This window comes from Mercenaria mercenaria, chromosome 3 (genome assembly GCF_021730395.1).
Source record: "Mercenaria mercenaria strain notata chromosome 3, MADL_Memer_1, whole genome shotgun sequence".
Classification (NCBI taxonomy): Eukaryota; Metazoa; Mollusca; class Bivalvia; order Venerida; family Veneridae; genus Mercenaria; species Mercenaria mercenaria.
In genome coordinates this window covers 80,138,373-80,406,690 of record NC_069363.1, presented here as the reverse complement: position 1 = coordinate 80,406,690, position 268,318 = coordinate 80,138,373, and the positions used below count along the sequence as shown (strand labels likewise).

General features: G+C 35.3%; 7 protein-coding genes across 18 annotated transcripts; 5 read left to right on the top strand and 2 right to left on the bottom strand.

Annotated features, from left to right (window-relative positions):
- Positions 1–12,528: 12,528 nt before the first annotated feature.
- On the top strand, positions 12,529–17,580 carry LOC123524277 (homeobox protein TGIF2-like). Its single transcript, XM_045302348.2, has 2 exons — positions 12,529–12,689; positions 13,225–17,580. Exons 1-2 carry the CDS (start codon positions 12,674–12,676, stop codon positions 14,019–14,021), a joined length of 813 nt encoding a protein of 270 aa, XP_045158283.1. The 5' UTR covers positions 12,529–12,673; the 3' UTR covers positions 14,022–17,580.
- Positions 17,581–22,282: 4,702 nt separating this feature from the next.
- On the bottom strand, positions 22,283–33,465 carry LOC123524278 (ATP-dependent Clp protease proteolytic subunit-like). The gene is made up of 6 exons (XM_045302349.2): positions 33,361–33,465; positions 31,207–31,371; positions 28,821–28,917; positions 27,447–27,634; positions 24,769–24,874; positions 22,283–22,477 (listed from the first exon to the last, which is right to left on the bottom strand). Exons 1-6 carry the CDS (start codon positions 33,391–33,393, stop codon positions 22,368–22,370), a joined length of 699 nt encoding a protein of 232 aa, XP_045158284.2. The 5' UTR covers positions 33,394–33,465; the 3' UTR covers positions 22,283–22,367.
- On the top strand, positions 33,435–55,975 carry LOC123524279 (amyloid protein-binding protein 2-like). Of its 4 annotated transcripts, XM_053539028.1 has the most exons (13): positions 33,435–33,589; positions 34,391–34,599; positions 34,783–35,001; positions 36,003–36,205; positions 37,677–38,369; positions 39,510–39,634; positions 41,147–41,252; positions 42,296–42,500; positions 43,133–43,313; positions 44,146–44,175; positions 49,102–49,274; positions 50,443–50,463; positions 53,737–55,975. In XM_053539028.1, exons 1-13 carry the CDS (start codon positions 33,546–33,548, stop codon positions 54,036–54,038), a joined length of 2,511 nt encoding a protein of 836 aa, XP_053395003.1. In that variant the 5' UTR covers positions 33,435–33,545; the 3' UTR covers positions 54,039–55,975. The 4 variants fall into 4 exon arrangements, with proteins under 4 accessions (XP_053395003.1, XP_053395004.1, XP_053395005.1 ...); XM_053539029.1 differs by lacking the exon at positions 50,443–50,463 and having other exon boundaries at positions 53,737–55,974; XM_053539030.1 differs by lacking the exon at positions 44,146–44,175 and having other exon boundaries at positions 53,737–55,973.
- Positions 55,976–94,952: 38,977 nt separating this feature from the next.
- Positions 94,953–108,144, top strand: LOC123524281 (beta-1,3-galactosyltransferase 1-like). Of its 4 annotated transcripts, none has more exons than XM_045302354.2 (3): positions 94,953–95,025; positions 99,232–100,568; positions 107,089–108,144. In XM_045302354.2, the coding sequence occupies exons 1-2, from the start codon at positions 95,021–95,023 to the stop codon at positions 100,553–100,555; spliced, it is 1,329 nt and encodes a 442-aa protein (XP_045158289.2). In that variant the 5' UTR covers positions 94,953–95,020; the 3' UTR covers positions 100,556–100,568; positions 107,089–108,144. The 4 variants fall into 4 exon arrangements, with proteins under 4 accessions (XP_045158289.2, XP_045158288.2, XP_053395002.1 ...); XM_045302353.2 differs by having other exon boundaries at positions 94,954–95,025; positions 99,232–100,564; XM_053539027.1 differs by lacking the exon at positions 94,953–95,025 and adding an exon at positions 98,764–98,891 and having other exon boundaries at positions 99,232–100,564.
- Positions 108,145–131,741: 23,597 nt separating this feature from the next.
- On the bottom strand, positions 131,742–192,301 carry LOC123524282 (dual specificity testis-specific protein kinase 2-like). The gene is made up of 10 exons (XM_045302357.2): positions 191,762–192,301; positions 178,110–178,231; positions 173,570–173,618; positions 157,534–157,686; positions 142,735–142,820; positions 139,400–139,481; positions 138,221–138,304; positions 136,409–136,495; positions 134,719–134,836; positions 131,742–133,397 (listed from the first exon to the last, which is right to left on the bottom strand). Exons 1-10 carry the CDS (start codon positions 192,044–192,046, stop codon positions 132,367–132,369), a joined length of 2,097 nt encoding a protein of 698 aa, XP_045158292.2. The 5' UTR covers positions 192,047–192,301; the 3' UTR covers positions 131,742–132,366.
- A 42-nt stretch (positions 192,302–192,343) lies between these two features.
- Positions 192,344–261,524, top strand: LOC123524283 (FGGY carbohydrate kinase domain-containing protein-like). 6 transcript variants are annotated; one of them, XM_053539021.1, is made up of 17 exons: positions 192,344–192,539; positions 199,673–199,851; positions 201,367–201,484; positions 202,376–202,527; positions 203,041–203,129; positions 205,700–205,815; positions 211,332–211,460; positions 220,034–220,131; positions 222,398–222,505; positions 227,663–227,724; positions 236,180–236,336; positions 243,907–243,981; positions 247,323–247,443; positions 250,134–250,228; positions 257,334–257,395; positions 257,774–257,890; positions 261,112–261,524. In XM_053539021.1, the coding sequence occupies exons 1-16, from the start codon at positions 192,497–192,499 to the stop codon at positions 257,850–257,852; spliced, it is 1,683 nt and encodes a 560-aa protein (XP_053394996.1). In that variant the 5' UTR covers positions 192,344–192,496; the 3' UTR covers positions 257,853–257,890; positions 261,112–261,524. The 6 variants fall into 6 exon arrangements, with proteins under 6 accessions (XP_053394996.1, XP_053394997.1, XP_053394995.1 ...); XM_053539022.1 differs by lacking the exon at positions 211,332–211,460 and adding an exon at positions 211,691–211,819 and having other exon boundaries at positions 257,774–261,524; XM_053539020.1 differs by having other exon boundaries at positions 257,774–261,524.
- Positions 239,927–242,027, top strand: LOC128555732 (uncharacterized). Its single transcript, XM_053539026.1, has 2 exons — positions 239,927–240,080; positions 240,265–242,027. The coding sequence occupies exon 2, from the start codon at positions 240,279–240,281 to the stop codon at positions 241,716–241,718; it is 1,440 nt and encodes a 479-aa protein (XP_053395001.1). The 5' UTR covers positions 239,927–240,080; positions 240,265–240,278; the 3' UTR covers positions 241,719–242,027.
- Positions 261,525–268,318: the final 6,794 nt, after the last annotated feature.

Sequence of the window (268,318 nt, the reverse complement as noted above, 5' to 3'; positions counted from 1 at the left end):
TTTCTATCTTTTCATACTGTTTAAGCCCCTTTGAGGTAAACTGCCTTACAAAAGAAACAGCAAAAGAACGTGCGCACATGCATATGAAAACAAATAAAGAAAACAGGTTGATTGCGTAATAAATTCTGAATTTTACTATGATGATTTTCTCAGAATGATATATTGCAATAACAATTAAAAATTGTTCACTTGTTACACTTGTATCCAAGTTTTCTCAAATAGTCTGCAACTTCTCTATTGAAATTCAAGGACTCATTCATGTGGCGACTGTATGTAAATAAGCGGTTTCTTTGTGATTTAGGCAACAACAATGCTTTTCCAGTATAAATGTTTTCCTCTTTAATACCGAGCAATATTTCTGCTCTAGAAACCTTTCTAGTAGTATCTACACACATAACATCTTTTGGGCGTGGACTGTCCTGAAAAAGTTTTCCGAATACGCGCACTGCGTTTGTTGCTGGTTTTCGGGTTTCCTCAGGATGACACCAACTGAGGTCCAGCTTTGGGATAGGAACCCAACCTTCCACACGTATATACTCCCTGTCAACGAGAAATAAAAACTGTTCATACATATAGCCTAGGCCTGGGTTCGGTACAAGATCATCGGTAGCATATTTATACAATGCCATAAAGCTGCTGAGGTCCAAATTCAAGTCCTGTGGCTCGTGTGCAAAGTATGCTCCAAATTCACTTCTTGGTACTGATATGTAAATAATATCACTCAGATATCCGGTAGTGTTGCTTGATTCGACAGTCTGTTGTTCTGTAACGCAACAACCAAATATTTTCTTTAGAAATGAAGTCATTTTGAATTGTTGTTCCTTTGTACGCAACTAGTGTCTTCAGTTTATAAAAGCGGTCTCTGTGTAGCGTGGTAACGACGTCAGTAACGTAACGGCGTCAATTACGTATAAACTATGACGGCGCTTCATTAGGTTAGAGACCACCAGTTGTTTTCCCATAGACTTACATTATAACATTATGACGTGAACGGCTTTCCATAAATCGAAGCATGTGTTTTTCAAGAACTATGTTAGTTCAACCAGAATATCGGACGAAAAGCGTATGAATAGTGATACGTTATTTAAGTAATTTTCGTGCGAATGAGACGACCCTGTTTACATCGTTTAAATTCGTTTGATAAAACGTTTTTCAGTACACATAAAATGTAGCAAATTTTGTCAATATGTGTAATAAAATACTGTAAATGCAGTAAAAATATCAATTTTAAAAAAAAAGATCACTTCTTGCGTTTGTTTACATGACTGACTAGTGAGAACGCACAGACGTTACCTTATTCCCATTACACTTATCTCATTCCCAGTAAGTTCCCTGTACTTTTTCGAATTAGTGGTCTCTGACCATTACTGAATTGATATGATATTTCTGTAGCATCCTTTCATGTATGTATGTATTCAGGTTTAACGTTTTGTAAACAATCTTACGGGCATGTGATAACGACGAATCTTGATATTATGAACATAAATGTATTTAAACAGTCCACGGGTTTCATTAAGAGCCGGGAAAGGAGATTTCCCCATGCCGTAGTGGTCTGAAGCTCCTGCAACTTCAAAATGGAAAAACGTCACCCAGAGTGTACCCTAAAATGACTGACGTGTTTAAATCATATCACTGAACTGATTTTTTTGATGTTGTTTTGTTGTTGTTCTTCTTCTTCGGCTTGTTTTCATTAAATAGTTGAAATATATCAGAGAAATATATCTCTTGTTTTCATAATGAAAAAAAATATAGTTGACAAATTTCAATCAGTGAAAAATATCTTTTACATTGTTCACTGGTTCAGTATAAAATATGGTACAGTACCACTGAAAAAAACACGGGGAATAAAAAGGTTGAAAAATACATCTAAGGTCAATACCCTTGAGTCTTACACCACTCGTGAAAATATTGCATCTGGTGTTCACTCTATGAAGGATATCTCGATATTAAAACTGACATTAAAAGTCAATTTTATTGCCAACGGAAAACACAAATATAACAAATGTTATAATAAAACATTACCCGAAATACCATGACCATCGAATTCCATTACAAGCTTCATGGTCAACCGTTTTCCCCAATACCGGTATTTTGGTCTCGGCATAAATTATGACCTTAACTGGGACCATTGCAACAAATGTAAACAACACATTGGGTTTCATCAGGCACAACATCAAAATACATGTAATTACATGAAAAGGTTAAATCGCTGGTCCCAAAATTCAAATTAGGCCACAACTAAAATACGCCATGTCTGTATGGTCAAACTAAAATACGCCATATCTGTATGACCCGTGACACACACAGGTCAACACACAATCTGGAAATGGCCCGGAGACATACAGTCAGGTGGATCAAAATTTGACAATTTCCGTTGCACTACAAAACACTCTTGACTGGCGTCTCATTTTACCATCATTTTGTTGCTGTCGCTCTCCCTGGCCATTTTGAAGTTCGGACATTTGCGTACCTTTATAATAGTCTCCAGCAAGTTCATGTCAGTTCGGATTATTTCAAGTTCTCTTTTTTCCCCCACACAACATTGTTGTAGAAAAGGTTAGGCCCAATGCAACACTGTTTCACTTCGAGTCCTTTTTATTCAAAAGACAGTAGCACTTAACATAATTGCAATTGTTTTATCCCGTACTCATTTTCAACATGAACAACTTGGTCACTTTTCTGGTTAATTTACTGATACGTTTATCTTCGTGTCTCGTCGCACGCGCATATTATATGTATAATATACTGACCAGGGATGCGGGGGCGTACAGTATGCTGTAAGGATCAACTGAGCGAAATGTTGCGTTGTAATAAAAATGGCCGTAAATTGAACTGCTAATGGAGTGGGTTTCTTTAAAAACATCAAAACAGGCTCTAGTTGGTGGAGGATTTGGACGAGAGGGCTCAGAAGCTTACCTACGGGATGGAAGGCCCCGGGAGCGAATCATGGCATCTACCATTGTGGTTTGTTCTTTGGTAAGGAACACTTTCTCACGATTACCCGAGTTGTCCCAGATGTAAATTGGTTCCAACAAATAACTTGGAGTTAAGATCTTTCTTAAAAATAGGATTACTCAGAAGCTTTACGAAGCGTCGGTAAATCCCGGTATACATTCTTGTCTTTTCCTTCACCTATACCGTTAAAGGAAAAAGCTATACCTATCTATCTTTTTTCTATCTTTTCATACTGTTTAAGCCCCTTTGGGGTAAACTACCATACAAAAGAAACAGCAAAAGAACATGCACACATGCATATGAAAACAAATAAAGAAAACAGGTTGATTACGTAATAAATTCTGAATTTTGCTATGATGATTTTCTCAGAATGATATAAAGTGTTCACTTGTTACACTTGTATCCAAGTTTTCTCAAATAGTCTGCAACTTCTCCATTGAAATTCAAGGACTCATTCATGTGGCGACTGTATGTAAATAAGCGGTTTCTTTGTGATTTAGACAGTAGCAATGCTTTTCCAGTATAAATGTTTTCCTCTTTAATACCGAGCAATATTTCTGCTCTAGAAACCTTTCTAGTAGTATCTACACACATAACATCTTTTGGGCGTGGCCTGTCCTGAAAAGGTTTCCCGAATACGCGCACTGCGTTTGTTGCTGGTTTTCGGGTTTCCTCAGGGTGACACCAACTGAGGTCCAGCTTTGGGATAGGAACCCACCCTTCCACACGTATATACTCCCTGTCAACGAGAAATAAAAACTTTTCATACATATAGCCTAGGCCTGGGTTCGGTACAAGATCATCGGTAGCATATTTATACAATGCCATAAAGCTGCTGGGGTCCAAATTCAAGTCCTGTGGCTCGTGTGCAAAGTATGCTCCAAATTCACTTCTTGGTACTGATATGTAAATAATATCACTCAGATATCCGGTAGTGTTGCTTGATTCGACAGTCTGTTGTTCTGTAACGCAACAACCAAATATTTTCTTTAGAAATGAAGTCATTTTGAATTGTTGTTCCTTTGTGCGCAACTAGTGTCTCCAGTTTATAAAAGCGGTCTCTGTGTAGCGTGGTAACGACGTCAGTAACGTAACGGCGTCAATTACGTATAAACTATGACGACGCTTCATTAGGTTAGAGACCACCAGTTGTTTTCCCATAGACTTACATTATAACATTATGACGTGAACGGCCTTCCATAAATCGAAGCATGTGTTTTTCAAGAACTATGTTAGTTCAACCAGAATATCGGACGAAAAGCGTATGAATAGTGATACGTTATTTAAGTAATTTTCGTGCGAATGAGATGACCCTGTTTACATCGTTGGCATGGCGGAAGAAATTCGTTTGATAAAACATTTTTCAGTACACATAAAATGTAGCAAATTTTGTCAATATGTGTAATAAAATACTGTAAATGCAGTAAAAAATTATCAATTTTGAAAAAAAAAGATCACTTCTTGCGTTTGTTTACATGACTGACTAGTGAGAACGCACAGACGTTACCTTATTCCCATTACACTTATCTCATTCCCAGTAAGTTCCCTGTACTTTGCCATGCCATAGTGGTCTGAAGTTCCTGCAACTTCAAAATGGAAAAACGTCACCCAGGGTGTACCCTAAAATGACTAACGTGTTTAAATCATATCACTGAACTGATTTTGTTGTTGTTGTTATTGTTCTTCTTCTTCGGCTTGTTTTCATTTAATAGTTGAAATATATCAGAGAAATGTATCTCTTGTTTTCATAATGAAAAAAATGTAGTTGACAAATTTCAATCAGTGAAAAATATCTTTTACATTGTTCACTGGTTCAGTATAAAATATGGTACAGTACCACTGAAAAAACACGGGGGATAAAAAGGTTGAAAAATACATCTAAGATCAATACCCTTGAGTCTTACACCACTCGTGAAAATATTGCATCTGGTGTTCACTCTATGAAGGATATCTCGATTACTGACATTAAAAGTCAATTTTATTGCCAACGGAAAACACAAATATAACAAATGTTATAATAAAACATTACCCGAAATACCATGACCATCGAATTCCGTTACAAGCTTCATGGTCAACCGTTTTCCCCAATACCGGTATTTTGGTCTCGGCATAAATTATGACCTTCAGGATGTACGAGCGAATTTTTTCTAACGTTAAGAATTTTTTAATACCCTGTGAGCTTGAAGAACATAAGTTTCTAAGACAAACAAGAGCAGAAAAAACATAGGTCACCGAACTCGTTTAAATTGTATAGGATATTTTCTTCACACACTGTTTACGCATTTCTGAAATTTTGTAAAATTGAAAAAATGTTGGTACTTTATAAAACATATAATATCCTATTTAATCTTAATGGGATTTCAGGTCTTTCAGGTTAATATGAATATATGGTGATGTCAGATATATATATAATCATAAATGTCACTAACAAATCTCTTAAACTTTTACATGTTGACATAATTACCCCACCCACTTTATTTTTCAATGGAAGAAACGTATTTAGATCTAAAAAAAATTTTGACGTTAAGATTTTCAAAATATTTTGCAGCATTAATGACACACAAAAATGCTTCAAAACGGAAAGAAAAAAAGTTGGGGTCACCGTGCATCTAAGAGATTTAATAAGAAAAAACTGTTAAAAAGTGGTGAATTTTGATATTTTTTGTTCTTTTTGTTTTAATTTATATTTTCTAGATAATATAAAGTGCTATTTTGAAAACTTTTATTTATTTATAGCTTAACATTATATGTATCAGTCAGAAAAATATCAAAACCAAACCTGATCTACTTTAATAGATATTTGAAATTACCTACCCCTACCCCATTGTAAATCTTACGTCAATTTTAGGCAAATGCCAGCCAAAAAATGAAGGTGATTTTTTTTTTTTTTTCGCAAAAAGCATAATATATTTGGTTAAATGGTACATTATTAGCCATATTTTAATTATTTAGCATTAATTTTTGGCAAAACTTTTGTTATAAAGCAATATTCGAAGAAACATTTTTCAAAATCGCGGATATCCTGAAAAAAACGCTCGTACATCCTTAACTGGGACCATTGCAACAAATGTAAACAACACATTGGGTTTCATCAGGCACAACATCAAAATACATGTAATTACATGAAAAAGGTAAATCGGTGGTCCCAAAATTCAAATTAGGCCACAACTAAAATACGCCATGTCTGTATGGTCAAACTAAAATACGCCATATTTGTATGACCCGTGACACACACAGGTCAACACACAATCTGGAAATGGCCCAGAGACATACAGTCAGGTGGATCAAAATTTGACAATTTCCGTTGCACTACAAAACACTCTTGACTGGCGTCTCATTTTACCATCATTTTGTAGCTGTAGCCATCCCTGGCCATTTTGAAGTTCGGACATTTGCGTACCTTTATAATAGTCTCCGCCAAGTTCATGTCAGTTCGGATTATTTCAAGTTCTCTTTTTTTCCCCACACAACATTGTTGTGGAAAAGGTTAGGCCCAATGCAACACTGTTTCACTTCGAGTCCTTTTTATTCAAAAGGCAGTAGGACTTAACATAATTGCAATTGTTTTATCCCGTGCTCATTTTCAACATGAACAACTTGGTCACTTTTCTGGTTAATTTACTGATACGTTTATCTTCGTGTCTCGTCGCACGCGCATATTATATGTATAATATACTGACCAGGGATGCGGGGGCGTACAGTATGCTGTAAGGATCAACTGAGCGAAATGTTGCGTTGTAATAAAAATGGCCGTAAATTGAACTGCTAATGGAGTGGATTTCTTTAAAAACATCAAAACAGGCTCTAGATGGTGGAGGATTTGGACGAGAGGGCTCAGAAGCTTACCTACAGGATGGAAGGCCCCGGGAGCGAATCATGGCATCTACCATTGCGTTTTGTTCTTTGGTAACTTGGAACACTTTCTCACGATTACCCGAGTTGTCCCAGATGTAAATTGGTTCCAACAAATAATTTGGAGTTAAGATCTTTCTTAAAAATAGGATTACTCAAAAGCTTTACGAAGCGTCGGTAAATCCCGGTATACATTCTTGTCTTTTCCTTCACCTATACCGTTAAAGGAAAAAGCTATACCTATCTATCTTTTTTCTATCTTTTCATACTGTTTAAGCCCCTTTGGGGTAAACTACCATACAAAAGAAACAGCAAAAGAACGTGCGCACATGCATATGAAAACAAATAAAGAAAACAGGTTAATAAATTCTGAATTTTACTATGATGATTTTCTCGGAATGATATATTGCAATAACAATTAAAAATTGTCACTTGTTACACTTGTATCCAAGTTTTCTCAAATAGTCTGCAACTTCTCCATTGAAATTCAAGGACTCATTCATGTGGCGACTGTATGTAAATAAGCGGTTTCTTTGTGATTTAGGCAGTAGCAATGCTTTTCCAGTATAAATGTTTTCCTCTTTAATACCGAACAATATTTCTGCTCTAGAAACCTTTCTAGTAGTACCTACACACATAATATCTTTTGGGCGTGGCCAGTCCTGAACAGGTTTTCCGAATACCCGCACTGCGTTTGTTGCTGGTTTTCGGGTTTCCTCAGGGTGACACCAACTGAGGTCCAGCTTTGGGATAGGAACCCAACCTTCCACACGTATATACTCCCTGTCAACGAGAAATAAAAACTGTTCATACATATAGCCTAGGCCTGGGTTCGGTACAAGATCATCGGTAGCATATTTATACAATGCAATAAAGCTGCTGAGGTCCAAATTCAAGTCCTGTGGCTCGTGTGCAAAGTATGCTCCAGATTCACTTCTTGGTACTGATATGTAAATAATATCACTCAGATATCCGGTAGTGTTGCTTGATTCGACAGTCTGTTGTTCTGTAACGCAACAACCAAATATTTTCTTTAGAAATGAAGTCATTTTGAATTGTTGTTCCTTTGTGCGCAACTAGTGTCTTCAGTTTATAAAAGCGGTCTCTGTGTAGCGTGGTAACGACGTCAGTAACGTAACGGCGTCAATTACGTATAAACTATGACGGCGCTTCATTAGGTTAGAGACCACCAGTTGTTTTCCCATAGACTTGCATTATAACATTATGACGTGAACGGCTTTCCATAAATTGAAGCATGTGTTTTTCAAGAACTATCTTAGTTCAACCAGAATATCGGACGAAAAGCGTATGAATAGTGATACGTTATTTAAGTAATTTTCGTGCGAATGAGATGACCCTGTTTACATCGTTGGCATGGCAGAAGAAATTCGTTTGATAAAACGTTTTTCAGTACACATAAAATGTAGCAAATTTTGTCAATATGTGTAATAAAATACTGTAAATGCAGTAAAAATATCAATTTTGAAAAAAAAAAGATCACTTCTTGCGTTTGTTTACATGACTGACTAGTGAGAACGCACAAACGTTACCTTATTCCCATTACATTTATCTCATTCCCAGTAAGTTCCCTGTACTTTTTCGAATTGGTGATCTCTGACCATTAATGAATTGATATGATATTTCTGTAGCATCCTTTCATGTACGTATGTATTCGGGTTTAACGTTTTGTAAACAATCTTACGGGCATGTGATAACGACGAATCTTGATATTATGAACATAAATGTATTTAAACAGTCCACGGGTTTCATTAAGAGCCGGGAACGGAGATTTCCCCATGCCGTAGTGGTCTGAAGCTCCTGCAACTTCAAAATGGAAAAACGTCACCCAGGGTGTACCCTAAAATGACTGACGTGTTTAAATCATATCACTGAACTGATTTTGTTGTTGTTGTTATTGTTCTTCTTCTTCGGCTTGTTTTCATTAAATAGTTGAAATATATCAGAGAAATGTATCTCTTGTTTTCATAATGAAAAAAAATATAGTTGACAAATTTCAATCAGTGAAAAATATCTTTTACATTGTTCACTGGTTCAGTATAAAATATGGTACAGTACCACTGAAATAACACGGGGAATAAAAAGGTTGAAAAATACATCTAAGATCAATACCCTTGAGTCTTTCATCACTCGTGAAAATATTGCATCTGGTGTTCACTCTGTGAAGGATATCTCGATAACTGACATTAAAAGTCAATTTTATTGCCAACGGAAAACACAAATATAACAAATGTTATAATAAAACATTACCCGAAATACCATGACCATCGAATTCCATTACAAGCTTCATGGTCAACCGTTTTCCCCAATACCGGTATTTTGGTCTCGGCATAAATTATGACCTTAACTGGGACCATTGCAACAAATGTAAACAACACATTGGGTTTCATCAGGCACAACATCAAAATACGTGTAATTACATGAAAAAGGTAAATCGCTGGTCCCAAAATTCAAATTAGGCCCCATGTCTGTATGGTCAAACTAAAATACGCCATATCTGTATGACCCGTGACACACACACAGGTCAACACACAATCTGGAAATGGCCCAGTGACATACAATCAGGTGGATCAAAAATTGACAATTTCCGTTGCACTACAAAACACTCTTGACTGGCGTCTCATTTTACCATCATTTTGTAGCTGTCGTCCTCCCTGGCCATTTTGAAGTTCGGACATTTGCGTACCTTTATAATAGTCTCCAGCAAGTTCATGTCAGTTCGGATTATTTCAAATTCTCTTTTTTCCCCCCACACAACAGCGTTGTGGAAAAGGTTACGCCCAATACAACACTGTTTTCACTTCGAGTCCTTTTTATTCAAAAGACAGTGGCACTTAACATAATTGCAATTGTTTTATCCCGTACTCATTTTCAACATTAACAACTTGGTCACTTTACTGATACGTTTATCTTCGTGTTTCGTCGCACGCGCATATTATATGTATAATATACTGACCAGGGATGCGGGGACGTGCAGTATGCTGTAAGGATCAACTGAGCGAAATGTTGCGTTGTAATAAAAATAGCCGTAAATTGAACTGCTATAAATGGAGTGGCTTTTTGCTTTGCATTTCAGAAAATAAATGTGCCAAGCCTATTTTATTTTTTGTTACGGCGCAACAATTCGCTCAGTTAATCTTTACAGCATACCTCCGTACGTTCTCCGTTTAACCTTTTGTCGCAGTCATTATTGTGAGAGAATGTGTGCCTTCCTAATAGGCCAATCTGACGAAACGAAGGGGAGAAACTAGCAAAATGTAAATTTACAGTATTTAACAAAGTTGTCTCCCGCAAAACAGTGCTGTCAAGCGCGGTGGTGGCAGATGGCCGGTAAACAGCTGTACTTAGTGCATGGTATGTAACAGGTGTTTTTTTTATTATTATTATTTATCAGTAATGTAGCTAGTGGGGAGCATAAAAGCCCGGCGACCCCACCGATTTATAAATATTGACCAGTATATTAATATATTTACCATATATAAGACCGATATCAACTCCAAAGTTTAATTAGAGCCTGAGGTTGTCCATTCCTTGGACCACCGTTATCGACATGAACCGATGTTATCACGGTGTGCCGAAATTTATCAAAAATTAAGCCTTGGTTCAGAGACTTACTAAAGGCTTGCCGGTCAATAGTTGGACCTTGAATATGGGTTACTGGTGGCAACTATAAATAAACGTAAAAACAGCCTTACTTGGCTCCGCATTCTGCTTTTTAGAATACTTATACATAGAGACATACTACAAAAACAATGTATCAATTAAAGTGAAAGTTAGAGATACTATAAACTTTTCTTCCATGTTACATTATAGTTGATGTGTTGTCACCCTGTAGTCTAGCAATAAAATCCGATTTAGCGATTTATGATACCGTTTTACCACAAGTGGCCCAGGTATGACATACTTGCAATACAAGGATGTGTGGTTTATCAGTAAAGGGGTCAGCAGTTATTCCGCGCTTTAAATTAATATTGACAAATATCCATGTTTGTTCAGTTACAATTGACACATTTAATTCCATGTCAGGGTCATGCAAAGGTGCCCTCTGTTTGATAATAACAAGACTAGAAACAACAATATTAATAGGCCATGCAGAATATAAAAAAAGGTTAATTGGCGTTGTTTAAAGGGCCGTTTTAGCTTTTATTAGGATAACATCGCCACTGGGAACACTTTGTTTTGTTTTTAATAAATGCCCTGTCTGTTAACATTTTGTTTGCCATTCTGGCCTGACGGATGCATTCAGTTTCAGATATAATTATTCCTATCTCATTTTATACTTTTACATTTATTCCTAAGAATTCTTTACTTTGATGACAATCTTTACTCTTTTAATAAAACCAAAGAAGTACATTTTATTTTTATAGCTCTTTGATAAAACTAGCAAGAAAATACATTAGCCTAAAATGCTTGCCGGGTTCATATTTCCACTTCTTTTATCTGCATCAGTGTCATTTTCGTAATTGAAGTGTGTTGTCAATAAGAAGGTAAGACAATTTATATAAGGGAGTTAGGGGAACATATTCTTAGTCTGCATACTGAATTGAGGAGCATTGTCATGTTATATCAAATAAATGTCTTCTTTCTCCTTAATTATAAGATACTCAATCCTTTATGTTTTAATATTAAATTCGCAATATAATCATGTGAATCATGTGAATACAAATATGAAAGTGAAATGTCCTGCATATCTTTTTGACTCGACTGTTCTCTCACTCACTTTTTAAAAGATTTTGTACAAAAATGATTTAGGGAATAATTTCCTTGTGATGTCTAGGAAGATTCTAGTATTATCAGTTCAAAAAAAAAAAGGTATTTAAGTGCAATAATTATATATTGATAGCTGATGAATAACATGGTAGTGACACATACGAGATGTCGGTTTAATGCATCAGAGAAACTTTCAATAAAAGATGCGTTTCCGTTTCGAAATCACATTTTCGTGTGACCGACATCCCTATGCATATGTATGTGTGACATGCTGTTGCTTATTGACGGCGTGGAGTTGATATAGATACAAATAAAACGGAAAACATTAAGTTAACGTCGGATAAGTAGTTAGCTAGGGGTATAATTGGTTCGGATCTAGACAGACTTGAAAAGCACCAATTTTTCAATAAAGCTGGATATAACAAAATACCTACAGTTCATAAGTTATTTTCCGGCAAACTTTTATCAAACGGAAAATAATTTAACACTCATGGATAAAGTGGCTAAAAGAACATTGGCAAAAGCATAAATTAAATATGGCATGGTTATTAAAGGTATACTACGTGCAAATTTCCTATTTGATGTTACAAACATAAAATGGATTATCATGTGTAGTCCTACTAAAACTTTTCACTGGAAGAGTTTTATTAATCAGCTGTTAGCTTCTACTTACTAAAGCTCTAGATTTTTATAATGATTACTTTAGAAGTACAACTGAACTAAATATCTAAAGATAAAATATTTAAAGTTTAAATATGCATTGGAAATCTTTAAGTTCACAAGTTTTTTACAACACGGCCTAAAAGTTATAATATTTAACGCCTCTAACGCTCCCTCAACAAAGTACGCCCCTGAAATTTCCACTAAACAAAGGTGACATTTGGTAGGAAAACGTGTGCCTTGACCTCCAGTGAACCTTGACGTAGCGGGAACTGTCAAACTTCGACCAATCATTTCGTAAGATTTAACCATGTGATTGAGATCACGTGGTATTGCGCGCCTGTCAAACAAACGAGGCTTCAATTTCTTTAGCGGCCTCGTGGTGTTGTGAAAGTTAAATTTGGAGAAAAAGAGCGATTTTTGCTACAAATCCAACAGTTTAAGCTGTGGAATTTAGTCAGATATAAATCTGGATATAATGCGCCCAAAGAGAGGTAAGAATTATTTGTTATCTTTGTGAAATTTTAAAATTAAAGTTGACACTTGTTGAATCAACCGGGTAGAGCACGTGGTCGAACGGACCAAAAGTTGTTAACTTTCTTTATCATTTGTACGAATTTTACTGAAGTGCCATACTGATATTATGATACATGTGAACGAATCTGACAGGTTGGACATGATTCTGAAAGAAGACAAGAAATAATATGTCTGGAAATTGGTTTAAAACTTTTGACAGATTTCCGCGCCTCCATGTTTTTCTTTGTTGATACTGAAATTTCGTCTAAATGATGTCATTCGTCTAGTAAGCGTTTTGGTGAAGGAAAATTGCACAACGTTTGGCAATGTTATTAATTAAAACAAAAACAGTTTATAATAAGTATTTGATTGATATTTTAACCGAGTTCTGGTAACGAATGTATAAATCAGATGACCTAGTTTTTGTGTTGTCAATGCGCTTTGTCAAAGTGACGGTATTTCCCGCGCAACAACGATGAGCTATATTTAGAAACAATTTTGTGTATATTTCAGCTAGAGACATGGAAAGTCCTTGGAATGCATATGACAGCGAGGGAAAAAGAATTGTAAATGCGGAGGATGTGCCAAGCTCTAAAAGGAGGAGGGGAAATCTTGCTAAAGACAGTGTTAGAATCCTAAAGCAATGGTTGTATGACCACAGGTACAATGCATACCCAACTGATCAAGAGAAAGTTTACCTGTCAAATGCTGCAAATTTGACAGTTTTGCAGGTCTGTAATTGGTTCATCAACGCTCGACGACGCATCCTTCCAGAAATGATCAAAGAGGATGGGCACGATCCAGAACAATATATGATAACACGTAAACACAAGCAGTCATTGCTGGATAGATTTGATGAGAGAATGATTAAACAGTCGGATAGCTCTTATTCAGACTCTAATGTGATACCATATAAAATTGGCCGTCTTGAAAGTGTCATTTCATCCCAGTCACAAAGAATGCCAGAAATTGATGGCTATATGTCTGATTACGAGGCATCTTCTTCTAGTGACAATTTTTCTGAATCAGAAGGAAGTGGCGATAGTTTACATGGCGTTCATTTCAGTCATCATCATCATGGTCAGATGCTTGCACCAAACAGCCTGATCATCTACAATCACGACAATGGATCTCAGTCTGATGGGCAGAGTGAGTGTTCCAGTGGGAATACACCACCTCCGTCACCTCCAACACAAAGTCCGAATGTGATCGTAAAACCTGTTGAGGAAGACAGATTCCGTCCATTCTTTATGTTAGTAGATGTTGCCATGAACGAACTTGAGAAACAAAAAGAAAGTGAATCAAATTGATCAATTGATTGTTACAAAATGAAGAAGAAAATCAGGATTACTATGCAATTCATTCCATATGTGGTTTTGACATTGAGGTTGCATTTAAAACTTGGAATTGGCATAAAAAATCATTGTGTTAATGGATAAAAATTATTCAGTGATGCTGAAGTGCCGTTGAATGTGTTCAAATTTGTTTGTTTTTTCAGTCTATGCATTTAGTTGATTTTACTGTCTTGTTATGTTTATTTTTCTACTAAATATACCCCTTATCAGTGCTTAACTTCATTATCTTTGAAGCATCCATATCTCACAAATTATCTTTGTCATATTGTGTTTCCCATAGACTTGTTTTTACAAGGAAATTGATCATTAGATAATTTTAAGATTTTTATCTTCAACTTTGAGACTTATTGTGATCGAGGTCGACTTGTATGTTTGTGTTATTCGCACCAAAAGTTTAATATTGAATGTTTTGTTTTATGAATTTATTTGGAATAGGTTATAGACTTCTACATGGGTCTCTTTATTATTAAAGTTTATACTGTTGATAAAAGTTTGAATTTAAATCTGTTTTGTTTTTTGGGTTTTTTTTTTTCACACTATACCTACTGAAATTGAATTTAAGTTCTTATGCTGAGATAACTGTTGCGTCATATTGGTTTCTATATATAAAAAACACATTTTTCTTCAACAAGGAAGCATTATCAATCAAATGTATTAAAATTGGATGTATAGATCTCTATGTAGAATGACACACTATTAATCACTAACTAATACATTTATTTGTTTATGGCTGACACCTTTGCATCTTTGTGACAATAATATATCCCCTAGAGCAGTTTGGATTATTTTATTGATAAAAGGGATTTTCTGGCATGGCTTCATGAAGGGTTTTGATGTTTATCCAAACTCTTTTTTTTTTTGTTATTAAAGAGACTTGCAATGAAAACAAGACTTTGAAAAATCAATAGCCATTAAATAAACAGGAAGTTAAATGTTAAAACATGATCAAACTGTTAAATTGATCCTTTTGAGGTGTTATTTTTCATGCAGTTGAATAAGGTATTAATATGCAGCAGAGCTCCAGATAAGCTTTTGGTGCAATTGGGTATTTACCCATCACTTTTTGTCTGAATTGGGTACTGGAAATTTGAATTGGGTAAAAATAATATCATTACCCAGCCTTTTCAGAAGTAATTGGGTATTTGCTAAAACCAATTGGGTATTTTACCAATCTCGCACTAACAATTGAGTATTTTTTTTGCTTACAGTATACATGGTATATATCATTAAACAGGACTGACTAAGTATTTTAATGGCACCCTTCAATGTTTAATACAAAAATGTATTTAAAATTGTAATGAATGTTTCATACTGTTGTTTTCTTTTTCACTTTTAATGCAGTCTGAGATCAGTTCATCCACAATATCCCGAACGATGTGGTCACCGCAATTTGCATTTTCCCAAAAGATGTCATCCAGTATTGGTGACACTACATCGTCACAAACAGATAACTGTCATTGTTGAACAGCAAAATATCCTACTAATTTGTTTGTTTGTGCTGCAACAATGTTTTTTCCTGCAACCTCATTTATCGGCGTAAAATTGTTTACAAAGCGTCCAAATAACACCGATCAGCCGACTGAATGGTCCTGTTATTTTTCCGATAACTTGCAACCTGTTCTGCAGTAACGTATAACCAGTCAGTCAAATCTAGCGTTAAAGTCTCGTACCCGTTCTAGTTATAAGGAAAATGCGATACGCAAGCTATTTTTTACGAATTGGGTATTAGGAATTTTAATTGCGTTTCAGTACGCACACTGTATGAATTCAATTGGGTTTTCTGCAATTTTAATTGCGTAAATACGCAAATACGCAGCTTATCTGGAGCTCTGATGCAAACTGAATTGTTATTTGTGGTTCTGTGGTATTTTGTGTTTGATATGATGAAAGGGAGTTAAGAGTCTGGGATAATAAAACTGTTGTTGGCTGTTTTTTTCTTCCAATGTGGGAGACCTGAATTTAATGTAGTGGAATATTTAGACATGATTATATATAATTCTTACTGTCAGGTGATTTTTGTATTCAATAAAAAGTTGTGTCGCTATTAAATTTCTTGATTATATGGGGAATATCTCTTTAAAATTTTTATTTGGGGAGAATGAAGAATCAAGTTTGATATTTTTAATTTGAAATATTTACAATGGGTTTGTAGGCAGTTTATTAACTTTCTTAGTGCATAATTGAGCTACATAGGCAATTATTTTTCAAAGGGATAATTGGGAATATTTTGATGTTTCTATTGATTCAACAAATTTATTACTGTACAGTTAAACTTGTAACAATATAAATGAACTATTAAATTTTATGAATGGCCTAGATAAAACATGAAATTGTGACAGATGTCTTATATTAAATTTCTTTTGAAAACGTCTCATTTTACCCATAGTAGTAAAATTCAGACATACCTTTGTCTTGCTACGTTTGCAATTTATAGCCTATTGAAACTATTCCCATTCTAGTGAAGAAAATTTTAGTGATACTCTAGTTTTCTGTGGAACAAATGCTAGTATCTCTAAAAGCGGCAAATTTTAACCGATACTGTGGAAATTTAAAAAAGGTGGAGATATCAGTAATTGCAAATTGAGGTGTTGACAATAAGTTTAAGTAATTGCTGTATAGATAGCACTTTGGAGCATCAGTAAAATCAAAGAAGTTATTTCTCTTGAAAGTTCAAAAGGAAATAAAAATAACAATCCTTTATTGTTTACTACTACTATGCATGTTTTTTTTGCTCACACATCTCTTTATATTTCTAGTGTGAAAATAATGCTATCTGATCTTCAAATGGGAGTAATTACCTTCTACCATGACTTGAAATTTATACAGGTTGATGCATCAATATATTCATAATTTTAACATGTCCTAAACATTGCGGAATGATACTAATTTCACTTGGGAAATGATTACATTTTACTCAGTCTTTATCATAGACCCCCCTGTGTAAAATCTCAAACTTGAAACTAAAGTAAATTATTAAATCCATAATTTTTTCAATGAAACTTAAAAGTTATATAGTTTGTAGCATCGTCTGGGGCATGTGCAGTCAAAAATCTAATTTGATTTCAGAAATAGTGTGATATTCATTTCTAAAGTCACTATTATGTTCATTATAAAAATACTTCGTTTTACCCAAAATGCAGCTCTCTGATTGGTCAGTTAAAACTCCTGATGTCATGATAAAGTTATGAATTATTGATATTAGCTGAGAAAAGCAAACTAATCAACACCCATATCCTATAGCAATACCTACTTTAGTAAAATTGAATACTTTCTGTCTGGAACCTTTGCACTAGCCAAGTGTGAAATTAGCAGGCATTTCTGTTCATAGGTTGGTCACCAACTAGTACCATTTTTGTGCCTTATAATGTGTTACTGTTGAAACAAAATCATGTGTAGATTTTATACTTTGTTACCAAGTTTTCTTGTATATACATTGATCATTTTTGTTAGTATTAAATTTGTATGTCTGAATTTGTGAACATTTTAATAAAAATGTAGACTTACTGGTACAGTGCATTGTGTTCAAATGTCTCATTTTGCTGAATCTCTAAACAACGTTATTTATAACAAAATGGCTGAAATTAACCCTTAGCCTGCTGGCAGTCTGCTCGTGCAGGCTGATGATGGTCTGCGCTGTTGGTTATTCAGTTAGTAAATTTTCAGTGAACTCCCCTATGAATAAGAAGTGGTATTGTCCAAATTGACTGATGGACCAGTCCAGTTAAAAAAAATAACAGGGTAAAGGTTAAATTGATCTTTACAAATGTACAGTGTCCTGCATGCATTACTCTTCCCCATACAACTTATATGGAAGATTATGTCAGACAGTGTGTCTCTGAAGTTTGCCCATAGTACTCCTTTAGAATTGCCATTCATTTTGCATACTTTAGCTCGCAAGAGCACAAGGTGCTTGAATATTTATTTATCATATTATGATCACTTATTATCTATTGTACCGATGGACAATACAAAGAATAGGAAGAGCTATTCTACTCAGCCAGGCGGCTTTGGCATCACACCTCTGTTTAAGGTTTCTCGTTCAAGTTTATATCTATGTAACCTTTGCATCTGTACACAAGATACCTCTTGGTTGAATTTAATTGAAGTGATGGCCCTACTTGAGTTGCAAAATTTTATTGTTGAAAGTTTTACTTGCAGCTATCCAGCTGAATCTGGGTAGCAACAATATATGTTGGACTGAAAATTTACACAGTGGTCATCAGGCCTACCGAAATGATAGTCTTGGTCACCCAGTCAAATCAAAGGAAAAACTCCACATTTATGACCCTATCTTCATGAAACTGGTCAGAATGTTTATCTTGATGATTCCTAGGCCAAGTTCAAAACTGGGTCACCCACTCAAAGGAAAAGCTTGTTAACACTGTAGAAGCCACATTTATGATGCTATTTTCATGAAACTTGGTCAGAATGTTTATCTTGATGATTCTAAGGCCAAGTTTAACAGGTGAGCGATATAGGGTCATCAGGACCATCTTGTTTTAATTACCCTTTTTATATGCCAGTCTGTGAAAGAGCGAGGCATATTATGTGAACACCCATGGTGGGCGGTCGGCATCCAAAGCATATCGGCTCTCTTAGTCGCAGTTTAAATCAGATCTTCACCAAACTTGCTGACAATGTTTGTGGGCATAATGTCTCGGCAAAGTTCGATAACCACTCAAATCGCCCCAGGCACTCTTATTATGGCCCTTGAATTACTCGAAAAACTGAATTTAGCCTTGTCCGCTCTCTCAGGTCGAAAAGTTTTCATCCGATCTTCATTAAACTTGCCGACAATGTTTGTGGGCATAATGTCTCGGCCAAGTTTGATAACCACCCGAAGTGCCAAGGGCACTCCTGGATTATGACCCTTGAATTACTAGAAAAACTGCTAATTTGGCCTTGTCCGCTCTCTAAGCCGAACAGTTTTCATTCGATCTTCACCAAACTTGCTGACGTTTGTGGGCATAATATCTGGGCCAATTTCGATAACCACCCAAATCGGCCCAGACACTCTAGGATTATGGCCCTTGAAGTAGGCCAAGTTCGATGACAGGTGTATTTGTGACAGTCTGGCACTTCAAAATATTACATCAGAACATTTAACCCCTTTTAGTTTCCATCCAGCTGAAACTAGATGCTTTTGTAGAAAAGGCTTAAAGTGCATGTCTCCCCCAATGCAGAGTTGTATTGGCAAGAAATCAATAGGGGACATGAGTGAAAGTCAAAAAGGCACTGATGGTTGGCTGCAATAGGGATCATCTACTCGGCATGTCCAATCAGCCCACTAAGTTTAAACATTCTAGGCCAAGTGGTTCTCAAGTTATGAACTGGAAACTGTTTTCCATGTTCAGGCCCTGTGACCTTGACCTTTGATTGAGTGACCCCAAAATCAGTCAGGGTCATCTACTCTGCATGTCCAATCATCCTATTGAGTTTCAACATTCTGGGTCAAGTGGTTCTCAAGTTATTTATTTGAAAATGTTTTCTATGTTCAGGCCCCTGTGACCTTGACCTTAGCTCAAGTGACCCAAAAAAGGACAAGGGTCATCTACACTTCAAGTCCTATCAATCTATGAAGTTTGAAGGTTCTAGGTCAAATGGATTTCCATGTCTCCCCCAATGGACAGTTGTATTGGCAAGAAATCAATAGGGGACATGAGCGAAAGACAAAAAGGCACTGATGGTTGGCTGCAATAGGGATCATCTACTTTGCATGTCCAATCATCCCACTAAGTTTAAACATTCTAGGCCAAGTGGTTCTCAAGTTATGAACTGGAAACAGTTTTCCATGTTCAGGCCCTGTGACCTTGACCTTTGATTGAATGACCCCAAAATCAATAGGTGTCATCTACTCTGCATGATCAATCATCCTCTGAAGTTTCAACATTCTGGATCAAGTGGTTCTCAAGTTATTGTTCAGAAATGGATTTCCATGTTCAGGCCCTGTGACCTTGACCTTTAATAGAGTGACCCCAACATCAATAGGGTTATTTACTCTGCATGTCCAATCGTCCTATGAAGTTTCCACAAAAACAATAGGGGTCGTCTACTCCATAAGCCCCCTATAAAGTTGGAAGGTTCTAGGTCAAATGGTTCTCCAGTTATTGATCGGAAATGAAGTGTGATGGAAGGACGTATGGACAGGGCAAAAACAAAACATGTATCTTCCCCAGTTTGGGCGTTGGGGGAGAGACATAATGGAACTTGGTATACAGGATCAACATGAAGTGAACATGTGCATACTGTCGGGGACTTTCTTATCTGATTGTTTTTTTATACACTTTTTTTTCAAACAACATCTCTGAAACAGTGTCATGGAAGATGGGTGGTCTTCTTCCAAAAATTATTCAATCGGTTCTGCTTGCTTGCACATAGTTACTGCCAGAGCTAAAAAAAAATCTTCAAACTGCATCTCCTCTTAAACTGCTAGTCCAGTTTTAAAATAATTTCAAACAAACAGTCCTGGTATTATCCTCTATCAAGAACGTTCACTGGAAACTTTGAAACTCTGCTTGCATGAAAATACTGGCCCGATATTTAAATCATTTCAAATAAATGATCCTTGTGTGACCTTATACCAAGTGTTCAAATTATTCCGATTTATCAAAAAATAAGGCAGCTGGAGAGCATGGTCACTTTTTCCCTACATGTATATTATATAATGTAATTTTAAAAAACGTCTGGTCAGTAACAGCAGGCCCAATTTTAAAATAATTTTACACAAATGTTCCTTTGGTGACCCTTTATGAAGACCGTTTATTCGTAAAAAACATGGCTACCAGCAGGGCATGGTCACTTCCGTGTATGTATAAAGTGGAAACTTGACTAGAACGTGTCTGTAGGACATCTGGTTTATTTGTCACAAATAAGGGGCAATAATTCAAATGTTTGCAGTCTTAAGGGGGTACAGCCTCAACAAACATTTTATATAAAGGATTCATTATTCTAGGTCATATATTTTTGAGCTATGAGCCTCACAAACAAAAAAACTATTTTGGCTATTTCAAGGGCCATAACCCTGTAATAAGCGCTAAGATTCTCAAGAAGAATGCCAAGTGTGCAAGGTCACATCATGATCAAGACTCGAGCAAGGTTTCATGAATTTACATCAAATACTTTTTGAGCTAGGCATGTCATTAGGTGAAAATGTGCATTTTTGACTATTTCAGGGGCCATAACTTTAAAAATAAGGGGTTGAGCCAGCCAAAAAATAAGCGGTGCATAAGTTTATATCATGATAAAGGCTCGTGCAAGTTTTCATCAATTCATATCAAATACTTCCTGAGCTAGGTGCATCACAAGGTGAAAATGAGCTTTTTTGACTATTTAAGGGACCGTAACTCGGGGACGGAGCCAGACGAAAAATAGGAGGTATGCAAGTTCGTACCATGATAAAGACTCATGCAAGGTTTAATCAATTTATATGACATACTTTTTGAGCTAGGCGCATCACAAGGTGAAAATGTGCAATTTTACTACTATTACAGGAGCCATAACTCTGGAAATAGGGGGAGGAGTCAGACGAAAAATAGGAGGTGCTCAAGTTCATATCATGATAAAGACTCTTGTAAGTTTTCACTTATTAATTTAAAATAGTTTATGAGCTAGGCACGTCACAAGGTGAAAATGTGCATTTTTTACTATTTCAGGGGCCATAACTAGAAATAATAGAAATAAGGGGTGGAGCCAGTTGAAAATTAGGAGGTGCGCAAGTTCATATCATGATTAAGACTCCTGCAAGGTTTCATCAATCTGTATCAAATACTTTCTGAGCTAGGTGCATCACAAGGTGAAAATGTGCGTTTTTTACTATATCAGGGGCCATAACTCTGGAAATAAGGGGCGGAGCCAGACAAAAAATAGGAGGTGCGCAAGTTCATAGCATGACGAAGACTCGTGCAAGGTTTCATCAAATCATATGACATACTTTTTGAGCTAGGCACGTCACAAACTTCAGACGGACGAATTAGGATAGGCAGATGGGCAGACGCACACGCCACCATGTATTACTTCCCATTTTTCCAAAATGGGCATATAAAAATGATGATTTTACTTTCCCAGCTGGAGCTTATAATTATCATCAACAATTATATATACATGTATCTAAAATTTGCCTGGACATCTTCATCGATAATTCTGGTTTGATTTTAACTTCAACCAAACATACCAAGTACCAAACTTAGTTCAGTCAAAATACGTAACAAAGTCTTAACTCGTGTTGACACATTTAATTCCACATACAAGCTAACTAAAGACAATTTTTAAAATAGAAATCAATCTCTAACAAGTGTTCTGATGCTATTTCTTATTTTCATCTATTACTGGCGGCTTGTCTAAGACATGATCTATGATTCCAAAATTTTTTGCTTCCTCTGGTGTCATAAACCTGTCTCTTTCCATGGTGGTTTCTGAAAAAAATTAAGCAAACAATTTTTCTCTCTCAAAATTCCATAAAATATGGCTTTTGTGAAAATGACCAGTGGTACAAACTTAATGGTGTATGATTTTTGCAAGATATCGTAATAAATAAATACAAAAATATTGTGCAGAAGTAAGAAAACCATTGCAATACTTTTGAAATAATGGAGGAAATCAACATTCTTCCTTCTATGAACCCTTATCCTGAATGAACTAGTCCATCTTTCAATTTGGACAGTACCATTAACGGTTAAAAGGGGTGCTTACCAGTACTAAAAAGATACTGAGTGGCGAACAGTGCAGATCTTGATCAGACTGCACGGATGTCAGGCTGATCATGATCTACACTGGTTGCAATGGCAGTTGGTGGAAATGAACATGCTGATAAATTTCACACAAACTCTGGGCAAGTAGCTTTAAATAAATACCATCAGGTCATAAAATGAGCATATTATTTTCCTGCTCAACTATTTCAATGTTTGCCGAGGTCAAAGACATACCTATCCTCATTTTACAAATCAAATTTCAAAAAGAATATTTCATGCAAATATTTTGGACATTTTTTTCTGCCATATCATTTTATAACTTTTTTCAAATGTATTTTTTTAAATTTTAATCTACTTTTAAGAGCGGGCATCTGAAAGCCTTATTATATTTAATGCAAAATATTGAATAGAGTAACAAGAACAGTAGAGTATTACAGACTATGACAAATTTGCTGCTTAGATTCATGGACTTTTCAGCTCTGCAATTCAATATTTACATTGGTAGGTTATTCAGAGAAAAACTGCTCATATGTCTTCTGGAATAGATGCAATTTCATGACATTGTGAATGGAAATGGCATAGAGGATTTGTGATTTTTGCAAATTCTTCCTACTTCATAGATGCGAGTATGCATATAAGTTATTCCATATACTACCAATCTATTGTGGTTAATTTGAGGGGATATTTTCAAACTTTTACTGTATAAGTTTTTATTACCACTCTTGCGAGTTCATTAGACTGGCACACAGTGGAATATGGCAATGGCCCTAGCACCTGGGGCCCGAGCACCTGGAGCACACTTGAGCAATTCATATGGTCCCAAGCTATTTTCTTCCCATTCTTAAAATGCTGAAATTATTCTTTGATATATATTCGAAAATCTAGTACAGAATTTTATGAAACTTGCATAAACATAGCACAAACAAGTACTACAAAGTTATGTAAAGTTTTAGTGGGTTATATGTATTACAAAGGAGGGAAAATTTTAAAGTTAAGTTCGGACATAGAACTTTGATAAATATGGGTCCTGCTTTCATTTTAGGAGTCCAGCATCTTACTAACAGACAACTGTGTCAGCTCTAATGTATCATTTCAACTGTATTGCCTTCTATTTAAAGAGAAATCAAGGAAAAATCTAGACAAAATGGATCAAACAATAGATGTTTATGTTGTACTCTATGTTTTTGCCAGGCTTATCTAATAGATCAGCCTACATAAAAACTGCAACTGAATAAATAACATCAGTGTTCTTTTGAAGTGACAATTTGTTAATATTTCTTACTGGATAAGAGCTGTTTGTGACACAAGAATGCTCCCCCCCCACCCCCCCACTCCCACATGACGGGTTGCTCCATTTTCAGTCCCGTGATCACTAAAACGCTGACTTTAACCTACTAATCTCCAAAACATTTTATGATAGTGGTAATCTACTTCATAACCCAATCATGATATCAAGTTTGAAAGTTCTTGGTCAAGTTGTTCTCAAGATATTTAACAGAAACCATTTTCAAGGTTCAGGACCCCGTGACCCTGACCTTTTGACTTACTGACCCTGAAAAACAATATGGGTCATCTACTTCATAAGCTCAATCATGCTGTCAAATCTGAAGGTTCTTGGTCAAGTGGTACTCAAGTAATTGAACAGAAACTGTTTTCAAGGTTCAGGCCCCTGCGACCTTGACCTTAGACTTACTGATCCAAAAAACGAAAGGGGTCATCTACTTTATAAGCCAAATCATACCATCAAGTTTGAAGGTTCTGCGTCAGGTGGTTCTTTTAAAGTTAATGAGTGGAAACAGTTTTTAATGTCCAGGCCCTTGTGACCTTTGACCTACTGACCCTCAGAACAACAGGGTTCATCAACATCATAACCCACTCATGCTTACAAATTTGAATGTTCTTGGTCAAGTTGCTCTCAAGTTATTAGGCGGAAACTGTCAATTCTATCAACAGATGGACTGACTGACATGTGCAAAGCAACCTTCCAGTCACCTTTCTGTCTGTATGATATTTACCTATAAGTTCCACAGGTTTGTTTGTGTGTTTAGCATAGATGTTGTTCAATCTCTGTTTCTGTCGGAGAATTTCCTCAGCTTGTATCTGTATATCTGTGGCCTGACCCTGGTTTTAAGAAATAAAATATACCGGTAATTACATTCCATTAGGTATTTTAGTACTATGGTGATACACAGAATTTAACTGAAATTTCTTATTTTAGAATGCCAATTAACAAAAAGTCTCTATTTCAGTAAGCTGATGACATTTTGCAATTAAATAACAGATATCCTATGTATTTTTCACTAATATAGTTTGTTCTTTGATACCAATTTTAAACGCAGAAAGGCCTCATCAAATTAATTTAACTTGACTAGATATATAAACTGAGTTTGTTGAACCACATTCAGTCATGTATAGCAGTAATTTGCTTACCAGCTACCAGCTTTAAAAGGAAGTACTCTTCAGGCTGTGCTTAGATATACCTACTTTTTTAAACCTAACACATATCTGACTCTCTGTTAACTGTTTCGCGGTAACTTGGCAGAGCCTCATTATGGCCTGAACAGTTAAGTTCAAGCCAGATATTTCCATCACCTTCAACCAGTGAAAGATTATTATAATATTTTTAAATATGGGTCTAATATATCTTTTAAGAAAATATTTAATCAGCCAGTATATATACAGTATACACAGTAGGTATTCATTTACTTTTAAAAAGTGTCTGACAATATTTTCTGGTTTGGGGTTTCAAGAAAGTTTCCCCCAATTGAAAAACGGTCTGAAATGGAACAACCTGTGGCTTACAAAGCTTTGTTGATGATAAATTGTTTACTGTTATCATCTTACTAAAACAGCTAACGAAATGTCATAAGGTTGTCAGTACTACACAGTTTTGCACCAGTGCAGACAATTTAAAATTAGACTGACTTTAAACAAAACATTAACATTTGCATATATAACCAAAGAAATGTAAACTAAACATGTATAGTGAGAGTAATGTAAACTAAAGTCTCTAAATCTCTAAAGAACTCATCTTTAAATTAAATTTCCTTCTGTTATTCCTTGCTTGATATTAATATTGGTGTCAGAGAAGTCAATAGAATGACTATAAATTAAATTTCGTCACCTCAACGCAACAAAGTCGAAGTCGTATCTTATTATAAATTTATAATAAGATAAGACTTTGTTGCGTTGAGGTGACGTATTGGCCATACCAAAGGATAATGCAGTCTTGTTAACACCAAAAAAAACAAAACAGTTGTTACCAGTACACTGAAGTATGCTCCACAGGGACAGTTGCAATATTTGCATGTTGGACACAAATGAATATGAAACGGGATTTAATTTGGAAACTAGAACAGTTAAATTATGATTTTAAATGTACCTAATTATCTATTATCATATGAATTCTTATTCAACTTCCTGCTTCAAATCTATTATATGAAAAAATTATGCAAAGAAAAAGCACTGAAATGGGGAGATAAAATAAAACATATTAAATAGAGAGTTATGTTTCTTGAATATTAAGTTTTATAAAATTCTATTCAGTAGCCACAACATGTATAATTATGTTGCAGTGAATTATGTTTGACATGAATTATTTTTCAAGGCCTTTCAACTTTGTCTTAATATCAGGATGCCATTTTTTGGCAAATGGACGCAAGGGATGCATGTATTAGATGGAGAGCATTTATACAGGGATATATGGTAGTACATGTACATCCCAACAATATGTGTAAATTCAGTATATGATAATTTTCTTATTAAATTTTGTCTGTGCTAGGCCCTTAACAAAACTTTTACAGGAGTTATCCATTTAGTAAAATATAGCATTTTGTAAAATTTTAACTCCTGTACCAAGCATAGTTCACATATATTCAGACAATATGTGCACATTCATCTTGTATTCCTGTAAGTTTGGGCCAAACCCTTAGAAAAGTGTTAAGAGCAGTTACCAGGATAAGCCATCAAGAAGTACTTCGGGTAACTTCGCATTTTGTAAAACTTGAAGGGCCACAACTCCTAAAGCTGGCATGGCACAGAAATGAGTTGATTACTTTACAACTGTTATTAATTAAATTACAATGACATGACAATTAGTCTGATTAAATTAAACTAATGATTACAATATTTTGGAAAGTTTGCCCAAGATCACTTCATAATAATATATTTCTACAAGTTTGGGCCAAATCCCTTGAAAACTGTAGAAGGAGTTACCTGGACAAAGATTCCACAATGGATGGATGGATGGATGGAAGGAAGGACAAGATGGCAACTATATGTCCCCCACTCAAAAGGTTAAGAAGAGCTTTATGAAAGAAAAAAATAAAATTTTCTTTTTATAAAATGTATATAGTGTCTGTAGTTATTTGTAATTTAACTCATAGAACACATTGAGGACTCCATAATTGAGTGATTAAGGTTGCTGGCTTAGAGTCAGTACCCCTTCACCATAGTGAGCTCAAGCTTCACCAGAGCTCTTTGAATCCTTTCTTCTACAGCCTGCTGTCTTACGGAAGATTGGTATTTCCATCTATGTGCCTTCCTATACCTTAAACAATATGAAATCAGCACCCTGGGTCATCCCACACTTTCAAAATTAGAAACACATCAGATGACACACTGTGCGAGTATCACTTCAAATCGAAACAAAAACAAATCTGACACAGAAAACAAATACATGTTACAAAATTACCTGAGCACTACCTAACACTTGATGTACCATGATTCTTGAATTAGGTAATGAGTAACGCATTCCCGATGTACCTGCGGCCAGTAACAAGGAGCCCATACTGGCAGCCTGGCCAACACACCATGTAGCAACAGGTGGTTGAATGTATTGCATTGTATCATATATGGCAAGACCTGATGTTACAACCCCACCTAAAATATACAAAGGTTATACAATCAGTGTACTTCACGGTACAGCCTGCAGCTAATATTTATTAAATATTGTAATATACTTACAAATTCTGAAAGTCAGTAAACACAGTCAAACCTGTGATAAAGACCACCTCCAAATAACGGTCACTACTATAAAACCTGCTTATAAATGCCACTATTTTCTCATCTCGTTTAAACATTTACCTTTGTTGAAAGACCACCTCTCATTAAAGACTACTTTCCATTTCCCAAGGGTGGTCCTGGCAGACAGGATTGACTGTAAAGCGAAAATATATCTGTCTCAAAAAAATTCTTAGTTTTCAGTATAATAGTTATCTTTGATTTCCACAAGGTACTCAGTGTGGGGGTATGGTGAAAGAGATCATATTTTGTTACTGATTGCCAACTGCAGAAAGCACTGCAACTAGAAAAACATTAAAAACTTTTTGTTTGCTTCATACATAACATCGCTGTTCCTTATTAAAAACAATGCATGTCAATTTTAGCACCAAAACTTTCACTTGTGTGCTTAGATAGCAGTGCTTTTTTTCATTGCCTGTGATAATACCAGAGCTGTTTACCAATCCAAAAGTTGCTAAATACTCATATAAAATATGCAGATTTTTTCTTATTTTCCGTTTCTGATATGAACTTTTTTTCATATTTGAAATTGATGTACAAAGTTTTAAAGAACTAACTCCATTATTTTCTATCACCACCTGCGTAGACGCTGAATTAGATAACAACTGCAAAGTTGCTAAATAATCATGAGAAAATATTTGGAAGTTTATTTTTTTACTTGTTTTCCCGTTTTATGTTTGATCTTCATCAATTGTAACATTTGGTTAACCTTTAGCCTTCTAGCGGCAAGTGATTCTGCCTTTGCGAACAGTTCAGACCATAATCAGCCTCCTCGTCCATGCAAGCTGATCATGGTCTGCACTGTTTGCTATTCAGTCAATAAATTTTCAATGAATACCCCTTTGATAAATAAGTACCTCCCAAACTGAATGATGGACCAATCCATTTTTATAATTTAGCAAGGTAAAAGCTAAATAAATTGTTAGTTTGCTATTGTAGTGCTGACAAAACCAAAGTAGGTTAGAAATTCTGTTAAGGGTAAAAAGGTAATGACCTACCTTGTATTACGGAAATGTGCAAAGAAATCGGAAAATTGTATACTCACCTGGACTGTTTATATACAAATTTATAGGTTTAGTTGCACTCTCAGATTGTAGGAACAACATCTGTGCAATGATAAGACTTGATATATCATCCGAAATCTGTAATGAAAAACAAGCGCTCGTAGAACACGAAATGCCCCCCTTGATGCATTCAGCAATTGCACAAGGAACAGAAACTATTTGGTCACTGTACACAAAAGTTCTACTGTTCTGGGTCAATATGACCTTGACCTTTGACCTATTTACCTCAAAATCAATAGGGGTCATCTGCTGGTCATGATTAACCTCCCGATCAACTTCCACAATCCAAGGCCCAAGCTTTCTCAAGTTATCGTCTAAAAACGGTTTAACTGTTCTGGGTCACTGTGACCTTGACCTCTGGTCTCAAAATCAGTAGGGGTAATATGCTGGTCATGATCAACCCCCCTATTAACTTTCATGATCCTAGGCCCAAGCTTTCTTGAGTTATGGTCTGGAAACCGTTTAACTGTTCCGGGTCACTGTGACCTTGACCTTTGACCTCAAAATCAATAGGGGTAATCTGCTGATCATGATCAACTTCCAAATCAAGTTTTGTGATCCTAGGCCCAAGCGTTCTTGAGTTATCATCCGAATTTCGTTTAACTGTTCCGGATCACTGTGACCTTGACCTTTGACCTACTGACCTCAAAATCAATAGAGATCATCTGCTGCTCATGACTAACCTCTGCAAAAAAAAATCAAGGTCCAAATATTTTCAGTACTTCTCCATATCCTTTGAATAGCCAAATTACTTGAAGTCAGGAGTTTTCATGCAGAACTACTTCTGTCTTTTTTCTTTTTTTTTTATTAGGTTTTATGTCATGCCAACACAATTATAGGTCATATGGTGACTTTCAAACTTTTACTGGTGGAGGAAGACCCCATGAGCTGTTATGAGCTTTAGTTCATAATGGCTTGGTGCCTGGGTTAATCATTTAAGATTAAAGCTTCCACCTGAAAAATGCTTAACAACAGAGGCTGTTTGGACTTCAGTCTTAATTCACCTTAGCAAGGCTCGGTATTTTTTCCATCTATAGCAGGGGCTGTTTACAATCTTGTATTTCAAGTCATGCAGATATAGCCTAGAAATAACTTTATAACTTTATATCAGAATTTTTGTTCCACTATGCTCAAATACCATGCTTATTTCCCCCCACCCCCAAAATAACTGCTAAGGGCATTTTCCCTCTCAAGTCTTTAAGTCCTACAGTTTCGCCTTTGTTAACAACACTTTCAAAGAGCAAACACCTCCATACAAAGATAGATATTTTCTTTCTCAAAGACAAATTTAGTATATAAATAAATTCCAAATTCCCCCCCCCCCCCCCCCCAGCAACAACCCGTGAACAAAAAACACAAGTCAAGTCCTGGTGTTTGCTCTATAAAAGTTGCAATGTGTATGATGAAAGTGTGTCACATGGGTCAAGAGCCTACTGAAAAACAAACTGTGGTGATTATGTAGCATATAAAACATAACATAATTTAAATAATGAAAAGAATCACTGCTTGACAAATTAACTAGTCCACATGTAAATACGAGTAGAAATCAGCTGCGGGCAAGTGGAAGTTGTTTTAGTACTTTTCCTGCAGGAGAAGTGGTCGGTATTAATTTTCTCACATTAAGTGTACACGCGAATTGTATGTACACTATTAACCCTATGTTAAACCTAACCCTAACCCTAAAGCATATTGTACACTCAATATGTGCGCATCCATTAGGGGCGATTTAATGTTGCGCAGGGGAAGTGCAATGTCTGACAAAAATAGGATAAGTCCAATGAAAATGAAGCCATGAAGGAGTAAGATATCAAAACAATAACGACAGAAGTTGATTTAGAGTTTGCAACTCTAAAACCCATTACTGTAACAGTACCATACTTCAGTTGCATAATTAGCTAGATTCTCAATAGTCCATGAAAAGATTCCAGTACGTAACATTTTGACCAGACTTTAAAATAGATGCTATGGATAAAAATTGTCTTTCCTAAGGGGCTTGCAGGACAAGTTCAAAGTTAGCTGGATGAATGAAATTTCTAGGCAGCTCATCTTGCTGGATGTCTTCCTTTCAAACAATTTGTCGAGTCCTGACAATGCAGAAACATTTCTCATAAGGTACAACTGTTTTTTAAAATCTGATGCATGCATTTTATTAACAGTCTATTCATGACTCACACACATATGCACAGAGATGGGATCACTGATTTGCATACAAATGCCACGTCACAGGGGAGCAGATAAAAGTTGTTTCTTTATCCATTCACATAACATTATACATAACACTGCTGTATCTGAACATTTCAAAAGTACAAAAAATATTATTTAAACAAGTAATTCTTGAAATTATGTAAAGGTGGAAAATATTCTTACTTGACCCATAATCATGACAATTCTTTCTTTAAGAAGTCTTGAGTAAATATCATATGACCTCTCGCCTCTTCCGGTCTGCTCCACAACAATAGGGACATAGTAGGGTCTGTGAGCACATCTGGATTTATGGACATACCGTGTTAACACTTGTCGACATACTGTTACCTGAAAAAAAATTGTACAGCAAAATTTTATACATTAGAGGTCTCGAAATAAGTAATCTTTTAAATATAAGCATTTATGACATCCAGAACATAAATGAGAACAATCCATACTCCTGAAGATAAGGCTAGTGCACAATGCTAATTGCCAAATGTTTATAGTATAATTTGCAAGTAGCATTTGGCAATTAGCATAGCTCACCGGCCTTCCAAAATAAGTGTTACTGCATAATAAAACCCCGGATTCATTCTGAATTTGAACAATTGATAAGCGTAAACATTTGTCAGACAGTATTGTTAATGCCAAAAATGTAGGCCTACTACATTTTAACACATCACTTGATAGTTACATATATCAACGAAGCTGATACTAAATTTGATACTGCTGAATATTTATTAATCAGCCAGACCTATTTGACAATTTAATGTAAAACTTTACTAAAAACTGGAAGAGTAACCTTAAATGGATGATTTCATAGTTTGATGTAAAAGAAAAACTTTTCAAACTCAAGAAAATTTGAGGTTCCAATACTACTGGTACTGATGATAAACCCGAACAGAAAATGAGGCTTTTAACCTGTAACTTTTTTATTTCTGCAAAATGTAATCAATGGTTGGTATCAAAATAAAGCTTAACATTTGTTGAAAAATTTACATAATTCAAATTTATATTTAGTAAGCAAACTCACACGAAGTGAGGTCCTGAAAGGGGTTTGTAAAATGGTGACTGTATGAACGTTGACTGATGATAAATTCGACCACTTTGTCATTTACAAAATTTTCTTCGTATTATTAAATTGAATCTTTCCCCAAAAAGATGCAACAGTCATTCCTGATCAAGCAATAAAAAGTGACCCAATGTCAGGCCTTCATGTTTCAACTGTGAGCATGTGCAAAAAACATCCTCTTCCCCAGTAATTTTGGATAAATATTTTTTAAACAAATAAATGTAAGTCATTTATATGTCTACAGAATATTTACCAATTTTGTTTTTGTTTGCACCAGTTGGTGTTGTAATTAGAAACTATTTGAAGGTGTGTTCAATTTTATAAAAAAACGCTTGCAGTCGAATATTTCCAAGGTGGTCGACTTTATCATCTGTCCGGGTACTGGTACTGATGGTAAGTACTGGTACTGATGGTAAACCCGAACAGAAAATGAGGTTTTTTTACCTTAACTTTTTTATTTTTGCAAATTGATATCAATGGTTGGTATCAAAATAATGCTTAACATTTGCTGAAAACTTTACATAAATCAAATTTTATATTTAGTAAGCAATCTCACACGAAGTGAGGCCCTGAAAGGGGTTTGTAAAATGGAGACTGTATGAATGTTGACTGATGATAAATTCGACCACTTTGTCCTTACAAAAGTTTCTTCATATTATTGTACTGAAACTTTCCCCAAAAAGCTGCAAGAGTCATTCCTGATCAAGTAATGAAAAGTGACCCAATGTCAGGCCTTCATGTTTCGACAGTGACCATGCGTCAAAAACACCCTCTTCCCCAGTAATTTTGGATAAATATTTTATATACAAATAAATTCAAGTCATTTATTTATACAGAATATTTACCAATTTTGTTTTTGTTTACACCAGTTGGTGTGGTATGTGGAAACTATTAGATGGTGTGTTCAATTTTATAAATGACCGCTTGCAATCGGATATTTCCAAGGAGGTCGACTTTATCATCTGTCGGGGTTTATCATCAGTGCCAGATGGAAGGTCGGTGTGCCATGCTAATATGGAAGAGAAAGTTTAAAGTGTCAGTGCCTAACAGAAAAATAATAAGGAAGAAGAAGTTAAGGATTTGGAAACAAGTGGTGTTTGAAAAAGTTAAGATAACGGTGATTTAATTATGCAATTACTCATATACACGGTCGCGAAATCTAGTGACAAACTGGAATCAAAGCCTACTATGCTTCCACTCACACATTTCATCAATATGCATGAATAACAACAACTTTATTGCAAAATGTAACATGAAACTATCACCTGACATAGTGATTTTACGGCGTTTGAGAACATTTTTTTCCAAATTTTATTTTTCAACCAGAGCACCGGTTTTAGTGCTTCCTGTTTATCCGAGGCGTTCCGAATAAGATGTAAATGTCTGGCTAGCGACGTTTTAATTTCCCTTTTTTTTCCGTTTCAATGCCTTATTACCGTTATAAGCAACAATGACAGCAGCAGTACACAGAAAAGGAACTTTCATTTTATCAGAGTAAGCAACAAAACTTCGCAATCACGTTCTTAAAATCAAATAAATACGGGATAAATACTGACAAAAGCACCTGTTGCTAGGGAAGCTTTCCCATTTTTCTGTAATACCCGAGGTCTTTGTATAATATTAGAGTAAATTTCCTCGTCTTAAATCATGATGATATATGATGTATTACACATAACAAACTCTTTACTTAAGTCTGACACCATGCAGTGTATTCTCCTCCATTGATTCACGAAGTATTAGAAAAAAATCACAATTGTTAAAGCGGGAAAAAATTCTCAAATTTTTGAGAAAAACACTAATTTTCACAATTTTTCTGGTACTGGACCATTTCACAGTTTGCAACAAAAAAAATCACTGAATCAAAATATTTAGTGATTAAATATCTTTGTGTAAAAAAGATAGGTACGTTAAACTTACATTCATATATTTATTCCGAAACAAATGAGAACATCATAACAAACAACAAAAGAGATTTTTACCCACTATGTACCTAAACGCACTCTAAATTAATGTTTCGTACCCAAACGCACAATGAATTAACGTTTAAGGGTCAATAATATAGGATGACAAATGTAACAATTCTTGATAAATCAGATGCTTTTGCTCGCAAAAGTCAATAACAAACTTCTTTAAAGTTTTTCAATGCCTTTTTTACGTTTTTCTACTATTTTTAGAGATTTTCACACCAGTTGTGAATAAGTCCGGTCAGGTTCCAATTCGAAAATTGAGAAAGACTGTTTGCAATTGTGAATGGGTCCGATATTCGGTACCATAAACATATTTTGACAATTTCAGTCCAGAGCCAATAAGGGAGTCTGGTTTGGACAAGCAAAATGTTATGCGACTGCGAATTAACAGAATTGCTCTTGTCCAAGAACTACGTGTGGAACACATTCTTGGCCACCTAGTAGAGTGTGGAGTTCTGTCTGAGGACGACTTGAGGAGGATTAATGCTGGTTCAACAGCGGCTGATAAAGCTCGAGTACTTGTTGATCTTCTTCCAGGTTTGTGCATTAATTTTGTTAATTGTTTAGTATGGGTTTAATGCAAGTTTTCTGAGGTGTAGAATTTATTTCCTATGTAACTACACTCATTGATTATTATTTTATAGTTTAAGAAGTGTTCCTACAATTAGTATAGTACCTCGCAGATATCTGTTCTTTTTACAACTGTGATGTTACTTTCAGCAAAAGGACAGCACATTGATTGGTACAGAGCATTTAGAGAGGCATTGCAAAATCCTGATGCTGGACAGGAAGTTAGAAAGCGATACAAATTGTTGGTTGAATTTCTCGACAACACTGTTATCCACAGACCAAATTCACAACACACAAAGTTTTCTGAAGTAGAATCTCCAAGACATAAATTACCTCGATATAAACCGCTTCCCTCCATCAAATCTCCAGGTATGTATGCTATTGTGTAATCCCTGTCTTCATATAAACCTAATTCATCAGAAAAACAAGAAGAAAGTTGAAAATGTTAAATAACCTGTTGGTTCTGTGACAATGACACAGGGTGACAGTAATGTATTACTTTAGCTTGGTGCTTATGGCAGCATATTATTCATTATCATGCAGTAAAATCAATTTAGTTTCTATATTTCTGAAAAATGTTAAAGCAGTTTTGGAAACTAAGGCAAAAACTAGATTATTTAAAAGAGCTCACACATAATGCAGATCTCCCTGTGGCAAGTCAGCACCATGTCAGGCTCCACACTGTGTAACCTGCACTGTCAAAACCAACAGGGTAACAAACTAAAGTCACAAATATTAACCCATTAAATATCTGCAGAAAAACAATAATCGGTCTTATTTTGTGACATCCACTTAAATTCCGCTTATCTCATTGGCTGATAACTGATCATGTGAAGGTTCAGAGAAAGTGGTATTCACCTCAAAAAGTGATATCCTTGTAATCAACTTGAACAAGCAACTATTCCTGAAAAGAAACTCACACGCTATACTTATCCAAGATCTGTCAAACACCAGTCAGTCATATCTTGTTTCCATCAGCCAGTAATTCAGTCAGCAGCCTTGTCACATTTCGATAAAATTGTGTATTGACTGTAAACATTTTTTCTTACGAACAATCTGACTGAGATACTAACTTTTTCAGTGTAAACCTGAAATAAAGCACTCACTGTATGATAACATCAGTGAATATCCAAATTAATAGTCTTGAACAAGCTGGTATTCACCTCATCATTATGCAATAACTGTTTAATAGTCCCCTCTACAAAATGAAGTGTGTTATATCTACCTCAATTTGTTTATATTTGCTAGAGTTAATAAGTTATCGCCACTGTTTACGCCATTGTGTCTACTAAATGAAAAATCAGTGCACCAGAGATGGGAATTTTTGTAAGTTTTACTAGATAAAAGAAATTGTATGTTATCTAAATCAGATGGTGAAGCACAGAATGTTCTAAATATAGAAGAGGAGAGGAAGCAGGAGGAGGAGAAGGTGCTGAGAGAGATCGAGGAGACAGAGGAGAAATATCCGACATGGAGTGGCAGGTTTGAGAAGACAAATGATGCAGTTACACTCGTTAAAGGTTATTTTCAGCAGTGGATACCGACCCCAGACAACTTCAGATCTCTTCTAACGGTAAATTAGAAACAGCAAGATGCTCTCAAATAATAAATCACTTAAAACCTTTAGCCTGCTAAATTTTTAAAATGGACTGGTCCATCATACAATTTGGGCAATACCATTTATTATTTGAAGGGGTGTTCACTGAAAATTTACTGACTGAACAGCGAACAGTGCAGACCATGATCAGGTCTGCACTGATGTGCAGGCTGATCTTGGTCTGCACTGGTCGCAAAGGTAAACACTTCTAGTTTTTCTGGAGTTCGGTTTTCTCAGAGGGTGACCAGTAGTTTTAGTATTTTGCATTAAAACAAGAAAATATTATGACAAAATATACAAATGACCAGTAACTGACCACCATTTGACCAGAATTGACCACCATTTGACAAGTATCGACCACTTTTGGATTATTGACTGTGACCGTTTTAAACCGTAACAGCAGCTGGTTTAAGTGGTAGGGATTTTGAAGGCCCAGCATTGGTTGCTGTTGTGGCTCTCTAGCAATAAGATTTCATTTGAAGTCTGCTGAAATTATATTTAGTACGTTGTGTATAATAGGCAAGACCTATTTTTTCCTCAGTCCTTGGTTAATTGGTTTATTGATTCATAATAGATTTAAAGGCACATCCAATACTTTCAATTGCTCACCTTTGCATGCATAGTTTCTTTCCTGCCCAACTTTAACCTGCAGTGGTGTAGAAGATCTCAAGCCAGCCGTTGAAAGAAGAAATGGCTGATGGAAAACCCACAGTAGCAAAATTAAAAAGATTTATTGACATTGTGTTTAATTTTTCTATAACGGGGGCTATTTGTTTCTTCCTTTTTAGAGTTGTGAGTGTAAATCTACCAAAAATATGACTTAAATCAATACAATCTGTTGCAGTGACTTCTTCAGTATATAGGAAGAATCTGGTTCCTATTTGGATATAATTTGTTTTGAATATTTAAATATATACAATTTGAAAATTAATGATTTTTTTTTTAAAAGGGAGATAATAAGGTTTTTACATACCATGTATATCCCAACAATTAAAGCCTCAAGGTGTGGTATTTTTGTTCTGTTTGATAGAACTTGCTTTCAGCTAGTTACACACAAATAAGGAAAATATCTGTCTCTAAGAATTTTCTTTAAATAATAAAACCTTTCTTTTTTGTCAGTTCTATACAATAAACCAGGGTATTTATCTGTGCCGAAACATTTCTTACTTATGTGAGGATGTATTTTCTGTGGGAAAATTGATTCAGATATTGTATTAATACTTAGGACTACAGAATAAACGCAGACTTTTACTGTGCTTATTGTATTCTTCATGCCTTGGTAAAAACTTAAAAGTATTGTTTTTTTGCTTCTATTTTCCAAGTAGGTTGTCTCCCTTGAACGTTGTTGGTATCTCAAGTAAATGAGACTTTTTTAAATTAATTGAGAAATGTTACCTGGATTCACAAATGTTTAATGCTTATAAGATATATGTCACTTTCTTAATAGATTCCAGAGGAACACTTTCACAAGTTGGAAAAATCAGCAGATCCGGCAGATAAAGAACAACTGGAACAAGAATCCCGTGCGCTCGAAAAAATAAAGAAGCTTGAGCTTGTTACTGTCCTGTCAAGACGTAAAATGCTTCCGGTCGGCTTTGAACTTTGCATGTGTGACACTGTCCAAGACATCCTGCAGGAACCGCAATTTTATCATTTGTATTTCAAATATCTAAAATCACTGGAAAGTGTTGACGTAAATTTATTACAAGATATCGTCAGCTCATTCTATTCGGTTCTTAAAAGCAATAACAAAGTGGCTAGAAATGCAGACAGTGTAAAACAGTTCACTACATTAGCGTTTTCACTCATTGATTTCATGACAGAATATGGGTACTACACAGATGCGGAAAAGGTGATGTCGATATTAATGTCCTTTTTACGCGAGTCACACCATTTGGACATCTGGATGACGAAATATCATGGATACATAAAACTGATGCACTTGCGAAATCGTAACTACAATTTTATGGGAGCCAGTCAGGCGTATCAGGCAGCAGTTGAGATGACTTGGCAGATAAAGATGATGTCGTTCGGACAAGATATTCTCAACGAAGCCGAGATTTATACAGAGTTGAGCCACATGCTGCTAGAACTTGGTTCTGTCAATCCAGCCTTTGCATGGTCACAAAATGCTCTCAAGGTATGTTATCACAAAAGCTTATGCACATATGATATTTGACAGGTGATTTGGGAGACAGGCAGAAATAATAAAGAGGTTGCAATTTCACTACATTTTTGTACTTGTGCATGTACACATAAATATGAATAAATCCCTATGATAAAATTATTAGAGTGTCTGCAAAAAATACTTCAGATTTAGGTATCACACATACATTTTCACCATGTATAGTTTAATTGTGTGACAATTGCTGTGTTCAGACACCTTATCTGCTGACTGAATAAACTTTAAGAACAAAATACGTGATATTGCAACCTATCTAAGAATGGGTATGTGAGAAACACGTTCTTTTGAATTTATCAGACAACCTTTAGCATACTGTCATTATTTCTAAATAATTTCTACACCTACTAGGTGTGCATGGATTAAACTTCAAAACTTTGCTATTACAGTCGAATTTCGTTCGCTCTAACTCCAGGGGACAGGCAAAATTTGTTTTAGTTACTGTGAAATCATTAATATTCGTGAGGGGCTAATTTTCATGGATTTTGTTGTTGCGTCAATCCATGTCATGATGAAATTTAATCTCAGTGAACAAGTAAAATTCCCATTCATTTTACGTTCAAAAGTTGAAATCCACAAATTCATATCCCCATGAAATAGCCATTTTGACCAAAACCACGAAATTTCATGCCTACAAAATTAAATGATATTACAGTATCGGTTGTTCTGGCCATCGAAAAATAAACATTATATAGACATTTAGCCTGGACCTGACGATGAGTTCGAGCGAAGAGGAGTGTTCGAATTATGTGAGTTAAAGTGTATGAGATTTAACTGTATTTGCAAAAAATTACAAATTTACTCCCGTCGTTTATATGACTGAAAAATTGTTGAAAAAGACGTTAAACCCGAACACACACAAACACACACAAATTTACTCAGTTCTTTGTCAGTGAATAGTCCTGTAAAAACAGATTCATTAGTAGTTTTATGGAATATTTTGGTTTTAATATGTGATACATAATGTTGTACTTTCAAGAGCTTTATGATACAAATGATACAGAAGATAGTTATTGTCTATATTATATCCTGTAATAATTTAAAATAAGATTTGAAATGAAAAAAAAAAAAACATTTTTATGTTTAATACATTTTCAGGAAGTCAAACCAAGTGACAAAATTGTGTTGATAAATACATTGTGCAATGCTGTGATGGCGTACTGTGCAAAATGGCAGATAAAACGTGCTGAAAAACTTGCAATATATACAGTCCAGTTGGCAAAGTAAGAATTTGTAAACTTTGTTATTTTGAAAATAGAGAACCAAACTTGCCTAAGTTGCTGTTTGTATTATAGGGGTAAACAGCCATTTGCTTTAAGCAGACAAGTAACTTCCGAAATTGATTTTATTTTTCGAATTTCATCTTATCTTAACCCGTATCATGCTGGACACGATTGATTCTGCCTTTGCGACCAGTTCAGATCATGATCAGCCTGCACATCCTGTACTGACTAAATGGCAAACAGTGCAGGTCATGATCAGACTGCCCTGTTCGCCATTCAGTTGGTATCTTTTTGGTATGCACTCCTTTTAACAGTTAATGGTGCTGTCCAAATTGAAAGATGAACAAGTTCATTGTAGAAATTTAGCAGGGTAAGGGTTAAACAGCCACCAGATTGTGCCGCTCCCTTGACTGACTGCTAAATATTGTTTTTGCCTGAAAGAATTCACACTATCTCTTTATTAAATCAAAAAAAGCCTCATTTCTACAGAGTGTTAATTTATCTAGAGAATTTAGGGGAGAAGAAACAGTACCATCGGAAAAATCCTCGGTAGGTGTTTACTTCAGTTATCAAAATAAAAATGGCCTCATGTCAATTTTTCAGAATCTGCACTGGACAAGTAAAGAGTGTAAATATTGTTTGCATGCAAAATTACCCAAAGTTCAATTGTATGTAAAGAATTACAATTGACCAGAAATTCTTGGAATACTAGATGTTCTGAAATCACAAAGAGGATTCATGCACTTGCTTTTTAGCTCAACTTTTTAATTTTTTTCCAAAAGTAGAGCTTTTGTTGTCACCCTTTCATCAAGTTTTAGTTGGCTTTGACCTCCACTTCACGAAAGTTTTGCATGTAAGCAGGTTTCTTTTAACCACTACACCAAATGCTATCAAACTTTACATATTTATCTGAGGCGATCTCACAGAGCAAGATACATAACTCCAGATTTGATTTTATCAAAATTATTCCCCATTTTAATAAAAAAAAAAAAATTGGTAAGAGTTTTGCATGTAAGCAGGTTCCTCAAAACCTTACAGACTAAATGCTTTCATACTTCACACATGTCTTTGTTATCATGAAATAAAACCCATGGCAAGTTATGTAACTCTGGCTTGTATTTTGTTAAGCCCTGCAGGGTCACAGGCAGCATCATAACATCACAAATTTTATATTTATGTTAGAAACAGTTACTTAGTAACTGAGTTTTATAAATTTCTATTGCATTTTCATATGAAATTTTGAAAATGCATGTATTTTATGTACTTATGAGAAATAAATCATTACCTTTAATGAAGTGTATTTTTTGTGGAAATTTCCAATTACTGATATTTCATATTCCTCTGCTTTTAAGTGAAAATCCCTACCTTTGAAGAATATGATTCGTATTTTTTCACTATGAAATTATTATATAGATTTCTCTTCAAATTTCAAATTCAGCTCAAAATTTCTATAAATAAGATACAGCAAATGTTGCTTGTACTTACGACATTTTGCATCAATCTGTATTTCAGACATCACTTTGGTCAGCGTAACCCGCTATACCTGAAAGCACTGCTTCATTTGTGTCATTTCGCCACCGAGTTCAGACAAGATGAATCATGCTTGCAGCTAGCGATGGTATGTTAGAGTTAGTACTTCAGCAAAAATGAACTTGTTAGCTCAGTCATCTTTTCTTTGCCATCTTCATCACATCATTGTTAGAATCCTCAGTTACTAGCTTAATACATACATTTATATAGAGGTTATATGTTTAATTATTTGAATAATTTGTGAATTTGGTGATGTGTTTGCCATGAAATATGATCTAGACAGACAAAGAAAATTCCTATATATTTCATGTGTAAGCTTTGAAATTCACAAAGTTAAGCTCCCTACAACGTAGCCATTTTGGCTATACAACAAAATTTTCTGTACTCTAAGTTACTGTAAAATCATTAAATTTCGTGGGCATGAAATTTCGTGGTTTTGGTAAAAACGGCGATTTCATGGGGATATGAATTCGTGGATTTCAACTTTTGAACATAAAATGGATAGGAATTTTACTTGTTTGTTGGGATCAAATTTCGTGGATTGAGTCAACCACGAAATCCACAAAAATTAGTCCCCCACGAATATTAATGATTTCACAGTATATAATTTCTGATGTTATGAATTTATACAACTTCAAATTAAAAAAAAGATATTTCAGATGTTATGGACAGCTGTTACCGAAAAAAAAGTGAATTCTGGTAATAGTGATAAAAGGCAAGTGCTGAAATTCTTACTGCCTTCAAAAATTAATCGTTTTTTTTAGTGAGGGTAATTTTATGTTGATAAATAGAGGTTCAATCTGGAAAAATCTTTTGAGCCATGCCATGAGAAAACCAACATAGTGGCTTTGCGACCAGCATGGATCCAGACCAGCCTGCGCTTCCGCAATCTTTGAAAATAAAATGAATGTGACTTTTTTGTTTGTTTGATGGGATTTAGTTTAATGGGTGGGACACTTTGGGGAGTCAACCTCTAATCCATGAAAATTAGTTCCCAAATATTACTGGTAATGACTTCATGGTATTCCATGCTTCTTTTGACATTCCAAGTACATTCATAAAAGCAATGCTTGTCTTACTCTGTTCTACTTATTGGCAAATGCTTGGACCATAATCTTTTTTATTTTCCAGTTTTCTCTGTCAACTGCCAAGAAGATTTACTGCTGTGACACCATAGAACTGGCATTTGCACACCGTGCCGTCAGCAAGGCCCTGATGGTGTTACAGAAGTTCGATACAGAGAAATATTTCTACCATTCGTTCGAGGCGCTGAGAATAGCAAAAAAAATTCTGACAGAGGATCATCCAATGTTGTATCTCTTCCTGCATACTTCAGGTTAGTTTGTCTTAGTTTGTCTTACTTGTCTTAGTTTGTTTGTTTTGCTGGGTTTGAAGACACGTTGACACGGTTTACGTCACATTGCGGCTTTCTAGCTTTAGTAATGGAAGAAGACTGCAGGTTCTTCTCAAAGCATAATTTCGGAACATGTATGCACAAGTAACTATGCGCATGCAAGCCGGATGGCTTTCTTGTAAGAGCATTTATAATTCAAGCAGTACAAACTCACAAAGCTAAGGGGCATGTGTTTGAAGCCAGCTGTCTTAACACTTATATTATTCCAGTTATGATGAAGAAAGAATACCAAAAAAAAGTTAGGAGTGCAATATTATCCCGCGGAAGAACGAGTGCATATTTCTCGATGCAATTCTAATAATCTTTTTACTACATACACATACTACACTTGTAATTATTATATAAATGATATAAATTTATTGTTTGGCCTGAGTAAAACTGAAAATATCGTCGTTAAAGAACTTTTAAACGTGATATGACATGCACCTGATATGAAATTTGAATGTCAATATGGAAAAATATTGGCGTTTCAGGTTCCACTTTAACTTAACGGACTGTATAATTGAGTATGTAATAAAGTCTTATTATTTATATATCCTTGTTTATTTTTACAGCTTCGGCCTTGCAATGGAAGGCATTCCATGCCAATAAAGAGACACAGGATGCTACATTGCGAATGGCAGAGGCCGAGGCAAGAAAAGCATTGGAACTTGTCATTCAACATTATGGGGAGGTCAGCTTGAGGACAGCTCAGGTCTATGCTCTGCTCGGACAAGTCTATTCTAAGATGGACAGGTATTTACATAATATATATATATGTATTATTATACAATATTTATTTCATGCTTTTCACATTAAAGTGGTATATTTAGTGAAAATCATCAAAATGCCAAAAAATGAAAAGAAAATTTGTTTGTTTTACATGTAAGATTGAAATATATCTTTCGCTTATAAAAAAAACAGATGGGTTCACTCACTGAAAGATATTTCTATCTTTGCACTGAAACAGACATATAACCTCAGTCTATGAAAAATGTTACTTTTACTCAGTAAGTAGTTGTACTTTAATTTGAATTCATTTCAGACCATAAAGTTTGTACATTTTGAAATATTTTGTTCGTCGTTGAAGTTAACAAAATGTGAAGTTAAGGTGGTTCTGCATGTTTGTTACACCGGAAATCATTTTTCAGTCATTTATCTGCAAAACTTTGAATAAAACCCGGAGTCTGGCATACAGAAACATAAAACTTGCCAAGAACAAATGACAACTTGTGTGTCTTCCGTTAAAACTAGCAATGTTATTTTCTTTCTGAAAATTTAACAACTTTAGAACTAAATGTTTGCACATAAATAATTCCAAATAAAAAATGTCATAAAATTTGTACATTTTTATCACGGGCAGATATATCAAAAATAAGCACCTGTTTTATTTGACCATTGTTAAGAAGTTTGTGCTTTGAAAAATGTTGATTAATTCCAATTCTAATTAGTCGAAAGTAAAAATTAACCAAATGTGCAGAACTACCTTAAGTAAGAACAGATGTGTATGTTGCTTACATTTGTTTGTCCTTGCATATCATAGCTTTACTAGTTGATCACTAATGTAAATTGTTTTCACTTCCATTAGGGAAACTTTACCAGACAGTGAGAAACATCCGTAAGTGAAGTATCCATAGTTACCCTCATATTGTATTGTACATTTTCTTATACCTTGCTTTACCCAATCCCATATATAACCAGTCTAGCTTTTCAGGATTTTTTTAAGCTATTCTTTTAAATAGCTGTTTTTGGCCAAAACCATAAAATTTCATGTGCACAAAATAACAAAATTTCAAAGTTTTCACTGTGTTTGTGGAAACTGAACAGGCATTTTTCATGATGAAATATGAACACTGGAAGTCATTTTTACATGCCCTTTTCTGAAAGAGCGGAACCTATTATGTGAACACCTGTGACGGCAAGCGGTGGGCATCCAAAACATGTCTGCTCTCTAAGTTGAACAGTTTTCATCCATTCTTCACCAAACTTGTTGACAATATGGGCATAATATCTCGGCCATGTTTGATAATCAGCCAAATCGCCCAAGGCACTTTTGGATTATAGCCCTTGAATTACTCGAAAAACTGTCAATTTAGCCTTGTCCGCTCTCTAAGACGAACAGTTTTCATCCAATCTTCACCAAACTTGCTGACAATGTTTGTGGGCATAATATCTCGGCCAAGTTCGATAACCACAGCCAAATCGCTCTGGGCACTCTTGGATTATGGACCTTGAATTACTCAAAAAACTACGAATTTAGCCTTGTCCACTCTTTAAGTCAAACAGTTTTCATCCGATCTTCACCAAACTTGCTGACAATGTTTATGGGCATTATATCTCGGCCAGTTTAAAAAACCGGCCAAAATGCCCCAGGCACTATTGGATTATGGCCTGTAAATTAGGCCAAGTTCGATGACGGGCATATTTTGTGACAGTCTGGCACTCTTGTTTTATTTTGCAAAGTTCTTAAAAATGTCATTAAATATAATGTATGACACAAGCCAAAGTCAACCACCATTTAGGAATGCCAAAAACATGAAAACCTCTATAAGAGCAAAACAAGTTTACAGGATATTAAACTGCATCTTTAATTGTCTGAATATATGTCCTCAAAAATACCACAAATTGCTATTTTGGCAAAAATTAACAGAAAATAGCCAAAAGTAGTATAAGTTTAAAGGCTGAAAATACCAGTTCTGTTCCACTTTTAAGTAAGGTAAAAATAATGAAAATTTAAACAGAAGGAGTTGAAAAAAAATATTTTTAATGTTGAATTTTGTGTAAAATTTGACTACAATAGCTGTTCAAGGTGTACTTCCAACTCGTATTTTGGGGCTCATGGCAAAGTTTTGTCATTACAGACTGTAATGTCCAACAAACATGTTTAGCTGGACTTTTAGTTTTTTCAGGAAATAGGGGCTGATTTCAGTAAAAGTCACAGATAAAAATTCACACATATTCCTTTGACTTTATGTTGTTCATAAAAATTACAAAAATTGCTAAATTTCATGTCCAGATTCTAGGAAAGAATATGAGACGCGCCATGAGAAAACAACATTGTGCATATGCGACCAGCATGGATCCAGACCAGCCTGCGCATCCGTGCAGTCTGATCAGGATCCATGCTGTTCGCTAACGGTTTCTCTAATTGCAATAGGCTTTGAAAGCGAACAGCATGGATCCTGACCAGACTGTGTGGATGTGCAGGCAGGTCTGGATCCATGCTGGTCGCAAATGCACTATGTTGGTTTTCTCATGGCGCGGCTCATGTACTGAAAGCTTTTTTCAGTATAAACCTTAACAGATGAACTATGTCCTGAGGAAGCTCATTTTGCTCAACTAAGAAACCATTCAATTTTGTGGTGACCGTTATGAAATTTCATGTTTTGGGGACAAAACAGCTATTTCCTGCTGATGTAAGTTTGTGAATTTCAACTTTTGAAGATAAAATTACTGGAAATTCTATTTTGTTTGTAACAATGGGTCTAATTTTCACTGGTTGATGCATTATCAGTATAAACAAAAATTAATCCCCCTTGAATATACCTTAAAATGCAAGGTATCTGCATAATGCAATATATTTGCAAGTTGAGTATGGTAAATTTATTTTATTCTTTATAATGTTCTACAGAAAACACGTACATTTGTTTAACCTGTCCCCTGTGTAGAAATGTATTTTATTATTTCTAGTTGTATGTGAACCATACATTGGTGTGTTACATTGTAGTGTATTAGATATTGCTAGATTAACCATTTGTTAGCTCATCTGATTTTTTGAAAAAAAATGATGAGTTATTGTCATCACTTGAGCGGTTGTCGGCGTCGGCGTCGGCGTCGGCGTTGCCTGGTTAAGTTTTATGTTTAGGTCAGCTTTTCTCCTAAACTATCAAAGCTATTGCTTTGAAACTTGGAATACTTGTTCACCATCATAAGCTGACCCTGTATAGCAAGAAACATAACTCCATCTTGCTTTTTGCAAGATTTATGGCCCCTTTTGTACTTAGAAAATATCAGATTTCTTGGTTAAGTTTTATGTTTAGGTCAACTTTTCTCCTAAACTATCAAAGCTATTGCTTTGAAACTTGGAATACTTGTTCACCATCATAAGCAGACCCTGTACATCAAGAACCATAACTCCATCTTGCTTTTTGCAAGAATTATTGCCCTTTTGGACTTAGAAAATCAGTTTTCTTGGTTAAGTTTTATGTTTAGGTCAGCTTTTATCCTAAACTATCAAAGCTGTTGCTTTAAAACTTGCAACACTTGTTCACCATCATCAGCTGACCCTGTACAGCAAGAAACATAACTCCATCCTGCTTTTTGCAAGATTTATGGCCCCTTTTTGACTTAGAAAATATCAGATTTCTTGGTTAAGTTTATGTTTAGGTCAACTTTTTCTCTTAAACTATCAAAGCTATTGCTTGAAACTTGCAACACTTGTTCACCATCATAAGCTGACCCTGTATAGCAAGCAACATAACTCCATCCTGCTTTTTGCAATAATTATTGCCCCTTTTGGACTTAGAAAATCATTTTCTTGGTTGAGTATTATGTTTAAGTATACTTTTCTCATAAACTATCAAAGCTATTGCTTTAAAACTTGCAACAGTTTTTCACCATCATAAGTGGACACTGTACATCAAGAAACATAATTCTATCCTGCTTTTTGCAAGAATGATGGCCCTTTTTAGACTTAGAAAATCGTGGGTAGGACAATATTTCTATTACACAAAAAAATCGATGTGTCGTACATGAGTGATTAGATTGCGTAGATTACCTTGTTATATTTTAAAATAGAAGTTTAGACATTTCATAGAAGACTTTTCAGTCAGTTTTTAAGCTTGTCTGTTTGAAATTTTTGAAACAGTAGAGCTATTGGTGTGACCCTTTCTTTGGCATTTGCATCCACATCACAAAGGTTTTGCATGTAAGCAGGTATCTCTAAAACTGCTAAGCCTATTACTTTCAAACTTTCAAACACATATATTTGGCATCATAAGGTAACCTTACAGGACAGGATTCATAACCCTAGCTTTTATTCTGTCAAAATTACGCCCCTTTTTAACTTGAGGTTTTTCAGGTTAAAGTTTTGCATGTGAGTAGATTTCTCAAAAACTGCCTTAGGACAAATGCTGTCAAACTTAAGGCATGTCTTCGGCATCATGAGATGACCTCACAGGGCAAGTAGCATAACTCTAGCTTTTATTTTATCAAAATCATGCCCCTTTTTCACATAGAAATTTTATGAAGTATCTTTTCAGGAATTACTTGACCAAATGGCAAGTTTCATAATTGGCTTACATCTTAGTAAAATTATTCCCCTTTTAAACTTATAAAATTTTGCTACAGCTTTTGTATGTAAGCTACTATTTTGTGGAACGTCTTCAAGTAATTGAGCATACTGTCATTAGACAGCTTTCTAATTGTTATCTAATGTGACTATATTGTATAACTTTGTATTTATTTTAGAATACAGAGTGCAAGTAAAAAGAAACAATCACAAGTTTATGAAATATCTGGCTCTCGGATAACTGATTTTGCAGTATCTTGGCAGAGCCCCCTTGCAGACTAAACAGTTACCTTCGAGCAAGATATTCCCACCTTTGCCTCCAACCAGTAATAGAATCTTAAAGACATAGTCCTGATAGAAGACAATGTGAAGATATTTAGATCATTGATTAACTGTATATTTTTGACTTAAGATTTATTATCAAACACAGAAAATTGTCACATAGAATGTATTTTTTCTGTGATTTCAAGTTCTTAGTGTTTATTGAGATAAAATGTTAGTCAAAACTAGTGTAAACTAGAACCTCAGTTAACGACACTTTCAGAGAGGAAACGCCTCTCTAGGATGATATCTGTTTACTTTCTCATTGGATAAAGTTCTTCTTAAATCCTTAAGTGCAACAACTTTTGTACAACAAGCGCATGTAGTGTTTCTAGCGAATGTGTCCTCTATGCAGATTCCACTGTACTGCAAAGTTAACATATCGTTTACCAAGGCTCGGCTCCATCCACTCATGTCAAACTTGCAAAAAAGTTTTACAAACAGTTGTATCTTTCAAGTTAAAATGTTTGTATAGTGTAATGTTCAGAGCCTAATAAAATTCCATCTGAGCTTTTATGGAAATAACATAGTAAGAAAAGAGAAGAATTTTGCAAAATGTGATACATGTACTGACCATTCCAAGGTGGTGCCTCTTCGTTCTATGTTATGTATATTGTATTGTATGTTGATGGTGCTTCTTCCCATCACCACCCTTTTTATGCCCCTTCCCCCACTTTTTATGCCTCCCCTTTTTACTTACCCTTCCTGCTTCATCCCCCTTATTACCACATTACCATTTTTGATATATTTCATATGATTAAAATGTACTTATTGACAGTATTATTTCAAGCAGCCTGTCTACTGTATCTTTCCACTACAGTTACTATTTATGGTTGGCCTACATTGCGATATGTGGCTCTGGCAGTGTTTGCTGTTTACAGTGTTTCAGAAGAGCCTATTCTTACCTTTCAGTTCTTGTTATATTTGTTTCAGATTGCAGTTAGCAGAAGACATGATGCAGACAAGTGTTGCACTGATGAAGCTGTGTCAGTCGAGCAACAGCTACTTCCGGCTCCTGGCTGCGGCTACCCTCGGAACTTTCTACAAAATCACTGAGAAACCCAAAGAGTGCATTATGATATTGAAAAATGTGGTCGATAATGTTGGTAGGTATATTCAATGTTTAGAAATAGTTTTAAGCTTGACTATTCTAAGAATAGTGATAGCTATTCTATGCAGCTGGTCGTTGGTGTTGCCATACTTGACAGCGCCACACCTTGGTTAAAGTTTGACATGCAAGCCTATATCTCAGTGACCATTGCCTTCCTAGTCACCAGACCTACTGAAATAACCATGTTAGATAAATCTTAGTCGGGTGTAATATAAATTATTGCCCTTTTTCAACTTAGAAATTTTGGTTAAAGTTTTGCATACAACTATCGAGCTGTATCTTGGTAACAGCTGCATGTATTGGAGGTGAAACTTCACACAGTACTGCCCACTCATCAAACCTAATGAAATTACTAAACTAGAGGAGATAACTCTGAATTTTATACAAATTGTGGTAATTTTCAACTTAAAAAAACTGGTTAAAGTTTTGCATGCAACTGACTATCAAGCTGTATGACAGGAACAAATACATGTATTGAATTGAAACTTCACACAACACTTCCTAGAAGTCAAACATTCTGAAATAATTAAGTAAGGTAACTCTTTGTGGAATTGAATACAAATTAGATCCCATTCAACATGAAAAAAAATCAGTTAAAGTTAACTGTGCTACTCTCAAGCTACATTTCAGGATCAGCTAAATTTCCTAGTCATCTAACCTACTGAAATAGCCAAGTTAGATAACTCTTAAATGAATTTACTACAAATTATCACCCCTTTTTGATGGTTAAAGATATGTATGCAGCTACATGTATATATATTAAACTGGGTCTCAGTAACAACTGTGTATTGGGTTGAAACTTCACATGTTTACAGTCATCACACCTATGAAAATATATAAGTTAGATAACTCTTGATTGAATGTAATATAATTTATGGCCCTTTCTTCAGTTAGAAAATTCAGTTGAAGTTTTGTCATTCTGCTCGTTGCCGTCTTTTGTTGTGCAAAACTGAGAGCTTTATAACAGTTTTATATCAGTTTTGGAATATCTACTTCAAATCTTAGCATGTATTTGTAGTAAATGTTGTGTAACATGTTATTATTTCGTTTCTAATAAATAGCTTTTATATATTATCAAGTAAAATTATTATAGTTTACTTACTAGATTTTATTTTCTATAGCAAAATAAAAGTAAAAAAATGTTCTATACTCATTTCCTGTAGCAAGCACGGAACATATAAGAGGTATAATATAAGTAGGGCTAGATCAGTAGAATACTGTTTTTACGCAACTTCACAGCTTTTTTATTTGTGTGTATTTACGTGTGTATAGGATTGTATTGGACAAAATTTCAAGTGGTCGGTGATTCTACTAATGTTTTCGTCTGTGCCTGAAATTATGTATACATGTGGTGCACATGTGTCTCTCTCAGTGTCAGTTAGAACATTGACATATATATAACCATAGGTGCCCTTCCATATAGCTCAATAGGGAGAGCGCTGATTTACGGATATGTTGTGAGTCTGATCACCGGATGGGACGTTCTCCTTGACAATTTGATAAAGACATTGTTTCTGAAATTATTTGTCCTCCACCTCTGATTCATGTGGGGAAGTTGGCAGTTTCTTGTGGAGAACAGTTTTGTACAGGTACAGAATCCAGGAACACTGGTTAGGTTAACAGCCCACCGTTACACAACCGAGTAAGTGTTGAAAAATGTTCTTAAACCCAAAACAAACAAAAGTATAACCATAGACTTAAAACCCAATAAATTATTTTAAGAAAACAACAAAGGTTTTATTTGCCATTCTTCATATGCATGCATAGTGTTACACCTGGTAGCAGTTTTGGAAATGGAGTTTTTCTTCTTGTTTTCAATATACACAAGTACATCTCTGCACAAATGCTTTTGATATATTTTTCAGCACCATTATACCCCCAGTTACATAGAAGATATTGTGGGGGGGGGGGGGGGGGTTCAGTGTAATGTAATATGGTGTTCATGAGTGAAAGATATTTTGATCTTACATGTTAAACAAATAAATTTATTTCATGTTTTGATTAGATTTGCCCGTTTTATAGTTCCTTACCAGTGAAAAAAATACCAGATATCTTTCTCTCTAATATTTTGATCATTTACTGAAAAACATGTAATAAATTGGAGTCATGCATATGTCCGTTAGTCAGTCTATCCATAATTTTGTTCCAGCGACATCAAACATTTTGATGAATTTTCAGATAACTATATTTAGATTTTCATCATGATAATATGATGAAAATCAGATTTGACTCAGGCAACTTCATCCTGAGTACCATGGTCACACTTGGAGGTCAAATGTCAAGTAGCTTAACTTTCTGTTTCTGTAAATTGCTTGAAGGATTTTCTTAAAACAAGTAAAATTGTTTACCTTATCAAAGTGGTGTGCAGGGCACATGACTCAGGTCACTAGATCAAAGGTCATGGTCACACTTAGGGGTCAAAGGTCAGATTACTTTAATTCAGACTGTTTAATTGATATTCAAGTATTTACACCATAATATGACCAGATTATTGCACAATGTAGGTCACTAGGTCTGAGTTCAAGGTCACATTTGGAAGTGAAAGGTTAGGTTGCTTTATTGCATATTCACTCCATATCTTACATACCACAAGGATTTTCATAAAACTAACTTCAGTTGTTGACCTTATCAAGACAATGCGCAATGTGCACAACCCGAAATCCAAGGTCAAGGTTGCTGTTTGGGGTCAAAGGTCATGATCACAATATTTTACCTTATCTGTATCATAGCTGCATCTTGGGGTATTAATCACCTTGAGTGATAGCTCTGGCTTGGTCATTTTATTTTTTGTTTTTCGCTAAGTGATCTTTCACAGAGGTTGAGATTGATTGCCAAACGCTCACATGTGTGCAATAATGACAAAAAACATTCGCACATTTTGCTGAAAATGGTCTGATTTACACATATAAAACTTCAGATTTAAATCTTGCAAGTAGATTGTTTGGACACCTCAAAAGCGTATTGAAATAATAGATGAAGCTTTTCTTATATTTTCAAAATACAACTTATCATTAGATATTCAGAAGCAGATATTATGTTAGATAACAACAATCTTTACTAACTGGACTGCTGATAAGCCTCTTTTAGCCTGCTGGCAGCAAGTGATTCTGCCTTTGTGAGCAGTGCAGACCAGGATCAGCCTGAACATCTGTGCAGGCTGATCATGGTCTACACTGTTTGCTATTCAGTCAGTACATTTTCAGTGAACACCCATTCAAATAATAAATGGTACTGACCAAATTGATGGACCAGTCCATTTTAGAAATTTAGCAGGGTAAAGGCTAAAAATCAGTAATCTTTTAATGGGTGGCGGGATCATAAACCACAGTTTAATTTGTGGCACACGAAGACTACCTTGCTTTTACCATGAAGAGACAATTACAGTTGTTTTGATGTTCAGAAATATTTTTTAACTGAAATGAAAAAAAATCAGCAAGTATCAAGGCATAATATTTGTACAATATTAAATTTTTTCAGCTTGCATTTTTGTGTGAATTATTATTTCTAAGTCTACACTTATCATCTACAAAGTATATTGATTCATTGCTTTTTTATTTTTATTACCAGTATCAAATTATCAAACCGGCTTGCTTAAACCATGTAAATTGTCTACATTTGAATATTTCTTCTTCTTGATACTTGTTTAAAACACATCTTCTTACTCTTATTTTATCTTATCCTAAAAAAACTAAACTTGAATATTTTTTCTATTCATGTCATTGCTTGTTTAGAACCCATAAACATTTTATGTAAAATAATTAAATGAATATTTGTTATCATACATTATATTTTTGCACACAAAAAAATGATATATGTCCATGAAATGAAATGTGTTCTGTTCAACGTCCACATAAGTTATCTGCTCTCAAATTACATGAGCAACTTGTCTTTAATTTAAGCCATACTCATATATAATCAATAAAATATAGGATACATTGAATATCTTTAAATTACTGAGTAAACTTTTCATGAATTCGTGTAAGTAACTTCATCTGCATGAAAATAAAAGACAGTGTTTTGGAAATTGCCTGAAAACTCTTTGAGTTGGTCTGAGTCTACATTCTAATAGTTTTTAATTAAAAGACAAAAAGGGTAAATGAAATAAAAAAAAAAAAAAAAAAAAAATTGTATTTACACATTCGAGTTACTTTTTTTCCACTGTCACCTAGGCAAATACGATTTTTTACTGTTTTCCACGTTTTTAGCAATATATAACAAAAAATATGACTCAAAATTTTATCAAAAAATAGAAGTTCCCTATTGACTTCAATAGTAAAAAAGCACAGGGGCCATTATCAAATGCTTTGTGATAACTGGAAAAACTGACAGTTGGATATGTATGTTAGAGTATGTTTCAATATAATTGACAAATATTTGCAACACATGTATTTAGTTGGAAGGTAAAATTGATATCACCTCAAGCATTTGAAATATTCTGTTTGATTGTAAAATTTCAGAATCCTCAGGTGTGTACATGAAGTGGATCCACACATGTTTTGAAAATCTCATCCACACATTGCAGTCCCTCAACATGAACAAGCAGGTGGATAGTGCACAAATACAACTCTCGCATTGGCTAAGGGAGAACCCCAAATTGGACAGTACCGTTACCATAGCGACGCTTCATGAAGAACCACAGGGCTTTGAACAGTTCATGACAGATTTCAACATTTGGGATAAGAAAATGAAAAAAGCGCTAAATTTTGCAAAAGAATTGAAGGAGACTGAAGACATAGTTGAAAAAGCTTTTAAGTTATAAAAGTGTTTGACAAATCTTTTACTGTATCACCTTTGTTTACAATACCTTTGGAAAGCAAATACATCATTATAAAGACCAAAGAGCTATAAAAATAAATAGATCGGCAACTTGAAAGGCATATAGAGCAAATCTCGCCAACATCCCGTGACAACTGAATGAGATCTCGTTGTAAGCGTCTGTTGATCACGATTGATCAAGTCGGCAAACGCTTTTAAATAAGGTTACTTTCGGATCGATTGTTTATAATGATAATTGTGCTTTTTAAATGTTATTAGTATTTTCTACACGGGGAAGGAATGAATTTATGGTTGGAAGTCTAAGAAATCAACAGTTTTCGTTTGAAAAAAGGACTCGATTCGGTTTATTACGGGCCGGGCGTACCGCCAATTTTATACTTCAGTAAGTGTCTGTTGATTTGATCACGACTGATCAAGTCGGCAAACGCTTTGAAATAAGATAACGCTCTAACACGAGATGACACGGGATTATCCCCAGTTGCCATTCTGTGTATATTTAGTTCTTTGTAAAGACCAACCAGACCAGTGCCTCAGCAAAATAACCTTTTCATAAATATAAATAAACAAACATCAGTCTAAACTCCAGTGATATCTCTTCAATCAGTGGTTACTTTGTATTAAAAGGCATGAACGGCCATGAATACTCGGAACTGTAGGTTCACTGTTTTTGGCATAGAATTGTATCATTCTTACTGTCTTTTTCATTTCTTTTTCCTTTCCTTCTACCCTGTTAACATTTTGTATGCAATTTTCATATCTTTTGACGTAGTAATTATTATGTTATATATCTGAATATGCCAAACTATGTCATCAAGTTGTTTTTACATTGTACTTTAATAGTTGAAGGATATGTATTAAGGGTAGCTGTATAATAAATGACTGTCAAAAGTGGAGAGAAAAAATCATCATTACATGGATATTACAATAAATATATATAGTACTGTGTTCTTCATACCAAGAGGGACGGTAAAAAAGTTTCAAGAAACGTTCTCTGTATGCTATAATATTAAGACAAATTTAATTATTTTTTTACATATTATGTCATAAAGTTATATGTATATACAGTGTACTGTTATTGATTACTTTTATGACCTCCCTCCACTCGCTGAATTTGTTTGTTTATTTTTAAATTTTAGAATTTTATTCAATGTCTTAAAGGTTATTATACATTCTTATTGAGGTCTGCAGTTTGCATAATCAGATTCTGTCCTATTTTGATAAAAATGAAAAACTCTTAAAGTTCCGTAAGGCTTTTAATTTTATGTTAAAAACACATAAAGATGCTAACCATTTAGATGTTATGCATAATTATATTGTACATGAAATTATACACTTACAAACATAAAGGGAGGTAATCATAAACAATGGATTCAATAATATTTTCTACTATCATAGTAAATGTTCAAACCTTTAGTGAATGTTTGAGAAAATAATTACCGAAAATAGGATTTAACAAGCAACAGACATATTTATGTTAAAAACAAAAAAATATGGCAGCAACATTATAAACAATGCATTATGAGCCTTTGACAATTTCTGGAACTTTTTGACCAGCCCTCATATATATCTGCACTGTATGTACATACACTAATTATGCAACCGCACATATAAGCAATACTTGTATAACATAATTAAATTCATCAAAACTAGGGTTTATTTAACATTTCTTCCTTGAACAATAGATATTTTGATACTGGGAAAACACATGCTCTTCATGAAATTCTGAAATACAGTTTTATTTAACACAATCATGTGACCAGCATTTTATCCTGTTTGCTGATTTTTATACTTTCCTTCAGCGATGTTTTTATTTCTTTTTTCCTTACTGTAAGTGTAAGGCAGTGTTTTAGATCATTTGAGCCGTGCCATGAGAAAACCAACATAGTGGCTTTGCAACCAGTGTGGATCCAGACCAGCCTGCACATCCGCACAGTCTGGTAAGGATCCATGCTGTTTGCTTACGGTTTCTCTAATTGCAAGAGGTTTTGAAAGCGAACAGCATGGATCCAGACCAGACTGCACGGATGTGCAGGCTGGTCTGGATCCATGCTGGTCGCACAGCCACTGTTGGTTTTCTCATGGCGCGGATCATTCGGTGACTTGTGATTCAAAGGAAACACTGCCTTGAACAAAATTATACATATATTGTTAATTAAAATTCTTGAATGTGTTTGAATAAATCATATTTATTATAGCATTTTTTTTTAGCTCATCTGATTTTTTGAAAAAAAATGATGAGTTATTGTCATCACTTGAGCGGTTGTCGGCGTCGGCGTCGGTGTCGGCGTCGGCGTCGGCGTCTGCGTCGGCGTTGCCTGGTTAAGTTTTATGTTTAGGTCAGTTTTTCTCCTAAACTATCAAAGCTATTGCTTTGAAACTTGGAATACTTGTTCTCCATCATAAGCTACCCTGTTATAGCAAGAACATAACTCCATCTTGCTTTTTGCAAGATTTATGGCCCCTTTTGTACTTAGAAAATATCAGATTTCTTGGTTAAGTTTTATGTTTAGGTCAGCTTTTCTCCTAAACTATCAAAGCTATTGCTTTGAAACTTGGAATACTTGTTCACCATCATAAGCTGACCCTGTATAGCAAGAAACATAACTCCATCTTGCTTTTTGCAAGATTTATGGCCCCTTTTGTACTTAGAAAATATCAGATTTCTTGGTTAAGTTTTATGTTTAGGTCAGCTTTTCTCCTAAACTATCAAAGCTATTGCTTTGAAACTTGGAATACTTGTTCACCATCATAAGCTGACCCTGTATAGCAAGAAACATAACTCCATCTTGCTTTTTGCAAGATTTATGGCCCCTTTTGTACTTAGAAAATATCAGATTTCTTGGTTAAGTTTTATGTTTAGGTCAACTTTTCTCCTAAACTATCAAAGCTATTGCTTTGAAACTTGGAATACTTGTTCACCATCATAAGCAGACCCTGTACATCAAGAAACATAACTCCATCTTGCTTATTGCAAGAATTATTGCCCCTTTTGGACTTAGAAAATCAGTTTTCTTGGTTCAGTTTTATGTTTAGGTCAGCTTTTATCCTAAACTATCAAAGCTATTGCTTTGAAACTTGCAACACTTGTTCACCATCATAGGCTGACCCTATACAGCAAGAAACATAACTCCATTTCTGCTTTTTGCAAGATTTATGGCCCCTTTTGGACTTAAAAATATCAGATTTCTTGGTTAAGTTTTATGTTTAGGTAAACTTTTTCTCTTAAACTATCAAAGCTATTGCTTTGAAACTTGCAACACTTGTTCACCATCATAAGCTGACCCTGTACAGCAAGCAACATAACTCCATCCTGCTTTTTGCAATAATTATTGCCCCTTTTGGACTTAGAAAAATCATTTTCTTGGTTGAATATTATGTTTAAGTCAACTTTTCTCATAAACTATCAGCTATTGCTTTAAAACTTGCAACAGTTTTTCACCATCATAAGTGGACACTGTACATCAAGAAACATAACTCTATCCTGCTTTTTGCAAGAATGATGGCCCTTTTTAGACTTAGAAAATCATGGGTAGGACAATATTTCTATTATACAAAAAAAAATCAGATGAGCGTCAGCACCCGCAAGGCGGTGCTCTTGTTTTTGCTTGTGTCTACTTGTTTATATATTTATTTTTCATTTAATACACATTTTCATTGAAAACTTGAGGAAAATACGATATTATTATTGTAAATTTATAATTGTTAAGGAATTCTGGGTAGTTAGTATCTGTGATAAACTTGTTTTAATTTGTTACAGTGTATTTTTTTTACAGATTTTTATACGCCCGTTTGAAAAACGGGACGTATTATGGGAACGCCCCTGGCGGGCGGATGGGCGGTTGGGCGGGCGGGCGGGCGGGCGGGCGGGCGGGCGGGCGGCGTCCACAGACCTTGTCCGGAGCATATCTTCTTCATGCATGGAGGGATTTTGATGAAACTTGGCACAGTTGTTCACCATCATGAGACGGAGTGTCATGCGCAAGAACCAGGTCCCTAGGTCTAAGGTCAAGGTCACACTTAGAGGTCAAAGGTCAAATTCAAGAATGACTTTGTCCGGAGCATATCTTCTTCATGTATGGAGGGATTTTGATGAAAGTTGGCACAATTGTTCATCATCATGAGACAGAGTGTCATGCGCAAAAACCAGGTCCCTAGGTCTAAGGTCAAGGTCACACTTAGAGGTCAAAGGATACAAGAATGAAAAATTCAAGAATGACTTTGTCCGGAGCATATCTTCTTCATGCATGGAATGATTTTGATGTAGCTTGGCACAGTTGTTCACCATAATGAGAGGGAGTGTCATGCGCAAGAACCAGGTTCCTAGGTCTAAGGTCAAGGTCACACTTAGAGGTCAAAGGATACAAGAATGAAAACTTTGTCCGGAGCATATCTTCTTCATGCATGAAAGGACTTTGATGTAGCTTGGCAAAATTGTTCACCATCATGAGTCAGAGTGTCATGCGCAAGAACCAGGTCCCTAGGGGTAAGGTCAAGGTCACACTTAGAGGTCAAAGGATACAAGAATGAAAACTTTGTCCGGAGCATTTCTTCTTCATGCATTGAGGGATTTGATACAACTTGGCACAAATGTTCACAAGCATGAGACGGAGTGTCATGCGCAAGAACCAGGTCCCTCAGTCTAAGGTCAAGGTCACACTTAAAGGTCAAAGGTCAGATACAAGAATGACTTTGTCTGGAGCATTTCTTCTTCATGCATGGAGGGATTTTGATGTAACTTGGCACAATTGTACACCATCATGAGACGGAGTGTCATGCACTGGTCCCTTCTTTTGAATTACTTCCCTTTGCTGTTACTATAAATAGCTTATATTGTAACTTTTTCATTACAAGTCGTAGGGAAAAATCGAGACCACTTTTCTGTAGTACAACATGCATGTTACATCCAATTCTGAGGTGTATTTTGAGCTATCTCTACCTGGTAAGGATTTTTGTGTGGACTTGTAATTTTTTTTTTTCGATTTTTTTTTTTTTTTTTTTTTTTTTTTTTTTTCTCTTTAAAGATTAACTTCCCTTAGTTGTTACTATAAATAACTTACATTGTAACTTTTTTATAATTGACCGTAGGGAAAAACCAAGACCACTTTTCTGTGGTACAACATTGATATTACTTTCAAATTTTGGGTGTATTTTAAGGTATCTCTACCTGGTAAGGATTTTTTTTGTGGACTTAGAAAAATAAAAGAATTACAATAATTTCTAAAAAAAACAACATTGTAAACAACTAGAAAATTAAAATTCCATTTGCAAATACAGGTGCTAGTGTAAACAAATTTGCTGTGACGGGCGTATATTGTGACATTCTGCACCCTTGTTTTTTACATTTATAAAAAGTTTGTTTTTTTGCCTGTATGTCAGAGCTTTATAACTTTACTATTAGCAGTTTTCCCATGAGCGAAATAGACTTACAAATCAAAATCAATCACTCAGTTATTTAGTAATGCTAATGCTTCACTATTTTAACCCTTAGTCTGCTAAATTTTTTAAATGGACTGGTCCATCATTCAATTTAGGCAATACCATTTATTATACGAAGGAGTGTTCACTGAAAATTTACTGACAGAACAGGGAACAGTGCAGACCATGATCAGCCTGAACGGATGTGCAGGCTGATCTTGGTCTGCACTGGTCGCAAAGGCAGAATCACTTGCTGCTAGCAGGCTAAAGGTTAACTAAGAGTTGTGTATTTTGAAACAAGGTTTTTCGTTATTTTTTTTTATTATTTCCTTAGTGGTGTTATAAATGAAACAGGAGTTACCTTTATTGTACAATGTATTTCTCCACTTTCAGCTTTTGAGATAAAGGAAAAATATCAAGCAGTTATGTTTACCTTGCTGCACATTTTGAAAAGTGTTTCTTTTTACTTCATTTTAAATTATTTATTGAATGTTTCTTATGTACCTCTACAAAGAATAAAGTAACTAAAAACATATATTCCAGTTTTATTTCAGTTGTTACTGCTGGCTTGAATTTAAAATTATTTTACACAAATGTTCCGTGGGGTTCTCCTTGCGAAGATTGTTCAGACTATTCACATTCAATAAAACAATTTTGCAAGAGGGCTTCGTCATTTTTCCATATATGAGCTGCAACATGATAAAACCAACACAGTACATTTGCGACCAGCATGGATCCAGACCAGCCTGAGCATCCGCACAGTCTGGTCAGGATCCATGCTGTCCACTAAAGGTTTCTCTAATTGCAATAGGCTTTGAAAGCGAACCAGATCCATGCTGTTTGCAAATGCACTATGTTGGTTTTCTCATGGCGTGGCTCAATTATATGTATGTAGCTGAAACTTCCAGAAACTGTTGGCTCGGTTTGAATTTTACACAATTTTTTCTTGGGTGACCAGTTATGAACATCGTTTAAATTATTCTGATTCATTTAAAAAACAGAGGGCTTGGTCACTTTCCCCTTTATGTATATAGTGGAAACTTTAGACATTTTCTTGGCAGCAACTGCTGGCCTGAATTTAAAATAGTTTTACACAAATGTTCTTTTGGTGACCCCTTGTGAAGATTGGTCCAATTATTTGGATTCATAAAAAAAGGGCTGCCAGAGGGTGTGGTCATTTTTCCACAGCTGGAACTTTCAAAATCTTGTCAGAAACTTCAGGCCTGATTTTAAAATAATTTTATACAATCACTTCTTTGGTGACTCATTATGAATATTGTTTTGCTAAAAAACATCACAGCCGGAGGGCGTGGCCACTTTCCCTGTATGTTTAAAGTGGTGGAAACATGTCAGAAATTATTGACCAGATTTAAACGTCAGAAATTATTGACCAGATTTTAAAATACTTTTACACAAATATTCCTTGAGTAACCTTTTCCAAATATTGATCAAGATTTCTTGTTGGTCAAAAAACATGTCAGTCAGAGTTGAAAATAGGAAAATCTTGAAACAACATGTCCTAAATTGCTGGTCTGACTTTAAAATGATTTCATATAGATGTCGCTTGGGCGACAGTCTGTCTAGATTTTAAATTATTCCAGTTCATAGAAAAACATGGCTGCCAGGAGACATTATCACTTTTCACTATAATTATTATGTATACAGGAGAAACTAAAAAATTTCTTGTCAGATACTGCTGACTTGAATAATTTTACCTATTAATTCCTTGGGTGACTGTTCATGAAGTTTGATCAAATTATCAATAGTTCCTTGGGTGACTGTTCATGAAATTTGATCAAATTATTAACAGTTCCTTGGGTGACTGTTCATGAAGTTTGATCAAATTATAAATAGTTCCTTGGGTGACTGTTCATGAAATTTGATCAAAATTATCACTACAGTCAAAAATCATACCCACCAGAGCTAAATAAAAAAAGTCATCGAACAACATCTCAAACTATAGTCGTCTGGTTTTGAAATAATTTCAAAGAAATGTTCCTTGGGTGAGCACCTACTAAAAGTGTTCATATTATTCTGGTTTGTCAAAAAACATGGCACCAGAGCTTAAAATAGAAAAGTCTTCAAATGCCATCTCCTGAACCACTACTCAAATTTTGAAATAACTTTTAGGTGACCATCTTTTTCGTCAAAATATTACATGGCTGCCAAGTCCGGGTTTTCCCCTTATGGGTCTATGGAAAACTTGGAAAAACTTCTACTGAATCAGTATCGGCTACTTTTTAAACTCTGGCTGAAGTGTTTCTTTCAATATCTGTCTGCACTGTGAAACTCTATTGAGCAATTCAGGGCCATCACGGCCCTCTTGCACATACTTAAAACACACTTCCAGGGTTATGCCCGAAGTTTTCAGAAATTTGGAAAATGATTTTATTAGTTAGTAGTTGTAAATAAAACAAGAGCTGTTGGAGGACAGCAACGCTCGACTTTTCAACAGCCTTGTCAATTGAATGAATACAAAAATCGAAAAAGGGGCATAATTTTGTAAAAATGCGAAACAGGGTTATGGAACCTGCACAGTGCTTATCAGCTCATGACAGTGGGCAAGTGTGTGTTAAGTTTCAATCCATTCCCATTAGTGGGTACTGAGCTACCAGCTTACATATAAAAATTTAACCAAAAACTGCTAAGTTGAAAAGGGGGCATAACTTTGTAACAAGAGCACCGCCTTGCGGGTGCTGACGCTCATCTGATTTTTTGTATAATAGAAATATTGTCCTACCCATGATTTTCTAAGTCTAAAAAGGGCCATCATTCTTGCAAAAAGCAGGATAGAGTTATGTTTCTTGATGTACAGCGTCCGCTTATGATGGTGAAAAACTTTTGCAAGTTTTAAAGCGGTAACTTTGATAGTTTATGAGAAAAGCTGACTTAAACATAATACTCAACTAAGAAAACTGATTTTCTAAGTCCAAAAGGGGCAATAATTATTGCAAACAAGCAGGAGGGAGTTATGTTTCTTGCTGTACAGGGTCAGCTTATGATGATGAACAAGAGTTGCAAGTTTCAAAGCAATAGCTTTGATAGTTTAGGAGAAAAGTTGACCTAAACATAAAACTTAACCAAGAAATCTGATATTTTCTATGTCCAAAAGGGGCCATAAATCTTGCAAAATGCAGGATGGAGTTATGTTTCTTGATGTACAGGGTCAGCTTATGATGGTGAAAAAGTGTTGCAAGTTTCAAAGCAATAGCTTTGATAGTTTAGGAGAAAAGCTGACCTAAACATAAAACTTAACCAGGCAACGCCGACGCCGACACCGACCAAGTGATGACAATAACTCATCATTTTTTTTTCTCAAAAAATCAGATGAGCTAAAAATGCAAAGTAGAGTTATTGAACCTTTGCAATGCATGTCAGATCATGACAGTGAACAAGTGTGTGAAGTTTCAATCCAAACTTAGTATGGAGACTAGTTTCAAATATCTAGCAACAAATGAGAACAGCCAGTATTTTATATTTGTAGAAAAAAGATGTGTAGAGTGTATGGGTTGTTCACTATTTTAGGGTATTCAATTAATTAGAGTGCTTTCACTTTGACGAATTTCACTTTGATGGTTTTCCATGTTTTCGTCCTTGCAACATTACTTTGCAAACATTTCATTTATCAATAACTTTATGCAGAAAGCCACTTTCACAGAAATGCAATTTCAAGAGATTTTGAAGAAAAAAAAACTTATTTATTTTAAAAAATGTCAACAAGTCAAAAATTGGAGTTTGATATCCTTTCTAAGCATTAACATCTATCCAAGAACGTCGATATTAAAGAATCCTTAAAAGTTTCCTTTTCCAGGTACTTGGCAAAAAGGGCCTACAATGATATGTTTCTTATTTTTGCTATGTATATGTATACATTTACACACACCCCTTTTTCCATGTGGAATGCTGTGTGAGTGGCTGCGTTTTCTTGTTGGACTTTTGTCCTTGTTTTTATAGTCCGAGTTTCAACTCGAAACATTTCGAAATATTGCACAAATACATTATTTGACAATGTATACAGTATTCAAAATGCTAAACAATGCAAAGGTATTTGCAAATATAATTCATTGTATGTCCAGCTTGGTCCTCTTTCAGTTGCTACGCAGTTTGACAATCCATAAGGGTCTCCGTCCCCTGCATCCTACGAGCAAACTATGCGTTTTACTGTAGTAACACAGCGATAAAGGGCACGTTATTCCGTGTGAGGCGTTCATCACTTCTCCAATAAATTTCCCGTCGGCACTAAATTTTACAACATTTACGGACTCGATCCCAGATACATACAAATTTCCACAGTCGTCGGTGCATATACCACGTGCCCCTTTTAGTGCCGGGTCTTGAATAACTCGTATCATTTTCCCTTTTATGTCGGTGACGACAATCCCAACGCCTTCGTCAGTAATAAAAAGTTGTTTGTTGTCTTGACTCACAGCAATATTTTTTGGAAAGCACCAAAAAGATTCTGTTAGAACGGGTTCCGAATACATGTATACTGGATAGGTTACTTCCGTCCTATCGAGCGTTTTCACTGAACTGGCATACACACTCATTGTCGCTTTCTTGCCGTCCCTGTTTTTGTTTCCTCCGTTCAGAACTAGTATACTGTCGCCGGAAGCGCTGCTCATAACTGCAATACCTCTTGAAAAGGTTGGTACCTTAACATTTATATCTGCATTTCTGGCAGCGTTGCTGAAAGTAAATGAAGATCCGTCGAAGTCCAAAATGGCAAGTTCGTCTTCATCACGTACTGTCACGACAATTATTCCGCTAGAGGGCACTTCGCATACTCCATAAGGTTTATTTTTCAATTTTACCGCGCAAGTAACTCGCATTTTGCGCATGTCTATGGTTTTCACCATTTTATTGTGCCAGTCAGTAAAAAGTACGTACTGTTCGTTACCGCGCGTCACGACACATATGCCTTGTACGTCACGTGGTACAGACGAATCCGACGCGAAACTGGCATCAACCTCCTTTACACTGTCTTCAGGAACTTGCACTTTCGATGTGTCAACAACTTTATGTCCCGCTGTCGACGAGAACCTTGCATGATAGTTAAAACATGTCTCACACAAATACTCGTGACACTGCATACAGAATTTCACAGATTCCACGTGCTTATTGCCCTTTAAGCACGAGGAACAAGGAAAGTCGACCGTTATTTCAGAGCCAGTAATATTTGTCACGACCATGGTCGCCATTTTTAGTGTCGTTTAAACTTCCCAAAACTGTTTTAATGTGAAGTTACTCATCCATGTTAAAAATTCGTTTAAACTTCCGAAAACTGTTTTAATGTGAAGTTACTCATTCATGTTAAAAATTTATCCTATACGTCATTAATCTAACACAGCGCCGTAGCCGCACACTGACACACACAGGAGAGAAGGATAACGACAACAGGCGGCGCATGGTTGCAAAATGCGCATGCGTCAATTAGTTACTTTTTATAGATGTCGGAAATTCTAACATTTAGATATCATTTAAGGTAGCAGGGTACACTTGCCCCCCCCCCCCCCCCCCCCCCCCCCCCCTCCTCTCAATATTTGTTATAAACAGAACTTCGTGATTTTGGATGCCTGTAAATCAAGGTGAGAGATAATGATTATCAATTCTTTTGAAAATTTATACAGACGATACATGTAAAATTCTGATGTCAGTTGGAAAACTAACTGCTGGTAGCCTTGTATGATCAATGAGACACCTTTTCGCGGAAAAATTCAAATCACGGAAGGGTTCTGTGCTTGTTGATTGATACTCAGGAACATTTTCGTTATTTTGTGAAAATACGAGCTGGATAGGCCCCCATTCCGTTTATGTCCTGACGTTCAGTAAGGACTATTAAATTGAGAAATGCAATAAAATTGGACATTGTTCTTGCAGCGGGATCATTGTAGGCTGTTCAAAAGGTGCAAATTTGATGATTTGTGCATGCTATTTTTCATGGATGGTGTAAACCTTTCGTTTTGATAACTTTCTTTATTCTTGTATGAGAATCCTGATCTTGCCATTGATTAAAAGCACAAAATATGCACGCAATTTATAAAATGGCCACCCTAATTTTGCTCATAGGGGAAGCGCAATATTGCGATTCGCTACATGTAAGACCGTCCGTGTCCAAAATTTTCGCATCTAAGTGTACCCTGCTACCTTAAGTTTCATACTGTGACGTATCCTACCGTACAGAATGGGTCAATTCGTTTCACTCCACCCGGGGCACGCCGGTCACGTGGGCGGCTAGAAAAAAAATCTCGCCACTTTATTAAGGAGGTAGGATACCTTGTTACAAGGGTAAATTCAAATTAGTTGAACCGCAGCATGTTTTTGTATTTCGTGTAATATGAAGTTTTAACTGCTACAATCTCAATTTCGTTTGTCTCTGTCCCTTCAAGTTCAATTTTTATCCAGGTTTGAAGAACATGACCCTCCAAAGGTATTTCATATTGAAAGAAGAAGGAAAAAACGGATATTTAACACTTTTCAGTGTATTTTAGTTTTATTGATATCCGTAGAAGTCTGCATAATTGATAATTTTACTGGTATGCACGTTATCTTTCTAATATAAGCCTAAAATGTATATGTTGCGGGGCTCGTGTTTCCATGGTAACGCATTTTCTCTCATTTTTAAACAACTATGTATAAAAATAGGGGTTTTCGACGGCTTCAGTGCCATTCTGTTAATGACCAACATTAAATATTTGGGTAATATTATTAGCAAAATACCAAGCACTTTACATGGTACACTATTTTTCTTAAATTTTAAAGTAACCATGGCAACAGAGATGTTTAAATTAGCTTATATCTTGCTGTTTGTCGTAATTTCTTTAAAAAAAATATTTATTAAGATTATCTTTCTAGTTGATGTAGCTTTAAAACATATTATTTCTAACGTAGGTTACATTTCGTGTTATTTGCATTTATTCAAACAAATTTCACAGTTTAGAATACGTACAGCAGTACCCCTCGTCTGCCATTTTTCATGGAAAAATCGTTCAGCGTGCTGCTATTATTCTCATGGATATTGTTGAAATGAAAATAAAAAAGCCGAAGCTGTGTTTCTTAAATAGACCAGTGTCAACGCTTTTGAATTTTACATTTAGATACATAGGTCACGGGCTTCGTTTCCATGGTAACATCAATTCAATTCAAGAAACCACAATTTTCTACTGAAATTTGAACAATTTTAGATCTTAGTTTTAGTATGTAAGTAACAAATTATCAATGGAACCTGAAAAATAGGTATTACAAATCAAACTGCTAGACTTTTTATTTGAAAATGGCCGTAACAAGTAACCTTTCACCCAACTATATTCCAAATAACATGGGTTGCCATCATCCATTTTCTTACATTCCGCATAACATTTCAATATAACTACATAAAAGAAGCAAAATATTGATTATTATTCAGAGCAAAAGACTCATAAAAAATATTTCAGCAAATAATGGTTATTGGAAAATAGTTAAAATAAAGAAAATGTACAGAATTACGTACTTTCAAGATAAAAACTATTAATTTTGCGCGGTAACTGACACGTAACGTCATGACGTCAATGACGTCATTTTAAGGCAGCATTGTTTTGAAGCGTTTCTGCGGCAATTTATTCATTATTTCTGCATTATTAAACCATAAAGCATCAGATCGAAGACAAATTCATGATTTTTTTTCAGAAGAATGAATATACAAACACATTTAGTTTGTCGTAAACGTCGTCGTAAATCGTCACATTAGCTTCCGGTTGGACATGCGCACATACAAATATGAAGGTAACCTACCTCCTTAATAAACGAACGGCTAGCCGGTTGCACGCGGCGAAACGGCGTACGCCGCAAAAGTGAAACGAACTGGCCCATGACTTAGCAAGGTTATCAACGTTATGTAACAAACAACAAAATGATTATTTGCCTGATATGTCTCATTTATTTCCGTTTACGTGGTCTTGAAAAATATCAAGGGGACATGTCTGCGTGTCAGCTTATGGTATGAAATAACGATGTAGTAGTTTCATTTAACTGGAACTGGTTAATGCAATTTGAATTCGTATATCTTTCTTATATACCTAGGATACACATACCCCATGAAACTGTGCAATGTTTAATGCAATTTTGTTCAAAATGATTATCTTGAAATAGAAAGTTTTAAGCTATGGTTCAAAATATTTAATTCAAGTAAAGCAAGTAGACAGACATACAAATAAACAAAAATCGCCAGCGGAACATTTGAAATAATGTTTCAATATGAAACATATGCAACAAAACTCCCTGTAACTTAGTGTTTCCTTTTGTAGACATCCTTGCTTTCAAGTTAAAATTGTTAGTTAGACATGCACTTCAGAGGAAGCAAAACAGCATGTATTTCCTGAACCTAATTGTGATGTTTATTTGATTAAAATTCTTATCTTACTTATCCTTTTTATAGTTATACTGTAGCATTTCTCTTCACAGTCACTGCCCTTGTGATAACTAACGACACAAATGAATGCCGTTCTCTAAAATTCAAACTATGTTTGAAGTGGATAAAATGTGTAAGGGACAGGGTAGCTCTGTCGAACGAGTTCGTCCTGTAAGCGAAAGGCCCCGGGTTCCACACTGGCCATAGCTTTATCAGATCAAGTGGTTCCAACGTTGTTTGAGCGGTGAATTTTACGCAGAACAGATGGTGAAATATGGCCGATTGTATAAATTTCCGGTCTTATAAGTATGATTTAAAGGAACATTGATTGTACTAGGTCATAATCATATTGGCCTTTTTCTGTCAGTGTCCTGACTGAAGCCGGCGGGAGTGGCCCTAAAAGGGACCGTTTGTGCGAAAGAAGCTATCTTCTTGGTGACGGCCTGCAGACAGACGGCATGCAGAGGCACACGAGCTTCCCAATCCCTACGCTCAACGTGGGGCGCGGGAGGGGAGGGGCACATCATCTCCACGACGAGGGACCAGCGACGACACCACCAGCCAGCGACTTGCGGCTCCAACCGCCATTGTTAGGGCGACTTGCGATACCGGCCTCCAGTATTGTCATGCAACCACGTCTCGGAGATCTGTCGTTTATGGTCTTATTGGCCGTGACAGTGACCCACTTTTGGCTTCAAAATTATTTGGACTTTTTGGCTTATACTCTACGGAAATTGCGTAGAGGTAAATTTTCTTCATCATTTTGGTTTCAAAAATTATCTTTTAATAAATAACGGCATGCCTGGTGACATGCCGGGGGTCTATACTCCTACATAGCGTAATGCTATACTGTACCTGAAAGGACGGATGGACCCTTATTAAACACAAACACTGACTGACTGACTATATACATTGTAATATAATCTTTCAAAACCACAAAAATGTAAAAAAAAAAAAAAAAAAAAAAGACAGACAGAAAACTCTATTTCATTTTATTCAAATAAAAAAGCTCCAGCGAAATCATGTAGCAGCCAGAAAGCAGTTATCCAGACAAGTGTTTTTCTTTATAATTTTACAAAAGGGAACACTTTCCTTAGACCCAATCAAGAGACTACGTGTAGTGCCAATGTAGCATAAAGATATTTGTATGGTGGCTGATTTCTGCCATTTCGTGTTGTCGTGTCGGCAGAGCGAAAACACGACAACACGAAAACACGACACATGAGCCCAGTTAAATAGCATATTTTAAAGGCTTACAGAAAGAAATTAATTTGGTAGACAAAATACAGATCTTTCACCTATTTGTTATTGTGTGGGAAAGGGTAGGCTGTACTGAAACAATAAAAATGAAACACCAAGAATTGAAAAAGAAAGGAATATGAATAGAAATCACAATGAATAACTGAGGATAGGTGTAGAAGTCTATCGGGGATGGGAGATTGGGGGAGGGTGAGGGGTTTTGGGTCTAGGTGTTTGGAAGAATAAAAAAAAAACATTTATTCAAATGTCTCATGTTTTTGGCTAAAATACGGTTATTTATTGGGTCTCGTTTCGACGGGGTTGAAAGATACATGCATGAGAACTTCCTGTATGTTTAGACAAAGTGTTGAACTAAATCATTCAAGATATTTCAATAAAACTTATATTTTATCGAAGAACAGTAGATACAATTATCAAAATTAATGAAAAACTTTTTCGTACAGAAGTCTACGAGAACACGGTATTTATACTGGGTTACAAAAAATATTTTCAAACGTTGGTATTGCATAATAGCAGATAATTATATCACAGTACACTAATTTGTACAGTGAAGGCAAAAGTTACAACACATATAGGTAAAAGAATCATATATACTCTATGTTTTCTTTTTTGCGAAACTTTAAATATTTTGAGAAAACCCCTACTGTAAGTACGCAGTCCGCTGATCAAAATAAGTTGAAAATTTCTAATAGACCTTTATCACGGACACGGACATGGGAATGTAATTGTAAAGGTACTCTGTACTCCGTTCAAATCTAGGGTTTTTTTCTCAAACATGTTTTAGGAACTTGTTTTATTAAGAATATGTATGATAACAAATAAAAGCGCATAGTGAGATAAAGGTTTAGCCCAGTTAAATAGCATATTTTAAAGGCTTACAGAAAGAAATCAATTTGGTAGACAAAATTTAATACAGATCTTTCTCCTATTTGTTATTGTGTGGGAAAGGGTAGGCTGTACTGAAACAATAAAAATGAAACACCAAGAATTGAAAAAGAAAGGAATATGAATAGAAATCACAATGAATAACTGAGGATAGGTGTAGAAGTCTATCGGGGATGGGAGACTGGGGGAGGGTGAGGGGTTTCGGGTCTAGGTGTTTGGAAGAATAAAAAGAAACATTTATTCAAATGTCTCATGTTTTGGAGGAAAAATAAATACTAAGAAACAAAATGAGCTGTAACACGGTCTGTAAACACTGGCTCCACCTGCTTTCGGTGGCAAATGAGGTGAGTGGAAGAAAGAACTAATGATACTTCCGAGGTGGAGCTAAGTTGTAAAAAGGTCTGCTTTTTGTAACAATATCATATGGAACAGAATTTCTGTTAAACGGGCAATTGGTTCCAATCATAAATGATTTTAGTTTATAACTTACATATATAGCGCGATTTGCAGAGATTACTGTCTAACTTAAACGAAAGTTGAAATAGTACCGAAATACTTTAGGAAGGAGGAAAGATACTTCATTATTATGTAGTTTACTGATTGTATTGTTTTGACTTGCCTATATACATTTTTGAGATGCCAATGCCACTTGTTTAGGCGTTAAGAGCTGAAGCATATGAAATATTTACCCCCCTTATAAAATCAATCCTTAAGTAATGCTTTCTGATTAAGAAGGTATCGAGAAGTATGATATAAAAATATCTAACCAACATTATTGCAAAATATGAGATTTCATAATCTTAGGGGCAGTTTGATTGTGAAGTTTAAAAGGTGGCCGACGTTTACTGCCACATCGGCACCGGCGCCGGTGTGATAACAATATAACCCTCCTTATTCGCTTAAATTGGTTGAGCCAAATAACTGTAAATAAAAATGAGATATTACGGTAAAACTTTGTTGATAGGAAGTAATAAAAATAAAAGGCTTGGCTATATTGGCAGCTGCTGCTAATTTAAACTTATTTGATACTTAAAATAGAGACAAAGGATTGGTGTTAAACTTTGGATATTACATGCTTATAAAAACTCCAGCTTAAGATTCATTTCAGGTTGCTTAGGTCAAGGTTTCTGTTTCTAAAAGATAATCACTGTTCTCCGAATTACTATACTAATTTGATTGGCCTAGTATGACCAAACTTGGTTATTATGTAGAGGCATAGCTGTGGGCTATTTGAATTTGAGATCAAATTTATTGTACCTAAACAAACAAAAAAGAACAGCTACCGGTAAATGAATTTAGTTCTGATTGAGACATATTGTCACCAAACTTGGTGTATTGCTAATGTATATCAGGACTCACCTTAAGAATGTATTTTTGGCCGCTAAGATGAAAAAGATCAACCGTTCAAAATTTGTTTTACTGACTGGGTTGATTGTTGTCACACTGACAAATTAAATGCCGTAAATTTACAAAATAAGATCTGAAAGAATATTTTATCAAATGGCAGACAACAAGTAAAATTAAAGGAAGAGACGTTTTATTAAATTGAATCTGGTAATTTTCGTAAGATGTAGGTATATGAGTTCGTCTGTGTTCTCCTTACACAGACAAGATTTATTCACAGCAGAGTATAACACTGTGAAGAATTATAAAAATATGCTGTGTCTTGATAATTAGGCAAAAGCATTTGACTTTGGTGTCTTAGAAAAAAAAAACGCATCTCTCCGGTTATGTTTTCCGATTTCTATACATAGTACGTCTACATTGTCCGTATCCGTGATAAAGGTCTATTACAGGTAATAGACCTTTATCACGGACACGGACATGGAAATGGAAATGTAAACGTACTCTGTACTTCGGTCAAAAGGGTTTTTTCTCAAGCATGTCTTCGCGCTCTCGGTGTCACGATTCGCACGAGCGCGGGTATTTTCAATTCATGAACACCTCCTACTCGGTTAGTAACCTATACGTATCTCTGATATTGTTCAAATTGGGAACCGTATGATCACTGATCAGTATAACCAAGGTTCAAATTTGTTTCCACCATGGTTTCAATTATTTAATCGGAGACAAAGAATATTTATCGTATTGTAATTGTGGGTACATCACATTTTTTCCGCCGACAAAAACGTTTTGTAGAATTACGATAAACAGAAAGAATAAATAAAACAAGAAATGTCTTTAAAAAGACAAACGGCGTAGAGGTAATAATGTTTGGCGCATAAAAAATTCAAAATTAAACAGAATGTACAGACAGAAAATATTTGGATATGCATACACGAACACATTATTCATTTGCAAATATTCCAACTAAGCAGCAAATTTAAATGATCAATAGGTATCCTTTCAGTGATAGAAGGTCAAAATGATTTGACGTCCTGGGCTGATTCTGAAATAATTTCGTGTTGGGTCAGAATCCCCCATAAGTAACCCACTAGCACTATATGTCGACTAGCGTACAATTAGTTGGACTGGAAAAGGCTATAGCAGTTGATACGAAAGTAAAAATTACTAGTGACCCCCATAACTCTAATTACTTGATTAAGTTCTCAGCAAACAAATCAAACATTTGCAGATTGGGATACCTTCAATAAATGTTGAAATATTTTTTATTTGGGTAAAGTAATAGGTAAATACATTTTTTTTGTACTTACATAATATATGATGGAATAGGGTTTTTTAAATTTAATTTGCACATTGTTGTTGTTTGCATAGTCATTATTTTCATGAAATTTAAACATTTTCAGCTGACCTACTGGCCTCCATTGGTGTTGTTATTGTTTTTGTCTGCACTTGCCAGAGCGAGGCTCCAGTGGGGAAAGACCCCTGGTGTCAAATTATGTAGGGAATAACTCAGTTTCGTGAAATAATAACAAAGAATTGTTAATTTTTCTGCTTTATTTTCGCGAAGAACATGAATTTGCCGTGTGTGCGAAACCGCGTACAGTCCGACACCGGGTACACTGACTCTACAGTTACAAGTCACAAACAGGTAAATAGTTTTCCCTATATATTCTATATAAAACTGACATTTCTTAAAGAGCTACCAAACATAGCTAGACCCATTTCAGAGAACAAATCCTTACCTCATTTTAAAGAGTTATAATAAAACTGATATAAAATGAAGAGGAAAGTAGGGGTCATGTATCTTCTAAGAGAGATTTCTCTTGTCACATTTGCTTACTGTAAAATCACATCAAAATCACACTGCTGTGACCTGGAAGTACTACTCATACTAAAATTGAGCTTCAATTCACCAGATACAACCTGCTCTGTCATTTATCCTACCAAAATGTCAAAAATACATCCACAATGAAATTAAAACAGAAACTAGCTTTAATTTAGACCTCTGTTGCCATGTCAAGTGAAAAATGAGTGTTCAAAAACCTGTCCGCCATTACGCGACTAGACCAGATGGCTGCCAGGCTGGTTCCTTTACTTTAGTTAGGCCTATAAGAAAAACTGGTTTTCTGTAATAGTCTCAATTTTATTTGTATAGTACCATAACATATCTGCATGAAAAATACCAAGTTTCAGCTTGATTAAATCAGTTTTCAAGGTTTTATGGCATTTTCAGTAACGCGTGTCTCTGCGCCATTTTTCCTTCGAAATTGATGTCGCGACATAATTCTTAACCAGTTCTTCTAGCATGAGCTGGTTTTTGCCTTATTTTATAAATTTACACTATGATTTGCAAGCAAATTACACACTAACACTTGAAATATACCAGATGTCCCCTCTGAAAGCTATAAATGGGCAAAATTTAGTGTGTAAATGTGCATTTTTTAAACTGAAAATACACCCAAAACAATGAAAATGTGATATTTTAAAAGTTTTTATCAATTTTTGTAGCAAAATTTCAATGAAATGCTCATTTTTAACCAAACTCTGACCAAACTAGTCCATTTATATCACTATCTGGACAAATCTCAATTCTGCCCACATTTTTTATAGGTCACAAACAGGTAAATAGTTTTCCCTATATATTCTATATAAAACTAACCCATTTCAGAGAAAAAATCCTTACCTCATTTTAAAGAGTTACAATAAAACTGATATAAAATGAAGAGGAAAGTAGGGGTCATGTATCTTCTAAGAGAGATTTCTCTTGTCACATTTGCTTACTGTAAAATCACATCAAAATCACACTGCTGTGACCTGGAAGTACTACTCATACTAATATCATTTGTCGCAGTTTTACACTGACATCGATCAAGTTACAGTTAGAGTAAGTTTTATAAATTTCCAAGATCTCGGATTGCAACATTTACGAATAGACATCAACAGTTTATGAAAAAAAAATATAATAGTTGGCGACGAGTCTAACCGAAACAATAACACTCCTGGAAAAAAACGCATTTCGCCATAGGACAAAAGGGACAGGACAAAATCCCTCCCATCAAAGTTTAAAAGCACATAATAACCCCAACCCTTTCGCATCGCGAAAGAAAAGATTAAAGGGAAGAAAAATGTTCCCGTGCTAAATACGGCTTCAACATCCAACATATCCCGGTAAAACGATCATCTGGATTCTTTTTCAGATATCAATATTTAACAACTTTTCAGTTGCGTGTGAACCACTTAAATACAGAGAGTCGGACAAAATTGCGTTCTTCACGTATAAACGACGGGCAATACACCATATAAAATGCACGAGAATCGGAAAGAGAGACACGTCTTGACACTTTGCCACTCCTCATAAGTCATCAGGGCTCACAGTTTCCAACACAAGAACCCTATTTTTATTATCATTCCGTCATAGATTTATACTGTTTCAAAGAAGATTTAAGTTAAAAAAAAAAAAAAAAAAAAAAAAAAAAAAAAGATGTAAACATGAATATGAATTTCTAAACAGATTTCAGGTTTTACAGAAAAAAGCATACAATTGTTTTGGGCCGAAATCGAAGACCCACGTACGAACGGGGAAAATTCATACTGTGTCTTAGCGTATTTGTTATTTATCTGTTTGTGACTTTTTAGATTTGCTATATACATCTTACAGTGTTAGACATTAGTTTCTGTGAAAAATATATTACTTGTGGGTTGTAGAGGGGGTTGGATGTGATATATAGATGGGTTATGGATTGACTTGTCGAACACCTATGCTTAAACAATTTACCTTTATATATATCCGGTGTACGATTTTCCACTGTGATAAAACGTGTATCATGTAGGTGTGTATTCATGCTTATAACTGACTGGTTTTGATATGCTTCGCTTGAAAGTATGCCAATGTTTACACGGATCTGTCAAATTGTGCAGGTATTTTCTATACAATACACATAAGAATAGAGATAAATAGACAGATATTTTGTTTGTTTAAATTGATGGAACAATTATATATCTGTCTATTTCTACAAACCATATCGTGACATTTCTGGATTTGACGGGAATAAACTGCACGGATTTATCAATGAACATTGTGTTTATGTGGACATATTAATACATGTTCTACTTGCGAGTTTTTAAGGACATATTCAAAAGTGTTTTCTCTATCTGCTCTATAATAGATTTAAAACAGACGTAAAAAAACTTTCGTATAAAATCGTTATGGATATAGATGCGCAGATACAACAAGTTGAGCAACCTCGAACCCCAGGTGTCATGAACTGGGTTGAAAGTATCAATTATTTCGTGGGAAAGGGGAAGGTCAGTAGGGCTGCCATTTTTGATAACGGCGGTAAACCCCTAGCCGGAAGTCCAGACATACAAATTCCGGATCAGGATGTGCGCGCAATTTCCGCCTGCGTCAGCATCCCGGTTGACGTATACCACAGAACGCAATTCGGATTGTTCATTGGTCAAGTGCGGTACATTTGTTTCAAAGTGGACAATGAAACTGTCGTTGGGATCAACAAAGATGAACTTTTCGTAGGCCATCACTGCGATAATGTGTTGATTTTAGCCTTTGTCCCGGTCACTATACCAGAATCCAGCACCAGTTGCCTTGGCGAAGTGTGGACATTTGCCCAGGAGCTTAAATCCCACATGGAAGTTTCGCAGTTTGTGCAATAATCAGTTGTTTAACACTGATCTTGAGCATTTAGTTTTTGAGCCTCGTGCAGAAACACGCCAGTTTCTTTCTATAGCACGTGCATGCCATGTCTACTTTGCGCTAGGAAACCGTGCAAGATGGGATATACCACAGCGTGGGTCAAATGCATTTTATAAGACTTATACCAAGCAAAATATTATATGAAGTTATACATTTATTTGTTTGTATATTGAACATTTACATGTATTAATTTATATATTATTTACAAGTATTATATAGAAAATATACGCCTGTGGATTTAATGTAAGATATTGTGGGCGACAGCTGTGTATAATATTTCGTGATAATGGATACCTGTGATTCACATGTTTGCATTTAAATCAGGTTCTGAGTGATAAAATATTGCACCTAAAAAATAAACTCACGGCAAACGTGCAGACTTCATTTAAAAGCAGCTCACTGCAGTCTGGATTAAGTATTTGAATATATTTATAATTTGCAGGTTATTTGGTGTGTAATACCTTAAAAATAACAAAACATGAGTTGAAAGAAGTGCAAGGTTGTAAAAAGATACTGCATAATGTTGATTTTGTTTATTTTTTTAAAAATGACAAAGATGAAATTTCTTTTGTATCTCCCAAAGATCTCGATACTTTTCAAAACTCGCATGTCATTAATACACTTTAAGTTTCAGTGTCTTCGAAAAAAATGCAACTTTTTAGTCGTTTTAATAAATGCTTTGCACAATTTCAGTGTTAAAAGGTCAAGTAATTTAATGCTTTGTGTTGCATTAATGCAAACCGCCTTTAAAATCTAAAATCTCATTGTTACTAGTATATCAGTAATGTTATTTACCCATATTTATACAAGTTGTTGCATTTATGTATGTGCGACCCGATCTTTTTCTAAGGCACATTATTATTTCCATTGTATAGATCTGTAAACTTTACTTTATTAAAATGTTACTATTTCAACCCGTTGCTCGTTCTTAGCTCGACTATACGAAGTATATGGAGAGCTATCCTACTCACCCCGGCGTCGGCGTCTTTCCGCGTCCCCACCTTAATTCTTTAATAAAGTTTTTTACACTTTCTCTTTTTTCTCCTTATCTCTGTAATTACTTGATGGATTTGCTTTAAACTTAAAATAGTTATTCCTCATCATCACCCGCATCATATGGCACAAGGGTCATAACTCTCAAACCAATATTTAATGAATTATCCCTTTTTTTACTTAGAATTTCAGGTTAAAGTTTTGATCCACTTTCATTCTATCTCAATTATTCCTAAATGGATTTGATTCAAACTGAAAGTAGTTGTTCCACATCATCTCCCACATCATATGACACAAGGCCCATAACTCTGGTACCAATATTTAATTAATTATCCCCCCTTTTACTTAGAATTTCAGGTTAAAGTTTTGATGCACTTTCACTGTATCTCAGTTATTACTAAATGGATTTGATTCAAACTTAACATAGTTGTTCAGCATCATCACTCACATCATATGAGACAAGGGCCATAACTCTTGCACCAATATTTCATGATTTATCACCCCTTTTTACTTAGAATTTCAGGTTAAAGTTTTGATACACTTTCACTCTATCACAGTTATAACTAAATGTATTTGATTCAAACTTAAAATAGTTGTTCTGCCTTATCACCCACATCATATGACACAAGGTGCATAACTCTGGCACCAATTTTTCATGAATTATGCCCCCTTTTACATAGAATTTAAGGTTAATTTTAATGCTTTTTCACTATATCTGTTATTGCGAAATGCATTTGATTTAAACTTGAAGTAGTTGTTCAAGGAATAAGGTCAGTAATTCGGTCGAAAATGTGCTTCCGAAGTCCATAATAAATAGATCCTAATTTTCCCATTTTCTGCACAAATTCGTGTAGAACGAGTGCTTTAATCACACTTTTTCGCTACTAGAATACATTCTGCATGATGTTCATACAACCCACATGGCAAGTTTTGCAGATCGAAACCGGAAGTAAGTGTTTATTGCGCGAGGAGAGCAAATATGCGCCATTTTTAGGGTAGCAGACCACAACTGACTGGCATTTCACTAGGAACTATCCAACCCCCTATTTTCTTTTCATTTTTTCGTTAATTTGTGATAGAACTTTCATGAAAAATTGGTGTAGGAAAAAGTGATGTTCTCTAAAGATACGTAAAGACGACCTGAAGTTGTCGTTTTTTATATGAAACAAAGAAGGATTTGAATTACTGACCTTTAACCTATCACATCATTACCCGCATCATATGATACAAGGTACATAACTCTTGCACCAATATTTTATGAATTATGCCCCCTTTTTGCTTAGAATTATACTTATATAGTGTTTTGATACACTTTATCTTTACCTCTCTTATTACTTAATATTTTTGACACAGACTCAAGCTATTGTGCAATATCTTCGTCCACCATTGGAGTCATTAAACACTACAGTGACAGCTCCAGTTTCCTCAGATGTGCCCAGTTTCACTATCCAGCATCGAAATAGTCAAGCGCGCTGTCTCCTTTGATAACTCTTGTTATTTGATTCTCAAATAAACCTAACAGAATATTGCTATTATAGACTTGCTTTTTGCAGATTTGTGCATATTTGTTCCAGTCAGATGTACATATACTGTTGTATTTTAGTCAGTTCTACCACTTACATTAATCACTCCCGACACCTCATTCCTAGCGAAATTCACCGCCACGAGGATATGAGAGAAAGCAGTTTCTCTTTAAATGCTGTGGGTTAAGCAATGAAGCTTTTGGTACCATTTTTTCAAGTCATTGGTATGACGCGACCGGGGATCGAACCCACGACTTCCCTCACTCAAAACGGACGCTCTATCAAAACAACAACAACAAAAACCAGCTGTCACAAATAAGTCACTGTTGAATACCCAAACCAAACTGGTACTACTGATTACTGACGCCCACCTAAAAGAGTGGCCCTGGCCTCAGATGAGTTTGAATCTCCGACACCATGGCTAATCTTTGCTACCGTTACCCCTTAGTGGAGGCTACGTGAGGGCCTATGAGCGTTTTATTATATAGTCGTCACTGGTTGTTAGGGCTCTAGATTCTTTGTATCTTCTTCTTGTATACTGCGTGGACTGGTCAGCCCGCTGTCCGTTTAATATAACTGGGTTGGGTATCATGTCACCTGTGTTTGGCGTGATATTTCAGTGGGGCAGCACTATTAAGCTGGACATTGCGCTCACTGCTACAAGTAAACTTCGTCGATATACTGCGAACTGTGGTTATGTTACACAGGAAGCTGCCTGCAATGAAATCATTCAGGATGAGTAAATACAAACAATTCAATTTTCAGCGACGATATTATGGACATTGCAGAACTTTAACAAAAATAGTCTCGCGGTCAGTCAGGAATTGGTAACTTGAGTTATTTCTTTTTAATGTTTTTAAAGACCCGAGTGGCGGGATGGGGGACAAATCTAGTCCCCAATTTGTTTGTAGCAAATGGCCGAAGCTGAGCATTGCCATAAATTATATTGAAGCAAAATTAATTGAGCATGGTTTATTGCTAATTCAGTCATATTATATCGTTCTCAAAGCATTTTATGCATAGTTAATATATCGATATACCGATGCTGAGTATGCAGTTTTGTACACCCGGCCACCTAGCTGTAGTTGTATTGTGTTTATTTAGGATATACACTCAATACTGATATTTTAAACATCTTTCAATACAACCTAGGCCAATTTGTGTGAAAAAGTAAAATAGTAGTATACTTAACCTTCAGCCTGCTGGCGGCAAGTGATTCTGCCTTTGCGACCAGTGCAGACCAAGATCAGCCTGCACATCCGTGTAGGCTGACCATGGTCTGCACTGTTCTCTATTCAGTCAGTAAATTTTCAGTGAATTCCCCTTTGAATAATAAGTGGTACTGCCCAAACTGAGTGATGGACCAGTTTATTTTGGAAATTTAGCTGGGTATAAGGTTAAAAAAGTCTGTTATATAAAATCACCTTCATAAGCAACAGTCGCATAATCATTAATGTATAACGCACATAAGGTCACTGACGAGATCAGGAAGGTATTGTAACTGTAAATTTTATACCTTACCCGCACCCCCCCCCCCCCCCCCCCCCCCACACACACGTATACTATGAGAACCATGCCGAATCCCTCTCTCTCGATCTCTCCCCTCAAACAAAATTCCTGGATTTGCCCCAACTTTGAACGTGTCCCGTCATACATCCTTTGCCAGCTATAAGTTTTCATCCTGGTCAGTTAGAACAGTTTTGGGGACTTTTAAAAATAAGAGCGTTCGGTACTCACCCCAAAAACATAATCTGGATAATCTATACATTCCTTGCTTTGAGATATTGGACCCGGCAATTTATGTATGATCTTGGATAAAAAAGGGATTGATAGTGCAAGATGTATATTTTGAGATGAGTAACTCGAAATTTTGACTCAATATCATGTTTTTCCCCGTTTTTGAAGTTTAAAAAAAAAAAGTCCGTCTGTCTGTCAACTGTCCTAAATGTGTATCTCAAAATTTTTAGTTAACAAATAACATACACCTGGTAACTAATGCTGTTCCCTGTAAATCCGCCCTTTTTTTATCCTAGATCATACTTAAACTTGTCCAGTATCTCAACTGACTTGAAATTTCGAGACGCGTAACTCAAAATTTTGAATCAATATCTTGCCTTTTTATCCGCAAAATTTGAACGCATGTCTGTCTTTCAATTTCCAAAACAAAATGATAATGAACTACTTCTGTTGACCCTTTAGAAATATGAAGTAAGTACATGTACATCGACATGCATCATTCCTATATTGTGCCCAGCATGTAGGGACGTGGGCATATATTACCTTGCATCGATATATATTATGACCTACCATAGCCTCCAGAGCTACACCAGATTTCAAACTGTACCCAGGATATAGTCCCACATTTATATACGTGTATTATTTTTCTGGTGGTCGAGGGTTTGAACTAAGTCGCAAATCTTCCAGATATGGTAAAAATAGTGTAACATTCCAAGTTTAAATACTACCCGGTTACCTTTTATGTTCTCTCCTCGAAATCTTGAGCTACCCTGGTATCCGATCTTTTTAGGACTCACAAGTTCATAACTACACGTTTATGTAGGATATGGGTATATGTCCTTGCTATATAGGCTCAACCTGGATAGAAATTTATCTAGACTTAAACCAGATTAAAATGGGGATATTTAAGGAGGAACTCGGTCAGGTCATCCTCTGGGGCTGCACGAGGACTACACAGGGTACCTAATAATGGCCTTGTCTTTGCCATACTTTTATCATGTCCTTGTGCTGTCGTGATAGTGAGGGCACCAACACGACAATATAAAACATAACGATTTATCATCCTTTCGTTTCGTGTTGTCGTTCTGACAGAAACGAGTCCGAAATTGAGTGGTTCATACATGCGCTCGTGTCCGTTTATATATATGTCTGCCCTGATGATTATAATATGAAACCGGTAGATAAGACAAAAATATATATATGATCCTCAGGATACCCATTGGATGTACTGAGAAGGAAGATGGGCAGTTCCTAGCCCTTTTGAATGTTGTTCGATGTGATTTTTTTTTAAATTGTCAGTGAGTGAACACACTTCGGAAAGATTTAATATTGTTGAGTAATGGGAATGATCCTTTACTCTGCTAATTTTTCTACAAATCAGAAACACCCATTTTATCCAATATGTGCCGTGCCGTTGGAATGCTTGAATGACTGTGTATATACAGTCATGACCGTCATTTTCGAATGGTCAGATATATGTTTTATCAAATGTTTGCTTCATGGGATTCAGCCAGTCTCGTACCAAGCCTTTAAACACTCCGGGAGAACTACGTTCCAACGTAAGTCATGTCTCAACGATATCATGTGACAATATTTCAACGACGGTTCGTTACGGCATCGCTCAGTATGACACAGCTGATATAATTTTCATATATAATAATTACTTTGATTACATTTACTTGTGTCTTTGCATGAACATGTATTCAGATTCTAAAAGTAACCGCATAAATTGATTAAAACATTTAGATTTTAAAAACATTCGTTTATTATTGAGTAATTAGAAGTATTTTGCTCTTTTCCAGAATAAAAAATATTAACGTTACACGTTTTCAAAAACAATAGTTATAGACAGTCAATGATCAATTAAATGCAATGCCAGTTTTAATCTTAGAAATACATTTCTGCAACTGCTTAAATATCATAAACACGCAATATTTATCTAATATCATGTTCCTCACTCTAACCGATGATGTTACGAACTGTAAACGAAGACAAAGACAAGCGTTACTGACACTCATCGAAGTCTTGCGGCTAAACACATTACTTATATATACATAAAACATCCAATGGGTTTCCTCTATCTGTATTTCTGTCTACCTACCGGTTTCATATAAAAATCATCAGGGCAGACATATTAAAATATATATATACCAGCAAGTCTAAATGTGATTTAAAAATTCAGATTTTATTCAAAGTGTGTAGTAATTTGTTTTGATTTCGTTTTTCCATTAAACGGTATCACCAAGATATCTTAGTCAAAATGAAAGCAACATGTACGCGGCGGCACAGAGTTGACCTATACTATTGCGTGAGCACATCTTAATTATAATAAAGTCAGTAAAAAGATCCTTTTGGAGCACATGACGCAACAAAGCAACAGAAAGTGAGCAAGTAATTGTAGGTTATTAGATTTATATCGATAAATATGCACGCGTTCTGCAGCAGAAATATTGTGTTACTTTAGGAAGTACGAATGCATATTTCTCGATACAAATCTAATAATCTTTTTATAACATACACATACTACATGTGTAATCATTATATCAATGGTATAAATTTGTTCTTTAGCCTGAGTAGAACTGAAAATGTCGTTGTTAAAGAACTTATCAACGTGACGACATCCATGAAATTGACGTCAGAATTGACGCCACGCACCCGATATGAAACTGGAACGTTAATATGGAAAAATATTTCTTGCACACACCGGACTGGCGTTTCCGTTTTTATACCATGCCGGCAAAACCCATCTGCTCCCCCAGATGACTCTCGTGCTATTAATGACAACTAGCACTTTATGCATTGATTATATATGGTATTGTTTATGTGAGCTAAGAAAATATCGGGTACCTTGATAGTTTCTCTCCGTTCCTTATACATATATTCTCGGTCCAAAATACGTTATTTTAGGGTAAGAATATAACGTTACGCTACAAACGATAAAACTAAAGTAGAACTTTGTGCTTCACTGAAACGTAATGACGTCACTTCTGCTTAGGTACGTTAATTTCCCGCGCTGTGTGTACATACTCTACTATAAGAAAGAGTGCTGCAAATTAAGTCTTTCTATTTGCTTTATTTATTCTATTATTTGTAAAATACGGTATGCAATAAAAATAATCTGTCAGCTAGAATAAAACGTTTATATGTATACGATATGCAAGAAAAATTCCGTCATGTGTTTACGAATCGGATAGAAATATCCGTCCGGGGGGCACCTGCGCATTGGGGTTAACGATTTATGACGTCTCAGGTTCCTAATACATTCTCACGTAATAATGAGTGATACGCCTGCATATGATAACGAAAACAAGTGTACGCAATAGCTAACCGTTCTGTGCAAATGTCTCGAAGTAATGCTTCACAATCCGGATTATCTATACAGTACTGATTTTCGGCGTTATTACGTGTTTCCACATGCACACGTACAATTTAATAAGTGTGAATGTATAAGCTATTTTGAACCCATTTAGTAACATTAATGAAGGGTTTTACGTCACTCCGAGACAGTTAAAGATAACAGGGCGAATTTTAAGATTTCCGTGGTGGTGGAAGGCCCTAGGTGCCCCTCTAAACATTATTTCATATACGGACGGGCACCTTGGTAGAGCAAACGACCTACTGCAAGCCGACTGGATGGCTTTCTTATATGAGAATCCCACACCTAAAGCTAAATTTCAAGCATATGGTTGAGAGGGCAAGTGATTCGAAGTCAGCGACCATTGGCCTCGGAGGCCTTTCACATAATAACTTTAAAATACTATGGGCGCATAGAATATACAATGCCATTTCAAATGATTTTTTTGTAAAATTCATACAAAATCCTATTAGAGATCTTGCGGATCATACATTAACTCTATAAGAAGATCTTTTTAAAGGATATCTATTGCAACAAAACAAAATCTCTTCACAAGAAGTAAGGGAAAATGTAAAACTATACGGGGTTTTAGTAAAATCATACGATCTAATTAATCGTGATTTGTTTTTAAAAAAGCGAGGGGATTAAACGGACGTAGTAAAATAGCGAAATGATCGCGAATAAATACTTGAGTCACTGCGCACATAGATTGGAAGGAAGAAATAAATAATAATTTAATGAAATTGTTGAAAAGCAAGTTTTATTATTTTTTTAGAGAAAGGGACGCAGTAAATTGCAAATTTATCTGAGATTAAGATAAATGCTTATCTCTGCATGACTTTCAATTTAAAGAAAGGGAAAGGGCGATTCAGTAAAACACGAAAGTAAAAGAGATTCGAGTTACTGAACGATTTCCATGAATTGAGTTTGAAAAAGAAAAGTAAAAAAGATAATGCAATAAACTGCATAAGTATGGCGGATCTTAGTAAATGCACAAGTTTCGTGTATTTAAAAAGGAAATTTGGAGATGAAAACAACGCGAAATAATGAAATTTTCAGTAAATGCGCGAGTTTAAAAAAGGTAGAGGGAGGAAGAAATGCAGTAAAGTATAAAATTATAAAATTGTTGTATTCATCCAAGTATTAAAACCTTAGATACTTTTTTGTTTCAGGTTCTCTACTCACTTTTAACGTAAAATGTAAACATTGAAATACGTAACATGTATACACTTTTTGAAACTGAATGTATGAGTAATGTTTCAGCTGAACAACACTATTGTGTAGGAGTCACCGATAATGCTTACAACAGTCCATGGTATTTAAAATAAATGAAAGTATTTCTATAGGGAACACCTGAAGATACTTGTTTCTATTGTAGAGTATTAACTTTGCGATTGTAGAGCATTAACTTTACGTTTTAATTCATGCTGAAATTGTATAATTATATGATTGTATGCATCCATTTCAAAGACTTTTATTCCAGCCTGCGTAAGACTATAATGTAAAATGACAGCTTAGCTTGTGAACGACAAATACATTTGTCATACTGATTAAATTGTTGTACCTTTCTCAGACGACATCATCCAGTCATTTATGAAAGTGTCAAAGGAATGGTCTCGACGTGAAGAGAAAATGTACATACGAATTTTCTACAATTTCAAATGGTAATTATGATGTTGAGACTTTGCAACACTGTATGTGAGACGTTGTCGCATATTTTCTGTTATCGTTGCGGCCTTGCAACATTAATGTAGCTTACATAAGTTTATTTGTTACTAGTTCGTTTTATCTTCCAAATTGCTGCAAATAGCTAATACAGCTTTCATACATTTCAACTCACTTTTTCAGTTATGAAAACGTAGAATCAATGCTTTATTACACATAATAAATTAATCAACAAGGCCGTACGGAGCGACACCGTAACAATCGTCGTTGAGATGTTGTCACATGTTATCGTTAAGACTTGACTTACGTTGGAACGTAGTTCTCCCGGTGTGTTAAACGATCGTTATACCTGTCTCCTTTTATTGTGAATGTTTTTAATTTTATTTCATTTTTAGTGGGTGGGGGTAAACTTCACACTGACACAGTTATAGGTCATATGGCGACATTTGTACAACTCGGGACGTAATTATCACTTGACGGACCGTCAGGGGAGGTAGCTAGAGTCACGCATTTGGACTAGGAAAAACCCAGGGTGCCCATACAGGCATTATTTCAGGTACGGGTGAGCATCTGGGTAGGTCCGTCGACTTCAATAAGGCAGATGGATGGCTTCCTCACATGAAATAATTCTATACCCAAGCAAGATTTCGAATTCACAACGACCGTCACAAGTGATTTGAAGTCAGCGACTTTAAGCACTCGGCCACGAATGCACTTTGGTTTTATTAAGTACTGGTCAGTTCCTGCTGACCGAAAAAAGCAGACTGCATAAGCAATGATCGGCGAATGTCAACTACAATATCTGCAAAATGTACGTTCATGTCAGTAACTTTAGTGACGACTTTTAAAGTACAATATTTTCTAACAGGATCCGTAAAAGGTAAAAATTCCACATTTACTATCAATGCAATAGGCCTACTTCACATTGACAGCAATCTGATTAAAATCATCTCCTTTTGGGAAGATCGAGTACTTTAGTCAGATTGCACTGATAGTAATTGGGAAAACGCCAATCTTAGTTAAAACTTGTCATAATTTTAACAAAGCGGCAAGAGAATGTAATAGTTCTTATGATAATAAACAGATGTACAAAGTTTCAAAGCTAATGCTCTTATAGTGGACCTAGACAAAATATTAACCAAGAAACCTAAGTAAATAAAGGGTCATATTACCGACAAAATGTAAGCAGGAACTGTGGTTCTAGGTCAACTCACTCATTTGCAATTTTCTTGTACACGTACCATGTTGTGGTACAAGAAAATTGGACCTAAATAAAAATTTTTAACCAATTTAAGAAATTGAAGTATAAAATGGCCATAAGTCCGACAAAATGCACGGGAGTTATGGCTATTGACCTACTTACTCACATAATGAGCTCTAATAGTTTTTTTTTCTTTGGAGAAAAGTTGATCAAAACAAAAATCTTGACAAACGCTGATGCTGACGCCGGCACCGACGGCCAAGACGACAATACCTCGATTTTTTTTTAATAAGACGAGCTAAAATAAACTAACCCTGTCCCCAAATGGGTTTTCCTCTCTATATATTTTTGTCTACCGACTGGTTTCATCTACAATCATCAGGGCAGCTATTTGTATATCGCAGCTTCAAAAACTACTTCCAATTGTGAAAAAAATGAATCCGTTCAATAAGAAAATGAGAAGGAAAACTGAATGTTGTAAATAAGTTTAGCAGACATAAATACAATACAATACAATACAATACAATACAATACAATAAGTTTTATTTCAAGTCGGCAAGACACAAACATATGAAACATAAGCTCTGATGAGCTTTTTAACCGACCATTAACAAATATATATATGAGGTCAAAAGAGTATAAGTAGCTGTAAAAGAAAATGTTATATATCTAAAAAGCACACAAATTAAGCACATCTGACAGCTGTGGAAAAGCTGCTGATCCTGACCATAGGCCTAAAAACTTCTATAAGAACTTCATGTAAATAAAAAACTGAATTAGCAAAACCAGCACAAAAGTGCGACAGAAAAGAAAAATGGTTTTAAAAAATCAATTATCCCCTCAAATCAGATTTGAAAGGAACTGATCAGCAACTTTCTCACAGAGAGCAAACACATTGAATATAATATTAAGGAACATGGTTAAACAATCAGTGAAATCATATAAAACAATGCGGCACATATAAAAACAGAAAGGATATTATGAGGACATGCAATAAGTTACCATGCATAAAATAAGTGTAGTTGCTGACTGCAAAGTTGCACTAACTATCACAAAAGCAAGCACAATGCAAAAATAATAAGCACAAAATAACTGACTGGTATTCCACATTGTATGTGACCAAATTAAACCAGATGTTATTTGCCTTACAGAAACATGGCTTAAGCCAGACATCAGTTCTTCCGAAATATTTCCTGATAATCTTAATTATAAGGTATATAGGGATGACAGGAGTGAAGGTCAAGGTGGAGGAGTGATGATAGCTATATCTAACTCACTGATCAGCCAAGAACAACCAGACCTCAAGACTTCATGCAACATAACCTGGGCCAAAATTACCATCACTGGCCTTAAAGATATCTTTGTCGGAGCCTACTATAAACCCCAAGAATTAGATGCCGACTCCCTATCCCAACTCTGGTTATCCCTTAGTAAAATACCCAAGGGCAGCATAGTATGGCTACTTGGAGACTTCAATCTCCCCGACATTGACTGGTCAAAAGAGTCCCCTAAACAAACTTGTAAAAACAGATCCTTTTATGAAGAATTTATTGAAAGATAATCCCATTATAATCTTGAACAAATAGTTAAGATCCCAACTAGGTTATCCAACACCCTTGATCTCTTCTTTACAAACCATCCATCCCATGTTCACTTGGTTAAATCCCTACCGAGTCTAGCCACCTCGGATCATGATATTATATTTCATGAATTGAATCTTAATAGGGGCCGCCCAACCCAACCTAGACGCCCTATAAAACTCTACACGAAGGCTAATTGGGAAGGGCTAAAATCTGACATGAAGGCTTTTGGTGCTAGCTTTTTCACCGAAAACCATTCAGACCCTGAAGTAGCGTGGAATTCATTCAAGGACTGCCTTAATGAATCCCAGTCAAAACACATTCCATCTAAAATGTCTAAACCCCGTGCCGACTTGCCATGGTTAACCCCGAGAATTATCAGGCTTATACATAAGCGTGATAAACTGTACCAGAAACTACACAAATCTCCCTCCTCAGCCCGCCAACAAAGATTCAAATCCCTTAAGTCTTCTATCCAGAAGCAAATAAGAGCCCAATACTGGTCATATATGGAAAGTGTCATATTTGACCATGACTCACAACCTGGTAAAAACAAAAAGTTTTACAGCTTCATCAAGCACAACAAAAAAGAAAATGTCGGCATTGCCCCCCTTAAATCAGATGGTCTTACCTACACAGACCCCATCCAAAAGGCTACTATCTTAAACAAACAATTTGAATCTGTCTTTTCCCCTCCCCAGCCCCTTAGTCTGAAGCATATATGTTCCAACGTCCTCTCATCCCCAGTCTCCATGATGAATAAGATCCAGGTCACCACTGAAGGTGTGGAAAAACTGCTCTATGGCCTATCCCCACATAAAGCCTCAGGACCTGATGAATTATCCCACGCATCCTAAAAGAACTCCACCATGAAATTGCTCCTGTACTTGCCCATATATACAGGTTATCTCTCGAATCTGGCCTAGTACCCAGTGATTGGAAAAAAGCCACCGTAGCCCCCGTATTTAAAAAAGGTCCCAAGTCTAACCTAGTAACTATCGCCCAATTTCCCTAACTTGCATTGCTTCCAAACTCCTTGAACACATTGTTGTTTCCAATCTTATGACCTATTTTGACAAGCATAAGCTACTTAGCCAGTTCCAGCACGGCTTTAGATCAGGTCACAGTTGTGAGACTCAGCTCATTAATTTCACTCAGGAACTTTACAATAACGCTGAACAGGGTCAACAAACAGATGTTATTGTCATGGACTTCTCCAAGGCGTTTGACAAGGTCGATCACATTAGACTAATTTATAAACTACAAAGCCTTGGTGTCAACCCACAAATTACCAAATGGGTCAAATCTTTCCTGTCCAACCGCTCCCAGAAAGTCGCTGTTGATGGTCATTTTTCCAGTGAACTTCCTGTACTGTCTGGAGTTCCCCAGGGGTCTGTTCTTGGGCCATGTCTCTTCCTGGTATATATCAATGACTTACCAGATTCCGTCAAATGTAACGCAAGAATGTTTGCAGATGACACCATAATATACCTTACCATCAACTCCATTTCAGATAGTATATCTCTGCAACAAGACCTGATTAGCTTAGAAACCTGGGAGAAGACATGGTCCATGGAGTTCAACCCGGACAAGTGTGAAGTCCTTAGAATTTTTAGAAAGAAAAATCCTGTAGTCTACCCCTACAAACTTCACAACATAGAGTTAAAAACTTGTGAGGCAGCTAAATACTTAGGCATAACCATTTCCAAAGATCTAAACTGGTCCAAACACATTGACAGTATCACTTCCAAAGCAACTTCCACTCTTCGCTTCATACAACGAAATGTCAAAACTGATAATAAAAAGGTCAAAATTGCTGCCTATAACACCTATGTCCGCCCTCAACTTGAGTACTGTTCAAGCGTCTGGCATCCTTGGCAAAAAACCCTCACTAGCAAAGTCGAAAATGTCCAAAGGTCAGCTGCTAGGTACGTCATGTATGACTACAGTTACACCAGTAGTGTTACACAAATGCTGAAAACCTTAGAATGGAATACACTCCAATATAGAAGGTTACACAATTCATTAGTAATGTTTTATAAAATAAGGACCCAGACAGTTGCAGTCGACCAATCTCATCTTATTCCAACTAGAAACCTAAATTACTTAATCCCCATGTCTCACACTCAGTACTTTTCTAACTCCTACTTCCCTAGGACCATCCGACTCTGGAACTCCCTACCAACTCATGTTAAATCTAGCCCCAGTCTCAGTATCTTTAGAGAGAGGCTGGCGGTGGTCAGTATGTAATTCTGTTGCCTCTGTCCCATTTTAACTGTAGCATACTGTCTTTTTTAGCTTTTATTCTTTTAACATTGTAACATATCAGTTCTTTAACAACTGTTTCTCTGACAGCGCCGCCCAGTGATAGTCGGAAATCGACGGTTGGGTGAAAGATGTAGATGTAGATGTAGATGTAGATGTGTTGAGGTCATATCGACGGGCCTCATTGCTTCTCTTGTCCGATTGGTTACAGGTTGGAGGTGTGTTTGTTGTCGAAATGCGGAATGTTTCGGAGTTTATCCAAATGCAAGGGAAGGGAAGTTGTCGCCCCTGCAATCGATTTGGACGTGGATTGATTTGGAAAGCGTCAAAGATTTTGACTTGTTACGGTATTTTCTTATGTCATTTCAGTATTTTTACAACTTAAGTAAGAAAAATGTACTATATATATTGTAAAGACTTATTTTATTTCGTATTCTTACTGTACATATCAAATGAAAAGGTTATAACCTCTAGGTATCAGCCGACACAGCGGCACATGAAAAATGGCGGATGTTTACTGTGATTGACACTTCAGTTCAATAAGATTAGCTTTATTATACATTGTGTGTTAGGACTATACTAAGGTATACTACCAGATTCTCTTAGACGTTCATTTTTCAATGTATATCGCTGCTGACTTTTAGTTTTAAGAGTTTCGTACTCAGTAATTTTCGACCCATAATGAAAGAGTCTTCAGTGATGCACTGTGTCTGCCAATCGCTGAGCAGCAGATAAATGGACACAGTGTTCATTTAGATGTGCAAGACTGTTCGGGACACCGCAAACGGACACGGTCAATTGCTTTTTGTTGCGGGGGTCGCGCAAAAAATTGGCTTTTCACTTTGAACGTACTGTATGCTTTTCTTTGGTATTTTAGACTTTGAGCATGCTCATAAATTGTTAAATTCATTTTACTTCTTGAATAAATAACAGTGACAAACAGAAAATTTAATATGTCTCCAACTCGAGTTACAGCTAGTTTAGCCTAGTTATAAAAAAATATTTATAAAAAAAACACGTAATAACGACAACTTTATGACAACTAATCATACTATTTCCCCAACAATAACCATATACATCAGTCATACGGTAGATCATAGTACATGTATATTGATTACCATACCTCTAGACTTCGGGTCTAGAGGTCCTTTTTCCAGACCCATAGCCACTTCCAAGATGAAAAGGGATATTTACGAGTAATTTTTACTGTCAGATTTAAATAGGCATAGATTATAATCCAACAAATTTGTCTGAAATCAATGCATGGTAATGCTAACATGGTTTGTTAACCCTTACCCTGCTAAAGCTCTATAATGAACTTGTCCATCTTTCAGTTTGAACAGTACCATTAAATGTTGAAAGGGGTGCATACCAAAAAGTTACTGACTGAATGGCTAACAGTGCAGAATTGCAGGCTGATCATGATCTGCACTGGTCACAAAAGCAGACTCAATCGTGTTTAGCATGATAGGGGTTAATATCAAGGTAGGGAAGAGCTAAAGATGTATAGGATATACCAAATGTGATCTTGTTTATCAATGAAGACACATGACTTGCAGTTTACTTAACAAACACACATGTGTTTGAATCAATATGTTAATCACAGTGAAACTTTATTTTCCAAGAAAATGTCTAGATAATAGTAGATTTGATTTTTATTATTTATTTTGGAGGTCTGTGATACATTATACTTTCCAGCAAGGTGAAGGCTCTCTTAGCTTCTTATATTGCAGGGGATACAAAAAAAAAATTGGCCTTCAAAAACATTTGTGAAATTTTAATAGGATTTTGATACATTCCAAAGCTTTTGTGTTAAATCTGTAGCTTCCCCCTCCCCCTCACCCCTTTATAAGTGTGCTACCTCGTCTGCCCAATAGAAGGAAATGATACCAGACCAGTATTTCAAAGGTCAAGCATGCTGAAGAAACAGAGTTAATAGCCTCTCTTATCTTTTAGGGTAGTAACTTTGTCATACTAGTACATTGAACTGTTGTGAATTAATTTCTGCATCTGCTTTACAACTTGAATGGCTCCTGTTGGGTTTAAGTATGAAATTTAAAAAATGGCAAAGAATAATTGCCATAAGAATGAAACATGCTGGATAATCTGCCATATTTAAAGATGTCTTTTAATTGTTCCATTTGAAGCCTGTTGTAGCTTGTGACTCTAAAGAACTATTTCAAACTGTCCTAGATTGTGACTGCTTCCCATTATCTGTAGCAAGGGCTCAGTTGGAATGATAAAAAATGTAAGAAAAATAGACAAGCCACTGTGAAAATGTTGGCTGACAATCAAACACACATGCAGCACTCATGGATTGCTTTAATTTCTCCTTGGCACAAATATATCAAGCATTTCAACATTTTGATACTGTAAAATAATTAAATTTCGTGGGCATGAAATTTCGTGGATTTGGTCAAACCGGCAATTTCGTGGGGATATGAATTCTTGGATTTCAACTTCTGAATATAAAATAAAAGGGAATTTTACTAGTTCGTTGGGATTTAATTTCGTGGATTGAGTCAACCACGAAACCCACGAAAATTAGTCCCCCACGAATATTATTGATTTCACAGTATCATATTATAGTATGGGTATTTTGACTATACATAAAGTATAAAGCTAGTCTGGCTGCAGTTACAAGGCACGGTGCATCTACATTTGTATAATTTACTAATGCCCAGCTTTTTTTTCTTGTTTTGGGGGAATGGGAGCAGTGCCCATTAGGGAGGGAAACTCGTGTTATAATGACTGAAATATGGGTAAAATCACACCAAAAGAAAAGTAATGTTTTTCATTAATATTTAATAACACACTCCAGAAGAAAATGATAAAAAAAAGCACTATCACATGTTTTACATAGTGTACAAGGATTATGGTTATAATCAGGTAGAAAGTACTTTTTATTTCCTCCAAAGTTTGAAGTGTTTAACAAATAACGCAGTATATACATAATTATATTAATAAAGCATGAAAGAAGCAAGGCAAACAATTACGTACAGCAAATAAAAAAAGTTACGAACATATTATTTGTTATGTGACAGTTGCTATATATATTATTTTATATTTAACATCTGAATGTTTTGTTGTACGTTCTTATTATACTTTAATTTTTATTGTACATTACAACATACTCCAAATACTAAGTAGAGCATAAATTTGAGGGCTGCTGTGTGGAAACCAACATTAGGCCTTTCAACCAGCAAGGGTCCAGATTAGCACATCCATACTGTTTATCAGCTTCTAGAACCTGTGTGCATCTGATTTAAAGTGAAAAGTATGGATCCAGACTGGCCCCAAAGCCCAAACGTTGGTTTTTACAAAGTGGCGCTCATTTATACTTGTTGCCAGCCTCTTTGGGTTAGAGGAATAGCAACTGTAACTTACAGTGTAAGTAGATATGGCCCAAAAACAGCACCTCTGTGCAGAGATGCTGTTTTTGGGCCATATGTGACTGTAAGGCATCCCAGTAAGCAAAATGTGTAACAATATATAAAACATTAACTGTTTATGAGCAGAAAAAGGTTTAATAAATAGAATGTATACATTGTACATAATTGTATTATTTGAATGCATTGCATATATATTTCAGTGACCTAAAATAGTCTTTTGTTTGGGAGACAGCCAGAAAAATTTGCCAAGGATAAAGCATTAACCTTACTTGGTTTAAGATTTGTAACGACAAATTTAAGGACCTTGTTTTTCTTTGAAAATGTTGTTTTTACCCTTAGCCTGCTGGCGGCAAGTGATTTGCCTTTGCGGCCAGTGCAGATCATGATCAACATGCACATCCATGCAGTCTAATCATGATCTGCACCGTTTGCTATTCAGTCAGTATCTTTTTGGTAAGCACCCCTTTCAACAGTTAATGGTACTGTCCAAATTGAAAGTTGGACAAGTTCATTATAGAAATATAGCAGGGTAATGGTATAATGATATATAATCAAAATTCTTGTAGTTGTAAAGACATAAAATCTTTGGTGAGTACATTTGTACTAATGACTTATTCCTAACCTTCCTTGCAACACTAAAAAGAACTTACTCAAACTTGTTTGAATGTTCCTAGTAAACATCTCAGAAAATGAAAATATTTTTGAATACATGTACATGTAGTTGAAATGTTTGAAACCTGCATAGATTGATTTGCTGATAACATTTCTACCAGTGACAGCCATACAATACTGTTTGAAAAGAAAAGTCATTTATTTTGTAAAAGATTAGATACAGAATTAAAATACAAGCTTATAAACCTGTAATACCAAATAAAATACTTAATTTGAAATAAAAACGTTATTTAAGACATAAAAGTGTTTGAACAAAAACAGACATGTATTATATAATATACAGTTTGGGTATTTTATGACAGACAGTAAAAATACAGAGTTGCTTAGATCTGGTCAGTTGGTAACTCAAAAATGTTGGTAATATAATTATCACTAGGCTATTCTGGTAATACCTTCACCGCAGATCCACCCCAGAGAGCACTTTTTGTCCTCACTTGTACCTGGAGCGTATGTTACCTGTTTACCTGTGTGATATAGAGCAGAACAACATGCCCTGGTATAGTCTTTGTTAATGTTACCTGTTTAATCTTTGATAAGCTTCAGTTTAAGTAAATAGTGTACATTTATATGGGGATATTGTTGATATGAGGTATTTTTCTTAGAACTATTTTTTTTTTTTTTTACAAGTTTTTTTGGATGAAGTCAATGAAATTTAAGTTTAAGGTGTCTGTTAAATTGTGTTACAGTACTAAACATATAATACTAAAAAGAGAAATCAAGGAACTAACTGTATAGACATATGGGCTGTTTTGTGAGTTTTCCATTTAACTTTTCTCAGTTTAATTTCTGCTGTATATTTATGTCGCTTATGCTTTTCTTCTAAAAGAGCAAATTATGGAATAATCCTGGAAATACAGATTTGCAGAATCGTTAGTAAATATTAATACAGAGGATTGATTTGGCTGTTGTTTGTTTGATATACATTAACAGTACACATTTATAGGTAATAGTTATTAAGTCAATGATCTTTAAGTACTGTAAAATCAGTATTAAAAGTGGCAGTGTAAATTAAAAAAAAACATGAAACTTCCATTTAATTCAAACGTTATATTATAAATTAATTTTGATTTGAAGTTTCCAAAACAACACAACCAGTTTGACCGAAACTGAGTTTTTACACAAACCAGATAGATTACCTTTACAGAATCTATTCACAGATGTTAAATTGCCAGTAACAAGATTTTGGCTAAGTCAGCAATTACTGAATGCAGAATAATTTAGGCTTAGTACAGGTACAATATATGATCAATGCAGATCTAGCTTCAAGGCCTCGCTGATAAGGCCTAAAAAAAAAATTCTTTGTTTCCGGTAACATGCTCAAAAAAATTAGGATAGGTAGGTCGGAAAAATGTTTATTTTTTTTTTATTATGGGAGACTTTTCGGAAATTATTTTTTTTGTCAAAAAATGATTACAAATAAGGGGGTTATGCCATTAGAGCATCAGTAAGTTGATTTTTAACATCACTGGCCATGTTTAAAGCATAAAAAGTGCAGTTTTGCATCTTTTTAGCTCGACTATTCGAAGAATAAGTAGAGCTATCCTACTCACTACCGGCGTCGGTGTCGGCGTCGGCGGTCACACCTTGGTTAAGTTTTTCGTACCAGTCCACATTTTGCAAGTCTTTGAGATAAAGCTTTGAAAACTTTCAACACTTGTTTACCATCATCATGGCCAGTTATAGGCAAGAGCACATAACTCCATCAAGGATTTTGGCTAAATTTTAGGGCCCCCTTTTTGACTTAGAAAATCATGGTTAAGTTTTTCGTACCAGTTCATTTTTTGACAAAGTCTTTTTAAGATAAAGTTTTGAAACTTTCAAACTTGTTTACCATCACCATGGCCAGTTATAGGCCAAGAGTACATAACTCCATCAAGGATTTTGGCTGAATTATGGCCCCTTTTGACTTGAAATCTTGGTTAAGTTTTTCGTACCATTTTATATTTTGACAAAGTCTTTTTAGATAAAGCTTTGAAACTTTTAACACTTGTTTACCATCATCATGGCCAGTTATAGGAAAGGGTTTACTAACTCGGTCAGGGATTTTGGCCGAATTATGGCCCCTTTCGACTTAGAAATCTTGGTTAATATTTCGGTACCAATTCATATTTTGGACAAAGTCTTTGAGATAAAGCTTTGAAACTTTCAACACCTGTTTACCATCCCCATGCCCAGTTATAGGCAAGAGTACAAAAACTCCATCAAGGATTTTGGCTGAATTATGGCCTCTCTTTGACTTAGAATCTTGGTTAAGTTTTTCTTTACCAGTTCATATTTTTTGAAAAGTGTTTGAATATGGCTTTGAAACTTTTATCACTTGTTTAGTATAATAGTCTCTATCTGTGGGGAAAGAAAAAATTTACTCTGTCATCTATTTTGGCTGAATTAGGGCCCCTTTTTTGGACTTTGAAATTGGTTCTGTTTTCTTTCAAGTCCATGTTTTGTCAAAACTATTTGACATATGGCTTTTAAACTTTGAACACTTGTTTATTCATTATGATTTCCATCTGTAGGCAAGAGTACATAACTATTTGACTGAATTTAATATGGCCCTTTTTTGACTTTGAAATTCCCTCATATCTTGCCATTTTGTGCAAGGACTTATCGAAATAAAAGTAATATGGAACTTGTTTGTCTAATCTATTATTTCTTTTGTCTGAATATCCGTGGAAATATTTTGACCCCATTCTTCGATCAATTCTTCGAATAGTCGAGCGCGCTGTCATCAGACAGCTCTTGTTGTTAAAAAGTTGAAAAAAATATTCTCCAAGGCCATAAAGACATTTAGGGTCGGGCCAAAAATTTAGGGTAGGTCGGGATACCGGAAACAAACAATTTTTTTTTTTACGCCTAAGAAAGAAAGCTATTTTTTGCCTTTGGGTATTCAGTCTTTTAAGTATAATAAAACAGTAGCTTTAAGCATTTTTTTTTTTTTCGACATTCATTGTCAGATCAAAAAGCAAGTCTTGGAAAAATGATTTTAATGCATAATTTTCCTGTATTACATGAGAAAAGATTGTGCAAAGGTAGTGAAAGGAGAACAAATCAATGTAAGGAGAAAATATAACATGCCGCTATAATACCAAGCAAAATAACCACTGTGGGGAATCACATGATCAAAATAATCTTTAAACCAAAGTTATATTTTGAAGATCATGAATAAATTTCCTACCATGATAAGATATGAAATTTTAACATAGCCTAACATATGACTAAGGCCTAAAAAAAAATTCTTTGTTTCCGGTAACATGCTAAAAAAAATTAGGGTAGGTAGGTCGAAAAATTTTCTTTTTTGGAACATTTTTTTATTAAGAGACTTTTCTCAAATTATTTTTTGGTCAAAAAATGAATACAAATAAGGGGGTTATGCCTTTAGAGCATCAGTACCGGTAAGTTGATTTCTAACATCACTGACCATGTTTAAAGCATAAAAAGTGAAGTTTTGCAATTTTTTGTTAAAAAGTTGAAAAAAATATTCTCCAAGGCCATAAAAACATTTAGGGTTGGGCCAAAAATTTAGGGTAGGTCGGGATACCGGAAACAAACAATTTTTTTTTTACGCCTAATGAAAATTGTTAAATTATTGTGTAGTTGACAATAGTTATAGATATCCTGTAATTACAAACACTAAAGAAAATAAGAAGTTTCAGTTTCTTGCAGTGTTCCAGATATCAGAAGGTGATCATGATTGAAATCTATGTAGTTTTGGGATACATCTATGTTGACATATGATAAGCTATATTTTAGATTTACCGCAAAAATTGCTTCAATATTTTCACATACTATTCATAAATTTATTTTGGTGTAGAGATTATTTTGATTATATGACTCCCTACAGTAATAACAGCTTTCAGGAGTTATCCCAGACATTAATCTTGTGATAATGAAAATGTTTTAGAAGGAAAAGTTGTTGTTTTTTTTTTCATTTTTCAGTTAGGCTTTTAACTTTATGTTAAAAACAATTACATGTAAGCAGCTGCTGTCCAAATAGAGAATATACATAATTAAATGTTTAGAAAAACACTGCTCAGTATTACAGTCGTATACAGTCAGCGTCATAAAGGGAGGTAATCCAAACAGTGTTTACAAATATGTTAGAAAACAATTATCAAAAGTAGGATTTAATATGAAAATAATAATTTTGTGTTCATAACAAAAAAAAATGTGATGCCACATTTTATACAAAGGCATCATGACCCTGTTTAAAAGTAACAATGATTTATTCTGTTTGGCCTAATAAGCGGAATAACAGGGAAGTTGTAGGAGGATGTTAGCTGTGCTTTCTGCAATTTATTTCTATTTATGATTGTCGCAATTCAATGTAAAGATGAATTCATCTGATAAAAAGTATATTTTTGACTTGAAAAGGAATTAAATTGCAGTAAAAAGAGTCTTATATTCATGTCACAAATCTGTTTGGAATTACTCCAAGATTTAAATAAAAGCAGTGTCAAGGTATGAATGTCATACCGTTCCACTTTGTTGGGCCTTTTCATACACGGTATTAAATAGGACACACAAATATTGGCCATTTACGACAGTACAAGGGATTTCATCACGATAGCTTGTTTCAAGATTGATTTGGAAATTAGAATTAGACTGTGTCATTAACGAGGACGCTGTAGTATAAACTTGTTTTGTGTACGTAATTTATTAAAACTCTGTGCTTGATATTTGTATTAGAAGGATTATTACGTAAAGCTAGTGGTATGCTAGTAAAAAAGTAATATTAATCCCATTTAAATTGTCTTAGATAATAGTTCACAAGAGTTGATGTGTATTATTTATTTTTCAGACTGAATGAACAACAGAATCAAAGATGTGATGCTCTGTGTCCTTCATTAGTTGACATTGATCAAAATGTTCGACGTAATTACAAGACAACCATGTCCGCAGAAAAGAAAAAAGTGTCCGAAAGCGATGTATTCCCGAGGCCAGGGAAAGGATCAGGTTTTTTGCAGACTGTTTCTGGAACGTTAGTTTCTGTCGAGTTGCTCACTGATATGAGATCATCTAGGGCTCGAAGATCAACGAGACGTGTCATCCTTAAAGCCAGCATTACTTCAGTTATTCTGCTGTCGATAGCATTCATTATTACGTACAGCGTCATTTTGACGTACATCAGTAGTAAAGTGCCTCTGATGAGACATCATGATGACTCGTCATCGGGCGATAAATCAAAATCCGGTAAACGATCTAAACTTTTAGCTCGGCCTGTTGGAAGATTAGATCGTGATCGTTTGTTAAAATTGACAAAAGATGTAGTTGTGAAGTGGAATATAGGAGATTACGAAGACATTTATACGGAAAAACCCAAATGCCACAAAGAAAGCAAGATCATCATTCTTATTACCTCAGCCCCTCAGAATTATGAGCGTCGGAAATCTATACGAGAAACTTGGTGCCGGCCATCAAATTTTAATCTTGCCTCAATTCCATGGCAGTGTGTGTTTTTAATAGGGCAAAGCTCTGTGCATTTATCAAACATTATTTTAGATAATGAAATAAATGACTATCATGATATTCTTTTAGGCAGCTATGTAGACTCTTATAGGAATCTCACAATTAAAACTATGCATGGATTAGAGTGGGTCCGACGGACTTGTCCGAGTGATTTTGTGTTAAAAACAGACGATGATGTTTATGTCAATACTAAATTATTGCACAAATTAACTAGTAATACTCCGAAAAATAATACTTACATTGGATTAGTTACACAGTCTGAAGACAGACTAAAAGTTATACGTGACCCGATCAGTAAGTGGTTTGTGTCAATGGAACAATATCCGATGTCTCATTATCCTCCTTACGCAGTTGGAATGGGATATCTTCTATCTATAGATCTTGTTGAAAAGTTCATAAATACAAGTAAACACATTCTGCCATTTGCAAATGAGGATGCGTATGTAGGCGTATTAGCAGATTACGCTAACGTTGAGCCATTCAGAAGTGGACGTTTTACGTTAAGCGGCTGGGGTTTACGAATGTGTAATTATATATACCTTGTTGTTGTACATCACGTTAGTGCAGAAGATCAGTATAAAATGTTCGATACAAATCAAGAAGCATTCCAGATGTGCAAAGACGATGCTAATTTGGAAACGTTCACCTGGGTATAACAGTAACTTGTAGGTATATTAATTACATGTACTTAAGTTTGTGTATTTCAATACCATATTTTTATGTTGAAGGTGAAAAATGAACTGATCTGTTATTTATACAATGTAGTTATATCAAATAAAAACATTATCTGTAAAAAAAAAAAAAAATATATATATATATATATATATATATATATATATATATATATATATATATATATAATGGTCAGATATGATTGTAGAATTTTTCATGAAAGGAAGCTGTCCAACTTGCTTGCAGTCTGCGAAGGTAACGGCTCTATGGTGTAGAATACATGTCATTTCTCGTGTGGGAAATTGTTCAAGCTTGCCTACAGAAGGTTGATGGTTCTACTTACTTGTGTGTAGGTACTAAATTGGTGAATGCGAAAAAAGTCTTAAGTGAATATAGATGAAGAAGCATTTAAGACTTCTTTTGCATTCACCCCTCAAAATGTCTTATCCTGAGCTTATCCTGAGCTAGTACATAGGTGCGTGCCGTGTGTCTGTCGATATTCGTAAGTCTGAATGGTGCAGTATGAATTAAAACACAGTCGTTTTTTCGCCAGATCCAAATTCTGTATAGTCTGTAACACAACTTGAAAATGATTAACAAGTTATAGACCTGTCACCATGTAAGAGTTAGACTTCAATTTGCAATGAGTGTATCCTCTCGAAAATGTCAAAATACCTCTTGATTTGAAGCTGTTACAACAAATGTATTAGTGTCAATTGCAAAACAGCTCTTAACAGAATTTATTAAATAATTATTTTAAGACCTTGATAACCATTTTTATTTTATAACTCAGAATTTTCATTATCAAATACAGCATGTATGTTGCACTAACAAATCCAAAAGCGTGTATTCATCTCTCAGTGGGATATGCTGTATCATAGTTATTCATACAGAAAAAAATATTCTACCAGAAATGACATCTTGATGCCAAATAAAAAAATTTAAAAACCGTTTTTAAACATATTCAGTCTTACTTATTTAAAATTATAGTCAGTATCTGTTGATATAACATTCAAAAAAGATATAATTTATGTAATAAAAGAGTCACAGTACTTTGTTCTGAAGTAATGTATTTGGCTCTGATGGATTTTTGCCAGGCTGGATCACACACTGACCAAGCACCATGTGGGATTCAAGTTTAGCTGCTTAGCTCAGTAGGGAGAGTGCAGATCTATGGATCACGGAGTTGGGAGTCAGATCCCCGGGCAAGGGGTGACATATTGATTGGAGACATTATGTCTGAAATCATTCATCCTCCACCTGTGATTCATGTGGGGAAGTTGGCAGTAAATTGCAGAGAACAGGTTTGCGCAGGTACAGAATAAATAACACTGGTTACCAAAAAATTTTTTAATGTAGGTTAACTGTCAGTCATTATATAACTGAAATAATACAAATGCAAAGAGGGGCACCTTATATAAACGCCTGCCTCCACCATTGAGGGCTGTAATGTTGCAATATCATAATTCATATATCAATATCCTATATATTTGTTTTGTGAAATAGCTAAGATATTGCTAATTTTTAATGTGAAATATTTGTGGCTAAAAATTGATAATCTTTAGCTCAACTTTTTGAAGAAAAAGTAGAGCTCTTGCACCGGCACCGCCGTCGCCGTAGGTTAAAGTTATTGATAAAGTCAAATATCTCTGTTACTATCAAAGCCATTGACTTGAAACTAAAAATAGTTATTTACTATCAAAGTCGACACCAGGAGAAACAATCTCCATAACTCTAGTTTGAATTTTGACAGAGTTATGCCCCTTTTTAACTTGGATTTTTTTTGTTAAAGTTTTTGATAAAGTCAAATATTTCTGTTACTATCAAAGCTATTGAATTGAAACTTAAAATACTTATTTACTATCAAAGTCTACACCAAGAGAAACAATCCCCATAACTCTGATTTGAATTTTGACAGAGTTATGCCTTTTTTAGCTCACCTGTCACAAAGTGACAAGGTGAGCTTTTGTGATCGCGCGGCGTCCGTCGTCCGTCCGTGCGTGCGTGCGTCCGTCCGTCCGTAAACTTTTGCTTGTGACCACTCTAGAGGTCACATTTTTCATGGGATCTTTATGAAAGTTGGTCAGAATGTTCACCCTTTATGATATCTAGGTCAAGTTTCGGGAAAACTGGGTCACGTGCCATCAAAAACTAGGTCAGTAGGTTCTAAAAAATAGAAAAACCTTGTGACCTCTCTAGAGGCCATAATTTCACAAGATCTTCATGAAAATTGGGTCAGGAATGTTCACCTGGGAAAAGATATCTAGGGTCAAGTTCGTAACTGGGTCAACGTGGGGTCAAAAACTAGGTCAGTAGGTCTAAAAATAGAAAAAACTTGTGGACCTTCTAGAGGCCTATTTCTCAATGGATTTCATGAAAATTGGTCAGAAAGTTCACCTTGGGTATTCTTTGGTCAAGTTCGAAAACAGGGTCACGTTTGCCGTCCAAAAACTAGGTCATTAGGTCTAAAAATAGAAAAACCTGTGGACCTCTCTAGAGGCCATATTTTCAAGGATCTTCATGAAAATTGGTCAGAATGTTCAGCTTGATGATATTCTAGGTCAAGTTCGAAACTGTGTCACGTGCGGTCAAAAAACTAGGTCAGTAGGTTCTAAAAATAGAAAAAAATTTGTGGACCTCTCTAGAGGCATATTTCTAATGGATTCTTCATGAAAATTGGTCAGGAATGTTCAGCTTGATGATATTAGGTCAAGTTCGAAAACTGGGTATGTGCGGTCAAAAACTAGGTCAGTAGTGTAAAAATAGAAAAAAAACCTTGTGACCTCTCTAGAGGCCATATTTTTCAATGGATCTTCAGGAAAATTGGTCAGAATGGTTTTTCCCTTTATGATATCTTGATCAAGTTCGAAACTGGGTACATTGGGTTAAGAAATTGGTCAGTAGATCTTTAAAAATAGAAAAACCTTGTGACCTCTTAGAGGCCATATTTTTCATGAGATCTTCATGAATATTGGTCAGATGTTCACCTTGATGATATCTAGGTCAGGTTCGAAAATGGGTCACGTGGGGTCAAAAAACTAGGTCAGTAGGTCTGAAAATAGAAAAACCCTTTTGGACCCCTCTAGAGGCCATATTTCTCAATGGATCTTCATGAAAAATGGTGAGAATGTTCACTTGTTTATATCTAGGTCAGGTTCGTAACTGGGTCATGTGTGGTCAAAAACTAGGTCAGTAGGTCTAAAAATAGAAAACCTTGTGACCTCTCTAGAGGCCATATTTTCACGAGATCTTCATGAAAATTGGTGAGAATGTTCACCTTGATGATATCTGGGGCAAATTTAAAAGTGGGTCACGTGCCTCCAAAACCCAAAGGGCATTAGGTCAAATAATAGAAAAACCTTGTACCTCTCTAGAGGCCATATTTTTCAATGGATCTTCATGAAAAAATTGGTCAGAATTTTTTATCTTGATGATTTCTAGGTCACTTGCGCTCAAAAACTAGGTCACTATGTCAAATAATAGAAATAACCACGTCATACTCAGTTCAGCACTGGGTCATGTGGGGATAGGTGAGCGATTCAGGACCATCATGGTCCTCTTGTTTAACTTAGAATTTTTAGCTCACCTGTCACAAAGTGAGAAGGTGAGCTTTTGTGATCGCGTGGCGTCCGTCAGTCCGTGCGATCGTCCGTCCATAAACTTTTGCTTGTGACCACTGTAGAGGTCACATTTTTTGTGGGATCTTTATGAAAGTTGGTCAGAATGTTCATCTTGATGATATCTAGGTCAGTTTCGAAACTGGGTCATGCGCCGTCAAAAACTAGGTCAGTAGGTCTAAAAATAGAAAAACCTTGTGACCTCTCTAGAGGCCATATATTTCAGGAGATCTTGATGAAAATTGGTCAACGTTCACCTTGATGAATTTCTAGGTCAAAATCGAAAAATGGTCAGTGCCATCAAAAACTAGTCGTTGGTTAAATAATAAAAACCTGTGACCTCTCTGAAGGCCATATTTTTCATGGGATCTATATGAAAGTTGGTCTGAATGTTCATCTTGATGAAAATCTAGGTCAAGTTCGAAACTGGGTACGTGGCAGTCATTAAAACTTGGTCAGTAGGTCTAAAAATAGAAAAAATACCCTTTGGACCTCTCTAGAGGCCATTTATTCAGGAGATCTTGATGAAAATTGGTCAGAATGTTCACCTTGATGATATCTAGGTCAAGTTTGAAAGTGGGTCACGTGCCATCAAAAACTAGGTCAGAAGGTCAAATAATAGAAAAACCTTGTGACCTCTCTAGAGGCCATTTTTTTCATGGGATCTGTATGAAAGTTGGTCTGAGTGTTCATCTTGATGATATCTAGGCCCAAATTTTGAAAGGGGTCACGTGCTTCAAAAACTAGGTCAGTAGGTCAAATAAAAAAAAAAACCTTGGGACCCCTCTAAAGGCCCTATTTTTTATGGGATCTGTATGAAAGTTGGTCTGAATGTTCATCTTGATGATATCTAGGTCAAGTTTGAAACTGGGTCAACTGCGGTCAAAAACTAGGTCAGTAGTTCAAAACAGGGTCACGTACCTTCGAAAACTAGGTCAATAGGTCAAATAATAGAAAAACCTTGTGACCTCTCAAGAGACCATATTTTTCAATGGATCTTCATGAAAATTGGTCAGAATTTTTATCTTGATAATATCTAGGTCAAGTTCAAAACTGGGTCACATGAGCGCAAAAACTAGGTCACTATGTCAAATAATAGAAAAAACGACGTCATACTCAAAACTGGATCATGTGGGAAGAGGTGAGCGATTCAGGACCATCATGGTCCTCTTGTTTTGTTAAAGTTTTATGAAGTTTTTACTGGCAAAGCTCTAATTCAAAGTCAAGCACTGACAAAAGTTGAGCGTGCTGTCTTACGGACAGCTCTTGTTGACATAATATTATTTTTCATTTTTTTTTGTATATTGATGACATTGTCGTCATGAACATTAGTATCTAGTTCAGTAATGATTATTGGTTTATTCAGAAAATGTATGGCCAATTTGAAAGTAAAGTAGGGCTATTATATCAATGGTAGCATAAATTCCTGTTCAAATAGCTATATAACTGGAATGACGAATTCTTTTGTAAGTGTGGGCAGAATGGTTTATGCCTGTGTTACACACTGTCACCTTGGACGTTAAATTAACCGATAAAAGATCAAATGACAATATGGGTAAATATTTATACTCTTTGTACACAAACGCTCCCGGTTCTGGCGTGAGGTCATGTATTTAGGACAGTGTTATAATAATTGTAGTAAAGGACGAGTTTTCTTTTCTTTGAATTAGATTTTGGTAATACCCTCCTTCTTCTGATAAATCCTAAACTACCGATTCAGAAGAAAAAAATTATTTAAAGCTTGTGTCATTGTAGAAATAAAATTCAAATTATAGATTTCTGTGCTTTATAATCAGATTAAATGACGTAACTATGATCATATGACATTATTTTGGACAAATCTCAGTATTATCTATATACTTTTTGTTAACAATCACGCCGATCTAGTACAAGATCAAGATTTGTCACCACTTTGATAGTTAAGGACACCAAATTTTCTTTTCTTCAGATATTTAAAGATTTGGTTTTAAACAGATATTCGATGTTTGTCTATGGTCAATATATGACACCTATTATTTTGGGGGGTTTGCAAGTCAGATTCAAGGCAACATTGACCTTGAAACTGAAATTATTTTTACATTTATTAAGTAAAGAGCACATTTGCTTACTCAATACTGTTTTGTTTAATTCATAGAATTATTTCAGGTGATCAACAGGCAAATGTTTTGTGGGTCAGTAAGTCAAAGGTCAAGGTCACAGTGACCTTGGAACTAGAAAAAATTTCCAGTCAAATCTGGAGCACTTTATCTTACAGTCCTCAAATTTTGTAGGATGAATGCCTGCGGTTAGGAGGTACATGTTACCCATATTGTTTTTGGGTCAGTACCACAAAGGTCAAGGTCACAGTGACCTTGAGATTGAAAATGGTGTCTGATCAATTACTGGAAAATGCTTAATGACACAAGTTTGTTACTTTTAAGATCTTTAAGTCATAGGTCAAGGTCAGGGTATATAAAATTCCATGCCATGTTGCCTCCAACATCCCATCATGGTGGGGTATATATGTTTTACTAACAGCTCTTGTTCTAAAGGAATCTGCCTATAGAAGCCTGTCAATGGATCAAGTAAAATTGGCCCCTAATCTCTGGGTGTTTAATACTAAGTAGTATAAAAGACATTATCATATAGAAAGTTCAGAAATGGGGAGCGAGCCGGTTATCAACAATTTGACAGAATTTTTTCCGCTGTTGTTTCTTCATATGTACAAATATTTACATGTAATTATGAACTCCCTTAGCCTTACTCATTTATCAGGATGACTTGCGTGTATTTTATGATCTGTTCTTTTATAGGTGTCGGGACAGCGACAGTCAAAAGTTACCACGCTGTCCTGAAACGTCATATTATTTGGACTAGAATTTCCTATGAAATCTACAGTTGGTTGAAATATCTTTTTTCAGGATGGTTTCAAGCTGTTTTTGTGATATTTGCCAGCCCTTGTTTTCCAAAGAATCAGCTTCCCTATAGTGTCAAGCATTCCAGTGCCCCAGTTCTGAGGACAAGGGAGGCTACTCTTACAGATTTCTACCTTTTGTGAAGCTGACAATAGAAGAAACCAGTCAAGCTTCATGCTAGTCAGCAGACATGTTCAAAAGATGTCAAAAATTCAGGACAGATCATGGGGGAAAAAAACTGTAATCCCAATAATGTGCTAGTACTTGAACTTGAAAAAAATCAGTTTGACTTAAGCATGCATCATTGCAATAATGTGAATAGGAAAAAAAAACATTGCAGGATTTTTGGAAACAAAGTTTTGATGCAATAGAAATTTAGATTTACACAGATTTTGCCAAAGATTTGATTTGCTCTACAAGATGAAAGAATTTGATAATCAAAAGTAGAAAATTATTTTTCTCATTTGAAGTGTCAAACTTGTCAAGTTTATTAATTTATTCCATTGCTCATTATCTATTAAAATTTTATCATCAATACTGCCAGTTTATACAGCCTTCAAAAATACCTTTAAAATATGTGGACTTTATACAGTTAATAATCTGAAAAAAATCATTTGTCATTCACTGATTTCCCTGTTTGTTTTTATAAAGTGGAATTATTTGCCAGGAAAAAATAAACCATTAAATCTTAGGAAGGTTTATACTGCTGTGCATCATGATTAACCTAAAACTAAAAACTGCTTTTATGTTTTGGAAGTTCAGTTGTTTGTCAGATCTCAGCTTTTTGGTCATTTTATGTTACTGTAAATTATAACATGTAGATACATGTATGTATCATAAACATTTTACAAACGAAGACACTGCATTAGAAGAAGTAGATTTTTGTTTATAAGGAAGTTAGTGTACCTTTTTTTTCTTTGTTTATCTAATTTTTGTTAGCCATTTTGTGTTCATTTAAATATAAATGTAGCTAGATGTTGATGCATGTGTTAAGACAATTTTTGTACGAACCTGCTGGTTACTGGTTCAGATTTGTGTAAAATAAGAATTTATTATAAATTATTTAGTTGTAACAAATTTGTTCATTTCAGTCTGAGATCAAGGCTTATATATATATATATATATATATATATATATATATATATATATATATATATATATATACACACGGCTTTATGCTTTGCGTTTTAAAGGTATAAGGCTGGATCCATCATTAAATTACACAGATTTGGGGAATTAAGTTCATCTGGTTATGTCCAGGAAGTAGGAATTTTCTTCTACTCTTAATGCAGAAAGAGATATAAAGAAATGATATTTTTATTTTTCCTCGAGACATCTCTTAACCCTTATCATGCTTGACATGATTGATTCTGCCTTTGCAACCAGTGTAGATCATGATCATCCTGCACATCCATGCAGTCTCATCATTATCTGCACTGTTCGCCATTCAGTCAGTATCATCTTTGGTAATTACCCCTTTTAACAGTTTATGGTGCTGTTCAAATTGAAAGATGGACAAGTTCATTATAGAAATTTAGCAGGGCAAGGGTTTATCTTCTGTACTAATGTTGATGAGAAGAAAAAGCTTGATTGTGTGAAACTGAAAGTGGTAGAATGTATAGGAACATTATTTTTTGTCCTTTCCTTGTTCCATTTTGAATCTCAGTTTAAATATCTTGGGTCCAGTGTTATAAAACTGAGTTTTGAGACCAGTCTAAAAATTACGGGTTCTGATTGGTTGGTTCTTGGTTCAGTTTTGAAACCAACCAATGGCAAGGTAGCTTTCTGAGACTGGTCTTCAAATTCAGTTTGATAACATTATATGCTGCTGTTATCAAATTGAAAATGACCTTTTGTGTAGGGGTCATAATCTCATACATGTATATCATTATACATATGATACAGTTTGGAATTCCGGTCATGAGACCATTTTCAATTTGACAAATATTTATTGATGATTGATATCCCAGAAATTGATTTTTTATACCACGTTCTTATTTATGTCATGTTTTCGTTGTAGATAGTTATAAAAGTTGTAGCTGTAAATATATAGATGATTTTTTTTTACATACATTATACTCGAGAAAAGTGCTAAAATTTTGTCTCTGAAAGATAGGTGTGTGTGATATTATTCTTGGAAGTTCTGGTGTGCTGGTAATAAATTTTGGCTTCCAGTTATGAATTTATACAATTTCAGTTTTTTTTGTCAAAACTATTTTTGCCTGTAGAGGGAGATTAAAGTTATTTTTCATGAAATAAACTCTTGATATAGTTTTGCCAGTTAACACGATTAATTAGCATTCTAACATGGTTTGATTTGATTGCCAGTTAAACAAAGAAAAAGTTTAAGTTCTGTATATTCTGCAGTAAACAGTCGTTGACGCGCAGACCGGCAAGAGAGCATTATTACGTCAAAGTGCCGCATGACGTCCAGTTCATTACTTCTTTGATAAATGAATCCCAACATAATTTATATCAAAATATTTCAGTGAACATATAAGAATGATAGCAATCAAGGTCTTCTTGTGGTTTGTCAGTTCTTTGTTCAGATGCTGAAATACAGTTACTTAACCACTGGTGTGTTAATTCCTGCACATCTGATTTCTGAACCGTGATAAATTAAGCGACAAACCACTTGAAGGCCTGGATTTTATGTTTAATTGAAACATATTTTTTGGGACAACTTGTTTTATTAGACATGATCTTACAGTATAAAGGAAGACAGCAGATTAAATCCTTCCACATTGGCCTAATTAAAAGAGGGAAACTTGATACTAGCTTGAAAAGTTTTTTATAGGTATTAACTGAATGTCATTCTTCATTGGACAATTGACAATTCAGGATATTATGATCTTAGCTTTGGCTTTAATAACTAAACATGAAAATCTAAAATTTTGAAATTTTATGTTACTAATCAGCTATAATTTTCAAAATATGAACTTCTGTTAATACATAATAATTGTTACATTACACTTTGTTATGTAACTGAATACATGCAGCTATACTACCAAATGTGTGAGAGCAGTCGGTTTTGTCCAAAAAAATTTCGATATGAAAATCTGTTTTCCTTATCATGCTGGACATGATTGATTCTGCCTTTGCAAACAATGTACATCATATTCAGCCTGCACATCCATGCAGTCTGATCAAGATCTGCACTGTTTTCCATTCATTATTTTTTTAGTAAAATCCCCTTTTAACAATTAATGGTACTGTCGAATTTGAAAGATGGACAAGTTCATTTTAGAAATTTAGCAGGGTAACGTTTAATTTTCTGCACAGAAGAAAACTTCCTCTTTCTGTTTTCAGTTAAATTCAAACTTCAGTAATGTTGCAAGGTATAATATCAAGACATAAGTGGGAAGTTATTTTGTTTTGAAGGTTCAGTAAATACACCTGTCATAAAGTATCAAATTGTGTCCTGTTTGGGTATTATACATATCTAAAGTAAAGAAACAGTTTTTGCTTTATTGCCGAGTGTCAAGAGATGTAAATGAGGAATAAAATATTCATGTACAGAATGACTGAGGTAGAGAAATAGGACAATTTTGAAGGTGTTGGGTTATGCAAGTGTTAACTGAATAGCGAACAGTGCAGACCATGATCTGCACGCATGTGCAGGCTGATCTTGATCTGCACTGGTCGCTAAGGCAGAATCAATTGCTGCCAGCAGGCTAAAGGTTAACTAGAACACATGAATTGAGCGTGCATGTAGTTTATTTGCAAAATATAAAACAGTTAAATTTAGACACTGTTACGCTATATATGAGTTAATACTTTGGATTTTCTTAATTCATACAACCTCAGATTTACATGCTACAACCAAAACGGACAAATGTACAAACTCAGATTTTTTTGTTCTTTGCATCTACCGTAGGTCTTATTTAAAAGTCCTTTAAAAGCAATAACTTTCCATTGGCATATACTTATAGTGAAATGATTTTCATAAAGTAAGGTCCATCTTTATGTATTGTTTTATTTAGTACTAATTTTTATGCCCCTGAAGGGAGGCATATAGTTTTTGAACCGTCTGTCTGTCTGTCGGTCTGTCCGCAATTTTCGTGTCCGGTCCATTTCTTTGTCATCGATGGATGGATTTTCAAATAACTTGGCATGAATGTGTACCACAGTAAGACGACGTGCAGTGTGCAAGACCCAGGTCCGTAGCTCAAAGGTCAAGGTCACACTTAGACGTTAAAGGATAGTGCATTGATGGGCGTGTCTGGTCCATATCTTTGTCATCGATGTATGGATTTTCAAATAACTTGGCATGAATGTGTACCACAGTAAGACGACGTGCAGTGCGCAAGATCCAGGTCCGTAGCTCAAAGGTCAAGGTCACACTTAGACGTTAAAGGATAGTGCATTGATGGGCGTGTCCGGTCCATATCTTTGTCATCGATGGATGGATTTTCAAATAACTTGGCATGAATGTGTACCACAGTAAGACGACGTGCAGTGCGCAAGACCCAGGTCCGTAGCTCAAAGGTCAAGGTCACACTTAGACGTTAAAGGATAGTGCATTGATGGGGGTGTCCGGTCCATATCTTTGTCATCGATGGATGGATTTTCAAATAACTTGGCATGAATGTGTACCACAGTAAGACGACGTGCAGTGCGCAAGACCCAGGTCCGTAGCTCAAAGGTCAAGGTCACACTTAGACGTTAAAGATCATTTTTCATGATAGTGCATTGATGGGCATGTCCGGTCCTTATCTTTGTCATTCATGCATGGATTTTAAAATAACTATGCATGAATGTGTGACACAGTAAGACGATGTGTCGCGCGCAAGACCCAGCTCCGTAGGTCAAAGGTCCTAAACTCTAACATTGGCCATAACTATTCATTCAAAGTGCCATCGGGGGCATGTGTCATCCTATGGAGACAGCTCTTGTTTATTTTCATGATTGATTGTTTTCGATTTGAATTTAATAGACATTACTGCCCAAGGATTGCAAGTTACTGAAAAGAAACGATTACCACATTTTTTTTTTTTCATTTTTACATCAAAAACAAAAGGGAAACAGTAGTTTACCGTAAAACTTACGAGTAAGTTAAGAGAGTACTCTAAAAAAAAATACACTGCTTTAGTATCCATGTATATATAAAATAAACTTTTAGGCTGATCTTATGTTCCTTTAATACATTTATTTTTCTTCAGTTTTTATGACATATCACAGAGAAAGTTTATCATAGAGAAAAAGATGTTGTTTTAGTATTATTAATATTGTCATTTTATGTCGAACAGTGTGAGTTCATATTCTTGCATTTTGTTCCAGAACTGCAAGGGTAAAACAGTATACAAAAATTGCAGTACTCTGTTCGTTTTCTAGCAAAACCTTTCTGTATTTAAACAAAGAAAATAATGAACGATGAATATTTACTAGTATATAATGTGAGTTTTTAGCTCGACTATTCATAGAATAGTAGAGCTATTGGACTTGCCCATGCGTCGGCGTCTGCGTCGGCATCCGCGTCGGCGTCCGCGTCCCGATTTGGTTAAGTTTTTGTATGTAAGCTGGTATCTCAGCAACCACTTGTGGGAATGGATTGAAACTTCACACACTTATTCACTGTGATAAACTAACTTACATTGCACAGGTTCCATAACTCTGTTTTGCTTTTTTACAAAATTATGCCCCTTTTTTGACTTAGAAATTTTTGGTTAAGGTTTTGTATGTAAGCTGGTATCTCAGTAACCACTTGTGGGAATGGATTGAAACTTCACACACTTATTTACTGTGATAAACTGACTTACATTGCACAAGTTCCATAACTCTATTTTGCTTTTTTACAAAATTATGCCCCGTTTTCGACTTAGAATTTTTTGGTTAAGGTTTTGTATGTAAGCTGGTATCTCAGTACTCACTAATGGGAATGGATTGAAACTTCACACACTTGTTCACTGTCATGATTAGACATGCACAAAGCAGGTCCCATAACTTTATTTTGCTTTTTTACAAAATTATGCCCCTTTTTCAACATAGAAATTTTTGGTTAAGTTTTTGTATGTAAGCTGGTATCTCAGTACCCACTAATGGGAAAGGATTGAAACTTCACACACTAGTTCACTGTCATGATATGACATGCAGTGCAAAGGGTCAATAACTCAACTTTGCATTTTACAAAATTATGCCCCTTTTTCAACTTAGGAGTTTTTGGGTTAAATTCTTATATGTAAGCTGGTATCTCAGTACCCACTAATGGGAATGGATTGAAACTTCATACACTTGTCCACTGTCATGAGCTGATAAGCACTATGCAGGTTCCATAACCCTATTTTACTCTTTTACTAAATTATGCCCCTTTTTCGACTTTCTTATTCATTCAAGCGACAAGGCTGTTAAATAGTCGAGCGTTGCTGTCCTCCGACAGCTCTTGTTTTTTTTTGTTCTTGAAAAATTTTCTTAGATAGATCCAAATAAAAGTATTCTGTAAATTGACAGAAAACGTTTAATTTGTGCAGTATTATGGTAATAAAAAAGCTTTTGATAAGAAGGAATTCTTGACAACGAAATTTTGTAAATGTACTATGTGAAAGCTAATTCCTCTGAAAAAAAATGGTACCTTTTGAATAGGTGTCACTCATATGACTTGTATCCTGTAAAATTATTTTATTTCGTAGACATAAAATTTAGTGGTTTTGCTCAAAAATGGCCATTGCATAAAGGTACAATTTTTTTTATATTTCAACTTCTAAAGATAAAATGTGTTGGGATGGTTTTTAATTTCGTGAATTATTGCAACCACGAAATCTCCCAAAATTTGACATATATTTCATTTCACAGTCTGTTGAATCTTCTAGTTTTTGACAAACTTCATACTAATTCAGTAGTGACCATTTTGAGAGGAGTTTTATATAAAGTAATAAAAATTACAGTTAGAAACTGCAGGAAAAAAAAAAAAGCCTTTGCTCATTTGATCTTCTTACCTGTGGCAGTTTGATCTTAGATATTACAGTATTCGGCCTCTTAGCCCGGTGATTTTGCCTCTGCGACCAGTACAGACCAAGATCAGCCTGCACATCCATGCAGGCTAATCATGATCTGCACTGATTGCTGTTCAGTCGAACACCCCTTCAGTTAATAAATTGTACTACCGAAATTGAATGATGGACCAGTACATTTTAGAAATTTAGCCTGGTAAAGGTTAAAAAGAACACTGTACTGTTTTACAAAGAACTTTCATGTTTTACATATATTGCATTAAAATTTTTGGCCTTGTTCAGTTGTCACTGCTGTTACTGTATAACAATTCATTTTAGCACAAAAACTTGATGGTTTTTCAAACTGGATAAATTGGCACAGTTTTAGTTTGGTGCAATTTAGAAATTTACTCTTCATTGAAATAACTGAATTAAACAGTTCACAACGTTGTGAAACATTTTGGCACAACAGACCTCGACTGTCAATAAGGGCATAATAAAACTTTAAAAATTAAGAGTGATACAGTACAAGTCTAGACTAAGCTAGTATATTTTGTATCACATTTATATCCTAAGACCTGTTCATGTGTTATTCATTGGTAAACATGTTATTATTTTAAATGGTTGTGAAAAATAGTTTGCATTCATTTAATATCTCAAAAAGTGCTGCACTGTACATTGTGATTTTGATACATATGTGTGTTTTTTTAATCCATTCCCTCTTGTTACTGATAATCTTGGAAAGAAAAAAATTGCCAAATTGTCATAAAAGCAATAAAGATTTTGAAATACACGAAGGTTTTTGTTCTTTATTTTTGAGTCAAGTGACATATTTTTAGCTCACCTGAGCATGAAGTGAATGTACCTTGGGTGGTGCTCTTTCAAAGATGTTGAAATGGTTCTGCTTGGTTACACATAGGGGCCACCACAGCTAAAAATAGAAAAATCTAACGACATCTCTTAAATCCCTGGTCCGATTTCAAAAGAATTTCACACAAACCATCTGTAAAGATTGTTCATATTATGATGATTCATCGAAAAACATGGCTGCCAGGGGGCGTGGTCACTTTTTTCTATATGTATATAGTGGAAACTTTAACTTGTATGAAACTTCAGGCCTGATTTTGAAATAATTTTACACAAATGGCCCTTGTTTAAATTATTTTATTTATCAAAAAACATGGCTGCCAGGGGGCGTGGTCACTTTTTTCTATATGTATATAGTGGAAACTTTAAAAATCTATGAAACTGCTGGCCTAAACGAATTTTGAAAAAAATTCACACAAGTGGGTCTTTTGTCAACCTCTGCCAAGATTGTTCAAATTATTTTGATACAGAGGGCGTGGTCTGTTTTCCCTATATTTATGATAGTGGAAACTTTAACTTGTATGAAACTTCAGGCCTGATTTTGAAATAATTTTACGCAAATGGCCCTTGTTTAAATTATTTTATTTATCAAAAAACATGGCTGCAGGGGGCGTGGTCATTTTTCCCTATAATTATGTTTATAGTGGAAACTTTAAAAATCTTCTTTTATGAAACTGCTGGCCTGATTTTGAAATATTTTTCACAAATGGTCCTTGTGTGATCGTCTACCAAGATTGTTCAAATTATTCCAATTCCTCAAAAAACATGGCCGCAGGGGGAGTGGTCATTTTTCCCTATTTGTATATAGTGGAAACTTTAAAAATCTTGTATGAAACTGCTGGCCTGATTTTGAAATATTTTTACACAAATGGTCCTTGTGTGATCCTCTACCAAGATTGTTCAAATTATTCCAATTCCTCAAAAAACATGACTGTAATAATCTTCTTGTATGAAACTGCTGGCCCAATTTTGAAATAATTTCACACAAATGGTCCTTGTTTAAGTTATTTGAGACGTCAAAAAACATGGCTGCCAGGGGGTGTGGCCATTTTTTTCCTAGTATGTATATATTGGAAACTTATAAAATATTATTGTCAGAAACAGCAGGTCCAATTTTAAAATAATTTTACACAAATGTTTCTTGGGTGACCCTTTATGAAGATTGTACAAATTATTCTGTTTCATAAAAAAGCATTGCCACTGGAGGTGTTGTCACTTTACCCCATATTAATGTATTGGAAACTTTGAAAAATCTTCATGTTGATGATATTGTCGTATCACATCATTCCCCTAATGTCTTACTTCACCTCTACCCCCACTCGCACCTCAACACACTGTCACACACACACACACACAGTATCTGCCTGTATTTATTTAGTAGAAACGTTTAACCGTTCAAACAAGCAACTAAACTCAGATGAGCGATATAGGGCCATTATGGCCCTCTTGTTCTACACTTCTTATATAAACCTTATACCGGTAATAGCCATGAATTTATAGTGGTATTGAGGCACAGAAATAGTTTAGTCATGTTTTATCATGATTAAAATTTGACGTACTATAGTTGACCACTTATGGCATAAATTAGCCTTAGGAGCTAACTTAATAATGGGTTTGTATGATAACTAAAGAATTCCACTTGTTTTGAACACAATATCCCATCAAAATTCCTTTAAATATTGGGTTATTCAATTTTGTCTAGCATAAAAGTAGACAATTTGCAATTTGGCTTTTGTGGAAAGTAAATTCAAGGCCTGTCAAACTGTTCAGTATTTTCCACATGGTCAAAGTCATGACAAGATAAGATGTGGTTTTTTAAGGCATTTCATACCAAATATGACAGTCCTTGGTTTGAGTAACCTTTTACAAACTAGTTAAATTATTTCCAGTTGTCAAAGTGCATGGTCATGAGAGTTTAAAATAGAGAAAATCTGTTCACACCTAATGAGAAATGATTTCACAGAAATGTTTGTGGGATAACTCTACCAAGATTGCTGCAACACTACAGATTTTTTAACGAAACATGGCCATTAGGGGGTAGGGGGTCTGACCAATAGGGGGTGTGCTCACTTCTCCCTATATGTACAGGTATATGATAGTGCAAACTTTAAAAATCTTCAAGTAAAAAAATTGCAGCAACAGTTTTATAAAACAAGAGCTCCATCAAATGGGGCAATATACGCCCGAAGGGTTATATCAGAGGAGGATGGGAGCAAAATTTAAAGAACTGTTGAAGCCCAAAGGATGGTGAATAACACAGGGAAGAAATTCAAAAAAAAAATTCAAAGTCAACAAAAAAAATCTTTGCCAGATACAGATATGTTAAAATACACCTAAAAATTGGAGGTACCATCCATGCTGTACCACAGAAAAGTGGTCTCGGTTGTTCCTTACAGCCAGTAATAAAAAAAGATTACAAAATAAACTATTTACAGTAACATAAAAGGGAAGTAATTAAAAAAAAATTATTGTAAGTGAACAAAAAAGGGATCTGCCAAATAAAAAGAGCACCGCAATGCAGAGCAATATACACATGAAACAATCATATGACCTTTGACCCCCTAAGTGTGACCTTGTCAGACCTTAAAGTGAGCCATCCGAAACATGCGCTCTGCATGTCTTCTTGATGTGGTGAACATTTATGTGCCAAGTTTCTTTGAAATCCTTCAAGCAGTTCAAGAGTTACAAATCGGACACAAAACAAACTGATATGACCTTTGAACCCTAGGTGTGACCTTGACCTTGAAGCGAACCACCCAAAACGTGCGCTCTGCACATCGTCTCGATGTGGTGAACATTTATGTCAAGGGGTTCAAGAGTAACAGAGCGGACACGAAATTGCTAACGGACAGACAGACGGACACTGGGGGTATAACATAATACGTCCCTTGGGCATATAAAAAATGACAGAAATGTGTCTTTGTTGGCCCTCGAGGGTAACTGTCTAAGGCAGCAACAAGGCTGTGCTGAGTTACCCCATGAACAGCTACCCGAGAGCTAGATATTCCCATCTGCACCTACAGCCAGGATAGAATCTTTTTCTTGCATACCATATTCAAGAAATAATAGTAAAAATACAAGAGCTGTCTGATGACAGCGCGCTCGACTATTTGAAAAATTGATTGAAGAATGGGGTCAAAATATTTCCACGGATATTCAGACAAAAGAAATAAATAGATTAGACAAACAATGTTCCTGTACTACTTTGATTTCAATAAGTCTTGCACTAAATGGCAATATATGAGCCAATTTCAAAGTCCAAAAAGGGCCATAATTCAGTCAAAATAGTTATGTACTCTTGCCTACAGATGGAAATCATAATGATAAACAAGTGTTCAAATTTTAAAAGCCATATGTCAAATAGTTTTGACAAAACATGGACTTGTATGAAAACAGAACCAATTTCAAAGTCCAAAAAGGGCCATAATTCAGCCAAAATAGATGACAGAGTTATGTTCTCTTTCCTGCAGATAGAAACTATTATACTAAACAAGTGATAAAAGTTTCAAAGCCATATGTCAAACACTTTACAAAAAATATGAACTGGTACGAAAAACTTAACCAAGATTTCTAAGTCAAAAGGGGCCATAATTCAGCCAAAATCCTTGATGGAGTTATGTACTCTTGCCTATAACTGGACATGGTGATGGTAAACAGGTGTTGAAAGTTTCAAAGCTTTATCTCAAAAGACTTTGTCAAAATATGAACTGGTACCAAATATTAACCCAGATTTCTAAGTCAAAAAGGGCCATAATTCAGCCAAAATCCTTGATGGAGTTATGTGCTCTTGCCTATAACTGGACATGGTGATGGTAAACAAGTGTTGAAAGTTTCAAAGCTTTATCTCAAAAGACTTTGTCAAAATGTGGACTGGTACGAAAAACTTAACCCAAGGTGTGACGCTGACGCTGTGGTGAGTAGGATAACTCTACTTATTCTTCGAATAGTCGAGCTAAAAATCAAAGGAATAACTTACTTTTAAGAACATTTTTCTTACAGTAGCATATTTAAACAAAGCTGGGGAAATCAATGTCCGTAAACAGAAAAGATGCCACAATGTTTCAAAGACACATTACAATGTTAAGTACTGGTTTTGTTTTATCATTTGCACTGTAACGTTACATATATTCACTAAACTTACATTTTTAAATTGAGAAATATACTACAAGGAACAAAGAGGACTTTCAAGGTATTGGATTTTTAGTCTGAAATAAACTATAAATTACTACATAAATCTGCTCCATGTATGTAGTTTGTGATACATCATTTACAGCACAAGTCGTCTTACACACCAGGGTGTTGAAGACATGAAAAGGGTGACTCATGAACCCTGAAATAAATAGCAAAACGTTTATCCTACATTTGCCCAATGGCATGTGACTGCCAGTCTGGGCAAGGAAGTTTGTCCTGACTAGTACTTATGTACTGCTGATTAGATTTCTACCAAACTTGATAGGAAATAAGGCACACATTACTGGTTTTTTCCAGTTGATTGACTCTTGCAAAGAATATTATGCTTCAAAACTAGGAAGAGTTTTTAATGCATTCTTAACTGCATTGAAACAATGTCCTCCTAAGTTTGTATATTCATGAAATGATTAAGAAATAGTCAAGACTTCCATGTGAAATACATAATTAAAACAAGATCTGTTTGCAAAACATTATACCCATAATGGCCAGTCAGTGAGGCAACTCTTTTGCAAGGTCAGCACGACCTTGGCCTTTGACATACTGATCCCAAATACAGTAGGGGTCATCTTCCAAAGGCAACCGTTCTATTAAGTTTGATCAGAACAGCTTGAAGCATTCATTAGGTGCTAATTGGAAACTAGTGTCTACTGACCAAGACAAAACATTAGCAAATTAATATACCCACTCTTCTTTGGTGGAGGGCATAATAAATACACAGCATGTTTTTGGTATTGATTACAAACTTTACTTAAACATCTGTTCCATTCAGGATGGCCCAGACAAATATGGTAACAGCTTGGCAGGACAAATCGAATATACTTTTTGAGTCTATAATGCTTTATGTCAGATTTTAGATGTATAAATACAATTTAGGCATGTGGCCACTTGCTACCTGATTACTGAGGAAGAAAACCGCCATGGACACTCTATAAGCATTATTGTGGGTAACTGGGTAAAATGGCCAAGTTCTTCCGCAAGTCACTTGGATGACTTCCATGCAAGAAAGAATTCTACTGCATAAGCTTATTGGTTTCAAACTGGTAACGATGATGGAAAGTTATTTGGAGTCAGTGACCTGAACCACTGGTCCAACAGAAGTTATTTTATATATGAGCCACACCATGAGAAAACCAACAGTGCATTTGCGACCAGCATGGATCCAGACTAGTCTGCACTCTCGCGCAGTCTGGTCAGGACCCATGCTGTTCGCTAACGGTTTCTCTAATTGCAATAGGCTTTGAAAGCGAACAGCATGGATCCTGACCAGACTGCACTATGTTGGTTTTCTCATGGTGCGGCTCAATTATAAAATGGCAAGAAAGCAACAAGACAGTTTTGATTATTAACTTTATTGCAGAACTTCAATCCTGGAGCAATGTAACGAGATCTTATTAAATAAAAACAATCAGCTTTCCATGTAAAATATCTTTTAAAAGATCATGGTTAATATAATTCTGTCTCGAAAACACAAGCAGAAAAATATAAGGAAAAAGACAAACATAAAGAAAAGTAACTGTGTCAATTCAATAAGTATCCAAGAAGAGTTATGTCCCTTTATAATCACATGGTAGATGCCTTAAATCAGCCAAACATCCAGGTAATATAATCCCTACACTGATGAAAACGTTTGTAGTATTAGAATTTTTTCCATTTTCCTAAAATTTACCCTGTGTATGAAAAATTTATAAAAAATATCATTTTCAGAAAAAACTGCCGAAAACCCTTAAAAAGATATTTTACATGGAACTGCTCCCTTTGTTTATTAATTAACAACTATTTTTTTACTTATTTACAACAAAAATAAACTCAGTACAAAAGCTACATAACAAGTGAGTGAAATTCTCTGCAAAAGTTTAAAGCCGACATCTGGGCACTTTTTTTTTTATAACAAACGAGACAATGTAAGGAAATTTTGAACAAATATTTACACACATATACAGCATATCACAGAATCAAGAACAATTACATTGTTTAATATAACACTACACATAAATAAGTTCAGGTCAGCCTTTTTATCATAATTCTAAAATTACTCACACTTAAAAAAATCAATTTGCATCATTTTAACTTATTTAAGCCAATACAGCCATTAGTGTAAAACACCTTTTTCTTCCTAAATACCAAATAAAGGTGCAAAAGTCGTAACATGTTTTGGATGAATAACAAAAGACATAACACGATACAAAGGGAAGTCAATGACATTTTAAGATGACAAACAGAAAATGGGTACCCTTCAAACAAGATACAATATCCCAGCTTCAAGGTCTCCTTTGCAATACTACAATGTAATAATGCCATTTTACAGGAACAATCTTTCTTTCTTTTTAGGTTGATGGTTGCTTTTTAAATTATCTACAATTTGCCCACACCTTTCAGATGTTTTAAGTCCATTTAGACAGCTTTATCTTACCTTTTCAGTTAACTATTAAAACATAACAGTGAAAATATATATCTGGTAATTTCACTGTGCAAATATCGAGTATATTTTTCACTGGTATATGTACAGGTAAAATTGAAGGATTTTACTTAAAACCATTGAAAAAGCATTAAATATAAAGAGCATTTGTTTGTTTTATGTGTAAGATAGAAATATCATTCACCGACCAGATTCTACAATTTCACTAGCGGTTACGCTACACATGACAATAACTGCATCTGGTGTTCACCCATGAAAGGTACTTTGACTTTACACTGAAACAAACAAATATACTCTAAATACATCTATTATTAAGCTTTACACAATGATTATTACAACTCTTTCCACTGGCTCATTTCAAAAGTGCTGACTGTTACAGCTCTTTTTATTGGCTTATTTCAAAATCATCAACTGTTACAGCCCTTTCCATTGGCTTATTTCAAAATTATCAACCATAATAGCCTTTTCCATTGGCTTGTAAGTATGATGGGACATCACATTAACACACAACTAAATTCTGTCCAAGGGTGGGTGATAGGAATGAAATGAAATAGATTTTGTTCAATTTATAAGGAAATCAAATATAGAAAAGAAATTAAAATGTGATAAACAACAAGAGCTGTCGGAGGACAGCAACGCTCGACTATTTAACAGCCTTGTCGCTTGAATGAATAAGAAAGTCGAACAAGGGTGCAGAATGTCACAATATACGCCCGTCACAGCAAATTTGTTTACACTAGCACCTGTATTTGCAAATGGTATTTTAATTTTCTAGTTGTTTACAATGTTGTTTTTTTTTAGAAATTATTGTAATTCTTTTATTTTTCTAAGTCCACAAAAAAAATCCTTACCAGGTAGAGATACCTTAAAATACACCCAAAATTTGAAAGTAACATCAATGTTGTACCACAGAAAAGTGGTCTTGGTTTTTTCCTACGGTCAATTATAAAAAAGTTACAATGTAAGTTATTTATAGTAACAACTAAGGGAAGTTAATCTTTAAAGAGAAAAAAAAAAAAAAAAAAAAAAAATCGAAAAAAAAAAAATTACAAGTCCACACAAAAATCCTTACCAGGCAGAGATAGCTCAAAATACACCTCAGAATTGGATGTAACATGCATGTTGTACTACAGAAAAGTGGTCTCGATTTTTCCCTACGACTTGTAATGAAAAAGTTACAATATAAGCTATTTATAGTAACAGCAAAGGGAAGTAATTCAAAAGAAGGGACCAGTGCATGACACTCCGTCTCATGATGGTGTACAATTGTGCCAAGTTACATCAAAATCCCTCCATGCATGAAGAAGAAATGCTCCGGACAAAGTCATTCTTGTATCTGACCTTTGACCTTTAAGTGTGACCTTGACCTTAGACCGAGGGACCTGGTTCTTGCGCATGACACTCCGTCTCATGCTTGTGAACATTTGTGCCAAGTTGTATCAAAATCCCTCAATGCATGAAGAAGAAATGCTCCGGACAAAGTTTTCATTCTTGTATCCTTTGACCTCTAAGTGTGACCTTGACCTTATCCCTAGGGACCTGGTTCTTGCGCATGACACTCCGTCTCATGATGGTGAACAATTTTGCCAAGCTACATCAAAGTCCTTTCATGCATGAAGAAGATATGCTCCGGACAAAGTTTTCATTCTTGTATCCTTTGACCTCTAAGTGTGACCTTGACCTTAGACCTAGGAACCTGGTTCTTGCGCACGACACTCCCTCTCATTATGGTGAACAACTGTGCCAAGCTACATCAAAATCATTCCATGCATGAAGAAGATATGCTCCGGACAAAGTCATTCTTGAATTTTTCATTCTTGTATCCTTTGACCTCTAAGTGTGACCTTGACCTTAGACCTAGGGACCTGGTTTTTGCGCATGACACTCCGTCTCATGATGATGAACAATTGTGCCAACTTTCATCAAAATCCCTCCATACATGAACAAGATATGCTCCGGACAAAGTCATTCTTGAATTTGACCTTTGACCTCTAAGGGTGACCTTGACCTTAGACCTAGGGACCTGGTTCTTGCGCATGACACTCCGTCTCATGATGGTGAACAACTGTGCCAAGTTTCATCAAAATCCCTCCATGCATGTAGAAGATATGCTCTGGACAAGGTCTGTGGACGCCGCCCGCCCGCCCGCCCACCCGCCCAACCGCCCATCCGCCCGCCAGGGGCGTTCCCATAATACGTCCCGTTTTTCAAACGGGCGTATAAAAAGGGGCATAATTTAGTAAAAAAGTAAAATAGGGTTATGAAACCTGCATAGTGCTTATCAGCTCATGACAGTGGACAAGTGTATGAAGTTTCAATCCGTTCCCATTAGTGGGTACTGAGATACCAGCTTACATATAAGAATTTAACCCAAAAACTCCTAAGTTCAAAAAGGGGCATAATTTTGTAAAATGCAAAGTTGAGTTATTGACCCTTTGCACTGCATGTCATATCATGACAGTGAACTAGTGTGTGAAGTTTCAATCCTTTCCCATTAGTGGATACTGAGATACCAGCTTACATACAAAAACTTAACCAAAAATTTCTATGCTGAAAAAGGGGCATAATTTTGTAAAAAAGCAAAAAAAAGTTATGGGACCTGCTTTGTGCATGTCAGATCATGACAGTGAACAAGTGTGTGAAGTTTCAATCCATTCCCATTAGTGAGTACTGAGATACCAGCTTACATACAAAACCTTAACCAAAAAATTCTAAGTCGAAAAAAGGGCATAATTTTGTAAAAAAGCAAATAAGAGTTATGGAACCTGTGCAATGTAAGTCAGTTTATCAAAGTAAATAAGTGTGTGAAGTTTCAATCCATTCCTACAAGTGGTTACTGAGATACCAGCTTACATACAAAACCTTAACCAAAAATTTTTAAGTCAAAAAAGGGGCATAATTTTGTAAAAAAGCAAAACAGAGTTATGGAACCTGTGCAATGTAAGTCAGTTTATCACAGTGAATAAGTGTGTGAAGTTTCAATCCATTCCCACAAGTGGTTGCTGAGATACCAGCTTACATACAAAAACTTAACCAAATCGGGACGCGGACGCCGACACGGACGCCGACGCATGGGCGAGTCCAATAGCTCTACTATTCTATGAATAGTCGAGCTAAAAAGGAAAGAAAATCCATAATGTTTTGCCACAATTCTAAGGAACAGAAACAAGGAGAAACAAGGTTAAAAGGAACAAGCCAGGATTTGAGTGAGGTAGATACACATAGAACACTTACAGTTGGCAAACTTCCAAATTACATATAAAACTTACACAAGTTACAATACATAGAATCAGCTGCATAATTTAATATTACAAATGCGCATATACACATACTGTGTAAAAATGGCATAGAAAACCAAAATTAACAAAGTTTATGACAGTTCTTAACAGTAAAATTGGAAAAAATACATACAGAAACATGCGTAACAATGAAATGAGCCGCACCATGAGAAAACCAACATAGTGCGTTTGCGACCAGCATGGATCCAGACCAGCCTGCGCATCTGCGCAGTCTGGTCAGAATCCATGCTGTTGGCTAACGGTTTCTCTAACTGTAATAGGCTTTGAAAGCGAACTGCATGGATCCTGACCAGACTGCGCGGATGCCCAGGCTGGTCTGGATCTATGCTGGTCGCAAACGCACTATGTTGGTTTTCTCATGGCGTGGCTCAAATGTTAATAAATGAGACATGATACTGATATGCTTAAAACATTTAACACTGAAGCTGAAAATCAGCACTTTCGTCACATATTTCCAGACTCTTAAACAAGACTGAAATCTGACTTGGAAAATTCAAAATATTTCCCCTTCACTACTTAGGTAATCCCTTTCAATTTAAACTTTTGTATAAATTACTAAAAAATCAAGAAAATGAAATGTTTGAAATAACATGACATTGTTTATATTTCATAAATTGTGTGGTACCAGTTTTAATCAAACTAGTACACCATTTTGTTCATGATATGCACATCTATTTCCATATACACACTATCTGTCCTATAGAACATCCTTGTACAAGATCCATTCTCGTTTATGGAAAAATAAAAATAATAAATCCAGATATATTATAATACAGCTAGTCTCATTCTCTTATTCTTTCTTGTTTTAGTAATACTTCTGTTAGTAAATTACATAAAGTAATTACACAAAGTAATTACATAAAGTATAGTAAAGTAAAGTATATATAAAGGGCACCCGTCATAAATGAAAGAAGTGGCCACAAGTCCAAAAGAAAATACCATTTTCTATAGCAGGTAGTAACTCAATATTAGGTATCAAAAATGATAAACCAGTGTTGTCCAAGTATAAATTTTTTGATCTTATTTTTGGCCATTCCTGATACATCTGTGTTCCATCATGATGAATCAATGATCAGATAGTTTTTGTACTTATAAATTAACATGGAAATTGTACTTATTAATTAACATGCATATTTTACTTATTAATTACCATGGAAATTTTTACTAATTCCCAAGTTCCCAAAACCACTGCATACATAATTATGATATAGAAACTGACCAGACAGTTTAATATTCAACAAAACTTAACATTAAAAAGTTTGACCCCAATACAACAATACTGGAAATTTCAGGGCTTCCCCTGGGCCTCCAAAAGTTGTCATGATAGAAATTGCCCAATATTTTAATAAAATTCTTGTAGTCACTTTCAAAAATCCGTAGCAAGTTCTCTGAGTTTGTAGCATTTGGCTACATTAGTGAATGGCAGAGGTCAGGCCCTGAATTTCCAATTTACCCATAGACAGCAGTACTTTTTGCATAACTTTTCTAGTTATTGCTTAAATGTGCAATATTACCGGTACAATCCCTCCCATCACTTTCACAAAACGTTTCATTGACCGTGTAAAATCTTCACCCAGTATATAATAATCAGTTTTAATTTATCAAAAAATGTTGTATAATTTCATTTTTTTTTTATGTTTTTCTAATCTTAGAAAAGATAACCTATCCATATTCATGTTTCATAGTAAAACACTTCCTTGAATATATCAGCTGTAGCGATTTTTTTATTTTAAATTTCTCGTGTTGAAGCAGTCTCTATCAATTTTCAGAACAAGGAGCTGCGTTCAATAAACGCTTGATGCCCCCGGTGGCATCCTTGTCGATACAAAGCAACCTAAGTCCAAAACGAGGTCAAGATCAAGGTCAAACTGAGGTCAGGTGATGTCTGAAGATGAGGAATGGTCACAGGTTACATCTGCATTAGTATCAAGTCTTTCTAGTGAGGGGTATTGATGCTAGACGAAACGGTCCCATTTGGTTAACCTCATACGGACGGATGAACGGACAGGACAATCGCTGTATGCCTCCCGCATCAGTAGATGCCGGGGGCATAAAAAATTCTCACATTAAACAATACTGAAAAACTATCTTTAAGAAAAACCCAAGCCAAACACTGCTTTTATGTTAGGCTTTTATCTCTTCTTCTGCTATTAAATGTGTTAAAGGGGCACACCTCCAATCTGATGTCAAAATTTTCGAAAGTTAGAAAGTGATTTTATTTGCTAGTATCTGTTGATAAAAAAGTATTCAAATATTTGTATTTACTCAAAAAAATCTGCTTGTGCCATAAAAATGTAGAAAAGCTCTGTTATACAAACATACAGATTTATTTCAATTCTTGAGCCAGAGCATAATTTGTCAAATAAAGTAGCAATACATTCAATTGTCATATTAAATCCAGTATCTAAAATTCATTGATGACAAAAACATTTCTTTATTCAATTCTGTGCCTGACTGAATATTAAATACTGTAAAATCATTTAATTTCATTGGCATGAAATTTTGTGGTTTTGGTCAAAATGGCAATTTCGTGGGGATAGGAATTTGTGGATTTCAACTTTTGAACATAAAATGAATGGGAATTTCACGTGTTCGTTGGGATTAAATTTCTTGGATTGACTCAACCACGAAATCCACGAAAATTAGTCACCATGAATATTAATGATTTCACAGTATACAATGAAAGAAATCTAAATAAATTTTCAGGCATCCCCCTTGCAATGGAGCTGATGAGAAGAGAAATTTCAGTCAGTCATTCAGTGTTTAAGTTTAATTATGGTCCATCCGCCCTTTCAGACACAATGAAGCATATAAATGCCCTGCAGAGTATAGACCGCAAACATGTCCCTTTTCATGTTCTTGAAAGGTGTTTTTGTTGCCAAATGGGGATAAAGATTACCTCTGTGCAATTCCCAGAGACTATTGTCCAAACAGAATGAATTTTGTTGCCAATTAATGACTATAAGTACAGCGGCCAATGAGACCTGGACACGCTCGAGTCCAAATTTTGAGTCTTGGTGGAAAGGCAAGCACATCGGACCAGACCGGACACACATTCCTAGCGTTGACAACAGAAGAGGAATTTCCAGAAATTGATTTACTTAATATAGAGTTTACAAATTATCTCCATTGAAAACTCGTTTAGAACTCATTTTCACAACAGAATTCTAAGGAGGACCTAACCAGGGATATGGATCTGGTGCCGTGCATTCTAAGGCGCCTCTAACAAGGTATTTGGTTCTGGTGTTGTGCCAGATAAATTATTAAACCTTAAACGAACAGACCAATATTCTATATACATTATTATAAAAGTTCTGATGTTTATCATGAGGCAGGCCCCTTTAAATTTTTAATTACAACATTGACCCACATCATAAGTGATCATATAAAAAGTTATACCAAATTTTACAAAACAATAAAAATATATGAGACAATAAATCAAATGACAATGAAATTCTTTTAACATCAGATCTGGATCAAAAAAAAAATGAAAGTACAGTCATACAATGATCACTCCTGGTCATAAGGGGGCGAGCAAAATACTTCAGTTATAGAGGGTTATGAGCGATCTAAAAATAGAAAATATAAAGGAAATGGCCGTGGACTACATGATTTGTTCAAGGGAGCCTAGATGCTTCAGCGAGCGATATATCACTGTATGATTTATGATAAAACATGATTCATGTGTAAAAGATGGAAGAAAAAATAAATTTATGAAGCAGAAAAAATCCTCGACCTGGAATGAAGAATCAAACAAACAAGTTAAATATAATGAAACTTATATGCTGGGTAAGTTTGGAATGAAATGAAAAATATGGCTATAAATTTAAACAAGAGCACCGCCTTGCGGGTGCTGACGCTCATCTGATTTTTTTGTGTAATAGAAATATTGTCCTACCCATGATTTTCTAAGTCTAAAAAGGGCCATCATTCTTGCAAAAAGCAGGATAGAGTTATGTTTCTTGATGTACAGTGTCCACTTATGATGGTGAAAAACTGTTGCAAGTTTTGAAGCAATAGCTTTGATAGTTTATGAGAAAAGTTGACTTAAACATAATACTCAACCAAGAAAATGATTTTCTAAGTCCAAAAGGGGCAATAATTATTGCAAAAAGCAGGATGGAGTTATGTTGCTTGCTGTACATGATGGTGAACAAGTGTTGCAAGTTTCAAAGCAATAGCTTTGATAGTCTAAGAGAAAAAGTTGACCTAAACATAAAACTTAACCAAGAAATCTGATATTTTCTAAGTCCAAAAGGGGCCATAAATCTTGCAAACAGCAGGACAGAGTTATGTTTCTTGCTGTACAGGGTCAACTTATGATGGTGAACAACTGTTGCAAGTTTTAAAGCAATAGCTTTGATAGTTTTGGATAAAAGCTGACCTAAACATAAAACTTAACCAAGAAAACTGATTTTCTAAGTCCAAAAGGGGCAATAAATCTTGCAAAAAGGAAGATGGAGTTATGTTTCTTGATGTACAGCGTCTGCTTATGATGGTGAACAAGTATTCCAAGTTTCAAAGCAATAGCTTTGATAGTTTAGGAGAAAAGTTGACCTAAACATAAAACTTAACCAAGAAATCTGATATTTTCTAAGTACAAAAGGGGCCATAAATCTTGCAAAAAGCAAGATGGAGTTATGTTTCTTGCTATACAGGGTCAGCTTATGATGGTGAACAAGTATTCCAAGTTTCAAAGCAATAGCTTTGATAGTTTAGGAGAAAAGCTGACCTAAACATAAAACTTAACCAGGCAACGCCGACGCAGACGCCGACGCCGACACCGACGCCGACGCCGACAACCGCTCAAGTGATGACAATAACTCATCATTTTTTTTCAAAAAATCAGATGAGCTAAAAACATTTATTTTCCCCCTTCCTTATTGAGCAGAAAACAACAGATAAATAATTTATGATGAAAATGTTGGTTCAATATATGTGAGCATATCAAAAACAACATTTAGAATTTTTTCCAAATTTTTCAAACTAATGGAAAACAATTCTTTACTTGTATAAGAGTATGTTCTTGAAATTTTTTTACCAATATCCTCCCTAAAATTTTTTTCTTCTCTCGAAAACCCCCCAAAGATTTTGCATATAAGGCCTTCAACTGATTAGATTTAAGAATAATTTATTCACACAAAAGAAATATCAGGTTCACAAATTGCTTAGTTTGTAAAAAATGACCATTCTGACAAACACTTTTGTCGTTGTCATTATTATGAGTTTATGAAACAGTCAGCATTGACATAAAAAGCTATATGGCACTTACAGAGACTACAGTCCTTTTTTCTTAACGCAAATGTTATCCACTATATGTTTAACCCTTAGCCTGCTAAATTTCTAAAATGGACTGGTCTATCATTCAATTTGGACAGTACCATTTATTATTCGAAGGGGTGTTCAAAGAAAATTTACTGACTGAATACTGAACAGATGTGCGGATGTGCAGGCTGATCTTGGTCTGCACTGGTCGCAAAGGCAGAATCACTTGCCGCCAGCAGGCTAAAAGGTAAGCATCTCAGTAGTAGGTGGGGTATTTGAATTTCTTCATTTACATAGAATTTGATGCTAAAAGCATTTGATACTGAAATATATCAAAAGAACTGAAACTGGTATGCAGACTTATGTAAGAATTAGATTTTTTTTCAGTTACTATTTCAAAACTGTCTCAGACATGTAATTTGAAAGAGTTGGATATTTTCCAAAAATTAAAGCAAATTAATTTTTCAACAAATTTTGATTTAACCAACTGACTGTGGAGTAGCTGCTTTAAACAATCACTTACCTCCCCTTAAAACAACAATATTAATGATCTTTTTCAAATGTGAAATGTCAGTATTAAAATCAAATAAAGAATGAATGAAGGAAAAATATAAATAGCAATAAAATATAAAGAAAAAAAATGATATGGTTCACATTTCAACTAGTTTCTTTTAGCTCAAATATTTACAAAATAATTCTTTGGAATTCATATATCAAAAATACTCATTTCAATAATATCATTCAATATATACTTCTGAATAAATTATCAATGTCGTACAAACGCACAAAAAAAGAAGACACAAGTTAATATCAACTTTAAAATGGAAAGATACATTATTAGAGAGACCAAGAAATCAAACTTCATGTGTATTCTGGGCCATGCAGTACTTCATTACATATTTCAAAATTGCCTGATGATATAAGAAATACAAGTCCATAAACTGATAGCATTTTTTTTTTTGCTCAATAGGTTACACATTTTCTAACAGTATTTCATTTACACAGTGGAAGACCCTTAACCTAACCAGTGTCTCTGGATTCTGTATCAATACTAACAAGTAACTGACAACTTTGCCACATGTATCAGAATTGGAGGACTAATGTCAAATTGTCAGGTAGAATATACGACACGCCCAGGATGAAACTCATGACCTAATCAACTCAAGCAACTGAGCTAACTAGGTTGGCTTAAAAAATGATTTAGGAATAAATATAAACCAACACTGAAGTTTTAAATTTTGCACAATTCTTAGCATAACTGGATTTTTCTACTTTAACACTACGTTCATGTATACATAAACATGTGAAGCACACCGAAATCTCAAACTCTCTAATATCTTAGACTTAACCCTTACCATGCTAAATTTCTGTAATGGACTGGTCCATCTTCCAATTTGGGCAGTACCATTTATCATTTGAAGGGATGTTTACTGAAAATTTATTGACTGAATAGCGAACAGTGCAGATCATGATCAGACTGCACGGACGTGCAGGCTGATCATGATCTACACTGGTCGCAAAGGCAGAACCAATCGTGTCTAGCATGGTAAGACTTAATACAAGAACTGTCACAGAAGAGACAAGGAATCATTTCAATGTCAGCTATAATCATACAATCTTATCATACACTAAATATATGGCTAAGTTATCTTTACAAAAACAATAAAACATTAACAATTGCACCATTTTCATAAATTCCCTGTGCTGAACAACTGAACATACTGGTCATCAGTTCTTGGCACAATATATGTAAACAATTCCTCTATACAGTCAATGTGCAAACACAATCATCGTGTAAACCAGGAACAATACGTTATCACATCATTAAGAACTCTTGACTCAAATTTTTTTACAAAATAGACATTTTCAATTCAGTACCAAAAGTTGCACAAAATACAACACAGGTGAACCATAACTAATAATTTCACTGATGTGAAAATATCTTGTAAACTCATATGTTTCTTTAACAGCCAACGGAATTCTTTTTTTTTTGCTGCTACTACTTTTGTAGATTGGTAACATTTAAAAAACTTAAATGGTTTTCTGATTGAAATTTTGATTACTGTAAACTGAGTTCCCTTTTAGTAAAATTTTAATTTTTACAGACTGGGCTTATTTAACAACAAAAAAAATAGACTGTTTTCAAGACTAAGTTTCTCTTCATTTGAGACCAGTTTTCTATTTTACCCCTAACAAATGACCTGATTTGCTAAAACAGACCAGTTTCATGTCACTTTAACTGCAGACTTCTTTTCTGCTACAGTTTTGTTTCATTTATTGCAGACTGAATTTCTGCGTTCATATTTTACAGACTGGTTCGTTACACAGACGTTTCCATTATTTCACTACCACAAGCTGTTTCTTCTATAATGGCAGTCTTTTGAAGAGTTTCTCGTCTCATACTCCAGGGATCGACAATTTCGTTGTCTGGGCTACTTGGATCATCAAAAGTCACTTCAAACGACACTTTGGCATCTGGCGTGCTATGTAAATGGTTGTTGTTCATAAAAGTTTGCTCTGTTTTGGCACATTCGGGTGCATATGATAAACTTGGATACACTGAGTTAGATTTAGAGTAAGTTATTTCGTTATCACCAGTCTCGTCTATTGATTCTTGCCGAGAACTAAGATAACTACTTGATAACGATGAGTTAGTGTCATTTCGGCGGCCGCCAGAATTGTCTAGATTAGAATGTCGTCTGATCCTGTTGATTGGGTATGTGTTCATGTAATTATAAGTACTATCACTTTCTACTGATCCTTCTCGTGAGCGACTATTATACGGACTTCCTGTATCGAACATTTCAAACTGAAGTCTTTGTGCAACAGCTTCCGGAAAGAACACACTTTTTGACCTCGTACTATATGCTGAGAAAGAGTATCTGTTTTGATTAAGTGATTTTTTACAATTTGAGCCGTGAATTGATTCCTGGTGAAGTCTTTCTGCTGCCTTACGTAACAAAACTGGCGACGATGGCAGCGACTGACTCTTTTGCCGCCACTGAATCGAAGATTTTTTCGATGTAGAAGACGCCGACGTCACATTTGGCGTGCATGGCGGGGTTGTGGGTGATGACGGTGATGGTAACTCAAACATCATGGAGTCAACATCACCAAATGATTTACCAAGAATTTTACGCCCTTCCCTAAATCCTGCCATATCGGCAAACGGATTAGATATTGAAGGTTCATAAAAAGGATCATCTCGGCTCATAGCTTCACCAATAAGAACAGGTGTCACTTTAGTGTCCTTGCACTCATCACTTCTATCATATTCACTCTCGTCAAAATCATCATCATTAACCTGAAGTATGTTATCCTCTGACCTTGACCTTTTGTAGGTGGAAATGTCTAAAAGAAGTTAAAGAATATATGAGAGGACAAAACAGAACTTAAAGGTGGTCAATCACATTTAATCAACATTTAATGACATTTTTTACTTTTTGTATATTCTGGTAGAGAATTATTTAAGGAACAAAAAGACCGATTACATACAGTGAGATTCCTATTTGAAATGTATATTTTATTATTTTTATAAAATTTTGTGATTACTCCCCTTAAATATGAAAGTATATAAAAAGCTGGGTATTTCTTTTTATTTCGATACAATGTCTAGTTTTACATTTGCATTTGATAGACATATCAACTATTGAACAATATGAACCAAAATGCAAGTTTTAAAGCTGTGTGTAGCTTTTGAATTCATTTATTTCCAATCTATCTTGGTTGCGCAACCAAGATAGGCAAAGGGAGGTAATAATAATTTTTCAAACTTGCTTTTCTAATGAATTCCATCTAAATACATAATTTTTAATGCAAATATTTTACAAATATATTACAATATGTCTAATATTTATACATTTCCTTAGGCAAAGTATGTTTATCAAATTTATACTTATGATAAAATAACTCTATCTTGGATGGGCAACCAGGATAGGAAAATGAAATTTTAAAAATACCTGCAGTGAAAATCTAATTTGTATTAAGTGTTAAGTGAACATAAATGAGTGTAAATGATCAGATGCTAAAGTTTCGAACAAATCCGTTACATGGCCAAAATCTGATTATCCACCTTTAAACAAATTTGATGCAGTCTTTCTAAAGTGGTACAATGGCACTGAATACTTTTTCTTTATAGGTAAGTAGAAAATCAACTGATCTTATCAAAAACTCAGGTTCTTAATACCGGTAGATTTCATTCTTTAAAGGTCCATTACTAAGGGAAAGTGAGTTGGCAATTTTTTTCATAGCCAGTGCATAGACTTCTGCAAGACACTAAATAATGAAGATTGGCAGGTCAAAATTTACAGAAGGTCTTTGGAACTCAAAGAAATGTATGTGTATTATGTTGAAATTTCAATGAATCAACAGAATGACCCCCCAGGTCTTTTTAACTTTCTTCATACTTCATAGAAAAATAATTGTACATATACTGCGATTTATTTCGAATTTCTACATACCAACTTTCATTTTCCAATAAAATGAAATAGTTTCTGTGCTTTTTAAAAGAAATTAAAATGTTCACTTTCCTTAGTATTGGACCTTTAAAAGAATAATTGTTGCAATTAAAATGTACGTGTTAATGAGTATAAGATTACTGGTATGTCTACATTTACTTTGGTTAAACACAAACTCTGAGAATTGAATTTCAACATAAATGATAAAATCATACCAAGAGAATTCCTTCGTTCCATACTCAGGTGACTGACGTTATCATTTTTGAGATTCTCGTAGATTTGTTGTGTGGAAATTTCGGCCTCTGTAAACCGTGGTCTCTTGCTAGGATCAACCTGTACGATAAAGCAGAAACTGTCAAATATCTGTGTAATAAATTCTGTTTACAACTAAATCACTGCTTGTCATTAATTGGGAATGCCTCCAGATTTATATGAGCTGTGCCATGAGAAAACCAACATAGTGCATTTGCGACCAGCATGGATCCAGACCAGCCTGCGCATCCGCGCAGTCTGGTCAGGATCCATTTAGTTCGCTAATAGTTTCTCTAATTGCAATAGGCTTTGAAAGCAAACAGCAGGCTGGTCTGGATCCATGCTGGTCGCAAACGCACTATGTTGGTTTTCCCATGGTGTGGCTCATATCACTTCTTTCTTCAAAACTTATTCTTTGCAATTTTTGTTTAAAAATACTTATATTATTGTCAGTAAATAAGTAAAACAGCTATCTTTGTAAAATAGGAGGCACTCCGCTGTACTTTGCATCAATAAAGCTACCAAAGGAATAGACTACAATTTTTTTTTTTTTTAATTGTATTTTGTTGAACCAAGTCAATTTTACTGTGAAAGAACCCTCGGAAAAAAAAAAAAGCATTCTATAATTCAGATGTGAATTTCAACACTAGATGGCATGCCGTATTTGAAATATTCAAGAAATGTATCAAAGCAGCTACATTTAGTAGACAGAGGCACTGCCTTGGTTTACCCCATAAATAAGTATGAATGAGTACAATTTTTTGTGAATTAAATAAACAGTTTCATGTCCTTTGAAAAATTTGCTTAAGTTTGATTTTAAGTTTGAAGAAATGTTTAGATTTTTATCCTATGCCTACATAACATCAATACAGTCAAACCTGTCTATAAAGACCACCCTTGGGAGAGCAAAATTGTGGTCTTTATTCACAGGTTAAAACACACTGTAAATGTTCAAATGGGAAACCAAACGTGGTCATTAGAGCCAGGTGGTCTCTGTTCAGAGGTGGTCTTTAACACAGGTTTGACTGTACCTTGACATAAAAATAATTTCCAGTTCTTCAGTCAAACCAACATTTAAATGTTGCACTTGGAAGGCCGAATACAAATTTGGATTGATTTTACATATAGTGAAATTATCTATATTCATGATTAATTTTCGCTGATTTTGTGCTTGTGTTATTTTGCAAAATTAAACCCCAAACTGCAAGTAAAATTCCTATTCAGTTATCTTGGTCAACGTTAATCTACAAATTTATATGTCAACAAATTATCCGATGCTCATCAAACTTATAATTTTGATGACCACAAAATTAAATGATTTCAAAAAATTACAACACAATTCAAAATGTTACATCTATTAAATCAATGGTATTTAGAGCCAGCTGATTCTGACTATGGGTGGTCTTTAAGACTTTATTACTTTTAACCTTTATCCTGCTAACTTTCTAAAATGAACTGGTCCATCATTCATTTTGGGCAGCACCACTTATTATTCGAATGGGTTTTTACTGAAAATTTACTGACTGAATGGCGAACAGTGCAGATCATGATCAGCCTGCACATCTGTGCAGGCTGATCTTGGTTTGCACTGGTTGCAACGGCAGAATCACTTGCCGCCAGTTAAATCAGACAACACTAAAATTTTATATTTACCTGACCACATCTGAAGGCCAAACGAAGAAAATCTAGAGGGCAGTAGTTAACCAGTTCACTGAATGCCTTATAGTCGATACCAAAGTTCTGAAATAAAATATGAAAATTTGATCAGCCTTTAAGCAATAAAAACAAGACATGTCAATATGAATTGTGTGTACTGGTGCTATATTTCCGACACGTTAAAGAACCAAAATGCCGTGCCATGGGAAAACCAACATAGTGGGTTTGCGAACAGCATGGATCCAGACCAGCCTGCGCATCCGTGCAGTCTGGTCAGGATCCATGCTGTTCGCTAACAGTTTCTCCAATTCCAATAGACTTTAAAAGCGAACAGCATGGAGCCTGACCAGACTGCGCGGATGCGCAGGCTTGTCTGGATCCATGCTGGTCGCAAACCCACTATGTTGGTTTTCTCATGGCACGGCTCAAATTATCTTTTCGCAAAGAGCTGGGCTAAGATAGCCAGACAGGCCTGTATCTAAAGGATTTCTCTCTCTGTCTTGGGGCTTTCTCTCACTCTGTCCCTCTGGTCAGATCGTTCTGTGTCTGTACTAGTAGAGGATGAATTTGGTGCCGAGCGTGGCTGAATTTTGTGCTATGTAAAATGCCTTGAACGTGTTAATCATGAATAGGGTGCTATATAATTTGGTATAATATAATATAGTATCAGACGTGATTCATTTCAGCAGTCACTGTATATCTAAGTTAACATTAAAACTAAACCAAACTGCTTCCGGACCAAAGAAAAAGTTTGGTTTTGAGGGTTTTTTTGTATACAGGGGTTTTTTTTTGGTGGAGTGTTTACTATGTTACATAATTAGTTATACAGTTACCTGTATTATACATTAACCTGATGTATTTGAAATCCTGACCATGTTTAGTAACTATGAAACAATTCAAGATTTTATGGACAAATGCTACCAAACAATAAATTTTGGCAATCATAATAACGAGGCACGAGCCAAAATTCTGATAGCCTTTAAAATTATTCGGTTTCAGGGGCAATTTTGTGTTGATGAATAGAGATTAGATCAGGAAAAGTTGTTTGGTGTCAAGAATAGATTGGTTCCTGTTTACAGGGATATTTTTGTAATGAAATAAAAAAGTCAAGTTTTGGGACCTCAAAATTGGTTCAGATTAGGACGGTTTCACTGTACTATGAAATTATTCTTATTCCTGAGAGACTGTTATTTATAAATTGAGCCCCACCATGAGAAAACCAACATAGTGGGTTTGCGACCAGCATGGATCCAGACCAGCCTGTGCATCTGCGCAGTCTGGTCAGGATCCATGCTGTTCGCTAACGGTTTCTCTAATTGTAATAGACTTTGAAAGAGAACAGCATGGATCCTTACCAGACTGTGCAGATGCGCAGGCTGGTCTGGATCCATGCTGGTCGCAAAGCCACTATGTTGGTTTTCCCATGGCACGGCTCAATTAAGAATTGTGTTATTGCATTCCATACATAATTAAAAGGATTCCTATTATTCTATCTTTGAAACTTAAAAACCCCCATGGACTAGCCATTTGGGTTGAAATAACAAAATTAAATGAGTTTGTGTCCATCTGAGGTGACAATTTTGAATTTAGTTCCCAGTAATTTGCACGGCACACACTGCAGTAACTTGTTTATACAGACAACATCAAGAAAATCTGAGAAATATTATTACGCCTTGAGTTTAATACTTGTCAAGTTATGAAAAATTAGGTTTAGAGACAACATCAATCTAGTGCAGGCCTCAAGTAAGGAATAAGGGAGGTAATATAACATATTTGATGTAAAATAGAAAGTAGAGTTGTTTCCCTTACATTAGTTCTTGGCAATACATCTGGATCTGAGGTGACTCTTGCTGTAATCTCGCAACAAATGATTCCATAGGAAAACACATCAGCCTGTAAAAAAAAAAAGATGGCATTACTTAATAACACAGTTGATACATAGTTTGTTTAAACAGAATTGTAAAACTTATCTGGCCCCATTTGAGTCAGATATTGTATATATTGTAATCTCGGCCAACTTTAATGTGTATACTTCTTGTGTTTCAAGTTCTTTTACCATTTGCCATCTTTAAGAATGTGTCATCTTTGATAACAAAAGAGAGAATATGAAGTCAACTTTAACTTCATCCTCTATGTATCCAATATGAAGTAAAAATTGATCTGTAGTTAGTATTTCAGCAAAGTTTAAGTTTAAATGTAATATCTTTGGAATTAGTGATCAACCTTGTGGAACAACATATTTTTTTTAAATGTAACAGCATTCATAACATTTTGTGACAGATTCATTTAAAGGCCCATTAGACACAACTTGATTCATGTAAAGTACATGTATGTTTTACAGATTTCTATGGTGGAAAAATCAAGTTAAGAGACTACTGTCTGGGCCTCATATTCTGTAAGTTCTATTTTATCACAGTGGACATTAATAGATCAAACCAATAAGTACCATATATTTATCAGTTTTTGTTTGCACAATAAGTTTAATATCTAGTTTAAACTATTTTGTGTGAAAATTAATTTCAACACTTTATCACAGTCTTATCATATACAGTTTTGAAATTTAAGCAAAAATTTACTTGCATTTCATAACCTAAATTCAATGACGCAATGGCTCAGTGCACTTGTCCTACAAAAATGAAACTGACAACTTCCTCTCATGAAACAACAACTTCCTCTCCTCTCATGAAACAGAAGTATAATAGTTTTTTAAGAGATAACATTTCCGTGATATTTTCACTGAGAGAATTTTCTGCTGCCAGGAGACTTTCTGCCTTCCTGGAACTGTTTGTATTTAGCAAGTTGGCTTGACAAGTATCATTCTGTGGTATTTCTGTCCCAATTGTAACTTTAGAAGCTGTACAGTAATTGTAAAAAATCATTTTCTCTTCCATTGATCCATGTAATTAACCAAAGCTTTACTTCAAGTAAATGGGCTGGCTTAGAGTTAATCTAATTAAGTCCTTTGATTAGCTTTTTTCTTCAGCTTACCATTTCGTTGTAGATTTGTCCAGTGATTACCTCGGGAGCCATCCAGAAAGGGGAACCGGCTGGAGATAACTGCTTCTTGCTCCTGCAACATGAAGAAATCATGAACATGGCATGTTTGACCAGTTTTGAAACAGTCCATTCACCAATTTTTCATACTCTTAGGATTTACAAGTTGACTTGAGTCATCATCATTTTAACAGCGATTAACCTTTAGCCTGCTAGTGGCAAGTGATTCTGCCTTTGCGACCAGTGCAGACCAAATTCAGCCTGCATGTCTGTGTAGGCTGATCATGGTCTGCACTGTTTGCTATTCAGTCAGTAAATTTTCAATGAACACCCCTTTGAATGATAAATGGCATTGCCCAAAATGAATGATAGGCCAGTTCATTTTAGAAATTTAGCATGGTAAAGCTTAAGGTAGTGGACCTGTAATGACATTCAGTAATTTCCATTCATTTACATATTCTCCACACGGGATTTCAGCATTCCCCAGTTGTCATGAAATATAATTTTCTTTTGTGGCCGAGGACACAGAATTCGCATACAAAAGATACGTTATGGCTGAAATTGCTGACTGTCATTATGGGTCCACTACCTTAACCCTTACCCTGCCGAATTTCTATAATGAACTGGTCCATTTTTCAATTTGGACAGTACCATTAGCTGTTAAAAGGGGTGTTTACCAAACAGATACTGACTGAATGACAAACAGTGCAGATCATGATCAGACTGCATGGATGTGCAGGCTGATCATGATCTACTCTGGTCCCAAAGGCAGAATCAATCGTGTCCAGCATGGTAAGGGTTAATTACATAGTTAGATTAGCACTATGTTCAATGTTGCACAGGATCTTACGCTGTAACAGCCATAAAGGGAGGTAATAAAAAGAATACAATTAATTATACTTTCTTGAATATTAATCAAACACTTAAACCAAAGTCAAATATATTAGATAAAACAACTGAATATAGGAAACAACAAGAAATTTCTTTATGTTCACAACAAAGAATGTTGTTGCCGCATCATGACCCTTCATCACAACATCGCAAGACCTTTTATGGAATTAAAAAAAAACTCCTTACAAAATAATGCAGTTTATATCAAATTTTAAGATTTAGAATTAATCTTTAAATCTCAGTCCAAAGCATCATGACCTAAAGAGAGAAAACAAAAATGAATAATTGTTTTTTTAAGACATCTTTTCCTCCTTTCAATTTACTTTGGGTTAATTATCTTTAAAAAACAGGCAACTACAGGAGTCCTAATTGTCCCAACTGTCAACCTAAAATCTGATGTGAAAGGTAATTTGCATAAAGGTCAACCCACAAGTATTATCTATTTAATGAAAAAGTCATAGATCAACCTGGCCAGAGTCATTTAAGAGGTTCTCAGATATCATTTTGTTTGAAGTTTGGCAGAGATTTGAAATTGCTACCTGTTACAACACAGGTGATCCATTTTAATGTTGGGAGTCTGACAGACAATATAATTATAACATCAACCACCTCATGCAACTGAGAGAAAATAGGAACAATTTTTTTACCAGTACAGAATGCTGTAACATTATTATAATTTGTGGTGGACTAATTTTTGTGGATTTTGGGATTGCACTGATCCACAAAAATAAATCCAAAGAAATACATGAATTTCACAATAATCTTTTTAATTTGGGATTAAACAAGTTATCCGCTTCACACAAGTTAACGATTTTCACAGAAATGACAAAATTTCTTACTGACGAATCTGAATTACTTCACAGTATATCAGGGTTTTGCAATGGTACGTAAGGTTTTTTTGCTTAATAATCATAAAAGAGATGAAAAAGGCACTAACTGGTGATTACCTTTCATTATTACCTATTAGCAGCGGGTTTGAATGCACTGCAAACGGAACATTTTCATTATAAAAGAGAAGTAAACTTGAGAGACTTGATTTATATTCGTGTTGTTTTGTGTAGAAAACAACAAATATTGGGAAGAAGACAGTCTTTTTATACTGCAGATGTGAATTTTAAACAGACATCGCAGAAAACAGCATGAAATGCAAACAAGAGCACTACCTGCAGGTGCCATCACTCGTCTATAAATGCTGGCCAATATGCAAGAAATCCAAAGTACAAAAAGGGCCATAACTCTGATAAAATGCACATTAGAGTAATGGTTCTTGGTCTACATCTCATGATGATTGACAAGTATGCAAAGTTTCAAAGCTGTAGCTCATATAGTTTTGTGGGGAAAAAAGGTCCTAAAGAAAAACTTTAACCAAGAAAATCAAACTTTCTTAAGTACAAAAAGGGCCATAATTCTGACAAAATACTTATCAGAGTTATGGTTCTTTGCCTACAGAGTCACCTACTGATGATAAATATATAAGTGTGCAAAGTTTCAAAGCTATAGTTGTTATAGTTTTTGAGAAAAAGTAGACCTAAATAAATATTTCAACCATAGCCAACACCAATGATCAATAGACAGCAAATGTGTATCGAATAATATTTATTGTTATTTGTTGTACTGCAATAGTCTAAACAGGGTATTAACCTTTAGCCTGTTGGCGGCAGGTGATTCTGCCTTTGCGACCAGTGCAGACCAAGATCAGCCGCTGATCATGCTCTGCACTGTTCACTATTCAGTCAGTAAATTTTCAATGAACACCCCTTTGAATAATAAATGGTACTGTCCAAACTGAATGATGGACCAGTCCATTTTACAATTTAGCAGGCTAAGGGTTAAAGATGGTGGTATTACAATATCAGTAAATATACAATCATCTTGACCAAAGAATGATCTGTTCTGGGCAATAGAATTGGCCATTAATGTCACTCAGTTACATTTTGTCTTAAATGATTCCTTTCTTCATCAGCTGATCTACCAGAGAAATAAATAATCTGAACAATTGGCAATGTATCAAAATATACTGTATACCTCTATGATAATTTCTAATTCAAGGACATAAAATAATTGTTGTGGTGTCTGAGAAACAATAAGCTGAGAATTATTGTTTGTTAGAATGGAAAAGCATCTCAGTACCATCATCCCAGAACTGGAGTAGGAAGGTATACCGAGTGGAATCAAGTATTTTCAAAATACATCACAGATTGATTTCATCATTTTAGACCCATTCACCAGTAAATAGATCGTAAAAAGTAAGTAAAACTGGAAAAATTCTTTTAAAGAAAAAGAAATTTTGATTTAAAGGTCATTTTCCTGCGTCTTTTCTGAACTGTGGTCTGCCTTCTTGCCCAGTAACTGCATTTTGTATTGCTGTTGTATATTAATTACTTACTACTGAAAAAAAAAAAATCTCCAGTAATCTAAATAATTAAGTAAAGACTTACAAAGGATCGGGGATCTTTGCCGACAGTCCAAAATCTGCAACAATAGCGGTATATGATCCGTCTTTTTCTTCTCGTATCAACACATTCTGGAATAAGAAATACAAACAGTGTGCTAATGAGTTCCTGAATTGAGCCGCGCCATGGGAAAGCCAACATAGTGCATTTGTGACCAGCATGGATTCAGACCAGCCTGCACATCCGCACAGTCTGGTCAGGATCCATGCTGTTCACTTTCAAAGCCTATTGCAATCAAAGAAACTGTTAGCAAACAGCATGGATTCTGACCAGACTGCTCGGATGCACAGGCTGGTCTGGATCCATGCTGGTTGCAAATGCACTATGTTGGTTTTCTCATGGTGCGGCTCATTAAACTTTACAGCTAATCATCAAGGAGTTGCAGACAATGACTTCTAGTGACTTTCCACTCACATCTGTGGGTTCAAACCTTACTTGGGATGTGGAGTTCTTTCCTGTAATGATGTTATGCACCTGACTTGCCAAGCTAGGTACCAAGGCGCCTTGACAAAGAAAAACAAACATGCAATTTTGGCAAAATATAAAATCTACCACCAAACTGCATAATATTACTCAACAAAAAAAAGTTAACCTAAATTTCTTTTTTCCAAAAATACTACAGACACTACAGACTAGATCTAGAGATTCAATGTGAAAATGTTTGTTATAAATTTGTCCTAATTGTTAGTATATATCAATAATTCTAGAAAACCATAATTTTGATCCAGAATGCAACTGGAAAAATCGTCAAACACAGTAGATTACACTAGAGCTCACTGTTCTTATCAAATATTTTTTCCTAATGGTACTATTGGTAATGTACTGTTGAAAAAGATCTCTTTCCATCATTTTTCAATATACTGTAAAAGCATTTATTTTCGCTAGGTAAAATTTTGCAAATTTGAAATTTTGAGTATGTTCGCGAGGTTTAATATTCGCGAAATTGTAAAAATGGTATCCTACTTTAATTAGAATTATACTAATAGTGAATAATTACGCGAGGATTAATTTTTGCGAGATGTAGGGCCTTGCGAATATAGCAAATATTAACCCTCGCGAAAATGTCTACTTTTACAGTAGATGAAATAATACATCTTTACAAATTTTTGCAATATTTTAAATATCAGAAATTAACTGTAAAACAGCTTTGGCAGAACGCTAAATGACCTTGAACAGTGGGAATCAAAACAATTTCTAGCTGTGTTTCATGAGAATAACTGACAATGAATATCACTTTACGTCTTCAATTTTCCAGACTACGATAAAAATACATAACAGATCCTCCTCTGTGAAAGAAAAAATCTCTTCAATACCAAAAATTATAGCTGCCTTAAATTTTTTTTCTTAATTAATGATTATTACTTTGTACTGTTTTGCTTTCTAGAACATTAATTGCCAAGTTATGAAGGGATCCCTTGCAAACAAAACATTTTTTTATTATATATTATTAACCTATGAAAATACCATACACGTGTTCAATTAAGCCGCAAACATGAAATAAAAGGTATTCGTGGTCATAACCATACCTCTACATTATGATACCAGTACTGGTTTCACACGGAAGTGGAGGCAAGACTGTTTCATTAAAAAAATGAAGGTTACTGTATGTAGTTTTCATCTTAGTATGAAATACAGTCAAACCTGTATTAAGCAGCTGGCCAAGGAAGCAATACAATCCGGCTGCTTAAGTAAGGTGTCTGCTTTAGACAAGTTGATATTAGACCAAAAGGTCAATTTGGGAAGTTAGCTGACAGGCTGTTTAAAGCAAGTGGCTGCTTTATACAGGTGGCCATTAAGGAAACTTCAACTGTCCATGTCTTTAAAAGTGTGTTCATTTCAAAGGAATCCACAGTATTGAAAATTACTTTGTGATTCACTGATGCATACAGTTATCTATATTGTAGTAATAAAGTTCTCTATAAGGACAAAATGATCCATTAATTTTTGTTGCAAGAAAAGCAAATGTTCTAATGTTCAGTCAAAATGCAGGTAATCCAACACAATTCCTGTAAAATGCACATGATCATGTGACAATGCCACTTCCGCCTCTACACTAAATATAATCCATATGAAATATGATTCCTGTATATACTTTGAAATACTTGAATTTCAAGGACACGAAGTTTTGTGGTTTTGGTCAAAGTCAATATTTTGTAAGGGTTATGAATTCAAGGTCCTCAACTATGAATATTTTATGGATTTATTCAAGCATGATATCCACGAAAATCAGTTGCCCACAAATATAAAGCATTTTGCAGTAGTCTCACTGAAGAAAATACATTTTGTGTTTGAAGCCCTTTTTCAACAGTGTTTCAGTTATGTAACGGCGGGCATTTAACCTAGCAAATGTTCCTGGATTCTGTACCAGTACAAACCTGTTCTTCGCAAGTAACTGCCAACTTCCCCACATGAATCAGAGGTGGAGGATGAATGATGTCAGACACAATGTCTTTTATCAAATCGTCACGGAGAAAGGAAATACACCTGAACCGTAAATAATATCATAAGCTCAATGCTTTCTTGCCAATACAGCTAAAATAAGAAGTCTAGAAGTACATAACAGTCTATAACGGTTTTAAAAACTGCATTTTTTGTTTACATCAAAGGCAGAAAAAACAAGTAGTTGATAAAAATGTAAACAACCTGCTAGGATGTTAGGATCAGATGAAAAACATTCAGGAAACTGCCAACTTCCTTAAGTAAACCTTTAGCTAACAAGATGTTTATTTGTAAGATTTCTGAATGTTACCAATGTCTGCAATATGCATAGAAATGTATCAGCTGGTAAAAAGTATCATCAGGATTTAATAATGTTCTTGCATAATTATTGGGTGTGCCAACAGTAACACAGAAAAAAACAGCAGTTGTTTTATTTTCCTGTTTCATTTCAAAATGCAACATTTTATAAAACCTCCATCCCCATGGTTGAGACACCATGTAATCAGATTTACTATCAGAAACTGATCAACAATTACATGAAACCAGATTTAAAAGAAGAAATTAATCAACAATAACAATTACATATAATTCCATTTACAAGAATAAACTTATCAACTATTACAATTACATGTAATCAGATTTACTGTAAGTAACTTAATATCAACAATTACAACTAGAAAATGCTTTTGTAAAAAAGCGCATGTCTCCCCCAATGCAAAGTCCTATAGGCAAGAAGTCAATAGGGGTCAGGAGCGAAAGTCAAAGAGACACTGATGGTTGGCTGCAATAGGGATCATCTACCTGGCATGTCCAGTCATCCCGCTAAATTTCAACACTCTTGGCCTAGTGGTTCTCAAGTCACTGTTCAGGCTCCTGTGACCTTGACCTTTGATCAAATGACCTCAAAATAAATAGGGGTCATCTACTATGCATGTCCAATCATCCTATTAAGTTTCAACATTGTAGGTCAAGTGGTTCTCAAGTTATTTCCAAAAAATGATTTTACATGAACAGGCCACTGTGACCTTGACCTTTAATAGACTGACCCCAAAATCAATAGGGGTCATCTACTCTGCATGTTCAATAATCCTACGAAGTTTCAACATTCTGGGTCAAGTGGTTCTCAAGTTATTGATCGGAACTGGTTATCAATGTTCAGGCCCCTGTGACCTTGACCTTTAACGGAGTAACCCCAAAAACAATAGGGGTCATTTAATCTGCATGAACAATCATCCTATGAAGTTTCAACATTCTGAGTCGAGAGGTTCTCAAGTTATTGATTGGAAATGGTTTTCCATGTTCTGGCCCCTGTGGCCTTGACCTTTAACAGAGTGACCCTAAAATCGTTAGAGGTCATCTACTCTGCATGACCAATCATCCTATGAAGTTTCATCATTCTGGGTCAAGTGGTTCTCAAGTTACTGACCGGAAATGGTTTTCAATGTTCAGGCCCCTGTGACCTTGACCTTTCACAGAGTGACCCCAAAATCGTTAGGGGTCATCTACTCTGCATGACCAATCATCCTATTAAGTGTCAACATTCTGGGTCAAGTGGTTCTCAAGTAACTGACCGGAAATGGTTTTCAATGTTCAGATCCCTGTGACCTTGACCTTTGACGGAGTGACCCCAAAATCAATAGGGGTCATCTACTCTTCATGACCAATCATCCTATGAAGTTTCAACATTCTGGGTCAAGTGGTTCTCTAGTTATTGATCGGAAATGGTTTTCAATGTTCAGGCCCTGTGACCTTGACCTTTGACAGAGTGACCCAAAATCAATAGGGGTCTCTACTCTCAGACCATCACCTATGAAGTTTCAACATTCTGGGTCAAGTGGTTCTCTAGTTATTGATCGGAAATGGTTTTCAATGTTCAGGCCCCTGTGACCTTGACCTTTGACGGAGTGACCCCAAAAACAATAGGGGTCGTCTACTCCAGCAGCCCTACAACCCTATGAAGTTTGAAGGTTCTAGGTCAAATGGTTCTCCAGTTATTGCTCGGAAATGAAGTGTGACGTACGGACGGACGGACGGATGGGGAAAACAAGAACAATATGTCTCCTAGGGCAGAAATTGATAAAGAATTACAAATACATGTAATCAGATTTACTAGCAGCAGAAACAAATCAAGAATTACAAATACATGTAATCAGATTTACATGCAGAAATTGGTCAACAATTACTTTAGTCAGATTGATTAACAATTACAATTGTTATCAGATTTACATGAATTTTTTTTTATCAATGATTACATGTAAATATAGACTGCTCAACAATTACAATTATTAAAATTGTAATTAGAATGACAAGAAGAAACTGATCACACTTACATGTAATCAGATTTCCTAGCAGAAACTGATCAACAACTAGAGCTATCACTAAAGGTGATGAATGTACCCCCCGCATGCACTGACACAGTACATTGCAATTTGACGCACACAAGACTGCATAATTATGTGGACTGTATGTATATAGAATGTATGTATACAGTATAGTAACAAAAAACAAAGTCCCATAACTATGCAAAATATTTATCTAAAAGAATGTAACATGCACCATGCACAACTAGGGTTGGTACTGATCACTTGTGTGAAGTTTCATTAAATTGTGTCAAGGGGATGAGGAGATATGGTGCACACAAGATTGTGTCTATGTATATAGTATAGTAACAAAAAAAACAAAGTCCCATAACTCTGCAAATTTTTTTTCTGAAAGAACCTAACATGCCCCATGCACAACTACTGTTGTTACTGATCACTTGTGTGAAGTTTCATTAAATTGTGTCAAGGGGATGAGGACAGATGGTGTGCACAAGATTGTGTCTATGTATATAGTATAGTAACAAAAAACAAAGTCCCATAACTCTGCAAATTTTTTTTCTGAAAGAACCTAACATGCCCCATGCACAACTACTGTTGGTACTGATCACTTGTGTGAAGTTTCATTAAATTGTGTCAAGGGGATGAGGAGAGATGGTGCGCACAAGATTGTGTCTATGTATATAGTATAGTAACAAAAAAACAAAGTCCCATAACTCTGCAATTTTTTTTTCTAAAAGAACCTAACATGCCCCATGCACAACTACTGTTGGTACTGATCACTTGTGTGAAGTTTCATTAAATTCTGTCAAGGGGATAAGGAGAGATGGTGCGCACAAGATTGCGTCTACGGACAGACGGACAGACAGACAGACGGACAGACAGACAGACAGACAGACAGACAACCTGAAACCAGTATACCCCCCCTTACAACTTTGTTGTCGGGGGGTACAATTACAAGGCTGCAATTACTTTTGACTTCATTATTATAAGAGTCCATACAAATGAAATATCCATGATAATATACTAATAACACTATTAATAAACTTACTGATAAATATATCTGTAACTTTTGAGACACCCTTCCATTTAGGTACAAATTTCAAGAGTTCTAGAACTGCTCATGAACCAAAGTTTTAAAGGACAAACTGATGGCCTTGTACTGTAACAGGGATTAAGAATTCTTGCACACCCAACTGGCACTTCCGTTAATTTTACCCATGCTACAAAATTTAATGACGGAATCAAAGCAGAACGTCATTACGTCATTTCTACTTATGGACATTAATTTTCCCGCACTTCTTTTAAATACACTACCATAAGACAATGACCTACAAAGAAAACATTTTGTTTTGTTTTATTTATTCATTATGAAATACAATATGCAAGAAAAATAATCTACCACTGGTTGCAGATGGGAATATCCTGCTCCTAAGTAACTGTTTTGGTGGTAACTCGACAGTCCCTTGTTACCGCCAAGAAGTTAGCATTGAACCAAATATTCACATCTGCATCTACTGTGAGCATTATGAAACAATATTTATCTGCAGAAAGTTAACAGGGTGCAAATTGCCTATTATATAATAAACAAGTAAATGTTGTCAGCATTATTATATTGTCTACCATTATGTATTTTTTTTTGCTTATTACATTTCTTTTACTGTCAATCAAGGCTTGTACAATTGCCAATAAATTGTCTGCAGATGAGGACATCAGGCTTCCAGTTATATCATTACATACACATCTCGTTTTCTGATTTCAGCTAACAGGTAGTCTTACAAAGCTAGACAGTTCCAATTTTCGCACGTTGTGTAAGTGAGCATGTATTCTAAGGCATAACGTAAGTTCGTGTACAGCGCTTTGTTAAAACTGCACCTGCAAATTTCAGGTTACAACTTCTTTACATTGCACAGTACTGTTCTGCACCTGCACTGTATACTATAGTACAAACCTGTTCTCCACAAGTAACTGCAAACTTCCCCACATTATTCAGAGATTGACTTCAAATGATTTCAGACACAATGTCTTTTATCAAATCATCACAGAGAACATAATAATGCCTCGTCCGGGGATCAACTCACAACCCCGCGATTCTTAGATCTACCCTCTCCCAACTGAGCTATGCCGGCGGGCTACTGAGTGGTATAAGAAGTGACAGATATTGCACCCTACTGAACATTTTCTATACTATTACAAGGAATTTAGGTTTTAATACCTTCAGTACAAGGTATGGTTTACGTAGATTACAGTATTGTTTTGTATCCACACTGCACAGTTTACATGCAGGTGTGGTAGACTAAAGTTCTGCTCGGTTCCCACACTGCACAGTTCACATGGTGTGGTATAAATAGACTAAAGTTCTGTTCTGTTCCCACACTGCACAGTTTACATGGTGTGGTATAAGTAGACTAAAGTTCTGTTTTGATCCCACACTGCACAATTTACATGGTGTGGTATAAATAGTCTAAAGTTCTGTTCTGTTCCCGCACTGCACAGTTTACATGGTGTGGTATAAATAGACTAAAGTTCTGTTCTGTTCCCACACTGCACAGTCTACACGGTGAGGTATAAGTAGACTACAGTTTGTTCTGTTTCTGCACTGCACAGTTTACAAGGTGAGGTATAAGCAGACTACAGTTCTGTTCTGTTCCCGCACTGCACAGTTTACACGCTGAGGTATAAGTAGACTACAGCTCTGTTCTGTTCCCACACTGCAGAGTTTACACGGTGTGGTATAAATAAAGTTCTGTTTCCACACTGCATGGTTTACATGCATGGAATGAATAGACTACAGTTCTGTTCTGTTCCCACACTGCACAGTTTACATGGTGTGGTATAAATAGACTATAGTTCTGTTCCCACACTGCACAGTTTAGGTAAGTGTGGTAGAAGTAGATATAAATAGTACTTTCAAAGGTTGCAAGGATATTTTACATGATATGGGAGAAAAAGAGTATCTGGTAGCATCGTTTTAAATCTGCTGACACTGCATTCTTGCAAGGTGTGGTATATATTTTTTTTTAACAGTGCACTTTACATATATTAATATATTAAATCTTCCTTACAAGGTGTGGTATAAATAGCTTTGTAACATAGCTATGTTTCTGCACTGGAATATAAGTGGGTTATAGCATAGTACTGGCCAAAGAGGGTATAAGTTTATAATTCTTCAACTACCTATCAACTATCCAAAACACTCCAAACAGTTTGTTAATCTTCATAGCAGAATTAATTTCGAAATGCTGCCGAAAGTAACCAGGCATTTGTGTTTTCTTCCTGCAGTTCCTCCCAACAGAAATTTAGACAAGCAAGTGGGTGGAAGTTTATCATTCTGACAACACAGAAATATAGCTGCAATATCTTTCAATGAAAACCAAAAATGTATGCAGACCTCTACTGTTCTGAGAAAATTATGTCTCCTATCTAAATATACCTTCCAAGTAAGGAAAGTCTGTTTAACCCTTACCATGCTAAATTTCTATTATGGACTGGTCCATCTTCCAATTTGGGCAGTACCATTTATCATTTGAAGGGGTGTTTACTAAAAATTTACTGACTGAATAGGGAACAGTGCAGACCATGATCAGACTGCATGGATGTGCAGGCTGATCTTGGTCTGCACTGGTCGCAAAGGCAGAATCACTTGCCGCCAGCAGGCTAAGGGTTAATTGGCTATTGCAAATTAAGATACCCGAAGTAAAAGGAAATGAAGTTTAACTTTAATGGATTTATGGTCACTTTAAACATTACTTCCGTCATATTTGGCTGTTAGATAATCTTCAGTGTTCCTGGATTTAGTTCCTTCCCAAACCAAAATACAAGCATGCGGAAAGCTTGTGATAAGTTTGCCAAAAGCTTGCACAAGCTTACTGCAATCTTAAAAAGATTGCAATCATATAATATAATGCTTGCAGATGCTCGCAAAGAAAATATTGTTCCTGATTTTTAGTCTTTATCTACTGATCATACAAATAACGTTTCATTGAAAGTGCGAAAGTTTTATAAACTGTGCAGTTTGTCAAATTTAAGGAAGTACATCATTTTTTATATAATCACAAACCTTGAATAGGTTAATGAAGATTTTCATTGATTTGTAAGGTTGTAAGCTTGCACGGTCATAACAAGGTTCGAGAGACTTGCAAATGACTTTTTGTCCACACTCATATAAGTGTGCGTAAGCTTGCAAGATTGTGCAAGCTTGCAATCTTGTTCTGATTGTGCAAACTTGCAAGGTCGCAATTAAAATCGCTAGGGTTCCAATCGCAAGTGTGCGTTACCTTACAAGCTTGCAAGATTTTAAATAGGTTGCAGGAAGCGCGCGTAACCGCTAGCTTAATTAGTTTGCGAAAGCTTAAATAATGGTTGCGATGGTTCCAATTGCAATCTTAATTGCTGCATGCTGAAACAAGTTTGCCGCACACTTATTAAGATTGCAACTGCAATCTTGCTGTGGCCTTAATGCAAGCTTAATTACGCTTGCCATTTTGGTTTGGATCTTCTCAACAAGCAATAGAAGACTGGTTGAAGTGATGTCATTTGACCACATTGTTTAAGCATTTAATGTTGCTACACAAATGTCATCAAAAACATTCACCTTACATACAAAATGAGTTTGCAGCCTGTCATTGACAGCACTGTGTTCCAGCCACTAAGATTTGTTTGTTTAATTTTTACATCACACTAACAGTAGTTCAGGACCAGCTTTGATGCTGAAGACTCCACTTGCCCTTCTGGCATTATTTCAGGAACAGGTTGACTCCTGGGTAGACCTACTGGCCTAGCTCCCATATGCCAGCTGAAAGGATTCCTAAAATTATGTTCCAGCAGGGATCAAACCCTCAGAGGTTATGTGCTGATGATTTGAAGTCACCAACCATAACACAGCCCACTACAGAGCTAACTGGATGTGCCAAAATATTAATTAAAAAAAGATTTAAAAAAAAATTATATAGCTTTTTTTACAGGGTGCCTAATACTTAAACTATTAATCATAAGACAGAATTAATTCAGAAAATTGTCCAGGAGACCATTAGGTCAATATTTGCCCTTCATTACTAAATGGCAGTTAAATTTATCTAAGATGATCATATTCGGTAAATATTGATCATCTGTGATAAAGTGACTATGTCAATACACATACTCAGTTAATGAAAATATTTACTTAATCGGGAGATATAAATTGATAGGAATAATTCATTATCAAACCAGATGGTACAGGCAGTGGACAGAAAATGACATTTTTGTAGCGATGTTGCACATACCTGTAGAATTTTTATTTTGATAAACACCTGTTGTGTCCAATTATAGAACATAGCAATTTTAATGAAATTTTGATATTGGTGCATCACTCAATTTGGGCAGTATCACTTCTTCATCATTAAAAATTTACTAACTGAACAGCAAACAGTGCAGACCATGATCAGCCTGGAAGTCCATGCAGGCTGAACTTGGTCTGCACTGGTCGCAAAGGCAGAATCACTTGCTGCCAGCAGGATATTTGTTTGTTTCAGATTGAAATAAACCCCCCAAAATGCAGTATTTTCACAAGTGTTGCAGCCACAAATGAGTATCATTAGCCATGTTTTTGTTCACAGTAGATATCTCCTTAGGCTATTCAAAGTTTGTATATTTTTCTTCTCAAAAACAAGGGTAGGAATTTTGCTGAGATAGTAAAATGTAAAAGTAAAAATCTAGCAAAACCTTGTTAAAACAAAAGTGCCCTGAAGGCACTGTAACGCTCACCTGACCTATGGACCTAAAGATCAGATCATCAAGATTAACATTCTGACCAAGTGTCTTTAAGTTATGGTCATAAATGTGGCCACTAAAATGTTAACTAGCTTTTCCTTTGATTTGACCTAGTGAACTAGTTTTTGACCCCACATGACCAAGATTCGAACTTGACATAAAGATCATAAAGATTAACATTCTGACCAAGTTTCATGAAGATACAATCATAAAATCATAAATGTGGCCTCTAGTTTGTTAACAAGCTTTACCTTTGACCTGACCTGGTGACCTAGATTTTGACCCTACTTGACCTAGATTAGAACTTGGCCTTAAGATCATTAAGATTAACATTCTGACCAAGTTTCATTAAGATACGGTCATAAATGTGGCCTCTAGAGAGTTAACTAGCTTTTCCTTTGATTTGACCTAGTGACCTAGTTTTGACCCCACTTGACCCAGATTCGATCCTGACCTAAAGATCACCATGGTTAACATTTTGACTAAGATTCATGAAGATACTGTCACAAATGTGACCTCAAGAATGTAAACAAGTTTTTCCTTTGATTTTTTTGACCTGGTGATCTAGTTTTGATCCCACATAATCCAGATTCGAACTTGACCTAGAGGTCATCAAGACAAACATTCTTAGTAAGTTTCATTGAGATACATCGATGAATGTGGCCTCTAGAGTGTTAACAAGCTTTTCCTTTGATTTGACCTGGTGACCTAGTTTTTGACCTCAGATGATCCAATATCGAACCTGTCCAAAATTTTATTGAGGGTAACATCTGACCAAGTTTTATTAAGATTGGGCCAAAATTGTGACCTCTAGTGTTAACAAGCTTTTCCTTTGATATGACCCGGTGAGATAGTTTTTGACCTCACCTGACCCAGATTGGAACTTGACCTAAAGATTAACATTCTGACCAAGTTCCATTAAGATATGATCATAAATGTGGCCTCTAGAGTGTTAACTAGCTATTCCTTTGATTTGACCTGTTGACCTAGTTTCTGACCCCACATGACCCAGATTCGAACCTGACCTAAAGACCATCAAGGTTAACTTTCTGACCAAGATTCATGAAGATACATCATAAATGTAGCCTCTAGGGTGTTAACATGTTTTTCCTTTGATCTTTTGTCCTGGTTACCTAGTTTTTGACCCAATTTGACCCAGATTTGATCTTAACCTAAAGATCACCAAAATTAACATTCTGACCAAGTTTCATAGAGATATTGCCATAAATGTGGCCTCTAGAGTGTTAACAAGCTTTTCCTGTGATTTGACCTGGTGACCTAGTTTTTGACCCCACCTGGCCCAGATTTCAATTTTGCCTATAGATCATCAAGATTAACATTCTGACAAAGTTTCATTAAGATACGGTCATAAATGTGGCCTCTAGAGTGTTAACTAGCTTTTCCTTTGATTTGACCTGGTAAACTAGCTTTTGACCCCACCTGACCTAGATTTAAACTCGACCTAAAGATCATCAAGATTAATATTCTGAAAAAGTTTCATTAACATAAGGTCATAAAAGTGGCCTCTAGAGTGTTAACTAACTTTTCTGTCCATTTGACCTGGTGACCTAGTTTTTGACCCCAGATGACCCAGATTTGATCATACCCTAAAGATCATCATGATTAACATTCTGACCAAGTTTTATGAAGATACAGTTATAAATGTGGCCTCTAGAGTGTTAACAAGCTTTTCCCCTGATTTGACCTGGTGACCTAGTTTTTGACCCCAGATGACCCAATATCTAACATTGCCAAGATTTTATTGAGGGTAACATTTCGACCGAGTTTCATTAAGATTGGGCCAAAACTGTGACCTCTAGGGTGTTAACAAGCTTTTCCTTTGATTTGACCTAGTTTTTGACCTCAGATGATCCAATATCAACAAGGTAATTTTTTTTATTGAGGGTAACAATCTGACCAAGTTTCATTAAGATTGGGCCAAAATTGTGACCTCTAGAGTGTTAACAAGCTTTTTTTTTATTTGACCTGGCGACCTAGTCTTTGAACCCCAGATGACTTAATATCAAACTTGTCCAACCCTTTATTGAGGGTAACATTCTGACTAAGTTTCATTAAGATTGGGCTAAAATTGTGACCTCTGGAGTGTTAACAGTCAAATTGTTGACAATGGACGACAGACAACGGACACAGGGCGATCACAAAAGCTCACCTTGAGCACTTTGTGCTCAGGTGAGCTTAAAACAGAAAAACTGAGCTTCGTGGATGAGCACTTTCTTAACAGTCTCATCATGCCTTTTAAAATATTTACCTCTCCGTGATTCATCACCTCCTGCAAAAAGTCTGTAACTGCTGCAGTTAACTGCCTTTAGTTTTGAGGTGACACACTTTCATTTTGTGACACACATCAATATAACAGGGTCTATATTAACTAATCACTTGAAAATGCTATTGTTTTCATAGCTTATCAATGCAAATACATGATAAACAAATTTACAAACGCAAAAGATGTTGATTTTCTTTTTGTGCAATAGCAGTCTACAATTTATTATGGGGTGACTGACCCCAATTTTATATTGATGGTTCTGACTAGCAATATCATAATCATGTAAGATACAAATCTTAGATATAGTGACCACAAAATAATTATATATTTAATTTTCTGCTAAAATCTGCGTTATATAATCAGATCTTGAACTAAATTTACCTTAGTATTATTTCATTTTGCATATTATATTTATAGTGTGTGTTTGTTCGGGTTTAACGTGTTTTTCAACAATTTTTCAGTCATATAAACGACGGTGTCTACTTAAAGCAGTGAGCACAATGTCCAACTTTATAGTGCTGCCTCACTGGAATATCATGCTGTAGACCTGGGACATGATACCCAACCCTGAGTCACATTATACGGACACCAGGCTGACCAGTCCTAGTACTATCCTCTTAATGCTGAGCACCAAACGAGGAAGCTACTATAATAGTACCATTTTTACGTCTTTGGTATGACGTGGCCAGGGATCGAACCTACAGCCTCCTGCATTGGAAGCGGGCTCTCTTCCACTAGGCTACTGAGGCGGTACTATTATATTAACGGTCCAGATGCATTTCATAATTAAATCTTTAGTCAATAATGTATCTCAAATCTTGATGAATCATATTTACCACAAAGGAGATATGTACATTTTTTATGAAACATCACCAGTTGCACTAGTCTACTGTTCCAACAACTACAATAAGTGATAGGGCAGATTTTATCCACTGAGAAGTTTACTACTCAAAATATGCACCAATGAAGAAGAACTTCAGTATGAAATGAATCTTTATCTAAGTAATTTTTATATTGGTATGAAATACACTGGTTGTAAAAATATACAATGGAAACCTTTGACATCTACACATCTGAACATTTAAACTGGCTCATGTAATATTTGTCTGTATGGAAACTTCTTAAGAGTTAGGTCCATGTTTCAGAGAAAAAAGTTTGAACATCACCAAATCATAGAAAGAAAGAATTGTTTTACATGAAAATTAAACAGCATATAAAGCATTTATATTATCCTACAAAACCATTGTCAATTTACTCATATATGTTTTGAATTCCGGAAAGGAACAGTATGAAGGGGCCACACTTCTGGACAGTTCAACACCTTTAAAAACTCGCCATTTTTAAAAAGCTGTTACTTGTCTTTGTTTTGATGCATTTGCAACAATGTCCCAGCATTACTAGGTTAAACATCGTTTTTGACAATTGTTTACTTTTATTTCTTTACAAATGGCATTCTTTTTTAAAGGGGGACAACTCTTTTAGAATATTTTAAGAATCCAATACGGTAAAAATGTATTGGACAGATAGGCTGTTTTTAAAGATGTTGTTTATTTTCTAAAAAAATCTGTGGTTTTGACCTTAACAGTGGTTTATTCCTTACAGAAAAAAAAATTAGGGATCTGTACTGAAGAAATGTATATTGCATGATATCTTACTTCAAACTAACTTTTTCTGTGATACCTCAGACTTTAGTAACTTACCTTTGAAAGTAAATCTGATAGACCCCTAAGTTAAATTACTGTACATTCTCTCTATTAGGTCAAAACAGCTGTGAAATCAATATAAAATGACAGAATTCATGCATATCTTCCCTTTGTTCATGGATATAGGCCATGCCAGCTAAGTGGAGTTACTTACCCTTGACATACCAAACTTACTACCTTTAACAGATAATCTTTTGTGAAATGAAATATCACCCTTAATTGGTATGAATGATATGCCAGATCAGAAGCTTAAGAGTTACTTCCCTTCAATATTAAATTTCATGTTACCTACCTTTGAAGTTAAATCTCTGTGCATTATTCCCCTTTGTTCATGAAGATATGCCATACCAGCAGCAATATTTTGAGCAATATATACCCGTGTCGTCCATGGTAACTCTACAGAATGGTTGGCCAGCAACTGTTCCAGGTCACCATTGTTGATGTACTGAAACAGACAACAGTTTTACGTCAACATAATATTCAAGAATGTGTCAGAACTGAGGTCCAATAGGTTTCAAGGTTGTAAATTCTGAGTTATACGAGCCAAAATCACAATGTTCTTATAATGTGTCCATTACAGTTTATGGAAATCTCACAGTTTTGTAAAGAATTTGTATCTTGACAGAAATTATTACAATGGACTGACAACCAGCAAAACAATATACCCCTCTTCTTCGGAAGGGGACATAACACTTTGTACTGGCCACCCCAAAAAGGCCAACTGACAGACTTGGTCCACTAATGAGTGATCACAGTGAATAATCCTTATCATGTTGGACATGATTGATTCTGCCTTTGCGACCACTGTTGATCATGATCTGCACTGTTCGTCATTCAGTCAGTAACTTTTTGGTAAGCACCCCTTTTAACAGCTAATGGTACTGTCCAAACTGAAAGATGGACAAGTTCATTATAGAAATTTAGCAGGCTAAGGGATAATGCAGCAGGAAAGAAAACACATATCAACAATATAATTAGCTGCATTGCATATTTTCAGAAGAAAGTAATCAGAAACAGGTGGGAATAATGTTTCTTGGAGGCCTAGCAAAATATTTACTTTTCATTCTCCTTAAATAACATTTTCTTTCTCCCAAATTTTATAGGAAACAGAAAATATGCACACTTCAATATAGAACACTGAGCATCTTGTAACACTGAAACAGATATAAAATTCAGATTAATCATAAATTTAACAACCTCCTTCAAACTGAAGTGGCTCTAAAAGTAATATATGTAAACAAATATTGTAAAATACAATCCAACCAATATCTAAAATAGACTATGTGCATTGTTTGTAAATGATTTTACTTCCTGTATGACAAGAGTCACATGAATCAAATTCTGAAAAACCAATCATATGCAAATGTTTCAAATTTTATAGAAATTTTTGGACAAATTCCTGAAACCTTTTCGATTAACTGTACCAATACACTTCCCACACTGTCGAAGCCACTTAAAGATATTTGGTCATCCTATAATCAATCTGCTATATTCAAACTACGTCATATAGATATTATGGGGAAACCCTAAATACGGAAAAGGATGTTACAATGATCAAGGATATTATCACTTAAAGTGGCTTGTTCAAAGATAGCAATGAGAATTGTTCAATATCTCCGTACATGTACTTTCATTTAAGATGAATGACAGTATCAATATAGCAACTGAAGTGCATGTGTTGATTTATTTTAAGTAACTAGGGTCAGACCCGGCCCCAAGATGCTGGAACATCAGAATTTATTTGTTCCTGGGGTTGACTTGTACTGAAAGTAGAACAGGAATCAACAGTAACTGTGGTCAATGGTGGGACAATGGAAATGCCATGGAAATCTATGATATGAAATTTGTGATTTATATTTTTATATTGCAATTCTTATGAGCTGCCGTAATTACCATATAGATTATCAAAATAAAAAATTAGGCTACTTTAACAATTTTTTTTTCAAAATTCTTAGCAAATGAATTTGATGAAAAATCTGTGAACAAGCTGCTTTAAGATCTTAACCGACATTTTTCACATGATTTATCCTTTTCATATATTTATAGCTCATCTTCAGCAATCCAATTATGTCTAAATATGATTTATACCACAGCACTTCAATAAGGTCCTATTTTGATATATTAGTTGCATTTTATAGATTGAAAATATGATATGAATGCAAGATATTTATGTAGTAGTAAGACATTCAAGATTTGGGTACTTATGACTTCTTTTGTTTTATATGTACGTATTTACGAATATTAAAAGTGTTGGCAGTCCAACAATTAAACAAGAGAGAAGAACGATCTGTTTGATGGCAACCCTTGCTTAATCTCTAGAATCCATTGTGACACACAACTGCAACTATTATATTTCAAATTCATGACCTCAAAACTGAAAATCTAGCACCTTCTTTATGCTCCGTTTACACTTAGCCCTGATGTCCACGATTTGAGTGAAGCGTGGTGAGCGTGGGGGGGTCGTGGTATCGAATCGTGGTGATCTTGAGGGAACTTGGTGGAATCATGCTGATCGTATGGATCATGACAAAATTTTCCACGATTATCCCGATTTTCGTTAAATCTTGAGAGAGCGTGATAAAATATGGAAATCGTAGTAGAGCTTAGTACAGCTTAACAGACCTTAACATAGCGCATCAGACCCTGATGCTCCATCGTAGGGGATATTGGTGAACTTGGAAACACAATTCCTTAATTTCATATAGATCTGGAGGCATCCTTACACAGTTGACGTAGGGACCAACATCTTCATGCCTGACTTCTCTGTTGTGAAGTTGAGAGTATTATCCCAATTGGTGCCTTCGGTTTACACTTAATCATGGTCTCACCCTGCAGGTCCTAGGCCTTCTATTTCTTTGTCACCTTCCTCTCTCTTCTATCCTGCCCTGTTTCGTCCCTTGCTGCTGCTGCCTACGAGTAACTATAAAGGCATACATAAAAAATGCCAATTCGGCATCTTCTTCATCTCTTGGATGCATAGCTCGTTCCTCTTTAGATCTCTGGAGAGAATTAGGGGATGACCCATGCCTGAGACTCCTTTTTATACTCCAATCGTGCTCAAAACATGACAATCTTGATCAAATCAAGGCCATAAATTGTAGCAGAGCTTAACAGAACTTGATAACGTGAGGGATCTAAATAGAACGTGACAAAATGTGATAGCATATCGTGGTAATCGTAAGTGAACTTGAGAGAACGTGATGAAAGTCGTGGCAGATTTTGACCAGATCTTGTTGGTTTCGTAACAGAACGCTACAAGTAGTAACAAAACGTACTGAGAGCGTATGAAAGCGTAGCAATAAAAAATTGATGCAATAAATCGTGGAACTCCGCGCTTCTTTTAAATCGTGGACATCGTGGCTAAGTGTTAACGCAGCATTACTGTCAGGTCACTTAATTCAGCTGCAAGTTGCAGCTTCAAAGGTTATGAAACCGAGTTTTGAGACCTGCCTCAAAATACAACCTTACCATTGGTCAGTTTTAAAACTGTGCTTAAAAATCAACCAATCAGATGCTTTCGATATGGGATGTCTCCTAATCCAGTTTTATAACCTCAGACCCCCGGGTCAAATGGAACAGAACATAAATTATAGATTATACAGCACTCCTTCTCCTATGAAAAGTTACAAAACTTGAGATTTCTAAAAAATACAACAAGCATTTTCTCTTGCACCAAAATAAGTTCTTCACAGTCATGTAATTTTCGGTTTTCATACAGATTTGCTATATGGATAATCTGCAACATTAAGATGCCATCTTATATAAAATATTTGGCCTTCAGGTAGAATATACCATAATTAACTTTTTACCTGTAACAAATAAAGTAACCGTATGAAAGACAACCCTGTTGCTGAAAATTTCATTTATGTTACTGTAGATTTAGTCATTGTTGCGACTGTTTTATTCTACAATACAGATTTCCTCTGTTGTGACAGAACCCATTGTCTGGTAAAAATTTAAAAATTTGATATCTTATACACTAATATTTTGGCAAATAGTACTTTTGAACTTTTGAAACTGAAGCAGTGTAAATAATATCTTAACATTACAACTAAATAAAATACTAAACAGACCAGTAGTCTAAGGCATTAAGTGATAGGAATTATTCATAAAAGTCTGAAACTTACTGTGAATTATGCTAAAATTACTTTTTGTTGTATATATGTAAATCTTACACTGAGTTCCATGAAACTTGGCAGAGATATTGCATATACTACAACAAAACGCTGTGCAAAGTTTCAGCAGCAAAGAATCTTTATAAAAGAAGTTACGTCAATTTGAACTTTTAGAGGTTGAAAGTCTATTAGTATAAATCTATTATAAGACTAAAAAAATTTGATGAATAATTGGGACCTGATCTACAATACACAAAATCACAGCTGTTGTTTTCCACATTTCAATTTTTTTGGGGGTTGTTTTTAGTTCTTTATTTTTTCTTCAAAAAGAATTTGTTTCAGGAATAATGTCTGTCAAGATGCGAATTCCCTCTAGAACAGATTCTGGGACTTACATAAACTATCTGTAATTGATACATTAATAAGCATATTGTGATCAAGGTTTTACAACAGCCTGCAGTTTACATTCTCTTCATCATCTTAAATCTTTCAAAATATTTCATAAATTCGTTGCTGCCAAAAGATTCTAATTTTGAGTTGTACGCATTTATAATTACTTTGACATGACCCAGCTGGAGACTTGAACTTAAGAGACTGGAAATTACAAGACCATCACCCCTTGAACCACCCACCCTCCCCTTACCTCCCCCCCCCCCCCACCCACCACCTACCATGGATTTTTGCTGTTACCTCTAAATCTGCTGACTTCTTAAAAAGGACTTAATGTAATGCTTAACCCTTAGCCTGCTGGTGGCAAATGGTTCTGCCTTTGCGACCAGTGCAGACCAAGATCAGCCTGCACATCCGTGCAGTCTGATCATGGTCTACACTGTTCGCCATTCAGTCAGTATCTTTTTGCTAAACACCCCTTTTTACTGTTAATGGTATTGTCCAAATTGAAAGATGGACCAGTCCATTTTAGAAATTTAGCAGGCTAAGGGTTAATAAGGTGATGTACTTCTTCCTTTGCAACCATTAAACTGAAGGCCATAAATCAGGTCAAAACATGTAATGCAAATAAATAACATTCAACCCTACATATTACTATATTTTCTGGTAATTGATTTAGTCTCTAACACCCACTGTAGATCCTTCTACAAATAGCCAAGTCATTGATACAAATAGCGGTTTCAATACAGCGGCTATAATCTGTGGAGGTAATATCAATAACATATCAATACGAGTCATAAATGAATGGTCAGTCACAGTCAATGCAATTTTCTCACTGACCACAGATATTGACAAAAACGGTGACAAATTCTTAACAAAACGGAATGATTCATATACTATGCCCCAACGATAACTTGATATTTACAAACATGACTATAAATAGATTAAAATGGAACATAGGGTATTCAACATTTTACTAACATGTTACAATCTAAATATTTCGAGGTTTTGTACCAGTTAAGAATTAGCTCACTGGTAAAGCAAACAGTCCATGTTCAACAGATGTTTTGCCGTGTGGGTTCGAAACTCAGCATCAACATTTATTTTTTTAAATTTTTATTTCACTTTTGAATAAAAATTAAGATTCCTTCATGAGCTCTGTGACAACACGACAGAGGTATCTAAAGGCGAGATGGCAGATCGGAATAGTGTATTACATAACAAAGATGATATTATTAAATGCATGCACTAAGCCATGCAAATAATGAACATAATAATAGTTAGTGTCTTATATAAAGACATATATACAAATATAAGTATGCCAACGGGCAGAATGTCGAACCCACCAGTACCTTTGACCTCTAACTGTGACCTTGACCTTGGGACCTACTTTTTACGCATGACACTCCGTCTTATAATGGTAACTTTCATGCCAAGTTACATCAAAATCCTACCATGCATGAAGAAGAAATGCTCCGGACAAACTTTAATTTGACCTTTGAGATAGGAACATGGGGTTTGCGCATGACACGCCTTCTAATTGAGTTAAACATTAATGCAAAATATAAACAAGATTGGTCCATACATGTCAAAGTTATGGTCCGGTCAAAATCGTACGGGCGCACGCACATACACCGAAAGTGGCGTTCATCAAAGAAAGAAACAAAAATACGAAAACAAAAAGGAAAAATATCTAAAAAAACAACCCTCGTGAGGATTCGAACCCACAAAACGATCTGATCGCACCCAATTATTATCTGCATTTTACCCAACTGAGCTATGTTGCCATATACATAGTGGGTATTTGAAATGAAAGAAATACTAATATTTACTTGTCAAGTAATGTGCGAGCATTATGAATGGTTATTTCATCAGTTATCATGAATTAGACTCGTCCTCGTGTTTCGGCGGGAACCACGTTATCGCTGGGGATTAGTATATTTTTGATACGTTACACACATCGGTAGTCAACATTAAACATAAATAATTATCGCCAATCATAAAATAATGTTTTTCTTTCACTATCATCATTTTAGTACCAATGTTTATTGGAATAAACATCATTACTAAGTAATAAATGTTAATGACATAATGTCACTGTGCAAACATTCAACATCAAAAATAGTATACTTTTATTGGGAGTTTCATATTTTTTGTATAACTGTTTGTAGTTTTTTTCTGTCCTCTCAACCTATGAGTTTTTTTTGTTATAATGATTGCTATTTTTAATTATCTTTTCATTTTTTCTAGACAAGATTAAGAACACTTTCTCTCCTTTCTCAGAAGCTGAACTGTTTTTCAATCAAAATACAGCAAATAAATTTTAAAAAACTGAACCAACCACTGCACGGTTTTTGCTGAACCTAAAAAATTAACGGCCTGAAATCTTACAAAACAGTAACTATTTAAATTTTTTGTCTGTTAAATGTAATTGATATCAGGTAAGCACATTTAAATACCCTTAAATGGATCATTTTCAACTTTTTTCATGGTAAAATCATTGTCTCATTGTTATTGGTTCATTAAATGGGTGTATCAATTTTTTAATGAACAATCAGTTAGCTCAATCAGCTAGTCCCACTAAATTGGTTCAAATAAGTTCAACTGGGTGTGTTTTTCAGAGTTTTAATGGCTGTCTTAAATCAGGTTTTGTAGTCAAAATCCTCTCATTTTAAATTCAAATGAATGAAATTAGTGCAAGTGACTAATGCTGGCAAACATAAGAAATATAAACTCAGCAAAATCTGATACTGAAAAAGATATGGGTCGTCTCATGGATTTTTTTTTTTTTGAGAATGACTTTCGCTGTACTAAGTTAAAATTCAAAAGAAATACAGTAACTGTTGTGAGAGTGTATTTTTGCACTTTGCACATTATAACCAAATTGGAATAAACCTAATTTTATAAAATGAGTTCTGTTTTAACAATTAGTCATTCTTATGATATGGTAATTGTTATTATATGCATTTTTTTGCATGAAAAATGATATACTGAACATCTCTTGAACGAAATTATAAATCTATTACCTCCCTTTTATGTACTTTGGATGCCTGTAATACAGAGATTAGATTAAGTGGAAAAGTCTTTCTATGAGCATAAATTATCATTAAAATAGCTGTAGTACAAATGATTTGAATAGCTGGAGATTCAATGTAACTCCCTTCAATATGCTCACATTTAATATTAATATGTTTATCAATAAAGGGAGGTAATAACACAAATTTGTAACCATAACAAGGATATTTATTTTTTTTGGATAGAAATATAGCTCTGTAATATCAGCCAGTTGTGTTTTCTAACAACAAAATGTGTGAAAAAAATTGTAAAAACTTCTAACAAGGTGATCATTGTTCCCCTTCCCATCCGACACCTTAAAGCTGCTGCAGACATACCAACACCCTCTACAAATGAAGTGACAGTGGGATCCAGCTAACCTATAATCAAAATCTGATGTCAGAAAACAAATGCTATTGTTATACAAAGTAATAGTAGCTAATTCTGTGACAAACCCTAGGATTCTAAGAGGTATCTGTTAATAATGTAAACAATCAATATTAATTATGAAGAAAAATTCCGCAAGGGAAAACTTCCCAATTTCCGCTGACTTTTCTTTTCTAGTGTAATTGATTATCCAGGTTTTTATTATAATGCTATTATCAGTTACTGGCAATTCATTCTGGTCATAATACTGAGGATAACCTTTTCTTTGCTTTAAATATATGCTATAGAACAGTCAAAACTGGTTATAACATCTACAAAGTAACATTTTAGAAATAAGGACATATCTTATGCTATTGAATATATATATACACTGTGAAATCATTTTGTATTCTTATGCGGAATTTGTGGTTGCATCTATCCACAAAACTATATATCGAAACAAACAAATAAAAAGTCCGCTGAATTTGACTTTTCAAAATGTGAAATCCACAAGAAAGAGTCATTTTGGCCAAAACCATGGAACTTTATGTCCACGAAATTTAATGATATTGTTGTGCTTGGGCAGGCATACACATTAATGGCAGAGCTCGGGGAAATACCCGTTGTCTCCAAAAAGCCTTTCTTTTCTCAATCTTGCCCAGGTAGCACAAATTTAGTTGTTCAAGTGTGCAAAAACACTTTACAATTTTCAATTCTACAACACTGTCAAATGCATGAAAAATTGTAACATGCTTCAAGAAAATGTATCAATATAGGAACACATGCATAGTCATCAGAGAAACACACAACTGAGAAATGCATCAAGGAACAGAGAGTAACTGGTAACAAAGAAGAACTGGGAATAGAGTGGAACAACTGGGAAAGGAGTGTGCCTGGAAAATGGTGTGCATCTGGGAACAGAGTGGAACAACTGGAAAAGGAGTGTACCTGGGAATGGTGTGCATCTGGGAACAGAGTGGAACAACTGGAAAAGGAGTGTACCTGGAAAAATGGTGTGCATCTGGGAACAGAGTGGAACAACTGAAAAAGGAGTGTACTTGGGAATGGTGTGCATCTGGGAACAGAGTGGAACAACTGGAAAAGGAGTGTACCTGGAAAAATAGTGTGCATCTGGGAACAGAGTGGAACAACTGGAAAAGGAGTGTACTTGGGAATGGTGTGCATCTGGGAACAGAGTCAAACTGGAAAAGTAGTGTACCTGGAAAAATGGTGTGCATCTGGGAACACAGTGAAACAACTGGAAAAGGAGTGTACCTGGGAATGGTGTGCATCTGGGAACAGGGTCAAACTTGAAAAGAATTTATTTATTTGGGTTTTACGGCCCACTAACACAGTATAGGTTATATGGTGCCAAACAGGGCTACAAATTTTGGTTTCACATCTCATTTACATCGAAATAAAAACATGAGGTATGGAATCAAAATTTGCATACCTGCTGGAATCACAGAGTTACTGCAAAACCAAGTGTTAAGACCCTATTAGTCACCTTTTACGATCATGCAAGGGTAAGGCAGTGGTTCCAATTCTTTTCATACACAGATCGTCCCTGAACAAGGAGTGTACCTGGAAAAATGATGTGCTTCTGGGAACAGAGTGGAACAACTGGAAAAGGAGTGTACCTGGAAAAATGGTGTGCATCTGGGAACAGTGTGGAACAACTGGAAAAGGAGTGTACCTGGGAATGGTGTGCATCTGGGAACAGAGTGGAACAACTGGAAAAGGAGTGTACCTGGAAAAATGATGTGCTTCTGGGAACAGAGTGGAACAACTGGAAAAGGAGTGTACCTGGAAAAATGGTGTGCATCTGGGAATAGAGTGGAACAACTGGAAAAGGAGTGTACCTGGGAATGGTGTGCATCTGGGAACAGAGTGGAACAACTGGCAAAAAAGTGTACCTGGGAATGGTGCACATCTGGGAACAGAGTGGAGCAACTGGAAATGGAGTGTACCTAGGAATGGTGTGCATCTGGGAACAGAATGTAACTGAGAATGGAGTGTATTAAACCAGTGAAAGTATAACTGGTAAAATCTTGTTTTCAGGTCGGCTGTGTCTTCAATTTCCATGAAATTAAAAAACTACTGCCATGATAATTGCTACACTAAAAACAGACAAATATCCAATATCTGTCACTCTAAGAGAGGCTTCTTTCCAAATTTATCTTCATGATGACCTATATAAGGAAACTATAAACCTTAATTCCATCTAACATGAGATGTCTCGTAGACTAAATCTGTGTTATGGCTGTTTACATCAGATCAGCCAGACAAACAATCAAAACAGTGATTGATCTGTTTTCTTATGCATTATCTATAGCACTCATATGGTATGGTACAGATTTCTTCAAAATATCCATATCTTTCCAAAGAATTAAAACAGGCCCAGTATCCCTTATGTTTCTCCAAAAATATCTGTACCCTTTCAAATACTAAAACTAATATGGTAAATAAGTTTCTCCACAACAATCTGTATTTCAAGCATTTTAACACTCATATAGTATCATATACCATTACTTTTGGTCCAATATTTTCCATCTGAAAACACCCACCCTAAAATAAGACTGAACCAGTCAAAATTTCGGAAAAAGCATCTGAATGTTTTTTTAAAGCCATTATCTGAAGCTTTTCTGTGTATTTTTAATTCATTTTTATGCAAGGACTTGTAAAAACCAGTTTATAGCACAGTTTTATAAAGGTAAACAAACTTGCATGCGTCAATATTAGCCAATCAAATTTCACCTTATAATAGTAATAATGATCAATCATTCGCAAGTTCCATGCACAAAACTGACTGGTTCACAATTTAATGAAATGGTGGAGTATATCCTTTAAAGGAAAATAATTCTGGGCAGTATCGAGGTCTGTAGAAGACTTTCTATAGATCTGGGACCCTCTCATCAATTACTTACAGACTGAGACTGGTTGATTGGTTCCAATAAACTTGCTGGGTATAATTGGAACTAGAAATTCAAGTGTACTGATGCTTGTAAATGTCAATGTTCCTACTGGGGATCAAATGTATGAAACTGAATAGGTCTTATTGACTTCTGCACCATAAAATCACTCCAGAATATTCTTATCACTGACTGCATGGGAATATAGTGGTATATGTATGTTGCACAAGTTTTTTTTCTTGTTTTTATGATGGAAAATATATCTTTATGATCCTGTAAATATAATATATATCCCAGGCGAAATGATGACCACAATGACCATGGTCACCATGGTTTCTGATGGTTGACTATGTTTTAATGTGGTCAACCACCAAATACCATGGTGAAAACATGGTAAGGAGCATGGTCGGCCATGGTCAGATAAGATTGGCCAAATTGGTCAGACATGGTCAAAAAAGACGATCAACAGATTGAACATGGTTTACCGTGGTCAATTTTATTTTAACCACGGTTGACCATGGACTACCATGGTCATGTTAGTAATTGTCACACTAATCAAGTTTTACAATGCACCAAAGATGCCTGACTGCATTTTTGCTCCAAAAGTTTTCCTAGTTATAGAATAATTAATTTTCCTGCATTTATAGACAGATTCAAAGGTAAACTTTTATAGTCTGACTATAATTTGTTGTCATCTTAGCAATTTTATGACAAATAAATGTCTGACTTGCAAGAATTGATGGACTGCAACTGTCATGTATTTTCAAAACCCTTTCAAATTCAAATTTATACAGTTATTGACAGTCAATAATCACTACGGTCGACCATGGTCGTGGATCTTGGTATATTACTGATATGTCAAGTAAAAAAAAACTCACCTCTATAGGAAATACTATCTTTTTTATAACAAAAAACAATAATTCTCACGGCCTGAAAATGCTGTAAGCTGTTGTTTTTATGCCAGAATTGTAACCTCATGTCAGGTCAATGTTTTGTAAACATGAACTTTGCTCTGGACAGAAAAAAAAATGTATACAAACAATTACCTGTATATAATCAAGTGTACCAACTTAACTTTTTATAATACGAGTCAATTCAAATATAAAGGAGATATGAAATATGTTACATTTTTCAAGTATTTTGTAAAGAAGTTTTATATAGTTTTAAATAATGACAATATAATATGATGAAAACTATTTTCATTTTGCAAAAGAACTATAATTTTTGAAATGGTGACCAAAATTACTGTTTTTTTGCTGGGTTGAGTCACACCTACAATTTACGGTTATATGGCAACTTCTTCCCCACTTTTGACTGGTGGAAGAAGACCACAACGGGCACTACTTCATGGTAGGGTACATGGACTGAACCCCCGACCTTCCATATGCCAGCTAATTTCTACACACCAAATTGAAGTGAGGTTTTGAACCCAAATTTGGCAAGTGACTCGAAGTCTCCAAAAGCCGTATACCTCATGTTTTATATGCTTGTTTTCAATCACACTGTTATTTCATAAAGCTAGAACATACTTTATTTCCTTAATATGAAATTGTCCAAATAAAATAGATTTATTTATTTGGGTTTTACGGCACACCAACACAGTATAGGTTATATGGTGCCGAACAGGACTACAAATTTTGGTTTCACATCTCATCTACATCGAAATAAAAACATGAGGTATGAAATCAAAATTTGCATACCGGCTGGAATCACAGAGTTACAGCAAAACGAAGTGTTAAGACCCCATTAGTCGCCTCTTATGATCATGCAAGGGTAAGGCAGTGGTTCCAATTCTTTTCATACACAGATCATCCCAGAACCAATAGAAGAATGATTTTCAAAAGTTTCATTGCAATTACGAAAAATCTACAGAAAAAGAAACACCATCATTCGCATCATACAATGATTCACATCTACCAATCATTAAAAACTTTCACATTTAAGTGCTTCATACAATATAGGAAACATGTTATTCATTGTTCTCTCAGACAGAAATTAAATCACACCATATTGACTCATGTGTTTATCCAATCACGCCCTCCAGTCTCATTTAGTCACTTAGAATTGTACTTATTCATGAAGTCTTCTCCCATGGCCACACTAGAACCATAGTATTTTTCAATGTAACTTTATTATGCTGAAAATTTTTCTGAGAAGCCCAAAACATTTTTTGAAGTGTAACATATTATTCAAATTACTGAAAATGCTAACAAGAGCACCGCCTATGGATGCCATCGCTCGTCTGCAAGTGCTGGTCAGTACGTAAGAAAAATGTTATAGCTCAGAACTTTCTAAGTACAAAAAGGGCAATAATTCTGACAAAATGCAAGACAGAGTTATGGTTCTTGGCCTACATAGTCATCTAATGATGATAAACAGGTGTTCAAAGTTTCAAAGGCTGCTCTTATAGTTTTGAAGAAAAGTGGACTAAACAAAAAATTAACAAGAAATACTCAATTCTTTAAGTACAAAAAAGGTCATTATTTGACAAAGTGCAAATCAGAGTTATGGTTCTTGGTCCTACACAGCACATAATGATGATAAACAAGTGTACAAAGTTTCAAAGCTGTAGCTCTTATAGTTTTGAAGAAAAGGTGGACTTAAACAAAAAATTTAACCTTGAAACTCAAATTTTTTAAGTATAAAAAGGGCCACAATTTTGACAAAATGCAAATCAGAGTTATGGTTCTTGGCCTACTAAGTCTTCTAATGATGACAAACAAGTGTGCAAAGTTTCAAAGCTGTAGCTCTTATGGATTTTGAGAAAAGGCAGACCTAAACAGAAATTTTAACCAACGCCATTCACGACATTAACCTTGTAGATTTTTTTCAAAAATCAGACAAGTTAAAAATAACACAAATCTGTTTCAGTGTGAGATGAGACACATATGTCTAATTGAATTTAATAATCCCATTGTTTCACTAAGTCAGACAAATCCACTTGAAATCTGCATCCTTCTAGACATTGAAAACTTGACTAGTGTCTTTGATACAATTATTTTGGACATTAACTGTTACACATAGACACAAAAATCTCAAAATAGTATACTGCAGATTCAGTGCCAGTTTTCTAGCTAAAATTTTAGTTACATACTTTATAGTCTATTCTCTCTCTCTCTCTCTCTCTCCCTCATTCTCTCTTTCTGAGCAAGTTCACAGCAAGGGTAAACTCTGGTAACTTAACAGCTGAAATGAGTGCTTATCTAAAATTTCTGGCTATCTCGAAGACATTTTCAAGTCCTGTCCTGAAAACAGGTGCACAAAATATCATTTTAAGTTGAATATCGGTTATCCTGAGGCAAAATGCTGGATCCCTAGGAGTCTGAGATACTGAGATTCAACTGTACAGATCTAAACATACCTTCTCCACAGAAGAGCTGTACTCTACTAACTCTGCTTTCACACAGGGGTTTCTGGTTCCCGGTCTGTAATGCTCATTCAGAATGAGCAGTACTCATTGCCAGGGCCAACACTGTGATTTGTCAGTTACTTTATAGCTGAGATTAATTAGCCTGCCACTACCTACTTTCAGATGAACTCGAGTTTCCCTCTCTGATAATAATATACTGTTCCTTATAATCTGTTATTGACATAATTCCATAGTCTCTCTTAGATATAATAATTGTTTACTGTTCTAGGTAACATTTTCATTATATTCTAGGTAACAAGGCAGCTGCAATAAAACCTTGAAAACAATTACTGTATGGGTAAGAGGAAAATGTAAATTTCTACGTTCACCAGGACATGTCATTAGCCCTTACCATGCTGGACATGATTGATTCTGCCTTTGTGACCCGTGTAGATCATTGTCAGCCTGTACATCTGTGCAGTCTGATCATGATCTGCACTTTTCACTATTCAGCCAGTGTCTTTTTAGTAAGCACCCCTTTTAACAGTTAATGGTACTGTCCAAATTGGAAGATGGACAAGCTCATTACTGAAATTAATTTAGCAAAGTTAAGAGGTTAGTCAAAAACTGTAAGATTTCATGTACAATATCTAACATAATTTAGCAATGATAAACCATCTGGTATTTCCAGTGTCGCAATATTTACTTCACATACAAACTTGTTCGGCAGATTATAATCCATATTTGTATCGGATGACATTTTTTCAATTTTCTCCATATAAACAAGTTTACTTGTATGTTTACGCATTGCAAATTTTAAGTGCTGAATTACTAGGAAACAATGATGTGAGTGCTTGTCACTGACATTAATTTCTATCTCTTAATCTGATATATCAATGCTGTAATTTGTATACCATTCCTGGGTATACCCATGCTGACCCAAAGTATACTTGTAATGTTACAAACTTTTGTAAGGTTTCGATGGAGGCCTTGAAACAACCAAAATCTGAAAACAACACCAAATCTACGTACTAACAGTAGTGATTAACATAAAATTCCTAGAACCTACATTAAATAAGCTGCTTTTAGATAAACATGTGTTCCCCGAATCCTAATCAAAATGTAATTCGAAAAGACAAGCTCAGCCTTACAGGACTTCATCTTCGGACAGTTTAAGGCCTTTAAAACTCCCAATTTTCAATCTGAGCAGTTACAACACATTTGTTCGTTTTGAGATGTCATTGTCAATTAAGAGTTGGAAGATTTGTGTGAAATCAACGACAAAGGTAAATCAATAGTTTCCACAATAGTATACATATGCTTTATACAAAGGCATTATTTCAAAGGTAGAAACAATTTGTTGTCAAAGGTTCTTATACATACACGAAAAATGATTAAGTTTTTCCCTTTTACTTTGAAAATGTGACTTTAAACTGTACAATATCGGAAACAGTTTTCTCCCTTCGTAAATGAATGCATTTGTAAAGAAATAAAGTAAACTATTGCTAAAACTGTGTTCACTTGTTATCGAAATTTCACCACTCGCACGCTACTGCAAATGCATCAAAACAAACATGTGTAACTGTTCTTTGAAAATGGTGAGTTTTTAAAGGCGTTTAACTGTCCGGAAGTGTAGCCCCTTTAGGCAGCCCTTTTCCGGAATTCAATGTTTATATCAGTATACTGACACTTGTTTCGTAAAGTAATATACATGTTTTACATGCTGTTCAATTTTCATGTCAAACAACTCTTTCTTTCTATGATTTGGTGTTGTTTGATTTTTGTTTGTCAAGGCCTCCATCGAAACCTTAACGGTGAGGATGTATAATCATAAGTGTGTGTTCGGGTTGAGCAATTTTTTAAACAATTTTTCAGCCATATAAACGACGGTGTTTACTTGTAGCAGTTAGCGCATTGCCAAATTTTATAGTGCTGCCTTACTGGAATATCATGCTGTAGACACGTGACTTAGTACCCAAACCCAGACTGACCAGTCCTAATACTATCATCTTAATGCTGAGCGCCAAGCGAGGAAGCTGCTAGTACCGTATTGCATGAACTCACAACCTTCCAAACTCAAAGCAGGCGCTGTACCGCTAGGCTACCAAGGTGGCGATAATCATGTAAGTGTGTAAAACTTACCTCTGTAAGGGCATGCAGCTGTCCCTCATGAACACACACACCCATAAATCTGAAAATTCAAAACAAAATCTACGTTACCTTAACATACACTTTTCCCCTAGAACCTAATATTGAATTAAGAGCTGCTTTTGAGATAAATGCATGTTTCCCACAACTGCCTAATCATCTGAATAGTAGTATATCAGACAACCATGCACCAAGACCTCAACTGCCTTATCAGACTTTCAGTGCTTTGACTATAAAGAACAAGTTTCAAGGGCCATAATTCCGAACTGCCTGGGCCAATTTTGGTTAGTTATCAATCTTGGCTGAGGAGTTATTGGCAAACACATTTTGTTCAAGTTTGGTGAAGATCGGATCAAAAATGTTCAACTTAAGAGTGCGGAAAAGATTTGTGTCAGACAGACACACAGACAGGAGTAAATCAATATGTCTCCCACACCACTGTAAGTACAAATAAGGACTTTATACAAGGCACTATTTCACAAGTTTACAGAATCACTGGCTGCATGGTCACAATGTGTTTTATTACAGGACACAAAAAATGAATTTCAAAGTTTTTTTCTCTAAATCTTTTACTTTAGCCAAGCAAACCTGTGTTGAACTTTAAACTGGTCAATAGCTCAAACTATGAACCTGCAACTTATATTAGGAGTTATAATTTGACAAGCTATTTACTAAAGGCTAGAATACACTAATAACAAGAATGAAACAAAATCAAGAACAGTTTAAGCCAGCAGTATATTTTTCAGCAGTTGATCAAGTAACTTTAGACAGAATGAAGCCCTTTTTTATACCAAATATGACAGATTTTATGTAAAATTATTACTATTTTACAGTTATCTGATATTTAATAATGTATACCTTATATGCATAGGCTGATGATACAAAAAATGAACATCTTCAAACAAGATGATATATTCTGTCAGCTGTGATGAAAAACATTTGCTAATTCTGAAACTTTGCATGCAGACTATTTTTTTTTTCACCTTGAACGAACTGATTTATTCTTTGAAGTCAAATAATAATTTCTTCATTCATAAAGTACGGCTCGTTGCTTTTTCGCAATTAATGTGACAAAATTATTTCGTAATAGCTACCGTGAAATTAAAGCAGGTCATAAGTACGAACAAAGTGAACCTTTTTATCTGCCCATCAGTTTAGGTTTTTAATGTATATTTATTATCATTTTTAGTACCATATAGATGTTAAATTGTCCATAATGAAAATAAACTTTAAACTTAATGTCCCGAAAATGAAAAGAAAACCGCTTTATCATCATCCATATTAATGCAAACATGGCGAAACATAAATCTAGGTACCAATTTCATTCATCTTTTTGATTCTCAAAACATTTTCTCTTCGCAACGTACATCAGCTATACATTACTTCATTAACTTAATTTGTTTTAAAACACATAAAAACAGTTTAGGAGTTCGTCAAGTTTGACTGTTTAGGTCCAGCTTTAATAGTGAATGTAGATGCTCACTTGTCCACAAAGGTGTTATTTTGGTCATAGGAACACAATGTGGGTAGAACCATAAGCTTTCCTCAAGCCAGATGGTGGTTACAGTCATATATTTGATTCCAGGTAGATGTATGTAAATGAGCTTGTGGTTTTAAAAGGATCTACAATTTGTAGTCAATCATAATTGAATAAATAGGTCAATTATTCTAAAAGTACATCAAATACTATATGAACATACAACATCTTTCTTGACATCACCAAGCCCTTTGGCAATTAATGTTATCAAATCATATAAAATTATTTTACGTTTCACAACATTTTTTTTCTGTATTCAACGTTGTACTTTAACTTAGTGAAAATACTGATAATTATAATTACATGTATCTACAGATATTAAGAATTATATTTAGAATTATAATAACAAAATATGATGTCCATTTTACAAAATTACATTTAATATTTTTACACCTTTTCAACAAATTTTAAATCAATAAAATCGTAAAAAATGTAATTCGCATTTGGAAAAAAAAAGACTGAAAATGTCTACATTATAATAAAATATTAAGTACAAAATTATGATGAGAAACCTCTTAAAAATGTGCACAGTAGATAAAATATCCATGTTGACAGGAAAAGCTACTGATAAATGCCCGACTTAAAAGAACTAGTCAAGTCATCACTTGAGATAGGGCCTATTTGAAAGATAGAAACTATTTTAATGATCAAGAATACTTTCTGTTCTTTATACTGCTAAATATCGGAAAAATAATTTAAAATTTTACTACTATCTGATGAATTCTCCTGTCAAATGCCTGTGACCATGACCTTGGAGGTACAGACTTGACTTTTGCATATGTGTGACCATGTCCTAGGACATGTTGGAGGAATAAGCTTGACTCTTGCATATGTGTGACCATGACCTTGGATCCATAGACTTGACTTTGCATATATATGTGTGACTATGACCTTGGAGGTATAAGCTTGACACTTGCATATGTGTGATTATTACCTTGGAAGTATAGACCTGACTCTTGCATACGTATGACCATGACCTTGGAGGTACAGACCACACTCTTGCATACAAACACTGTAAAATTTCATTGGAACCCCTTTAATAGAAATATGTACTGCTGAAACTATATTTAAATTTTGACACTGATTTCACCAGTACAAGAGACCAGTCTAAAATGCAATCTTGCTATTGGTCAATTTCAAAAGTGGGCTGACAGAATCGACCAATCAGTTACTAGAATAATGAGACTAGTGAGCTAATTCAGCTTAATGACCATAGTCTCCGGCCCAAATATAAATTCACACCAAGGTATCTGTTACAATTTCATCATGTGTCTTTAGATTTGTTTTCAGAAATGCACAACTTCTAAGGAAGGAAGCAGAACTTGCACAGCTGAAGGAGCACAAAAATTTTCTGTGACAGAATGAGCGCATACTGTAAAATCATTTAATTCCGTGGGCATGAAATTTCGTGGTTTAGGTCAGAATGGCAAATTCGTGGGGATATGCATTCGTGGATTACAACTTTTGAACATAAAATGAATGGGAATTCCACTTATTCGTTGGGATTAAATTTCGTGGATTGACTCAACCACGAAATCCACGAAAATTAATGCCCCACGATTATTAATGATTTCACAGTACTTCTTGGTGCAAGCTTAATGAAAAAAATTATTTCTAACTTATAAATGATAAATATTTGTTCTTTGGACTGAGTAAAAATTGTAAAAAAAAACATAAATGAACTTTTTAATGCAACAACATAAATTTAAATCATAAAGATGAAGAGTATGCATATAGTGCAAAATATTACTGTTTGAGGTTCCATTGTAACTTAAGGGAAAGGAGTAACTTATACGATGTTGTAAGAATAGATGCAGACAGGTAAATATCCACACAAATTCTTGGCAGTTAATACTGGTACAACCTTGTCAACATGTTTTCTTCTCCATTTCTGTCAAATGATATACCATTTAATGTCGAAATGAGGAATATATGAATGAAAACACAAATCTTCCTTAATACAACATGTTATTATGAGTGGACAAGAACATGTCAGATTAAAAGATTACAATGAAAAAGCTTTCAGAAATGTAGTTCAAAAAGTTAAACAAGCAGGAAGAATTATTTACAGTCAAGTAAATAAACCGTTTACAAGTTGAAACTGTAATTTTTGTAAACCAACTAAACATTTTGGCAAAAACAGCAAAATATTTATAAAATCTTTCTCTGGTCAAAAGCAATTTGTGCAAACATATTATATTTTCCTGATTTATTAAGGGTCTTAAATGTAGACACTGTCAGATCAGAAGCTTATGTACAAATTTCCAATGATTGGACAAAAAAATCTTGCAGAATATAGAATAAAAGCAGTCTGAAAGACAACTGTAATCTTTACCATGCACTTCATTTGCAAAGTATATAAATAGAAATCACTATGGTCAAGGCAAGTATAATTTATGAACAACAAAGGGTGTGAACACAAGACAACAATATAATGCTGACCTTGAACCATCACTACTTAAGTGGTTTTCTGCAAGTTGTCTCAAGGGTTATAGCTATTACGCATTTATTCATCTGTATATGAGCCGTGCCATGAGAAAACCAATATAGAGCATTTGCGACCAGCATGGATCCAGACCAGCCTGCGCATCCGCACAGTCTGGTCAGGATCCATGCTGTTCGTTAACAGTTTCTCTAATTGCAATAGGCTTTGAAAGCGAACAGCATGGATCCTGACCAGACTGCGCAGATCCATGCTGGTCGCAAACGCACTATATTGGTTTTCTCATGACGTGGCTCATATGATGATTCACCGGAATAAGGGAGGTGGGGTGGGGGGAAGTATAATATACCAGAAATGGAGAATAGCAAGAACAATGTTTCGCAATGACAGCGACAGATTCAAGATCAAGATCACACTTGACTGTCAAAGGTTATGAAAACAGTATCTTATTTTCCCTGCATCAAAGCATGGTCTGAGTGTATAAATCACCTTTAGTGACAGCTCTTCTTGAGTCTTTTAAGCCATTTTTTGCAAGGGGCGCCAAACTATCTTACCTCAGAATATTCTTATGTGACAGTCTATTCATTAGCTGTAACTCTCTCAGAACGTTGGGTTTGTTGTCTTGTATCTTGTTCATCTTCAAAACCTGAACTGCACCAGTGGCTCTGTGAGTAACCTGAAATTCCCAGAGAGAGAACATATGAAGAGCAGATACTACCTTTGCAGACTATAACCAAAGAGCTATAAAATAAATAGATTGGCAACTTGAAAGGCATATAGAGCAAATCTCGCCAACCTCCCGTGACAAAAAAAAGAGATCTCGTTACCGGAAGTGGCGCTTTCTCCACGCGCCATTTTGTATGCGAAAGCAATTATTCATCGGTAAAATAATTATCACCGTATGACCACACTTCTTTCGATGGCAAAAAAAACCCTGTACTTCGTGTCTTAAGACCATTTCTCATTAAACTAATTTTGTTTTAGAAGCTAACATGTATTTTAAATGTAGTTTCAAAGGTACAAATTGTAACTGCATGCTCGCCGATGTTTGTTTTTAGTAAGGTAACGCCGAATCACGCTCTGACACGAGCTCACGCGAGATTACAGCCAGTTGCCATTCTGTGTATTTTATACTTCTTTGCTATAACCAAACAAAGCTGCCCATACAAAATTTCAATTTGCTTATTTATTTTTAAATTGATGATTTTGAGAACAGCACTCTTTCTATTAAAATCAAAGGGACTAGTTCTGGATATACAAGTATCCTTTCAAATCTGGCCAAAACCATTTTGTAGTTTTGTTTTTCAGGCACTTTGTTTTCTTTTTGTTGGGTTTAACGTCACACGACACAATTAAGTCATAATGCTACTTTCCATTTTTTGATGGTTGAGGAAGACCCCAGGTGCCCCACAGTGCAATAATGCAGGTCGGCAACCTGGGTATAAGAACCACCAACCTTCTGTAGGCCAGCTGGACGGCCTCCTCACATGAAGTATTCAAGGCTCCATGCAAGGCTAAGAACCCACGTTGGTGAAGGGCAAGTTATTATAAGTCAGCAACTTTAACCACTCAGCCACAGTGGCCCCATTTCAGGAACTACAGACCATGGTAAAAATATAAAATTTGTTCATTTTTACCTAATTTTCTAAGCTTCAAAAGTTTTTCAATGTTACTGACAGCTGCTACAATGAAGAATAAGTCAGAGACACAAAACGCAACGTAATATCTTTTTTGGCACAGTCATTCTTTTAAAAAAAGTATCGATTCTTTCAGAAGAACTTATACAAGCTCTGTGTCTGAAAATCTAACCATAAAATTCACTTAAAATAACTACTGAATGTGGCAAATGTTATAACAGAGGGGAGCAAGAACCTTGTCATCTTACACTACCTACTCTATTTGGTTCATAAGCTGACATATTCAAGCTAAGCTAAACCAAACATTAGGCATGCAGATATAGACAGAGATGATTATTTTAGAACAATACATCAAAGATATCAATGAATTATCGATGATCTGCAGGCCGGGTGGGCCATAACTAAGCAAACAAACTCTAACATCTCATATTGGATATATCCCGAAAGTACACAAATACAGGAGTTAAAGAAATACTTAAATACCACATCAAAAGTGCCAGAAGTTAATTGGTTTTATAGTTAACTGTCTACAAATCATGGCATGATGAAATAAGCATTTTTTTGGTGACTGTTTTGTCCTTTTAATACTTATTCTAATTTCAACTTTGGGGCCTCTAAAATTTTTAATGCCAAGTTTGTCAAACTGACTGGTTTAATGACATTAATTTTTGCAACAGACTTTCAGTTTTTATGAGAGCAGTCATTTATTATGGATCCTGATTCCAATTGCAAGTTCTATTAAACTAACTCTTTTGTAAATAATTAACAACTTTCAATGCATGAATCATGTTTAATAACTTCTTTCATATGATTAATTGGACTTCATCACTATGTTCCATATACTGATTCTGCAGCTGCTGTGAAGGCTAAAGTCCTAGACAATTTTACAAAGAATATGATCCAGATTTAATCAAAATTGATCCAAATCAATTTCATTGTCAGCAAGATTATCTAGGATATTTTATAAAGTATATCAATCAATATATTGGTATTTTATTGCTTGTGAACTTAATATAAACCACTTAAGACAAAGCTGTATTTGATTTTCATGATTTACTTTCTTTAAATGCCATGATTGTACCAATCCCACTGTCCCATTAACCCATTTTAGTGTTAATAACTGTGGCCAGAAGTGAAGCTTTGCGCCGCATTGAGAGCTGTCTGACTGAAATTGTCTCGTGGATGAATTCCAACATGCTGAAGCTCAATGCTGACAAAACTGAGGTAATGCTATTGACATCAAAGCGTAACTCCAAGTACATTGATGACGTTTCTGTGAAGGTCGGTGATTCTGTGATAAAATCCACGAAATGTGTTAGGAATCTTGGAGCAGTATTTGACAGCGGTATGGATATGGAACAACAAGTCAACTCGGTGTGCCGGGCTGGATATGCACAACTTCGCAGAATAGGTCACATCAGACGGTATCTTACCAGTGATGCCACAAAAACCCTTATAAACAGCCTGGTTACTTCACGGTTAGACTACTGTAATGCCTTGTTAAGTGGTATACCAAACAGCACACTTAACAAGTTGCAACATGTCCAGAACACTGCAGCTCGCGTAATCACTAAGACGCCCCGTCGCAATCATATAACACCGGTTCTGAAGGAGCTTCACTGGTTGCCAGTGAAATACAGGGTGCAGTACAAGGTTCTGACCCACACCTTTAAGGCGTTACACAATCAGTCCCCTGCCTATATTAGGGATATGCTAGAAGTGTATAAACCGGTCAGGACCCTAAGATCGCAAGACACGCTGTCACTGGTTATGCCAAAATCTAATACCATGATGTATGGCAATCGCAGCTTTTCGTGCACTGCTCCAAAGCTTTGGAACTCTCTTCCTGTCAAAATCAGGGAAGCTGACACGCTAGCTGCTTTCAAAAGCCTGCTCAAAACCCACTTTTTTGTACAATATTTTGTTAACTGACCGATACATTTATTTTTTTTATCCTGTTTTTTTTTTTTAAATTATACTTGTTTTCATTCATGATTTTTGTTAATGTGGAATGCATTATCTTTGTATACGTATTTGTTTGTATTTTTGCAATTTATTCTGTAAAGCACTTTTGAACGTGTACAAGTGCATGAAAAGAGTGCTATATAAATGTGGTATAATAATAATAATAAATAATAATAATAATAATGACTCTCCACATTTGGAGGTGCACTTTGTATGTACTGAGAGTTTTTTATTTTCGTACTTCAAAGCAAATCTTGAAATATCCTCACGGGGACAGCTGCTTTGTAGTGAGTGACCAGGAGTGTGAAGTACTTTACTATATATCTTGGTCAATAGGCAGTATCTACTTTACTTATCTTGGTCAATAGGCAGTAGGTAAACTGAGATGGTGATTATGTGTGTTGAGGAGGTATGTCACATTGAGGTCAATACTTTAAAACTGAATGTTATTGTCAAAAGCAATATATTTGTATGCAGCAAATTTTGCTTTATCATCTTCACACTATAATGATTATGTTACAATGATGCCACCTCCTATAAACAGTATATTCAAATTGTCATTCCAAAATGATGCATGTTGAAGTTTACAGCTAAAGTTTTCTTTCTGACATTAGTATTACTGGACTGACTTTGATATTAAGTAAGCACATGTTGTATACATCACTGTTCGGGTAGCAGTATGTAGGTTCTAATGTGAGCAGACAGTCCAAACAATTTTATTTATTTTGTTAGGTTTAACGTTGCACCTACACAATTATAGGTCATATGGCGACTTTCCAGCTTTGATCCAGGTGCCCCTCTGTGCATTATTTCATCATGAGCGGGCACCTGGGCAGAACCTGACCGACCTTCTGTAAGCCAGCTGGATGGCTTCCTCACATGAAGAATTCAACGAGTCAATACAAAGTCTCTCCTCTAACCATAGTAATATTATAGCCCATGGTTCCAATATCTATTTATAGCACAAACTTGGCAGACCCTAAGAGCAAGTATATGGGTCTATAAGACAAAAACATTTGGTCAGTTTAAATTAAACCAAATTCAATCATTTAATTACCTCTAACTTTCCTTGAAATATGTAATATATAGCTAATATAACCTCAATACATAACTAAGTAAATAAATTAGGACATAAGCACTATGACAGGATATTAATGACATATTTTATACCAGTTTCCGTTATGTTTTTTCTCCATCCTTCTATGTTCAGTATCATTTTTCTTTGTCATATTCATTTGTAAAACACGGGGACTTTTGACCTCAACAATTTAACTCTCTTGTTAATATAAATGTTTTCCTCTTGCTCCAGTTCAAACCATCTGTCTAATGAAAAGACACATAGTTTTTGATACACACCACTTTCCACCAATGAGTAGGGATGTTTACCGGATTTTAGGTCAAACAGACAGACTTCTTGTCATATCATTTTCCACCGTTACCAGTGGAGAGAGACCACAGAAACTGTTGCTCCTTTGAGCATTACTCTAAGCATTAAACTGGATACCTGGCCGGTGGGTATAGAACTACTGACCTTCTGCAAGCCAGCTGGAAACACAGTGATCCCAACTAAGGATTTCAACCCCGCTCACATTCAAGTTAAAGAAAAAGATCTTGACCAGTTGGGCAAGGATGCCCAAGGAATATAATAAAATAAAATAACACCTTCTATGATGATCTAACGTTAAAGTTTAGAACAGAACTGTTGTTTGATCAAAACCTGGTTTCAATCTGGTAACCACATTTAAAATGAGACTGGCAAGTCAATATAGAAGTTTAGTGAGATACCTTAAAGATATCCAATGGCTACCTTTCACTTAAATATTTTGTATTTAGATATTTACCTAAAATGTTGAAAATCTTCATCAAATATATATTTAAGTCACTAAATATCTAAATTAATAGACTATCATTATTATTAGTGTATGTAACAGTCTATTGTTTAAAAGAAGTTCCAATTTTTTTGTTGTAGTACACACTTAAAATGTGTTCTGAGCTGTACCTGTAATATTTGTTCTTGTTTTCAAATATGAATTCTGGGTCTAGTATATACCTTTAAAACAGCAATATCAGTAAAAATTATGGTAACATTTATTTTCAGTCATCATTTTAACTGATTTTATTTTTTTTTTATAGAAATTGTCAATTCCTTCAAGCACATCATCTAGAGCTTGATGTATGAAGTATGATAAATTCTAAATTTTGTATAATTCAAATAGAGGGCTAAGAGCGAAACTAGTCTAAGTGTATATAAAAATAGAAGCAGATAGACTAGTTTTGCTCTGAGCCCTCGAAATTCAAACTACATTTTACGATTTCTCCTCCAATAATTTTAAACTGGCTCAATCTACCATGTAATATCATTCATAAAATGGAAGTTAGCAGTCTATAAGAAGCTCCGGACCATAAATTTTGCTTTTTAGGAGAACATGATTATTTATTATGTAGCTATCATTGCAGTAATGGGGGAGAAACGATGATTAAGTAGCCACAAAAAATAGAAAAGTAACTAGATATCTATATCCGAATGATAAATTTTTTGGCTTTGGCACATATCCTTACATTTAAACGAATACAATAGCTGCATTTAATGCGAGGTTTTTGAATATTTATGGCCTAAAAAATAAGTTGCATTCATTTATGAAACATTGCAGTAGGTATGTTAGAGGCTGAGACATAATGTTAATTTTCCAAAAAAGTAGAAAATTTGATGGAAAAATGTTTTGCAGTTGAGTGCATTGGCCGTCCATATCAAGTGAATTTCAACAAAAACGTACCCAGAATCAATAGGGGAAAAAACTGCTTTTTTGACAAAAACTTATTTTATTTGGCCTTTTATCAAGAAAAGATCTATTCTTGAGAATAAGTGGGTTTTTGACTGCCTGTAAACGACTTAGCTTTGATGAAGTATACACACATGAACTGTGTTAAAATAATCAACAATGCAAAAAAAAGCAAAGACATTATACCAGGTCCTGTATAGTGTTGAAAATAATTCTGCTTCATCAACTCAATTTCTGAATTAAAGTAAACGAAATCTGATACAGCTGGAACTATTTTAAGCTAAAATCACACTGCCCAGGGTGGGCTTGCGGATGAGTTCCGGATAGCATCCGTATAGCTCCTAACTCAATCGTATGTCATCCCGTGTATCCGTTCAGAAATCGGGGACATCCAGGGGCAAGGGTGCGAAGTTTTGAACATGCTCAAAATTTTGCCACGAATATATCTGTAAGGAATCCAGTAATAAATCCGTAAAAGTTCTGAAAAGATCATAACAGATTTTAAAAGATCGTAATGTTCAGTTCGGGAGACAATCACTGTGGCTATTTTGGTTTTATTCCGGTTCTAATAAGGTTAATTAAGGTTCAGTGTTACGATTGCAAGGCCGCGATTGCATTAGAGATTTATAATGGTAACAAATTTGCAAAACGCATTTTTTTTCTTACACATCCGGAGCAATCCAGGAATGGGAATCTTTCATTCGAAAGCCCATCCGGAGCAGTGTGATTCTAGCTTTACAAATTGTTTAAATATAATTATGTAAACAGCTGCAGATGAACTCTGAAATGTATTTAAATATTCTTCTACCTTCTGTTGCTACTTTAACTGAACCAAGCAAGCAGCTGGAAATACTATTGCAGATTTTAATTGCATAATTATCTGCAATAAATTGAATATCTGTATAATTCAAAGCCTACAATAATCTTACATTCTAACAAAAGCTACTATCATTGTGCATATGTTGTAAATACCAGTCACTGTCTTAGTTTTCGCACTTTGCTTGGATGTGGGGAGGGGAGGGGTGGGGGGTCACTCGATTGTAGCCAGCTGGATGGCTTCCTCACATGAAGAATTCAATGCCGAAATCAGGACCAGTCTTAAAAAATCACAGGCCTGTAAATAAGTGACAAATATTTTTGTATCCCCATTAACAAAGTAAATGCAACAATCTTTTAAAAGGTTGCCACACATATCAACCTTTTAAAAGCATCTTTTTTTCTGGCAAAAATTTAATATTTTACAATGTTTTTGCCATGATAAATTTCATACAATACAAGATGCGCAATACCTACATCAACGTTATAAATTGTGCTTTATTCAAATAAATGCGTATCAAATTATCACACAGCTGCCATTACATGCATGTCAATAAATTTTTGCACACAGCTAAATACTTGCTTTTTAGCTTGACTATTTGAAGAATAGGCAAAGCTATTGCACCCCATTTGTTGGCGTCCCATTTGGTTTAGTTTTGTTACATAATGTAAGCTGGTGTCTCAGTATCCACTAATGAGAATGAATTGAAACTTCACACTCCTGTTTACTGGGATGATCTGGCATATAGTGAGCACACTTCATGACTCTTCTTTTGGATATTTACGAAGTTGTGCCCCACTTTTTCGAATATTTTGGTACAGTTTTTACGCTAAGTTGGTATCTCAGTATCTATTGATAGGAATGAATTGAAACTTCACACATGTGTTCACTATGATGACCTAACATAGAAAGCACAGGTTAAATAACTCTTTTTTGCATTTTTACGAAGTATTATATTATGCCCCTTTATCAACTTAGCAATATTAGGCTGTTTCGTATAAGCTACATGTAGCATCTTAGTAACCACTTGTGGGAATGGACTGAAATTGAACACACTCAGTGTGACATTAAAGTTTAAGATAAACAAACTTTGAATATTGACATTCATCTCAAGGCATATATGTCTGAAAAGATGGTTATATCAGTCATCAAAACCAATCTGTAGAGACCATGAATTGAGATACCCAATTTATCCTCATTTTGAATGCAGCATATTTGTATCATTGATGCATAGTTTTTAACATCAAAATAACAGACAACAAGAGGGCCATGATGGCCCTATATCGCTCACCTGTTATCATTGCACTTGAGGACAAGAAGGTCCTCAGAAAAAATATCTAAGTCCAAAGGACAGGAACAACAAAGCGAAGAAATTTAACTAAAAAGAAAAAAAAAATTCTTACAAGGTATAGATATGTCAAAATACACCTAAAAATTGGAGGTACCATCCATGTTGTACCACAGAAAAGTGGTCTCGTGTTTTCCCTACGGCCAATTTACTAAAATAAGCTATTTATAGTAACGTAAAAGGGAAGTAATTAAAAAAAATATATATTGTAAGTGAACAAAAGAAGGATCTGTCAAATAAATCTGTTGACAAAAAAAAATTTCAGATCAGTATCTTCATTAGTTATGGAGATATACCCATTTTAATTTGAAATAAAGGGAGGTAATTTGACATAAAATCAGTTCATAGTTATCTACCCTGATTGTCTCAGTCCAACTAATAACAATGATGAAATTTCAAATAAGTCCTATAAGTACTTACTGATATAAATCCATTTTGATTACAATCAGGGGAGGTAATCAGATATAAAATAACTCTGGAACCTACGATTGCATCTGATTTGTCATGGAATCCAAGATTTATTGTTGTTGAAGATATTTTGGAAGTTTGTTTCAAATAAAACCATAAATGAAGTCTCTATATGGCTGCAAAAGCCAAAATAGCCAATTTTGGACCTTTAAGGGGCCATCACTCTGGAACCCATGATGGAATCTGGCCAGCTGAAGAAAGGAAGCAAGATTTTGTGGTGATACAAGTTGTGTGCAACTTTGGTTAAAATCAAATCATAAATGAAGCTGCTATTGTGCAGACAAGGTCAAAATAGCTAATTCTGGCCCTTTCAGGGGCCATAACTCTGGAACCCATAATGGAATCTCGCCAGTTCAAGAAAGGAACCAAGATCTTATGGTGATACAAGTTGAGTGCAAGTCTGGTTAAAATAAAATTATAAATGAAGCTGCTATTGTGCAGACAAGGTCAAAATAGCTAATTCTGGCCTTTTCAGGGGCCATAACTCTGGAACCCATAATGGAATTTGGCCAGTTCAAGAAAGGAACCAAGATCTTTTGGTGATACAAGTTGTGTGCCAGTTTGGTAAAAATCAAATCATAAATAAAGCTGCTATTGTGCAGACAAGGTCAAAATAGCTAATTTTGGCCCTTTCAGGGGCCATAACTCTGGAACCCATAATGGGATCTGGCCAGTTCAAGAAAGGAACCGTGATCTTATGGTGATACAAGTTGTGTGCAGGTTTGGTTAAAATAAAGTCATAAATGAAACCACTATCGTGCAGACAAGAAATTGTTGACGGACGCACGGACGCACAGACTGACGACGGACGACGGACAAAGGGTGATCACAAAAGCTCACCTTGTCACTATGTGACAGGTGAGCTAAAAAAAATTACAAGCTACAGATATGTCAAAATACACCTAAAAATTGGAGGTACCATCCATGTTGTACCACAGAATAGTGGTCTCGGTTTTTCCCTACGGCCAATAATAAAAAACTTACTAAATAAGCTATTTATAGTAACATAAAAGGGAAGTAATTAAAAAAAAAATATTGTAAGTGAACAAAAGAAGGATCTGCCAAATGAAAACAAGAGCACTGCAATGCAATGCAAATGCAGAGCAATATACAAACAAAACAAAGTCATATGACCTTTGACCCCTAAGTGTGACCTTGACCTTGAAGTGAGCCATCCAAAACATGCGCTCTGCATGTCGTTTCAATGAGGTGAACATTTGTGTCAGGTTCCTTTGAAATCCTTCAAGGGGTTCAAGAGTAACAGAGTAGAAGGGAAATTGCTAACCAACAAACAGACAGACAGACACCGAGGTGATAACATAATACATCCCTTCGGGCATATAAAAAGGAATTGAGATCTTATGGTGATACAAGTTGTGTGCAAGTTTGGTTAAAATCGAATCATAAATGAAGCTGCTATTGTGCAGACAAGGTCAAAATAGCTAATTTTGGCCCTTTCAGGGGCCATAACTCTGGAACCCATTATGAGATCTGGCCGGTTCAACTAAGGAATCAAGATCTTATGGTGACACAAGTTTTGTGCAAGTTTGATTAAATTCAAATCATAAATGAAGCTGCTATTGTGCAGACAAGGTCAAAATAGCTAATTCTGGCCCTTTCAGGGGCCATAACTCTGGAACCCATAAAGGAATCTCGCCAGTTCAAGAAAGGAACCAAGATCTTATGGTGATACAAGTTGTGTGCAAGTTTGGTTAAAATCAAATCATAAATGAAGCTGCTATTGTGCAGACAAGGTCAAAATAGCTAATTCTGGCCCTTTCAGGGGCCATAACTCTGGAACCCATAAAGAAACCTCGCCGGTTCAAGAAAAGAACCAAGTTCTTATGGTGATACAAGTTGTGTGCCAGTTTGGTAAAAATCAAATCATAAATAAAGCTGCTATTGTGCAGACAAGGTCAAAATAGCTAATTTTGGCCCTTTCAGGGGCCATAACTCTGGAACCCATAATGGGATCTGGCCAGTTCAAGAAAGGAACCGAGATCTTATGGTGATACAAGTTGTGTGCAAGTTTGGTTAAAATAAGATCATAAATGAAACCACTATCGTGCAGACAAGAAATTGTTGACGGACGCACGGACGCACGGACGGACGGACGCACAGACGACGGACGACGGACGAAGGGCGATCACAAAAGCTCACCCTGTCACTATGTGGCAGGTGAGCTAAAAATGTGTAAAAATCTGATCATAAAAAATCAATAAACAATATCAGATAACCCGGATATCTCTCATCGATCAAGTTTAATATGACATGCTGGACATAATATGATAATCAACCAATCAATGACAGGCCCTTAAGGAGATTCCTGACCCTAGGTCACTGACCAAAATATACGACAAAACTTAAGAAACGATTTTGTCACACGCAACCTCAGACAGATCACTGCATTAATTACTATTGCATGATGACGATCTACTTACAATTAATATATGCATGATGCCTGCTGTCAATGTAGAGTATTTTTTGTTTACCATTTTTTTTTCCGTATCATTTTTAGGATGTAAACACCTGCACATATACCAATAAGTAAATACACACTGTAAAATTAAAAGGAAGTGAAAATGTTTACAACCTTTTTCTCCACAACTGTTAATTCATAATAAATTAATAATATATATATATCTAAGCATTAATTTATATAAATGGCAGAAAAAAATGACATGCACTTTATGCTTATTTTATATATGTAAACGTTACAAGTTTCCAAGATAACAGTATAAAAAGTAAGACAGACATAACTTGATAAAATATGTGAAAGATGGAGAACTGAACAAAAAATTTGGTCAATATATTCATGAATGAATGTAACTGAATTGATAGATAAAACATCTGGCATATTGTCAATTAAATTTTAATGATATACATTTAATGAGACTGATTGAATCTTTTATGTCACTAAAAATACCTCTGACAGCTATACTGAATAAGTCACTTCTAAAATTAAACCAATATTTTATTAAAAATTTGAACAAACTTTTGATTCGTATGACACCCAGTCATGTTTTGTATTCTTTACACCATTGCATTGCCTATAAAGAACTATATTAAGCACTTTTCACTAAGTTTTTAGAAACTGTCTTTCCTGATACAGAACTGATGTGCAGTTATATTGGTGCAAGAAACACTACAATAAAAAAATTAAATTATATACTCACAAAAACTCTTTTAATTTTGCAAGTAATATTTTGATCTATGGAACCTGGCATTAAATGCTGAGGATTCCATTATAAATTCAAACATTTGGAATCAACTGTACTCAAGTCAAAGTATTAAGGAGTAAACTCTAATTCTTATGGGTAAGATAAATTTAATCTTGTGCATTCTGCAATCAAAAATGTCAGAATATTTTGGAATATAAAACAATAAAGTAGGCTTGGAAAGGATTCTCAATAAATATTTCTATTATAGACATGATATCTATGTTCTTAAATAAATATTGACACCCAATAATGCCATTAATATCTGTTATTTTAAACAATTAAGAATTTGGCCTGCTTAAATGAATCAAAAAATTGAAATACAAAAGTATCCTGTTCGCACCCTTTTGACACTTAATAAACATTTCATTCTTTACAATGCACAGGTATTTAGCACTAACAAGTATCTCCGAGTCCTTTAATCTTCTTACATATTTGACAACAATTATTTTTTATCAAGTGTACAATATACATGGCTAATGGTTTAAGGGCATATTATGAGGCTATCTTAAGATGTCCTTACTGGCTTAAATTCAACCAGGCTACAGTACTCTGTGTACATGTATGTATACATTTACAAACAGTTTGTGTATTTTATGTATACAAACTGCCCTCTTTAGTATGACTTTGTATACAAGCTGTCCATTATCAATAAATTTAAGTAATAACCTTATTTTGCCCTTACTGAAATTTTAACCTACAATGTCCTATTGCTAAACTGTCTGTGTTGTGATAAACTATTTGAGTGTAAGTCCATAAAACTGGTAATTTAATCAGTTTTCATTCATAAAAACCACAAGCCATAGAAAAAATAAGGAAATGGTATACCATGGATATTAAAAACTCTTTCTACATGTTTAACACTTTAGTCTGTTAAGCCATTATTGGCTCAATACTACAAATATCAAGAATCCAAAAAAAAAAAAACAAAAAAAAATAAGCCACACAATTACAGTATATAACTATATCTATTAAAAGTGGGAAATGGCATATTTGATGCATGAACTGGACTTATCATTAATTTAAAAAAAATTATTTTTTTTAAATAAGCACTTTCATACTCATTAGACTGTGCATATCATAAAAGTTCAAATTTTATGAAGATCATTTCAACCCACAGATAAATGGACATGGCAGCTTTTTATATATAGTATGTTATCATATATTATAGTCGGTTCAAAAGCACCTGGAGTGCTTATATTGTTTTGTTACTTGTCTTGCCGACTCAAAATAAAACTGATCTTATCTTATCATGATGCAGAGAGAGTAACATGCTGTAAAAGTCACATGTCAGATCATAGCATATAAATGACAATCTATATAAATGACAATCATAAATATTATTTCATGAGATGTTCAGCCCTTAAAATACCATGCTTATTTCCACTTATAGACCAGTCTATCATGTTTACACGTCTATACAGCCTGTCCATCGTTGCAGCACATTAAGAAAGTGCATAGTTATCGGGTATAATAGCAGAGGTCACTCTGTCATTTATCACTTCAGCCATTTGCTACCATTCCAAGCGGGGTTCAAACAGTTTTTATAAGCACGGCTCTTAAAACAGGTCTTTTTTCTTAATGTAAAGTCTTGTATTATAAGTTTTGAGCCAATGCAACCCCACGGAATATGACCAAAAATACCTTTGGTAGCCTGTACAATATTCTTGACATAAACTTGGCGCTCTCAAGATGATGTCTTCCATAATATAAAATTTATTTAAAATGTATTTCAACAGAGATAAGCTGCATTTTAATACAATTCAGCTGCAGCTCGATCACTATACAATTATAATCCAGATTAATAGATACCTTGAAAACCCATCAGGACAGGCTAAATGTTCAGTTACAAGATGCCTAGTACACAGGCTAGGCATCCATTTACCAGATGGCCGAGTACTTCATAAATTGGTGGCACGTTTTAGCTGTCAGCTGACAGTATATAAGCTGTACAGAACTATGATCTTACTTACTTTAAAAACCTCTGCAAAAAATCCTTCTCCCAGTTTTTCACAAATAAAGTCATCAAGTCTACTTAGAGCTGTAACTGCGTGTTTGAGAGCCTTGCAAGATGGTCCAGGAACTCGACGTTGCGTTGACTGTTCCTCAATTTCATTCTGAATATCTCCATTATTACTTGCAACATTTTGCGACGGTAAAGGTGCTACTGGTTCTGAATACCATTCTGTATTCAACGTCCGAGAACGTTTTAACTTTCCTGTTTTTGAATTAAGCATCATTTCACCATTTACTTTCATCTTAATCCACCAAATTTTTTTTCCAAGCTAAAAACAGGAAATTACTCTAAAAATAATATATTCCAAGGCACCAGCTCTGCAACTGAACTGTTTTTGACTTTAACATCTTTAAAACTCTAGCAATAGCTTAGTACACACTTAGTGACACAATAAAATAACCATTTATTAGCTGTCACAAAAGTTCATGTCCACTCCATGGTAAATCATAAGTTACTTTCAATTCACATTTTCGAGCGTTTGATTTTGACATTTCTCCAACTTCCTGATGCGCCCTCGCGCTAAGTGTAAACTTCCGGTTAAGAATTATGGGGAATGACTGAGGCCCGACTACGGAAATATCACTTAGGAAATAATAATGTCAATTCACCATCAGTTGATTTTTTGTCGCAAACATAATATGTAATTTTGTATAGAGCTTTTTAACTCTCATCTGCGACAATTTTCCGGAGAATGATCGTTGTCAAGTTCTGTGTCTTGGGCAAAATCTTATCCGGTAAAATAGTTACGGCGTCCGATCTTTATTCCGGGGTTGCAAGGTTGTTAGAGTTATCTTCCTTACTTTGTTTTTTTATATATATTTTTTTGTCACTTGCATGTTACCTATTTTATACACTTATAGACACTGTCATCAGGTAATTATTTCATGATTTTACTCAACTTTGTTTATTTTTTATTTGCTTTGCGTTCTTAAACTTTTGTCTTTCTTTTTTTATCAATTCTGCAGCCAAAAATATGACTGAATTGTGACACTGCCCCTTCCCAGTCCCACTGACCAGACAGAAAGAGCTACCGTATATCATGTTATACCCTAACCCTAGGAATACTTTGAGAACCATGATTACGAACAGGAAGATGCTCTTACCCTTTTCAATCGCACATTTCTCGCCTAAAACATGCAATTTGATAAGAGGGTATACTGAGAGACCAGACCAGTACGAGGACACATTTCACCCTATTTTACTTACTCACTTTGTCTTTGAGGTAAGAATATTCAAATATAACAAGTGCATATAATTCATTTACCTAATTAATTTTGACAATTGACAATTAAATTTAATAAAAAGCATATCATATAACATAAAATATAATATTTTGATCAAATCAAAACAAAAATGATAATCCACTATATATCATATATGTGGTACTTAAATAAGGTTTCCAAAGTGGTACATAAGGTGCTGGTACATAAAATGACTGGTACATAAAGTGCCACTTTCTTTACTAACCTGTGAAAATTCTGCCGCAGTTTAGATCATCTGGTCTTGTTGACAGTTCAGGTGGGCCTAGCCTTACTCATTTGGCTCATCGGGATGACTTATTTTATGATCTGTCATCCCTCTAAGCCTTACCCGTATCTGCATTTTACTGTTAGGCCTAAAAAAATTCTGTTTCCAGTAACATGCTCAAAAAAATTAGGGTAGGTAGGTCTGAAATTTTTATTTATTTATTTTTTTTATTAAGGGAGACTTTTCGGAAATTATTTTGTGTCAAAAAATGAATACAAATAAGGGGGTTATGCCTTGAGAGCATCAGTAAGTTGATTTCTAACATTTCTGGCCATGTTTAAAGCCTAAAAAGTGCAGTTTTGCAACTTTTTGTTAAAAAGTTGAAAAAATATTCTCCAAGTCCATAAAAACATTTAGGGTCGGGCCTAAAATGTAGGGTAGGTTGGGATACTGGAAACAAACAATTTTTTTTTTACGCCTTAGGAAAACAAAGACATTAAAAAATAAAAAAGCTTTCCTAATAAACTGGTCGGACTTAATTGCTCTAATAAATTAAACATTAATAATTCATGTAGAAACTTCAAATGGGTTGAATTTAATCCATATTTTTAAATAAGAGGCTTAAATCTTCGAAAATATGATATGACAGGTGCGAGGAGATATCTACCCTGACACCTGTTTCAGTAAACAGTAAACTGCTGATGACACTAAATTGCATAAACAAAACACAAAATAGCCATGCATAAAATGTCAGCAAGGCAAGTTTATGCTTTAATGTCAGCATAAATTCATTATCATTACAAATTTAATACATGTACAAGAAAACGTTCCCAACGGATTTCAACAGAAATATGCAGAATAAGTTTGGATGCAACGGAGACAGTGACCGTCAAAAGTTGTCCCGAAATGTCCTATTATTTGGACTAAGGTGGGCCCTTGAAAATTTTATGGGAAGTTGCACATGTTAACAATGTTAACTATGTACTGCGCATGCACTGCCTTGCTTCGCTTGTGCTGCTGTCACGGCCAAATTTTTATTCGCACATAAAACCCCAAAAAATTGAGTCAAATTAAACAATTCCTTTTCTAAATAAGTGTTTGGTGATTTATTTCCAGAATTAAACAGGAAATGAGTTAAAAAAAATGTCGATTGATGTAGGTATTTCAAATAAATTTACCTCAATATATATGCAAACGAGTTTGTTTTCAGTGGAGATATAATTTTTTCGTCTGCTTAAAGGGGGATGTTGGTAGCGGTAGGTGGTCATAGCATGTAGCTAATTGTCAGGTTATTAAGAATCATTGTTTCATTTGTTTTATTACCCAGTGATTACTGGAAGCAAACATGACCATCCATTTCCAGCTTGACCATCTGGCCTGCTGCGATTATTTCTCAGTCAGGAATATGTACTATACATGTATACTATATATTTGCAATGAACAACAAAAGTACATTGATATACTAGCTGGTAATTGTCTAAGTAGCCAGTATGTACCCAGCCAGAACGCATGGGATCAAGGACCAAACTGTTCACTAATATGTGAGATATTTCCATTTTATTTTATGGATTTCAAGAACAATTTCTACTGAGACGAATATTTAGGTTTTTATCAGAAATAGTTTGTTCTCATTATTGTTTATTTGATAGTTTATTCATTTTTTTTCAATTAATACCCAGTTTTGAAAATTCCAAATTGACCTATGGAGTTGTCATTAATAATCAAGTACTGTAATCCTGTAATTAATACAGCTACAAGAATAAAATGTGAAATTACCTCTTTTGGGGTGCATAATGACACTATTTTGAGAGCAAGAATATGTGACTGTTACATTGGTCTTTTACATTTTTAAGTGTAGTTCAGTATATTGTAATTATATAGTGTGTATATATGTATATATGAGTGCAGAATGTGGCTCTCAGTTTGAATAATTATATCTAGACACCTCATGACTAGTAAACATTTAGCAAAAAGGTACCAAAATTTGTTTTCAGTACACTTATAACATTTTCATAGGTCTTTCTCATCTACATTTGCATAAGCGCATTTTGTATATTTGAAATTCGAGTGTTGAGTGAGAGTAATTTTTGTTGTAATCCCAGGTCAGGTTTCATTCCAACACATCACTTTGAGTGTACAATGTATTGAATTCATTCTATGGATTTTATACTGCAAATTTATTCTGAAATAAAATTCATAAGAACTCATTTAATTATAAAGATACAAAATTTTATCCGGTTAATCCGGATGTGTTATTAGACATGTACATTACCGGAAGAATGTATATATACATAGCAAATCCTGAAATGTTATTGAAGTTATTATTGTCATACAAGATAGGGTAAAACGCGTAGACCTCGCAGAACATGTAAGTGTCCGTGTACTGGTAGCATCCGCGTACTGGTCCGGGCTGTCTGCTATGCATAAACAAGTGATAATTTATCTTCAGTCCTGCACAGTTCACATTGCCTAACTCTTCATCAATGTTACAGAAAAAAAAAATCTTAGATGAACATCCCTAATGATCTTCAAGTCTAGGTGACATTATTCTGATTGGCTGATGTAGAAATGTATGTCATTCGTCATTTAACTACAGGTGTATGCGAGACTGTGTATAAGAAACGTAAATGTGCATTGTGAAATAATAAAGTAAACAATACAAATGAGTACCACTGTATGATTTCAAATTCAGAATCATTTGTAGGATGGATTACATTCATCATTTCGAGTTTTATTGTATAACTTTGAATATTACACATTCTCTTTTTGTTTGTTTAGTCATTTCACCTAACATGCACCTGGCCATGTGGTCTAGACAGGAAGTTCATGACGGAAGTTCATCCAAGTTTTTTCTGTAACTTTGACGAAAACATTTATAAAATGAGCAGAGTGTCTCTGCGATATGAAATATTGAGACAATGTATATGGTGCATGATGGAAGATAAGTTACCACTTGTTCAATATCCATAGTACCAATTTACCAAACTGTGCATTTTATGTGTGAATTGCATCGTTTAAATGGGTTAGTACATTTTCTTTTTCATGATCATGGTTCTTATAGTATATACCTAGGGTCATTAAGGTATAACATGATTGTGTAATGGCAGTTTCTTAATGGTCTGGTGACAGTGCCACTGCTAAAAGGTTTACCATGGAAGTAAGCTATGGATATTTTTAAATGAGAGTAATTACAGTTCAACCACAAAAGGATTATTGGCCCTGGGATAATAAAATTGATAAGATTAATAAAGACGCCCATTTGCTCCCCAAAATGAAAAATATATAGCAGGATATGTGTCCCCATACTAATGATATGATATGCCCAGAGATGGCCAGACAGTTCTAGTTTGAGCCTCTGAGTACTGCATGCAGGTTGCATGCTGTCGAGAGGTCAATATGAAAACAGTTTTTTCATGTTTAGATTTAGTTACAAAATTAGACTGGCCACAAGTCTCTTGTCCTACCCATTCATGAAATATCTATCAGGAATCAAAGGCCCTTACCTATACAGTCACAAGTAAGGTGGATAGCTGCATTCAATAATCAAGTATAGATGTATTATAGAAATGAAACTAATTAAGTCACTAATTCATATAACAGGATCCTTCATAATGTACATTAGAAATTATGGAATTTTTAATCACAGGGTCTCCTGAAGTCTTACCAATCTTCCACTTCACAGTTTAAAGTTTCTTCAAATACAATGTACTTATAAATTTTAAACACATTCATTTATAAATTACATCACAAGAATCATCTTTCACCCCAGGTGTAAGAAAAGTACGCTTTTCCTGCACACTGGTCTGTCCAGTGGTTTTACCTATGCTGACTCAACCCACCTGGCACACCCAATGCCAGATGACTCCCATGCTGTTAATGACAGCTAACAATTAATGCAACAATTATATATTGTCCATGTAAAATTTGATAAAAATCAAATGCCTTGATAGTTGCTCCTCAGCCCTTATCGTTGATTTCTCAGATTTATAAAAAATATAAGTTATTGAAAATACAAATCTTGACACTACAAATGATAAAACTAAACCATAACTTTGTTGTGCATCTTTGAAATGTCATGACAGACCATATTTTTCTGCACTTTGTCTAATTACACTACTGTAAGAATTTATTTATTTATTTATTTGGGTTTTACGGCGCACCAACACAGTATAGGTTATATGGCGTCAAACAGGACTACAAATTTTGGTTTCATATCACATTTACATCGAAATAAAAACATGAGGTATGGAATCAAAATTTGCATACCTGCTGGAATCACAAAGTTACAGCAAAACCAAGTGTTAAGACCCTATTAGCCGCCTCGTACGATCATGCAAGGGTAAGGCAGTGGTTCCAATTCTTTTCATACACAGATCGTCCCAGAACCACATGAGGCTACTATGATAAAAGAGTGTAAGAAAAGAGTGCTTCAAAGAAATTTTTCATTTCTGCTTTATTTGTACAGTTATTTATAAAATAGGGTATACTAAGAAATACTGACCAATATAAAAAGATAGGAGTGTGGAATTGATCTTTTGCTGGGCTGTTTTGACAAAATTGGACCTCAGACAAGTTTTCCTAATATGAATCTTAGTGAAAGTCACAATTTTGATTACATTCAGAAACAAAAAGTATCTTTAAAAAAGATACATGGCCGCATTAGTCAATGCACACTTTAAGCTACACAACTCTGCACTTTTACATACGATCGGGTATTTATAAAGCAAAACAAGATGTAGTTTTTAAAGTAAGATTTTCATGTTTTTTATGTAGAACATGTTTTTACAGAACACATATTTTACATCATAATTATATTAATCTAATACTAAAACTAAGGAGGGGCCGAATGTGGGGGACGAAATGACCAATTTGAAATCATCAGGGGATACGAAATGACCAAAATGGGGACGAGTTGACTGGGGGACGAGTTGACTGTAAATTCTAGTTTATGGGAGATCACTCGTATCAGAGTTGCAGAATTGATTCAATACCGAGGGGATTCAGGTTTATGACGCAAGCTATTTCCACAGGAGTCTTGCCACGGATTATACTGTGTACAGCTATTCAGTCAGTAAATTTTCAGTGAACAGCCCTTTGAATAATAAGTAGTGCTGCCCAAATTAAATTATTTAAGAAATAAGTTACAGCAAAAGAGTGTTTTAACACTATTTATGCACTATGGGTGGTTATATGTTAGGCTCAATAATTTCATGAGGGCACAAATTATTTGTACGACGTATTACCGCCAGAGTGTATAAATAGTGTTAAAACACGGTTTTGCTATGAATTATTTCGATTCAAATATGATCTTAATCTAAAACAGTAAGAAAATTATATTAGCGCTCTTTCTTTGTCGCAACAAAAACATTGACGTCACTGCACGTTAACGTGACGTCATTCTAGCGTAAGAGTGTTTTAACACAGAAAAGCATAATTATTAGAATTGGATTTATTATACAGTGATGTGAACATTTCTGTCACCATATTTAATCTTTAGAAGGAAAATGGTGTTACTATTTTTATCAGAACTATGTTGTTGTATCGTGGATCCAGGTTTTATTCTTGTATCTGGCCAGTGGGTAAATGACTTCTTAACCATGACTTCCAGTGTAATCATAATAAGGCATTCTTTTTCAAAGGGGGATATTTTCAGTATCCAGTCATACGGGATTGTACATTCTAACACGATCCGATTCATTTTCCTATTAAACAAAGAAGGCAGAAAACAGTGAATTATCACACAGCAAATCACTGTTCTGACGTCACAATTATTACGTCATGGCGTCAAACGTCACAGCGGCGCGCTGGAGAAGAAACCGATTAAAAATGGGCAAATATTTAATGAATGTCATCAAAGCTGTACTTAAAAATCCTTGATAACGTGTAAGAATCGAAATAATATATCTCATTTAGTGATTTGCTCTTGAATAAATCATTGTTGTCGTTCAGATGCGTATTATTATATCACTTGGGCTCCGCCCTAGTGATATAATTCCTTGGCATCTGAACTCCAAACAATGATTTATTCAACAACAAGTCACTGGATGAGATACTGTGAAATCATTTTTATTCGCGTAGGACGAATTTTTGCGTATTTCGCGCTAGGACCGATGCGCGAATTTAAGACCGCGCTATTATTATTTTTCATTATATTTTTCATTGCTAAAATTGAAAATGCTCGAATTAAAGCCCGCGCGAAACAGTCATTCCTCACGTTTGCGCGAAATTTCATGCCAGCGAATTTAAATGATTTCACAGTATATTATTTCTTAAGTAAAGCATGTATTTGACAGTAGATTGCTGGTAAAGATGATGCTCGTTTACCAAAAGTTTATGTGATTTTGTGATTTAATGATAATTAAAAAGTAAAACATTGAGGAACTTTTAAAAATAATTTCAGGTATGAGGTACTTCATTGGAGTAGATGTTGGCACTGGATCAGTCCGTGCGGCTTTGGTTCAGCAGGATGGTAAACTTGTCACTGCTGCATCTAAAGAGATTCGAATCTGGAACCCAAAGCCAGACTTTTACCAGCAGTCCTCAGAAGATATCTGGTCAGCAGTTATATTTACAGTGAAGGTATACAATATTTTTCCTGTCATTAGGGCCTCCATGGCTGAGTGGTTAAGTTTGCTGACTTCGAATCACTTGCCCACTGATGTAGGTTCGAGCCTCACTCAGGGCGTTGAACTCTTTATGTGTGGAAGCCATTTAGCTGGTTTTTGGAAGGTCGGTGGTTCTACCCAGGTGCCTGCCTGTGATGAAATAATGCACAGAGGGGCACGGGGGGGGGGTCTGCCTCCAACATCAAAGCTGGAAAGTCAAAGTATCATGACCTATAATTGGGTCGATGGATAAACCCCACACCCCTCCAAAAAAAAAAAAAAAAAATCCCTGTCCTTAGGTAGAAGATATATTTTGTTGTCATCTTATGGGTGCCGTATATAGAAAGTCAAAATTATAACCATACACTGCGTTGGATAGTTCTAAAATAAATGTTTGTTCAGGTTAAGACAGGAGTTGATTTTTCTTGACTTTTAGTAGTTCACATAACTGAGTTTAAACTGACAGGTTTTAGGATGTGAATATTATATACTTCCGTATGTGTACCATATAGCTTCACCAGTTTCATGTTGATTTATCTTAGCAGAACAACCAGATACTTTTTGTTTTTGTTCTGTGGTAATTGTGGTCTATTTATTTGTGTTTTTGTTTGTTTGTTTGTTTTGGGTTTAATGCCATTTTTCAACAGTATTTCAGTCATGTAACAGCGGGCAGTTAACCTAACCAGTGTTCCTGGATTCTGTACCAGTACAAACCTGTTCTCCGCAAGCAACTGCCAAATTCCCCACATGAATCAGAGATGGAGGATGAACGGTTTCAGACACAATGTCTTTTATCAAATCGTCACGGAGAACATAAGCCCCTCCTGGGGATCAAACCAAACACACGACCCTGCGATCCGTAGACCAACGCTCTCCCTACTGAGCTAATCGCAGTTAGACAGTATGTTTCCAGCAAATAGTCTGTACCAGTATCACTTTGATAATGTTCTGAAAAAGGGAATGCTTATGACCTCAAAAGCTGCTAGTGGTAAAGTACCTGTGGCAGTCCTACTTTTAAAGGTTTTCACAGTAAACATCTATCTACACACAGTACACTTACCAGAACTTTTATGTCCCCCCCCACCCCACCCCCCATTTATGTGGAGGGGTGGGCATATAGTGTTGGTGCTGTCCATCCGTACATAAGTACATCCGGAAGTCTTGTGTGTCCAACTCCTCCCACACTATTAGCCTGATCTGCTTCAGACTTTCACAGATGAACAAGTTTGATGTTTAGATGACCATAAAGGAAGGAATTTTTTATGTGAATATTTTTACTGCAGTTATGGCCCTTTGATAGTTTTTGCTATATAGAGGATGGCACAGTATGTTGGGGCATCCGTGTCCTATGGACACAATTCTAGTTTCAATAATATTGGATGGAAGAGTGGGTATTCAGAACTGATGCTCTTTGGCTTAGTAGTCAGGTATTTTACCAATAGATAACTGTTTCTGCCCTTGTTTTATGTTGTCATTATATTTATTTAAGAGTGTATGCAGCACTGGGGGCGTGGACAAGGATGATGTGGGAGGAATTGGATTTGATGCCACCTGCTCATTGGTTATCAGAGACAAGCAAGGAAAACCTCTGTCTGTTTGTCCAGAAGGTAGGTCTACAACATATTCCCTCTGGCAATCTCTATTTACAAAAATGTTATCAAATGTTGTTATTCCCTTCTTTGTAAACCTGCTTCAGGTCCAAATTTTTCCCCGAAATCTTGTGTGTCCAACTCCTACCACACTGTTAGCCTGATTTGCTTCAAACTTTCACAGATAAACAAGCTTGATGTGCGGGAAGGAATTTTTCCTGTGACTATTTTTACTGCAGTTATGGCCTTTTATAGTTTTGCTATAGATTATAGAGAAAATTCTTGTTTGTCCATCTGTAATGTCTTGGAATCTTGTGTGTCTATCTCCTCCAACACTTTTAGCCTGATTTGCTTCAGACTTTCACAGATGAACAAGCTTGATGTGCAAGATGACCATAAAAGAAGGAACTTTTGCTGTTACTATTTTTACCGCCCTTTGATAGTTTTTCTGGAGAAAAATCTTGTGTGTCCAACTCCGCAAATACTAAGGATATGCTTGAAAGTTTCTCAGATGAAGGACCTTTATGTGAAGATGACTATAAATAATGGTCTTTTTTCTGTGGCTAATTTTTTCTAGAATTATGGCTCTTTCTTAATTTCTCAAAATAGGCCATATGCACAACCTTATCTGAATACAATTTGCTTCAAATTTGTAGTCGAACATCCTTCATGTGAAGATGGTCTTTACTAAAGAGTTTGTAATTTAGAGGATGGCACAGTATATGGGGGCATCCATGTCAAATAGACGCACTCCTAGCTCAGATTAGCAAAACATTAACCACATTATCTTTTTTGCCGAATTTTCTTTGAATGGCCTTAAGTTTTGAAAAAAAAAAGTATGATGACCTAAGATATGATTTTCAGTCTGTACATTTTATGCTTATTTACTTTGTTGTGTATAATATCCAGGAACCCTTGACTGTGATATTATCATGTGGATGGACCACAGGGCTTCAGAGGAAACGGACCTTATAAATGCTACCAAACACGGTGTGCTGAAATACACAGGGGGCGGTATCTCACTGGAAATGGAGCCGCCAAAATTGCTCTGGCTTAAACAGGTATGCATGTACAATCAGACATTAATGGACACTTCCTGTAGAAGTATTTTATTCACTAAACGGTGCTTTTCCATTTGTCTTTAGATGAAGTCTGACTCTGATTCTAAAAAAATGAAACTCTTAAGTAAATACAAAATACGAAAAAAAATCAGCATTCCTTTCCTTTGAATGCCTTCAAGAATTGATACCTTGTTTAAGTTACATCAGTTAAAGTTCAGCGTTCATAAGAACACAAAATTGAAGTGTGAATTTTGCATTGTTACCCCCCCTCCCCCCCTCAAACCCCACCCCAACCCCAACACACACGGACCAAAAAAAACAACATGGCTATCAGTTATGTGTTCTCTTCCTCTGATCTAGAACTTTATTTCCCCGCTTTTTGGAGCACTTGTTGAATTTATATTTTAGCTTATTTTATGAAACATTTTCATAATGCATGTGTCATACAATGTTGACATCATTCTTGTTTATTGTGTGAAGAAATATTCTCAGACTTTCAGACTTTTTTTGCAGAATTTGAAAGAGCAATGCTGGGATAAAGCAGGTCACATGTTTGACCTCTGTGATTTCCTTACCTGGCGTGCAACAGATTCCCTCACAAGGTAAATGTGTAGATGTTTGTGACCTTTGTTCTAATCTAAGATACAGAAATTTGATTTGTTCTTAAAGACTGAATTTTATCTGTGGTTGAAACCACAAAATCCTTTCTAATTAGTCCGGATTTCACTAATTACACAGTTTATACCAATTTATTTTTAATAGCTTCATTGAAACAAAATCATCATGAGTTACTATGGTAACCATTTCTTCATGGAACAGCACTGGTAGGATCAGAGTACTGCTGCTTGATCCACTTAATCCTTTATAGTTTTTAGCTCGACTATTCGAAGAATAGTCTAGCTATTCTACTCACCCTGGCGTCGGCGTCGGCGTCACACCTTGGTTAAGTTTTTGCATGCAAGTACATACAGCCATCAATTAAAGGCATATAGCTTTGAAACTTATTTTTTCTTTTTCTAGGTCAATTACCAACCTCTCTGGGTCAAGTCCCATAACTCTGACATGTATTTTGAGCAAATTATGCCCCCTTTTGGACTTAGAAAATTTTGGTTAAAGTTTTACATGCAAGTTACTATCTCCAAAACTAATGCAGATATTGATTTGAAACTTCACATGTGTCTTCGGGGTTATAAAACTAGTTGATAGCAGCAAGTCCCATAACTCTGACTTTCATTTTGGCCAAATTATACCCCCTTTTGGACTTAGAAAATTCTGGTTCAAGTTTTGCGTGCAAGTACATACAGCTATTTCTAAAAGGCATGTAGATTTGAAACTTATTTTTTCTTTTTCTAGATCAATTACCAACCTCACTGGGTCAAGACCCATAACTCTGACATGTATTTTGAGCAAATTATGCCCCCTTTTAGACTTAGAAAATTTTGGTTAAAGTTTTACATGCAAGTTACTATCTCCAAAACTAATGCAGATATTGATTTGAAACTTCATTATGTGTCTTCGGGGTTATAAATCTAGTTGATAGCAGCAGGTCCCATAACTCTGACCTTCATTTTGGCCAAATTATGCCCCTTTTGGACTTAGAAAATTCTGGTTAAAGTTTTGCGTGCAAGTACATACAGCTATTTCTAAAAGGCATATAGATTTGAAACTTATTTTTTCTTTTTCTAGATCAATTACCAACCTCACTGGGTCAAGTCCCATAACTCTGACATGTTTTTTGAGCAAATTATGCCCCCTTTTAGACAGAAAATTTTGGTTAAAGTTTTACATGCAAGTTATTATCTCCAAAACTAATGCAGATATTGATTTGAAACTTCACATGTGTCTTCGGGGTTATAAAACTAGTTGATAGCAGCAAGTCCCATAACTCTGACCTTCATTTTGGCCAAATTATGTCCCCTTTTGGACTTAGCAAATTCTGGTTAAAGTTTTGCGTGCAAGTACATACAGCTATTACTAAAAGGCATATAGATTTGAAACTTATTTTTTCTTTTTCTAGATCAATTACTAACCTCACTGGATCAAGTCCTATAACTCTGACATGTATTTTGGGCAAATTATGCCCCCTTTTGGATATTGAAAATTCTGGTTAAAGTTTTACATGCAAGTTTCTAACTCCAAAACTAATGCAGATATTGAATTGAAACTTCACATGTGCCTTCGGGGTTATAAAACTAGTTGATAGCAGCAAGTCCCATAACTGATATGCATTTTGGTCAAATTATTCCCCCTTTTGAACTTAGAACTCTTTTGATATTTAACCTTTTGGGGTAATATTTTCCTGCTTCTGGGACAATATTTCGAATAGTCGAGCTTGGCTGTCTTACGGACAGCTCTTGTTGGTTAAATACTTCTTTAATTGCAAGATCCTGGCCCCGATTTCACGAAAATACTTAATTTTGCTAGTTGTTTAAAGTACTTTAATTTGCTTCAGATTTTTCTTTTCTTTTAGAAGCAAATGAACATGAATTAATAAATTAATTAACAAACAAATATTTTTGTGAAATTGGGGGCCTTGTATAAAATATACGTTTTTCTTTAGGTCTCCACAGATGGTAGCGAGAACTTTTGAAATTTTGAAAAGAATTTTAGGAATGTCGATTTTATGATCAATAATGTATTTTTCCCATTGTAAAAATTAGGCGAAATCAGTTTTGGAAAAATAAAAAGTACAGAAATTTTACAAAATTTTACTATGGAAGCTAACATGAATGTTTTTATAAAAGTCCATCTACAGATAAAGCTTAATGGGCCAAAGAAGTGGCAACACTTAGCATCTAAGGATGTTCGAGCTTCTATTCTGTTATTTAGAGGATGGCACATATGTGGGGGCATCCATGTCAAATAGACATGGACAAGTTCATTATAGAAATTTAGCAGAATATGGGTTAAGAAAGATACACTGTAATATTGTCAGGAAAACAAAATCTTTTAATAAAGTAACTGAAATTCCTAAATAATATGTTTTTGTTATTCAGATTGTTTTGCTAGATTGTGGGGACCAGCTAGATTTGGAAGGACCACTAGATTTTAAAACTTGGTTGTTCTTCGGGTCACTGGGTAAAATATTTAGTGTGAACGTCTGGTTTTTATCATTGAAATCTCTTTACACAACAAAACAGAGATGTTCCAATGTAAAGTATTATTTCTGCAGATCTCTGTGCTCAGTGACGGCAAAGTGGACATATACTAAAGATAAACAGTTTGATCCACAGTTTTATAAATTAATAGGACTGGAAGAACTGTGTGAGAAGAATTTTGAAAAAATTGGTAAGTTACATTTTATGTTGAAACTGATTCTGAAAAGTAGCCCACCAGCTTAGCTCAGTAGGGAGAGTGCAGATCTATGGATCGTGGGGTCGTGAGTTCGAGCACTGGGCGAGGCATATGTTCTCCATGACGATTTGATAAAAGACATTGTGTTCGAAATCATTCGCCCTCCACCTCTGATTCATGTGGGGAAGTTGGCAGTTACTCGTGGAGAACAGGTTTGTACTGGTACAGAATCCAGGAACACTTGTTAGGTTAACTGCCTGACGTTACATGACTGAAATACCGTTAAAAAACAGCGTTAAACCGACAACGAACAAACAAAGATTCTGAAAAATCATGCATTTCATGTCCACTAAATTTCATAAAAAAATTTAAGGTTTTGACCAAAAGATTATTTTGTTGGGAGACGAATTTGTGAATTTCAACTTTTGAACATAAAATGAACTGAAATTATATTAATTTTGTTCCTGAATCGATGCAACCATAAAATCCATGAAATTTAATCCCACATAATGTTAATGTTTTTACAGTAAGTTCCCTATGATTTAAAAAGATTGAGTTTATTTGTTGAATTAATATCCCCACTCCCCACCAAAAAAAAAAAAGTACAGAGCAAGAACTTTAAAAGCTCTCAGTATTGAAGACCTGGGAGGCATATTATGTTTGAACTGTCCATCTTTCATTCAGTTCGTGCATCATTCACACTTTCTTGTGTACTTAATTCCTACAGTTTCCATACAGTTTAAATGGAATTTCATATACATCATCAACATGAAGTGGACATGCACATATTGAGCACTTTTATGTTGGATTATTTTTAGCTCACCTGAGCCAAAGGCTCATGGTGAGCTATTGTGACCGCTCAATGTCCGGCGTCCGTCGTGCGGTGTGCGTCGTGCGTCGTCCGTCCATCAGCATTTCCTAAAAAAACCCATCTTCTTCTTGAAAATCACTGGGCAGAATTACACCAGACTTCACAGGAATGATCCTTGGATGGCCCCCTTTCAAAATTGTTCAAAGAATTGAATTCCATGCAGAACTGTGGTTGCCATGGCAACCGAAAGGAAAAACTTTAAAAATCTTCTTGTCCAAAACCACAGGGCCTAGGGCTTTGATATCTGGTGTGTAGCATCATCTAGTGGTCCTCTACCAAAATTGTTCAAATTATCCCCCTAGGGTCAATTATGGCCCCGCCCCAGGGGTCACATGGTTTATATAGACTTATATAGGGAAAACTTTGAAAATCCTCTTGTACAAAACCACATGGCCTTGGGCTTTGATGTTTGGTATGTAGCATCATCTAGTGGTCTTCTATCAAGATTGTTCAAATTATCCCCCTAGGGTCAAATATGGCCCCGCCGCGGGGGTCACATGGTTTAGTAAGAGTTATATAGGGAAAACTTTGAAAATCTTCTTGTACAAAACCACATGGCCTAGGGCTTTGATATTTGGTATGTAGCATCATCTAGTGGTCCTCTACCAAGATTGTTTAAATTATCCCCCTAGGGTCAAATATGGCCCTGCCCTGGGGGTTGCAAGTTTTACATAGACTTATATAGGAAAAAGTTTAAAAATCTTCTTGTCTGAAACCACAACTCTTAGACCTTTGATATTTGGTTTGTAGCATTGTCTTATGGTCCTCAACCAAAATTGTTCAAATTATACCCCTGGGGTGAAAAGAGGCCCTGCCCTGGGGGTCCCAAGTTTTATATAGACTTAAATAGCAAAAAGCTTTAAAAATCTTCTTGTCAGAAATCATACGACCTAGGCTTTTGATATTTGGTATGATGCATTGTCTAGTAGTCCCCTACCAAAATTGTTCAAATTATGCCCCAGGGGTTAAAAGAGGCCCCGCCCTAGGGTCACTTAGTTATTATGTGAGTTATATAGGAAAAATACTTAAAAAATCATCTGATCCTATTTCCAAGACTATTTAATTATAATTACCTGATGACCTCAAGTAATATGATGTCACTTGATTGTGACCTTGACCTACTGACCTGCTTTCTTGTTTTTTTAAGATACAGCCTTGAAATTTTGATGACTTACACAGTTTTGCACACAAATCGTAGAACTGAATTTCATTGACCATGAATGTGACCTACTGACTTTCTTAATATTTTATCATCAGTTTGACATTTGAAACATGTAGCTCATATTACAGTAAAACACTGCTCGCTCGAGGTCGCAAGGGGATGAGCAAAATGCTCGAGTTATCCATGGTTTCGAGCGACCCAAACATTGACCAACATACGAAGAAAACTAAAGTTTGTTTTACCAACTGTCATTGGGACCGTTTGCAGAGTAAACGGTGATGCGTAATAATAACATACTTGTGACATATTTCAAAAACAAATGTATTACAAACGTTATCTATTGATAGACGTTTCAATATATAATTTGTAAATGGCACATGTGAAGAAAAACTAAGATTTTTTTTTATTCATCAACAAGTGCATATCATAATTATCGTCTGAATTTTATGAAACGGCTATATTATTTCCTTCATTTGCATGCAAACAATTGCTGATTAAAATACTAAGATATCATAACTATCTTCTCGATCCCGCAGACAAGATGCTTTAAGTAATCAGTAATTGATCGATATTTGATCAATAAAACTTTTCTTTAAGATTTTATCAATAATTATTCTCATCATAAGATCATACCGACAAACAAACATTTAAGATAGTCTGGGAATAGACTACGCAATTTTAACGGTGTGTGAAAATGTTTAATTAACCGACACATTCTGACCGCCGAAGGTGTGATGTGAAAAATTTTGACACCTCTGCTCGAGTTAGCCAGAAGTAACAAAGAGTGAATTAATACACAGGGACCAGGTGTCATGCTCGAGCGATCGAGTTATCGATGCGCGACCCAGCCATGGTTATATCACATAGAAAATAGAAGGAAATCGGCCGGGACCATATGAATTGCTCGAGCGAGCCCGGGTGCTCGAGTCATCGATGCTCGAGCGAGCGGAGTTTCACTGTACTCAGGTGAGCGATCCAGGGTCATCATGACCCTCTTGTTTTTAGTTTTGCTCCTTTTTAGCTCACCTGCACCAAAGGTTCAGGCTTTGCTATTAGTATATGTTATACTCATTGTCCACAATTTACATAAGCATGTTCTTCTCTGAAACTACTAGTCAGAATTACACCAAACTTGGTCTGTAGCATACTTGCAAACTTATCTCAAAATAGTGTTCAAATGGGTGCACTTGGCCCCTTGGGGCTGCTAGTGCCAAAAATGGTGAGACCTTTAAATAACTTCTTTTCATGAACCATTTGATGGATCTTGATCAAACTTGGTATGAAGCATCATTATATGGTCCTCCTGAATTTGTTTAGATTGAGCCACTCAGCGCCTTTAAGGGGCTGCTGCAGCTAAAAATAAAAATACATTGAAACAACTTCTCTTGAAGCACTCGATGGATCTTCATCAAACTGGTCTGTATCTCATTATAAGGTCGATTAAGAGGTTGATCATCAGTTTCTGATAAAGACTAATTAAAGTGTTTTAGTAAAGACATCAATGATAGGCGATACAATGTCTGTCAACAAGACATGAAATCTGAAAACAAAGGAAATGTCATATAATAAGAATAAGAATAACAGACTGATCTGAAGTTTCAACAGTTACTGTAGATGCTGAAAAAGGAGGTTGGGTAACAGAGCACACAAAAACAACCTTAAAAAGTAATCAGCAAGTTGGAAGAAAAGTGGGAAACTATAGACCATTAAAAAAAGTCTAGCTTTATATACCCAATATTGTATTGACAAGCAATAAGATGCACTAATAACAATGAAAACTGTGAATAATTTCTTTTTACAGATTTGGTGGACGATTCAGTAGAAAATAATCATAATTTTAGCCATGCCATGAGAAAACCAACATAGTGGTTTGCGACCAGCATGGATCCAGACCAGCCTGCACATCCACACAGTCTGGTCAGGATCCATGCAGTTCGCTTTCAAAGCCTATTGCAATTAGAGAAACTGTTAGCAAACAGCATGGATCCAGACCAGCCTGCGCATCCGCAAAGCCACTTTGTTGGTTTTCTCATGGCATGGCTCATTTAGTATTTACATACGAGTATGAAATACATGAGGTGTTTAAAGTTTTTAAACACAAACATGTATTTCATACCAATATGTAGAACACTCAAACTGTAATGGATTTTTTGTTTCTACAGTTTTGATTTCTGTTTCATTCTCATTATTTTATTGATATGGTGCTGCATACATTGGAAGTTGTGAACGTCTGCCTCTACAGGTATGTCAGCTAGCGGCAGTTGTTGTAATAGCGAGCATCCTTAAGTCTGGTTGTCTGGTGAACTGCCTTTGTCTTTATGTCAATGTGTGTGTCCGCCCGCTTAGCTAAGTAGGGAGAGTACAGATTTATACTAATTGCTAGGTTTTGATTTTGAGCAAGCTGTATGTTCTTTGTGACATTGTGTCAAAATCAATCGTCAGCCACCTCTGATTCATGTGGAAAAATTGGCAGTTTCTTGCGGAGGACAGGGTGGTACTAGTACAGAATCTAGGAACATTCGATAGGTTGACTGCCTGCCATAAGGCCTACATAATTGAAATACTGTTGAAACTGGGCGCTAAACCCAAACAAACAAATATGTCAATGTGACATAATTATGTAAAGAAATGTGACTTATCAGATGTTAGGATCTCTTGCTTAATTCAGTCTTTTCATAAATATATTCAAATTTGGTTGTGCTCTTTTTCCTTAACAGCAGATTCAGGTATTCAGCTGTTGATTTTTATGCCCCCGAAGGGAGGCATATTAGTTTTCAACTGTCCGTCCGTTCGTTCGTTCGTCACAACGTTAACTTTTTGCATGAAGGCACTTTACTTGGGAACCACTGCACCCAGGACCTTCAAACTTCACATGCTGATAGTACTTATTGAGTACACCACCCCTACTGACTTTGTGGTCACCAGGTCAAAGGTCAAGGTCACAGGGGCCAACGTTAACTTTTTGCACGAAGGCACTTTACTCGCGAACCACTGCACCCAGGACCTTCAAACTTCACTTGCTGATAGTACTTATTGAGTACACCACCCCTACTGACTTTGGGGTCACCAGGTCAAAGGTCAAGGTCACAGGGGCCAACGTTAACTTTTTGCATGAAGGCACTTTACTCGCGAACCACTGCACCCAGGACCTTCAAACTTCACATGCTGATAGTACTTGTTGAGTACACCACCCCTACTGACTTTGGGTTCACCAGGTCAAAGGTCAAGGTGCTGCGGGGGCATTTATCACCATTAGTGACAGCTCTTGTTTGCAAAAAGAAATTAGGGTAGTACAGATAAAACTCTACTTTGTTGATAATTAAAGCCCTTCGACATTTGAATGTGCAGATTTTTCACAGTGGGTGCAGAAAAAGTGTGGATGACTTTCAAATTTAAATTGTAAACTAAGAACAGACTATGGGACCAATTAATCACAGTAACTGTTGTATTTGAGGGTATCGTGTTTTACTATTTTAGGAAGCGATATACAACCTCAAGGTCAGCCATGTGGATCAGGACTGACCGAACAGGCTGCAACAGATTTGGGGCTCAGACCTGGCACTGCCGTCGCAGTTGGAATGATAGATGCACACTGTGCTGCTATAGGTTCAAACTCATTTGTTTATTTATATGTATAAGACAGGGTGGTCAATAGGGCCATAGAGCTTGGAGAATTGTTCTTACTAATTACATTTGAAAACTATTTTATAAAATAAGTAACCAGAGAAAACTGCTGTCTTCAGCTTTATTGACCACCCTGGTGAGGTATTCACTCATTTGCATAATTATGTACAATGTATATGCTGTACTTAACCTATTTTTTTTACATATGCTAGGTAGTGAGATTCAAACCCAGGGCCAGCCATGCGGGCAGGGCCTCTCTCCCAGCACAGCAGCAGAGCTGGGTCTCAGACCTGGTACCACTGTATCAGTGGGCATGTTAGATGCCCATTGTGCTACCATTGGTTTGTAACACTATGGGTTTACGTGTTTGTCGTTGGTGGTCTGTAGCTTGGGAAGTATTGCATGAGCACTGATACCAGTAAAAACGGGCATACTATGGACTCTAGGGGACAAATATGTCATAGCTTGGGCCAAAATGATTATTTGTGAGGATAAGAATTTGCGTCTTTCGACTCCTGAACATAAGGTGAAAGAAAGGGAAATTTACATGTTCATCGGGTTTTCATTGGCCATAAAATCACAAAAAAAAAAAAGAATCACCTACGAATACTAATGATTTCACAGTTATTACAATAAAACAATGGTTGTGTGAAGTTGCCATGATTTGAGACAAATGTTGGTGGTTTCTGCTGATTTGGGTGATCCAAACATAAAGTGAAAATAACCTTGGACTTCTTATATTGCTCTAGTCAGTCCTGGAGCTTGAGCAATCGATGTTCAAGTGAGATGTGTTTCGTTGCCTTTGTTGAAAGTTTAAAACTGAGTGGGGGACCAGTGGTTTTGGTATTGTATTAATTAACCCTTATAATGCTTCTGCCTTTGTGACCAGTGTAGATCATGATCAGCCTGCACATCCGTGCAGTCTGATCATGGTCTGCACTGTTCGCCATTCAGTAAGTATCTTTTTGGTATGCACCCCTTTTAACAGTTAATGGCACTGTCCAAAATGAAAGATGGACCAGTTCATTATAGAAATTTAGCAGGGTAAGGGTTAAAAAAATTCAAGACTGGCACCAAACAAACAAAATCAAATAAAATGGCAGCAGATTCTTATCTTTACAATTTAGAACTGACAAATCTATGTCCGCATTGAAGTAACAACTACAAAGTCTTATTCCTACAGTAAATATATGACATATTTGTAAACTTCTATTTCATGCTGGCTGAATACTTTTCTGTTATTAATTTGCTTTTCTGAAATAGTTGTAAACAGGAAGTTGTGGTCTAGAAGTTGAGGTGTCGGGCTCTCAAGCCAGAAGTCCAGGTGCGGACCATTTGTCACACCTCCTTACATGGCACCAGAACAAGTTTTTCACATAGAGGCTACAAGATCAAATAAATCTTGTTTAATATAAGATCAGTCTTTAAGCTTTCTTCAGTTTGGAGTTAAGCATGAATTAATACAATAAAAGGTACAGGTATTCTATCAGCATGTAACCATTATGTAATTATCAGCATGTAACCATTATGTAATTATCAGCATGTAACAGTAAATATATGACATATTTGTAAACTTCTATTTCATGCTGGCTGAATACTTTTCTGTTATTAATTTGCTTTTCTGAAATAGTTGTAAACAGGAAGTTGTGGTCTAGAAGTTGAGGTGTTGGGCTCTCAAGCCAGAAGTCCAGGTGCGGACCATTTGTCACACCTCCTTACATGGCACCAGAACAAGTTTTTCACATAGAGGCTACAAGATCAAATAAATCTTGTTTAATATAAGATCAGTCTTTAAGCTTTCTTCAGTTTGGAGTTAAGCATGAATTAATACAATAAAAGGTACAGGTATTCTATCAGCATGTAACCATTATGTAATTATCAGCATGTAACCATTATGTAATTATCAGCATGTAACCATTGTGTAATTATAAAGCACAATGCTATCTTGGACAATATACAATGTAGGGCATTGTGTATACTAGAAAATTAGCTGGATGCATGCAGGACAGATAAAGCAACTCGTTCACAGATTTAAAGCGAATTTTTTGTCTTTAAGAAATCTATTAAATGTGGGTACTGTAAAAATGATCAGTGGTACAAAGTCATTGACATACGATTTTTTTTCAAAATATCCCACCAAATAACTAAAAATACTAAGCAGAAGGGAGTAAAACGTTGCAACGCTTTTGAAATAATTGAGGAAATCAACATTCCTCTTGCTTTTTTTTAACAAACATCAAACATTTATTATCCCCCGACGAAAGTCGGAGGGATATAGTTTTGGCGTTGTCCGTCCGTCCTTCCGTCCGTCCGGAGCCATATCTAGGAAATGGTTGGGAATATTTATTTAAAACTTCATATATATGTTCACCACTATGAGTTCTTGCGGCCCGTCAAGTTTCAGTCAGATTGCCCTAGTAACACCAGAGTTATGGCCCTTAGAAGTTTTTAGTATTAACTATATAGGGTACTATAAATATGGCAATTTCTGCATCATAACTTTTGATATATTTGACTTAGAACTATGAAACTTAAACAGAATTTAGATCACCATAATGTGGTTGTGTACACACAATTTCATTCGGATTTATTTTGTAAATTAAGAGTTATTGCCCTTTAATTGTATAAAAATCCACATATTTGTACATAACAAACTTACCATTTGGTAGAATTTCATTAAATTTCTTTCATTCTTTTCCATGAACATTTATTGTAAACATGTGAAGTTGTGTACCCACACCTGGTCACCCCCTTACCTTGATCACACACCCCCCCCTGCCCCCCCCCCCCCCCACCAAAAAAAAAAAAAAATCCTTATTTTAGATTTTTTTCAAACAAACTTCATATACATGTTCATCACTATGAGGTTATGGGGCCCATCAAGTTTCATACAGATTGCCCAAGTAACACCAGAGTTATGGCCCTTAGAAATTTCTAGTGTTAACTATATAGGGTACTATAGATCTATAGATATTACAATTTCTGCATCGTAACTTTTGATATATTTTACCTAGAACTATGAAACTTTAACAGAATTTAGAGCACTATAATGTGGTTGTGCACAGACAGTTTTGTACGGATTTCTTTTGTAACTTCAGAGTTATTGCCCTTTAATTGTCTAAAAATCCACATAATTTATTTGTACATAACAAACTTACCATTTGGCAGAATTTCATTAAATTTCTTTCATTCTTTTATATGAACATTTATTATAAACATGTGAAGTTGCGCACCCACACCTGGTCACCCACTTGCCTTGGTCACACCCCCCTCCCCCTCTCAACCCCCCTCCCCCCCCCCCAAAAAAAAATTAAAAAAAATTTTCATTTCTTATTTTAGATTTTTTTCAAACCTTCCAAGTTGTACCATTCCCCCACCTCACTTCTCCACCCAGTCATGCCCACCACTGATCATGCATCCTCTCCTCCCCCCCCCCCCCCCCCCCACCAACTTCACCCTTTTACCCTTTTTTTTTTCATGTTTAATTTTCAATCAATATTTATAATCAGCATGTGAAATTTTGTTTCCTCTCCCGTTCCCCTGCACCCCCACCCCCTAAAAAAATAAATATATACATATATGTATATATACATATATATATTTCCATTCCTTTTTTTTTTTTTTTTAAATGTTCAAACCTTCAACATGTTAAGTTGTGACTGCACAAACCTTGCCCTCAGCCATGTTCAAGATATCTTACCTGTGTTCTCTTAAGGAAACTGTCCTTTTAAGTTCAAATGTACATGTTAAACAGCAACACCTGGTGCCAAACCACTCGAAGACAATATTTCGTTCCAGTTAAACTTCAAGCTCATATTTCAATTAACTGCATTTAATTTTAAAAGCTAAGCTTATTACAGTAAGCATATCCCATTCAAAATAAATTCTTTGGTCAGGATCAAAGTATCATACATTTATTATATACTCTTTAATTAAACATTTGTTTTCTGTTAAATTGATTTTGACTAATGAAATTATTTGCTTCTTATTAACATCCTTTCACTTTTGCTGGATATATCTTTTTGCCATTCCTCACCACAAACCCTTTCGGCGGGGGATACCAATTCATCGAATTTGCTTGTTTTTGCTCATTTTACCATTATTCAGTGTCAGATATACATTCTTTGCCACATGTTGTGGAAATGAGCATGTTAAAAAATTTCACCCAAACTGTGGGCGAGTTGCTTAAAAACTTTCTAACATGGATGAGAGGCTTCTTCATTTAGATACTGTGAAATCATTTATATTCGTCGGGGACTAATTTTCGTGGTTGAGTCAATCCACGAAATTTAATCCCAACGAACACGTAAAATTCCCATTCATTATATGTTCAAAACTTAAAATCCACAAATTCATATCCCCATGAAATTGCCATCTTGACCAAAACCACGAAATTTCATGCCCATGAAATTAAATGATTTTACAGTATAAGGACACACAAGAAATTGCTTTTTAGCTCCACTATTCAGAGAATAGGGGTGCTATTCTACTCGCCCTGGCGTCGGCGTGTCACTTTCTTGGTTAAAGTTTTTCGGCAAACAAAGTATGTGCAGGGGCGGCCCATTATACCCAAGGTCAAGGCCACCAAGCTGTTATACTTAGGTTATTTTTAAGGTTAAAGTTTTTCGGCAACCTTTGTTTTTCTGTCATATCTTTGTTACTATTGCTTATATCTTACTGTAACTTCACATAAACATTGTCCAGCATACAAACAAAATATGTGCAGGGGCTGGGCCCATTATACCCAAGGTCAAGGTCACCAGGTTGTTATACTTGGAATTATTTTCATGTTAAATTTTTTCGAAAGCTGCGTTTATAGACATATCTTTGATAATGACTTGAAATTAAAAATATTTCTTTATAATCATCATCTGCATGTGTGGTTACAATCCCCATAACTCTAATTATATTTTTGACAGAATTATGCCCCTTTCATACTTAAAGTTTTTTGGCAATCTTCGCTTTCTGGATATAACTTCAGTACAATATAAGATAATGACTTGAAACTTGAAACCTTTATTATACAGAATAAGGCTTGTCCGGAGCATTACTTGAAAACTATTAATGGCATTTGATTGAAACTTCACATAATAATAGAGGCCATTGACGAGAAGTGCAGTGTCAAAGAACCATAACTCTACTTTACCTAGTTTTTGAATTATCTCCCTTTATTATACAAAATAAGGCTTGTCCGGAGCATTACTTGAAAAGTATTAATGGCATTTGATTGAAACTTCACAAAATGATTGAGGCCATTGATGGGAATTGCAGTGTCAAAGAAAGAACCATAACTCTTAGTTGCCGCTTTGTCCGTCCTTACGTCCATCCGAGCAACTTAAAGGAATGTGAGGGCCACCTAACAGTAAAGAGACCAAAAGAGAACAAAAGCTTCAATCCGTTTACAATAGATTATAGGGCCAGGGCCCCCTATTCAAACAAAAGAAAATAACAAAAGAAATGGCCCCCTCCTTCATTTCGGTGGGACGTCCGTCCGTCACACTTTTCCGGAGTATAACTTGAAAAGTATTAATACTTCACATAATGATAGAGGCCATTGAGACAAAGTGCAATGTCAAAGAATCATAACTCTACCTTAACTAGTTTTTGAATTATCTCCCTTTATCAAATAAGGCTTGTCCGAGGCATTACTTGAAAAATATTAATGGCATTTCATTGAAACTTCACAAAATGATAGAGGCCATTGACGGGAAGTACAATGTCAAAGAACCATAACTCTGCTTTACCTAGTTTTTGAATTATCTCCCTTTATTATACAAAATAAGGCTTGTCCGGAGTATAACTTGAAAAGTATTAATGGCATTTGATTGAAACTTCACATAATCATAGAGGCCATTGAGACAAAGTGCAGTGTCAAAGAATCATAACTCTGCCTTACCTAGTTTTTGAATTATCTCCCTTTATTATACAAAATAAGGCTTGTCCGGAGCATTACTTGAAAACTGTTAATGGCATTTCATTGAAACTTCACATGATCATAGAGGCCATTGATGGGAAGTGCATTGTCAAAGAACCATAACTCTTACCTAGTTTTTGAATTATCTCCCCTTTTTTATACAAAATAAGGCTTGTCCGGAGCATTGCTTGAAAAGTATTAATGGCATTTGATTGAAACTTCACAAAATGATTGAGACCATTGACAGGAAGTGCAGTGTCAAAGAAAGAACCATAACTCTACCTTACCTAGTTTTTGAATTATCTCCCTTATTCAATTTTCTTCTTTTCATTATCACTATTTTTGTTTTGTTTCTAATACGTTATTCCCCATATTGGGACAAGTACATGCATCGGGGAGCATCGTTCAGTTTTACCGATTTCTTGTTGACCAAATTATGCCCCTTTCATACTTAAATTATTTTTTTTTAAATTGAGACATAAATTCATTTCACTGTCAAATTGGCGAATAGTGGAGTGCGCTGTCTTATGGACAGCTCTTGTTTTTATGAACATCTAACATTTATTTCTGCTCGTTTTACCATTTTTCAGTGTTACATATACATTCTTTGCCACACATTGTAGAAATGAACATGTTGAAAAATTTCACCCAAACTGTGGGCAAGTTGCTTAAAAACTTTCTAACATGGATGAGAGGCTTCTTCATTTAGACACAAGAACACACATTAGAAAGATGGGTTAGAGGTTTTTTTGCACTAAAAACAACTAAAAGATAATAAAGGGACTAGACTTTAGATTTTGGCTGATTTGATCTTTCTAAAAAATTGAAGTTTGGTCATAAGAAATACCCGATCAAGAAAAGAAAGACACGTCTGAGTCAGGAATCAAACTCGTGTTGCCTCGGTCAGCAATTAAAAATTTCTTACCAACTTGACCAATATACTACGGTGGAATTCATACTTAACCCTTAGCCTGCTGGCGGCAAAGAATTCTGCCTTTGCGACCAGTGCAGACCAAGATCAGCCTGCACATCCGTGCAGTCTGATCATGGTCTGCACTGTTCGCTATTCAGTTAGTAAATTTTCAGTGAACACCCCTTCGAATAATAAATGGTATTGCCCAAACTGAATGATGGAACAGTCCATTTTAGAAATTTAGCAGGCTAAGGGTTAAGGACCATTCATGTAAAGCTTTTATATAATTAAGACAGTTAACCTTTGGTACCCCGTGGCAAACAGTTTTCAATTTTAATGGAAAAATTATTTAAACGCAACTAATTCTCATGTGTTTCCATAGCATATAATCTGAGAAATATAGCAATAATTTCCTGATATCTTAGAATTTTCTCTTTTTTTAGTGTTGTATGATGTTGTGGTCAGTTCATTTAAAGTAATACAATTTTCTGTTTGTAAACTATATTTATTACTTTTACTACAAGTATGTGTTGGCTTGTACATTATAATAAAAAAAAACTAAGAAAACTAAGTTTTGACATCAAGAAAAATTATGACCTCTAGGACTCTTTGACAGCCCTGTTTAAACTTTCGTTTTTGTAAATTTTGATTATATAATTTGTTAAATGATTACATATGTTGTTGTTTCGAAATATCGGATCATTTGTTGATCATAATCACTGTGTAATGATAGCCTGCTTTAATTCTATAAATAACTTGAAATGTGCCGAAAATGGCACAATGTTATTTGGTAAATTTAAGAAAGAATTCATAGGAAGAATGCCTGTGGTCAGAAGATGACCATTATTGTTTTGAGGGTCAGTAGGTGAAAGTTCATGTTCAAATTGAACTTTAGTCTGAATTTTGTTTCTTATCAATAACTGGAGACACATTGACCTCTTCCTGTCAAATTTGAAAAGGTAGTTGCTATTTTTCAGAAATTTACATGATATTGTTTAACCCTTACCATGCTGGACATGATTGATTCTGCCTTTGCGACTAGTGTAGATCATGATCAGCCTGCACATCCATGCAGTCTGATCATGATCTGCACTGTTCACTATTCAGCCAGTATCTTTTTGGTAAGCACCCCTTTTAACAATTAATGGTACTGTCCAAATTGGAAGATGGACAAGTTCATTATAGAAATTTAGCAAGGTCAGGGTTAAATGGTCAAGGTCACCTTCGGGCTAAAACTATTTCTGGTTTATTAACTTGGTGTGTGGCATCAAACTAATTAGTTAGACCATGAAGGTCAAGGCCACAGAAACTAGACTAAAATCAGATTCTGATAACAACTTCTGCTGACGAACCAATCAATGGATGGTCACCAAACTTGGTCTGTAGTATCCTTATACGGTCCTCCCTCAGATTTGTTCAAATGGTTCCACTGATTTCCTGTCATTTGCTTGAGAACACTTTGCCCATACTTTTTAAGATTTGCACATAATAATAATAGATGACTCTTTTTGTTCTGGAGGGTCAGTAGGTCAAGGTCACTGCATACTTGAACCTTGAAATTACACTTTGACAGGCTGTCGTTTGGAGGGTAGCACATAATCAAATTATTTATGTACCAATCTTGAAGCAGTGATGTCATCAAATTTATTAATCTTATATATTTAAGACCTTTAGGTAATATTCTCATTTTACATTTGATTCTAAATCTCAGCTTGTTGAAAATTTTAGGTTGCCTAGGTTGTATTCCATCGGACAGTTCCATATCAATCCCCCCACTTCACAGCAGGGTAGCCATGATCAGTGGAACATCCACATGCCACATGCAGGTAAGACTAAAAATAAGGTTCCAACAGTACTTGTTTTCTTCTACAGTTCATGTCTATGACCTTTTATTTTGGCTTTTATAGAAATTCTCTGTAATAGTGAGATTTTTTGTTTGACGTTCACCTAGCAGTAGGATTGAACATTTACTCTGCTAAATTTCTGAAATGGACTGTTCTAACTTCTATCATTCAGTTTGAGCAGTACCACTTATTATTCAAAGGGGTGTTCACTGAAAATTTGACTGACTGAATAGCAAACAGTACTACGGATGTGCAGGCTGATCTAGGTCTGCACTGGTCACAAAGGAAGAATCACTTGCTGCCAGCAGGCTAAAGGTTAATGATCTAATAAATGTTTGAAAACAATGTAAAGAATTTTTTGAGTAAAATATTCATGAGTCTGAATTATTAATTTTACCTTATTTAAAATGTCTTTAAGGTCACGTTTTCTTATGGGTATGAAATATAAAGGTTCAGACAAAAGTTTCTTACTTATATGAATTTTATATGTGTGGAGGCCACCTTTTCTTACAGGTATGAAATATATGGTTTCAGAGGCCATGTTTTTCTTATACATGTATATGGATTCAGAGGCAGTATTATAGGAATGAAGTTACTGAGTGGATTTAGAAGCCATGTTTGCTCATGTATGCTAAATATATGATACCTGAGGGTACATTTTCTTACAGGGTTTGAATATATTAGTTTAGGGGCAAACACATACTGTCAATGCAACCGCAGTTCATTTCTTGCATATAAAGGTTTATTTTATTTCATGTTCAGTGTTTTAAAGGCTCATTATAAGTGCCTTTGTTTGAAATGTGGCTGCCACATATTCCTTTATGAACATAGTAACAATATATAAATTTCTTGTTAAACCCTTACCATGCTAGACAAGATTTATTCTGCCTTTGTGACCAGTGTAGATCATGATCAGCCTGCACATCTGTGCAATCTGATCATGATCTGCACTGTTCGCTATTCAGTCAGTATCTTTTTGGTAAGCACCCCTTTTAACAGTTAATGGTACTGTCCAAATTGGAAGATGGACAAGTTCATTATAAAAATTTAGCAGGGTAAGGGTTAAAGCCTTTTTCTGATATTGTTTTCTCTAATATTTACCAGAGGTTTGAATATTGAGAACATAGTGGAAAGTGAATTTATTGTTTATTATTACCTCCCTCTATGGCTCTGACTGTAAAAGTTTGTATGCAGTATTAAAAGTAGCATTTTTCTAACCGTATAATAAAGAAATGATGCATAGAAAAATCATGTTTTAACCTTATTAATACAGTAAAAAGAGGTTATACATCTGTAGAATAATTTCACTAGGGCATAGCTTGACTTGGAGTGACTTATTCTGGCAAAGTATTACCTATTTTGAGCGTATTGATTGAAGTAAAACGTACTTTTGCTATACATTATTTTTATTCTGATACGCCGTTTATCTAAAACATAAGATAAAATATAGTAACACTCTTTCTTTGTCGCAACAGAAACATTGACGATCACCTTTAAGTATGACATCATTTTAGAGTAAGCATGTATTAACAGAAACAAGCATATTAGAATTATGCGTAACAGCTATTTGAACGTGCCGTTCCATCTGCATTTAACATAAAATTTAAAGCCTTATGGGACTTTAAATGATCCACCGATCAGTCTTGTATTAAAGTTACAAATATTCAATTTAGGGACAAAATGGTATCCTTACTTCCACTAACATTCTGTGGTCATTTAAAGAGTCACATATCCCTTGGTCAGTGTCTGTTAAACCATGTGCAGTTCATATGGCAATGTGATATAATGTTAACAAGTCCAGCCCATAGAAAGCCATGATGTAAATAAAAATATTCAGCTGTTATTATGGAAGGCAGCAGCTGTCTTATGTTTAGACATTTCATGTTATCTTTTCATTCAGTGTGGTGTTAACTTGTCAAAAGTGTCTTATTATGTTAACTAGTCATGTTATCTTTTATAGGTGTGGTGTTGATAAGCTATGTTATCATGTCAAAGTGTAGTGTAAACTCGTACAAGTAGTGTCTTTTTATGTCAAAAGCTGTGTTATTGTATCACCACACTGACATGAAAACATAACTTTTAAATATAATAAGACATTTTAACATAAAATGTCTGGACATAAGACAGCTTTGGCTTTCCATACCTTATGGTCAGTGCACAATAGGAATTGCAATGCCAATTAATAGTGCATGAAAATTTATGTGGACTGTAGACATTGTGATGTTCATCTCTCATTCTTCGCTTTCAGTTAAGCGAGGAAGCATTATTTGTTCCTGGTGTATGGGGGCCAAATTGGTCAGCGATTGTTCCTGGCTACTGGTCAGCAGAGGGAGGACAGAGTGCTGCTGGCAAACTGGTGAGCATCAAGAAAAATTATGTTTAATGATAGATATAATTACAACAGAACTTAATATCCTTTGGATTAGATTTTTATGCCCTCTTGGAAAAAGAGGGGACATGTGCTCTTGTTGGTCAGTTGGTTCATCTTTCGGTAGACATATTTTCTGATGAATAACTTAAGAATTCTTTGGGGTTTGTCTGTCAAACTTCTTCAGATGATTTCCTGCAGTTGAAAGATGATTCCTGTACTTCATTAAATGTCATGGTCAAAGTGATCTTGAGAGTGTCAATAAGTTTAGAATGTTTTAGCCTATGGGTGCCAAATGTCATAAGACAATTGTCTGTGGTCAGTAAATGACCCCTATTGTTTTTAGCTCACCTGTCACAAAGTGACAAGGTGAGCTTTTGTGATCGCGCGGTGTCAGTCGTCCGTGCGTGCGTGCGTGCGTCCGTCCGTCCGTAAACTTTTGCTTGTGACCACTCTAGAGGTCACATTTTTCATGGGATCTTTATGAAAGTTGGTCAGAATGTTCATCTTGATGATATCTAGGTCAAGTTCGAAACTGGGTCACGTGCCGTCAAAAACTAGGTCAGTAGGTCTAAAAATAGAAAAACCTTGTGACCTCTCTAGAGGCCATATATTTCACAAGATCTTCATGAAAATTGGTCAGAATGTTCACCTTGATATCTAGGTCAAGTTCGAAACTGGGTCACGTGCCATCAAAAACTAGGTCAGTAGGTCTAAAAATAGAAAAACCTTGTGACCTCTCTAGAGGCCATATATTTCGCAAGATCTTCATGAAAATTGGTCAGAACGTTCACCTTGATGATATCTAGGTCAAGTTCGAAACTGGGTCACGTGCCATCAAAAACTAGGTCAGTAGGTCAAATAATAGAAAAACCTTGTGACCTCTATAAAGGCCATATTTTTTATGGGACCTGTATGAAAGTTGGTCTGAATGTTCATCTTGATGATATCTAGGTCAAGTTCGAAACTGGGTCACGTGCGATCAAAAACTAGGTCAGTAGGTCTAAAAATAGAAAAACACTGTGACCTCTCTAGAGGCCATATATTTCATGAGGTCTTCATGAAAATTGGTCAGAATGTTCACCTTGATGATATCTAGGTCAAGTTCGAAAGTGGGTCACGTGCCTACAAAAACTAGGTCAGTAGGTCAAATAATAGAAAAACCTTGTGACCTCTCTAAAGACCACATTTTTCATGGGATCTTTATTAAAGTTGGTCTGAATGTTCATCTCGATGATATCTAGGTCAGGTTAGAAACAGGGTCATGTGCGGTCAAAAACTAGGTCAGTAGGTCTAAAAATAGAAAAACCTTGTGACCTCTCTAGAGGCCATACTTGTAAATGGATCTCCATAAAAATTGGTCAGAATGTTCACCTTGATGATATCTAGGTCAGGTTTGAAACTGGGTCATGTGCCATCAAAAACTAGGTCAGTAGGTCAAGTAATAAAAAAAACCTTGTGACCTCTCTAGAGGCCATACCTTTCATGGGATCTGTATGAAAGTTGGTCTGAATGTTCATCTTGATGATATCTAGGTTAATTTTGAAACTGGGTCAACTGCAGTCAAAAACTAGGTCAGTAGGTCTAAAATTATTAAAAATTTTTGACCTCTCTAGAGGCCATATTTTTCAATGGCTGTTCATGAAAATTTATCTGAATGTTCACCTTGATGATATCTAGGTCAGTTTTGAAACTTGGTCATGTGCGGTCAAAAACTAGGCCAGTAGATATAAAAATAGAAAAACCTTGTGACCTCTCTAGAGGCCATATTTTTCATGAGATCTTCATGAAAATTAGTGAGAATGTACACCTTGATGATATCTAGATAAAGTTCAAAAGAGGGTCATGTACCTTCGAAAATTAGGTCAATAGGTCAAATAATAGAAAAACCTTGTGACCTCTCTAGAGACCATATTTTTCAATGGATCTTCTTGAAAATTGGTCAGAATTTTTATCTTGATAATATCTAGGTCAAGTTCAAAACTGGGTCACATGAGCTCAAAAACTAGGTCACTATGTCAAATAATAGAAAAAACGACGTCATACTCAAAACTGGGTCATGTGGGAAGAGGTGAGCGATTCAGGACCATCATGGTCCTCTTGTTTGGCATTCCTATGTCAAAAGTCAAGTTCACAATGACCTTGAGACTGAAAAGGTTTCCTATCAGTAACTGTGAAATGTTTCTGTCTATAGTTGCCAAACTTCATAAGATTATTGACTGTTTTTAGTAAATGACCTCTATTCTTAATAGCCCGCTTAGCTCAGTAGGTAAGAGCGTTGGTCTACGGATCGCGGGGTCGTGAGTTCGATCCTCGGGCGGGGCGTATGTTCTCCGTGACTATTTGATAAACGACATTGTGTCTGAAATCATTAGTCCTCCACCTCTGATTCATGTGGGGAAGTTGTCAGTTACTTGCGGAGAACAGGTCTGTACTGGTACAGAATCCAGGAACACTGGTTAGGTTAACTGCCCGCCGTTACATGACTGAAATACTGTTGAAAAATGGCGTTAAACCCAAAACAAACAAACAAAACAATTTTGGTCCAATCTTAATGAATCTTGGGCAGAATGTTACTCTCAATAAAATCTTGGATGAGTTCGATATTGGGTCATCTGGGGTCAAAAACTAGGTCACCAGGTCAAATCAAAGGAAAAGCTTGTTAACACTCTAGAGGTCACAATTTTGGCCTAATCTTAATGAAATTTGGTCAAAATGTTACCCTCAATAAAGTCTTGGATGAGTTTGATATTGGGTCAGCTGGGGTCAAAAACTAGGTCACCAGGTCAAATCAAAGGAAAAGCTTGTTAACACTCTAGAGAGTCTAGAGGTCACAATTTTGGCCCAATGTTAATGAAACTTGGTCAGAATGTTACCCTAAACAAAATCTTGGATGAGTTTGATATTGGGTCATCTGGGGTCAAAAACAAGGTCACTAGGTCAAATCAAAGGAAAAACTTGTTAACACTCTAGAGGTCACAATTTTGGCCCAATCTTAATGAAACTTGGTCAGAATGTTACCCTCAATAAAATCTTGGACAGTTTCGATATTGGGTCATCTGGGGTTAAAAACTAGGTCACCAGGTCAGATCAAAGGAAAAGCTTGTTAACACTGTAGAGGCCACATTTATCACTATATCTTCATGAAACAATGTCAGAATGTTAATCTTGATGATCTCAAGGTCCAATTTGAATCTGGGTCATGTAGGACCAAAAACTAGGTCACCAGGTCAAATCAAAGGAAAAGCTAGTTAACACTGTAGAGGCCACATTTATGACCGTATCTTAATGAAACTTGGCCAGAATGTTAATCTTGATGACCTATAGGTCACATTGAAATCTAGGTCAAGTGGGGAAAAAAACTAGGTCACTAGGTCAAATCAAAGGAAAAGCTTGTTAACACTCTAGAGGCCACATTTATGACTGTATCTTTATGAAACTTGGTCAGAATGTTAATCTTGATAAGGGTTAAACCAATCAACTTTAAACCGACAGCTTGTGGGAAAAAGTGGTTGCTCCCTTCTTTATTTCATATGAGTTGCAACATCTTCATTCTAAGTTCTTTGTGGCAGGGTTGTTGAGGTTGATTATCTCCCTTTATCCAGCTGGCTTACGGAAGGTCTGTGGTTCTACCCAGGTGCCCGCTCGTGATGAAATCATGCTCGAAGGGGCACCTGGGGTCTTCCTCCACCATCAAAGCTGCAAAGTCGCCATATGACCTAAAATGGTGTCGGTGCGACGTTAAACCAAACAAAATAAATAAATATCTCCCTTTATGATTTGTCGGTCCCAGCTAATTCTTTGTTGCTAGGATACCATGTTACTGGCATGAGGGAAGGTGGTTTTTCCAAGATACTGGCATATGACTGAAATGATGTCTGGATGGAAGTTGTTGTGACTGAAGAAACTCAAAAATGTGGTCCATTTAATAGGAGGTTGTGGATCTAGACCAACTCCTTTATTATCCCCACCCGAAGGCTGAGGGATATAGGTTTGGCGTTGTCCTTCTGTCCATCTTTTCCTCCGTCCGTCAGTCCAGGGCCATATCTAGGAAGTGGTTAGGAATATTGAAATAAAACAATATTGAAATAAAACTTCATATACATGTTCACCACTAGAGGGAAATATGGCCCATCAAGTTTCAGTTAGATTGTCCAAGTAACACCAGAGTTATGGCCCTTAGAAGATTCTAGTGTTAACTTTATAGGGTACTATAAATATGGCAATTTCTGCTTCATAACTTGTGGCATAATTTAGATCACCATTATGTTGTAGTGCACACACAATTTTGTCAGTAGCTTCAGAGTTATTCCCTTTAATAGTTTAAAATGCATATATTTGTACATAATAAACTAACAGATTGGTAGAATTTTATTGAACTTCTTTCATTTTTTCCATGAACATTGATTATCAACATGTGAAGTTGTGTACCCCACACCCAGTCACCCCCACTGCCCATGTCACACCCCCTCCCAACTCCCCCCTCCATCCCCTCCCCCCCCCCAAAAAAAAATATATATATGTTTTTTTTTTCATTCCTTCATTCCTTTTTTAAATTTTTTTTCAAACCTTCCATGAATATTTATCAACATGGAAAGTTGTACCGTCCCCCACCTCGCTCCTCCACTCAGTCATCCCCACCACCCCGATCATGTATCCCTTCCCCCCCACCACCCCTCAGCAATTTTTTTTTATTTTTAGCTCATCTGATTTTTGGGGAAAAAAATGATGAGTTATTGTCATCACTTGATCGAGATTCAAACTCACTGTCCGCATTTAAAAAATCTTTGAAAACACATCTCTTCCACACGTGTTCTGTAAAATTACAAAATCTGAAATACTGTTGAAAATGGCATTTGGCCCAAAACAATCAAACAAAAATAACAAAATCATGACAGGTTTGTTTCGTGTTGAGAAAGGAATTGTTCTCCTTCAATAGTATATGTAATGTAACTTAACGTTGAGCATATTTTATGGATGACCTTGTTTTAATTACTATTCCTTTTAATCTTTTACCAATGTATTTACATGTATATATATATATGTATGTATGTGTTCTTTAATGTCTTTGTAAAGCACTTTTGAACGCACATATTTTGTATGAAAAGAGTGCTATATAAATGTGGTATAATAATAATATTTCAGATGGACTTTGTCATAGAAACACATACTGCTTACCAAGATACATTGAAACAGGCTCAAAGCAGGTAACTCTCAAGACTTCAGATTGTAGAGAGCCTGCTGTCGTTAGACAGTTTTTGTTTCGGCTCCGATGACATTATGCCTGGATCAACCCTCATATGTAAGCTGGTATATCAGAAACCAGGAATGGATCGGAACTTTACACACTAAATGTCTTGTTCACTGTGATGATCTGACGTACAGTATTTAGGTTTCATAGTTATATTTTGTAGTTTTACAAAGTTATTCATCTTTTTGTACTCATCAGTTTTGGTAAAGTTTTTGTATGCCAGAATAGCCAGGGAGCCAAAAGTGCGAAAAGTGCCTAGAAACAGGATTTACCTGTCCGGTCATGCTATAGTCAGTTTCTATACATATTATGAAAGTGCAAAGTCTCGCGGATCAGAAAAATCGGGCCTGCAAAACAAAAGCTCTTGCGAAATTTGAGAATATTAAGGGGAGATAACTCTGTATATTTGCAGTTTTTTAAGATTCAAAACGCTTTTTTACTAACAAAACATGGCATCATGTTTCTAAAATCAGTTCAAATATATATATTTCAACATTGCTTTTACGCATAAGGCTTATGCTTGAAAAATACGCAAAATGTACTCATTTTATGTACATTTTATTATAAGATTTGGCACCTAAAATACCAGAGAATAAAATAAAAATATTTAACCTAAAATTTACAGTATGAAGAAGTAACCTTTGAAATGGTCTTATTTCTCAAAGTCATTTATTAATACCACTGCGAAACAATCTGTTAGAATAGAAAATCATCTAGATACTCTAGTTCAGGTCTGGCTAAGAAATACGCAAATCTGGGGTATTTTGTGTACCCCACCCACTTTATATAATGCAAAAAATGTATAATAAAAATATTCGACCAACAACCAAGAAGATAAATTCTTTTTATCACGTATACAATATAATCTATATTTTTGACCATATAAAGCTGGATGAGGGGTATTTAAAAGATTTTAAACAGAAAAAGGGGGTAGGAAAACCTATGTATTTTACAACCAATAATTAGAATTAACAACCCGTTATTAAATAAGAGCAACACTAATGAATGGCGATGAAACCTTTTCTTGCAAACTATTTATTTGGAAAGTAATTTATTTAAATACTCTTTCGTACAATCTAGTTCGGTTTTGGCTAAGAAATACGCTAATACGGGGTATTTTATGTACCCCACCCACTTTATATAATGCAAAAAATGTATAATAAAAAATATTCGACCAACAACCAAGACGATATATTCTTTTTATCACGTATACAATATAATCTATATTTTTGACCATATAAAGCTGGATGATGGGTATTTAAATGATTTTAAATAGAAAAAGGGGATAGGAAAACCTATGTATTTTACAACCGATAATAAAATTAACTATCCGTTATTAAATAAGAGCAACATTAATGAAAGGTGATGAAACTTTTACTTACAAACTGTTCAGTTGGAAAGTAATTTAATTAAATACTCTTCCGTGCAATCTACTCCAGGCGTGGCTAAGAAATACGCAAAACCGGGGTATTTTATGTACCCCACCCACTTTATATAATGCAAAAATGTAAAATAAAAATACTCGACGAAAAATCAATGAGATATATTCTTTTTTATCACATATACAATATAATTTATATTTATGACAATCTAAAGATGGATGAGGGGTATTTAAAAGATTTTGAATAGAAAAAGGGTGTAGGAAAACCTATGTATTTTACATCCGATAATTAGAACAAACAACCCGTTATTTACCATTTAATAAATACAAGCATCAATAATAAAAGGCGACGAAATATTTACTTGCTAACTATTCATTTGAAAGTAAATTATTTAAATACTCTTTTGTGCAATTTTGTCAAAACTGTGAAATTGTAGGGGTATGAACATTACGCCACCCATCTAAAACTATGTATAAAATGTGATTAATCGATCAATACAGTTTTTGCAAATTAACAAAGTATAAATGCTTGCTTCGGGTTGTACACATCTGTTTTTACCATTCTCATGATAAACAGATAGATGGAATGTAGTTCTAATGTGTTGAATGTAATGTAGAAATTTGACATAATGTGTAACTTTAATGTTTATAAAATGAGACATTTTGAATAATCTTTGCTATTCAGAAGATTTTAAAACTAATTAATGTAATGATAGTTCATTATATCACTATTCAAGACATTTTACAGATCGTACAAAAAAGTCGTAATTATATCCCCCAAACATATATAATTCAAATAGATTCTATCAGAGTTTTGGTTCACCTGTCACGTAGTGACACAAGGTAAGCTTTTGTGATCGCCTTCGTCCATCCATACGTCCGTCCACAATTACTTTTGAACACGATAGAAACCATATTTTACTACTGATTTTAATCAAACTTGCGCGCAACTTGTATAAGAGCTAGTAGATGAGGAAGGAAATGTACTGGCCACCAGGAACAAAAAAAAAAAAGAAAAAAAAAAAAAAGATGTCAATGCAACCTTTCAAGGTTGTGCATTGGAATGCAGAAGGACTTCTCAATAAGAAAATGAATTAGAGAACATATTGTTTGATAAGGACATTCAGGTCTGCCGCATCGAAGAGATTCACCTTAGCGAGGATAAATCCTTCAATGTTAAGAGGCTGCCAGTGCTTCCGTTGTGACAGGTTGGGTAGGAGCAAGGGAGGAATCCTAACACTGATGAGAAACAACATAGCAACTTGTACTGGTATAAAATCTCGCTTTGAAAACTGGCCAAATCGCATAATGGGTTCCAGAGTTAGGGCCCCTTAAGGAGCCAAAAGTTTGTTTTGGCTTGTGAACAGGGTAGAGATCACATTTTGCAATTGATTTTAATCAAACTTGCACATAAATTCTACTGGCATAATATCTCGGTTCTTGTCAAAAAGTGGCGAGATCCCATAATGTGTTCTAGAGTGGTGGCCCCTTAAAGGACCAAAATTTGCCATGTTGGCTGAAACAAACTTGCAAAATATCTTTAACAGCAATAAATCTTGCATTCCATGATGACTTCATCAAATCAAATCATAGGTTACAGAATAACGATCCCTATTTCAACCCTGAAAGTGCCAAAATTTGTTAATTGTTACATTATGAACACGCTAGAAATGACATTTTACGTTTGACTTTTACCACATTTACGACTTAAGTCACAATACGATCTCGGTTCAGTTCGAAAACCGACTAGATTGACCTTTTAGCCATAAAGAGGTTTCATTTATGCTTTGATCTTACACAAACTTGCAAACTTGATCATCTTTAGGCCAAGTTTGAAACTGGATTATGTGGGGTCAAAAACTAGGTTACCAGGTCAAATAAAAGGAAAAGCTTGATAGCAACGTAGATGCTACATTAATGATGCTATCTTATGAAATTTGGTCAGAATGTTTGTCTTGATGATTCCTATGCCAAGTTAGAAACTGGGTCATATGGGATTAAAAACTAGGTTACCCGCTAAAATCAAACGAAAAGTCTGTTAACATTCATGAGGTCATATTAATTACACTATCTTCATAAAACTTGGTCAAAATATTTATCTTGATGATCCCTATGCCAAATGTAACAGGTGAACGATATACATGACCCTTTTTTCTCAGAAAATGCTAGTGTAAGTCTTAGATAATCTAAATTATAAACTTATTGAATAGCTTGTTTGTTATTACTTATAAATTACCTAGTATATTGCTCTATGTCTGGATGACAAACAACAAATAATTTTTACTATTGATAGGCAAGCCCTTCAATTAGTGTTTTTATACACGACATTAGAATTAAACATTTGTTGTATTTTTTTCACGAATTGAAAACAATGTGCCATGAACCAAGTATTTATACAAAGAGTCATATCATTTTAGATAACATTTACTGGTTTGGCACTAAAGGCTATAATAGTAATCTGAATTTTATTTATATGCGGTCCATCTGGAGCACAATTTTAGTTACACATTCCTGCAGTACTAACGACAAATAGTTACATCTGTACGTGCAATTTAAGTAGACATTAACACAATACTTCATAATATCATGCGTAACTATTTTTCCGATCTGTATATAGAAATACTTGTATCAATTTAAACTTTACGGCTACACCACAAAAATGATTTTATCTTGTACTACAACTTGCACTGGCAGTGTAAATGGTAATACGTTATGTTGTTTTAACTTTAAATATAAGATTTTACACTGCAACAGTTCAATATGTCTTTTTCGCAACTTATACGCTAGTATTAATCAAATTCATCTAATTCTGTGTCAAACAGACTGTGTTTTATTCTGCGGCACTTTTGAGGCATTGCATTACACCAGCAGGATACAGTGTATTTTATATTAGATTTGGCGCAGATACAATATCTTAAGCATTTTCCATTCGTGCCTTTACAGAATAAAGTCTGGTTTCCGCTCAATGACTTTAAAAACCTTATCAGCTATCACTGAAATTAAAAGAATTATTTTCTGCGGTCAGTAAATGAGCAATATTGTTTTGCGACAATTGATCAAGGACGAAGGTCACAATTACCTAGCTCAAGTCTTTTATGATTACTACTCAGTAAATAAGGAACGTTTTGTCAGTCGATCCCCTTAAAATGTAATGTTTGTAGTCTGTAGAAGGCACCTGATGTTAATAAGGTCAAGGTCAATGTTATAAAATTAGAACTTAACACTCCCCTTTGCCTTCAACAAACCATCATGGGGGCATATGTTTTTTACAAACACCCCTTCTTTATATCATATTTTATATAACTTAGATAGGTTCCATCGTTATATGAGCCGCACCATGAGAAAACAAACGTAGTGTATTTGTGACCAGTATAGATCCAGAAAACAAACATAGTGCATCTGCGACAAACATCGATCCAGACCAGCCTGCGCATTCGCGCAGTCTGGTCAGGATACATGCTGTTCGGTTTCAAAGCCTATTGCAATTAGAGAAACTGTTAGCGAATAGCATGGGTCCTGACCAGACTGTGCGGATACGCAGTCTGGTCTGGTTCGATGCTGGTCGCAAATGCACTATGTTGGTTATCTTATGGCGCGGATCATATTTAATGCAAATCACCTTGATAATAATTCCAAGATATGTTTTAAAATTAGTGAAGAGTAACTGCCCTTGACTTTTCATTTAGCAGTTGGATAAGTTTTGCAGTCACGAACTTTCCAAATGAATCGGCATTTAACTATATTCATTTTAAGAGAACATCGGACTAGCAATATCGTTTTCCTTGCATTTTCGCTATTTTTACCCCTATGGTAAAATTATTTGCCTTATTCAAGGTCGGTTGGTGAATCAATTACTTCTGTTTTTTGGATTTGACAAACTTGCAAATGAAAGTTACTAATAATTCAAATGAGATAATAAAAAATTAAAGTTTGAATGTAAAGGTTTCAGTACTTTTCGGTAATGTTGCTTGCATTTTATCACATCATAATGAACAGTTGTTAATTCTAATTATTGGCTACTGTTTTTAATTTAAAATCTCTTAAATACTCCGAATCCATCTTTAAGTTGTCAAAATATAGATTATATTGTATACGTGACAAAAAGAATAACTCTTCTTGATTGATGGTCTAATATTTTTATTATACATTTTTTTCATTATATAAAGTGGGTGGGGTACATAAAATACCAAGGATGTGCGCTTTTTGTCGCCAACCCTAAACTAGATTGCACGAAAGATCTAGAGTATTAAAATGAATTTCTTTTCAGATGAAAAGTTTGCAAGTAAAGGTTTCACCCCTTTCATTAGTCTTGCTTGTATTTATCAAATGGTAAATAACAGGTTGTTAACTAATTACCCGCCGGTTGTAAAAGACATCATTTTCATACCCATATTTTCTATTAAAATCTTTTAAATACCCCTCATCTATCTTTAAATTGTCAAGAATATGCATTTCATTGTATGCGAGATAAAAAGTATATATTTCCTTTATTTTGGTCGAATATTTTTATTATGAATTTTTTGCATTAGATAATTATATAAAGTGGGTGGGGTACCCCCTTTTTCTACTTAAAATCTTTTAAATACCCATCATCCAGCTTTATATGGTCAAAAACATAGATTACATTGTATACGTGATAAAAAGAATATATCTCATTGATTTTTTTGTCAAATATTTCTATTATACATTTTCTTGCATTATATAAAGTGGGTGGGGTACATAATATACCCAGGATTTGCGTATTTTTTAGCCAAACCTGAACTAGATTGCATTAAAGAGTATCTAAATAAATTACTTTCCAAATGAATAGTTTGCAAGTAAAGGTTTCTTCGACTTCCATTAGTGTTGCTCTTATTTAATAACGGGTTGTTTATTCTAATTATCGGTTGTAAAATAAATAGCCTTTCTTACCCCCTTTTTCTGTTTAAATTTTTTTAAATACCCCTCATCTAGCTTTATATGGTCAAAAATATAGATTATATTGTATACGTGATAAAAAGAATATATCGTCTTGGTTGTTGGTCGAATATTTTTTATTATACATTTTTTGCATTATATAAAGTGGGTGGGGTACATAAAATACCCCGTATTAGCGTATTTCTTAGCCAAAACCGAACTAGATTGTACGAAAGAGTATTTAAATAAATTACTTTCCAAATAAATAGTTTGCAAGAAAAGGTTTCATCGCCTTTCATTAGTGTTGCTCTTATTTAATAACGGGTTGTTAATTCTAATTATCGGTTGTAAAATACATAGGTTTTCCTACCCCCTTTTTCTGTTTAAAATCTTTTAAATACCCCTCATCCAGCTTTATATGGTCAAAAATATAGATTATATTGTATACGTGATAAAAAGAATTTATCTTCTTGGTTGTTGGTCGAATATTTTTGTTATACATTTTTTGCATTATATAAAGTGGGTGGGGTACATAAAATACCCCGGATTTGCGTATTTCTTAGCCAAACCTGAACTAGAGTATCTAGATGATCTCTATTCTAACAGACTGTTTCGCAGCGGTATTAATAAATGACTTTGAGAAATAAGACCATTTCAAAGGTTACTTCTTCATACTGTAAATTTTAGGTTAAATATTTTTATTTTATTCTCTGGTATTTAAGGTGCCAAATCTTATAATAAAATGTACATAAAATGAGTACATTTTGCGTATTTTTCAACATAAGCCTTATGCGTAAAAGCAATGTTAAAAGATATATATTTGAACTGATTTTAGAAACACGATGCTATGTTTTGTTAGTGAAAAAACGATTTGAATCTTAAAAAACTGCAAATATACAGAGTTATCTCCCATTGATATTCTCAAATTTTGCAAGAGCTTTTGTTTTGCAGGCCCGATTTTTCTGATCCGCGAGACTTTGTACTTTCATAATATGTATAGAAACTGACTATAGCATGACCGGACAGGTAAATCCATTTTTTCATGCCTTGGCTCCCCGGCTAGAAGGTACTTCAGTAACCACTAGCTGGCATGGGTTTAACATCATAATACTTATTCAGTGTGATGATTTGACATACAGTGCACAGGTTTCACTATCATATTTCACTTTATCACAATATTATGCAGCTTTTCAGACTTAGCTATTTTCAGTCACTGATTATGTGTAAACTGGTATCTTAGTAACCACTTGTGGGAATAGACTGAAACTTCACTGTTTTGATCTGACATAGTATTACAGTGTACAGGTTCAATAACTTTATTTTGACTTTTTTATGCAAAGTTATGCCCCTTTTACCACTTTGATATTCTTTGACAAGGCTTTTGAATCGATGAGCATTGCTGTCCACCGTCAGCACTTGTATTGAAGGTCCAGCACTGCTATTGATTTTTTCAGAGGTTTTCATTATTAAAAATTACTCTGTAACATACCCCAAAATTAAAGAGATGACTATTGAAAACTGAGTGTTTCAATAAAATAACATGTCAGATACAAAACAAAATAGTTATTTTTATATAGGCTTATCCAATCCAATGTTTTACAATTATTCTTCTAACACACCTACCTCCTCTGCTGAATGGCATTAAGAGGTAAAATGTCCACTGACACCTACTATTCAAAAGAGGCATTTAAAAAGTCATGCATTCAGCCAGACACATGTAAAATATTCCAAATTTCACAGAAAACACTGTATTGCTTAATCCCGACACAAATTTTATGATTGTAAACATTACCTTTTTATCCAATCAGCTTACTGCGAAATCATTATTATTCATGGGGGACTAATTTTCGTGGATTTTGTGGTTGAGTCAGTCCACGAAATTTAATCCCAACGAACAAGTAAAATTCCCATTCATTTTATGTTCAAAAGTTGAACTCCATAAATTCATATCCCCACGAAATTGCTGTTTTGACCAAAACCACGAAATTTCATGCCCACGAAATTAAATGATTTTACAGTATGTCTCACTGACTCTTACAGAGTTTTCTTACACTTTCTTCAATCAATCAAAAGCTACATGTCAATATATATATATATAACATCTGACCTGAAAGCATCTTGTTATTTGATTTAGGAACCAGCATATAACAGATTACCTGTTTGAACTTCTGGAGAATGAAGCAAGGAGCCAGGGACTGTCAAGTATGGCAGAATTGACCAAGGACTTCCACATGTGGCCTGATTTCCATGGCAACAGGTCACCACTAGCTGATCATACTTTGAAAGGAATGGTAGGTGCTAGAATAATAATTAGCTTGAATGAGATGGTTACTTCCCTTGAAAAGTTGTAGGATAAAGTGCAAGGATAACCAAATACTACATTGGTCCCTTTCAGTTGGATTACTCTGACTTTTTTGTTATAACCATTGTCAAAGATGTTGTTTTTCGTCAAAATAAATATGCTTTTTATGCATAGGTTTCTAAATAAAAATTATTAAACAAACCTAAATTTAACAATGGGCCACTAAAAGAAATCATGTCCTTAATCATTTTCCAATCTAATGAATTTTATAATAGATACTGCTTTTGAAAATTACAAAGAAGTCAACGATAAAAACAGAGGTAGGACCAATCTACTTCTTGGACATAATCAAGGGAAGTAACTGACTAATGTTTCCCATTAGGGGAATACTGATAACATAGCCTGGGTCTGTTACACACAGTCATAATGAAAAAAAAAATTTCCCGATTTCAACAGATTGCATTTGTCACATATCATGATGTGTATAAATGCAGATGTGGCAAATTGATCAGTGTTGTGACCATGGCTATCCATGTTCTTCCTGAAAATTTGTAGACAACATTCTCTCTCTCTCTCCATTGTACTTCAGTTGGCCCTTGGCTTTGTCAAAAGTATTCTTAAAGGTATGTATCACGGAAAATGTTTGACCTAGAGTCATGAAACATATTAAGGAGATTGTTATGTAGCAAGTGAAGTTGTGCATGTTATGTAATATTTTGTTTGGGATTTCACTCAGCCAGTCCAAAAAAGGCATAAAGGGCCTAAAAGTTTGTAAAATATATCTTAAAAAGTACATAACCTAGAGTAATGAAACCATATTGGAATATATTCAGCATGTGAAATTGTGCACATGGAGTATTGTTTGGGATTTCACTCAGCCAGACCAAAGTAAATAGTCCCAAATTAGTCAAATACATGCATTAAGTGCCTGAAAGTTTGTGTTGCATATACAGTCTAACCTGTCTTTAGCAGCCAGCCAAGGGAAGCAGACAATTTGGCCGCTAAAGCCAGGTGACCGCTGATCGGAGGTGCATCCAATATATGTATTTTTCAGACTTCTGGCCAGTATAGCCTTTAGGCCCATTTTTGGGGGGTTTCCCATTATTATTTTACCAGGATACAATGACGTGCATTTGCCTTCGCAATACGAATGGTCTTCTTAGCAATCTAAAATTCCGGCGTGATTTTTTTACTACAAAAATTGTTACAGACAATTTTCCAACTTCAAAACAAGTTTGTTTACAATTTTCGCCATTTTGGTAAGGGAAGCTACTCTCCGCGCTTATTGTCTACGCTAAAATCTACGATTGCCGTTACGTTCGGTAAAAGATGGAGTGGTTTATATTTTTTTCAAACACAATTAATTTCGTATAAATTTAATAGTATTTTGATGACAGAAGTATAAAAAATCACAAATATTATGCTACTTGTTAGTTATCGAGTATTATCTTTAAACGAGGTCAAACTGTGAACAACAAAATTGACACGAGGTGACACGCTAATTGCCGATAATTACTGGCCATTTGATCATAACAAAAAGGGGATTACACCTTTGGTTATCAGTTTTAATTGAGAAGCTCATGTCATTTTGTCGTTCTTGTGGTGAAGTCAAGCGAATCTTAGCAATCACGTGCTTCTCAAAAATCGTGTATCTTCGGCGATTATTGCCTAAAAATAATTGATTTTGGAAGAAAAATGGCCGCTGAAAGGGTCAAATACGGCGGTCGGGAGGCAATTTCGGTGGCCGCTGGCCGCGGATGGCAGGTGGCCACTGAATAAAGTGATAAAATAGAGGAAAATCCGCCGGGGGCGTCATAAAATGACCGCTGAACGGAGGTGACCGCTGATCGGAGGTGACCGTTAGTACAGGTTAGACTGTATCTCAAAAAGTATTTGAACAAGAGTCATGAAACCATATAGGTGTATATTCCACATGTGAATATGTGCATTTGTTTTTTTTTTGTGATTTTATGGCCCTTGACTTGGTCAAAAATATGGATAAAGGGCCTAATATTTGTGTGACACATAATGTCAAAATGTATTTAACTTAGTGTCATGGGAATTTGTAGGATCATGAAGTTTCTTTTATTTTGTGTTTCTTGTCGCATACCCCAACCCTACGTCACATCCCAAACCCAGTGTAATTAATATGCAGATTTGCATAGTCTTGCATTGTCAACAAGTATCATATTAACATATGAGCATATAGTGACAGGGAGCAGGAGCACCCTTTTCCTTTGAAGATCAACTTATTTGTCTGAAAAGTTCATATTTATGTTGGAACATTTTGATTCGGATTTTCCTTGTTTGAAAAACACATTGTTTTTGTTAATATTGACTGTCCTTTTTTGCAAGGTATAGATGAAGCATTAAAAATTGATTTTAGCCAATTATGTTATACTCCTGTAATTGTGGTTGCAACTTTATAATAAAAATTAATTAGTTTTTAGCTCGACTTTTCGAAGAAAAAGTAGATCTAGAGCTACTGCACTTGCCCTAGCATCGGCACTGCCTTCACTGTTTGTTAAAGTTTTTGATAAAGTCAAATGTCTACATTACTATCTAAGCAATTGACTTGAACGTTATAATAGTTATTTACTATCAAAGTCTACACCAAGAGAAACAATCCCCATAACTCTGTTTGAATTTTGACAGATCTATGCCCCTTTTTAACTTAGATTTCTGTGGTTAAGTTTTATAAAGTTTTACACTGGCAAAGCTCTAAGTCAGAGTCAAGTTCTGAGAAAAGTTGAGCATGCTGTCTTATGGACAGCTCTTGTTTTAAAAGTTTTGTATATAAAGGTAAGATCACTTTCACTCATTTGACAATTTATTATTATGATATTGGCAGTTATTGTTTGTCAACAAAGTCAGTTTATTGAGTTTTCACTATAAATAATTTTGACTCACCCATAATATTGCATACAAGTATTAGAAAGGTTCTCATGAATGCAATATTTTCATTCATTTTCCTCTAATTATTAGCATCAAAATTGACCTCAGTAAGTGTAATTTTTCTATAAAAAAAATTATCAGGTTAAGTTTGAATTTTTGTCTATACAGCATTATAAAAAGTATGCCATTAATGTTTATATTGTCACTCAGCTGAAGTGGTTGCAGGGAGTTTATTTTTAGGAGATACCGTACATCGAACAAAATTATATTTATGAAGAAAGTCATAGTAGGCGTAACTAGAGGGAAAAAAAATGTTCTAGTCGGTAACAGGAAGATTTATGGTGTGTTAGTTAAGTGATCTATATACCTTGTATTAAAGTTCTATGATCTTTTTAGATCTTTGAAATATCTTATAAATTCCAACTGGTTTAAAATCTTGGTATAACGTATTGCCTTTAAAAGTCAAACAAATTGAAATGCCTTTTGAGAGATTTAACTGTGGATGTCCCTAGAAAGATTAAGTTTCTAATGCATGTGACCTTAAAATTATCTGGTACAATAGTAATACAAAACAGTTTACATGTAGACAACTTTGCTATTTTTAGATGTAATATCTATATTTAGCTAGGTTGTGAGCATGCTCAGTGGACTGATAAACATGTTTCAGACATGTCTGAACAAATCTATACTGACATGCCCAGTGAGAGAGTTGTACAGTATATATACCTGTCCTATCGGTTATTTCATACAACTTGCCAAAGAGCAAACATTGAGACAACTCTTACAGAAACTGCAGAAAATAACTACTAGAGTTTTCTACCTTTGTCCCACTTGAAAGGTAAATATCTTGAGTTATTTTGTAATCAGAAATCAATTAATTTAAATGTCTTTTATTGTTAGTTAAAATAGTTTGTCATTTTCATTAGCTTGAATATAACTCTTCTGTTAGACAATACTGATGCAAAACTTTTTGATAGTTTGTTATTTAATTTTTAGAAATGTATCTTTTTTTGATTTTTCAGAAATTTGTGATAAAATGGCATTACCAAATGGTCCAATGGAGATTGTTTTCTCCTTTGATACCACAGGCAGTATGAGTTCATGTTTGAATGAGGTACGTGGGCGGATTGCAGACATGGCTCAGCGTCTACAGGCTGACATCCCTGGCATCAAAATGGCTGTGTTTGCACATGGAGACTATTGCGATAGACACAATTACATCACAAAGTTTGTGGACTTCACAGATGATGTTGCAAAACTTGTGGACTTTGCACAAAATGTCAGTTCAACTGGAGGTGGCGATGCAGATGAGTGTTACGAACTTGTGCTGCATGAGGTGCGTACCAAACTGTCATGGACGCCAGGTTCTCAGAGGGCACTTGTTATGATCGGAGACTGCAATCCCCATGAGCCGAACTATCCTGACAACAAATTGAAGTTAGACTGGAGGATGGAAGCTGATGAATTGGGTAAAATTGGCGTTCGGATTTATTCCGTGCAGTGCCATTCACACAACTCTGACAAATTTTACTCAGAAATTGCACGCCGCACTGATGGTCAGCATCTGAAACTGAGTGACTTTAAAAATATCTTTGACTTTCTGATGACCGTCTGCTACAGGGAGAAAGGGGATGATCTGTTCCAAAACTATGAGAAAGAAGTGAGAGCACGTTCTACAGGCATAAACAAAGACTTGCATAAATTGTTTGGCGATCTGAGAGATAAAGGTCCAGCAGGATCGTCCTCCGATATGTCGTCAGTTAGCAGCAAAAGTCCTGGGAAAAAGCTCGGGAAAGGAGGGAAAATCATGAAACCTCCAAAGGCAGTTAAAATTGCAAAGGAAGCAAAACCAGCCCTGAAGAGTGTCAGAAAATCTGCAGCAAGCATTAAGAAGACAAGGCCAGTACCAGTTCACAAGAAGTATTTGGAAAAATATTTGCCAAAACTTCGGAGAGAAAATGTATCAGAAAACAACTTCCTGTTGAGAGAAATGCCCTGGTCAAAATGGCAGCTTATCATTTCACCAACACAGAAAGTGGTAACGGACACTGCAACACAAATTGCTAGTGATGTAAGCTGTCAGAGAACAGGATGTGGTCATGGATTTAGAGCTAAACAGATTTTTGGCGGGAAAACCAAGGTTCCTGCTGTATATGAGGTTGGAGTCCAGACAAACACACATGCCAGAAAATATGTAACTTATAGTAAAATGTGTCGTGGATTTACTGCCTGTTCAAACTGGGAGAATAAACTCCTAGGAAGAAAGGACATTCGAAAGCAAATTGACAATTTGGTAGAGAAATCGTGTAGCGTATTTGTACGCAGAATGTTACTGAAAGGTGACAAATCTAAGGATAAAGTGAGACAGGCTTTGAAAAGATATGATTATGCGTGGAAGGGATTGAACTCTGTTAGAGATGGACATAGAATTGTTTCTAAGGGGGAAATTGAAATCTCATCAGAAATGGATATGTAATTTACTGACATTTAAAAGTGAATGACAAAGTTTGTTTATATGTTTTGCGTAATTATATAGGTGCAATATATGTTATATGTGTACATATTTATTTGTTATTACAATACTTTATTGGCATGCAGTCAGATTAGCATTATGCCTGATATAAAGTGTGTCAGTCAAAGTAGTAGGCTAAGCATGTTTTTCATTATGTAAATAGTTTGTTTCATCACCTATTTGAATATATTTTGTCAGATAATGTTACATGTTGTATGATACAAACATTGTATATAAAGATATTGTTATTAAATAAAAGTAATGTTTTTCATACATGATTTTGTTGTATATTGTACAAGATTATTGATATTACCAAATGAAATAGTATTACCTTCCACAGTATTACCTACCTCAGTATGGAGAAAGTTCTCATCGAAACTTAACTTCTTGGGCCATGAAACTGCTTTCAGACAAAAGAAAAACAACAGAATTTTAGTTAAAAAAAAGGAAGAGATAAAGTCATAGCAAATTCATAGCTTTAGATGCTAATCTACTGTCTGTCCAACTCATTCCATCCTTACTTAACCCTTACCATGCTAATGCACTTGTCCATCTTCCAATTTGGACAGTACCATTAACTGTTAAAAGGGATGCTAACCAAAAAGATACTGAGTGAATGGGGAACAGTACAGGTCATGAACAGACTACACAGATGTGCAGGGATCTGTACTGGTCGCAAAGGCAGAATCAATCGTGTTTAGCATGATAAGGGTTAATACATTAGACTTTGACAATTTCTCTAACTTTGTATCAATTTGGCTTCATTGAAATAGTTAATTTCTATATTTCTTAATAAATATACAGCATAAAAGAGGCAAAGCTCTAATACCTTATTCTGTTTCAGATAGTGTAATTTTATTAGGTTTTAACATTTGTTTTAATCTACCGTCATCTGTGCACAAAATGTTTCAAGTGTGTAAGGAGAAATGTGGTCAGCAAGAATTGTGTACTTAGTTCTGCACTCCCTCTCATTGATCTCAATGAATATATAAAGTATCAAGTCTATACCTTACATAGTATTTTGAGTTATGCCATGGACAAGGTTTTTCAAAAAAGGGAGATAATTAAAAACTGGGACTACCTAGAGTTATGGTTCCTTGTCACTGAACGTTCTCTCACTGACTTCTATGAATATATAAAGTATCTGAAGTCAATAACTTACATAGTACTCAAGTTATGCCCCAGACAAGATTTTTAAAAAAAGGAAGGTATTCAAAAATGGGACACAATAAGCGGTATGAAATGCATAGAATTTACTGTTATCAATTATCCTCAATACCCAGCAAATGTTCTCTCATTTGCTGGGATAGACGGATGGAAGGACAAGGTGGCAACTATATGCCCCCACCTCCATTCTGTCGGGGAGGATAAAAATTGGAGGTTATCAATCTGAACTCAAAAAAAATTTGCTCATCTGCTGAATATTTTTTAACAAGTATTAGCCAAAAAAATTCGCAAATACTAAGAATAGAAAGTTCATTTTCAAAAAAATGCGCAGATGATCAGGGTGATTTCTGTCTGACTGAAGAACTTACTAAGGTATACATTAACCATGTAGGAATATTATTCAGCATGTGGGTTTGTGCACCTGATTTTTATTTTGAGACCAGAGTTATGGCCCTAAATATGCATTAAAGGCATCAAAGTTTGTGTCCCGTACATCGCAAAAAGTATTTGATCTAGAGTCTTAAAGCATTAGAGGATTTTTATATAGCGTATAAAAATGTGCATGGGACTTCACCCAGCCAGACCAGATCTGGAACCTGACTTAATTAAAAATATACACAAAGTACTTAAAAGTATGTTGCATATATCTTAAAAATATTTCACCTAGAGTCGTGAAACCATGAACAGTGTCAGGATGTGGGGGCACCATGCAGTGTCCTATGGACACATGTCTAATTTTTCATTAGTTTCTCAACAGTATATAATATACAGCTGTTGAATGGCTTTCCAGTCAATAGCGAGGTCCAAATGTACACAACATCTGAAATAAGGTTATGTAAAAAAAAATTTCAGCTTTTACTGTAGCTCAAGAAAATTTAGTGTTGAAGTACAGACTTTTTGATAGCACAAATTGAGGACTGGTGATTTAGATATAGGAGTCATTAGTAATGAAAGTATTATATTAGCTTTTCCTTTTCTCTTTCAGATCAGTGGATTGACGTTACGATCAGATGCTGCCGGTCTTGCTATCCTGTATCTTTCTACAGTACAAGCACTTGCTGTAAGCTTGATCTCTGTTTACATTTATGGAAATAAGATATCCATTTCATTATTATTAGTCCTTTACCATGGAACACCCGTCCGTCCAACCTTCTGCCTGTCTGTCAGCAAATCTGGATCCTGCAATTACTCAAAAAGTATTCAAGCTAGGTTCATAGGTATGTGAAAAGAAGGCAATATGTAGATTATGCACGTACATGACTTATGCTTGTAGGTCAAAGATCAGGGTCACTATTGAAGGTCAAGTAAAATTGTTTCTGCTCAATAACTTTTGTATGCATTGATGGGTTATCTTAGTGATGCACACAAACATTCCCCATGATGAGACAACACATGATCTGTGCTTGGTGGTTAAAGGTCAAGGTCACTAAGGTCAAATAAAAATTTGTTTTTGCCCCATCACTTTTAATCTCGTTGAAGGATTTATTTATTACTACATAGAAATGTTGCCCATGATTAGACTATGTGTTGGGCACATGACCCATGGTTGTCAGCCAAAGTTCAAGGTCAAGTAAAATTGTTTTCGCTCCGTAATTTTTATGTGCATTGATGGAATATCTTAGTACTGCACACCAGTGATTCCCATGATGAGACAATGTGTCGCGTACATGATCTATGCTTGTAGGTCAAGGTCACTATTAAAATTTAAGTGAAAATTATTGTTTCTTAGCTCCTAAATGCCTTGAAGCATTTTTAGTCCAGCGCTGTTGCCAACAACCACAAGGGACAAACACTATCAAAATTTTAAACCAGTAGGGGACTTACGTATTGCCACTGCAATACTCAGTCATTTGTTTACCTATGAATTTTCTGGCTTGACCAATCCACTCAGGCCAGATAGAATATTGCAGATCAAGGCACATTTGAAATGACCTTGGGGTTTTTACTGCCAAACAGCAATTTTCAGGTACCACCATTTCAGCTGAAATAATATCTCTAAAATTAAACAAAAATGTTACCAAAGCATTTACACATTGCTTTCATGCTTTACATAGTTTAATTATCTTGCCAACACCCACAAAAAGTTTTGTTTGCCTTTGTCTGTATGGATCTGTCTCTCCATCCAAATTTAATTTGGATTTCTCCCATCAAGACCAGAGTTATGGCCATTGACTAAGTCAAAAATACATATAAAGGACCTAAACCTATTTGTAGCAAGAATCTCAAAAAGTATTCTACCTTGAACCAATTAGCATGTGAAGTTGTGCACCTGGGTTTTCACTCAGCCAGACTAGAGTTACAGCTTTTGAATTAGTCAAAATATTTGCATATAATATCTAAAAGTTTGTGTTATATGTATCTAAATAAGTATTTGACATTGTATGTGCAGTTTTTGCACCTGGACTTTTGTTTTTGATTTCACTCGGCAAATCCAGAGTTATGGTTTTTGTCGTACTGGTAGTCTAAAATATGTATATACGGACCTAAAATTTTGTGTCCCATTTATCTAGATCTAAACAAAAAGGAATTACTTAAGGAGGTAGGTTACCTTGTTACCAGGGTAAATTCAAATTAGTTTAACCGCAGCAATTTTTTGTATTTCGTGTAATTTAATGTTTTGACTGCTACAATTTCAATTTCTTTTATCTCTGGCCCTTCAAGTACAATTTTTATACAGGTTTGAAGAACATGACCCTCTATTATTAAAGGTATTTTATATAGAAAGAAGAAGGAAAATACGTATATTTAACAGTTTTCAGTGCATTTTGGTTTAATTGTTATCCGTAGAAGTCTGCATAATTAATAATTTTACTAGTATGTGCGTTAGCTTTCTAATATAAGCTTAAAATATATATGTCGCGGGGCTCGTGTCTCCATGGTAACGCATTTTCTCTCATTTTTAAACAACTATGTATGAAAACGGGTTTTTCGACGGCTTTAGTGCTTTTTTGTCAATGACCAACATGGAATATTTGGGTAATATTATTAGCAAAATACCAAACACTTTACATGGTACCCTATTTTTCTTAAAGTTTAAAGTAACCATGGCAACAGAGATGTTTAAAATAGCTTATATCTTGCTTTTTATCATAATTTCTTGTAAAAAAATATTAAATAAGATAATCTTTCTTGTTAATGTAGCTTTAAAACATTTTAATTCTAACGTAAGTAATATTTTCGTGTTATTTGCATTTACTTAAACAAATTTCACAGCTTAAAATACTTACAGCAGTACTCCTCGTCTGACATTTTTTATGGAAAAATCGTTTTGCATGCTGCTATTATTATTATGTATATTTATGAAATGAAAATAAAATGCCGAAGCTGTGTTCCTTAAATAGACCAGTGTTAACGCTTTTGAATTTTACATTTAGATATATAGGTCACAGGCTTCGTTTCCATGGTAACATCAATTCAATTCAATAAACCACAATTTTCTAGTGAAATTTGAACCTTTTAGAGCTTAGTTTTAATATATAAGTAACAAACTATCAACGGAAACTGAAAAATGGGTATTACAAATCAAACTGCCCAATTTTTATTTTAAAATGGCCGTATTAAGTAACCTTTCACCCAGCTATATTCGCAATAACATTGGTTACCATCATCCATTTTCTTACATTCCGCATAACATTTCAATTTAACTATATACAAGAAGCAAAATATTGATTATTATTCAGAGCGAAAGATACATAAAAAATATTTCAGTAAATAATGGCTGTTTAAAAATAGTTCAAATAAAGAAAATGCACAGAATTACATGCTTTAAAAATAAAAGCTATTAATTTTACGCGGTAACTGACACGTAACGTCATGACGTCATTTTAAAGCAACAATGTTTTGAAGCGTTTCTGCGGCAATTTATTAATTATTTCTGCATAATTAAACCATTAAGCATCAGATCGGAGACAGGTACATGTTTTCTTTTCTGACGAATGGATATACAAACACATTTGGTTTGTTGTAAACGCTGTCGTAAATTGTCACGTTAGTTTCCGGTTGGGCATGGGCACATACAAATATGAAGGTAACCTACCTCCTTAAGAGCCAAAAAAAAGGGGAAACTTTTTAACATTTTTTTTTCTCAAATAAATTTATAATCATTTACTTCATTGATTTGTTGGCATCCAACATACTACATAAACCTTCACTGAACAGATGCTCCAGGTGCCCCTTTGGGCATTGCTTCAGGCATGGGCGGGCACCAGGTTAGAACCACTGACCTTCCTTTAGCCAGGCAGATGACTTTTTCACAAGAAGAATTGTATACCTCAAGTGAGGTTTTGAAACCAAGGTTTGGACTTAGGAATAAGATTATTCTCTTTAAATGCTAGATCAATTTTGTGTTAGATGTAAAATTCTGGTGCATTATATTGAGAAAAAATTGGGTTTTTTTTCCAGTACAGTACACATCATATACTCAGTGAGATGAGGAAATGTGGACACAGTCCAGACATCCTGTATGTGTGTGGAGGGTTGAGGAAAAACAAGCTGTATATACAGACACATGCTGATGCAACAGGTAAGTGCAGACATACTGTATGTGGGTGAAGGGTTGAGGAAAAACAAGCTCTATATACCAAACACATGCTGATGCAACAGGTAAGTGCAGACATACTGTATGCGTGTGGAGGGTTGAGGAAAAACAAGCTCTATATACAAACACATGTTGATGCAACAGGTAAGTGCAGACATACTGTATGTGTGTGGAGGGTTGAGGAAAAACAAGCTCTATGTACCAAACACATGCTGATGCAACAGGTAAGTGCAGACATACTGTATGTGTGTGGAGGGTTGAGGAAAAACAAGCTCTATGTACCAAACACATGCTGATGCAGCAGGTAAGTGCAGACATACTGTTTGTGTGTGGAGGGTTGAGGAAAAACAAGCTCTATGTACCAAACACATGCTGATGCAACAGGTAAGAGCAGACATACTGTTTGTGTTTGGAGGGTTGAGGAAAAACAAGCTCTATGTACCAAACACATGCTGATGCAACAGGTAAGTGCAGACATACTGTTTGGGTGTGGAGGGTTGAGGAAAAACAAGCTCTGTATACAGACACATGCTGATGCAACAGGTGAGTGCACAGTCAAGACATATTATACAGGTAAGACCAAAGTCTAGGCATTATACAGACAAGACCAAAGTTCAGATATACTGTTCAGGCAAGGTCAGAGTGGATGTACTGTACAGAAAGGAGCAAATCCAGCCATATACAGGCAAGACCATAATGCAGACATACAAAACAGGTAAGAACAAAGTCCAGAGATACTATACAGGCAAGGACAAAGTCAAGATGTACTGTACAGGTAAGGACAAAGTCCAGACATAAATACAGGAAATAACAAAGTCCAGATGTACTGTACAGGCAAAGACAAAGTCCAGATATACTATACATGCAAGGATAAAGTCCAGACTTACAATACAGGCAAGAACAAAGTCCAGATGTTCTGTATAGGCAAGGACAAAGTCCAGACATACTGTACCAGGAAGGACAAAGTGGATATACTGTACAGACTAGACCAAAGTCCAGACATGTACAGGCAAGAGCATAGTCCAGATGTACTGTACAGGCAAGATCAAAGTTCAGATGTACTGTACATGGAAGAACAAAGTCCAGATGCACTGTGGAGGCAATGACAAAGTTCAGACATACTGAGTAAACAAGGATAAAGTCCAGAGAAACTATACAGGCAAGGACAAATTCCAGTGATACTTTACAGGCAGAGACAATGTCCAGATGTACTGTACAGGCAAGGACAAAGGACAAACATACCATACAAATAAGTACACAGATCTGAAACGCTGCATAGATTCAATACAAATTTCATACAAACTTATGGAGATGTGCATGTTCCAGACATACTATTCATGCAATGACAAAGTCCAGACATACTGTACCGACAAGGTCATAGTTAAGACATACAAAACAGACAAGACTTAAGTCTAGATATACTGTACATGCAAGGAAAAAGTCCAGATAAACTGTAAAGGCAAGAACAAAGTCCAGACATGCCATATAGATACGTACATAGCCCAGATACACCATAAAGATTTAGAAGAGAGTTCAGACATACTGCATGAATAAGTACATGGTTAAGATTATGTACTATAATGGCAAGGAAAAAATCCAGATATACCAAACAAAGCGGTTCTCAGCCCAGACACGCTGCATAATATTATATTTAGTACAATGTTCAGAGGTACTGTATGGATAAGAATTTGCCCCATAGATACTATAGATGCATAGACAAAGTCCAGACTTACTGCACAGACAAAGACATTGTTCGGAAACAACGTACATTCATGTAAGGTCATATTTCAGAGATAATTTATATGTAAGGTCAAAGTTCAGACATGTGCAATCATATTAGATTATAGTTCATAGGTAATGTACAATCGTATAAGGTCATAGTTTAGAGATAATGTACACGAAAGTTCAAAGTTCAGAGATAATGGACATATGAAGACATAGTTCAGAAATAATGTACAGTCGTGTAAGGTCATAGATAAGAGATAATGTACAATCATGTAAAGTCATATATCAAGGATAATGTACAATCATGTAAGGTTATAGATAAAAGATAATGTACAATCATGTAATGATTCATGATTTTGTGTGTGACATTGCCCAAGGTGTATGACATTTTTATTTTGAGGTCATGATTTTGTGTGCGACATTCCCCAAGACGTATGACGTTATTACTGTGAGGTCATGGTTTTGTGTATGACATTCCCAAAGACGTATGACATTATTGTGACCTACTAATTTTGTGTGTGAGATTGCCCAAGACATATGATGTTATTATTGTGACATACTGATTTTGTGTGTGACATTGCCCAAGATGTATGACGTTACTATTGTGACATACTGATTTTGTGTGATATTTCCCAAGATGTATGACATTATTGTGAGGTCATGATTTTGTGTGTGACATTGCCCAAGACCTATGACGTTATTATTATGACACATAATAATTTTGTGTGTGACATTGCCCAAGACATATGATGTTATTGTGAGGTCATGATAAGCTGTTGGTGGGGAGGTAAAACTGTAAAAAAGTTTTTAAAAGACTTAAAATAAGAAGAAACATTTAAGAACATACTATCTTTCACTTGTAACCAAATTTTAAATTGTGTAGCTGATGTTTTCTCTATGAAAGATATTTCGATGTTACACTGAAACAAACAAATATCATTGCACTACAGGTCTACCAGTTGTTGTTCCAGATGAAAAAGAGTCTGTTTTATTAGGAGCAGCCATTTTAGGGGCAACAGCAGCGGGCCTGCACCCTACAATACAGGTAATCATGTAATATTTTATGGTTTTAAAGTTATAGGTTGAAGGTCAGTAATTCAAATCCTTCTTTGTTTCATATAAAAAAAACAGTAACTTCAGGTCATCTTTACCTATCTTTATAGAACATCACTTTTTCCTTACACCTATTTTTCATGAAAGTTCTATCATAAATTAATGAAAAAATGAAAAGCAAATAGGGGGTTTAATAGTTCCTAGTGATATGTCAGTCACTTGTGGTCTGCTACCCTAAAAATGGCACTGATTTGCTCTTGTCCGTGCAGTAAACACCTATTTCAGGTTTCAATCTGCAAAACTTGCCATGTGGGGTGTATGAACATGAAAACCATCTCATTTCATGCAAAATGTATTCTAGCAATGAAAAAGTGTTATTAAAGCACTTGTTCTACACAAGTTTATGCAAAAAAAATGGGAAAATTGGGATCTATTTACTATGGACTTCTTTCGACTACTAAATGGAAGCACATTTTCAACCGAATTACTGACCTTATTCCTTTAGAGATGATATAAATACAGAAGTCTGTAATAAGGGAGATAATCCAGCAATGTTGTCTGAGGGCAGCTGCTTCCTATAGTTTAAGAAAGTCAATTATTTTATGACAGTAGAAAGAAAAAAAGAGCAAGAAAATTATATATATATGCTGACTAGATATTTTAATTATACATAAAAATCAATACTGATGTTAAGGAAGTCAGGAAGTCTTGTGGAAATTTGAAAGGAAAGGAAATCGGTGTTAGTCAGCAGTTTCCGAAAGACATCCAGGAGAGACGCAAAGTTCTCGTTCCGGAACTTAAAAAAGCAAGAAAAGCGGGCAAAACGGCATATTTGAAATATGACAGACTGGTAATAGTTGATGAGATCAAAGAGGTGCCCGAGGGATTAGTCGGTAGTGCGTAGGAGAGACACGAGAGTGTTTTGAAAGTACTTTCTAGGTGTAGAAGGTTTGACTGCTAATAAAAAATCGTCAGAGAACTTTTCGAGCTTTATTTCAAATTATGATATAATATGTTTATCTGAAACATGGACAACGGCAAAATCAAGCATTGAACTTGAAGGTTATGTTACATTTCATTCATATAGAAAATTTCCAAATAGACGAGCGAAGCGAGCAAGTGGTGGTCTAATTGTTTTTGTGAAAGAGTCGATACAAAAAGGAGTGACTTTAATAAAAAATGAAATTGACTGTCTTCTATGGATTAAACTTCATAAAGACTTTTTCCATATGGACGAGGATTGGTATGTTGCATCAGTTTATATTGCACCTGAAAATTCCCCCGTTCACGATATGTATAATTTCGATATATTCCAGCAGTTGGAGCAAGATATTACGCACTTCTCACAGGTTGGACGCGTACTTATAACTGGTGATACAAATTGCAGAATCGGACAGAAAAGTGATTATATTGAACACAAATCTCTCACAGACCTTGATCTAAATCAAAATTTGAATGATGTGCCCTGTCAGCGACGTTCAATGGATTATGGGAACAATCGGTTTGGAGATTTTATCCTTGACCTATGTATAGCTACAAATATCTGTCTGGTCAACGGTAGATCAAGGTCAAGTGACGATAACGGTCGGTTCACGTGCAAACGTGAAAGTTTGATTGATCTCGTAATTACCCGTTATTCGAACTTTAAACATATTGTGGATTTTAAAGTGCATAATTATACGGAGTATTCCAGTCACGCCCCTGTTACATTTGGATTAAAGGTGTTTAACTGTGACAACGATACGAATCAACGCCCGAAGGTGTATTACAAATGGAACGACACGTTCAAGGAGCAGTTCAGGCATGAATTAATGTCTGACAGAAATGTCTTAGATGAATTCATGAATAATGAGAATTATTCAACGGAGGAAAAAACCCAGTTCTGTACAGAGTTTGTTGTATCTCGTGCGAATAAGTACTTTGAAAAATCCTCATATCGCAAGAAACCAGTTTTTCTCAACGGAAAGTTAAAACGAAATAAAAGTAATGGCATAGATTTTATTATAAATGAATATTTTATTGAAACAATAGACATATTAAGTGATTCTCTAGAAATATTGTTCAATAGTATTCTTGAAAGTGGAAAATTTCCAAAGCAATGGACACAAGGTGTAATTGTACCATTATTAAAAAAGCCACCGGCAACTAATACAAATAATTATCGGGGTATTACATTAACGAGTTGCTGTGGTACGTAAACTCTTCACAAGTGTACTAAATGAAAGGCTTAAGAATTGGGCTATAGAGAACGAGCGTTTAACTGATGCACAGTTTGGGTTTAGGTCTGGGCACAGTACGACAGATGCTATGTTCATTTTACAGTCTCTTATTAATCCGTACAATAGTAAAAACAAGCGTTTATATGCAGCTTTTGTTGACTACCAAAAGGCATATGATACTATTTATAGAAATGGTCTATGGTATAAGCTCATTAGAGAAGGTGTTGATGGCAAAATGTTAAAATTATTGAGATCAATGTATGAAGATGTACAGTCATGTGTAAAGCATATGAATTCATTGTCTGATTTTTTTCTCATGTGATATGGGTCTTTTCCAAGGGGAAATAACTTCGCCGATCTTGTTCTCTTTTTAGCTCACCTGTCACAAAGTGACAAGGTGAGCTTTTGTGATCGCGCGGTGTCCGTCGTCCGTGAGTGCGTGCGTGCGTCCGTGCGTCCGTAAACTTTTGCTTGTGACCACTCTAGAGGTCACGTTTTTTGTGGGATCTTTATGAAAGTTGGTCAGAATGTTCATCTTGATGATATCTAGGTCAAGTTCGAAACTGGGTCACGTGCCATCAAAAACTAGGTCAGTAGGTCTAAAAATAGAAAAACCTTGTGACCTCTCTAGAGGCCATATATTTCATAAGATCTTCATGAAAATTGGTCAGAATGTTCACCTTGATGATATCTAGGTCAGGTTCGAAACTGGGTCACGTGCCTTCAAAAACTAGGTCAGTAGATCTAAAAATAGAAAAACCTTGTGACCTCTCTAGAGGCCATATATTTCACAAGATCTTCATGAAAATTGGTCAGAACGTTCACCTTGATGATATCTAGGTCAAGTTCGAAACTGGGTCATGTGCCTTCAAAAACTAGGTCAGTAGGTCAAATAATAGAAAAACCTTGTGACCTCTCTAAAGGCCATATTTTTTATGGGATCTATATGAAAGTTGGTCTGAATGTTCATCTTGATGATATCTAGGTCAAGTTCGAAACTGGGTCACGTGCGGTCAAAAACTAGGTCAGTAGGTCTAAAAATAGAAAAACCTTGTGACCTCTCTAGAGGCCATATATTTCATGAGATCTTCATGAAAATTGGTCAGAATGTTCACCTTGATGATATCTAGGTCAGGTTCGAAAGTGGGTCACGTGCCTTCAAAAACTAGGTCAGTAGGTCAAATAATAGAAAAACCTTGTGACCTCTCTAGAGGCCATATTTTTCATGGGATCTGTATGAAAGTTGGTCTGAATGTTCATCTTGATGATATCTAGATCAAGTTCGAAAGTGGGTCACGTGCCTTCAAAAACTAGGTCAGTAGGTCAAATAATAGAAAAACCTTGTGACCTCTCTAAAGGCCATATTTTTCACGGGATCTGTCTGAAAATTGGTCTGAATGTTCATCTTGATGATATCTAGGTCAAGTTTGAAACAGGGTCACGTGCGGTCAAAAACTAGGTCAGTAGGTCTAAAAATAGAAAAACCTTGTGACCTTTCTAGAGGCCATACTTGTGAATGGATCTCCATAAAAATTGTTCAGAATGTTCATCTTGATGATATCTAGGTCAAGTTCGAAAGTGGGTCACGTGCCATCAAAAAGTAGGTCAGTAGGTCAAATAATGCAAAAACGTTGTGACCTCTCTAGAGGCCATATTTTTCATGGGATCTGTATGAAAGTTGGTCTGAATGTTTATCTTGATGATATATAGGTCAAGTTTGAAACTGGGTCAACTGCGATCAAAAACTAGGTCAGTAGGTCTTGAAATAGAAAAACCTTGTGACCTCTCTAGAGGCCATACCCTTGAATGGATCTTCATGAAAATTGGTCAGAATGTTCACCTTGATGATATCTAGGTCAAGTTTGAAACTGGGTCACGTGCCTTAAAAAACTAGGTCAGTAGGTCAAATAATAAAAAAAACCTTGTGACCTCTCTAGAGGCCATACTTTTCATGGGATCTGTATGAAAGGTGGTCTGAATGTTCATCTTGATGATATCTAGGTCAAGTTTGAAACTGGGTCAACTGCGGTCAAAAACTAGGTCAGTAGGTCTAAAATTAGAAAAATCTTTTGACCTCTCTAGAGGCCATATTTTTCAATGGATCTTCATGAAAATTGATCAGAATGTTCACCTTGATGATATCTAGGTCAGATTCGAAACTGGGTCACGTGCGGTCAAAAACTAGGCCAGTAGGTATAAAAATAGAAAAACCTTGTGACCTCTCTAGAGGCCATATTTTTCATGAGATCTTCATGAAAATTAGTGAGAATGTTCACCTTGATGATATCTAGGTAAAGTTCAAAACAGGGTCACGTACCTTCGAAAACTAGGTCAATAGGTCAAATAATAGAAAAACCTTGTGACCTCTCTAGAGACCATATTTTTCAATGGATCTTCATGAAAATTGGTCAGAATTTTTATCTTGATAATATCTAGGTCAATTTCAAAACTGGGTCACATGAGCTCAAAAACTAGGTCACTATGTCAAATAATAGAAAAAAACAACGTCTTACTCAAAACTGGGCCATGTGGGAAGAGGTGAGCGATTCAGGACCATCATGGTCCTCTTGTTTCATAAATGATCTTGAAATGCATTTGCAAAGTAATATACTTTCTGGACTTCATCTAGACCAAATATATATATACCTTATTTTCTTTGCCGATGATTGTATATTGTTAAGTGATACACCTGAAGGTTTACAATCTCATCTGGATTTATTGTATGATTATTGTAGACTTCGGAAGCTGATGGTGAATATCAATAAAACCAAAATTGTTGTTTTTAAAAAGAGAGGACGATTAACTGTAAATAAAAATTGGAAGTATGCAGGAGAAGATATTGACATTGTTGATCAGTTCAATTATCTAGGCTTTGTTGTTTCAAGTAATGGCTCATTCAAGCACGGTATTGAAACTTTGGCTGGCAAGGCTTTGAAAGCTATGAACTCTCTACAGATGTTAACTAGAGGTATGGAAATACCTGTTAATATTAGACTGAATCTATTTGATTCCTATGTTTCATCCATATTGTGTTACTCATGTGAGATATGGGGTTTTACTAATGGAGATAAACTTGAAAGACTACATAGAAAGTTTCTTAAGAGAATGTTAAATGTGAAAATGTCAACATGTAATGCGGCTGTATATGTTGAAACAGGCAGGTTTCCATTATGTGTAAACTGGAAGATTCGTATGGTGAAATATTGGTTGAAGATAGTAATGAGTGAGAATTGTATTATAAAAAATGTGTATAAGTCATTGTTAACTGACTGTGAAAATGGTAAAAAGAACTGGTTGCATAATGTTAAAATGTTGTTACATGAGTTAGGTTTTGCATATGTATGGTTATTTCCTGCATCTGTTAACGTCGGTGTATTTCTGCATGTACTTAAAACAAGATGTGTTGACAATTTCATCACTGAATGTAGAATAAAGATGGACAGCAGTCCTAGTTTGACACTGTTTAGAGAGCTTGAAAATGAATTTGAGCTTGCGCTGTATCTCATGAAAATTAATAATTTTAAAAATAGACAAATACTGTCAAAGATAAGAATGTCTTCGCACTGTTTGAACATTGAATATGGAAGGCATAGGAATATTGAGAGGCATAATAGACTGTGTGAGCTGTGTGATAAACTAACCATTGAAGACGAGTTTCATTTTGTGTTGGAGTGTGATGCCTTTTTGCCTTGTTGATATAAACATTAAAAGTATATGTGAAAAACAAATGGATTTTATGGTTACAGTGAAAATTTCGCTGTTCCTTTTTTTGCCATAGTTAGAAATAGAGAAAAGCCAGGGCATGCACCGACATGCTGACTAAGGGGCACCTTGGAGGAATCTAGCATGCACTTCAGGGCTAACCCTTACATTAACCTTTAGCATGCTAGATAAATTGTCGTCTGCTGGAAATGTCGTCTGCTAAAATTGTAAAGTTCATTCAGTTTGCTCCAAAATTGGAAGAAATATTGTCAGAGTAGCAAACAGCTTGGAACCTGATCAGACGCCGATTTAATCGGCGTCTGATCTGGTTCCAAGCTGTTTGCAAAGGCTGTTAAATTCGCCTGCAGCAGGCTAAGGGTTAAAGATCCACTGCTTTTGCAATAAAATTAGCTGATTCCTCATGATAAATAGACTATTAAAGATCCACATACCTGAAAAAATGATAAAATATCTCCCACCCAAAGAGAAGCATCATGGTAAAGGTGGATAATAATTGCTGACTTCGTAATTAATTTTTTTTTTTTACTGATAACAAAAACTGACCATCGGTTTCATCCTTATGATGATCCTATAATGCAGTGAAAGTTTGATACATTTATAATATCTGCTTTCTGTAATAAAGGAAATTGAGATACGTATGATATCTGCATTCCATCGTTAAGGCAGTTTGGTAGATTAATGATATCCATATCTAATAAAAAAGGAAATTTGATTAAAGTATGGTAACTGCATTCTGTAGTAAAGGAAATAAGGTAAATTTATGATATCTGCATTTAGTTATAAAGGAAATTTGATAAATTTATAACTGCTTTCCAAAATAATGATAATTGAGTATATTGATGATAATGGAGCTGTGCCATGGGAAAACCAACGTAGTGGCTTTGCGACCAGCATGGATCCAGACCAGCCTGCACATCCGCGCAGTCTGGTCAGGATCCATGCTGTTCGCTAACAGTTTCTCTAATTGCTATAGGCTTTGGGCAGTTATGGGCAGTTATTGTTCAAAGGGGTGTTTACTGAAAAATTAATGACTGAATAACGAACAGTGCAGACCATGATCAGCCTGCACAGATGATCTTGGTCTGCACTGGTCGCAAAGGCAGAGTCACTTGCCGCCAGCAGGCTAAAGGTTAAGCAAACTGTCTGATTTTGCAGACTTGCATGGAGAATATGTGTGGAAAAGGGGAGGTAACACTGCCAGCCAAACAAGATGCACAGTAAGTTTTGAACAAATCAAAACAGTTCCAAATAAATTCAAGAAATATTCCTGTAATTCATTCACTAAACACTGACAAACTTTTGATGATAGAAAATCTGTTTCTATCTAATCTTAATTTTACAAAACTTACATTTAACCAATATGATTATATGCATAAATAACGGATTGCCAAGACCTATTATTTTATTAGAATATTTTATAGATACTATGTATTCTAAGTATGAAAAGGAGGTAACATTAGGGTATGATTTGTGCAGAAGTAGATTTTGTTTTCACATTAATTGTATTGAATAAAATTATTTTGAAGTATTTGATAATTATGTAAGTCACTTTTTGTTGGGTTTTTTTTGCTGAAAGTTTTATTTTTTGGTTGCAGGTTCCATATGAAGAAGTACCAAGTCTTTTTACAGATGTATAGAGATCAGAGAAAGTACAAAGAAATAATGAATGGATAAAATGTCAACCTCATAATTATGTCATATTTTATAACAATGTATCCCTAGTCATTTTGATTTTATACAGATTACATATTTAATCAAGTTCAGGAACATTATAGGGGCCAGTATCAGTATGAAGGGGGTGGGTTTTTTTTTTCTTTACTTAACAGGGATTGGTTTTTCTATTTGTCCATTAGAATGATGTGTAAAAGGGCACTCTTTGTAAAGGGTATCAATTTTGCTTCTTGCTTTGTCTACTGCTACTGATTACAGTGCAACTATTCAATACCGGACCTTCCAAAAAACTGGAAACTTCTGAAAAACAGACTACTTTCTCGGTCCCAATTTTTCTCCTCTTTTCTATATAGACCTTACTTCTAAATACCGGAACTTCCAAATTCTGCACACCGGATGATATTTTCGAAACACTTGACTTATTCCAATATGATTTTACTTCCCAAAACCACATTGCACAAACAAGCAGATATTTGATTAAATGCAAAGCTGGGCCTTTAGGAAATATTCTTGTATGATTCCCTTGTTTACAAATTATCGGTGACGAAGATTGTGATAATTAGACGATGATCTTTCATTAAATGTTTAGCGGATTAAAATTGGATGTTTGCATCGAACATCTTCATGGACTTTTAATTCTGCAGTATAATTAAAGGCGTGCATTTATTTAAGAAAAGAATTAGCTGGCGTGAAAATTTATTTCTGGATAATGATTTGATTTTGTAATTTGTGAAATAGTTTCACAAACTGTGGCAACCTTAAAAGCTGGGTGCAGGTAAGAATTGAGTTAACTTTTTAAAAAAATCCATTATTTTCATGATTAGAATTAATTAGTCGCCGTCAAAATGTCGTAAAACTGAACTGTCTGTACAGGACAAAATTAAAATAATTTGTGAGTCTGAACTCTTTCAAGATCACAAAAAGAATGGTTAATGGTATGCCATTGTACTTGTCTAAATCATTTCGTACTTCCTAGTACCAGAAACCAAAAAAAACACTTTTCTTCTGGTCCCAAGGGTGTATGGTTTTCACTTTAATAGTCCCCTACTGGTTGAAAACCAGTTTCAGGGACTATAGGAATGTGCTTTTCCGTCATTCCATCCGTCTGTCCGTCTGCAATTTTGTGTCTGGTCAATAACTCTGTCACCCATGAAGGGATTTTAATATTACTTAGCACAAATGTTTCCCATGATGAGGCGACGTGTCATGTGCAAAATCCAGACCCCTAGCTCAGAGGTCAAGGTCACAATAGGAGGTCAAAGGTCAACAGGGCTTTTTTCCTGTCTGGTCCATAACTCTGCCATTCATGAAGGGATTTAAATATATTACTTAGCACAATTGTAGCTCATAATTAGATGATGTATCTTGCACAACTTTCAGACCCCAAACTCAAAGGTCAAGGTCACACTTGGCAGTCAAATGTTAACATGGCATGCACAGGGTCTGTTTTTTGTCTGGTCCATTGTCATTCATTAAGAGATTTTAATATCACTTGGTACAAATGTTCCCCATGATTAGATGACGTGTCATGCACAAGTCTCGGATCCCTGGCCCAAAGGTCAAGGTCACAATTGGGAGTCAAAGATCAAGGCTTTTTTCCTGGCTGGTCCATAACTCTACCATCCTTGAAGAGATTTTAATATTACTTGGCACAAATGTTCATCATGAGATGACATGTCATGTGTAAAACGTGGACCCCTAACTCAAAGGTCAAGGTCACAGTTGGAGGTCAGAGGTCAATAGGGTCTTTTTCCTGTCAGGTCCAGAACTCGTCCATCAAGGGATAACAATATTATGGCATAGATGCTTCCCATGATGGGACGTGTTATGCGCAACACCCAGAACTCTAACTTAAAGGTCAAGGGCACACTTGGAGACCAAAGGTCAATAGGATTTTTTTCCTGTCCGCTCTATAACTTTGTCATGCAAAACGGAATTAATTATCAGTTAAACAACCCTTAAAGGGATTTTAATATTACTTGACACAAATGTTCACCACCATGGGACAGATTATCATGTGCAAGAACAAGGGCCGTAGGTTTAAGGTCAAGGTCACACTTAAAGGCCAAGGGTCAAATACAAGAATGACTTTGTCCGTAGCACTTCTTCTTCATGCATGGAGGGATTGTGATGTAACTTGGAACAAATGTTTACCACCTTGAAACGGATTGTCATGCACAAGAACCAGGTCCCTAGGTCTAAGGTCAAGGTTACACTTCGAGGTCAAAGGTCAAATTCAAGAATGACTTTGTCCAGAGCATTTCTTCTTCATACATGAAGAGATTTTGATGTAACTTGGCACAAATGTTCACCACCATGAGTCAACTTTGGTTTTAGAATTACATCCCTTTGTTTTTACTATAAATAGCTTGTATTGTAACTTTTTTATTACTGGCCGTATGGAAAAATCAAGACCACTTTTCAGTGGTACAACTTGCATGTTATATCCAATTTTTTACGTGTAATTTGACCTTTCTCTACCTGGTAAAGAGTTTCTTGGACTTATATTATATAGAAATTTTTTTTAGGATTAATTTCTATTTGTTGTTACTATAAATAACTTATATGCTAACTTTTTTATAATCAGCCAAAAAATTACATATGAAAACAACTGTAGGTTTTTATATATAAGTATTTTGTTATAACATATTGTATATAATGTACAGTATTGTTTATACATCCTTTATAGATATCCGTTCATTATGTTATACTGCATTAGAGAAAATAAGGTGCCTTCCAGTCAGTCTGTAGCAGACTTTGTATTTCATGGCAATACTTCACTCACATGTTATATTATGCATATTAAAACAGGTAAATACCCAATTCTGGAACATGCTTGAAATGTATTTACATTACTTAAACAAAACAAAAATGTATAACATACATCTCTCTCAATGTTTGTCCGAATCATTTACCTATAAACCTGGCTGTTTTATTAGGGTCATTCTAAAAATAGATACAGGGGCTGATATGGTTGGACAGTTACAACAATGGTCTCGTTATTTTTGGAGGCTCTTATCTAGTCAAAATATTTTCAAACGTGCTTTCTTCTGTGCGTACCTCGACACTTCCTCACTACCGTAGTCACCAATAACCTTATGATCGGATGCCGTTTTCCTTTATTTTTTCCTTAAATTGTTTTATATAAAGGATCAATCCCCCAGGAGAGAACTGGTCCACAGTATAGATAAAATCTGTATAAAATCACATAGTATAAAATCACTAAAAACTCTTGCCATCTTTTCCTTAATATCATTTTCAGTTTTCACTGCATGGTACGGAACTACACTTGAATGCGAAAGAATATGAATTATAAATGATAGAAAACTCCCTGCAAAATATACTTCAGTAAGATATGGGTTTATAGAAATACTAACAGGATCATAAATATATACATTCTATCTTAATGAAATGTAAAAGAAATCAGGAAACATTATAAAACTATATACAGTTTTTCTACAACGATATCCTGTCGTCACTACATTGTGGCGCTATAGTGCAGTGCATGTGTCATTGCGCGGACAAACTTGATACAATTTTGTTAAAACCATTAAAAATACATAAAATAAATAGAACAACTGTTTGTTTTATTGTAAGATCGAAACATTAGTGTTCACTCGGTGAAATATATTTGGATTGTACACTTAAACAAATAAATATCCTCTATATATTCTCCTTATAGCTGCGTTAGTCCATCGTAGTAATGCCTTCGTCATCCTTGCTTCCTTGCATGTTTCGGAAACAAGGAGGTTTACCCCCTGGCTCCAAGGTCAAGGTCACACTTAGAGGTCAAAGGTTAACATGGTCTTTTTCGTGTCCTATTCATATCTTAATGTCAATCATCAAGGGATTTTAAAGTTACTTGGCATATATGTTCCCCATAATGAGATGCTGTGTCATGCGCAAGATACACATCCCATCTCCAAGGTCACGGTCACACTGAAGTGAAAGGATAACAGGGTCTGTTTCTTGTCCGGTCAATAACCCTGCTATTTTCGAGGAATTTTAAAATTACTTTACACAAAATGTTCCCTCTGACGAGTTGATTTGTCATAGACATGACCTAGACCCTTACTCCAAGGTCAAGGTTGCCTTTTGAGAATACTTTTTAGCTCGGTTATACAAAGTATATAGAGAGCTATCCTACTCTCCCTACGTCGGCAACCTTACGCATCCCCACCTTAGAGTTTTTTCTCTCACTCGAACCGAAAGGTTCTGGGTGAGCTGTTAGTATGGGATGGATAGTTCGGCGTCCGGCGTCCATTGTTCGTCGCCCACATCTCTCCTTAAACGTCATCTTTTCTGAAACTACAGGTCAGAATAACACCAAATTTTGTCTGTGGCATTCTGGTGAGGTCCTCTATCAAGTTTGTTCAAATGGGGGCAGTTGACCCAATTTAGGGGCTGCTAGAGCTAAAAATAGAAACATGATTTCAAAGACTTCTTCTCATGAACCGCGTTAAGGATCTTCATCAAACTTGGTCTGTAGCATAGTTATATGGTTCTCTCATAATTTTGTTCAAATGGGGTCACTTTGCCTCTTTTCAGGGACGCTAGAGCTAAAAATAAAAAAACATTTAAACGACTTCTTATCATGAACCGCTTGATTGATCTTCAGTAAAATTGATCTCTGGCATCTTTATATGAACCTCTCCCAAGTTTGTTCAAATTGGAGCACCCTGCCGCTTTTAGGAGCCACTAGAGCTACAAATAGAAATACCATTTAAACAACTTCTTTTCATGAACTGCTGGATGGATCTTCATCAAACTTGGTCTATAGCATCCTTATATGGCTTTCTTTGAAGTCTGTTCAAATGGGGGCACTTGAACTCTTTTAGGGGCCGCGAAAGCTGAAAGTAGAAATATCTTTAAACAACTTACAATGAAACGCTTGATGGATCTTCATTAAACTTGGTCTGTAGCATCATTATATGGTCCTCTCCAAAGTTTGTCCAAATGGGGAAACTTGGTCCCTTTTAGGGGCCGCTAGAGCTAAAAATAGAAATACCTTGTCAACGACTTCTTCTCATGAACTGTTTGATGGATTTTCATCAACTTTGACTGTAGCATCATTGTTAGGTCCATTCTCAAGTTTGCACTTGGCCCCTTTTTAGGGGCTGCAAGGGCTAAAGATAGAAAACAAAACGACTTCTCTCCCAAGAAGTTTGTTCAATTTGGTGTTCCTGGCTTTTTTTAAGGGCCGCTAGAGCTAAAAGTAGAAATACCTTTAAACAACTGTTTACCATGCACCGCTCAATGGGTCATCATTAAACTTAGTCTGTTGCAACATTATATAGTCCTCTCATAAATATGCTCTGATGGGAGCACTTGGTCCCTTTAGGGGCCGCAAGAGCTAAAAATAGAAATACCCTCAAACGACTTCTTCTCATGAACTGTTTGATTGATTTTCATCAAACTCTGACTAATCATCATTATAAGGTCCTTTCTCAAGTTTGTTCGAATGGGGGCACTTGGCCATTTAGGGGCTGCAAGGGCTTAAATTAGGAAAAAAAAATCAGTACGACTTCTTCTCATGAAGCGCTTGATGGATTTTCATCAAACTTGTCATGGTCTGTAGCATCAATATCATCAATATAAGGTCCTCTACCAAGTTTGTTCAAATGGGTGCTCTTGGCTTCTTTTAGGGGCCGCTAGAGCTAAAAGTAGAAATATCTTTAAATAACTTTTTTACCATGCACCGCTCAATGGATCTTCATTAAACTTGGTCTGTTGCATCATTATATAGTCCTCTCCCAAATTTGTTCTGATGGGGGCACTTGGCATCTTTTAGGGGCCTCTAGAGCTAAAAATAGAAATACCTTGTCAACATCTTCTTATAATGAACTGCTGAATAAAACTGCATCAGATTTGGTATGTAACATAATATTATGGTCCTCTCAGAAGTTTGTTCAAATGGGTGCTCTTGGCTTCTTTTAGAGGCCACTAGAGCTAAAACTAGAAATACTTCTGAAAGTTTTTTCTAATTTGAGTTTTTAGCTCACCTGAGCACGAAGTGCTCAAAGGTGAGCTTTAGTGATCGCCCTGTGTCCGTTGTCCGTCGTCGTCAGTCGTCAACAATTTGACTGTTAACACTCTAGAGGTCACAATTTTGGCCCAAACTTAATGAATCTTGGTCAGAATGTTACCCTTAATAAAATCTTGGACGAGTTCGATATTGGATCATCTGGGGTCAAAAATTAGGTCACCAGGTCAAATCAAAGGAAAAGCTTGTTAACACTCTAGAGGTCACAATTTTGGCCCAATCTTAATGAAACTTGGTCAGAATGTTACCCTCAATAAAATCTTGGACGAGTTCGATATTGGGTCATCTTGGGTCAAAAACTAGGTCACCAGGTCAAATCAAAGGAAAAGCTTGTTAACACTCTAGAGGTCACAATTTTGGCCCAATCTTAATGAAACTTGGTCAGAATGTTACCTTCAATAAAATCTTGGACGAGTTCGATATTGGGTCATCTTGGGTCAAAAACTAGGTCACCAGGTGAAATCAAATGAGAAGCTTGTTAACACTCTAGAGGTCACAGTTTGGGCCCGATCTTAATGAAACTTGGTCAGAATGTTACCCTCAATAAAGTCTTGGACGAGTTCGATATTGGTTCATCCATGATAAAAAACTAGGTCACCAGGTCAAATCAAAGGAAAAGCTTGTTAACACTGTAGAGGTCACAATTTTGGCCCAATCTTAATGAAACTTGGTCAGAATGTTACCTTCAATAAAATCTTGGAGGAGTTCGATATTGGGTCATCTGGGGTCAAAAATTAGGTCACCAGGTCAAATCAAAGGAAAAGCTTGTTAACACTCTAGAGGTCACAATTTTGGCCCAATCTTAATGAAACTTGGTCAGAATGTTACCCTCAATAAAATCTTGGACGAGTTCGATATTAGGTCATCTTGGGTCAAAAACTAGGTCACCAGGTCAAATCAAAGGAAAAGCTTGTTAACACTCTAGAGGTCACAGTTTGGGCCCAATCTTAATGAAACTTGGTCAGAATGTTACCCTCAATAAAGTCTTGGACGAGTTCGATATTGGTTCATCCAGGATAAAAAACTAGGTCACCAGGTCAAATCAAAGGAAAAGCTTGTTAACACTGTAGAGGCCAGATTTATGACTGTATCTTCATGAAACTTGGTCAGAATGTTAATCATAATGATCTCAAGGTCCAGTTTGAATCTGGGTCATGTAGGATCAAAAACTAGGTCACCAGGTCAAATCAAAGGAAAAGCAAGTTTACACTGTATAAGCCACATTTATGACCATATCTTAATGAAACTTGGTCAGAATGTTAATCTTGATGATTCAGACACGCAAGTATAGAAATTACCAAATATAATACTAAATAAAGTTTTGCAGTCAAAAAAGTTACTCATTAAGTTACACTTGCATCGTAATCTAAACACGCTGAATGAAACAATATATACAATACTGTTGGGGGTGGGGGTGAGGAATGGTCTTAAAATGTATGAAGCGTAGTGAATGCCGCAAAGTAAGTTTTTATGCCTTTTTAGCTCGACTATTCATAGAATAGTGAGCTATTGCACTCGCCCATGCGTCGGCGTCCGCGTCCGCGTCCCGATTTTGGTTAAGGTTTTGTATGTAAGCTGGTATCTCAGTAACCACTTGTGGGAATGGATTGAAACTTCACACACTTATTCACTGTGACAAACTGACTTACATTGCACAGGTTCCATAACTCTATTTTGCTTTTTTACAAAATTATGCCCCTTTTTCGACTTAGAAATTTTTGGTTAAGGTTTTGTATGTAAGCTGGTAACTCAGTAACCACTTGTGGGAATGGATTGAAACTTCACACACTTATTCACTGTGATGAACTGATCTACCTTGCACAGGTTCCATAACTCTATTTTGCTTTTTTACAAAATTATGCCCCTTTTTCGACTTAGAAATTTTTGGTTAAGGTTTTGTATGTAAGCTGGTATCTCAGTACTTACTAATGGGAATGGATTGAAACTCCACATACTTGTTCACTATCATGATCTGACATGCACTAAGCAAGTCCCATAACTCAACTCTCTTTTTTTTCAAAATTATGCCCCTTTTTCGACTTAGCAGTTTTTGGTAAAATTTTTGTATATAATCTGATATCTCAGTATCCACTAATTGGAATGGATTGAAACTTCACACTCTTGTTCACTGTCATGATCTAACATGCACTGTGAAGGTCCCATAACTCTACTTGGCATTTTTACAAAATTATGCCCCTTTGACTTAGCAGTTTTTTGTTAAGTTTTTGTATGTAAGCTGGTATCTCAGTATCCACAAATTGGAAAGGATTGAAACTTCACACACTTGTTCACTGTCATGATATGACATGCAGTACAGAGGTTCAATACCTCTACTTTGCATTTTACAAAATTATGCCCCTTTTTCAACTTTTGTATTCATTCAATTGACAAGGCTGTTGAATAGTCGAGCGTTGCTGTCCTCCGACAGCTCTTGTTAGTTTGGATGTCATTATACGGGCATAAGTTGCAGTGTCATTGAATTTGTGAAATAAAATAGGAATAAAAAGCATCTGATAACTCCATTCGAATAATAGAAACAGACAGCAGCCTCGTACTGTAAATGAAATGATTTAATGGAAGATGTGAAATTCAAAAGATTGCCTGAAGACAGCATCTGGGAAACGCATTTAGCTACTTTTATACCACGAAGAGTAGCGAAACAATTTTCCGATTTAAAATTTAAACCTCTTTCGGTCAGCGGTGTGGAGTCTAATTACACGCTTATACACTTACCATTGCTACATTACATACAATGTATTCTTCAAGATTGTACGATACTACACTATGTCTACCTCTCACATGTACATGTAATTACAGTGTTAAAACCAAGATGTTGCAAAAGTTGCCAATCGTTAGTTAAAAACTGATACATAACTTACGACCAAAAATTACATTAAAGTTCAATCTCGACTTTTCTTAGCTAGAGCTGGGCTTAATTCTATCAAATATCGAAAGAAGCAATAAAACAGATCAGGCCAGAGTTTGAGGCTAGTGCCAATGTTTGCGCATATATTAGTAAACTGTATTTTTGTAGATTTGTATTTCAGAAGAAAATACAGGACCGTAGCAGGGTTGATTTTTTTTGGTCTTAAACACCACATACCTCCACCTCCTCCCCTTCATAAAAACTGTTACAAATCATTTGCGCAAATTATTTAGATTGCATCTTTTTCGGTCTCCTACTTACGAGGACATGTTTGAAGAATTATCAGACCTCGACGTTTCAATCGTTCAGTTAAGACGTTCCACTTTTTAATGAAATTTATTAGCAAGTGCAGTGAGTGATAGAACACTTCTGTTGCATATGCATATATGAAACTCTGGGGTACGGTCAAAATAAATGTTTTATATTTGCTTAATGCAGATTTTACTCCTAGTCCTACAGCTTAGTAAATATTTCACAACTGTAATTCATTTAATAATTTCTACTGTAGACATTTATTTCACTGTAAATGTTCATCTTGCTTAAATGTAGATGATACCATACTGGTTAAATACCAACAAAAGTTTTACCACTATTACAAGTAATGGCTGTCAGGTTAACATAATTTGATATCCTTTCATGGTCGTTTCATGATTCAGACACGCCAGTAAAGAAATTTTAGTAATCTTCAAAAGATTTATAAGATATAATACTGAATCAAGTTACCGGTCAAAAAATGTCTACTGTCTGTATCAAAATAACTGTATATCAATGTTATCAGATACATTTGCGTCATAATCTAAACGCCGCTAAATGCAAAAAAGTATCTAAAATACTATGAAAACAAAATGGTGAAACTGCTTTCAAATGTAAATAGCGAAATGCATACCCACAAGGTAAGTTTTTTTCCCTTTTAGTTGCTTGGACCTCATTACTTAGTAATATGGGCATAAGTTGCAGTGTCATTGCATTTGTAAAACAAAATGAGAGAAAAAGCTCATAACTGCGTTCGAATAATATAAACAGAAAGAAACCATAATACTGTAACTGTAAGGTAATTCAAAAAATAGGAAAAAACAGTGTCTTATACCAATGAGAGACGTATTTAGCTACTTTTATTCCAAAGAGCGTGACAATAAGTTTCCAGTCAAATTTAGAATTTAAATGATCAGTAGCAAAACTCTTTCGGTCAGATGTGTTGAACCTAATGATAACTTCTTGTTACACGTTTACCCTTACCATTGCTTCAAAATTGTATTTTATACGAATAAAAAAATGATATATCTATCATACTAGAAAAATTACACTTTAAGTCTTACAACTTTAAATATATCCATAGTGCCTGTCTAAAACAAATTATGTCATTGTAGATGCTAGTTTAAACTTTGATCTTCCCTATTCAGTTTCAAATAAGCTCCAGTATTGTAGTATCAGCCGAAGTGTTGCCCATAAGAATATCAAAACAATGTCTTAGTATTTTTTATTCGGAACAATAGAATAGTC

Bases quoted from the DNA above. Each gene is read 5' to 3' on its own strand.
- LOC123524278 (XM_045302349.2), bottom strand. From the start codon at position 33,393: ATGTTCTCAAACGCCGTAAAATCACTATGTCAG. The intron at 28,918-31,206 runs GTAAGAATATTT...TTTTCATTACAG, and splicing joins TTGTCATGATTATGGGTCAA to ATTTCGGATGATATATCAAG. The intron at 22,478-24,768 runs GTAAATATCATA...AATTTTTTTCAG, and splicing joins CAAACCTGTGGAACTTATAG to AAACCACCATGGAAAGAGAC.
- LOC123524279 (XM_053539028.1), top strand. From the start codon at position 33,546: ATGACAGCAGCAGTACACAGAAAAGGAACTTTCATTTTATCAGA. The intron at 44,176-49,101 runs GTAAGTGAAGTA...TATTTGTTTCAG, and splicing joins CCAGACAGTGAGAAACATCC to ATTGCAGTTAGCAGAAGACA. The intron at 50,464-53,736 runs GTATAATATAAG...GTAAAATTTCAG, and splicing joins AAGCACGGAACATATAAGAG to AATCCTCAGGTGTGTACATG.
- LOC123524282 (XM_045302357.2), bottom strand. From the start codon at position 192,046: ATGAAAGTAAATGGTGAAATGATGCTTAATTCAAAAACAGGAAAGTTA. The intron at 142,821-157,533 runs GTAGGTAACATG...TTCTTATTCCAG, and splicing joins ACAGAGATTTAACTTCAAAG to AATGTGTTGATACGAGAAGA. The intron at 139,482-142,734 runs GTAAGTCTTTAC...TTCATGTTGCAG, and splicing joins GCAAAGATCCCCGATCCTTT to GAGCAAGAAGCAGTTATCTC.
- LOC123524283 (XM_053539022.1), top strand. From the start codon at position 192,497: ATGATCGTTGTCAAGTTCTGTGTCTTGGGCAAAATCTTATCCG. The intron at 202,528-203,040 runs GTATGCATGTAC...CTTTTTTTGCAG, and splicing joins AATTGCTCTGGCTTAAACAG to AATTTGAAAGAGCAATGCTG. The intron at 203,130-205,699 runs GTAAATGTGTAG...TTATTTCTGCAG, and splicing joins GCAACAGATTCCCTCACAAG to ATCTCTGTGCTCAGTGACGG.
- LOC128555732 (XM_053539026.1), top strand. From the start codon at position 240,279: ATGGCATTACCAAATGGTCCAATGGAGATTGTTTTCTCCTTTGATACC.